We start from the raw sequence: 278,602 nt of genomic DNA, 5'->3' as shown, positions 1-278,602 counted from the left end.
ATATATATATATATTGTTTAAAATTGCTGATTGCTGTTTATATTTAATTTATAATTGTTTGACATTGTTGGCCTTATTCATATTTTGAATTTCATGCTAACTTGTTTTTTAATGTTTGTTTTTATGAGGTTTGTTTATTTATTTTTTAAAAAAATGATGACTATTTTAAGCAGTGTCCTTTGTGCGCTGCTTAGAGGTCTTCCGATGACTAAAGTAAACATATCAATTTTACTAGGTAAATAAATAAACAAATATCGTCCGCAAAGTGCTCATCCGCCAGCCCCTCCTCCCTCCCGGTAAGACCATTAGGTTCAAAGTCTAAAATGACCTAATCGCAACGTCGCCCATCTCTTCTGCAAAGTGCTCTCAGGAGTGCATGCTTGTGCAGAAGAAGGGAAGTGGTTACTTAATCCTATCCCTGTCATCTGCCTTTCCCCTCAAATTCTCCCACCATCAGTTTGGATCCCTGCTAGTCAGTGTTGGATCTGGGTGGAAGTAGCTTTGTGGGAGGGCCAGGGTGAAGGAACTTGGAACAAATCTCCCCCCCCTCCCAAGGGCACTTTGCAACTTGGCATAATGTGTGACTGTTGCACAACAGGTGGCTATAGTGCAACATGGGGTTTGCCCCTCACTTGCTTAGTATGGATAAATGGTCCATTGCGTACCCAGTGAATTGCCATGCTATGCAATATCCATGGACCTCTAACATAAAGTGTCTTAGCAGGAGCAAACACCCCCCCCATCTTTTCGGCTTCTGGATTTAGCTTTGCTCCATTTCCTAATCACTGCCTTTCAGGACACGGGGAATAGACTGCATTCGGCTTTGCATATATAATTGCATCTGTGACCCTTGACAGCTTTAATCAACATATGGAATTTAAATACGTGCCACTATTCCCCCCTGGCTTGGTTAGACGTTTAAATCTGCCTTGAAATCAATAGCCTGCATCAGTGACTAAATAAAATTAGCAATGGGCTGGAAGTGAAATGGAAGTTCACTGCTACTCCTGAAGAGTATTTGCAGAGAGTCTCCATCCCCCCCCCCAAGGAGGCTGGAGGCAACTGTGACCTTTCTAACTGCAATGCTAGAGATGGAGAGCCTTCAATAACTGTTATCGTCACCAGCAAGTGGGGCTGCATATGTGGGGAAGGCACAGGTATACCAGCTGGAGGGAAAGAAATTGGGATTTAGGTTGTTTGGTCAGGGGAAGAGGGAAGCGTGGCTGCAGAGCTGGCTCCCATCATCCCTTGCTACTGACCTTGGTTGCTGAGGCTGATGGGATTTGTAGTTTAGCGACAGAAAAGTTCTATCCTGGCTAACCAGTGGTGGCAAGATGGGTGGAGGGAGAAAAGAGCTGCTGTGGTCGGAAATGTTTAAGGACAACACCTTTGGATAGGTATTTGGCCTCTTGGCTGGCACCTGCCTCCCACAACCACCATGGATAATTAATGCACACACAGACACACATTTTGCACATGTAATTTCGACACACTTTTAGTTAGGTGGAGTTATTTGGTTGTGGTGGGTAATGTTGAATGAAAGTTTGTCAGGCATCATTAGCAAATGACCCAGAAAGCGATGGAAGATAATCTGATATAAGTGTCTCAGGTCCCCAATCTTAAATTCATATTCGTATCCATTTGCTTTTTTAAAAAGTAAATCTGTACAAATCAAATACACATGTGTATGTCTCTCAATACATCCTTTTTTTTGTACACATTTTTTTCGTCTTAATGCCTACATTTTTGCAAACTGTCCCCCCCCCCCCAATATGTATTTGTGCACATTACTTTTCCTAACGTACTCTATTTTGGACACTCTTTCCCCTAATATACTTGTTTTTGTATGCTTATAGTTGTTTTTTCAAACATTCAGAGAAGTGCACATTTGGAAAGGTTAGCTATGCTTTGGTTTGCGTATTTGGGTTTGGAAAGCGTGAATAAGCTGCATTGAAATGTGAAAGGAAACCAATTTTTTCCTTCATCCCTGGCTCAGAAAGACTTGCATTTAAGCTGATGTTAGCCTGGTAGCTCCTCGTTTACTTTGTTTCAATTGGCTGAATATGATTAACAAGAATAAAAAGTATGGCTTTTCCTTATTCCTCCACCAGCCCACAAAAAATGAGGTTTGGACTCCTCTAAAACAGACTTTCAAGCAGACTTTGAAAGTAAGAAAAAAAAGCACTTTTAAAATAGATTTTCTGTTATTGGCTTAAAAATGTAACGAAATGATTGTAAAGCCCCGCTGACCTGTTTGACGGTCCAAATGGAAGCAACTTGGCCAGTCTAGAAGGCAGGTAGCTGTTTTGCAGTATAAGGCAAAACCAGGTGTGTCCACTAGGTGTCTCTCTGTGCTGTGTGTACATACATAGGCCAATGGACTGCCTTCTGTTTTGCAAAAGTGTTGGGTAGCCAAACAGCGCTGCAGCTCCCTTACTATCAAAGAGATGTGAAGCCTTAGCCATTAATGATCTGCTAGCAAGGGCTGGCTGCCATAATGGACTGCCATGCTTGTGTCTAGGTGGCGATGTGGAGAGAATTCTGTCATTATTCTAGAGATGGACTAAATGAATTATAGTCCATCATTCCTCTTACCTCTGGAATTGCCATTCCGCTCCCCCATTTGTTTTAACAGAGAGTCCAGGCAACATCTTTGTCAAATCATTGTAATTCGTTGTTTTCTGCATTGATTTATGTCGGTTTTTTGGATTGAATAAGGGACGGTTGCAGCTTATCCAGTGTGGGCAGGTAAATGCTGCTATTGAGGCTTAATGACAGCTTCCCCCAAGCCTGGGTCTCCAGATGTTGCTGGACTACAATTCCCATAATCCCATTGGGCATCATGCGGGCTGGAGTTGATGGGCGTTACAGCATCTGGGGACTTGAGCAGGGTTGACACCTGTGCTGTATACTACAGGATTGTCCCGTATTTCAGTGTAAGATGTTACGTCCTGTATTGATACAGTTTTGTCCTGTATTTCAGGTCTTCTCTCTCTTTCTCTAACAACTTAGGAATCCTCTCCAAATGCATGTGTTGGAAAAGGTGCGTGAAAGGTCATATATTTAAGCTATGGGTAGCCAAGCACAGACAAATTGACAAAAATTTTTTTGTGTGTGTGTGTGTGTGTGTGTGAGAGAGAGAGAAATTCCAGAGGGACCAACCTGTTCGACTGCAATACATCGCAATGGATTCCTTTGAAGTCTGCACTAGATGAACAAAAAATTGTCTGCCAACCTCTCCACGCACCTTGTCCTGTACAGTGGTGCCTCGCTAGACGAATGCCCTGTAAGACGAATTTTTCGCTTAACGAAAAGATTTTTCGAGCGGAGGTTGCCTCGCTAGACGAATTTGTTTTACAAAAAATTCGTCTAGCGAATCGCGGTTTCCCATAGGAATGCATTGAAATTCAATTAATGTGTTCCTATGGGCAAAAAATAAAAAAATAAAAAAATATTCAATGCATTCCTATGGGATTCGCTAGACAAATTTTTCGTTATACAAATTGACCCATGGAACGAATTAAATTCGTCTAGCGTGGCAGCCCTAGACTTGAAACTGGGAAAGGCTGTCTTTAAAGGGGATACATTCCTAATGAAAAGCTTCCTTCTAATGAAGAGCTAAATGATGGAGACACCCAGGACAGACAGACAGAAAGTACTTCTTCACACAATGCATAATTAAAATATGGGATTCTCTTATAAGAGGCAATGCTGCTGCTAAGATTTGCAAAGATCCAGTTATAAAGGAAGATCCAGTTATAAAGATCCAACTGCGAAGATCCAGTTATAAAGGAATTGGCAGCTTATTCAGCTGCTGCATTTTCTTCAAAAGGGGCGGGAAAAGTTATAAATGAATTTATTTGGATATTACGCACAGTCTCATATTACTGAATATCAGGCCTGCCACTTGGGTAAGAAGATCGGCAGCAAAGTCCAATGCATATCTACTCACAAGCCCCGCTGAATTGAATGGGACATACTCCCATGTATATTTAGGATTGCAGACTTGGTTGCTTACTGCTTAAAGCACATGAAGGTAAAGGTAAAGGGACCCCTGACCATTAGGTCCAGTCGTGACCGACTCTGGGGTTGCGCACTCATCTCGCATTATTGGCCGAGGGAGCCGGCGTATAGCTTCCAGGTCATGTGGCCAGCATGACAAAGCCGCTTCTGGCAAACCAGAGCAGCACATGGAAACGCCGTTTACCTTCCCGCTGTAGCGGTTCCTATTTATCTACTTGCATTTTGACGTGCTTTCGAACTGCTAGGTTGGCAGGAGCTGGGACCAAGCAACGGGAGCTCACCCCGTCACAGGGATTCGAACCGCCGACCTTCTGATCAGCAAGCCCTAGGCTCAGTGGTTTAACCACAGCCTACTAAGTATAGTAGAGAGCAAACTCAGCAGCCTTCTCAATTGCAATGTTTACCAATGTTCAGTAGGGCTGCAATGCAGTTGATTAAGCAGTTAAATGAATCAGATAAAAACATTTTATTTGACTTGAAAGGTGTCCCATTCATCATGTAGCGGGTTTTGGTTTTGTTTATACAGTGGTACAGTACCTCGGTTTAAAAACACAATTGGTTCCGGAAGTCTGTACTTAACCATGAAGCGTACTTAACCTGAAGCGAACTTTCCCATTGAAAGTAATGGAAAGTGGATCAATCTGTTCTAGACAGGTCCGCGGAGTACTTAAACTGAAAATACTCAAACCGAGGCGTACTTAAACCAAGGTATGACTATACACACACACACACACACACACACACACACACACACACACACAATGTGTGTTATTAAAAATTGCATTCGACTTGATGTACTTGATGTAAACATCAGGTTGACGGCATGCTATAATCTCAGGGAAAATATTATGAAGATGATCTATAGATGGCACCTTACTCCAGCAAGATTGGCAAAAATGTAGAAAAATAGATCACCTATCTGCTGGAGATGTAAAAGAATTGCATATTATTATTTGCATATGTGGTGGAACTGCACAGTTATCCGAGACTTCTGGAACAATATTCATGATGCATTAATTACTAATTAATAAAACTTAAATAAACTTGATTTTTTAAAAAAGACCAGAAACCCTCCTTCTATGCATCTTGCCAACAGAAATAGGAAAAAATATAAAAACATTGTTCATGTATGCAAGAATAATAGTGGCAAGAAATTCGAAAAATGAAGAAATACCTACAATAGCTGAGTGGCAAGCCCTAATGATAGAATATCTACAGCTAGCAAAGATGACAGGGAGAGTAAGAGATCAATCAAAACAGAATGTATATAAAAAATGGAGAATATTTAAAGAATATCTAAAAAATATATTGTAAGCATAAGAATCTCCTGCCAGAACTAGAGTGATTCTCATAAATAAAAGGTGGAAATGATATTATGTTTGGACACACGAAAATAATTAAGTTAATTTAAGACTGTGCATTATAAAGGAAAGAACAGATATAGTAAATGAAAATATTTGGAAGCCTTTTTTAGCTAATCCACAGTAATGTTTTTGTTCTTTTTTGGGAGTTTGTAAATATGATACGGCATTTACATATATGAAATGTATAGCATTATGTGTGTGTTTTTGTTTTTTCCTTCCCTTTTTTCTCTTTTTATTTCCTTTTTATTTTCTCGCTTTGTGACTGTATTAAATGTCATTGCCTTTCAATTTTTAATTCAAATTAATAAAGATTTAATAATAATAATAAAACATGTGACAGGCGCATCTAGTAGGTTAGAAAGTGCTGTGGTGCCATGCATGTATTAATGCAGAAAGAAAAGGAGGTGTGCTCCCTTCTTTAATGCAAGTCTTTCATGTGCTTTTAAGGGACCCAGGTGGCGCTGTGGGTTAAACCACTGAGCTCCTGCCAGCCTAGGAACCAGCCTAGCTCCTGCCAGCCTAGGAACCGCTACAGCGGGAAGGTAATCGGCGTTTCCATGTGCTGCTCTGGTTTGCCAGAAGCGGCTTTGTCATGCTGGCCACATGACCTGGAAGCTATACGCCGGCTCCCTCGGCCAATAATGCGAGATGAGCGCGCAGCCCCAGAGTCGGTCACGACTCGACCTAATGGTCAGGGGTCCCTTTACCTTTATACTTAGTAGGGCTTTGGTTTTTCCCCAGCTCCAAAATCAGCCCATGTCATATTTCTCTCTCTCCTGATGAACCCCTTAAAAGAGAAAGAAAGAAATGGAGTCAAGAAGACTCTGCAAACTGTGAAATCCATCATGCCATCACCAAAGCACACCCTGCAAGTCAGAGCTTGGCTGATATTATTAATCTTACCTCTCCAAATCCCGTGGTGAACATTACAAGGTGCCGTTTTGGACCCAGCCAAGGGCCTCTCTTGTCCAGCATTTCATTTCCCACCATGGGCAGCTTCTGGGCACTCCCAAAAATGTCGTGGATCTGGTAGGTCTCCCCTTTTTCCTTTGCCCCATCAGGGCTGGCAATGTGGCAAGCAAGCAGGAAACGGGCAAGCATGATTTAACTCTTTGCACAAGAAGCAAGCAGCTCAGATTTTAGGAGGCAGCTGTGACTAAGCAACATTACAGGCCCTTTGTGTCCCATCGCACCTGCCATAGTTATATTGGTAGCTTCACTACTTCCCCTTGGTAATCTGTAGTGAAGCACTGCATAAGGCAGGTGCCCAGTCTCTGGCTGTTTAGTAGGATGGTGTGAAGATAGCTGTCCTATAAAAAGAGACCTCCTGGCTTCACAAATGGACAGGTGCAAGTCCCCCGCAAATCAAATGCTGACCGAGCTATCATTCGTGCTCCTCTCCGTATATTTCAGGTAGGCTATTGTCTACCTTTAAAAATAATAATTAAACCACTGTATATCATCTCTTGATACTTTTTTATAGTGCAAAAGTTGGGGAAGGTTTCTTGTTTATCAAAGTTTCTTCTTTCCATAGACATTTTCCACTTCAGCCTGGCTGGTGTGGAGCCCTTGAGATTTGTGTTCTGAAGTTGCACCATCAATTTATGAAGTTGCACTAAACAGGCTTTGTTGGGCCTCATTGCGACCTTGTGAGGCAAATCAGTTGGCTTCTGTGGCAGAGCACCCTGGAGAGGAAAGATGTGTTTGGATTCAGTGTGACTCCAAAGTGGCCCCACTATAAAAAAAAATCTTACACCTGTCTTCACTCTAAAACAGCTGGGTCCTGCTGCCAGTATCCTATATTCAAGATTTCTGGTGCTTCTCAACCCCCAAGGCAGTTCCCAATCCTTGGATTTTGGCATTCAGGGGTATACTGCCTCTGCAGCTGAAGGTTTTGTTTGGCTTTCATAAGAGCCATGGCTTCTACACTGTGTCACCTAGACTCGCTACTTTTCATATGCTTCTTATCCTATGTTCTGCTTGCTCACTTTTAGAGGTGGACAAATCCATTTCTTCTTCTTCTTCTTCTTCTTCTTCTTCTTCCTCTTCCTCTTCCTCTTCCTCTTCCTCTTCCTCTTCCTCTTCCTCTTCCTCTTCTCCTCCTCCTCCTCCTCCTCCTCCTCCTCCTCCTCCTCCTCCTCCTCCTCCTCCTCCTCCTCCTCCTCCTTTGTACCCTGCCCACCTGGCTGGGTTGCCCCAGCCACTCTGGGCACCTTCCAACACATATAAAACATAATAAAACATCAAACATTAGAAACTTCCTGATACAGGGCTGCCTTCAGATGTCTTCTAAAAGTTGTGTAGTTCTCCTTGACATCTGACGGGGGGGGGCGTTCCCCAGGGAGTGTGCCATTGCTGAGAAGGCCCTGTGCCTGGTTCCCTGTAACGTCTCACAGTGAGGGAACTGCCAGAAGGCCTTCGGAGCAGGACCTCAGTGTATTTTCACTCAAAACGCAACTTTTCAAATGTACTTTCGATAGGTTTGCTTGAGCTGAGAACTGTGCCAGAGCATTCAACAAGAGTAAAACCGAGTGAATAACTAGGTTCCGATCTCCACATTAGTTTTGGAGGTTGTTTGCATCGAAATTCACAAAGATCAAATGCTCAGCCTCCCCTGTTCACTATATACCAGGCTTCCTCAAACTCAGCCCTCCAGATGTTTTTGGCCTACAACTCCTCTGATCCCTAGCTAGCAGGACCAGTGGTCAGGGATGATGGGAATTGTAGTCTCAAAACATCTGGAGGGCCAAGTTTGAGGAAGCCTGCTATATACTGAGGGAAGAGCCCAACTACACATGTCACACGGATTACATGCCTCACAATTATGTCACATGTTTTAAACACCAGATTTGAGGCAATTCTTCCCATGATGGTTATAGAGGTTGCTGTACAATAAGCCTCCCCCCCCCCGTTTCAATTTCCATTAAAATCCACACACACCCACCCCTGGTGTGGCAGTTAGCACTGGGGGGGGGGGGAGAAATCCCCCAACAGAGCCATGTTGTCATTCTAGGTTACTGCAATACAATGCCAGGAACTTGGTCACGCTTCAAAACCAGTCGAGCTCATCTTCTGCAGGCGATAAAAGTATATTAGTTGCTCACACAGAGCAGTAGGGTGAGAGAGACTGTGAGTCTATCAAAAGCATCCACTTCCATAAGCACGCCCCCCCCCCCCCAGTGTAACTTCTCTGTGCGAGCCTTGAAAAGATTCCATCTAAAGCCCTTAATGACAGGCTATAAATTATATGAGTGCCAGAGCATGCGGTGCTCATCAGGGTTTTAAATGTGGAAATGTCACTAGAAGAAGCTTCTGTTTGAACGAGGCTGAGCAAGGGAAAGTTATAAATCCTGGTTGTGGTGTCAGGTGAGCATCCTACACATACAGGCTGCAAGGCTAGTAAAAAAATTACGGGCCGCATTTGTGAGCAGTAGATTTTGTGCATTATGACACCCTTTCCCCTGAGGGTTTCCTGCAGCGCTCTTTTATTTTGCTTTTTTCATCCGCTCGTGGCGTAGCAGACTCGCTGCTAAAACCACTGCTAAAGGTAAAGGGGCCCCTGACCATCAGGTCCAGTCGTGTCCGACTCAGGGGTTGCGGCGCTCATCTCGCTCTATAGGGAGCCAGCGTTTGTCCGCAGACAGCTTCCAGGTCATGTGGCCAGCATGACAAAGCTGCTTCTGGCGAACCAGAGCAGCGCACGGAAACGCTGTTTACCTTCCCGCCGGAGCGGTCCCTACCGTGTTTCCCCCTTTTTAAGACACCGTCTTATAACTTTTTTTCCTCAAAAAAAACCACGGTGTCTTATTTTCAGGGGATGTCTTAAGGCTTGGTGCTCTGTGCAATCACACATGACACTTTCTGGCACATGCAGATACAGATCAGCTGTAGCGCTGAAATCAGCTGTTCCTGGTTCAGGTGTAGCGCGCGCCCAGCGAAGTCAGCCCTGAGAAGGGAAAATGGCATTTAAAAATGCCATTTGAAGTGATTTTAGCCTGTCGCCCAGAACCGGCTGCTGCAGCGCGGAGCGCCCAGCAGCGCCCGGGGGGAGCGCCCAGCAACACGGACAGAGCGCTCAGCAGCACCAGGAGGAGCGTCCCACCGTGCCAGGCGGCGGGGTGGCAGGCCACCTTGGCATGGCGAGGAAGAGACGAGGCCGCTGGCTCGGGCGCTCCTGAGTCCTGACCCCAGCCGCTTCTACGCGGCAGCAGCAAAAGAGCCATGCGGCCACATGGAGAGGCTAGCGCCCGAGCGGGAGACGCGATCTCTGCAAAGCTCTGCACTCACTTCATCCGCCCGACGGGAAAGCGAAGTGGGGAAGAGAAAAAGAGAAAAAACCGAAGCGGCTCTTTTTCTCTTCCCCACTTCACTTTCCCGTCGGGCGGATGAAGTGAGTGCAGAGCTTTGCAGAGATCGCGTCTCCCGCTCGGCCACATGGAGAGGCGAGCGCCTGAGCGGGAGACGCGCTCTCTGCAAAGCTCTGCACTCACTTCATCCGCCCGACGGGAAAGCGAAGTGGGGAAGAGAAAAAGAGCCGCTTCGGTTTTTTCTCTTTTTCTCTTCCCCACTTCGCTTTCCCGTCGGGCGGATGAAGTGAGTGCAGAGCTTTGCAGAGAGCGCGTCTCCCGCTCGGGCGCTCGCCTCTCCATGTGGCCGCACGTCTCTTTTGCTGCTGCCGCGTAGAAGCGGCTGGGGTCAGGACTCAGGAGCGCCCGAGCCAGCGGCCTCGTCTCTTCCTCGCCATGCCAAGGAGGCCTGCCACCCCGCCGCCTGGCACGGTGGGACGCTCCTCCTGGTGCTGCTGAGCGCTCCGTCCGTGTTGCTGGGCGCTCCGCCCGGCGCTGCTGCGCGCTGCAGCAGCCGGTTCCAGGCGGCGGGGAGGCAAGCTGAAATCACTTCAAACGGCGTTTTTAAACGCCATTTTACCTCCTGGTTCCAGGCCCCCAGTTGGCAGGCATGGGGGTATGTCTTATTTTCAGGGTATGTCTTATATTTCTCAAATGCTTAAAATTGTTGCCCTGGCTTACTTTTTGACTACGTATTAAAAAAGGGGAAACACGGTATTTATCTACTTGCACTTTGATGTGCTTTTGAACTTGTAGGTGGGCAGGAGCTGGGACCGAGCAACGGGAGCTCACCCCGTTGCAGGGATTCGAACCGCCGACCTTCTGATCAGCAAGCCCTAGACTCTGTGGTTTAACCCACAGCGCCACCTGGGTCCCTTAAAACCACTGCTAAACATTAGTAAATACACCTTGCGTTTTGCAAACACATGTTCTGGACTTCCACCCCTCCCTTCTCTGATGATTGTCAAATCAAGTGAAGGAGGAGATTGTCATCTTCTCGCCTGCCCCCTGTTCTGTCATGTTCGTCCTATTTTCAGATTTATATTCTTGACTGTTGCTGCAAATCCTCCTCCCTTTAATCTGGCACCAGTATGGCTTCTCCTAGGTCACCCAGTAAGCTTCATGACTGAGTGGAAACTAGGACCCTGGTCTCCCAGATCTTAGTCCAACACTCTTAACCACTATACCACACTGTCTCCTATAGAAGTATAGCTGGATAGGGAGCAGTGTATGCTTGGGTGTCAGAGAGAAGGAGAGAATTTTATGGAATTATAAAATGTTTGTGTTCTTTTTTTTTTAAATACATTTTTATTCCATTTTCCAAATTCAAAAAATTAACAAAACCAATCTTTTATACAAAATCTTATATTCACATCTTTTACCTTGCTCCGCCGAGCTATGACTCCCCCCCCCTCCCTTCATACGGGTTTCTTATTAATTCCCTTTTTTGCAGTTCCTTTTTTTGACATATTGGTCAGTTCGTAAGGTTTATTTTAATCCTGCGAGAGTTTTTAACGATCTACAGTTTTTCTCCATATAGTCCACATATTTACTCCAGTCCTTTTGAAACCTTGTCTCCCCCTGGTCACGAATCTTGCATGTCAATCTAGCAAGTTCAGCATAGTCCATCATTTTTGTCTGCCACTCCACAATTGTAGGTAATTCCTGTAATTTCCATTTTTGGGCTAACAAAGTCCTAGCCGCGGTTGTTGCGTACATAAACAGTGTTTGATCTTCTTTTCTAATCTCTCCTCCCATAAAAAAATGTTTGTGTTCAGTGTGCAAGGGAGCTGTCCATATGTATGGATGGATGGATGTTTGAGGATCATAGCTTGCAGGCCTGGACAGATTGCAAATAGGTGATCAGCTCCCATAAATGAACGATGATGCGAGAGGAGCGTGGGGTAGATGAGATACAAAGCATCTGTGCTTCTAACCATATCATCCTACCGCTGTCGACAGAGCCATTTTTAACATTTCCTGCATGGATCAAAGTAAGCATTTTCCCTTCACTTGGTCATTGCTAAGGGAAGGTGGGAATTATTCAGCCTGTCATCTTTCATTGGCATTTTCCAGCCTGCCACCTCAGCTAGATGGGAAAACAACAGGCTGGCAAATGACAGGTTCTGGCTCCAGGATGCCCTAGACGCCACCTGCTTTTGCAAGTGACAGGTGACTCCCCTGCCAAAATGTATGCTACAGCTGCTAGAAGCAATGATCTTTGAATGGTACCCAGTCTCGCCATCAAACCATTGCAAGTTTCATCAAGGCCAGTGAAAGGAGGGTGCTTGTCAACTAATGCTGGAGGAAAAAAAACTTGCCTCCAGATTAATTATATGCGTTCCCAGACTCTTCCCCCCCCCCGCTGTTTTACAGACCGCCAAAATTCCATGAAAAATGAGTGTTTGGGTCAAATCAGGCCACAACTTTTATTGACTACAGATATGACAGGTTTAGCATAGGCATTGGATAGAACCAACCATTTCTGGCCTGCCTGCTGGAAGAACTTGAATTTTTGGGGTCAACCGGAAATGAGGGTGTTCCTGACCTACATCAAAGAGTAACACAACCCCCCCCCCCCAACTGAATTGCACCTGGGTAGTGTTGCGGCCTCCAGATTAATCATGTGCAGAGATTTCCCTTTTTAAATAACAAAGGAAGATTTCAGGAACAAATCTTCCACCCAGGAGTAGCCCTGGCTTCTTGTGATTCTGCAACCCTATCATTCTGGTACTCGGAGGTACAGTATATTGCATCTGTATGTGCAGGCTCCATGTAGCTACTATGGCTAATGGCCATTATTAGACCTGTACTCCATTAATTTTCCAGCTCTTAAAAAAGAAGAAGAGGCTAAGCTAATGGCCATCATCATAACTTTGGCCTTGGCCCAGTACAGTATACCTGAAGGAGCGTCTCCACCCCCATCGTTCATCCCGGACACTGAGGTCCAGCGCCGAGGGCCTTCTGGTGGTTCCTTCCCTGCGAGATGCAAAGCTACAGGGAACCAGGCAGAGGGCCTTCTTGGTAGTGGTGCCCGCCCTGTGGAATGCCCTCCCATCAGATGTCAAAGAAATAAACAAATACACAAGTTTTAGAAAGCAGCCCTGTTTTTAATTTTTTGTGTTCTAACATGTTTTTAATATTCTATTGGGAGCCACCCAGAGTGGCTGGGGAGTCCTGGCCAGATTGGGGTGTGTGTGTAAAAGTAATAAATTATTAATATATTATTATTATTATGAAGAATCATGGGACGAAAGAGAAGCATTTATCTCCATTCAGGAAGCAACGTCCCTTAATTCTCATAACTCAAACTGCTTAACTCTGAGGTGGGGTGGGGGCTCTTTCAAAATTAAGTGAAATAATAATAATAATAATAATAATAATAATAATAATAATAATAATAAATTTATTATTTATACCCCGCCCATCTGGCTGGGTTTCCCCAGCCACTCTGGGCGGCTTCCAACCGAATATTAAAAACAGTACAGCATCAAACATTAAAAACTTCCCTAAACAGGTCCACCTTCAGTTGTCTTCTAAAAGTAAAATAGTTACTTATTGCCTTGACATCTGCTGGGAGGGCGTTCCACAGGGCGGGTGCCACTACTGAGAAGGCCCTCTGTCTGGTTCCCTGCAACTTGGCTTCTCGCAACAAGGGAACCACCAGAAGGCCCTCGGCACTGGACCTCAGTGTATACAAATGGCATTGTATACGTTCATTATTCCTTAGCTGGTTCTCCTCCATCATACACACACCTTTATTGGCTAGAGCTGCTCTTTATGAAGAGTTGGGTTTTTGCCATTTGCTGCAGTACTAATGCAACATGTTCTTATTACAGCCTTATGTTAGAGTGGACTCTGAGTGCATGGGGGTACTGGGCCTAAAGCCTGCAGCATATATGAGGTCTTAGCAAAGATTAAAAATCCTGACAGCATGGATGAAACTGAACAAGATGATCTCATCCCAATCCCTGAGTGGATATTCATCCACCACGCAGAATGAACCATACCACTTGGCAGCGTTGCAAATTCCTCCTTGGGGAATGTCTAAGAATAGCAGGTGTGTGTGTGTGTTGTGGAGGGAGGGGGTGGGAAAGGAGCCTGCAGGTGTACTGGCAAAAGTACAGCTCCCTGTACTAAAGCCGATTCGATGAATAATCCCTTTACTTGTCATCGGATTAACCCCTCCAAATGGGGATTGTAGGTGTGTGGCGGGGAGGGGGAAGTTTAGAAAATGTACAAGCAACCTTCGAGAGACTCTTCGCTTTCCTAGCCGGTAGTCCCTTGAGAGCAGGATTTGAGCTAGAGCTTGCCAATAGATGAAACGGCTCGTTCCTGTTTCAGCACTGAAGTGTCACCCAGAAATGCAGTGTAGAATCCTAAAAGACGCAGATTTGAGGTTTTCCCGTCAGGCCCCTATCATGCCTTTTTGGCATGCAGAGCTGGCTGCTAAAAAGCACACTATTGATACTATTGTTGAGGTTCATTGGGTTGCCTTTATGTAGGTGGAGGAAGCTGCTTGCCCAACTCATCCTTGTGTTCTGCAGGTGAGCAGTGCCTCTGGATGTTGATTCATTGAAAGGTCCTTTCCACACAATATAGGAATCGGGCCTTTAGCGTTGTGGAAGTCCCTCCCCTTGAATAGTAGACAGTTGAATTATTGTCTTTTCAGTGTCTGCTGGAGAGTGTTATTGGTCTGCTTTGTTTTTATTCTTGTTTTTATTGTGTAATTTTTTTAATCTTGTATTTTTAATGCCGTGACGTCTTTGGAAGAAGGGTGGCATACAAATTTAATAAATGAAATGAAATACAGTCGTACCTTGGAAGTTGAACGGAATCCATTCTGGAAGTCCGTTCAACTTCCGAAACGTTCGGAAACCAAAGCACGGCTTCTGATTGGCTGCAGGAAGCTTCTGCCGCATAGCTGTCAAGTTCTCCCTTTTTTAAAGGGAAATTCCCTTATGCCGAATAGGATTCCTCGCGAGAAAAGGGAAAACTTGACAGCTATGTTCTGCAGTCAGTTGGAAGCCACAGAAGCCCGGTCGGACATTCGGCTTCCAAAAGTAGCTTGCAAACCGGAACGCTCACTTTCGGGTTTGCGACAAGCTGTTCGAATACCAAGGTACAGCTGTATAAATAAACAAAATAAAGTATTGAAGACCTTCCTCTTTCAACAAGCCTTCTAAGATGAGATTTATATATCAGATTTGCCTAATATAACCTTGAGTCTAATTAATGCACAAAGGGGTTAAAACCATAGAGTAAACTGTCCTGTTTTAGGAGGTGTCTTCATGTTGCTGTCACTTCTAGCACCAGGGTCTAGAAACACCCACAGTGAGCTTCATATCAGAACAGGGAACTGAGCCAAAGTTTCCCTACACACAACCTCAGCACACTTGCTTAAACTCATGTTGTTTGGATTTTTAAATAATCAGCACTGATTATTTAAGAATACGGTACAGCCCATGTGTACTGTATGTACCTGGCTGAAAGGAATGCTGCAGGACTACCTACAGCCTGTTCTTGTGCATGGAAGGAAGTCCCATAGAGCACAATGTACCTTATTCTTCTGCAACTGAGCATAGAATTCCAGCCTTCCTGAAGATCCCTAAGCAAGTTTACTCGGAAGTCGCATTCAGTTCAATAGGATTTGCTGCTAGCATGTTTAGGATTGCAGTCTGGATCAGTTATAAAACCATTACAGTATTTGCACGGCGCTTGCCTGGAGGTCCTAAACATTGTTTTTTACATCATTGACCTCAGACAAATTAGTGGATAATTTATATTTTTTCTCCCCTACATTGACGGTTTGTTATCAGAGGAAATGTCCTTGGAATCAGGGCTGGCTGTTGTTTGAGAGCTTTATCTGTGCGACAAATTCCATTCTGTAGGCTCTTATGCCAAAAATGGTTAGATGTGCATTCTTAGGGAATGACTGTTTGGGGCACTGAGTATGAACTCATTGGATAGTTTAAATAATAACAAAATTCTTTCAGATTGTCCAAAGTGTTCAGAGCACCCATACATGCTATCTTATTTCATGCTCACAACAACCAGCTGAGGTAGGTTAGGCTAAGACAGGGGTCAGCAAACTTTTTCAGCAGGGGATCAAGTCCACTGTCCCTCAGACCTTGTGGGGGGCCGGACTATATTTTGAAAAAAAAATATGAACGAATTCCTATGTCCCACAAATAACCCAGAGATGTATTTTAAATAAAAGGACACATTTTACTCATGTAAAAACACCAGGCAGGCCCCACAAATAACCCAGAGATGCATTTTAAATAAAAGGACACATTCTACTCATGTAAAAACATGCTGATTCCCGGACCGTCCGCGGGCCGGATTTAGAAGGCGATTGGGCCGCATCCGGCCCTTGGGCCTTAGTTTGGGGAAAGTTGCTAGCCGAAAGTCACGCAGACACAAACTCTTAGCAGATTGAGTGTTTAGACTTGGACTGGAAAGACCCAACTGAAACCCTCTTGCCTGCTGTACTGAATGTGGTTAAGATGTGTAGTCCACTTTTCAGGGATCAGCTCACTAAACAATTTGAGGCCAAGATATTTGAAGGGCTGGCTTCTTCTGCATGAACTGTCCTTTACAGTCACCTCCATGTCTAGTTGGTTGGGAAATGGGACATGGGACAGAGCCTTCTTAGTAGTGGCTCCAAGGTTGTAGAATGCCCTTCCATGGGAAGTTGGGGTTCCCATACAGTGGTACCTCTACTTATGAATGACTCAACTTACGAATGTTTCTACTTACGAATGGAGCTCCGTCCGCCATCTTGGATGCTGTTTAGATGGGATTTTTTCTACTTACGAATTTTTAGATAGGGTTGCTTCGACTTACGAATTTTTTTCTCCCAATTCATTCCTATGGGATTCGACTTGCAATTTTTTTCGACTTATGAATGTGTGTTCAGAACGCATTAAATTCATAAGTAGAGGTGCCACTGTATTTGGAAGCTGTGAGGCAGGCATGGGGAGGAGAGGGAGAGGAAGTTCTGTTGTGCAAGCGGAAGTCACATATTGTGAAGTGACTTAATTGGATACAATCCACTGTCACAGAATATGTCAGATTTGTCAAGTTGCTTTGTTGCTCAAATTTGGGTATTATGGATTAGATTCCACCTACTAATCCAGAATGCAGCAGCTAGACTGGTGACTGGGAGCGGCCGCCGAGACCACATAACACCAGTCTTGAAAGATCTACATTGGCTCCCAGTACGTTTCCGAGCGCAGTTCAAAGTGTTGGTGCTGACCTTTAAAGCCCTAAATGGCCTCGGTGCAGTATACCTGAAGGAGCGTCTCCACCTCCATCGTTCTGCCCGGACACTGAGGTCCAGTACCAAGGGCCTTCTGGTGGTTCCCTCGTTGCGAGAAGCCAAGTTGCAGGGAACCAGGCCGAGGGCCTTCTCGGTGGTGTCACCTGCCCTGTGGAACGCCCTCCCATCAGATGTCAAAGAGAAAAACAGCTACCAGATTTTTAGAAGACATCTGAAGGCAGCCCTGTTTAGGGAGGCTTTTAATGTTTAATAGATTATTTTATTTCATTTTTCTGTTGGAAGCCGCCCAGAGTGGCTGGGGAAACCCAGCCAGATGGGCGGGGTATAAATAAATTGTTGTTGTTGTTGTTGTTGTTGTTGTTGTTATTACTGTTTTACCCAACCAAGGTGTTTTTTCAGTGAAAGCTACCCATTACTGCCAGCATGTCTATAATTCTACTAAGGTCATAAGTCTATAAAAACAATTTAGTTTAGTTCCTCAATATGGTACCAACCACCCCATTTTAAATTGGAATTGTGCTGACGACAGATGAAAGTAGAATATTGTTTTCCGCTAGCAATGTTTTCTCAATAAAGAGATGTTTAATCGCTCGTAAGTGTTGGAAAGCAGGCTAAGTGAGGAACATTTTGCTGTATTAAATGCAGAAGACAGTTCAATTTTATCCATAAGTGAAATATAAAGAATAAGATTTTTCCATCACATTCTTTACAGCGTTTACACTTTTCATTCTGCATTCTTTTCAGTGAAGCTCCACAAAATTATTGCCCTCTGGGGCAAAAGGCATACAACACTTGAATACAGTGGTACCTCAGGTTAAGAACTTAATTCGTTCTGGAGGTCTGTTCTTAACCTGAAACTGTTCTTAACCTGAGGTACCACTTTAGCTAATGGGGCCTCCTGCCGCCACCACGCGATTTCTGTTCTCATCCTGAAGCAAAGTTCTTAACCCGAGGTACTATTTCTGGGTTAGCAGAGTCTGTAACCTGAAGCGTCTGTAACCCGAGGTACCACTGTATTAGATTTTTAAAAATTATCTATTATTGACTTTTTTTTTTAAAAAAAAAACACAATTAAGGCTGTGATCGTTTGGATGCTGACCTGGGAGTAATTTAACAGATTGAGAGCTACTTCTGAGTAGGTATGTATAGGATTACATTGTATTGTGGTGTCCCCCCCGGTGAAAGCTACTCATTTTCAACGGCCAACATGGCTCGTCATTTTATTAGACTCATAGACTGACAAAAAAGGGGCTACCTTATTTTTTTTCACTCCAGATAGTAACACTAAGGGATTCTGCACCATTAATGTCAGTAGATGGGCGAATCTGGGCAGGAGTAGTTTCTCAAATCCCTTCAGCCCTGTGGCGTGACAAACTCCACTTGCAGAAATCCCTCTCCTGCACGGCTACTAATGATACAACTGCTCTGCGCTCTCTCTCATGTTGTACCTCATGAAAATTGCATGGGGGAGAATATACTCCATTTAAATTGAAACAGCTTTGGATAAAAGAAGAGAATAGAACACTCAAATCATGTAGGAGTTTTTTTTTTTTTTTTAGGGTAGCGTAGGGTGATATTGTTTCCTTCTAATCCAAAGAAGAAGGGATCTTTCATCTGTTATTAAAGTTGACTTGCTAAACAGGCAAGAACATAAGAAAATAGAGTTGAAAGGGACCACGATGGTCATCTAGTCCAGGCATCACCAAACTGTGGCCCTCCAGGTGTTTTGGCCTACAACTCCCATGATCCCTAGCTAACAGGACCAGTGGTCAGGGATGATGGGAATTGTAGTCCAAAACATCTGGAGGGCTGAAGTTTGGGGATGCCTGATCTAGTCCATCTAGATCTTTGGCCCAATGTGGGGACCCTGAGATTAAGTGTATCATGCTCTACTAACTGAGCTATCTCTCTGCTGCTCTCAAATATCAGGCCAATGGCCCATCTTACTCCCACATCCTGTTCCCACAGTGGCCAACCAGGGATGCTATGGCTGCAGTCCTACACCCACTTACCTAGGGATTTACTTCTAAGGAGGCATGCATAGGATTGTGCTGTAAGCGGGCTTTGGGCTCTTGCAGCAGATATTAAAATGCCAGCCACGTGGAAAGGGGCAGTGATGTTTGCTTGCTTGCTTGCTTGCTTGTTCCATGTGGCTTTTAAAATGGCTTTTTTAATCTCTCCAGGCGGCTTCTCTGCTTCTTACACAATCCAATCAGCTGTGCTGCACTTTGAATATGGTCTGCCTGGGAACAGTTAGCTGCTGCTCAGAAAAAGCGAGTGTTTGCTGGCTGCTCTGTTTGATTGAATGAACACAACTGCTGTAGAACAGCCCAGCTCTGTTCCCAGCTATGTTTTGTTGTTTACGAACTTGGTTCATACTTTTGCCATTAGCTTTTTCATGGGTCATGCATGCAACCATTTCCACTCCATCATCAAACAAGCATTCTGGGCTACGAACCGACCTTCTTGGATCTAGCTGGGTGTTCAGCTGCCTTTGCTAATTGCTGGAGAGGTAAGGGAGGGAAAAGCTGTACAATTCTAAAGCAATGCGCAGAGAGTTGAGCTGTTCCAAATTCCCTCCCTCTTTCACACAAACAGAAACAAAGATGTTACATCAAGACAGAGAGATTTCCCACACATCCCAGAGGAAAGGATTCCTCTCTCTGTAATTACTGAGTAGCACCCTTGCCGACAAAGGTCCATATAGTTAAAGCTATGGTTTCCCCAGTAGTGATGTATGGAAGTGAGAGCTGGACCATAAAGAAGGCTGATCACCGAAGAATTGATGCTTGTGAATTATGGTGGTGGAGGAGACTCTTGAGAGTCCCATGGACTGCAAGAAGATCAAACCTATCCATTCTGAAGGAAATCAGCCCTGAGTGCTCACTGGAAGGACAGATCCTGAAGCTGAGGCTCCAATACTTTGGCCACCTCATGAGACGAGAAGACTCCCTGGAAAAGACCCTGATGCTGGGAAAGATTGAGGGCACAAGGAGAAGGGGACAACAGAGGATGAGATGGTTGGACAGTGTTCTTGAAGCTACGAACATGAGTTTGACCAAACTGCGGGAGGCAGTGGAAGACAGGAGTGCTTGGCGTGCTCTGGTCCATGGGGTCACGAAGAGTCGGGCACGACTAAACGACTAAACAACAACAACCCTGGATTTGTATGGGAACTTGTGCCGTTTCAGTAATTATTCGACTCCAGCTCCTATCATTCCCAGGCATCAAGGTCAGGGATGATGAAAGTTATCATAAAGCAACATCTATAAGACTGCAAGTTCCCCATCTTTGATGTAAACAAGATGCAATGGGGTTGTTTCTGCTTAGGCATGCATAGGATTTCACTGTAAATCCCACCGAGTCAAACTTTACCTATTTATTGCAAGTAAATGTGTATAAGACTTCGACACCAGCCCGCAATAAGGCTTGTCTAGTGGAAAGTCAGAAGCTGCAGAAGTGACTGTAGAATTTGTCTATTCATCAGACAACTCTGTGTCTTTACCTGGCTCCATGAACAAAAGAAGCAGAACTGGAAAAAAGAGTAAAATTAATAAGTAATAAAAATGTCTTTGTTTTGCATACTGGGTTCAGTTTGCAGCACTTTGCCTTTCTTGACTCAGAATATGTGAGCACACTAAGCTCTGCATATAAACTATCCATTATACAGAAGAACAGTGCAGAAGATGCTGGACTCAAATGTGAATCGCAGAGAAACTGCAGGAAGTGCTCTTACTTGGAACATAAAAGGCAGCTGTTCTAGCTATTTAATGGCCCTTTTGCTGTGTCACCAGAAGATGCTGCGCCACAGCTACAGATGGAACTAATTGACCTGAACGACTCACAGATGTTGACAAACAAAAGAGAAAATATCCAGCGTATTGCCATTGTCTGAGCCAACAAAGCCGGGGGAACTTAACGAAGCACTGATTAAGATTTCCCTCTATTTTAAAATAAAATCCCCCAATCTGATGTTCTCCATCTTCAGTGTAATCCTGAGAAACATATTCTTATTTTGAAATGGCATTAAAAAAAGCCCTAATCCCCACCTCCAGAAGAAGAGGAGGAGTATGGATTTGATATCCCACTTTATCACTACCCTAAGAAGTTTCAAAGCAGCTCACAATCTCCTTTCCCTTCCTCCCCCACAACAAACACTCTGTGAGGTGAGTGGGGCTGAGAGACTTCAGAGAAGTGTGACTAGCCCAAGGTCACCCAACAGCTGCATATGGAGGAGTGGGGAAGCGAACCCGGTTCACCAGGTTACGAGTCCACTGCTCTTAACCACTACACCACATTGCACAGCAGGGCCTTACAGTAAAAGTACTTCGTATCACAGGGACGCGGGTGGCGCTGTGGGTTAAACCACAGAGCCTAGGGCTTGCCGATCAGAAGGACGGTGGTTCGAATCCCCGCAACGGGGTGAGCTCCCGTTGCTCGGTCCCAGCTCCTGCCAACCTAGCAGTTCGAAAGCACGTCAAAGTGCAAGTAGATAAATAGGTACCGCTACAGCGGGAAGGTAAACGGTGTTTCCATGTGCTGCTCTGGTTCGCCAGAAGCGGCTTTGTCATGCTGGCCACAAGCTGTACGCTGGCTCCCTTGGCCAATAACGCGAGATGAGTGCCACAACCCCAGAGTAGGTCACGACTGGACCTAATGGTCAGGGGTCCCTTTACCTTTACTTCGTATCACATACCCTCCAACATTTCTCTGATGAAAATAGGGACGTCCTAAGGAAAAGCAGGACATTCCGGGATCAAAGCAGAAACTGGAATGGCGTCTGCAAATCTGGGACTGTTCTTGTACTGGAAAATAGGGGCATTTGGAAAGTCTGATTTCAATTAATCCTGACAACAACTCTACAATATCTTCATGGTGTAGTGTCGGGGGGAGTTTCATTGACAGCGTGGTGGCTTACCTAATACTACCCAGTGAGTTCATCTTGTGAGGAATTCCTAAGACCACAAGATGAGCTCTGCTCCGACAGTGGTCACCCAGATGCCTGCAGGAAAGCTTGAAGCAGGACATGCGTACCAGAGCTCTCTCCCCTCCTGTAGCTTCCAGCAACTGGTTTGCAGAAACTTGACTGCCTCCATAGCCACCGATTTCCCATCTCTTGAGCTGTAATCCTATGCAGTGGTACCTTCGTTCTCAAACTTAATCTGTTCTGGAAATCTGTTCCAAAACCAAAGTGTTCCAAAACCAAGGCACGCTTTCCCATAGAAAGTAATGCAAAATGGATTAATCCATTCCAGACTTTTAAAAACAACCCCTAAAACAGCAATTTAACATGAATTTTGCTATCTAACGAGGCCATTGATCCATAAAATGAAAGCAATAATCAATGTACTGCAGTCACACAATAAATCAATCTGTAGCTGAACTGGGTTCCACACAGTCACAAAAACAAAAAAGAGCTGCAAAAAAAAACCAACACAAAATACTGTAAATAGCAAAAACTGACAGACCTCTGTGTAACGCTCAAATTGGAAGTGTGGCACTCAAAATGGAAGCGTAACACTCAAACTGGAGCACGTTCGGTTTCCAAAAAAAGTTTGCAAGCCAGAACACTTACTTCCAGGTTTGCAGTGTGTGGGTTCCAAGTTGTTTGAGTACCAAGGCGTTTACGAAAGTAGAGCAGCAGAGCATACCATCTGGAGAACCTCAGCTTTTGCTGCTACTTTTTAAACTTGAAGTACAGTACGTTGCTATAGTGCCTGATGCAAACTCAAAAGCCAGAGGGGAGCCAGAGCAGGATTTTCATATTTAGGAATTAGAACTTCACTGTCCCTGGCTAACAAAACCATAAATGTTTTGCTGTGCAAAAGTTTCACTGCGGTGTGTAAACAAGTGTTGGGAACTTGGCTTTGTTAGTGCAGCAGCACTCACTTTTTTCTTTTCTTTTCTTGGCTAAATGTGAAAATAGTTTTTCCAGGCCCCTTCATGGCTTTGTCAGCATCTGCCCCATCCTTTATAGTTAGTATAAAGCTGAGAGAGCTTATCAGCACAGCTCTTGCGGGGGAGTTCGTATTTTTTAAAGCAATTTGTGTGAAGGATTTGTCGTTTCCCTGTTGCTGCGGGGAAACTGGAGCTTGCTATCATGAAATTAACCTCCCCGCCTTCTCTCTTGTTTTTCTGGCTGCAGCAGTTTTCCGAATCGGAAGGGGGCACATCCAGTGTTCCTTGTCAGTAGGCTTTCCCTTGGATGGAGTGGTACCCGCAGGCCACCATCCATTTCATGCTGCTTTGTCCTCCAATTGGACTCACACCGGGCTAATTTCTCAGTAAGTACGTTTCAAGCAGCCCTTCACAATCGCCTGAATTGGAAGAGTAAATACAGTTTGTTTTCCCCCCAACATCACTCCATTGCCTTATTGATTGAGAGAATTTAGAGAGATGCAGTTGAGGTTTCTCTCTCTCTCTTTTCTGTATAGTAATTGAAATTGTTATCCTTGTTAAATGGATTGAGTGGGGTTGGGGGGGGGGAGAGAATGACTGTGATTTTTCAGGCTTGGATCTGAAGTTGGAGTAGCAAATCTATAGTTAGAAGGGGAGAGAGATTGAAATTAAAGCATCCCCTCTCTTTTTTGGAGATACTTCTGAGCAAGGACATTTTAGACACAATGGCATAGGAATGTCACAGTCGCAAAAATTGGGAGCCACATTCTGGTAGAGGCGGGGAAGCTAATTCTTCCAACAGGAGCTTTCTGGCATGGCTTCTGTCGTGTGCATTTAACAAGGTCTCCGTAAGTGGAGCTTTCCCCTCCCTGCATCATCTGCCAAATGTCTGCTTGTCTAAAGCGGGCTTCCCTGATATTTCTGAGCCTGGGGAGTCATTTGGAAAGCTGCAAGTCTGCTGTGAGCAGCACAAAATATCCATTTCTGAGAAGGAAAACTGGTAATTCTGAGAAGCAATACCCCATGAAAAGCAATTTACCTACCTGCAACAAAAAACAAACAGAACACAGACTAAAACAAAAACAAAAATACCCACCCCCCAACCAGGCAGCCCTTCTTTACCAAACCATCAAAATAAAAAGCAAAATCCCCCGCCCCCCAAAAAAACCTTATTTTAAAGAAATTGTGAGGGGAGTGGGCCTTGGGGGCTGCTAAGGAGAGTGCTTGGGGGAATCAGGGCACACCACATTGGGCACCCTAAGGCTAAATAGCACAGGAGCTTTGCCCCCCCCCCCAAAAGCAAAAAGCTGGCAACTCTAACTATAGGCTGTGGCAGCCTGCTGATAGGTTGTGCCAGCAGTCTCCTCCTGCTAAACGCCCTATCAGAGTTCAGCTGGTTGTCCCTCAGCTCCCGCCCCCACCCTCAACATGTCCTTGAAATCTATCCACTAAGCTTTTGTAAAGGTCAGAAGACAAATGGGGCCCTTCAGCATTTTGCAATTAGCGTGCTCTCTATTTGCATATGCTAATCGGGCTCTGCATAAGCCCAATTGGCCGAACAGATTAACATTTTGTTTCCTATTAGATAAGAGGCACTTCTCTAATAAAGCAAGCTGCGAGGTCTGTAGTAGCTGACATTTATAGAACTGTTTGGGTCAGTGCCAACCAGTAACATGAAGATTAAATAGCAGAACAGAATCCCACTAACACTGTTAAAATGGAAAGGAATAGCAGCCTTATATAAAGGTAAAGGGACCCCTGACCATTAGGTCCAGTCGTGACCGACTCTGGGGTTGCGCACTCATCTCGCATTATTGGCCGAGGGAGCCGACGTACAGCTTCCAGGTCATGTGGCCAGCATGACAAAGCTGCTTCTGGCAATCCAGAGCAGCACATGGAAACGCCGTTTACCTTCCCGCTGTAGCGGTTCCTATTTATCTACTTGCATTTTGACGTGCTTTCGAACTGCTAGGTTGGCAGGAGCTGGGACCAAGCAACGGGAGCTCACCCCGTCACAGGGATTCAAACCGCCGACCTTCTGATCAGCAAGCCCTAGGCTCAGTGGTTTAACCCACAGCGCCACCTGGGTCCCCAGCAGCCTTATATAGTGCCACCCTAACCTCCTTGCTTCTCATGCTTCACATCTCAACCTGCATTTGCCTATATTATATCTCTAATCTGAAAAAGAGATGTCTTGCCTTATTTTTGCTATACAGGGCAGGCTGCAGTCTCATTTTCTAAGGCTGTAGGACCAAGCAGCTGTCTTGTAATATACGGGTCTGGGCTTCTCTTGAGTGCTGTGTAGGACAGGGCAGGAAGGTGATGAACAGCAAAACGCTCCCCCCTCCCTTTGTGCGCATGAACCCGAGAAGCACTTGCATCTTTATCACAGTAATTTCCATTCCAGAGGCAGTGTGAAGGATAAATGGCAAAGTGCCAGGGGCAAAAATGAGGCTATCAGCAATTCCGCTTAGCCTAACAGAGCTGCTCAGACTGTAAGTTCTCCTCTTGGGTCAGCCAAGAGCTGTCCATTCTGGGCATCTACATCCTTACTCTTCTGTTAAATCTGGGAGTTCCCAGCTGTAGCAAGGGGATCGAACAAGAGGCCTGGACACTTGTTCTTTGTATCTACAGGCAATGCGCATGAGCCTAGGGCAGGTGGAATTGTACCTGTATGCTCGGTTAGAAATGGGCACACCAGTCAATTTCAGTTTCTAGCCTTCCAGGCTTGTTTCCACCACATTTCCACATCAGTTTCCGTGGGTGTATTTTTCAAAGGCCGAACAAGCATTTGCCAACATTTTATTGTTCGTTACTCCCAACATACAATTTTGTATGCAAATTTGCCTACTGTGCCCAAGCATTTACAAGCGATTTCTCCTAGCAAAATGCATTTTTAATGCTATTTTTCACTCTGCATTTTAATACAAACTTTTCCCTAATATGTATTAGCAGGCGACAATGTTTATCTCCTTCTTGAGAAAAGCTATAGCTGTTGAATCCCCACCCCCAGGCCAAGCTGCCCCCCCCCCCCCGACCACTTAGCAGATCCTATTCAAGCATGTGAGCGGATCAATCTGATTTGCTAATTAAATCTTCTGCTTCTGTGCTCACTCCCATTGCTTCCCAGGCAAATGCAGTATTGGCTGATGTGCATAAACAATAGCTTTTAGTGTTCCTGAATCATACCACTTGTTGCAGGTGTGTACATGTGCTGGGGAAGAGACATGTTTGCCTGAATGTTTCTCCCCTGAAAGAAAATCCCCACACAAAGAAAATTAGCATGTCAGGGAGTTTAGGTGAGAACTCTTCTCCCTGACCATTGTTTTCAATCTACATATGGTTACAGGCTTACACTTGGTTACATGATTAAAGGTAAAGGGACCCCTGACCATTAGGTCCAGTTGTGACCGACTCTGGGGTTGCGCGCTCATCTCGCATTATTGGCCGAGGGAGCCGGCGTATAGCTTCCAGGTCATGTGGCCAGCATGACAAAGCCGCTTCTGGCAAACCAGAGCAGCACATGGAAACGCCGTTTACCTTCCCGCTGTAGCGGTTCCTATTTATCTACTTGCACTTTGATGTGCTTTCGAACTGGTAGGTTGGCAGGAGCTGGGACCAAGCAACGGGAGCTCACCCCGTCGCAGGGATTCGAACCACCGACCTACTGATCAGCAAGCCCTAGACTCAGTGGTTTAACCACAGCGCCACCTGGGTCCCGGTTACATGATTACAGGCACATTTTCTTGGATTCATGTGACTGTGCGTGAAGAGTGTGCAATCTCTGTGCATTGATGAGAAAATAAAAATAAAAAAATCCTTCCAGTAGCATCTTAGCGACCAACTAAGTTTGTCATTGGTATGAGTTTTTGTGTGCACGCACACTTCTTCAGATACACTGAAACAGAATTCACCAGATCCCCACATATAGTGAGAAGGTGGGGAGGGGCACCACTCAAAGGGTGGTGGGAAACCGGACTGTTTATGGCTGCATTTGGTCTTACAGGAAGAATTTCTGACTGTTTACTACTGCAATTGGTTCCACAGGAAAAGCAAGGGGTGAGATGGCTAAAGATAGCTTTATCATGTATAATGAGATAAGAATCCAATGTCTTTATTTAGATCAGGTTTCTGTGTGGTTGTAAGTTTGGTGATAAATTGCAGTTCAGCAACTTCTCTTTCCAGTCTATTTCTGAAATTCTTTTGTAATAAGACAGCTACTTTGAGATCTTGTATAGAATGCCCTGGGAGATTGAAGTGTTCTCCTACTGGTTTCTCTGTCTTGTGATTCCTGATGTCAGATTTATGTCCATTTGGCGCTGTGGTTAAACCACTGAGCCTAGGGCTTGCTGATCAGAAGGTCGGTGGTTCGAATCCCTTTGACGGGGTGAGCTCCTGTTGCTTGGTCCCAGCTCCTGCCAACCTAGCAGTTCAAAAGCACGTCAAAATGCAAGTAGATAAATAGGAACCGCTACAGCGGGAAGGTAAACGGCGTTTCCGTGTGCTGCTCTGGTTTGCCAGAAGCGGCTTTGTCATGCTGGCCACATGACCTGGAAGCTATACGCTGGCTCCCTCGGCCAATAATGCGAGATGAGCGCGCAACCCCAGAGTCGGTCACGACTGGACCTAATGGTCAGGGGTCCCTTTACCTTTACCTTTATCCTTTGGCGTAGGGTTTGGCTTTTTTGTCCTATATAGAGAGCTGAAGGGCACTGTTGGCATTTGATGGCATACACAATGTTAGAAGATGAGGAATTAAATAGTCCTGAGATGGTATGTGCCATGCACACAAAAGCTCATACCAATGACAAACTTAGTTGGTCTCTAAGGTGCTACTGGAAGGAATTTTTTTATTTTGTTTTGACTACACCAGACCAACACGGCTACCTACCTGTAACTATGGCTGTTTGTGTATATTTTACACATATCTGAGTGCAGATATGTGTTTGCGCATAGTGCATACTTATTGGGTTCAATGAGAAGAAGTTCATGAACATGGTTTGGGGCTTTTTAAGACAAAATGCCATTTACTGTTGTACAGCCAATCAGAAGTCGTGAAAGCCCCATCGGACGTTCGGGTTCCAAAGTACATTCATAAACTGGAACACACACTTCTGGGTTTGTGGCGTTCGAGAGCCAAGGCATTTGGGATCCAAGGTACAACTGTATTTAATGAATAGATCTTAAGCTTGAATAACGTACTGTCATGTCACCACATCTAAGAAGAAGAAGAGTTTGGATTTGATATCCCACTTTATCACTACCCGAAGGAGTCTCAAAGCGGCTAACAATCTCCTTTCCCTTCCTCCCCCACAACAAACACTCTGTGAGGTGAGTGGGGCTGAGAGACTTCAGAGAAGTGTGACTAGCCCAAGGTCACCCAGCAGCTGCATGTGGAGGAGCGGGGAAGCGAACCCGGTTCACCAGGTTACGAGTCCACTGCTCTTAACCACAATACCACACTGGCTCTCTAACTCTATTTAATCTGCTCTGGGGCCTGTTCTTTCCTGATTTCGTTTGCTCTCCATTGGAATCAGAATTGTAGAGTTGGAAGGGACCACAAGAGTCATCTAGTCCAACCTACTCTTTCATCCAATGTGAGTTTGAAGCCACAACCCTGAGATAAAGAGCCTCATACTCTACCGATCCCAGCCAATAATGCCATGTTCCCTATTTTTCAGCCAGGTGGGTTGAGCAAATGCCTTTGTCTCCTGTGTGTAATTGTGATGCCAATCTACCACAAGAGCATGTCATAAATATGCTGTTTCTATGGGATAGTTATGAATAACTGTGTCTCCCAAGAGGGCTTTTCCTTTAAATCACTGGGTTTTTGAAAAATGCACACTTTCCCTGACCAGCCCTGATGTGTGTGGATATTTGTGGAGAAAATATACCCTGGGTCGAATAATAGAATGATGATGGTCTGGATGGGCAGCATCTTGTCAGCCAATTATCTGAACCAGGGTAATGTGTAGCAATGAGTGGCTCACAAGCATTGTTAAGTAACCTACTGTATAGTGCATATGGACCCGGTGCTGGAATTAAGCTTCACAAAGGGATGCTGTTGTCATAGTGAGAATTGGTTCCGTTGCTTTTCAGGATATGAACCGGTTTGCAATTATGTGACAGTCTTCTTCACCCCTCTCCTTTCAAGGTGCACAGCTATTATTTTTGACAATGTAAAAGTGAATTATGTAGGTGTATACAAATGTGAGAAGCAGGTACAGTCATACCTCGGTTTAAGTACGCTTCGGTTTGAGTACTTCCAGTTTAAGTACTCCGCGGACCCGTCTGGAACGGATTAATCCACTTTCCATTACTTTCAATGGGAAAGTTCACTTCAAGTTAAGTACGCTTCAGGTTAAGTACAGATTTCCAGAACCAATTGTGTCCTTAAACTGAGGTACCACTGTATTTGAAAAGGAGCATGCACACAGGTGCACTTGTCAGGAAGATGGGATTGGCTGTAGCTTCTTGAAATGTGCCTTTGTTACCATGAAATGGTCGCACTTAGCCATGTAAACACAACACTGCAGTTTGTGGGTTCTTGTTCTCCCTTTCCACATTCCTACCACCGCCGCTATTATTTTTGCGCTCTTTCCGCTAGTGACATTAAGGGCATGTCAGACATGTCACTGAATTATTGTTAATTGTTTTATTGAACCCTGATTAATGCCAAACTGCTTAGCAGCAATCAGACATGTGATCTCTAAGAACACAGGCAACAAGTAACAGACTTGGATGGTCAACTCTACTCCAGAAATAAGGACAGAGGAAACTGGGAAGGGGAGGGGGAACTGATAACAAAGAATCAAACTTTTTTTTTTCTCAAACAGATGTCTGAACATAGATGACATTAGAACTCTGCCATTATATTTGGACACAAGTGCCAGGAACTAGAGAAGCAAGTGGTGTTGGGAGAACTCTCATGGACTGAAATGGTCTACAGAGCAACTGTGCCAATACTGCACAGTAGCAATTTATTCCAGCACCTCTTTACTGAAAATAAACAACAAAACGTTAAATAAATCAACAATTGCTTATTGCTTAATATTTGGGATTATAGATTCTTTAGTTTATCAGTACCTTTCGGCCTTCCACTGTGCATTCCTTGTACATTTTCCATTACAGATACATTCTCTCCAAACCAATAAATTATATATATACATATATGAAAATTATATATAATTTTCACATATATATGAAAATTAATGGATACATTATAGGGTTTTTTGGGGAGGGGGGGGGAGAAGGTATAACCAAACATTTTTTTGACATTTATCTTAAAATAAAAGACTTCCTCTTTTCTTTCTCTTAAATGCCTAAATATAAATAATAAAGAACATTGTTATTTACAGTGATATAACTGATTTATAACTCATAAAGACAACAAAGACAATAAATGATTGTGGGGGAACATCCACGTATGTACAAGATGTATTTACAGAAAAAAAAAAGAATATATACTTAAAATGGTATGTGGCCATTTCATTGTCTACATTTCTCTGCAGCATTTCGTATATATGTTTGATTTGTTGGATATTGCCACGGCTGGTAGGAATTCAGCCAGTGCTGGAAAAGGGTGAGAACAGCCTTTGCTATGTCTCCAAGTGAAAGATGTGCACTTTTAGCCAGGCATCAAGTTAAGCTTTCTAAATGCTTAAGGTGCCACTCTTTAGCTGGATTAAGATGCAGGAGCCGAGGGAAAATATGGACATGGCGGCGGCTTTGGGATCAAGAAATAAGAGGTAAAGGAAACACGTAAGAGTAGACCCACTGAAACAAATGAACTTAGGCCAATTGATTTCAATGGGTATACTCCAATGTTGGACATCACCTATATTGTTGGTTGTGCATTAATGGCGGGGGTGAGATGGGATACAAAACAAGGATGCAGACGAATTATCAGTTGGCAGATATTTACTTGTGCGGAGGACTCTGATGCCCCATAGCAGCTGCAGAGCTGTGTCTGCCATGCTCTTTCTTACGAGATAGGGTACTATTTGCCACAGGGGGGCATGAACTACATTCAGAATAGGAGTTCTTTTATTTTGACTGCTGTTTCGTTCAGGACAAGTTTTTAGCAAACATTAAGTGGGAGACAGGAGACTATACACTTAATCAACACAGGGAAATGTTGCAAAGGTTGAACGCATTAGAACAGAGTGCCCTGAGAATTGATGTTGCTAATAATAATAATAATAATAATAATAATAATAATAATAATAGCAGCTTTTTTCTAGAGCTTGCTTTGATGGGTCAGAAATTCTTGCTCATAACCACAGCGGTTGTCTAAGTGTTTGATTTATTTCCTCATGTTTCTCTGTCATGGGTGCAGCATTGCTGCAAATGTGCAAATGTGCCGTTGCCGATTAATAACCCAGATGGAATGTTCCTGTCATCCAAAATAAACTCTTTTAACATAATACATTTAACAAGTAACGAGAGACCAAACTATTAACAAGAGACCAAAGTTCATGTATATATGAACGAACGGGAAGCTTTATGCTGATCAGAATGTTTTGTTACCCTCTCTTTGTGCCCTCTGTTCTTACACACTTCCTCTAGCATCTGCATGACTGTCACTGGTCACTGGCCAGTGGTCAGCGATGATTAGATTAGAAGTTCCATGACTCCTGGATGGTTGCAAGATCCCCATTCCTGTCTTAAGCCAGTCTGTATACAGTGGGACCTCGGTTTTCAAACATAATCTGTTCCGGAAGACCGTTCGACTTCCGAAACGTTCGAAAACCGAAAACTCGATGCAGAAGCCTCAATACAATAGGGGAACTCAAAACGGAAACCGCCTTGGAATTTTGCCTTCCTAGGCTTCTACGGAAGCATTTACTTCTGGGTTTTTGGCGTTCAGGTTACGAAATGTTCGTCAACAGATACGTTTGAAACCCGAGGTTCTGCTGTATTGTCTCAGGGTTGTAATGCTGAGATTTTTTTTAAAAGTCTAAAAGGCCTTAAAACCAGTTTTTCATTGAACTTAAGCTACTTCAAAAAATTGTGCCTAAATTTTAAACCACTAGAATCAGCTTAGCACTGCAGGCTTTTCTCTTTTTTTAGATTTCAATGGCTGTGGGCCCCTTAGCAAACACAACCTGGGAAAAAGCTGTTTTAAAACAGATTCTTTTGTACTGTTCCCATTTTGGAAATTTATGTTCCCATTTTGGAAATTTATGACCTCATGTGCTTCAGAGAACAGAACAGAGAGAGGCTACTACATTTCAGAGGACTATTGTTAACGTACAGCACATTCCAGGTATTTTTTAAGCAAAGGTATGTGGTGATACATAGGTAACCCATTTTTACTTAGGTGCATGGAAGTATTACCAATCCCCTTGTCGTCTAACCACTTAAAATCAGATGTAGTACTTTGTACACAAGACTGTCTTCAGAAGAAAGACACCTAATTCTCTGCAGCCTTTCTGTGATTCGGTTATAAACATCCGCTTCACAAATATTTTACTCATCCATAGGTGTTTGCTCTCATTAACTAACTGATCGTTCCAAAATGCAAAATAATAGTAAATGAAAGGGCCACCTTAAAATGCATAGATACTTCCCCCCCCCCCATTTTACCTACTGACTTTCTCACCTCTTTAGTCCATTCTTTTCAGAATTTATCTAGTAACTTTTAATTAATTATATTATTGCACAGCAACTAATGACAGATGCTTGAGCATAGCTGAGGGTATATTGTCAATATAGAAACAATGATAAAACTGGCGCATAAAAATGAGTCCTACTTTCTATATTGTAGTTGCAGATAGAATGAACAACAAAATGCATTTGCTCTGACATTTCAAATTGATAATTCCTCTACCATGGCATTCAAATCCATGGTAGTGCATACAGACCTTGGAAATGCTGACCTCATCTGTAGCAAAGAACTTTTTGTTTTATTTTACATCAATAAAATGTCAGCATAAGTGATGCAATAACCGTTCTGAATGCTTGCTACTTTTGGTGGAACTCTTTAACTTTTATCACCTTGCCAGGGGAAAGTCACATTTAGCTTTTACTTTAAAATATCCTTTGGTAATATATCACCAAATATATTTTTTATATCGTATATACTCACGATTTACCCTCCAAGATATTATTACAATACTGTACTGGGATAATATTAAGCCCTTAAACTCTTTCCCCACTTTTATGATTTTAACAGGCAGTTTCTAGTGGCGACTTGTCAGCTGCAGCGGGGTGCTAAATGGAGAAAAGTGACAGCTCCTTGCCTAGATACGAGCTTAACAGAGCAGTTTGAGATCCTGCAGCCCTTACCAACAATGACACTAGCTAGCAGAAAGGGACAAAGGAAATAAAAGTATGTGCTTTTTCTTCTTCGGTTTTTGGATGGGCTGATGTACCACATTCAGTTTTCACCTTGCAGTAGTCTGCACAACATATTTCGAGAAATCGTGATGCTCAGCGTTAAAGGGGATGGGCAGGTACACAAAACATCATGTAACTGGTAATATTTTCTGGACTTGCAGGTGTGCACTGCAGCACAGAATAATGGTAAAATTCTGTACAATCATGCACTAAGAGTTTTTCTGATTGCCCTGCCCTTTTCCCTGGGAAAATTCACTATTTAGTGCTGAATTGTCAATCACCGGAAAACCTGATGAGGTTTACTCCATTTCAGAGGTAAAGATTGGGTGGGGGTGGGAAGTGGCAAGACAAGCAAAAGTCTGCCATGAGTCCTAGGTTAGGAAGGGTGAATTTAGTTAGCATCAGAACTGACATGGGTGAAGAGCGAGGTCCAGTGATTTCCCTTTCTGTCATGTGTCAAAATGGAGCAAAACAAACACAGCTGAAAGGAAGACATGTACAACGAAGAAATCTATTGGGAATATTAATGGAAAGTTTGCAGCTTCTATTGATGCCTTTTTAACTGCAAAGTATTGTACTCATTCCAAACATTGTGGTTTGACATCAGCTGCTCTGTAAAGTGGATTAAAGCTGATCCGTTTTCAGTTTAAACACTCTTCTCTCAGATCCACACAGTAGCAGGGCCTAACTCTCACTAGAGCTCAAAACTGAAGTAGTAGCTCACCTTGATACATGTGAAACCTTAGTAAGTGGAATAAAGATGAATGCGCAAGGTATGCATTTCCAAGGCCAGTGGCAGAGTTTAGGTTTAATGTTGGGGATTGGTAAAGAATCATCTTGCTTCTGCCTTCTTACTGTTACACTGCATTGGCCAAATTAGTCACAAAAGTATAACTTTTATAGCCATGTAATGTTTTGAGCTGGCTTAGGAGACTGTGTAGGTTTTCTGGGTAACAGAGCAATGCTTTCTCTTGCCTTGAGAAAACAAGATTTTCACCAGTAAAGGAAGACAATACTGCTGAATCCCAGGGTGCCAGGAAGCTAATGCTAGAAAACATTCCCTTGTTAGGTTCTGAACTGGCAGCCAATACTCAGCAAAGCACTTAAACATGCACTTGAAGTTGGAAACTTCAAGCTTGTGTTCATGTAAATTACATTGCAGGAAACTTGTTTCAATGTGTGCCCCCCCCCCCGGTAATATAACTTAATCAACAGTTACAACATGGTTCTAAATAGCTTTATGCAGAAGTAAATCCTACTGATTAAGTTTCTCCTGGTACATAGGATTAGGACTGCAGCTTTAAGACTATGGTGCACTCAAGTTGCATGGGAGTTGCAAACATCTCAGCCTCATACATCAGTGTTAACTGAACTCAAAGGACTAGTTATGAACTGTGAACAGATTTGTTTTTCCTAACCCTCTCATGAGAGTCAATGTCAGCACAACCAATCTTATTTTTTCATTCATAAAAATGAATGAAAATACCACCTTCGGTCACAAGCCTGTGCTGCATAAACTGAGATGTATAAAGGCCAGGACTCTCATTCTGGCCCAAACTCAGGTCCAACAGGGGGCTGTTGGCTTGTAAAGTGAGAAGTTGAAATAACTCTATTCCTGGTGCCTAAGGACCAAACTAGGTGGGGTAACTATTTGTTTAAACCAGAGACTGCCTCACTCACACATTAAAATCAGGCCCACACTTTAAGGATACAATGGAGGAGAGGGCTACCTCCAGCATATCTCCATACAGCCTCCCCTACCCCCAGCTCTTTGATCCTCAGTTGAGCTCTAAGGAATAAGTTTGGCTAGGTGAAAAGTGATGTGGGGAGACGATCCCCTTTTGCACTCTCCTTTTCTCTAAACATAGGGTCTCGTGTAGCTCACCTTCTAGGTGACTGGGGCAAAAAAGTCATTAGATTAGTGGCATTATCTATCTAACAAAATGCATGCTTGACAAATGTACCATTTTTTTGCCTTACAGATACTTAGAAGAAAACCAATATAGATCAACATTTTCTTTCTGTTTAACTAAATGTTTAGCCTTTCCCCACCAGACCTCTCATTCTAGCTCATTTGGGTTTCATCTTGTATGTAAGTTGTATTGGCAATGGCAGTTTTGGGCTCAATCCAAATCTAACCCAAATTAAGCATGTTTAAGTCCCAATGATTGCAAAGGAAGAGATATCCCGCCCCCCTCCGGTAGAATAGACATTTGTTTTCCAGTTTGAACGTAAAAAAAAGTTACCTGTTTGAAGTGCACCACATTTCACTCCATGGTAGGGGTACAAATACAGGTTCAAAATGAATGTGGTTTTATCATTGGCATTTTAATTCCCCGCACTATGAGTCCCCCTTTTTCTGTTTGGTTACAAAAGCTGCTCTAATATTTTACCCAGGAACTTCAAGCAACTTACCTTGGGCACAATGCAAACAGGGTGTTCTCCTGCATAAACCACACCGAAATAAATAGGAGTTGGTCAAAAGGGCTATGACATAGATCCCATTTATTTCAAAGTTGATTGCACAGGAGGACTTCCCTGCTCCCGGATTATGACGCATTTACTTTTTCTGATCAAGCAAGCCTAAACTTGTGTTTCAAAGAAACACGATTACAAAAAAATTTTTATAGAGGTTCAGGGAGATTCTTGGTTAATTATATTAAACTTAAAGCCCACAGTATTTCTGTCAAATATTCAATATAGCTTTACGTCTTTTGTTATCTTTTGGTATTGGCCTGTCGTAAACAATGGCATAACGGTTGGATCTACCATTTTCTTCAAGGCTCCCAAAGCAAACCGTGGTCCTGTGAGAGAGCAGACAAAACCCAGCTCATACAAGGTAAGGATATAACCACCTCTTATAAAAGAAAGGCATGTGCTCTGTTCTTTAGGTAGCTATGCCAGTACAGAACGTTTTTGATCAGGGGCTACAGCAAGCAAACACAGGGACTGTTGCAATTCTTGCAGGTTGTACAGCCAGTCGCCACTAATGCAATGCACGAAGGAGAAAAAAAGGGGCCGGGTTGTGGGCAGAGGTTGTGGGGGAAGATAATAACCCAGAATGTTAGAGACTTCTGCGAAATACTGTGGAACAGCAATCACTTGTAACTTTTACAAAACTTGCTCTCAACATAACATAACAAAAAAGGCACCATTGATATCGTTCTCATTTTTGAAATACTGTAAAAAAATTGCTACATATGGCACATAACACTTTTTGTATATACATTATATATTTAATTTATAAAAGTTTTTTTTCCTGTTTTGTCATTTTTAATCCTAATAGCGGAACTGCTAAAATAAAATAAATTGTTTTTAATTTAAAGGTGGAGTACTTCAATATATAAAATAAAGTTTTACATGTGAATCTATGTGGGTTTTTTTTTTTTAAAGTGTTTCTTTCTCTCTCTCTCTCTTATACAGCGATGGGATCTTGGTTAGCTATCACACTGGACAATCTTGCTTGCAATTCTTCCTGTGTTGAGAACCGACTGTTTTGGGTAGTCCTGCTGTCAGCCAGTCGATATGCAGTAGCTGATTCCAGGTTGACTGTTATGGGGTTTTGTATGCTCAGAAAAGGTGTATCCTCCCCTATCCTTTCATCTTCTGTTTCACTCTCTGAGCTACTGTTCTCACAGCTTGTGTCGGTGTTCATTTCCAACCTATTGGAGATATGGCCATTGGGCTTTGTTCTTTTTGCCCTCCGACTGTTGACTAGTTTTTTGGGGGGCTCTTGCGTCGGTTCATACTCTTGTGTGGTTTCGTATTCCTCGTCCTCCACTATCCTCAGCGGACTTGGTGGCAGGCTGCCGCTTTCATGCGCGGGGTTATGGTGGTAAGAGGAGTTGAACTGTTGTATGTGATGCTCATATTTTTCCCGTAACCGGGGTGGTGTCACCAGAAGGAGAGGCCTCTCCTCTTCTATAAACGGGCTGACTGCCACAGAAGGGACAGACATTGTTAAACTGGAGACCTGTGGAGACATTTCTGAGGCAGGCGACTTTGGAGAACTTGGAGTATGGAAATCTACAGGTGACATGCGAGCTGGTGTTGTCATTGCAGATACGTACCTAAAGAAGTACAGATAAAATTGAGCTGGAGAAGAATTAAGTGAAAGAACAAAAACGTGACAGCATTAAGAAAAATAAATTTCTTGGAGGTTCCCAAGCCATTTGGATTCTGACGCACAGCCTGCCAAATTGCCACTACAGTGGATGCTCGGGTTGCGAACACTGCGGGTTGCAAACGTGCCTCCCACACGCGTCTCTGCAGGTCGCGATTTGGTGCTTCTGCGCATGTGCAAAGCGCGATTTAGTGCTTCTGCGCATGTGCCGAAACCCGGAAGTAACCCGTTCCGGTACTTCCGGGTTCGGCGCGGAGCACAACCCGAAAAGACACAACCTGAAGCAGCTATAACCCAAGGTATGACTGTAATACTGAATTAAATTAGTGGGGCTGCAGTGATACAACTTCTTCATTTTCTAAAATAAAATACTTGCATTCCTAAACTCCAAATCTGTACAACCAAATTGGCTTGAGACAAAACCGATTAGCAAGTATAATTAAATTTTATATATTAATGTTCCTCAGTTTCACAAGTTTTCATGAAAATTAATAGCAACCCCTTGATGAAATATAGATAAGATCTCCAGCGATATTCATTTCCATCGGATTCAGAGAAGAGAAAATTTAATCTTTAGCGCCGAAAGATTTCAAGGCTGGGAAGTGCAAATTGGTTGTCTGGATGTCAAAGGAATGACAAGGTTTTACACCAAGGATCTTCATCATGGTTCTCATTTACATATGAATTCGGAAGGATTCAAGGCTAAGTTTAAGAATAGAAGCACAATGGGAGCACTCTTCCCAGTTAATTAATCTACTGTAAGGCCCCTCAGCATTTCAGAAATCTCTATATGACCACATGCAAATAATACTGCAAAGGTTATTCAGAGGTGCGTGTCTCACATTTATATGATTTAGTTAGGTATCTATCATTACTATTGATTTATTTCCTCCATGTGTGTCTTCCATTTGCTGTGCCATGCTGGGTATGAGTCATGGGAGCATATTCCAGATACAGTGGTACCTCGCGCAACGAAAAACTCGCTAGACGAAAGCGCCTAGCGATTCTTTGTTGCCTCGCAAGACGAAGCTTTTTATGGCCGCGTCTCGCAAGACGATTCCCCCCCGTTTTTCTTTTTTTGCTGTCTGCCGTTTGTTTCTGCAAGACAAAATTTTTCGTAAGATGCCACGACCCGCGGAACGAATTATTTTCGTCTTGCGAGGTACCACTGTATCTGCTTTCCAGAAAGGAAGTTAATAGAGACCTCCTGGAGAAGAACCAAGTGGGCCCTACTCTGATAATAAATAGTCACATAAACAATAATTCAGTGATGCTTATTCTATATTCCGGATTTCTCTTAATAGGAATTGATGCACATTAAATATATGGTTGAATTGCGGCAATTTTGACTACGACATCAATTAGTGGCATCTTAAAGTGAGTGGAGTTTTCTTCTCAACTGAGGGAAGGGATCTTTTGCTCTTTGAAAGAGGTTGAGAATAAATCAACCGAAATTTCTTATTAAAATAAGGAGAAGGCTGTGTATTTCTGTTACAGTTTAAGCACACCTCTCTCACACACATGGTGCATCAAGCTGGAGGTTGGAAAAAGCAGACCAGACTTTCATAATTCCTAGTAGGAACCTTTTCCTGGTTATTCTGATCACCTGCTTTATTCACAGTCTACTTAGGCTGCATTTGCACTGAAGCTGCACTTTCCTCCAAAAGACATTGTGCCATGGGAGGGATCAACATCTTTGGCTAATAATTCAGAAGATCATAAAATCCCCTTATAAAGAAGTCTGCTCTCAACTTAGAATTTCTCTCTCCCCCTCCCCAACTCCCATCTATGAATGAGTTTTGAATTTGAGGTGAATAAACAAACATACAATCAAAAAAACCTAAGGATTTCTTGAAAGACTGAAAAAGCAGTTTTAAAAATGAACTCATTTATGCCTGCTTGTATCCCAGATAGTCACACCTTTCGAATTATTGGCTGTAGGTACCTCTCACTGTGTGGTGAATCGCGGTAGGAGTCGGGTGTCTCTCGGGCGTGCCTGAGAAAACTATTACATTCCCGTGGCCCTCCAATGCCATTGAGACGCCCTCGGGGGCCTGACGGACTTGCATGCCGGCTGTTCTCAACTGAGGAGCTCACAAGCACAGAATGGCTTTCAGAGATTATGCTTTCGGTCCGACCGTTGCTCCAACTAATAAAAAGCCGTTGGGAAGAAGGGAAGAGAATATTTTAAAATTTAACACTGGAAAGAGAAAACTAAGCAATGCATGATCCAGGAATGTGCATAGAGGTAAAGTTCTAATGCTGCTGAACAAGAAGATAATTTTTTTAAATAAAAAAACCTACTTATGTACATAAAATGGGGGGGGGGAAGTACCCTGAAACTTTCAGCCTTCAACTGACATAGTCTTCAAGATTTTACTGTTATACAAAGGAACAAATGGTACTGCTCTGTGTCAAGGAAAGCCAAATTATATGAACAAATAAGAAATTATATGCTCTGAATAAATCATGATGTTCACTAAAAGCATATTTACTTGGAATTTATTCGGAATATCAGTACACGCATGACCCCCACCATATTTAGCTTTTCACCAACGGTCTTGCACATCCTCATTAAAACCTAATTGTTGGATAAACAGCCCACAGATAAGAGGGGAAAGGGTTGCTGTGGGAGAGAGGGGGGATACTGTAGCTTACCTCTTATCAAATAAAACCACTGGAGAGGAATACACACATTTAAAAAACAGTAAATTAAACAAAATAAGAGCAAATGGTTTTTAAAATAGGCTACGGAGCTGAATAGCCTGGCTAGCGTCCACCAGATTTTTAAAATTTCTTTAAAGGCAAGATGAAGACACTTGGACGTGAGTGTGATCATCTAGCCTTGAGTGGTAAACTGTGGTAACACCTTACAGTATCTATACAGGGTTACGCAGAAGTAAAGTGCACAGGGCTTATTCCCAGGTAAGTGGGCTTTGCCATCATGCAAAGGAATAAATGGCCAGATCTTCGCAACCAGTGACCCACCAAGCTGAACTGCCTGCCCCCACCCATGTATGGAAGTGTCCAAGGGGATTTGGGGGCCACTAATAGTTTTCTGTAAGAAAACTGGGTTGTCAAGCACATGGCAAGAAGCTAAATATGGTTGGTGGGAAATGTTCAGTTCTGCGGGTCACACATCGGGCAGGAATTACGCTGCTCTACATTGCTCTCATTGGAAGCATCACTGAGAAGGTGATATCTGCATATCCTAATTTCGCACAACAACTTAATAGCAATTAATCTATTATTCAAAAGAAGAATTGTAACATCCCAGGAACAAAAAATTGATTTATCTTGTTACTTTGATTACCTTGTTACTCATATGATGTATTAGTCATTAACAATAATAGTGTGATCAAGGTGTGAGATTACTGCAGCACAGAGCTTTCCGAACTTTTCACATTGGTGACACACTTTTTAGACATGCATCATTTTGAGATACAGTAATTCAGTTTTACTAGCAAACCAGAGGTTAAACTAACCCCTTTCCAGCCCTGGGACGAGCGTAGGGAGCGTTTGTGTGAAACACCTACGCACTCCGGCCGACACGTTAACCTGTAACGACACACAGTTTGGAAAGCTCTTCTGCAACAGACATGGACTCTAAAATCATGGAAGGTTGATGCTTGCTTTAGGCCTTCCCCATAGCCAACAAAAGCTGCTTTTTAATATGGTTTAGACTAAGGAATATGTGAACATTTCAGCAACCGGTAAAAGTCTCTGTGATAAAAGATTTGTTGCAATCACAGGAAAGATCCATCATGGTTATAAGTTTATCAAGATGCACCTTTTCTTTTTAAAAAAACAAAAACCCTTTTTTTGCTTTGATAGAACAGAGAGAATGTAGGTTTTATTTCAGCCTCCTACCTGTGACTAGGTGTCTGGGTGACCGTCGTGGAATGGTGAGTCGTTGAGGTATAATGGCTTGTAGAAAATGATGTCTCTGTTTCTCTCTCAACAGCATGCTCACTGGATATTACATTTTTTGATACATATTGCTAAATAAAAGGGAGACATAACTCATATTTGTAAGCACAACTCATACATCATGGATGGGATTCACCCAATGTGTCCTTTAAATGGAAGGGCTTCTACTTGTGTAACTGGCCTTTCTCCCCTCCCTCTTGGCCCCCCCCACCAGTGGCTGGTTTGCGTGTCAGGTGAACCCTATGTACAAGATGGGGGGATCATTTGGTCTGCCAAGTTAATGTGCTTGAATATTCCCACTGAGACCTCAGGAGGTCTTTAATAAAGAATGGGGAAAGTTTATGATTTATTAGAAAAGCTATTGTAAACCATTACACACATTGGTAAAGGTGAAGGGACCCCTGACTATTAGGTCCAGTCATGACTGACTCTGGGGTTGCGGCGCTCATCTTGCATTATTGGCCGAGGGAGCCGGCATACAGCTTCCAGGTCATGTGGCCAGCATGACGAAGCCACTTCTAGCGAACCAGAGCAGCACACAGAAATGCCGTTTACCTTCCCGCCAGAGCGGTACCTATTTATCTACTTGCAATTTGACGTGCTTTTGAAATGCTAGGTTGGCAGGAGCTGGGACCGAGCAATGGGAGCTCACCCCATCGCGGGTATTTGAACTGCTGGCCTTCTGATCGGCAAGCCCTAGGCGTTTAACCCACAGCGCCACCCGCATCCACACACATTAGTAGGATTGACAGAAAACTTCTAGTAAAATTTTGAACTATGACAAAGGATTTATAAAAATAAGAGTTATGAAAGAGATGCAGAGGGGAAAATCATTACATTAAGATCCAAAATTGGGTGTGTGTGTGTGTGTGTCAAAAAGGATTATATATTTATGTATTTAATTTGTTTATGTAGAATAGAAATGCAAAATTAAAATTTATGAATACGCCAACTGAAACTCCATCTTACAAACTAGTCAATAAGAGTTTTGCTGCCAATTCCAGTGGACAAAGGATTTCACCTGTTCTGTGTGTTTAAACAATGCAGATATTTATCATATTACATCATTCCCTGAGAGAGCCAATTTGTAGACAAACTATGCCTGTTACTTAGGCACCACACAGGCAAACTATTTCTTCTGCCAATTGCTTTTTTGAGCCATTAGGAAAGAATATTCCAGAATTCAGACTCTATTGTTCCTATATAAGTCCCCAAATGATGGCCAAACTAAATATTTTGTAAAAATACAAGAAATTTATGCTGCCCCTAACACACTTCACAAAGAACTTAAGAACAGATTGCCTCCTCACCACTAAAATTCAGGGGACCAGCTTTTTTTTTTTTAAAGTTATGGGTGTAGAGAGAAAGTATTTGAAAAGGGAAGTCAAAATATATCCATAGCCCCTACTCAGAAGTCTACCCTTGGTTGGCCAGAGCGTTAGGAGAAAGCCAGTCCATATTCTGGCCTGATGTGCTGTTATCGGAGAAGGATGCTTTAGAAAAAACGAGGAGAAATCACCTTTGGTGTTGTAATTATAGAAAGCTAAACCTTTCTCCCTGACAAAGAGCCTTAGGATTACCCCCAAGGTCCCCATAAAATATTTGAGGGGGCTGAGCCAAAAGTTAATGGGCATTGTTATTCAAATGGTGTGCATGTGCCACATCTTGTGATCGATTATACGGGGTGGGGCTTACCTAGCCTCCCCCCATATTTTACTCAGGTTGGCACACCAGTTACATTGGAAAACGTTCAACACTCTTACAATTGCTTTTTTAGGCAGTCGTGGTAGAGTAACAAGTTATTTGGGGGGAGAGGGAAGCATGCTTATCATTTCTATCTGATAACTGATTAAATGGCTGTCAAGTAAAAAGTGGTGATGAAGTGATGAGCGACACTTCGCGGTGCCACTTGTGTAAAACTTACATTCACCAGCTGGACGTTTTCTGGCGGCGGGTGAGGATGGTGAGGCCCATTTGCCATATTGACTCTATGGTTGCGCTCAGATCGAAGGCCTTGCCGGAGGCGGTCGTGCAACTTTTTCCGCTGTTTCCTGCGTTTCAAATAAAGAACAGCTTTAATAGTCTAACGGACGAAGCTGTTCTGCTGTGCAACCATATCTGACCAGCACAATCCCATACATGGATTATCTGAACGACAAGAAACTGCAAGAGCTATAGGACGTGAAGGGTTCAGGACTTCCAGAACTCTGTCATGCTTATGAGGAGACAAGATTTATCGGAAAACCTTCCAAAATGAATTGCCATTCTGAAACTTTCACAGTCTGTTGCTCTTTTGAGATCAAAGGGGGGGGCAGCTATGGATTTTAATTCAAAAGCAAGACCCTATGACATATACATTATCTATTCACATTCACCCTTGTTTCTTCGTCTCTATCCAAAATGTGCACTTCATATGTTTTGGAAGGTGCTTGGCATAATGCACAAGGACTTTCTATGGAGTATGATCATGTTTCTCCCCTTGTCAGTGTGCCTATGACTTTAATAGGTGGGCTCTAGGAAACTCAGGTGGCAGATTGGGTCAGTGCATCTGGTTGTTAACCCACCCAGGGATCGGCAGGATTCCTGCACTGCGGGGAGTTGGGCTAGATGCCCCTCTGGGTCCCTTACAATCCAGTGAAAACAATGCTCTTATCCAGGCATCTCCAAACTTCGGCCCTCCAGATGTTTTGGACTACAATTCCCATCTTCCCTGACCACTGGTCCTGGTAGCTAGGGATCATGGGAGTTGAAGGCCAAAACATCTGGAGGGCCGCAGTTTGGGGATGCCTGCTCTTATCACTTATCTTTACAGGACAGCACCATTTGCAGCAGCTAGTTTGTTGCACAGGCTTTATTCTGAATTATTGTGCATCTTATCATTTTTCTGAAATAACCTGGTTAAACTGATTCCAGCCTACAATGCAATGCAATGCAATGCAATGTACAGCTGTGGACTTGTACTCACTTTAGCTGTGCAAGGAAAAGAAAAGAAAGTCTTTTTGCACACCAGTCATATATTTTAAAAATTTAAGCTGTTTAGAAATGCTTTTAAAGTAAATATCAATAAAGTAAAATCAAAAGGTTGTAATTCTTATGGTTTTAAGGCATGAACTCCATTCAGAAAGATGCAACTGTTTTTTTACTGAGTTTTTCCCCAAGCTCTGCTGTCACAGAAAATGCTGAATCACTCGCTGGCCTGTGGGGAGGAGGATTCTGCATCAATTGCAAATTCACCTGAGTCAAGGGATACAGCTGCAGCGAAGAAATCTGCTTTATGTTAGCACCAGAACAAATAATATTATAGTGTATATTTATATTGGTTTGACTCTGTGCACGAAGGTTAACGCTGACATTCCCTTGATTAAGAATAGGTATTCTCATAGCAGGAAATGACTGAATGATCCCTTACTAAAACCTTTACTAGCTGCAAGATAAGTGTATGCGTTTTTCTTACTTAAATTTCATTAAATAGGAAAGCGGTGGTGGCATTTCCAGTGGCAATGTTAATAAAGCGATAAGGTGACATCCCAGAACCCCGACTCTTCCAAAATGTTCCATCTGTACAGCAGTTAATTCAATGACGAGGCACTGATGCAAGGAACAGAATGCGCATTTAGTTTTTGCAATACTTTTTTCTTTTCTGTTTCCCTTTAGTGATTTGCTTTTGTGTTTCTTTTTGTTAGTGAGTGCCCTTCATGTGCAGAAAAAAAAATGGCCCATTTCCAGTACAGAGATGAAACAGAATTACCTACCCTCAGCAAGTAAACACAAGGATGGGCTGCTCTAAGAATAAGCAATTCTTATTCCTATATGCTTTAAATTCCTATATTTTTCTAAGAACGAAGTGCACCTCCACTTTCAGTTTGCAAAGAAGTGCGGCTCTGTCATCAGATTAGGAAACACTGCAATTAGATTACGACCCATTCTGCATGTAAAATTTAGCCAGCCCATGGCTTAGCATGAGCAAATGTGCAGGTTCCCAGAATGACGTTCACACCCCAGTGCTCTTCCCCTAGTCCAGCTGCTGCCATGCAATTTAGGCTGAGGGTTATGTTCAGACTGGTTATATGTATTTCAGAATGTCAAGAGCAGGCATCCCCAGACTTCGGCCCTCCAGATGTTTTGGACTACAAATCCCATCTTCCCCGACCACTGATCCTGTTAGCTAGGGATCATGGGAGTTGTAGGCCAAAACATCTGGAGGGCCGCAGTTTTGGGGGGGATGCCTGGTCAAGAGGCACAAAAATAGATCAGAGTTTAACTATGGGTCAGGTGTACAACACAGCTTTGAAGCCATTTTTGTTTGAAGTAATCAATCTTAAGTAATAAGACTTTTGTGGTTCAACTGAATATTTAAGTCTGGCAGTTCATGGGGTGGCAGATCAATTACCTATTGACATGCATTTTGACATTCATTATTAACATACTGAGCTAGTATAGTTTGGATGAGATTTTTGAATTTAAACCTGGTTCGGGAGTCATCCTACAGTAGGATTAAGAACTTTCTAACTTAATGAATTTTAATTCTGAAGCCCTTCAGAACAAATGGGACAAATGGGAAATTAGGCAGTTATCTCAGTGGGTCATGAGTTAGATTAATCTAAGAAAAATCTAAGGGATCATCTCCTTATGGACAAACAATCCCAGTAAACTACCTGCCTTGTTGGTAGTAGCAACTGCCCTGTGGAATGCCCTCCCATCAGACGTCAAGGAAATAAGGAAATAAACAACTATCTGACTTTCAGAAGACATCTGAAGGCAGCATTCTGCCCAGAGTGGCTCATTCAGATGGGTGGCATAATAATAATAATAATAATAATAATAATAATAATAATAATAATAATAACAATAACAATAATAGCAACAACAGTCTTCTGAGGGGTCATCTCCATAGGAATTTGTTTATACAATATATACAATATAGCACACTCTAGCTTCACTATAAGGCTGCAAATAAATTCTTGAGTTTATTTAGCTGCTTAACTTGCATCAACAGTTGCAAGGACATTTCTTAGCCTTTTGTTTTGACAGGGGCCCGATCCCTCAGTGATAAACACAAATATAGAAAGGAAGAGGAAAGTTTACTTGGTTTTGCAGTAGGCCACAACACACATGATTCCAACTACTAGGAGAGCAATGCAGATGCCAGTTATTGTCAACACTCTTTTCTGGTAGAGTTCCTCAGCTTCTAGAAAGGGGCAAAAAGGAGGTGGTTACAAAATGTACACTAGATAATAAAAGACCGAGCAACCAATGCCACAAACCGTTATTTTACAATCTCACACAGTGAAATCAATCTCACAATCACCATACAAAATTTAAGTGTAGAAATTAAGATCTAAATGCAATACTAGGGAATGGAGGAATATGAAGTTTAAAATAAATATAATTCAAATTAATTTGTACTTGTAGTTCAAAAATTCTGCTTTTAAACATAATTTTAATTAAAATTTACAAAACTATGAAAAGTAAAATGCACTGATAGAGCAACAATGCATGTAGTGTAGAAACAGGTTTTTTCTCCTTGCAAAGACAGCTGGATGAAGATAGCTTTACAGCAATCTCTCCCCCGAACCCAGCAATTTTCTCCCCACTTTCTTATTTGGCATTTTAAAACACACTGCTGCTTTTCCAGTATTGACTTAGATCACAGCAATCTTTACATGAGAAAAGTTACCATTGTCCTTTTGAGTTTGGCTTGCAATTTTGCCACCGGTGAAAATTGCACCGCTTTTAGAGGATTGCTAATGCTGTTTATTTGCTAACCCCAATTCTTTCCACTGGCCTCAGAGTGGCTGCTGCAATAGGCAGCAATGCATTGTATCACATAGATATTGCTGTGCTTACTCAAATGTCATAACTGTAGCAAAAGGAACAGTTGCGTGAAGATCTGTTCCACTGCAATGATCTCACTCAAATGGTATTTTATCACTATTAAGTAATTTTTAGGGCAAACAAAATGTTTGGTTTGGGAAAAACCCACCACATTCCATTGTCTGTCACCCTCGGCAAAACATCATTTTGTATGTTGAACAAAGGAAACCTTACAATTAGAACATTGATACTAACTGTACACTGGCCTCATGTAGCTAGTATGGGCCCGAACGTTTTGTTTCCTTTACTGTACTCCTTTTGTGGTTTATATGTTCAGTACAAAATTGTGAAACTGTTACATCATCCTGATAGAACAAAATTAATGTAACCAAGGTGTGAGGATCTAACAAGGAGTTGCACCCAACTCCCACTAGGTTCAGCCAGTCAGGAATGCTGTAGTCCAACAACCTCTGGAAAATCACAGGTTCCCTATCCCTGAATGAATGGAGCACTGCTGATAAACATGAATGCTTAATTTTTTTTGGGGGGGGGGAAATAACTTCGTTTTCTTTGGGAAATGAGGTTACCATCAATGGGACAGAATCTGAAAGTCTGCAACTTTTATGCTTAAGAGTCTGTTAGTGTTTGGCAATTTCCTGGTCTGCTGATCTTTGTATGTTTGCAGATAAGACATCTGCTAGGACTTGCTTTGCCTTAGTCTGTTCTCTCCAACTGATTTCTGGCACTAGCCTGTTAGGTCCCAAATTCTTCACCTCTGCCGTCACTGTTGCTCCCAAGAGCATAAATATTTGCTTAGACATTGACCCAGCATATAGTTTGATTACATCATAGTGGGCACTGACCAATTGGCAGCATGCGCTGATATGCTGTGGAGTATCAGTTTGGGAGGAAGGAACTTCCATGAAGTGCTGACTGTGCCTGGAAGAAATTTTGCTTTCCTTTCATGGCATTTTGGGAAATGTAGAGTTTGGCTTCTACATGTGCACTGGTGTTTTTGCATAGATAGTTTTGTTTTTCATGGCACATCTTTCTAAGTGATTTTTTTTCTCTGCCCATTTCTTTCGAGACAAATAGATTAAATGAAGATTTTTTTTTCTTGCACTTATCTTTTATCCTCAGGCTTTGCCTGTGTGGACTTTTATTTGTATCATAGATTAAACAACAGTTACCAAAATGTTTAATGGATAATTGAGATTTCTAGGCTCTCTAGCAAGACTGCTTCATTTTTTATTAGATTTGGTATTGCCCCTTTTGCTGTGATCTCTTACGTTCCTTAAAATGAATTAAATTCAATGGGATTTAGTCATTGAGGACTGCACAGAGGATCACGGGCATACTCTCTCTCCCTTCCCACAACCATAACCCCTCTGAAAATAGTTTTTCTAATTAAAAAAAAAAGCCATGAGAGCCATTACACACACTTTGTGGATATCGTCTAGTTTGTTTCTGAGAGATACTTCGAAGAAATAGTGCAGCTTGAAATTCACTATGAACAAAGACTGGATTTTTTTTTTTTTAAAAAACCCCTTTCATCTCTATGATACAATGCATCCTATTGTCGGAGGAGTTATTTCCTACAAGCCAATCCCAATGTAAACATCAGTTAACAGGCTTCTGGACATATTCAGACAAAAATTAATAGCACTACTTATTAAAAGAGGGAAGGAAGGGTCAGTTTTGTGAGAAAAGGAAAACTAGAACATTGAACTGATTATACAAATAAAAATCCAAGGAAAGGAAGTTAAGGTAGGGAAGCAATCACAAATATATGGGAGAGATGAAAAAGAGAGGAAGTGAAGGGAAAGAGAAAGTTAAAAGTTTGAGAAGTCAACTACAAGCCTGGCACAGCATGCTTGATAACTGGAAAAAAGAGTGAAGGAAAATGCTTGAAAATAAGATTGAAGCAGAGTTTGAAGGGATTTCACATACAGCATAACTCCTAACCTATGCTCACCTGTAAGCACTGATTGAGCAGCCAAGCACCTGGAGTCTTATAATGTTACAATACAACAAGAGACAGAAAGGTCATGCTAAATGCAATCCGGTTAATTAGTGCAGTTCAGAAAGGGTTAACATAGAATTCTGTTTGTAGTTATCAGTTATTAACTTGTGAAAATAGTGTTTTCTCCTCCCTCCTGCCCACGACAGACCAGGGTTACGGTTACACCAACGCCAGGGATACCATCGCCAATGGCATCACCTATGGCAATCTCTCCCTGCAATAATGTGTTGCATGATGCAGAACTGCCATGTGGCAAGTACTCCTAGATATTACTGCATGCAGAGGCTGTTTCATGGGGATGCTGGCTTTGGTGGCAATCCCATGTCCAGCTTAAGATATAACATGGCTGTGACTATGGAAAAGACTGGAAAACATTTGTAAAAACTTAAACCGTTTTGCTACTGTTTCAAGTCAGCCTCTGTCTTATTAAGAAGAAGTCTCTCAGGCTGTGTGGCATTCTCAAGGCATACAACATGCTACGTGTGGTGAACTGTGTATCTTCTTGTGATATTTTCTGGAAAGCTTTTATTATTACTTAAAAGCCAGTAATCTGAACAAATGTGTTACAAACGTCCTTCCTGGTGGATCTGCGCTCCCCTTCCTTGTCCTTTCACTTCCTCTTGCAATGTCCTCGACAATTTACAAGTTTATAACCATGCAGCTCATTCTCACACCTGCCCACTCTCTCTTGGTGCCAAAATGGAGGAAATGTTTTGCAAACCCTCCTAGGGTTGCCAGGCTCAACAGAGGACAGGACTGGTGTGCCTTTAATTGCCCTGCTCTCTTTTGAGTCTGGAAACCTTAAAGAGAAACCAGCAGACCCGTTGCTTGGAAATTAAACAAAGGGTCTGCTGGTTTCTCTTTAAGGTTTCCAGACTCAAAAGAGAGCAGGGGCGATTAAAGGCACAGAAGTCCTGTCCTCTATTGAGTCTGGCAACCCTAAACCCTCCATAAAACCATTCCCCCACTTTTTGAACCCTTTTAGAAAGAGTCACAAAATCACCAATCAGCTTTGCAAGGAGTGGGTGCCATGAGGAAGAACGCTTACTTGCCCCCATTCCAGCTGTACGTGTTACAGGTTGATTGTAGTAGACTTTGGATGGGGATGTAAATCTGAATATACATCACCCAGCTGATAATGAGGAACAGATGGACCTCATCTACATTCTGCTGCATCTGATTAGCGCTGTGCTGAAAACTCCTCCTGCAGCATTACTACTACTACTACTACACTGGGGTGGCCAGTGTAAGGCTTTTATTGTCCTTATCCTACTTTCAAAATCATCAAGCAGGTGCGTCCTTTCATGCTACAAATAATCTCTCCTGCGGTTTGCACGCTCCAGTAGTCTGGAATTCTCTTTAAGCGTTGGTGCTTCCAATACTACATTATGGGCTGGTGCTCAGAAACACAAGCAGTGCAGCACACACAACATGTATATTCATTATCACAGAGAACATTATCTTGTTTTAATGACATCAGGATCTGAGCCCACAGAGGGCCCCGACGTGGAGCAAGAAGAATGTCAAGTAGGCTGTTTGTGCACAGTCACCAAGCTGTTGGAAAAAACAGGGGACCCAAGGATAGCATACGTATCCTGCAAAAAGCCTTTTGGCAAAGCAATAGGCCACAGCAAGTCACGTGAAAAGGCTTCAAATTGAGGTCTCTGGTCTGTACTAAAACTGCTGCAGATGTTCCTTGCTTTAGGCCTGCTCCACTTTCCCTGTGCTTTGCCTCACATTGCCTGTGTTTTACCTGGTTTTGCTTCACATGCTAGGCATTGCCCACGCCTGCCAAATACATGGAAGAAGTTAAGTCCACAAGTGCTTCAATCTGCAATCCTCAAATCCTCTAGTAAAGCGTTCACTTCAGCAGGATTTGTGGTGGTAGAATGGTGCAAGCTTCAAAGTTTTTCCTAACAAAACAGCTTTCCTATGCCCTAAATAGGGGCACAGTAATCCTGCCATTCTACAGAATGGCCATTCTTTCTCGTTTTCCGAAAGGTTTTCCATCAACCAATGTGACAGATGGAAATGGCACAGCAGCAATACTAGATTGTAGCAAAAGCAAGTTAGCCAAGCACTCGAACAGGAAAAGTAAATTTCCAGTCTTTTATGGCGACCTCAAGAACAACCCACAGTTTATACGTGTTTATGTTAAGTGCAGATAGGGAGCTGGCAAAAACTGTTATAGCTGTATGATCCCTTCTAAAGCATAAGGAAGTTGGTTAGGAATTGAAAGGGGGGGGGAAATAAAAAGGTTTTCAATCTCTCAGGGTCTAAAATCTGCAAGCTAAAAGGAATGATTGGTCCATACCCATAAATTCAATCCCAAGATGCTCTGCCAATGCAGAAAGTTGACATAAAAAGAAAGAAAAAGGAAAAGAGTTTCAGAAAAGAGCAATTCACTGTGCTGAAAAAAACAAGTTACACATGGATATTATATCTATTTGGTGTTTGCACACGGAGACAGGACAAATGGCATGAGGTTAGTGTGGCAAGGTTCATGTAAGCTTTGGCAGGCTCTTGTGTCCATTTGTGAAATGATTGTTTACAGCAAATACACACTGGCATCCGTATATAATCTGGAAGAACATTGGTGAATACACCAGTATATGTGAACCCTTAAATATATTTCTGATATATTATGGTGATGGACTATTTGAACTGTTTGTTGTAACGCCTGGCTATTGTACCATCTGCCCATCACGTGGATCTAAAAACCATACCTGCCAAGTTCCGGACGTAAAGATCCGGGATCGGCAGTGCGCGCAGAAAATGGCGGCGGCAGCACCGGAAGTCGCTTCCGCGCATGACCGGAAACACGTAAAAGCGACTTCCGGAGCCGCCGCCGCCATTTTCTGATGCCCATAGAAGGGCAAACCGCAACCGGAAGTCGCGTCACGCAACTTCCGGTCATGCGCGGAAGCGACTTCCGGCGCCGGCGCCGCCATTTTCTGGTGCCCATAGAAGGGCAAAGCGGCACCAGAAAAATGGCCGCCGGGCCGAAGCTGATTTAAGGGACAATACCGGGATTTTAACCTAAACGGGAGACCGCCGGGAAACGGTAAGAAAAAAGGGGTTTTCCCGGCGGATACGGGATACTTGGCAGCTATGAAAAACATCTACCGTATATGTGAAATCTGTTAGTCTGTATGCCTGTAACTCATAGTGGGCATTTAAAATAGTGACTCTAGCAGGGCAACATCTTCCTGCTTATATTTCTATATTTCCTTCTTACACTGGGCTGTATCAAATTGACTTTCAGTCTATTACACAGAGTGATAATTTGAACACGGGGAGTTTACTAGTTAAAATAGAACCAAGTTACATTTTCACAGTGGGTACGTCTGAAAGGAAAGTGCCATCTTCCTTGTCCATTGCCTTGTGGAGCTAATTGGTTTCACATGCTGGTCAACTAGGTAGATTTATATTTTAAAGGCACAAATGTGAAAAACACTACTTTATCTTATCGTCTGGGGTGGAAGCCTCAGAAGAGGAATAAGGAACAGAGGAAACTGCCTGAATAGGAATAGAGTTGCTAGGATCTCATTTTAAAAACAGCATTCCTCATTGCAAAACATTATGGCACCAGAACATTTCGACTGTGCTGAAAATTACTGGCGATACAACTCATTTTCCCGTGTTCTTTACATTTTATTATAAACTGGAAATGTAAAGAACACGGGAAAATGAGTTGTATCCCCAGTAATTTTCAGCACAGTCGAAATGTTCTGGTGTTTGTGACAAGATTAGGCAGAGCAAATTTTGGAGTGGGAGTGAATTAGACAGAGCAAATTTTGGAGTGCTTAGGTCTATCACACTGGTACTCTGGCTAATCAATGAAGCAACACCTAAATAATAGTACCCATGGTGTTAGTTTATATGGATCCTTTGAAATTGTCTTTGACCAGTGCTTTTTTTCTGGGGGTATGCAGGGGTACGCATACCCCTAAACATTTTGTGAATCTAAGTTTGACCACACTGAGGGGCAGTATTTCAATATGAGTAGGAAAAGGAAAGTACCCCTAAACATTTTTTAAAAGAAAAAAAGCACTTCGACAGGCTGATACAGTCTGGAAGGCTAACAATAGTTACATGTGTGTGTAGCGTGCACAAGAGCATATTTTAATAAAACATATGGTTGCCCACATTACATTTAATCCTTATTTCCTGCACCAAAATTTTACTACTCTGCTTACCTCTGGATCCCCACTATACATCTTTAAAAACAACCACCTATTCTGTCCCTCTGTGTTTAAATAAGACCAACATTTATTTACCCTGTTTTAGAAACCTACGGTAAAAAATTATACATGGTAAGGGAGTGGGGGGGGCAGAGATCATTTGCCCTCCCAGCAATCAGTAACATTTTAAGGGTTAAACGAATCTGAATTCATAGATTTCCCCCTACAGAGCCAGTATTACATGCCTACATGAACACTACTAACAATATATATTAGTTGCATAGAAAGCTTGGTTGAGTCTTCAATAGAATTAGTGACATGCTCATGCATATATATTACTGCATTTACACTAGTTTGTAGGCAAGGTGGGCAGGCTGAATGGAAATTAATTCCAGTGAAAGTAACTCATTTCAGACAGCTTCTATTTGAAATAATTCAATGGGAGATCGGTACTTAAAGAAAATATATTCTGGCAGGTAAACCATGGCCAAAAAGCATGCAAACAAAACATGCACCGCTCATTCTGACTCCAGAATAATATGTGTAGCATTCCAATTTATATTTTATATTCATGGTAACATTCCCCTGATTTTAGAAAAGGAACCCAGACAGCCATGCTTTGTTATATATGTATTCTAATTTACTCTGCTCCTGTTCTCTTATATTTCATCATTTGTGATACATTAGCAACAAAACATTACTTTAAATACAGTGAACAAAATCCATCACCACGAGGGGTACAGCACCCAATGCATGCAAGGGTTGAATGTAGATTCAACTGAGCACTTTTTGCACGTTTCTGGCAGCACACACACAACTATCAGTTTCTGAAGTCAGCTGTGCCCATGTGGTGATGGCTCATTGTCCAACAGCTTTCAATCATGTTGACTGTGATAATAAGGATAATTATAATAAATGATGATGATAATAATAAAAATCCAGCTATGATTAAAACTAGGAAATACTGGTATAATAATAATAATAATTTATACCCCACCCATCTGGCTGGGTTTCCCCAGCCACTCTGGGCGGCTTCCAACAGAAATATTAAAATACACTAATTTCTTAAAGATTAAAAGCTTCCCTAAACAGGGCTGCCTTCAGATGTCCTCTAAAAGTCTGGTAGTTATTTTTCTTTTTGACATCTGGTAGGAGGGCGTTCCACAGGGCGGGTGCCACTGCTGAGAAGGCCCTCTGCCTGGTTCCCTGTAACTTGGCTTCTTGCAGCGAGGGAACCACCAGAAGGCCCTCGGCCCTGGACCTCAGTGTCCGTGCAGAGCGATGGAGGTGGAGACGCTCCTTCAGGTATACTGGACCGAGGCCGTTTAGGGCTTTAAAGGTCAGCACCAACACTTTGAATTGTGCTCGGAAACGTACTGGGAGCCAATGCAGGTCTTTCAAGACCGGTGTTATGTGGTCTCGGCGGCTGCTCCCAATCACCAGTCTAGCTGCTGCATTCTGGATTATACCATCTATGTACGTTCATATTTAACATAATAAAGTCTTAACTTTGAATGTCAAATGCAATATTTAAGACATTTGCAACAAAGTGCTGCCTCTTTTTGAAACACCCTATTTCATATACCAAAATTATGTAAATTTAAACCAAATAATGATCAACATGTTCATAGTTTTGCTGGCTCTCTGGCCATGGGTTTAGGATTCATGGCTAGCTACCGTGTTTCTCATATTATAAGACACGTCTTATATTTATTTTTTCCTCAAAAAAACACACTATGGCTTATTTTCAAGGGATGTCTTATTTTTTTCCTCCTCCTCCTGCCGTGGCCGGCATTGCTGCTGCGCTTATCACTATGTCTTATTTTCGGGGTATGGCTTATATTCCTTGAATGCTTAAAAATCCTGCTATGGCTTATTTTATGGGTATGCCTTAAAATATGAGAAACAGGGTAACACTGATGATGGAATTCTCTATGCCAACAAAATAAAAATTGCTATTCATATATTTTCAACCCAGTTGAAGATAGAACATCTAGCACATGAATGGCATCCATCTCTATTTAATATCCATATTTGAACTACATTAGGTTGAATAAAAATATAGAGAATATGGATTGGCCACATCAGTTAATACTGTTTCTGGGCTCTGCCCTTTGCAGTTTATAGTAACATAGCGCACTTTTTAGTTCTTGTTGTAAATTTGTTTCTAAATTATGCTTTAGTTGAGATTTCTGCATTGCAGGGGGTTGGGGTCTCTTCCAGCTCTAATATTCTATGGTTCTCCGATTGTTCAAACTTCTCAGAATTTGAGGGAGCTAAGAAGTAGGAGTAGGTGTGGCTTTGAAAATATCTTAAGACATTTCATAGCAGAGCATCTTAGAAACAAAAACCCAAAACGTAGCACTGTATATCCGTCAAAATGGGTCAGTGTTGACCACCATGTGTTTTATAGTGGGAGGATTTCACTATGAGATTCACTGTAACATACAAAAAGGAAATGTATGTTTGTATTAAAAGGTAAAGGTAAAGGGACCCCTGACCATTAGGTCCAGTCGGGACGACTCTGGGGTTGCGGAACTCATCTCGCTTTACTGGCCGAGGGAGCCGGCGTACAGCTTCCGGGTCATGTGGCCAGCATGACTAAGCCACTTCTGGCGAACCAGAGCAGCGCACGGAAACGCCGTTTACCTTCCTGCTGGAGTGGTACCTATTTATCTACTTGCACTTTGAGGTGCTTTCGAACTGCTAGGTGGGCAGGAGCTGGGACCGAGCAATGGGAGCTCACCCCGTCACGGGGATTCGAACCGCCGACCTTCTGATCAGCAAGCCCTAGGCTCTGGGGTTTAACCCACAGCGCCACCCGCGTCCCATATGTTTGTATTACAAAGCATTATCAATAAAGTTGTGTGGTGCATGCATTCTATGTAAATATAAAGGGTGGAATCCTATGTAGCATGAGCAAGTGACCCCTTCATGCAACAGGGGTTCTCCTTCATCTCCTCCCCCAAAGAGGCTGACCTGGACCCTTCATTACATATCTTTAGGCACCAGGCAAAAACTTTTCTCTGTAACCAGGCCTTTGGCTGATTAACACAGTGTTTCTCAACCAGTGTGCCTCCAGATGTTTTGGGACTACAACTCCCATCATTCCTGACCACTGGTCTTGCTAGCCAGGGATGATGGGAGCTGTAGTCCCAAAACATCTGGAGGCACACTGGTTGAGAAACACTGGATTAACATTTGATAGCCTTTTAAAATGTGTTTGTGGAAGAGGGATTATTTGGTTTGTTTTTGTTTTATCATTATGTATTTTGTGTTCTCATTTTGTATTTTTATGTTTTGAATCGCCCCTGTGGTCTTCAGATGAATGGCAGGAAAGCAATTTAACAAATTGATAAATTGCTCTGGAGAAGATTTTGAGGGATATGCAGGTGACGGGAGTAGAGTAAAGAGAAGACAAATCAGGGGTTCTGTTGGGCAAGAGGATTTCTGTTGCGCAAGTGAGTGGACATTGTTCATTGTTGTCCACAGTAACTGTGATCTGGAATTCAAAAGAAGTAATGGTCTACGTAAGTAGAACTATTTAGGTCTATATTTTAGGAGAGCAACACTCAAGTCAAAATCAATTATTTTAATGGCTAACACATAAAATGCAGCAAATGAATAAAATATTCAATCTTTTAATCTAATTAGGCAAACAACTCTATTTTAATATTATGTCTTCATATACTCTTGACCATCAAAATACTTTTTTTAAAAAAAAGCAATAGAAAATAAATTAGAAAATAGTTTCATATTATTTGGGGAATACAATTGTCAAGAAAACTTTTAAAGCACTATGACATAGAGTCTATAGAAATGAGCTTTTTAGTACTTAAGATAAACATCTGGCCAATGTGGAATCTAACTACCTCCATTCCCAACAGAAAACTTGAAATACGTGAGAGGCAATACTTAGGAGGGTTACTGTAGATTATTCATATACATTTTTGTTCATAGATGAGGAAGTTGGAACTGTATGTCCACACTGTATTAGTGCACGCTGTACACTAATGGAAATTAAACTGAACTAGCATACAGTATATTAGTTGGTTCCATCTTTTCTAGTTAGTTTTAGGGGGGAAAACTGTACAACTTAGCACAAACATAGGACACTCACTCCATGAGTGGATCCAGTATTTTATAAGAACATATAAAATTATATTTCTATTGACATTCAAGGGGTTTTCTCAGTCTCAGCTTTATATGAGGGTGTTTTTTTTAATCCTTGTTAGGATAAAAAATTGTCTGGCATCTAAGGCGGTACTTTAAATGCTTAGTGAGATTTTGAGGGACACTGCAGAGCTCTTGATATTTTCATACCTTTTTTGATACATTATTTGAAGCTAAACACCCTTTGAGAAAAAAGACTAGTGTGATATAAAATATCTTTATGTATCTCAGCTTACATGCTTTTTCACATGGTCATGGCTGATAAAATCGGACCACCTAAATTCACCTTTCAAAACGTGCTTGCTACATGGTTATTTTTTTGGATAACTACTATGGTTGAAATCTAATTTGCTCAAGCTAACTGGTTTCAGTGGGCTTAAGTTTGCCTAGCTCTGTGTTGGATTTGGCATATGGGTGTGGCTCCATTAGCGCAGTGCTACATTTTATTTATTATTTAGGCTTATTTCATATTGCAGCAGCTGAGTTCAACTGTTGAGGTACCATTACAATTTGCCTAATCTTGCCAACTCAAATCTAGTTGAATTCTTGAAATTTCTTGTGCCGTCACTTTTCCATGCAAACAAGGCAGAGGCAAATCTACACCAGAGTTTGTGTAATCCATTTGGTTAACAGATTAAAAAAAAAAATCTGAGGAAAGATGAAGCGATAAGAAAAGCAGCACCGACTGAGCATGCTCCTATTCAAGCAGAGACAGAAAGGAAGTGGACGTACTGTAGAAGCTTGCCATTACGTAGTTTTGACAGCGATCACCAGTAAATTCATTTGGGCACCTGAGAGTAAAAACAAAAACAAAAAGGTAGAGAAAACAGAGAAAAAGAGAAGAGGTGAATACACGCTAAGAGAGAAGCTTCTTTAGTGTGCACGGCCTGGACTTGGTGTGTTCATCTCCAGCAACCGATTCTGTTTATCGCTGCCATCAAAGCTCAAAAGTGAAGTGAACTGAGGTGAACATTCCAAATGAAAACATCACTTTTGTTATACACTTACAGCAAAAATGAGATCAGTCCACACCAGCAAGCTTTCTTTTTATGTCAAAGTTTCAGAACACATATAGGATAGCTTGCAGTTTTAATAATGGGGAAAAATTGCATTGAAGAGGGGAAAAAATATTGCACTGATTTATAATGTACATATGACAATGTACAGCCCAAGGCAGAAGAAAAAGAACCCAGTTCAAACTGAAGGATGAAAACACCAAGTGACACTGATTTTGACTGCTGCAGTTGGAGGAGAAAGCAGATTCCATATTATTTTACAACATACGTTCTGGGTTCTGGCTTCTCATGGGCACAACGTCAGTACATCTTTTCCCAGTGTATCCATGTAGGCACCTAAAGGGCAAAAGCGGGGTCAGCAATCGAAAAACAGCAAAACCCAGAAAAAAACAGAGAGAATGCTGCTCTGTTTCCTATGGAACATAAAAACTCCTCGCAAAGACATCTGGGGGAGAAAAAAACAATAATGGAAAAAGACAAAATATCCAAGTCTGTTTTATAGACACTCTATATCAGGCATAGGAAACCTTGGCTCTCCAGATGTTTTGGAACTACAACTCCCATGATCCCTGACCACTGGCCCTGTTAGCTAGGGATCATGGGAGTTGTAGTTCCAAAACATCTGGAGAGCCAAGGTTGTCTATGCCTGCTCTATATTCAAGTAGGTAGCCATCTTGGTCTGACGCAGTCTAAATAAATGAATGAATGAATGAAATTGTCCAGTAGCACCTTATAGACCAACTAAGTTTGTTCTGGGTATAAGTTTTTGTGTGCATGCATGAAAGGAGAAGAAAAAGTCTGCATGCACACGAAAGCTTATACCCAGAACAAACTTAGTTGGTCTCTAAGGTGCCACTGGACAATTTATTTATTTATTTTTATTTATTATAGATACTCTGATTGCATAGATTTAATTTGCAATTTTATTACAAAAAATCTACATCATGAAAAAAAGCACCATATATTCAGAATGGACCATCTCATCACTTGCTGATTAGTTAATTTATTATTAGATCACATTTCCTCTTTGCATTAGTTTCCAACAACAAATTCATAATCTTGACATTGCAATGTAAATGATAAACAACGACAAAAAAATTCTGTCAATTCATTTGAGTTCATTTTTTTAAAAAGTAAAGTAAGTTGAGGTTTATTTAAATGCCACGTTAAACAGGGGACATACTTAGAAGCACCTCTGTCATGTTTGGATTAAATCTCAGTTTGTTAGCTCACATTTAGCCTATCACAGCCTCCAGACACTGGTTATGGGTTTTCACTGCCTCTTCAGAATCTTAATGGAAAAGGAAGGCAGTGTCATCTACATACTGATGGCACCATACCCCAAGACCTACAGATAACCTCTCCCAGTGGTTTCATGTAGAAACTCCCTCTGGAACCTTTAAGTAACCAGAATGGGCATGTGTTAAGCACAAAGTCACCCTTAAACTTCCAAATCAGATGCAATGGTGTTATTTTTTTTCTTTTCTTTTGCTATTACTGCCATGGGGTAGACGCAAAGATAAGCACTAGCCAGTGTTTGGTTGGATTTATCATTTACATTCAGTACTATGTTGAACCCAAGACAGAAATAATGTCTTGGAAGAAGTACAGAAAAAGTCAAATGGATGTCTTGATTCAAACTATGAAAGAACCCCCTTCTGGACAGCCTCAGTGGGCCATTGGCCTGATCCAGCAAGCTTTTCTTATGTGCTTATCCGGTGCTTTTTTACTGGGGGGTACGCATACCCCTAAACATTTTGTGAATCTAAGTTTGGTCTCATTGAGAGGCAGTATTTCAATATGAGTAGGAAAATGAGAGTACCCCTAAACATTTTTTTTAAAGAAAAAAAGCACTGCTCTTATCTATAGTCATGCTGATGCTAATTAAACTCTCCTATGAGATTGAAAGCTTCCCACACAATTACGGTAGTGAAAAACCACTAACTCCCAACATGTTTCCAACATGTAAATAAGGTACGTATTGTGACCTTTCCATTCAATTACATTGTATAAATAAATGATAAAAAGAAAAGCTATCTTAACCTGTTGCAGCAAACAGACAAAATTTCATGTGGTACCATCAGATTTGTAGGCTTCTTGTTTATACGGTAGAACACGTGTCATATTTTGCAAAGGGCACGAAGCAACTTGCAGCATGAAACGCATAAAGAATCCTGAGTGGTGCAACAAACACTAACATAGTTGTAGTGTTGCAGGCGTTCATTGGCTGGAATTCAGTTCATCAGATACATCGTAAAGGTGCATAACTGGACTCTTGGTTATTTTTGCTGCAACAGGCTAATTTTATAATATAATGTTTATTGTGACATGAATACTACTTTACCAGATGCAAAAAGTGGACAGAAATGGTTTTAGATATAAAATATACATCCATAGAAACTTTGGAGACAAGTTCAAGTTCAACAACAACACAGAGGTTTTTCCATGTGCCTCCATATTTTGTAATGCATACAGTTGTTCTTTTATTATTAGCACTATTGCCAATTTATTGACACAAGTATATATGTAGCAAACACAGAAGTAATACTTAAAGGAAGAAATAGCAAGCAATTAAAATCAAATGTCAGTTTGCCGTTCATTCCAAGGGGGTTGTGCAACATTTGGTTAACTTTTCCACCTCACATACTACTCAAAAAGACCCGGCTGCTTCCCATGGTACGCTATAGGTCTGTCTCTGCAGCAACCAAAATAATTTATCCGTATCTGTTTCACTCTGACCCAATAGAAATTGTGATATCACATAGGAAACCCAAACCGTATTGTGCTATTGATATAATTGCTTCCATTAAATAAAAGATGTGTATTTAATAATCCATCAATTAACACACTCATTGAAATTTTAAATAATTTGCTTATATCTGAAGGGTTGCTTCTCAGATTGAGTGAGTGGGGGCCAGGGGCAAAATTGGATGAAGCAATGGATGCAAATTGCAACTCTGAAGCATTCACACAACCTTGACTGTAATCCATCCATCCATGAAGCATTATCAGAGTGCTAGGGAAGAGTCTAGCTAGGCAAGAAAACTCAGGGCGTGAAAAGGGCCCAGTGAAGGGTGTGGCTGGAGATGGGTTCTAAAGACCTGATAGAGTACTCTAGAGACTAAGGTTCCCTACCTCTGCTCTAGAGGATTCCCTGCCCTGGTCATTGAAGGGTCTCACCTACTTACTCAAAAAACTCGTCTCTTTCCTAGTAATCAATGCATGTTTAGAGGAGATGCTCACAAACCAACTGCTTCTACAATTCTGCCTGATATTTGTGTCAGCTTGTTTGATCTGCCTTCCCCCGCTTTTTGAAGACAAGCAGAAGCTGACCCTGCCTTCAGTCTTCCAGCAGTTCACCCATTATCCTCAGTCATTACAGAAATAACACTTGCAAGTGTCTTCAGCACCCTGAGGCATAATCAGTGTCCCCCCCCCCTGGGGGTACGCATACCTCTAAACGTTTTGTGAATCTAACGGGAGAGGAAACTATTAATTTTTTTAAAAGTTTTTTTAGTTTCTTCTCTAGCTCGGTGAATCGTCAGTTCTGTTGCTACCCCCGATGGCGGCCTCATTTCCTGTCACACAGTGTTTCCTGAGTCTCAGATGGAAGTGAGCATTTAATGTGTGAAGGAGTGTGGAATGTGGATGTGTGGTGTTTTACTGATGAAAGTTTTGCCTTGTTGAGGGACAGTATTTCAATATGAGTAGGAAGATGTTAGTGCCCACAATCTCATGCAAATATGGAAGTTACTGTAACCTGTCAGCTGTGTAATATGAGGTAATGCATGTTCTTTGTACTTTTGTCCATTTTCTGTATTTATTTTCCCCGATTTGAACTATAAAATGGTTATTTTCCAGAGTCAAAACGAGAGTACCCCTAAACATTTTTTTTAAAAAAAAGCACTGGACATAATTCATCTTGTCCTGGAGACCTGAACTAATTCCCAGTGTCTAGCTGTTCTCTAACCATCTCCTTCGCGATTCTAGGCTGCAAGTTTCTCCTTTTATCATTTGTTCTACTTTTCCTAGGTAGAAGAATTCCCACTGCAGGAAATGACTGAGACAAAATAGACATTCAAGTAGTTTTGCCATCTTCCTCAAGTTGCAGTCCTTCCATGCTCCTTTTCTTGCTCCAAACATAAGCAAGTTGGTTGTTGTTGTTTTCCATCCCCTGTAAGCCTTAGCTAATTATTCCTGACACTGCATTTAGACGTTCAGCCTACTCCACTGAGCTCATATTTGGCGATCTGTTCCTCTTGCTATTCTTCCACACATGCCTCCTTTAAGTCTCTTGTTGGAGAGCTCCTTGTGAGGAATCACAAGCTTCTTTAACTGCCTTCCATTTTCCCTTCTCAATGGAACAGTTTGTGATAGTGCCGTCCACAACTTACTTTTCAGAATCTCTCATCCCCTTTGAACTATTTCCTCATTCAAGTATTTCTAGCCCAACTTTTCTCTGAGCCTTTTGAATATTGGCTTTCCCAAAGTCCACGGCAGATGTCCACTTATGCTCATTTTTCACCTCCCTTCCCCTTATGAATTCCAAGGTGACATGGTCACTTTCCCTCAGAGTTTCCTCTGCTCTCAATTCATCAACCAGTTCTCCCCTGTTCATCAGGATTAAATCCAGAATTGCAGACACCCTTGTTACTCTTTCCACTTTCTGAAATATGAAGTTGTCGTCAGCAAGGCATGGCAAGACTCTATTGGATAGTTCATTCTTAGCAGAACTAGGCTGATATCAGATGTCAGGATGGTTGAAATACCCCGGTATTACTATGACTCTTCTCTGTGAAAGTTTTGTAACCTGTTTTAGGAAAGCATCGTCCATGTCTTCTGGTTGGCTGGACATAATACACTGACATAGCAATATCAGTTTTGTTCCTCAGTCCTCATATCTTTAATCAGATGCATTTGGCAGGGTTTTCAATCTCAGATTCACAGCTATCTTTACATATAATGCTAATCCAAATCCTCCCCTTTCTGAAGAGAAATCTATAATTTGACTGGGAAACCTGCCAATATCACTGCAGCGTTGTGACCTGGCAACATTAAGGGGACGGTGTGGCCAAGAGGTAGGAAGGAACAGCGGATGTGAATTTCATCTATTGATTTCAGCTAATGAGATAATACTTTGCTTGCAGACTTCCATTTTCTAAAGGTCATCTTTTAAGGAACATGATTAGATACATTTTAATTTTCTTCTAGGTATTGTTTATGTTGGTTTTGGGATGAACTTTAATTGTGTTTATTACAGGGACAGGAATACTATGTCTGATAAGAATTCATTATCAGTTAAACTGTTTTCGGTCAGCTCTGTTATTAAATGCTAATATGGATAGCCATAAAACGAAAAAGAAGATGCATTTCTTAAAGACTGCAAGGTGTTCCTGCTGACAAGTTTACTGGATAGTTCAGTTTGAAATGGAAGCAAAACAGATCTTGTATTTTACACTTCCTGGTTTATTAAGCATCATTTCAGTAGCAATTGCATTCAAAACCTTTTATGTAAGTGTCACTCCTGATACATCATTCCCAATAATGCACATGATTGTTGCCAAACCAACCCTGGGTCTAACAATAGATCTAAGGTTAATATTAGTAAATTGTTGAGATGACTCTGGGAACCAGACCATAATATAATGTGTTTTGGAGGTTAAATAAATGCAGTGACTCTGCTGTTCATTTGCGAAGTAAATTATCCATGTTGAACAATTTACCAGGTAACACAGAAAAATGTTTGTCAATAGATGCTGCAACTCTACTAAAGAAAAGTTTTGGTTTTTTTACCTGCACAAATATCGTGGATTTGGGAGATCTGTGACCATGAAGCACTCGCCTCCATTTACACAGAAGTCTTTCTTATTCACACCACACTTTGTGAGATGACTTGTCCCAGTGGTAGATGTAGATGTGGCTGGAATAAACACAGGGGGGATGTTAATACTGTTGCACACTTTATAGAACAGCAGCTGTCTTATTACAAAAGAATTTCAGAAGCAGACTTGAAAGAGAAGTTGCTGAATTACAACTTATCACTAAACTGAAAACTATGGAGACACCTGGTCTTAATAGAGATATTGGATTCCTGTCTCATTACATATGCTAATCATCTGCATACTGTCCCTTGCTTTCTCCTGTAGGACTAATTGCAGTCGTTAACAGTCATCAACAGAATTCCTTCCATTAGCACCTTAGAGACCAACTAATTTTGTTATTGGTATGAGCTTTCATGTGCATGCACACGAAAGCTCATACCAATGACAAACTTAGTTGGTCTCTAAGGTGCTAATGGAAGGAATCTTTTTATTTCGTTTCGACTACAGCAGACCAACATGGCTACCTACCTGTAACTAGTCATCAACAGGTTTACCATATCCATTGAGTCAATCACCTATCTCCTACTACCTTCCTGAGAAAAACCCCACCCCACCCTCCCACTATAGGGTCTGGTGACTTCTGTTTCAGTATATCTGAAGAAGTGTGCATGCACACGAAAGCTTCTACCAAGAACAAACTTAGTTGGTCTCTAAGGTGCTACTGGACAATTTTTTAAAAAGTTTTTTTATAGAACAGCGTCAAACTAGAATGACAGCACTTGCATTTTAGTGTTTGAAATATTACTGCAATAAACATTCAGCTTCTTGATTACAAAGAAAAACAACTATGACCCTGTCCAGAATATTTTTGGATACTCCTATGATCTCTACATCCTCACTTACACCCGCTGTACACGTTGCAATCATGTCACCTAGCCTGGGTTTAAATATAGAACTGAACCAGTCACAAAGAAAGAGGAAGTGGTGTGATCAGATTTTTCTCCCAACTAAGTTCACCTCCATGAGTTCTGCAGAAGGCGAAAATGATCACCTGTGTGTTTAAATGAATCCCCACCTCACTCTCTTGAGGAGAGTGGGGCAGCTCAGGCACAAAAACACACCCAGTGGCACATTGCATTAGTTTTAAAAGCCCCAAAGGAAAGCACTCCAGCTGGGAATGTTTAAAGAAAAGACGAACTATATCGTACTATAGTTCAGCTATAATATATACACAGCAATAAAATGGATTGATTTATTTTAAAAAAAAACAAATAACAGTGAAATTAAAGCAATTGGTAAACTTATGCTTTGCATGTAACAAAGTCACTGTACAAATTTGCAAATGTATATACTGTACAATGTAAAGCCAAAAAACAGAGTTCTATTACACATGAGCTGGGTCTACAATGATCTGTAAAACATCATTAAAAACAATGTTATAAAACGCTCAATGCATTTTCACTGCTGAAGGCTCACTGCTCTACAGCGCCCTCTGGTGTCACATTTTAATAACACATTTTAAATAATATAAACGGGTGTGGATGAGCCCATGGTATCTTGCATGTCTCCTTTCTTTGCAAAACAACAACAACAACAAAACACCCAACTATCCTGATCCTGGATCTAGCAGTGACCAGGGCATTAAATTGGAGACTATGCACTGGCTAAGGAACCAGCCTGAGAACTTGCTGGTGATCCACTGAACTATAGACTGCCAAGTAGGAACCAACTGAATCTGATGTCACAACCCCCTGGCACACAGAACCAGAATGAGGAGGCTCACAGTCCTCTTCCCCTTGGTTCAAGTGCCTCACCACCTCACCAGTTCAGCCCTGCAGGCCAAAAGGCCCTGAATATAGGAGAATTGTCCATTTTCAGGCTGACAGGTTGGCCCTTCAAGATATCCTAGTTTTGAAACAGGCCTCAGTTCATGGGAGCAAAGTGTTCACTAGGAGCTCTCCTTGGTGCTGCCTTGCTCCATTGGTTCTCATGCATAAGCAGAACAAGATATTAATAGCCTGGCAACCTCTTGGCCTCACATACATTTCACCGGTTGTAAAGGAAAACAATCAAATACAGAATTATGTTGGTGATCCTGCAAATAGGCTCATTGCAATTATTTTGCTATTGTCAGACACTACAGTGTGAAAAATACATCGCCAACACTCCAATGAAGAATTTAGTTGAGTCTGCAATCCTATGCACACTGCCCTGGAAGTTTGCTCCACTGAACATGTGCACTTCTGAGTAAATAGGAATAGCTTTGCTGCCATTGTATGAGACAATTTTATAGAGGGGCAAAGCAGGCAGAGAAGGCTGGTGAAGGAAAAGGAAGGAACAGAAGTGAAGATGGTTGTATTATTTTGAAATGGCTGAATATTTTGCTTGAGGCCTCTAATAATTTTTTATTTATAATGCTGTAAGAGGATCACCTGGGAAGGAAGCTAATAATACCATACCACCAATGCTATAACCATTAATTTTATAACTGACCTTCAAAGTGCTCACACATGTATGATCTTAACACTGGTACTTGTTCAGTGTTCTCTTAGCTAGGTGGGAGCTGCTTCATAATGAGGAAATTCCATGTAGCTTGGAGAATGTAAGCTTACGTGCCAATCCCATACAAAAGACTTGGGTGACCTGACTCGTTCCATGCAGCTGGGACACTGAAATGTCTTCCCAGGAAAGCAGCAGGAATTGTTCATAGATAGGTGGCCCCCACATGGCTAGGATAATGTCTAGATGGCACCCACCACATGAGAAATAACAGGTAGTAGGAGAGCCATTATTCACCATCTCAGCTCTCTGTCTCTCTCTCATATGTGAACTGCTAGTTGCTCTACTCCCAATTCCAAGGCGTCTGCCAATTCTCCAGATCGCTGGACTACTGATTTCCAAGGTTTAGCAATCTGGGGGCTGGCATGGTTTCTGCGTAGTTCTGCAGAATCGCTCAGCAAGCATATGGTTAAGCCTTTAGGAGGGAGAGGCTCCAGGAGGTCTTCCCTGACTCAAAGTCCTCTAAGGAACTCCACATCTTATCTTCAATATGTGGAAGAGATGTTGTTAAGTAACTCCAGGTTGGAAAGCAATTTCTCCTAATATAATCTTCTTTCTCCTTTTACTTAGACATCGGTTTAATAATCCACAGGCTGTGTTAAGAAGTCTGAGCATGTCAAAATATTTATTGCATATGCCTACCTAGAATCACATGTGAATTCCATTTCCCACTCCTCCCACTTTAACCCTCTAAAATGTTTCCTCCCGAAAGCAGACTACAGGTATTACTCTGGAGACGCCCTGCAGTTCAGAAAGTGAATGCATTAATTTGAAAAAGAAAAGCAATATTGTCTGCTTGAGCTCCTGCAGACAAAGCTTATTACTGCCACAAAGGCTAATGGAATGCTTTAAATTGAATTACAAGGATGGTTGTAGAGGAGTCAAGCCTAAAGCTATCTATAATTGCTGCGGCCTTCTTGCTTTGCACTTTTTCTCCCAGCAGCTGTGAGATCAGAACTGATCACCCTGGGAGTTTCAGAGTAACAATTAGCTCTTAGCTGATACAAACTTGTGGACAAATCTAGGCTGCAGACGAAACTGGTTTAACAGCCATTTCCTCTCTTTAGGGAATCCTGGGAACTGTGGTGCAAGCCAAGGGCCTCCATCAGAGAATTTTCAGCATCCCCACCAAAGTACAATTCCCACGATATATGGGAGAAGCCATGTTTGTTAAAGTGGTACAAAATCTATGCAAGTTTATAGTGTAAACCTGTGCTAAGTGGTTGCCTTGTTGTCTTCAGACTTAAATCCTCCACAGACATACACCTAAATTAATCTGCACCAACTCTGATACATTACCAAGTTCAATACTTCCTAACATGGCTAATAAAGCAGAAATCCTTCTATGTAACATCAATGCATCACCTCTATGCAATTCTTTTTTATTTTATTTTTACTAATGCCCCCTTAATGCTGATTCTTTTAACCTCATTAGTCTGACTTCAACTGCTAACACCCCCAAAACAGTATCCATAAAACAATACTGAGTGATAAAAACACATCCTTCTAAATTAGAACGAATAATTTCATTCCAAACAGGAATTGAGTAAATAGCACTGATCTTGACTTCAGTTCGATAGTCTTGGCTATTATATTCCATGAATCTATGCAAAGCAGTCATATTCACTCCAAAAGAAGAAAACTTAAGTTCTAAATATTTAGAAATACAGAATTACTAACTAGTTGTCTTAAGTGTCACAGGATGAAATGTCACAAGCAACAATTTTACTTTTACTCAGTTCTTTCTCTGTCTCTTTAGATTTTCAAAGTATAATATTTTAAGGCAGCCAGAAAATCCCAGAAGGATTTGTACTTTACCAAAAGGAAATAAAAAGAGCTCTCATCTCTGAGAATATTCATCTATTCTTCTAAATATTTCTTTACCTCTGCGTTTAACAGAGCACCTAACAATTCTCCGAATAAAACCAATTTAATAATTCATCATAATACATTCTCTGCAAAAAAAGGTGAATTTTTGCTTACCTGAAGCATTGTCGACCTTTTTGTGCCTTAACTTAGGGAAATACATTCTATATTCAATTATTTCTCTTAAAAAAAAACAAAAAAAAAACCGCACTGCACCGCAAGTCCCTTTTGAGTATCTTTTATACTGCCTTAATCGTCTTTGAAAAGTCCCATGTTCCCTAGGCTACTTGTGTGAACTCAAGTACAAGATCTACTTGTACGTATTTTAGTAGGATTTCTGCCGATATCAGGTGTAATTTCAAGTGGATACACGATCAGACCCATAAGGTACGATGTCATTGCTCAGTGAAAAGAAAATGTGCAAGTCTCAGAACTTATGGGTCATGAACAAGACTCCTTTGCTGAATTGTAAGTAGACAAGGGTGTCTCCTTTGGCAAAAAAAGAGATGACTGAAAGAAGAAAGAGCTCACTCTATCACATGTTTCAGTGAATAAGTACTGCTGTCACTGCTGTCAGCAAACGCCTCGCTGTAACTCACTCCACTTCAAGAGGTGCAGGCAGAGATGCAAGGAAGCAGTAAGAGGAGGAGAATAACATAATGAGAAATCACGACACCTTATTTCCATATGCTTACTTTCTCCACAACATCTCCCATTTATCAGCTTCCTAAATCACAGAATAAACCATTGTGCGACAGAATCCATATATAAAAGCCCTTCCGGCATCACCGGAGAGGGAGGTTGCAGGCAGTCACGGCCCTTTCATGTGCCGGGGGGATGGCTGCCATCCCTCCGGCTATAGGGCGGGTCCCGGACGCGTCACCCCCGGCGCGTCCAATCCGGACGCTTCAGGGGCGTGGCTTGCGTCCTTAAATGCAAGCGCGCGGCCGGGGCCTGGTCTCTTTGGTTCCTGCCCCCAGCCGCTTCAGATCTTCTGTTTAGCAGCTGCCTCCTTCGCTCGCCTCCTTGCCTTCTGCTTGGAAGGTGAGGGCCAAAGGCACGCCCTCTACCGGTGACCCCAGGGTGAGTTCCTAGTGGATCCGCATTGCAGGTCTCACCCAACGGTGGTTAACCCTTCTCAGACTGCCAGCACAACGGGCTGGAGTCAGGTATAGTCAGTTAGATCCAATGCCTAATGCCAATACCTCTCTACAATCTGTAATCAATAAAGTTGTGGCCTTTTTATGCCCATTAACCTTATATCATTGTGTCCTGCGTTTTTATTCATTCGGGGAAGGTCGGGGTTTCGCCACACAATGGGCTTTCTGGAGAAACCAACATGCAATGGATTGGGCTTCACTACTTTGATTCTTTCAAGAAGCGGTATTTAGAACCTTGAGAACTGCCAATTTTCTAGAAAATGGAAAAAAACACCAAGAAACAACTTTGAATCAGGTAACAACTTAGATGGGTGGGAGTCCACCTGTTAATTCCTTAGCATGAAAACAATAACCCCACTGCAAAGGGTTCCTCATCCACCATAGATGTTTCCAGCACAGAGATAATGGCACATTATTCTAGCTTCGTTAAGGAGCTTTGCGTGGGTACGAAGTACAGCTTATGCCTGTTGGTTATCTAGGACAGGTGTGGAGAACCTCAGAGCCAATGGCCAACTGCAGCCCTCCACTTCCTTCTAACTGTACCTTGAGATTCTCCCTAGACCACACACCCCTACTTCATATCCTTCTTGAGTATTTTTGCAAGGGTGTAATGTGTGCTTTCTGTGATCATGCTGCTTGGATGCCTAGATGGGAGAGGTGTGAATGTAGAAACTGTGGTAGTCTACAAAAGTAAAATTCACACCTGCTGTTCTGCCATGTTTACCTCTGGAAAAAAGATCAACCCCTATTTCTTATTCCGAAAGAAACTGATTGTTGAACTGGGATAATACAGGTGGCACTGTGGGTTAAACCACAGAGCCTAGTGCTTGCTGATCGGGTGGTCAGCGGTTCGAATCCCTGCGATGGGATGAGCTCCCATTGCTCGGTCCCAGCTCCTGCCAACCTAGCAGTTCAAAAGCATGTCAAAGTGCAAGTAGATAAATAGGTACCGCTACGGCGATTCCGTGTGCTGCTCTGGTTCGCCAGAAGCGGCTTTGTCATGCTGGCCACATGACCTCGAAGCTGTACGCCGGCTCCCTTGGCCAATAGAGCAAGATGAGCGCCGCAACCCCAGAGTCGGTCACTACTAGACCTAATGGTCAGGGGCCCCTTTACCTTTCAATACAGGTTTACAATACAGTTTTAGCATATGAACATTAGACGTCTCTTTTTAAAGATTCCATTCAACTCCTAAGGAAAACAGGAAATCACTGGGGCTGGAAGATAGACACCTCAGGAAAAAGCAAGGGTATGTAAACTTGTTGAAACAACTTCATGTGTCTTATTGCAGAACATGACTCAAAGTCAGGACTGATTTCCTTTCAAAGTTCAATCTGGAAAAAGGAAAGGAAATACAAAAGACAAACACTTTGTTTTAGTGTGCCAGATTGCCTTCTCACTGATAGACTTGAGACTGACCCATTTGGCAGCAGTGCTGGCTCTGCAAAGCATCTAAACCTGCAGAAGAGGCCGGCTAGGTTAATTTATGGTGTAGGCAGCACGACCAGAAACATTTGGGTTGTGTTGGCTTTTGAGATGAGAGGGGGCAGATAATGGAGCAGAGGCTGTTTTGAAAGGAAGTTGAGCAATGTTTAAGGTTGAATCCTGACAAGACAGAAGTACTGTTTTTGGGAGACAGAGGGCGGGTGGGTGTGGGTGACTCCCTGGTCCGGAATGGGGCAACTGTGCCCCTGAAGTACCAGGTGCCCAGCCTGGGAGTCATTTTGGACTCACAGCTGCCCATGGAGGCGCAGGTTAATTCTGTGTCCAGGGCAGCTGTCTATCAGCTCCATCTGCTATGCAGGCTGAGTCCCTACCTGCCCGCGGACTGTCTCGCCAGAGTGGTGCATGCTCTAGTTATCTCTCGCTTGGACTACTGCAATGCACTCTACGTGGTGCTACCTTTGAAGGTGACCCGGAAACTACAACTAATCCAGAATGTGGCAGCTAGACTGGTGACTGGGAGCGGCCGCCAAGACCACATAACACCGGTCTTGAAAGATCTGCATTGGCTTCCAGTACGTTTCCAAGCACAATTCAAAGTGTTGGTGCTGACCTTTAAAGCCCTAAATGGCCTTGGTCCAGTATACCTGAAGGAGCATCTCCACCCCCATCATTCTGCCTGGACACTGAGGTCAAGCTCTGAAGGCCTACTGGTGGTTCCCTCAATGTGAGAAGTGAAGTTACAGGGAATCAGGCAGAGGGCCTTCTTGGTAGTGGCACCCACCCTGTGGAATGCCCTCCCATCAGATGTCAAAGAAATAAACAACAATCTGATGTTTAGAAGACATCTGAAGACAGCCCTGTTTAAGGGAGTTTTTAATGACTGGTGTTTTAATGTATTTTTAATCTTTTGTTGGAAGCCGCCCAGAGTGGCTGGGGAAACCCCGCCAGATGGCCAGGGTATAAATAAAATATTATTATTATTATTATTATTATTATTATTATTATTATTATTATTATTATTATGTACCAAAGACACAGTTTATTTGGGAATTCATTCACCTCCACCAAATGTGAACAGCAAGCAAAATGGAAAAAGTGGTGCTTCACTTTACTGGATAGCACCCACATCTGTATCACTATTATGCTACTACTATTCCTTCCAGCAAGCTTACAATCTGTTTGATATGGTATAAAAAGAAAAAGGGAAGAGGGAAGCAGATTCAGGCCTTCATTCTTAATGTTGCTCTGAAGTTAGTGTGGAAGAAGCAATTCTGAAATCTCAAATGTAATCTGAGGCATAGAACCATTCAAGAAATTTTAGTTATTTCTAGGCTTATATTTTAAACCTAGTTTGCCCCTGATCTTGATGCATGGTGACCTCTCACTGAACTCAGTGGGGCACTGGAGCCAAAGACTAAAATAATGCAATTTATTATTAATATTATTATTCTAAGAAATGTATGTCCTCATAACTTAAATACTCCTAAGGGCAGCTGAACACACGAAATAAATAAAACATACAATTTTATCAGTAAATATTTTACATATGAAAACAGAAATACCATCGTCATGATAAAAAAGGCAATCGTAAAGCTTTCCTCTAACACACTAATGTCTGGATTTTGTTTTTATGTTCGCTAAAATAAATGGCATTCACTAGCTTCAATAAGAGTATAATCAGGGTCTTTGGGGGGCAGCGAGCCCCACTGAACGCAATCCAACATGCTTGGTAGACTATTACAACTGCCACATCTATGTGGTTAAAACGTTTTAAGAGCCTATAAGCAGAAAGGTTTTTAATATATCCCAATATAAGGAAAACCAGACTACCCTTCTGCACAGCATAAATAAGTAAGCTCTGTGGAAAAAAAGGAATGCAAGATATGGTGGCAATTGCATATGCTAAGACAATAAAGATTTTTTAAAAAACCCTAAACAACAATGAAATTAATGCTTCTCACTCTCACTTACACTAACATCCTGATCTTTATAATTTTTGCCGGCTTATGTTCCTGTAATAGCATGGTTACGTCATTGTCATGCCAGTTTAAGGCCCTGATTTGTGATACTGCATTGCCGCTGAAATGCTGCTTCTGTTCCATTTTTAAGCATCCGTGAGCTGGCACCGCAAGGCAGTCTTATCTATCCTATGGATGTACATACCAAGCTTCAACCAGATGGTTCCCCAGTCAGTTTACAAGAAGACAGAATCAACAATAAAAAAATAAGTATAAAAACAGACCAAAACAAGACCAAGCAGGTCCCGAATCACTGAGAAAAGACCCACCTGACAATCTCCTGAAGGTGCCATGGCGAGGCCAAATATTGATTTTTCTGCCATCAGTGGCACAAAGTAGGTGTGATTGCAATTTGCTCTTACTTGTGTTTCTGCCAGCATGATATTTTCTGCCACTTGGATTCAAGCCATTTCCCTTATCTGCTTCAATGCCCCCAGCTCTCTAGCAAATTAGGAGCAAGACTCTGTGCACTGTGTGTGTGGGGGGGGCGGCACTTGCAAGTAATTGTGAAACAACTGGAATCATTTCTGTATTCTGCAGAGTAACTTGGGCTTTGAGAGAGTGACAGCCATGCTAGGTGGAAACAAGACCCCAAAGAATCTATCAGATTCCATCAACCTTCAGGGACAAAGCATTTTAACTACCCGGGAAGAGCGGAAGTAGCTGCAAGCCTAAGTCTCACCAGGAAATGGTCTGACCATGACAATGGGGTCTAGAAAGATTTTCATACTTCCATTTCAACAGAACTGCAATACTGAAAGAAGACTCTTAGTACTACAGTCGTACCTTGGGTTACGACCACCTCGGTTTGCGAGCAGTTCGGGTTACGAACTGCGCAAACCCGGAAGTGTTTTCGCCGCACGCGCGTGCGCAGAAGCGTCGCGCGCGCGATCGCGCGATCTGCGCATGCGCAAAGCGCGAAAATCACGCTTTGCGCATGTGCAAAATGGCGGCGCCCATTGCGTTCGGTTTACGAACTATTCGGGTTACGAACTGCGTTCCGGAACGGATCGCGTTCGTAACCCGAGGTATTACTGTACGGTACATACCATATTGGCCTGAATATAAGCCTCACTTCCCCCCAAATTCTGACTGTGAAAAGTTAAAGTGCAGCTTATATTCGCGACCTTTACAGGTTGCAGCCAGGAGCGTGGGTTAAACAGCACCAGGAGCATGGCAAAGTAGCGCCTGCCCCACGCATAGTCCACCGTCCTCTCCCCCAAGGCCAGAAAGGGAGAGAGCGAGGAATGGAGTGGCTTATATTTGAGAATTTTTCTCTTTCCCCCCCCCTCCAGGTTTAAAGGTGCAGCTTATATTTGAGTGTGGCTTATATTTGGGCCAATACAGTATAACAAATGAGAAGCAAGTGTACATTTATAAAATGATTGTTCAGAAAAGACCATGATCTTTTATTTATTTAAACCACACACACACACACACACACACACACACACACACACACACACACACTACTACTACTACTACATCATCATCATCATCATCAGACAAGACATCCTTTACTGATTCTGAACGGAATCAAATCTTATCTCTTGAGTCTTAAAAAGCCCCTAATTCTAACAAGGTCAAACACAGCAGAAAAGAGAAACATTTTTCTCTCCTAAAGCTGGACATGAATCATTTCACTTGGGTTAAAAAACAAAAACAATCATCTGCAGATTTTGTATCATGTTCTAAGAAATAAATATAGAAATCATTCTATTACTAAAATTATTTGATGGTCAGCTCTACCTAAAATAACAATTTACATCTTCAGAGAGAACAACAGTGTGATATAATAATTCTTTATATGCTGTATGTGATGGGTGGCAGCAACATAAGAGGGGAAAAGAAAATTGGAAGGATGATAAGCATACATTTATCTCTCCGTAAGAAGATAATATCTCTCCGTAAGAAGGAGCTTTTGCCCCTTCATGGATCAATGCCTTGTCGTGGCGAAGGGGCTTGAATAACTCAGAGAAGCTATGAGCTAGGCCATGCAGGGCCACCCAAGATGGACAGGTCATAGTGGAGAGTTTTGACTAAACGTGATCCACCTGGAGAAGGAACTGGCAAGCCACTCCAGTATCCCTGCCAAGAAAACTCCATGGACAAAGACAACAGGCATATAAAAGTTATGACGCTGGAAGATGAGCCCCTCAGGTCGGAAGGCGTCCAACATGCTACTGAGGAAGAGCGGAGGACAAGTACAAATAGATTCAGAGCTGATGAAGCGGCTGGGCCAAAGCCGAAAGGACGCTCAGTTGCGGATATGCCTGGAAGCGAAAGGAAAGTCCGATGCTGTAAAGAAAAATATTGCATAGGAACCTGGAATGTAAGAACCATGAATAGAGGTAAGCTGGATGTGGTCAAAAATGAGATGACAAGAATAAATATCGACATCCTGGGCATCAGTGAACTAAAATGGAAGGGAATGGGTGAATTCAGTTCGGGTGACTATCATATCTACTACTGTGGGCAAGAATCCTGTAGAAGAAATGGAGTGGCCCTCATAGTCAACAAAAGAGTGGCAAAAGCTGTAATAGGATGCAATCTCAAAAATGACAGAATGATCTCGATACGAATCCAAGGCAGACCTTTTAACATCACAGTAATCCAAGTTTATGCACCAACTACTGGTGCTGAAGAAAGTGAAATTGACCAATTCTATGAAGACCTACAACACCTTCTAGAAATGACACCAAAGAAGGATGTTCTTCTCATTACAGGGGATTGGAATGCTAAAGTAGGGAATCAAGAGATAAAAGGAACAACTGGCAAGTTTGGCCTTGGAGTTCAAAATGAAGCAGGGCAAAGGCTAATAGAGTTCTGTCAAGAGAACAAGCTGGTCATCACAAACACTCTCTTCCAACAACACAAGAGACGACTCTACACATGGATATCACCAAATGGGCAGCATCGAAATCAGATTGATTATATTCTCTGCAGCCAAAGATGGAGAAGCTCTATACAGTCAGCAAAAACAAGACCTGGAGCTGACTGTAACTCAGATCATCAGCTTCTTATAGCAAAATTCCAGCTTAAACTGAAGAAAGTAGGAAAAACCACTGGGCCAGTAAGATACAATCTGAATCAAATCCCTTATGAATACACAGTGGAAGTGAGGAACAGGTTTAAGGATTTAGATTTGGTGGACAGAGTGCCTGAAGAACTATGGATGGAGGCTCGTAACATTATACAGGAGGCAGCAACGAAAACCATCCCAAGGAAAAGGAAATGCAAGAAGGCAAAATGGCTGTCCAACGAGGCCTTACGAATAGCGGAGGAGAGGAGGCAAGCAAAATGCAAGGGAGATAGGGAAAGATACAGGAAACTGAATGCAGATTTCCAAAAAACAGCAAGGAGAGATAAGAGGGTCTTCTTAAATGAGCAATGCAAAGAAATAGAGGAAAACAATAGAATGGGGAAAACCAGAGATCTGTTCAAGAAAATTGGAGATATGAAAGGAACATTTCGTACAAAGATTACCATAATCAAGGACAAAAGTGGTAAGGACCTAACAGAAGCAGAAGACATCAAGAAGAGGTGGCAAGAATACACAGAGGAATTATACCAGAAAGATATGGAGATCTCGTACACCCCAGGTAGTGTGGTTGCTGACCTTGAGCCAGACATCTTGGAGAGTGAAGTCAAATGGGCCTTAGAAAGCACTGCTAATAACAAAGCCAGTGGAAGTGATGATATTCCAGCTGAACTATTTAAAATTTTAAAAGATGATGCTGTTAAGGTGCTACACCCAATATGCCAGCAAGTTTGGAAAACTCAGCAATGGCCAGAGGATTGGAGAAGATCAGTCTACATCCCAATTCCAAAGAAGGGCAGTGCCAAAGAATGCTCCAACTACCGCACAATTGCGCTCATTTCACACGCTAGCAAGGTTATGCTTAAAATTCTACAAGGCAGGCTTAGGCAGTATGTGGACCGAGAACTCCCAGAAGTGCAAGCTGGATTTCGAAAGGGCAGAGGAACCAGAGACCAAATAGCAAACATGCGCTGGATTATGGAGAAAGCTAGAGAGTTCCAGAAAAACGTCTACTTCTGCTTCATTGACTATGCAAAAGCCTTTGACTGTGTCGACCACAGCAAACTATGGCAAGTTCTTAAAGAAATGGGAGTGCCTGATCACCTCATCTGTCTCCTGAGAAATCTCTATGTGGAACAAGGAGCTACAGTTAGAACTGGATATGGAACAACTGATTGGTTCAAAATTGGGAAAGGAGTACGACAAGGTTGTATATTGTCTCCCTGCTTATTTAACTTATATGCAGAATTCATCATGCGAAAGGCTGGACTAGATGAATCCCAAGCAGGAATTAAGATTGCCGGAAGAAATATCAACAACCTCAGATATGCAGATGACACAACCTTGATGGCAGAAAGTGAGGAGGAATTAAAGAACCTTTTAATGAGGGTGAAAGAGGAGAGCGCAAAATATGGTCTGAAGCTCAACATCAAAAAAACCAAGATCATGGCCACTGGTCCCATCACCTCCTGGCAAATAGAAGGGGAAGAAATGGAGGCAGTGAGAGATTTTACTTTCTTGGGCTCCTTGATCACTGCAGATGGTGACAGCAGTCACGAAATTAAAAGACGCCTGCTTCTTGGGAGAAAAGCAATGACAAACCTAGACAGCATCTTAAAAAGCAGAGACATCACCTTGCCGACAAAGGTCCGTATAGTTAAAGCTATGGTTTTCCCAGTAGTGATGTATGGAAGTGAGAGCTGGACCATAAAGAAGGCTGATCGCCGAAGAATTGATGCTTTTGAATTATGGTGCTGGAGGAGACTCTTGAGAGTCCCATGGACTGCTAGAAGATCAAACCTATCAATTCTTAAGGAAATCAGCCCTGAGTGCTCCCTGGAAGGACAGATCGTGAAGCTGAGGCTCCAATACTTTGGCCACCTCATGAGAAGAGAAGAATCCTTGGAAAAGACCCTGATGTTGGGAAAGATTGAGGGCACTAGGAGAAGGGGACGACAGAGGACAAGATGGTTGGACAGTGTTCTCGAAGCTACGAACATGAGTTTGACCAAACTACGGGAGGCAGTGCAAGACAGGAGTGCCTGGCGTGCTATGGTCCATGGGGTCACGAAGAGTCGGACACGACTAAACGACTAAACAACAACAACAAAGAAGATAAATACAGTGGTACCTTGGTTTACGAACTTGAGAAGTCCCTTCTCAAACCAAAGCATTCTTAAACCAAGGCATGCTTTCCCATAGCAGCGGGGGGACTCAATTTACACTCCAGGAAGTGGAACATGTTCTGCTTCCAAGGCAAAGTTAATAAACCAAAACACCTACTTCCAGGTTTGCAGCGTTCTTAATCCAAGTTGTTCATAAACTAAGCTGTTCTTAAACCAAGGTACCACTGCACTCATATTTGGATAGATCATTCTGAGTGCTCTAACTCCAAAATGTTTTTTTTAACTGCCTAGAGCACACATATTTCTCAGCTTGCCATAAGACCCAAAACAGCATGAATTTAAGACAGTCAAAATTCATATTTGTTAGCAGAAGCCATAACTGAAGCAGAAATGCCCTGTCCAAAGGAATGGTTCCAGTGCTACTTACACTGGATATATAAAAATCTAAATGGGAAAACAGAAAAACAGATACCAAAGAGCTCTGGACACCAAACTTTGGGAAACTCAGCCTCAGAATATTGTACTAGAATACAGCCCCATTAATGCAAACAAAACCATTGCATATTCAGCGTCTTTTGTAATATCAATTAAAGGCCAAAATATGGTGCTGAATGCTTTTTTGCATTTAATATGCAGATTTAAAAAGTACAAATAGCACGGGGGGGGGGGCTCATATTCATAGGAACAGCAGCAGGTGTGGAGGAGGAATTTAACTCTTTACTCCCCTGCTCTGGTCCTGAGGAAGATAAGCTCTAGGAAGAAATTCCCCCCTTTGCTGCCTTGGTTTGGACCCCACTAGTTTGATTGGGTTTCTTCTTTTTCTTTATGGCATATATTTAGTAACACATTGCATTAAAACAGTAAGGCAAAAATGTCAGCAAGCTGTTCAACAGATAGGATAAGGAAAGAACACTTGGGAGAATCTGAGTTGTTGTACAAAAAACTGAAATGATAATTGTCAGGGGTTACACCAATAAATGCTGAATGAATGAATGAATGGACAGGGATAGATCCTGCTTTTTCTTAATATACTGTTGGCATCCATCTGTCAATGGAAGAGTGCGCCTTTGAGGGCCAGATCAAACCATTGGGAGAGTTACAGCGCCTGCTGTGGCTGTAGAAACCAATAGGCGAGAGACATGTTTTAATGCAGGGGGGACAGGTGAAGGTGTCTGGTTTTGGTGCTACAGGTGCTCCATGGCATTTCTTCTCTCTGCACTCCTCCCAGTGGGTTGTAATGACTATGTGTGTGTATAGTTCAATCTTAAAAGCAGTCACCTAAAAAGGAAATACAGATTCATCTAATTTCCTCATAGCATCTCTGCCCTATCACCCAAAGGGAAGAATTACTGGAGTCAGAAAGAGATTCCTCCTAGGAAAACTAAAAACTCTGACAATGCAGTTCCTAATCTGAGAATCACCCAGCAGTTCTCTGTGAGCTACTAATCATTTCAACAGTGAAATCAGATTTTCTGCATGGGCATGCTGCACATTGCAAACTCAAGAAGATGGACGGTCTCCCTCTTTTGAAAAAAAATGCACCCTTTTCATCTCAACCATCTTCCTCCAAATCTCATCACAGTTGCAGAATGGCATGATTGGGATTTTCCTTTCAGCCACATAAGGAACATTTACAATAAAATGTCACTGACACACTGAAGCTATTCATCAAATAGAATATTTTATATTTTAAAGCTACTTCTTTTCTCCTGCTTACTCTTACCCCCAAGCGTCTAACTGTAGGCAGAATTCTCTAGACTAGAGATCATGGAATAGTGAACATATATCGTTAACAGTCAGTGACACCACCTAGCTTTGTTGTTTAGTCGTGTCCGACTCTTCGTGACCCCATGGACCAGAGCATGCCAGGCACTCCTGTCTTCCACTGCCTCCCGCAGTATGGTCAGACTCATATTGGTCAGACCCTCAGCTAGCTATAGTATTAAGGAGGCTAGCAGTGGACAGTCTGGGGCAGGCTGACCTAATGGGGAAGCACTGCATTCTCCATAATGGATTAACCTCCCCTGTTGTGTGTGATGCTTTGAAATGTACAAAAAAAGAGAGAAAGAGATTCTTGTAACAGAAGAGTTACATTTAACAAACAGTGAATTCTTGGCTCTCTATTCTCTTTCTGTGGTTATCTTATTTCATCGACAGAAGTGATTCCATAGATATCTCTAGCAGAGACTAAATGATACTTTTCTGTTATTTAATATTTATAGAATGCATTTAGGTTGTCAAAAATAAGATTTATAATGAAATGCTAAAAAGTTCCCTCGCTGTAGTATTCCTAATGTAATGGTGCTGCAATAATAAATCTATATCCCTCCCTCCCTTACTTATTACTCACAGTAAACAAAATGAACAAGAATTCATTTAAATAATCTATTTAAATCTGTATTGGTCAATCATTGGCTACTCTGAGAATATTTATTTTACAAGGCAGATATAAAGCTTTGCCCTAAAGTATTAAAATCTAAGGCTGCTTACACATGACTGAAGTACAGTACTTGGTTTTTTCCCCTATGCAGTCCACACACTATCTAGATCAGGCACCCCCAAACTGCGGCCCTCCAGATGTTTTGGCCTACAACTCCCATGATCCCTAGCTAACAGGACAAGTAGTAAGGGATGATGGGAATTGTAGTCCAAAACATCTGGAGGGCCGAAGTTTGGGGGTGCCTGATCCAGATCTATTGCAGATTATTTGCTCCTGAAAGTACTTTTTGAGAAACTGGTTTCATTCCAAAAATAAAAGCTCATTGCAGATTGATTCCTTGCAGTGTGTCCATTTGAAAACAGATGTAGGCAGATCTGGCAATAGGGGAGAGTATATCCTCAACTGCCCAATAATGTTGCAGGTGAGTGTATACCAAGATGACAATCACTACTTCCTTCTTCATTCCCCTGGGGCATATTTAGGGAGTAGGAAGAAGTGTGGATAATCTAATCAAGGGGATGATTTTCAAGGATGGTAGGATCTAGAATTAATCTACAATGGTACCTCGACATCCGAACGATTCGACTTCCGAAGGTTTCGACTTCCGAAGTCGACAACCCCGGAAGTCTTTTTGCCATGTGCGTCCCGTGTGCACATTCTGCGCCTGCGCAAAGCGGCTCGCACAGTCGGCGCATGCGCAGAAGCGCAAAATCGCGCTTCGCGCATGCGCAGAAGCGGCACTTTGACAACCGAAGACTTCGACGAAGGCGGTTGCGGAACGGATTGTCTTCGTAAGTCGAGGTACCACTGTATATTGAAAGCATCTGAAGCAGAGCATGAATGATTTCAGTGTGAAAAAAACTACATTTTTGTGCTACAAACAGATTAGCATGTGCACAGCCTAAGTTATTTTGTGTGGGGTCTTTTTTGTCCTTTGGCTACGATAAAGATAGGAACAAGAGGAATGGAAATACTACAGCTAATAAAGGGAGTATGACTTCTCTGACCAGAGGGAGTCAACAGGATGACAAGAAAAAACAATATATACAAGTTCAAATGCATTGAAGGAACCTCATTAGCTGAGACTTAGCTCTACATATCTTCCCTTATTCAAATTTGGAGCAGCATTGCATTAAATTCCAGCTGAGGATAGGTTACCTAAGATATTTTGGTCTTAAGAACTTAAACTTTATTCTCCCGCATAGATTCCATGGGTAGTCAACTGATGGTGTTTTTTTTGGTAGAACATTTTTTTATAATGAAATTTTACGCTGCCAAAATAGAATTTGGGAATAAAATCCACAATACTTTTATTCAACAAGATCCATCACCCATGCCAATTTCTAAGATGGTTCCTTAGTATTCATTGATAAAAATTTTTATCATGGCTACGAATCCTCTTTATTGGGCCTTTGTAAATTTCCCCTGAGGAACGATTTCACTTTACTCAGCATTCAGTAAGTGCTATCTACAGCCAAGACAAGCATTTCCATATTATTCCATTTAACCTTCACCACTGAATCTTTGGAGCAGGTGAGGATGTCCCTCATGACATTTTTCATTGCTCTGTTTCCAAAGAGGTTCAGTTAAAGTTACTCAGCTACAGGTAAGATACACCCTTTGATAAAATAAAGACCAATTATAACACCTAATTGGAAACAGCAGTAAAAACATTGTATGGGTAGATGGTATTGTCTTACTGTGGTTATTATTATAGTTTGCTGTTGTTTGTATTAACCCCCTTTAAGGTAACAACTGCATTTTGTCATCTTAATAATATTTTATGGGGGAAATGAAAAATTTGTTGTACAAACCTCTCCTCATGAACTTCTCTAAGCAGCACTGCTTCTTCATTGTTTATCTTCACAAACTGGGAACTTCCTAGGCTGTCAGGGTTAACTTATTTTGACTGGGACACAATTGTGTGTCATAATGGACCAATCAAATGTATTTTGAAAAATTGTTTGTCAGAACATTTATACACAGTTTAATATATCCAACATGATGGTCATGGAGCATGGTTTAGTCTATTTTTGGATAACCTGGGTACCATTTTGAAACAAAAAACAACGTTTCAAAAATGCACATATTTGGAGAACTGTTAAGACATTGTAACCAAATTTGGCACAATAGCCACTGAAGTTGAGGAGCTGGTTTTGGTCTGCCAGACACTCCCTCCTAGTTAAAGTTAACACAATCTGTGACCCTCCAAATTTCACTGGATTCCAACTCTAAAAATTCCAGCTAGCATGGTCAATGGCCAGGGACATTAGGAACCAGTGTTTAATAACATCTGGAGTGCCACAAAAAGATGCCTACTCCTGGTATATACAGTCCTCTATAATGTTGGTGCTTTTTATTTAATACCCCAGGTTTAAAATGCCCAACCTTGACCGTCTGAAGTCAGAGTGCCCTTTTCTATAAGTATTGTAAGCTGCTGTATTATTGTAATAGAAAAGTGTAGTAAATTTTATCTAATCTAAAAAATAACCCCAATGAAGTTGTAACAGGATAAAGAGCTGCAACATAACTTTACAAACACGAGTAGTCTTGCATAGTCATGCTACAAAACAAATAACAATTCTTCTTTTTTCCCTGTTTTAACTACATAAAGTTTGAGGCAACTTCCTTGTCAACGCTTCTTTAGGAGGACCTGATAGCTGACTACATTGCAAAATTATATTTTTAGTCATGTAACATTATTTCCTGAGTTTCAGCTGCTAATTTAATAATGGACAAATGACACTCAAAGCCAGGATGAGAATCTTCTATTTTAACTCTGCTCAATTATAATTTTGGACTCGGACCAAATGCTGAAATTATCTCACATGCAATCATTATTAAGAGTGATTTGATTGTTTTTCATGTTGACTCTCATCCTATGAGGCAAGCCTGATTTCTAAAAGATCTAATGGGTAAGTTAAAGCTAGTGATATTATATCTGTAACAGGGAAGCAATAGATATTAGTCCATACGTGAAAACTAAAACATTTGTCAGGTTAGGGGGCTACTGGTCCATTTTGATATTTGATACAGAAAAAAAGGGAATATGATCTTTAAAAATGTATAGAAGTCTGCACAACATGATGTGCAGTGTCAGACACATTATGCTTCTGAATGCCAATTACATACAGCTGTTTATAAGCCTCCTATAGGTATCTGATTGGTCACTGTTCCTGGACTAGGTGTTTCCTTGGTCTGATCCAGCAGGGCTCTTAAGTCCTTAACAGAAACACAATGTGGATTTTGTTGATTGTGTAGGCCCAATTCCAGTTATGAGAAGATTGCTTTGTAGAACACCCATGCACATTCACGAGATTAATTGTGCCTCTCTGCTGCTCATTCTAGAAGCCAAACCCCCATCACCAGCCTCACTGAAATGAAGCTAACATACTATGTCCCCTCCCATCAGCTCACCTCTGAGCAGAGCTGTCCCAATACATTTTACTGAACATCTAGAGACCCTAAATGACTGAGACCTAGAACAATTTGTCATAAAGCTCACCAGAGGAGTGGTGACCCTGGAACTTGGGGTGGCACCTAAGAGCAGGAGCAAGATGTAAATGCTGTTGAATTGACTGTGAATAGTTATCAGAGTCAATATATATGTAAATGGACAGTTGCTAATAATATGAACACAAGTCACATTTCGATTCAAAAAGAAGAAACTTCTGGAGACTGGTAAATATGAAGTTGAAACACAAAGTCACACGGGTCAAATATCTCCAAAATGCTTGGAAATTCTTTAAAACCACAGTATTAGAAGCTCAGCTAGGATGTATACCACAGATCAAGAAAAGTATCATTGAGGAGAAGAGGATTCCTGTGTGGTTAATGAAGCAGAGTCAAAGAAGCTATTAGAGGCAAGAAGGCTTCCTTTAGAAAATGAAAGCCTTGTCAAAACAGGAGAGCAAAAAAGGAACTCAAACTTCGGCAAAAGAAATGCAAGCAGACAATTTGGGATGTTAAAAAAAAGAATCTGAGGTGCACATTACCAAAAACAGAGCAAGAGAGGAAAATGTTTTAAATACAGTACTAGAAGGAGATAGGCTAGTGAAGCCGTTGGACCATTGGGATCTACTTCAAAGCCAATATGTGCAATGTGTTAGGAGCATCCTACTCTCGTGTAGGATTCTGGCAGAGACACATGCCTGACTGGCATGTTCTCTCCCTCCTGGCCAAGTGTTCGGGAGCTTCAAAAGCTTTCTTCTGCCGAACATCACAGCGACTGATGCCAACAGACATCAGCACACTTAGGGATCCGCAGAGTGTTCGCAGTTCGCCTAACAGACCTCAGCAACTCAGCATTTGGCTAATCTACTTTATTTACATATAAGCACACACAGAGCACTGCAACATGGCTCCCTCTCTTTTTAGCATCAGACAGCAAAGAGAGAGAACAAAGGACAATAATCCCATTTCACAGAACACAGTAACACAAACATCCTGTCTCCGTCACTTCCCACTCTGTGGAATGAAAACATACACCGTTATGTGATAGACAACAATCCCATGACTCCAGACACGGGGAATGAATCTCCAACATGATACCAGATCAGTTCTTACACAGCATTCCAGCAGGACACCAGAGTGATGGCCAATGCTGGAGCTAGGATGGAGCTTTAAGCAGTGCTGATTCCATGCCATGCTTCTGTTCAAGGATATTCATACATTCATTACATCAATATCTCTGTTCAAGGATATTCATAAATTCATTACAGTTGTTGAAGTGGGAAGTGCAGTGAGAGCCCATAAAAATATTGTATGAATGAATCCATTACATAGGTGTGCTCCTGCCTTCATGGCACTCAATAAAAAGGTCATTGAGTTGAATTAAATCATATATGTTCAATTGATTAAATACGTGCTTGTGCTGATTTTCAGTATTTTTATCTGGACCTTACCACTCATGTTGATGCTTCTTACTACATAGGTTTGTTCAAGTGACTTAAGTGATTATATGCCATAAGAAATATAATATCATTGGCTGTTTTCACTCAGTGGGCCAAGCACGATTATATTTCTTCAGGAAAAAGTTTTGTCAAGGTCAGCTAAGATATAACCAAATTTGACTAGGTAAGGGCAAAATTGTAAGCAGAATCTTTCTCCGGGCTATTCCATTACAACTCAGCAGAGCTGACTTTAGGGCTTTCCTGGGAGCTATACATCTAGATCAATCATGTACATCTTAATCACAGCTGAGAAGGGTATGGCATCTCAGTGGTAAGGTCAACACAATTGCTGGCATTTCTCCGCAGGATTAGAGAAGAACTTTGTTGTTCCTTCCTGATACCAGAGCTATGCAATTTTAGACAAAACAAACTCCTCCAAAGAGTCAATCCATTATAGGAAATGCCTTGCTTGAAAAGTGATGGTGTGAATTAGTCAGTTGTGAAGATACTGCTGAAAGAATTATAAGAATGATCTGCCCACTTACATACACCATAACATCTTATCTCCGTAGCATGTAAAATGCTTACAGTGTGTGAAGGACACCAGGAGAGGATGCAAGCCACTTAATTCCTCTCACTGGCCCCCTGATCTTAATCATCTGTGCTGGCATATCTGCCTACTATACAAAAACTGTATGCTGCATTCTTGTGTCAGTGACTAAGTGCAACAATTCAGTCCAGTCTAAATTCTTATTTGTTGCTGCACCAAATCTTATGATTGCAGTGCAAGGTCATTTCTTCATGGTTGTTTCAAGCCTTAATTATTCAGATCACAAAAAAAGATATTATTCAGTGGATAGTAGCTGTGATTAAATGACTTCTCCCATAACCAAATTGGTGTAATAATAGACAATACAAAATGTACTTCCATTATATTCCACAATCTCCCAGATTCTTAATTCTCCTTCCTCTACTAAAAACCTTGTGCTAAGTCATTTGGAAATGCAAAACAAAAGAGGGTGTCTTTATTTATTTTGCTGATACCAAGTAAAAAGAAATTAGGATTTAAAATGGAACAGTACTACTAAATGAATCCATTTTCTGAAAGCAGTTAAGTTCACAAACGTGACTAAAATATTGGCAGAAAATTGTGTCTTTAAAAGCACAATTTACATCTTCTGTTTTTAAAGAAGGGTCCCACTAAGGCAGGCTTGAAATATCAAGAAATCAATGAAAAGTAATTAAGTTAAGTGCTCAATGACCTTGGAAAGACTGAAGGCAAACTAGGATGTGTAATAAATAAGGAAATATAAAGTAGCATAATATTACATTGTTTCAGCTTTCATGAAACATTTGGTATACTGGTATTTAACTTTAGTAAAACTAATTTTAAAGTCTTTTAAAAAATTTTTTAAGCAAAAATGATTTAGACACTGAAAAATACCTGTGGTCAACTTCAGCGAAGAATATTTGATAAATGTACCTTTTTATAACTATTAACATTTGTACTATCAATTCTTTGTTTTTTATTAGAACCTGTACAATAAATTATATTACAATAATTTATACTTAATGAATAAGAATCTAACAATCAAATCATCATTTAATATCATTCCTATGAGATGCTGAATTTTCTCAAGGGTCTTCAATACTTGCTCTTCATAGAAACTGCATATCCTGCTCTAATCTTCACTGCCTTTCTCCACTGTGGTCATGTCTTCTTGTCATCCTCCAGTCTTGATTGGCCACCTCCAGTGTTGGGCATGGCCAGGCATGCCAACTCTATGTGGCAGAAGTAACACCAGCTCCTTCAATAATCCTTAGGGCAGAGGAGGTCAAACAACTGAGCCGAGCGTGGCGTAACATCAAAGGCAGGCTCTTCCTAAGTGTGCGAGAGGAGGAACTGTGGCCACTGAAGCTGCGTGGCACTGGGCAAGGCCTCCCATCGACACACATGTGACATCACAGACATGTGCCACGTTTCTGGGCCCTACCAATCACTGGCCCAAGGCGGTGTCACTGGGCATGGCTAAAAGTAGCTCCCCTTCTCAGCAAGTCTGTGCAGACCAGGTGACGACAGGTGGTTATTGTAGATCAGGTGAGGACAAGCATTATTGTCTCCTCTCCTCTCATTAAATCATTGATTTGATGACTGGGGAGGGGGGTGATTTGCACCCCCCCATCATGGAGCTGGACTCTGCCTAACCCAGTGCTATGCCCACCTTAATTTTTGCTGCTGCTGTCAAAATTTGAGGTAGTATCTCATTTAGAATTGCCTTGTTGGGTTTGACCAAGAGCCATTTAGTTTAGTGTTCTGTTTCCTTCAGTGGCTAGTTAGATGCCCCTGGAAAGCTCACACATAGGGAAGCTGGAGAAGGCCTTCTTTTGTTGTTTGTCCCCAGGAAGTGAGATATTACTTTCTTTGTAAATGGTGGCAAGGGGTGGGGGTGGCGGCATTACTTGAGATGACAGTATAACCATGATCTCTCAGCCTATCCTAAGTCACAGGATGACTGTGAGCTTAAAATGAAAGAGGTAAAAGGTAAAGGTAAAGGGACCCCTGACCATTAGGTCCAGTCGTGACCGACTCTGGGGTTGCGGCGCTCATCTCGTGTTATTGGCCGAGGGAGCTGGCGTACAACTTCCAGGTCATGTGGCCAGCATGACAAAGCTGCTTCTGGCAAACCAGAGCAGCACATGGAAACGCCGTTTACCTTCCCGCTGTAGCGGTTCCTATTTATCTACTTGCACTTTGACGTGCTTTCGAACTGCTAGGTTGGCAGGAGCTGGGACCAAGCAACGGGAGCTCACCCCGTCACAGGGATTCGAACCGCCAACCTTCTGATCAGCAAGCCCTAGGCTCAGTGGTTTAACCACAGCGCCACCTGGGTCCCAGAATCACAAAGAACACGCTGAGTTCCTAGGGGGAAGGTGGGATACAAATTTAACAATCCATCAATGCATTCACTTAGTCAAAGTGGCTTAGAGGCAGGAGCTTATGAGAGTGGCAGATGAAGCATTCACACACACAGAGGAACCTACACACACAGATGACCTTGGGCCTATCTTGTGCCATTACATAGACTCCACCACTGTAGCAGACCAGCTCTGGTTAGGTAAAGTTAGGAACAGAGAAAGTGGAAAGCACCTCCTGGTTATTCAAATTATAGGCCTGAGCTGCAGAGTATGCACATAGTGTGTGTATACATATATACATATACATATACATATACGTGTGTGTGTGTGTGTGTGTGTGTGTGTGTGTGTTGCATGGTGGCAGAACCTTTTCTGACATTCTGAATATTCTACCAGTTGTTTCATGTAACACAATAGGGATCCCTCCCCCTCAAATTGACTGTCTCAGTGTGCTTCATAATTTTAACAGTCTCTGCCACCTCTTCCCCTTAGATTAAAGCAGCTAAATTTGCCCAAACCGCTGCTAAGTCTGCTCCAAAATATTGAGATTAATTTGAGAGCCATTCTACTGATTTTAGCAGAATTGTTATTGATTTATGCTCAGGTATATGAATTTTGCGCAAAGTCAATAGTTCACAAATTTCACCAAATGAGCCACAAAACAAATAACAAAAACTGTTCATTACCTTCCATCATCCACACATATTCTATGAATAGGTAAGTCACTGCCAAAACCGATAAAAAGATCATAAAATACAGTAGTAAGTAGCAAGGGAAAAGTTTCAATTGCAACTAATTACACTTAATAATTGAATCCCAAGTATGTACGGACCAAAAGTGTGGGAGTGGCTGGCCTGGCTTCCTCAGCCTCCATCCAAGAAATGCTTTAAGAATAAAACAACTGCAACTTGAAAAGAATATCCTTCCCAAGATCTAGCCTCCTTATGATCTTTGACAATATGCCTCTCTGGGAACTCACAGACTTTTGAGCAAGAGAGCAGGGAACAGGAGGCATATATACCACCTCTGTTCCCTTTGCTATCGGCCAAGGTCTATCAAAAGGCAAACACATGACCGCATCTGCTGAAGCCTCAAATAAACCCGCCAGCATTGCAAGGGCATCTCCTTCTAACATTTCAAAAGAGAAATGTTTAGAGCTCTTTTCAGAACTTGTTTCAACAACTGACAATCCCAGTTTAACATTCCTTTGTCAGTTCCAAGTCTTTCATCACAACTTCCTGCAGGACCAACACCCAATGACCTCTAATAGGTAGGGTGCATAGGAATTCGTTCATTTCCCCCCAAAAATGTATTCCAGTTCCCCACAAGGTCTGAGGGACCTTGCTGAAAAGGTTTGCTGACCCCTGATCTAAACTGTAGGGCTGCAACCAATGAGAACCTCGCCTTACCAAATAGTAAGAAACCACCTGAACAACTATACAATTATAAAATGTTAATGAATTTCATACAGTATATAAAGTATAGACAAAGTAACAAATAATGCTTGTAATGCTTGTCAAAACATAGATAATCACATATGAATTTACATCAGGTAGTCATACATTTCGATTCCGTATGTGACTGCTCTTTCAATATTGTACTCCAAAAATTAGAGGCATGACTAAATCAATGGCATTTATTCTGCATGTTAATTGTACCACTGGTCTGTTATTCCACAATCTAATATTGTGGATTTGGTTGCACTAATAAGTTTTTAAGGATCGATTTTTAAATGTTAAATCTATTATTATTATTATTATTATTATTATTATTATTATTATTATTATTAACATTTAAAAAAATCGATCCGTAAAAACGTCCCTAATCAGGGCTGCCCTGTTATGCTGAATGGTTATTTTGAATGTTTGTCCATGGCTTATAAAACTGTCCATGCTCATACAAACACATATTAAAGAAAAAACTTGTAGAAACTTGGTATGTCACACAAATCTGACACTCAATTGTTAATTAAAACCTGGAGCAGAAAACCCCATCAAAAATTTGTGAACGTGGGTCTTTTCCTCATTCCACATCCATTCCACAACTCCCTCTTTGATTTTTGTATGATGCATTATTCACCAAATTGTTAATATGCAGAAGCAAAAATCAGTCCTACTGTATTCCCTCTACTCTGAACAAATCCAGGCAGAGCTATCAGCCAAGAGACAGCAAAACTTAAATGACCTAGATTCAACCAAAGTTTAGAAAGGAAATTGTTTTTTTTTAATTCTTTTGATCCAAGTATTCAAGGAAAAAAAGATAGGAAGAAAAATGAAAAGATGAAAGTAAGCTAGTCATTGTCCTTGGAATTCATAACATGGTTGGCATATTATATTATCATTTTTAAGGGAATGTAGTGTGTGTGTGTGTAGTAGTAGTAGGAACAAGATGGAATTCTGTCTTGTTTCTCCATTACATTTTCTGTATGATAGATTCCCCAGTGGTATTGTATTACATTCTTTAGTTTAATAGCCAGGCTAAGATATAAAGAGCTGCATGTTTCTCGCATCTTTTTCTTATTGAAACACATTTGAAGGAAGGATGGCTACAAGAAAAGGAAATGGTGTACATGCTACACCAAATCTGTCATTAGCATGATAATTCTCTACCAATCAGTCTCATGTTGTGAATCATAAGGGAATAGGCTAAGTGAAAGAAGACCCTCCAATTTCCTTTTCCCATCATTGATTTTCTGATTTATCATATTCACCTTCCTGATATCCTCATTTTAGAAAGGAAAGGTTCCGGTATTGCTCTTATCGTCTCTACAGGTTTTATTTGCAGATGGCTACACTGTTCAGTATCAACTGCAGACAGCAAGGTTGGAAATGTGGGAACACCAGGGCCAGGAGATTAATTTTATGTATTTATTTATTTTTAAAACCCTTGGCAAGACAATCACAAAACATTTGAGATTTCTTGAAAATAGAATTGTGTATAGTCTCCCTCAATGGAGCTACAATAAATGACAGATACAACTGAGCTGGCCTAGGAAAACGTGACAGAGCTACCATTAAAAAAAATGACACATTTGTTCAGTATGTGTGTGGTTGTTGTTGTTTTTTGGTCTGATGTAGACAATGTTTAAAGTGTGCTTTAGGGTAGGGAAGATTTTGGAATGCATTATCTCCAGGCATTAATTAATTAATTACCTCCAGTACATTACCGGGACACGGGTGGCACTGTGGTCTAAACCACAGAGTCTAGGACAGGCATCCCCAAACTTTGGCCCTCTAGATGTTTTGGACTACAATTCCCATCTTCCCCGACCACTGGTTCTGTTAGCTAGGGATCATGGGAGTTGTAGGCCAAAACATCTAGAGGGCCGCAGTTTGGGGATGCCTGGTCTAGGACATGCCGATCAGAAGGTCGGTGGTTCAAATCCCCGCAATGGGGTGAGCTCCCGTTGCTCGGTCCCTGCTCCTGCCAACCTAGCAGTTCGAAAGCACGTCAAAGTGCAAGTAGATAAATAGGTGAAGGTAAACGGTGGGAAGGTAAACGGCGGGAAGGTAAACGGCGTTTCCGTGTGCTCTGGTTCGCCATGCTGGCCACATGACCACTGTCTGCGGACAAACGCCGGCTCCCTTGGCCTATAGAGCGAGATGAGCGCACAACCCCAGAGTCGTCTGCGACTGGACCTAACGGTCAGGGGTCCCTTTCCCTTTCCCTTCAGCCACGTTTCTACCCAGGATCTCAGAAACCCTATTTCACTTTGGCATTTAGTTGAGAAGCTGATCTCCCCTACTGTAATCTCAGTTGACACAGAAATGAGTCAAGGAACTAAGCTACCATTGGGCAGAAATCATAACTATTTTGGATTCTGAGTAAGAGACGAGATCAAATGATAGAAACAAACTCGAAATTAAATGTTTTTAATTAACGTCCATTTAGAATTCAAACAATGGGATCTTCTTTGGGTGTTGTACACTTTGCCCTGTTTGACCAATTATGAACATGAACATGCATAGGCAAGCTCTGGTCGAAAGGCAAGTGTCTACTGCTATAAGCTTGACTCTGCTCATTGGAAGAAGGTACCAAGTGCAACAAACAAACAAACAAACAAGAATTTGCAGCTTGGCTGGATGGCAACTCCAGTAGAGATCATCTAAGACTTCACCCCCTTATTTCAATTCCTGAAGTGATTGCTACAAATCATTCAGTGTTATGTGACAATAATGGACAACAACAACACAACGAAGGCTGTGTGTTCCCAAAATAAGATGCATTTTTATTGTTGTTGCAACATCTCCACATCTGTTTGTGCGCACACATTCTAATCACCATTCAGGCAACTCTCTCTTTTAAGGGGGGGGGATCAGATCTGATTCTTGCAATCCCATTAATCACTAAGCAAAGCAAGCTGTTTAACTAATCAGGATAGAGGTCTTTACAAGTCCTTTAATTTAATGATTCAATTTCTGCACCATCATGGGCATGCTGGGCCCTTCCATCATTGTCACTTTCTGAACAAGAGGAAGTGAAAAGTGTTTCATTTTTAATGACTACTTAATTAAAGGCAAGGGTATAACAGTTACAGCAGTTTCTGTCACACCAAGTCACAGTGCCAGTGGTACCCAGGTTTAAAATCAAAGGACAAACTTGCTGCAATAGAAGTAGAGCAACAGACACTCCCAACAGTTCAGGGCAATTGATAATTATTCCTACTGGGTCAGAAAATAAAGACAAATGCTTGGCTATCATCTAATCCAGGCATCCCCAAACTTCGGCCCGCCTGATGTTTTGGACTACAATTCCCATCATCCCTGACCACTGGTCCTGTTAGCTAGGGATCATGGGAGTTGTAGGCCAAAACATCTGGAGGGCTGCAGTTTGGGGATGCCTGATCTAATCTATGAAAAAATTACAGATACAGAACTTTAAATTAAATTAAGAGAAATACATACCCGAGAATACTTCAGAACAATCACTTCAAATACTTCAAAACAAATGGGGTAGTATGTTTTGCTGTATACTTACAAGCTTAACTATTAATGACAAATTTTAATTTTGTGTTATCTGTGTTATATGGAACGGGGGGGGGGGGGATGTCCAAGAACACCTTTTTCTCATCAACAGAAGCACAGGTCGTTGTTCACAGACAATCCTATACCTCTGCTCGCCCAATGACTCCACTGAACTATAACTCCATTTACATTCTATTTCTCATTAGTCTTAGGCTCATTTTAAGAGAAACATCCATTGTATACGGAGAAATGAAATGTACAGGATAGTCAGGTGATGAGTACTTTCAAAGACAGGCATGGAGATCTGACTGGCCTTTTTGCCACTATCTGCTCAAAAACCTATCTGTAACCACGAGCATTGTAAAAATGAAGGCTGCTATTTTCAGGATGCTAAACAAGAGCTCTTGCAGGTCTGGTTGTATGTACCGGTATGGTACACAGACTGTAAGACACTTTTAAGTGGACTTGATGAAGGGAAAAAAAGTGTGTGTGTGTGTGTGTGTGTGTGTGTGTGTGTGTGTGTGTGTTTTAAACAGAAGTATCTTTTAACTCTCAAATTTGATCTCAACAAGGATAGCACAATGTCTGTATGAGCAGTGTCAATTCCCCCTCCCCCCAAGCAAGGAGTTCCCTGGGAGTCTTCTTCATTGGAGGAGCAAGTATGTCAATTTTAAAACTGTATGTAAGAAGCTAAGGTAAAACATCAGACCTGACATTGTGCAGCTGATAAGATATCGAGCAAATTTACCTGATAAACACATTTCCCTGGTTTTACAGACGCCATACGTTTCACTCACTTGCTCTGATAAGAAAGATGAAATGCTAAAATTGAGAAAATTTCTCAATGGCAAAAGCTCATGACAGCATCAAAAGGTGCCGGAAGACTTTACACAAGACCTCTTTGTAGTTCTCACAGATGAGGAGTAATTTTTTTTAATAGAAAAAAAATGTCTACAAAAGGGGAAAGAAGAAGATAGTTTTTTAACAGACCTTTCGATCAGGCATAAAGATAACTAGGGAACTGTAGGCACCCTATTTTAAAATGCCTTTCGTGCTACTCATTTATTTCAAAGTGCTTGTGGAAATTCCAGAGGGAATTTCCTTTAATGGCGAACAAAACCAATCCCACGCCAATGCTATTCCACTTAACAACTCTGTGACTACCTTTACTTTGTGATGTATTTGAAGTTTATTATTTATGTCCTAGCTTCCCTTTGAAGGACTTTCATTTCCAGAGAACATCTCAATGCTGCAGTGAGCCTGCTTATCAAAGGAAGGCTAATCAAGGCAGCCCTGTTTAGGGAAGCTTTTAATTTTTGATGGATTTCTGTATTTTAGAATTTCTGTTTTTTTGGAAGCTGCCCAGAGTGGCTGGGGGAACCCGGCCAGATGGGCGGGGTATAAATAATAAATTATTATTAAATTATTATTATTATAATTTGGATTTCAAACTATCGTCCCAGCACTTATTATAACTTCTTCCACTTTTATCCTACCTTGGCCAACCTAGTTTTCAAACTGAACCAGAAATTGTATTTGTAAGCCCTGATCCATGAGAGTAAAAGTAATGTGGAGAGGGAGGATGAACTTATGACGGAATTTGCACCCTACCCCACCCCCACCCCCACCGATGGTTTACAGAGGAGCCCTGCTCTTCTATGTGGGCTAACCCATGACAAAGCTCCAAATTTCTTACTGGAAATGGAGAGTAAATCTGATTTAAATAAAGTAAATCAGACATACTTTCTTATAGAAGATATGGTGCTGTGAATGAGAGCTCAGAAAAGAGCAGAGTTTGGTGGTGCAGTGCAGCAGAATTCCACCACAGTGCTGAGCTGTAACCTCATTCTGATTTGCTTTGAGTACAGCTAACCAGAGTTTGGTGGATTTGGGGGGGGGGGAGAGAAGCAGCACTTTAGAAGGGGAAAAGAGGAGAGCTGAGGTCCCCACCCAGGTTTAAAAATTAACTTTATTTCTTATTAAAAGCAAGAAGAAGAAGAAGAAGAAGAAGAAGAAGAAGAAGAAGAAGAAGAAGAAGAAGAAGAAGAAGAAGAAGAAGAGTAGTTTGGATTTGATATCCCGCTTTATCACTACCCGAAGGAGTCTCAAAGCGGCTAACATTCTCCTTTCCCTTCCTCCCCCACAACAAACACTCTGTGAGGTGAGTGGGGCTGAGAGACTTCAAAGAAGTGTGACTAGCCCAAGGTCACCCAGCAGCTGCATGTGGAGGAGCGGAGACGTGAACCCGGTTCCCCAGATTACAAGTCTATCGCTCTTAACCACTACACCACACTGGCTCTCAACAAATCAACAAATCATAACCACCAGACAAACACAAACCAAAAGGTAATTATAACAAATCATATCAAATCATATTAAATAACATCATAAAAAATTTCCCCAGATCATAACAAACAAACACATACAAAAAGCAAAATTCTAACAAATCATATCAGATCCAATCATAAGGAGAGAAGAAAAGAAAAAAAAGTGAGAAAAAAAAGAAAAAGAAAAGGGACAGAAAAAGAAAAGGGACAGAAAAGAAGAGAAAGAGAAATTTGAAAAGAAAAAAAAGGAAAAAAATCAACTTGTTGTTGGCTCAAAATTGGAAGGGGGGTAAAATACCATCAATTCAGGAGTGGCATATTAAATTGGCAGAATTCATGAAGTTAGCAAGAATGACGGCAGTAATTAGGAGGGTCCCAAAACAAAAATTGAAAGAAGAATGGAGATATGTAGAGGGTTATTTTCACAAGGAGGGTATAAATTCGAAATGGGTGATTTGCTTAGACAGATCCGCAAGAAGACAAATACATAGACATATAATGTAAGAAAAATATGAAAAGTTTTTTTAATTACATGCAATAAGGAAGAGGCATGGTAAATGTTATATATTGAAAGGGAACCGATATTAAAATGCTTGGAAGTTGAGGAGAGCTGAGGTTATTGGTGTTCAGCTTGTAAGGGGTATAGCTCATAAGCCTAAAGTACTCTGGGTGGTTTTTAAAATTATCTCTTCTTTTGTAACGCTAAATCTGTAATGCATACATGACTTAACAGATTATACGAAGAAATACATCCTTTGAGTTAAAATTATTATTTCGGCAGTACAAAATGCTTAGCAGATTCAATCAGAGCTCACCATGCAGAGGGTGACACGATCCTACTGTAGGCCTACTCATCCTTTATTCTCTCCATAAAAAACATCATTAAGGCTGAATCAAAAGTCTTGTCAAAAGTGAAACATGTCTTTAATATTCCCTTAGACATTAATCTTATCCATAGCCAGTGGGAATTATTTCCCCTTTGAACTGTTCTTTGAGAGCAGAAGTACCAAAAGTGACTGCAATAACTAATTTTCCTACAAGGCACTCACTAAATTATCTGTTCTGTTTCTGTCAATCTCTCTTCTCTTCAGTTGTAGTACCTCCGCCCCTCCTCCTTACTCAATGTGTACTGGCCTCCAGACTTAGGACATTGAGAATACCAAGCAACCACTAGGAGTCCAGCATTGAAACAAATAGCACACTATTTCACTTTGCCAAATGTCAGAGTAAAAAAGACTCTGTTGTGATATATTAAAATCTAGAATGCAGGAATCTATCCAGATAAGAACACAAGAAAGAGGCCATCCCAGTAGTGGAAGGAGGGCTGGCATTGACCTGACCTCCCAGTAGCAGTGTCACCGCTGCTTCCTGGGAGGGAGATTGGGAGAGGTAAAGTGGTGGGGAGGTTTGCAAACACACCAGCGTAGCCAACAAAGCACACTTGTCAGGATTCATCAATTACAGAGCTTTAGCAGACAGAACCAGGGCCGTCCCTAGGCCTGGGCTGGGTGGCGCCAGGGCGCCTGCCCATCAGGGGTGCGGAAGGGGCGCCGAATGCTGGTGTCTGCCTCCGTGTGCCTCTGCTGTTGAGCGGCTTCAGGCAGCTCTCTGGAGGCGCACGGGGAGCGTGAGCCTGGGGCCTCCTCCTCCACGCCTCTCAGTTTTTGAGCGGCTTCAGGCCGCTTTCCGGAGGCGCGCAGGGAGCACGAGCCTGGGGCTGCCTCCTCCGCGCCTCTCAGCTCCCCGCGCGCCCCTCCTGCCTGCCTCACTCACGGGGGGCGCCGGAGGGATCTTGGCACCAGGGTGCCAGATATGGTTAAGACAGCCCTGGACAGAACCATATAATGTCAGGGCCGCAAACTAGCCCAGTGAGCTAATGTGGACTGTATGTGACTTGGGGTGCTGGAACCTCCAGGCACAGAAGAAACCAGAAGTGTACAGTGGAACCTCAGGTTACGTACCGTCCTCCTTACGAACGCTTTGGGTAATGAGCTCCGCTAACCCGGAAGTAGATGCCCCTAGTTGCGAACTTTGCCCCGAGATATGAGCAGAAGTGGCGTGGCAGACCACATTAGCGAAAGCGTGCCTCATGTTAAGAATAGTTTCGGCTTAAGAACGGACCTCCGGAACGAATTCAGTTCATAACCGGAGGTACCACTGTACAATACTGCCTCTGAATGGTAGGTGGGAAGGCAGCCTCTGCATTAACTAACCAGGTTAAGTAATCTTCTGCCTTTGCGCCGTCAGCTGAGCAGTATTTTCTGCATGCTGGATGTCAGGTGGTGGAGGAAGAAATATTTTCTTTTTTGTTGTATGAGGAAGAGCAGGAAAAGGGGCCCATCTGCTGGGGATAATGTCAGACTGCCTGCCCTGGGATTGTTGTTCAGTACTTTCACATATTCATTGCAGTTTTCAGGCTGATGCTAATTTAGATCACAGTGAGCTTATGCAGTCAACAGACAAATATATATGTACCTCCTTCAGTTATGAAAAGGCTTATCTGCTTGAGAAAAGGCTAATATCTGCTTGAGAAATAGACACAGTTTACAAAAATCTATGAAGTAAAAAATGTTATCATGAAGGGGGGGAACCACACAGAGAAGGATTTGGATTAAAAACAACACCCGTTTTACAATTTGTGTGTTCACATTTCCTCATGCAACTAGAAGACTGGCTGTGCAGATGTTTTCCGTAACATCAAGTCCCTGTGTGTATTCAAGATACCATCTTGCTTATTTTGGCTGCTGTATCCTTTTCTGGAAGACATCTGGGACGCAAGGCATATGTTGTATTTAAGAGTGGGGTGTCAGAACGCCAGGATGGTGGAGGCAGTATTGGACAATAAGCTGCAAAGCAGAGTGAATGACAGAGCGGCTTTCCATTAAGGTTAAAAGCCAGCAAGTTCATCTCTTCTGTGTCAAGCTGTGTAGAGACATGGGCATTTACAGGCACAAATCTGTCGCTGCTCTAGATGTATTTGAAACCAAATTAACAAATGTGTATAATCTCCTTTGTATATGGGCCACTTTTAGCCACCTCACAGCCAACTATTGGCATTATTTGCTGCCAGTCTTTTAACCTTGATGTAACGTGCATTGGCGGGTGGCGCTGTGGTCTAAACCACAGAGCCTAGGGCTTGCCGATCAGAAGGTCGGCGGTTCAAATCCCTGCGGCGGGGTGAGCTCCCGTTGTTCGGTCCCAGCTCCTGCCAACCTAGCAGTTCAAAAGCACGTCAAAGTGCAAGTAGATAAATAGGTACCACTCCAGCGGGAAGGTAAACGGCGGTTCCGTGGGCTGCCCTGGTTTGCCAGAAGCGGCTTACTCATGCTGGCCACATGACCCGGAAGCTGTACACCGGCTCCCTCGGCCAGTAAAGCGAGATGAGCGCCGTAACCCCAGAGTTGTTCGCGACTGGACTTAACTGTCAGGGGTCCTTTACCTTTACCTTTACCATGCACTGGAAGCAACACCAAGCTGAACAGCTTTTACTACAGCTGCACTTCACCAACGAAGCAGAAGTGCTGCAAACATGCCTCTTCCTTTCATAGAAGTCTGAAGAATTAGATGCCAGCTGTCTCAAGCTAACTTAATGAATGGTGCCGCAGTAGCTTTCAATTTCTATACCCTAAAATGCTTTCTTAAGCTTGCTGTGCTCCCTAGTCTTCATCTATTCTTCACATTTATGTCAGCCGTACTTTGTCTTTTGGGGTTTATAAGGCCCCTTTACCAAGAAGGTTATTTTCTTATCTTATTGTCTAACTAAACAGGCTTATCCTTACTCACATTTCCAGGGTGTTCCAAATGTCTGTAATTACTATTATACCAGCTTAATGTTCTCTTACCCTTTAAATTGGTCTTCAAAGACATTCTGGATCTATAATTTCGGCGACTGACCTTTTCAAAAATAGTTGTATGTGTATATGTCTGCAGCTGCAAGGAGATTGAGAACATTTGCTTTCAGCTAACTACAGTACGTTTTTATGACTGAAACAGGAAACAAGTTAGTTGTAACAATTGTTTATTCAAACAAGCCAGGATCACAAACCATAGGGTGAAGTTGGCTTGTTCACACAAACCATTGCAAATACTAACTATAGTCCTTGTTTAAACGTAATGTTTGCCAGCATCCCAGATCATCAGCAATCTCTTCCAACAGCATATAGCACAATCTGGCGAGTATAGCTTTCTCCAGCCTTTTATACAAACTACACCTCTTGTGATACAAAAGAAAGCAAATGAACTTAACCTTTTTTTTTAACCTGTTCTAGAGAACTAGTGGAATACTTATTACTGTTATCAACGTAGCTGCCAAGTCTCGGTTATGTTTATGGTTAAGACTGTAACTTTGTTGCAATTTTATTATTTATTATCAGAAGTGTAGCTTTGGATCTTGGTTTTATTTTCATTTTCTGTGTCTGTTGAAAAGCTGTTGAATATCACCCAGGCTTAGAATTCTTACTGTAACCAAACCAGCATCATTGTGAGAGCGGTACTGAACATTTTGTCTACAATTTCAAAAATTCAATAAAATTATAATTAAAAAAGCACACTTAATGACAAACCAGAGAGGGCTAAAAACAGAAGCAAAGCACCTGATCTCTCCACAGGTAAATGCAGTCATTGTTTGTTACCTGTCAACCCTCTCTTTCCACCCAAACTTTCCTTACATTAAGTCGTGTTCCCTCCGTAAATCTAAATGACCAAGGCTGAAACCTGTACAACTATTCCTGGGGAGTAAATCTCATTGAATACCGTGGAACTGCTAGGTTGGCAGGAGCAGGGACCGAACAACGGGAGCTCATTCCATTGCCGGGATTCGAACCGCCGACCTTCTGATCGGCAAGCCCTAGGCTCAGTGGTTTAACCCACAGCGCCACCTGCATCCCTACTTTTACTATTACTGCAAAGTAATAGGCTGCAAATGGTTCCTCCTGCAGTTAAGCTGCCACTGCCAACAGTTAACTAATTTGAGAAACACAGTTGCTGCAGTTATATTAAAGGGTTGTCAAGTTTTTCTTCAACCCTATATATCTTCTGAGTCCCTGAGTTGTTTAGCACTCTTTGGGGATCCACTTTGACTTTCAGAGTCTCGAGCATGAACAGCCATACATGTTCTTTTGCCATTGAACTGGACATTGCTTTGTGGTAGGTATATTTAATATACCATGCTGCATGAATTCTGCTCTAGTATCTTTGTTCTATTGTTGCAACTCCCCCCCCCCCCAAATCTAATATGGACTTCAGTTTTTCTGATCCTGCCAGCTGGTCAAATCACTCTTTCTGAAATGATTTTCAGCATTTACCAAATGTCTCTATTGTACTTATATATTTCTAAAATTTGGTATCATTTCATCCAATGGTCAGAGATTTTGTTTATATATTTACAATGTGGGGGTGAATACTTCAATGGCCACTAATGATTTCTAATTTTGAAAACTTGGTGGCATTAACATAGGCAGTACCAGTCTATTTAACTTCACAATGCAGTTTTCCCTCAAGCTTTTCTCCTACGCTTCCGGAATATACAGCCTCTACATTTTGCTGTGAGATTGCAGTGCATATATATGGGGGCTGAATGTAGTTAATATTTAATTACTCTTTGTCTGCATAATGCTACAGCTAAGTAACTCAAGTAATTCTTCCATTTTACTCCTCACAACACAACTCACCCAGAAATATCCTCCCCCAAATTGGCACTCATCCCCTTGAAACCTATGAAAACTGTGCCAGCTTTTTAGTATATTTTTGCTTTCTTGGGTTTTGAATACAACCACTGCTTGTAACTGAAAATCAGTTCTATTCTTCACTGACTCCAATATCAACAGAACATATAATTGTTACAAGGTGGCAGTACACCTCGTAGCAATTATATTTTCTGTTTCTTTTTCGTGATAAGTTCCATATTCACTTACAATCTACAGCAAAGCCTATTTATAACATGTAGAAGGTAAACTATGCCTAATTTAGATTTGCTAAACAAAACAATCCCCCCCAAACAACACCACCCACAGTTGTCTGCTTTCAGCAATTGGGATTCAGAGAGATGTTTTCTCTAACACTGGAGGCATAGCATACTCATAATGGCTAGTAGGTAATGACAGCCTTATCCTCTATGACAGACAAAAGGAAAGACTTATTCCTTGGCACAAAGTTAAAACATGGAATTCACTATGAGATGTGGTGGTGGCCACCAAACTGGACAGCTTTAAAAGGAGTTTGGACAAATTCATGGAGAGGACAATGGCTTCTAGTCATCATGCCTCTACGCAACTTCCACTCACTAACGGAAAAGCAGCATGCTTCTGCATACCAGCCGTTGTGGGCACATCTGTGGAAGAGGGATGTTGTTTTCATGTCCCGCTTCTGCGTTTCCCATATGCCACCACAGTGAGAACGGGCGCTGGACTAGATGGGACTTTTGGTCTGATCTAGCGGGCCTCTACTTTGCAAATTTAGTGCAAAGTTCTGCATAACTTCCCTAAAACATTTCCAGCTCACAATCATCTTCATCGTCTTTTTTCCCCTTCCGTTTTATCTTATACTTTAGTAGCTGTATCTGATAGCTGAAGCTCTTCGTGGCAAAAGAGAGGAAGGAGATGGCTACTTTGCTGTTTAATGTTCTTGTTTCATAGCAAACCTTGAGACTCCATGAAGTCTCTACATTTCTCTGTATTGGAGAAACTGTAAGCTTTAATGCACCCGTTTGGTGTCGATAGGTTCTGAGCGTTCTCTCACACAGTGTTCTGCTAAGAATAAAAATGACAACTACTACAGAACAGGACTACACTGAAAAGTGCTAGACAGACAATAAAATGTGCCATTCCTTTCAGACATGGAAGTGCTTCCGTGGGTCATGCCATGTCTTAAAATCATAAGGGGGGGGGGCCTTTCCTAAGACATGCAATAATGAGGAAGGCCCACAAAGCAGCATTTGAAATTATGACAGCTATAAGCACATGAAAAAAAGAGGTGGATGATTACACTACAAAGAAAGGCTTGCCTTTTGTTAAGAAGAATCTCTTCCTTTGGAGAGAGGAGTGGGACACCTTCTGTCAAATGCTTTAAAAGAAGAAATGCTGGTAATCAAAACCAAAGCATGATATCCCCAAGACATTTTATTCAGAGAAGTGCAAGGCAGCCAGACCCCATCTTTCATTCTCATTCCCATCCTGCTCTTACTTTCATTGCAGAATTTATTGGATGAAGTAGATGGGATGTCACTACAGCTTCCTATCACAGATTTCCCCCCCCCCTTTTTTTCCTGCTGCTGTGGCTGCCAGCAGTGAGTCAGCAGCAGAGACTAAGGGCCAGATCCTGTGCCATTCGGCTAACTGCCGATGAAGCTGCTTTGATTTACACAGCCAGGCATCTATTGTTTATGAAATGTCATGTTCCTGACCTGCATTCACAGTGGCATCTCAGAAAAAGTATGCATGTTTTAAGTTAGTCTGATATTCATGGATGCAAAATCTCTATTACCATTGCCAGACAGGTGTGTGTGTGTGTGTGTGTGTGTGTGTGTAGAACCTACATATAAAATCCCAAGGATAATAATAATAATATCCTGCCATTTATAGTTATGCAGACATGTTAAAAATCAGAGGTGGTGGAGGGAAGAGAAACAGAGAAGGAAACCAAAAGGGCAATTCAAATACCTACATCTTACTGTTATAGGCATTCAAGCCATTCTTTTTCTTTTGCTGGTTTTTTGTAAAATCCACACAGAACCTCATTTCAAGTCAGCCTGAATATCTACTTCACACACACCTATTTTTGGCCCCAGTGATAGGCGCTACACCATATCTGTCACTCTGCAGTGTCAAAACATTTCTTTCTCTCCTCCTACGTATATGCCCTCATTATTTCTCTCTTACACATGTTCCTCAGCTCCCTTCTAGTTGAAGAAGACCCCCTTAAAAATACAGTTAAATTTTGCAATGACGTTCTACCCTTAATACTGTGGCAATGAATCACCCAGATAAAGGCTTCCTTGCTTTTACATTTTCACAACACTGAATTTCATTGGCAGTGCCCATGTTAAAATAGTTAAGCCTTGTGTCATAACTACAAGGCGTTGTTCAAACATTACATCAAATTTTTGTTGAAATGAGGAAATCAGCTCTTTTAAATTGCTTCTCCCTTATATACTGCTCCTAGTATCCCATTTTACATTTACCAACTGATGCTCAACACCTGCAAGTGTGAAACTAAGTATTTGACTATTGATATTTGGCTCCACGATTAGGACATATGCATATTCCATATTTTCTCAGGAATGGCATTTTAGTATCTATAATTCAGGTGGGGGGAAACAGGTATGGCTTGGGGGAATGGAATGGCACTGATCAGGATCCTAAAAGGCCCATGAGTTTTCCTGAGTGCCAACATTTATATGTACAGTTATGTACAACAAATATGCACAACAATTTTTTAAAAAACCCCTCTGAAAAATGAATTATTTCATGATCTTCCTAAGACTGCCAATCATATGCAGTAGCTAAGTAGTTAAGTGTGTAAACTACTCTGAATTAAATGTTGCACTTTCCAAGACCAGCAGTGGCATTTGTGGCTCCAACATGTTTTATTAGTACCCTCCATCCAGTTTTGTGGTAATGTTATAGAGATGTGAAAGAGGGTCAAAGAGTTTCGTGAAGTTAAGATACTCAGCATTCCATATGAATTATGCAATTCCACACCAATAACACAAAATGAGAAGGTCACAACACAAATTTTTACAGGTTTCTGCCCACTGCAATTCCTGTTGCAGACACAGAATGTTAGTTTTACAGAGTCTGACAAGTGCCATTGTTCAGAAAGGTTTTGTAGAGATTTGCCAAAGAAAGATATAGCAATTTCCTTCCTTTCCTTATCACTACACAACATTGCAAACCACTTCATTGCATTGTTCAGTGTCTCCCGATTCAAGGTTGTTTTTTTTAAAAAAAACTAAAATAAGAAGATTGACTCATGATATGCAGAAAGAAGGGGAAGATTTTCTAAGGTGGTAGCGTAAGGGAAGCTAGTTTGGGCAACTGAGAGGCAAATTATTATTTAATAAATAAATAAATAAATAAATAAATAAGATAAATGGCCACATTTTTGCTGAGTCAATTTTAGTCTTATATTTCATTGCTCTTGTAATTTATGTAAGTAAGAATTATTCTAACAATGCAATCTTAAAAACAATACAAGAAATTAACTGATGTTGAGGTACTCACACACATTTAAATCTGCCATTACGTACTAGTAAAGTAGTGTGATAACTTTTAGTAGATCTCCAAGCTGCATATGTATCTCTCTAAAGAATACTGATCTACTGTATTTTTCGCTCCATGAGATGCACTTTTTTCCTCCTAAAAAGTAAGAGGAAATGTCTGTGCATCTTATGGAGCGAATACATGGTCCCTGGAGCCGAATTGCTCAGGGGTGAAAAGCAGATCGTGTGTTTCTTTTTCTTTTAGAAAGAGCAAAAGGCTAACAAGAGAGAAAGAGAACCCGCTCAGCAGCTGATTGCAAGAGATCAGGAGGGAGATAAGAGAAGCTAGCTCCCTTCCCGGCCCCACCCCCTTGCCTAGGCCTCCATTGTTGTGTTTCCCCAGCGACATGTGACTGGCTGATTAGATTATCTGTTTGGAAACTGTAGAAATGGCTCCCCTCCCTTTCCTTTCCTAAAGAAGCTGCAGAACTGTGAGTTGAACTCCATAAAAACAGGTTTTTTTCCCTTTTGCAAGGTAAGCTGCACAACTGTGAGCTGATCCCCAAAAATGGAGCTTCCCTCCTTTGCAAAAAACAAAAACAAAAAACTGCACAACTGTGAGCGGATCCCCCAAAAATGGGGCTTTTACCATTTGCAAAAGAAGCTGCACAACTGTGAGCTGATCCCCCCCCCCAAAAAACAGGGCTTCCCCCCTTTCCTCCTCTAAAAATTAGGTGCGTTTTTTGGTCAAGTGCGTCTTATGGAGCAAAAAATACATAGTAAAAGGATACTATGTTTTCTGTAATGTCTTAGTTGAAATGCACCAACTACCTACAAAGGGTAGCAGTTTAAAAGTGCAGCCCTAAAGATGCCTACGCAAAAGTTCAATTGAATTCAATGGGGCTTTTTCCCAGATAAGTGGAGTTAGGATGACCACCAGTTCCAACCGAAATCAAGGGATATCCATTCAACTAATCACTCCAATGTTTTCAGAAAGTAGGTGTCACTTTCTAAACTGTTTTACATTTTCTGCTTTGAAGTTATTTGCTCCTGCTCTATTATTGCTTATAAGTAGGGATGAAAATATTTGTTAATGTTGGTTCTTTCCATTTCTCATTTTTTCCAATCTTAATTTGTTCAGTTTTCTACAGCAATTTGCAATTTTTATTTAAAAATTCTGTTAAAATTCCTCAGCATTTTAGTGTGAAATTTTCCTAATAAACACATTTCCATGTGCAGTTTTGACTAACATGTGCAGTTTTTGCCACAGAAGCTACAACATGATTTTGTAGGAAATAGCTCTTCAGGCTCAGGTTTAAAACTAACCTGGTCTTGTGATCTTTGTCTCCAGGCGCTTAGTGTTAATGGACTAAACACTAAAACTCCAGCTAGTGATAGGCTGTAAAATATTCTTAAAGACCATTTCTTAGAAGGGATTTTATTACAAAACAGATATTTCCCAAGGAGAGCAATCTTAATTATCATATGAGAGCACAGTTGGTCAATATTCATTAGTTTAGTATGTTGTGAAAAGAGATGAATAAATCAAGGGACACATTTATATATAGAGAGAGACAGTTTTGATGACACTATTGAGAACTGTAGGCACTTTGATCCATCACGGCTGAAGTTGAATGTAGGGAGCGGGGAGGAATTTGTTTAGTAGACTTTTGCAGTGGACCAACCTGATCTGATAGATGTTTCCTCTCAAACATGCAATTGAATTGGAACAAAATTCCCTATTGGATTATGAGAGAGAGAGAGAGAGAGAGAAGGCATTGAATGCCCTCACACCCAAAAAGTCATTTGAGTAGAGCAAAGCCTCAAACCAAATAAATATGCACATGCCTGTTTAGATGCATGCATAAGGATGATGGAGAGATGCCAAATAACAGCAATGGGGATAGGTGGAAATTAGAATTTTGGAAGTATTTTATGGTGAGCATATTTGGCCATTCTGGAAATATTTCTGCAGAGAAGTTATTTGCATTTCTTCAAATTGCATAAACATTACCATTTATTGACTTTATGGTTTAACTGGCAAAGAAAGTGGAATAATGAGATGATTTTAAAGGGTTGATTCTAAATTTATACTTAGTAAGTCTCACTGGGTAGGACCGATAAATATGCTTCAGACTGCATTAATGCTCCCAATGATACGCTTTTCCTTCTGTTTGCTCCCAGTTGATATGAGGCAGTAACCAACAGCATTCTATTTTATAGCAGTATGCCATTTTGGCCCTGTAAAAGCTCAGAAAACAAATCCACAATTGAAAGATGTTTTTTATTCATGTCCAGTGGCAATTGATAAAGATTCTCTACTACAAAGTGATTTTGTGCTAATATCAGATAACTTTAAGCATGATACAAGGCATACAGAATATCGCACAATAACCTTCTAATGTGCAAGTTACCACATGCCTCTTAGAAGTCTCATAAATCATACACAAATTATAGAACAGATGAAAGCAAGAAAAAGCTTTCATTTACCCCTGATATTTCAGGCTGCGATTGCAAAGCTGCTAGCTTTACAATGTTTATATGGTTGTCCCTGCCATTTAAACAATTTCTTTTAAGATCTACTTGTGATCGTCCAAAATCAGTTGGTAGGCAATATTCCTAACCAAATGTAGTTTTCAACTGTTTGGATTTAATGTACCCAGCAATCTTGTGCTAATTCTGGGGAACATATGAACACTGAAAATAGTAGGAGGTACTTGGAAGTTCCAAAAGGCTTGTTAATGGCTTTTCATCCTGATGTACAAACAATGGCTACATTAGATGGGCATTAACTTGTGAATACACACTGCTAGTAATAACCCCCAAGAGAGTACATATCATTATATTTTTAAAGCTATTTGATGATGTATTCCTTCCTCTGTGGTTCCATTTCACCCCAGTACCCCATTAATACATTCAGAATGTTAAATGTGGGTGGGGGGTTGCAGCAAAGTTGAAAACAACAGACATACTCCAGCTAAAGTGTTTTCCCCCCTTAAGCTTTCTGATTTCATTCAAGCATGTGCCTAACTCCCCCACTGAAATCAGTGAAATTAAAAGTGCTTAATTTTGATTGGATTGTATCCTACCTTTGCAACACCAAGTAAGAATAAGGGAGAGCAGATTGGCTGTGATGTGCTACTGGAAACATACTACAGTGGGACCTCGACTTACAAATTTAATCCGTTCCGAATGCACACTCGTAGGTCGAAAACTTCGTAAGTCGAGTTTCCCATAGGAAACGCTGTTTCCCATAGGAATGCATTGGAAACGGAAAAATTCGTAAGTCGAGGAAACCACATCTAAAAACTCGTAAGTCGAGGAAACCGCATCTAGCCACGAATGGGTTTTCCGTTCGGATGTCGAAAAAACTGTAAGCGCGCGGCCACTTTTCCCACTCGTAACTCGAAAACGTCGGATGTCGAATACCTCGTAAGTTGAGGTCCCACTGTATACAGTACTATTCTACACTGAATAGTGCATTGAAACACACCTTGATTACGGAAATTATATACAGGGTATGTTTGCAGAATGAGACAAGAGTTATTGTCAGAGCAACTGCAAAAAGAAAATGACCAGGAAGGGATCAAAACATTTTGCTAACAAGGGCTAACAGGTACATTATCATAGTACCTGAGGACACAGAATCGGCCAGTCATGTACCAATGTAAGTTTCTAGCTCCAATATTTAGATGTGAAAACAATACACAGACATGGGTGGCTACATATATATTATGACAAGCTTGACTTGTCTATCTCCTGATATCATTGCTTGGGTAAAAAGGACCCTCCTTATGCCTGTGACTAAGTTGTTTTAAACTGTTTTTTAATATTGTGCTTTAATTGTTGCAACTGGGACCGTAGAGTGGAGAGGTGGGCAAATAATAATAATAAGTAATAACAACAATAACATTTTGTTGGCACAACAGTTTATATACCCCACCCTAAACATTTATTTTTCAGATCAGCAATCTTTGTTATGCTTAAAAGGAGATAAAACCTTGCTCAGCTGAAGCAGTACAGTGCAGGAGGCCTGAAAATAAACACCAACTGGAGAGACAGTAGAAAATACATCAGCTGCATATAATTGGATTGTATATGTATGATGGTAATTCCTTTCCGTTTACTCCAAGGTCATCCAAAGGTTGAACAACTGAATGACTTATTATACTCAATATGTTTCTTATTGGTTAACATTTCCAAAACTCAAGAGACAGCAAATTAAGGATAGGTAGGATGCAACTGCTGAGATCTACCACAATCCAGAGACCAACCCTACTATTCTTGGTTCTGAAGGTGCAGGTAGGCCAAATGAACCAACACAATCTGTTTTTCATTTACAGTTTATGTTATCTATCTATATAAAAATGTAAAAGGGACATGTGGGTGTGTTTCCACTTTTCACCAAAACCGCTTGACCGATTGAGGTGAAATTTTGACACAACATCACATGCGAATGTCCGAAGGCTACAGGACAGTTTGCTAAGATGGATGGCACACCTGGGCTACGTAAAAAAAAACCAAACCCCATGTTTCAGGACACACAGATCAGATAAAAGTGCATGCTGAGAAATAGAATGGAGAATCTGTGTCTCCATTGGCTGCAGACCATTGGTGACATCACAAAATTCCACAGCAACCAACTGAAAACAAGGCCCAGCATTCCGCAGCCGACTGACTAGGCCGCAGCATAGCCTAGCCAGGATAGCTGACTACACCACAGGCAAGAATCAACTGAATACAGTGGAACCTCGGTTTACGAACACCTTGGTTTACGAATTTTCAGTTTACAAATGCTGCGGACTCATCTGGAACGGATTAATTCACTTTCCATTACTTTCAATGGGAAAGTTCACTTCAGTTTATGAACAGCCTTCCGGAACCAATTACACCCATGCTTCGGGTTAAGTACGCTTCAGGTTGAGTACTCCGCGGACCCATCTGGAACGGATTAATCCACTTTCCATTACTTTCAATGGGAAAGTTCGCTTCAGTTTATGAACGCTTCAGTTTATGAATGCTTCAGTTTATGAACAGACTTCTGGAACCAATTGTGTTCATAAACCGAGGTACCACTGTATGGGCCTTTTACAGGGCCGTGCCTTTGGGTAGGATAAATGTGTCTGGGCAGGGCGGGATGATTTCACAGAACACGCATGGGTAGGGGAGTCAGGGTTGGGACAGGGCAAAATTTAACAGAACACGCGTATTGGGAGGAATGATTGTGTGCAAAATGAAGGGGGACACTGAAGGTGATGGGACTCTGAAGGGAGACTCTGAAGGTCTACTTAACAGAAAAAGGTCCATTTAACACAAAAAGCCACTGCAACACATGGCATGGACAGCTAGTCATTAATATATCTCTTTGAATGTGTGACATCTTCAATAAGATATTTTGCTATGTCACAAAGTCGACGTCGACACACTGGAGGCAGATGAGGCCTTTAGAAATATGAGTCAGTGGGAACCCACGGATCCCAAAGCTGGCCCTCGTTTTACTCCAAGGAAGCTTGCTCTGTGCCCCCCAAAACAGAGGATTCACATTCTTCAGTTAGGTAACCAGAATTCACACCTCCATTATTTCTCTACCCTCATAATTGCATTCATTCGCAGTTGCTCTCAAGGAGTAGGTGAATAGGCAGGCACTGAATAGTCAGGCTATGCTATTTAGGTGCTCAAACCTATTCAATTAACAGCCTTCTTCTTTGTGAGATTGTACCAATAGTTCTCCCAGATCAGGGGTCCCCAAACTTACCCGGCTTCGGGCCAGATGCCCGCCGCGCCGAATTTGTGGTGGGCTGGAGCGTGGGGGAGCGGGGTGTGAGCGGATGTGTGCGCCCATGTGCATGCACAAACACTATTTCTGGCACACTCCCGACCTGGAAAGCGTCGGAAATAGCTTGTGCGCATGTGCAGAAGCCTCCTCTGACCCCGAAGTACACCGGAAATGATGCTTGCGCGTGCTTTTCCGGGTTGGAAGTCGGCAGCCATGCCGTCGGTAAGAGCGGGTGGCGGGGGTCCCCAGGGGCAACATAAAAGAGCCTCGGGGCTGTATGTGGCCCCCGGGCTGTAGTCTGGGGACCCCTGTCCCAGATGCTGTACAGTCTGACCTTGCCCTAGCCACCTGAAACTGCTGTACATTATTCACTGTAGGCTTCTAATCCCTGTTCAATCTTCTCCAAGCTCTGTGTAGACTCATACTCTGGCTTCAACAAGGGAAAGTGGCTATTTCTGCCAATAATTTTATAATCATGGAGACCAATGAATCATCCAGCTGTTGCCATCCCTATCTCTGCAATAGATGAATAGATGCTGACTACAGTGGATGGGAACTGGAGTCAAGCAACATGTAGAGGACACAGATTCGCCATCCTTGATCAATTGCCCCCTGTGCAAGCCTTCTATTTAGCATGAGAGATATACAGAAAACAACGATTTCTCTTGATTAGAAATACAATTCACAATCCATCCATATCTTTGAGCATGTCTGACACTTCTTACGGGGGTTGACAGACAGGGACTGAAAAAATACAGGACTAATTCAGAATTTTTTAAAAAAATCCCATTGAAAAGCAGCAACAATGGAAAATTATTGACCTTTCTTGATTAGTTAACTCTTATGTTGGAGCAGAGGGCTAAATGTGCAGGAAAAGCATACAGGGTGCATATAACATTTATAACTAGTCATACAGCACTTTCTCAACATGGCTGGAAGACTTAAGATTCCCTAGCTCGAATATACTATGATGTATTATTTCTGCGTTCCTGCAGCTGTCTTGGTAAATTGGAGCCCACAGTCCAGTGAGGAGTCTGGGCTAGAATGAGATTAATGGAATGCAGGATTCAGTGAAGATTAGAATTCCTGAAAGCAAGGGAGGTTGGTGATAGAATTTTCAGGACCCCGGACAGAGCTCAGCTTCAGGGCTCAACACTTTCGTTCTGGAGTGATCCATTTTATGTTCCCAGAGACTGACTACACACCTTTCATGTTCTACTTCCCTGCTGAGGTCGGAGCCTTCCTAACCTAGAGCCTAGCATTATGTCAACTTTCCACAAGCAGCAGCATTGCCTACATTGTCACACTAGCACTGCAGAGTGCAAAAGGTCCTTGGCAGGGAGTATTCTGGCTCTTTGATGGTAATGGGCTCAAGGACTGCAGTTTCTGCGGGCCTAGGGATGGAGGTCTTAGCAATGTCTAGTTCTTAAAACCTATGTCTCCTTGGGATCATGACAGAAGCCTAGAGGCAGCTTTTACAGCTTCTCTTCCTGACATCATATGGAATCCACACAGGGAAAGTCATGGTAATTTTATTGTCCCAAACCTTGTTGCAGCCTAGCGAAAGTGTGTTTCGATAGAGTACAAGCTTAATCAAATAAATCCTGAATTTCTAGCTGAGGCAAGTGTTTCGTGACTGTTTTTGCTCATGGCAGCCGAAACAATTAAATGGGATGCAATGGCATCTATGATTATTAAGAGGCAAACTGGCACAGGAAGAAAGGCTTATTTCTAGCTTCCTCTCCTCAATTTCTGCTTTAAAGGTAACATACTTGCAGTGCACCAGAGTTATTAAATGGACCAAAGCAATGACAACATCAGCCAAGGACAAAGCTAAGAGAGAGTGTTCTCGGTGTCTTCATGCCATGGAAACAGCCACCTTTTTCCACATTCCTAACTAATAGCTTCTCTGTCAAGCCAATATTGATGAAAAGGGAATATTTTTCTATGTTTTACACAGACTGATATTAGTCTCTCACTAAGATTGTTCGGATTAGGGATGGAGTAGAACTGCATTCGGTCTGATTTGAAGCATTCCTTCTATTCCCAGTGGTGCTGCTTCCCAGTATTTGGAAATTTGTTAAGTCTTTTCTGACCTGTACCAATCTGTGCAAACTAATAATGACAATAAAATGATGTCCAGAACATAAGATTATTTTCTTTGCATATGAAGGCAAAAACCTGCTGCTTCTAAAGCAAGGATAAACAAAAGCTCCTCAGCCGTTATACCATTTGGTGGTATACAGCTCACAAATATCTCAGGGAGAAGGAGAGACCAATCTCTCCAAGATCTCAGTCCCATTTAGCATGCAGCTCAAAGGGCTAACTCTGCAGTGACATTTCAATCACCAACACTATTTTTTCTCTGAGACTGAAGCCCATTAGTGTTCTAAACTGGACTACTTCCCAATGCTCGGTTGAAGCAACCACTTTGCTGACAGTTAGGGGCATAATAAATCTTACCACAAAACTCAGGCTGATATTCTTTTAGATGATTAAATAGTTAGGCCCAGGGAAAAAAATGACACAATTCAAGGGTTGCTTTTAACCCAGCTAACACATAAAAAATGAAAAGTGGCAGTATATCTCATACCTCCCCCTTCTTTCCACCATCACCCCCCAACAAGAATATGAAGTGCTGCCCCCATATTATAGCCTAATGCATAATTCAAAAAGCCAACTGTATTTAGGAGCAGACAGGCAGCCTCGCCTACCTTCAGAATGTCAAACAGCATATGTCTGATCTGAAGGCTTTTGAGTCACGTTTGTCTAGCACTGTTTGAAAAAAAAAATTAAATAAAGCACAAATCCTGCAATACAGATTTATTCATTTTTATATCCCATCCTTCTTCCCAAACAGGATCACATAATGGCTAACATAAAACACTACACTAGTCTTGAAAAATAAAAATAAAACATCCTAAAAAACAACAGGAAAAAAAAAACCCCATAGCACCAATCTCTCCTCAAAGGACTGGGCAAATGGGTGAGTTTTCACATTGCACCTGAACATAGCTGGAGTGGGGGACCACCTGATTTTACCTGGGAGGGAGTTCCACAGGCAGCATCTCTCCCAATGATTTCAAAGTCTGGGTCAGAAGGTACTGGAGAAGTGCTGCTTCACGTAATTCATTCTATGTAACAAAACTGCGGTGACAGTTTACATTCCAAAACCATTTTAGCTTCCAGCTACTCCTAGTTGCATTACAGCATTGTTTTCATTGACTGTTACTCTTAATTGACACCTTTCCCATGAAAGTTCATCTGAAAAGATTTTTCCAGAACCCTTCAGTATTTCATTCATCTTCCTTGAATGCCTTTCTTAATCATAGTGCCACTAATTGTGCTTTAAAATTAACCAAGTCAAGTGAGACACTAGGAGGCTTGGGGAGAGAAGAACAATTGTGAGAACAATTACCCTTGTAGGCTGTGTATTAAAATTAAGCAGGATAAAACCATTTGAGCTCATTTTGCAGCTGGATTGCATGTTTCTCTCTCTCTAATAGTAAACTGGTAACAAATGAAGTGAAGGGGTGTTTATGCTGCTCTTCATGAATAGTGAATGTTTGTGATGGCGCTACTGTCAGTCACAGTACTGTCTCACTATTTAAGAAGGAAGTTGCATACTGTATTACAGTATTGACATGATGGCTAATACAAAACATTATGTTTTAGGACTCACATTTAATTGGACAATTGAGGACTAATGCAGAAAAAGCTGTTAATGCCTAAGGTGGAATCACTCATTCCAAAGTTCCCCATGGGGGGGGGGGTCCCCTCATATTTTAAGGAGACTTTTTCGCTCCATAGGATGCACCTAGTTTTTAGAGTAGGGAAACAAGAATTTTTTTTTTGCTTTCTTCAATTGTCCTAGGCATGGCAGCCAACTCCTAGAGGCTTAGGTGCCTTTGCCCCCCCCCATTAAATATTTGAGGAAGCTTCTTTTGCAAAGTGGGAAAGCTCCATTTTTTGAGGATCAGTTCAAAGTTGTGCAGCTTTTTTTGCAAATGGGAAAAGCCTTGTTTTTTTGGGGGGGGGTTCAGCAGTTGTGCATCTTTTTTTGCAAAGGGGGAAAGCTCCATTTTTGAGGATCAGCTCAAAGTTGTTGAGCTTACCTTGCAAAGGGAAAAAAATCCTGTTTTATGGGGTTCAACTCACAGTTCTGCAGCTTCTCTAGGAAAGGAAAGGGACCCATTTCTACAGTTTCCAGACAGATAATCTAATCAGCCAGTCACATGTCACTGGGGAAACAAGCAACCTCTCTCTGCAGACAACATTTGAGGCCTGGGCAAGGGGCCTGGGCAGGCGGGAAGGGAGCTAGCTCCCTTATCTCCCTCCCCGATCTCTTGCTATCAGCTGCTGAGCAGATCCTTTCAACACTCTCTTTCCCTCTTGTTAGCCTTTAGCTCTTTCTAAAAAAACACACACACAAAAACACGATCTGCCTTTCGCCTCTGGGCAATTCAGCTCCAGGGACCACACATTCGCGCCATAAGACGCACATACACTTCCTCTTACTTTTTAGGAGGAAAAAAAATGTGTCTTATGGAGCGAAAAATATGGTACACTGAGCTTTTTTAAAAAAATTAAAAAGTAGTAAGGGGGAACAGTCAAACTTGTAATTGCCCAGCCTCTAGTTCTCAAGCAGTGAAGTCCAAAATATATTGTTTGTGCAAAATAGCCCCGGGGTAGCTTAAATCGAGACGTGTACAATGTAAGGTTTGTGGGCAAACCTCTGGGATAATTCCAAGCGGAGAAATGGGGGTATAGGAAAAGTGTGATGTGAGCAAAGAGAAAACAGATTAGGTTAACAGATGGGAATGCGTAGGGACTGAGCACATTGGCTATATAGCATAGTGAAAAATGCTATGATCACAGAGAACCTAACCAAAAGAACCTGTGGTGGCACATGGACAGAAGGGAGGGGTAACAGAGCCTGAGCTAGAACCCAGACCAGTACTATTCTCTAAATGCCAAGCTCCAGCAGCATTCATCTAGTTTATAAAATGCAAGCCAACCCCCAGCCCAAATCAATAATCTCTGTATTTGAATGAAACATGGGAACATATAAAGCTGCTTTACAATGAGCGAGATCAATGGACCATCTAACACTATGCGGTTGACACTGAAGGGCGATTTTTTAAGCAGGACTCTCTTTCTAGAGATGCTGGGACTGCGTGAAAGGATGTGCTGTGCCACCGAGCTATGGGCCTCCCCTGAAATGTTTTCAAATTGTAGTCCTACTGATTGACACATAGGCTCTAAAATAGTGCAGATTATATATTTTATCCCTTCTTCCTTCCTTCAAACAGGAAATAACTTGGTGCAACCAAAATGATTCCTATCCTACCGTTATCAATACAGCTAAGAAATCCAATGAAAGTTATTTTTCAAATCTATTTTTGATTCAAAGAATTCTCTGATATCCAGCGTATCGTGCTACTTATCCCCCAATTAATAGTGGTAGTAATATATAGCTGCAGATGCAGAGAAACTGTCAGGAATCTTAACCATGGTTATTTAAGCAACTACATTACCTCCTGCCCTCTTTTTTTAGCATTGATGATCTATCTTTCCTTCTCATGAGAAAATGGCACAATGCATCATAATGTTAATGAAGTTCATAAGCTTAACTCTCCACTACGCAAATGCTGCTATATGTTCTGTTTTACGCCCCAGCATGCTCTCAACTGGGCACTTGATGCAGGAGGTGGTGTGGTGTGGGAAAAGCTTGATCAGATTGAAACCATCAAATTCCATGCCCTACTCTTGAAAATGGTTCCTGTTTTATCACTTTGGGCTTCAGCTACTGCAGTGTGAGGTGCTGAGATATATCATGTAACCTACTTAGTTAACTATGTCAATATTCAGCTCTGACTTTTGTTTGTTTGTTTGAACTGCATCCAACAAATCAATTTCTAAAACAGAGTCACAATAAAAATAAAAATTCTGAGAGTCAAATACCCTGGGGGAAATCGCAGATGACATCTAAAAGTAAAGGTGAGTCTTCTAGGTAGCAAGAAAACTTACTTTTCCACAAAGGTACAAAATGTTACTAGCCCACATCTGCCCCCCCGCACATCTGCCATCTTGCCTGTGTTGAGTATTTGTGGCTTAAACTAAAGTAAAACAACATGATAATCAATGATTAGGAAAAAGGTCATTTAAAAGCATGAATGGAGGTTTCAAACATGTTTGCTTCATGACGTTAATCTCTCTCTCTCTCTCTCTCTCTCTCTCTCTCTCTCTCTCTCTCTCTCTCTCTCTCTCTCTCTCACACACACACACACACACACACGTTATAATGTAAAACAAGTTTTACCTCAATACATGTTAATTATATTCCATACCCCGATGACAGCAAAGAATTTCCAGATGCTTTTCTTTCTATCACATGGGTTATATTTTAAGCTGAAATAATATACAGCTGAAAAGGGCTATTGAATACACACACACACACACACACACACACACACACACAGAGAGAGAGAGAGAGAGAGAGAGAGAGAGAGAGAGAGAGAGAGAGAGAGAGAGAGAGAGACTGTGGCCTTTTAATGATGAAAATTACTAGCAATACTTTCGTGTTATTGTTCCCATTTTTATTAACACAAAGAGGGATCTATACATAAATTTTCAGTTAACTAGCATTGAAAAATACTCTTTGTGCTAACATATTGATTGCTTCTTTGATCCTGAAATACTGCTTCTCTTTAAACATAATGGAATATACCTATAGCCATAGATCACTAAAATTACACGGATGAAGTATCTACAAATTGGGAATATTGTTATTGATATCTTGCGAAATTCTATTAACAATGAAACAAAGTTGATTCCCTGCAAGATACTAAAGCAATGTCAGGGCTTGGAATGTTCTGACAGAGGAGATATGAAGGAAATATAATGACATAATGACAGAGGGGGATGGTCAGGGCCGGCTCTAAGGCAAGGCTGCGTGGCGCAAGGCGCCAGGCTGCCAGGGGGGCGCCGTGCTGGGAAACCGGGGGGGGGGGGGGCGCCGGACGGATCTTCGCACCATGGTGCCAGGGCGCCAGATTTGCTTAACACGGCCCTGGGGATTGTATAGTAATGGAGGGTGAATTCCTTTTTCTGGTGCTCAATAAATCATGTGTTATAGCTGGAACTTCATTAGTGATGGTGTGTGAGAAAAGAAAGTAAAGTTTATTTGGTAGTACAAAATGATTCTCTGTGCACCTTGCTGAATCTAGGCTAGAACAAAGAGACAGTGTTAGGTGATGCCTAATGGATGAGAGTTTTATCTTTCCCTCCACACAGCCAAAAAAAAAATGCATGGGAAACATAATATTATCACACACTATGCTGAGGATAAATTGTTTTGTTATTAAAATGCAGGCTTTAATATTCAATAAATAAAATAAATAAACATTGAATAGCTTGCCCTAATGTTATACAAAATTATATACATTCTCAAATAAATGTACATATACATAAGCTGCATATAATAGGCAGTAGCCCAAATGTGATGTGCATATATTAGCTTGGCTTCTGCTGCTGGGAATCTGCCCAATATCATCATATTTGAACATGTGTGACAGTCCACATGTTGGATTACCAAATGGTACCTAGAATGATTTGCTAAACGAACAGAATGTTTTAATTCATTCTGAATCTCTGATGCATTCACCAAATATGCCTTCTCTTTTCTAATGCTCTTTTAACTAAGTAATCAAACTAAATGTACATCATTCACAATTTATTCCTCCCCTGGAAGTCAGGCCTCTATAAAAAGCATCTCTTTGCACATCTGGTAAAGTCACCAGGACCTTATACTGTCTAATTGTGGTTAAAGGATATACAACAAGTTTGTGAAGCTAATAACACTAGTTTTGCATGAATGACAGTTAATTGAGAAAGGGTGGGGTGGGAAAGATTGATAGAAGTCTTACAAAGAAAAGTGAGGAATATCATTTCTTGGATGTTTAGCACAGAATAGAAATCACATTTCAAAAAGAAGTCGATTAACTCATGAGTTTTAAGGTCATAAATTATCTCTCTTTTATTGGCTTCTGCCTGAAGAGTCTGAGAGATGTAGCCAGGCTCAGGGAGTGCCGGGAGCCCTCCTTGGAACACCAAGTGTGTTGCCTGGGCTCTGTCCGTGGTCCTGAAAGTCCTACCCCCAACCTCCCTCACTTTCAGGATTTGGAATCTTGACTAAATTCTGCCTGTCTTCTCATTTTGGTCCAGATTTCCAAACTTCCGACCTGCCTATGAACTCCTGATTATCATTATGATTATCACCATCAGATTTCTTACCTACAATAAAGGTAAAGGACCCCTGACAGTTAAGTCCAGTCCCGAATGACTCTGGGGTTGTGGTGCTCATCTCGCTTTATAGGCCGAGGGAGCCGGTGTTTGTCCGCAGACAGTTTTCCCAGGTCATGTGGCCAGCATGACTAAGCCACTTCTTGTGAAACCAGAACAGCGCACGGAAACGCTGTTTACCTTCCCACCGGAGCGGGACCTATTTATCTACTTGCACTTTGACGTGCTTTCGAACTGCTAGGTTGGCAGGAGCTGGGACTGAGCAACAGGAGCTCACCCTGCCACGGGGATTCGAACTGCCAACCTTCCGGTCCAAGCCCTAGGCTCAGTGGTTTAGACCACAGCGCCACCTGCATCCCTCGCCCTTCACTATAAGGTGACAATAATGTAAAAAATTCAATACTAAAATTAATCAAAACAAATTATAGTCAAACTAATGGGGTGGGCTGTAAAATACAGCAATCCCTCATCTTATGCACATTTGACTTGCATCATTTCCACCACACATGTCTGAAGGCGGGCTGGTTGAAATTGTACAAGTCCCCAGCAAGGTGGAGAGCTTAAAAGCTCTTATCATGCCGGGTTTACCCAGCAAGGTGGAGAGCTTTTAAGCCCTCTACCTTGCTTGCTGGGCAAGGCCCACTCAGTGCACTGGATCTGTGAGTGCTGGGAATGCTCCCCCTCTTCCCTTCACCTGTTTGTCATGGGGAAGCTATAAGGGTTTGGGTATACACACTTTTCATGTAATACATGGAACCGAAACCCTGTGTAAGCTGTATATACATCTCAGAAGTTAAATGTGGCAAGTCTTCTGCATACGACAAAAACAGCATAAAGAGGATGCCAGTTGCACCTCTGTACAGAGGAATTCCACAGGTTAGGGACTGCCATTTTTTTTTTATGGGGAAAAAATCCCTCACTTTCAAAATACCATATTTGTCAGCAGTCTAACCTAGCTGTTGTGAAAAACTGTAAACATCACAGCAGAGACCTAGTTCTCGTACCTTCATGGAGGTTTCAGCTAACATCTTAGAAAAATCAAGCCATTTTAAGACTCTGGGTTTGTGTGGTTGAGAAACATTTGCATATACCTGGTGCCTTCTCTTCCCCTTTGATGTGTCTCATCGTCAGATTTAATTGACTGGTGAAAGAGTAACAGCAAAGACTCTAATCAGAGCTGGGATTTGTTTTGCATGTTGCCTGCCACAGCTTACTACATGAATGAGCCATTGCTGGTTTCTCTTTATCTCAAAAATGATCTGCTACCAAATTATTGAAAACCATATACCACGAAGCACCAATGTACAAATTGTTGAGGAAAAAGTCATATGCAGTTAGAAGAAGAGGGGAAAATATTATAAAGTATGAAAAATCATTAATGTAGTCCCAGTAAAACTGAAGATTAATGTCTGTCTATGCCTATTTCATGGGGCCTACATCACAAGGGGACATCAATTTCTTAGATGCTGTTTATCTAATGATGTCAATATGCCTTACTGGGCATTAATAACTTTGTCAACAAGTGTGCTAAGTTAAAATACTGTGAATTGTCAATGGTGAAATTTCCAGGATGAGATATGAGCCAATGTAAGGGACCCAGGTGGCACTGTGGTTAAACCACTGAGCCTAGGGCTTGCTGATCAGAAGGTCGGCGGTTCGAATCCCTGTGACGGGGTGAGCTCCCGTTGCTTGGTCCCAGCTCCTGCCAACCTAGCAGTTCGAAAGCACGTCAAAAATGCAAGTAGATAAATAGGAACTGCTACAGCGGGAAGGTAAACAGCGTTTCCATGTGCTGCTCTGGTTTGCCAGAAGCGGCTTTGAAATGCTGGCCACATGACCTGGAAGCTATACGCCGGCTCCCTCGGCCAATAATGCGAGATGAGCGCGCAACCCCAGAGTCGGTCATGACTGGACCTAATGGTCAGGGGTCCCTTTACCTTTACCATTATCAGTAACTAGCAAAATCTGCAGTCCTATCAAGGCCTATATTGTGTAACAATATTTTCCCCTCTCTCCCCATGCACACCGCTCACCCCCCCCCCCCATTATCTGCTCAAAAGTGTTGGGGAACCCAGATTTAAGGGGTGCATGGAGGGAGGGAGGGGGAGAACATTCTGTTGCACAAGCAGAACTCCATGTATTGATGAAATGTTGCCTTATTGCCACATTGGATTCCTCCCCTTGATAATGTGGTTGTCAGTGACATATCTGCACTCTATTTTGGCCTGTACTAGTGGATTATTTTTTTAGTAACTTATCATACAAGTGGGTTAGACACCCATCAAGAGTCTGCATCAGGGTTTTCCATACTTGGGGGGCATATTTGCCAACCAGATACTGTCCTGGGCATAACACCAACACCACAACCTATTCTACTGGCTTCCAAAGAAAGCTTCTTTCAAATAAAATTTCATGAACCCATGTACACCTGTGGGTATCACACTGGCGACCTACTTTTTGTGGAAAACAACAAGTCTTGGTCCCATTACTATGTATAAGAATTCATATGTAGGCTGGATGTGTCTGCATTGCTCTGCAAGTCAAGTGGCCGACTATTATGCATTACACACAAACTTTACACACAAGCCCATTCAAGATAATCCATCAGATAGCCTTTAGGAGTTTAGCAGCAGTCAAGAGCTAACTGGAGCATCAGTCAATATGCAATTAGCTTGTGAGAGCATAGGGAGTAAAACCAAAACCCCAAAACCAGGCTACTGCAGCACTGAGGATGATCATGGGATGGTGACAAAACTTGTGTGGGGACCCAGGTGGCGCTGTGGGTTAAACCACAGAGTCTAGGGCTTGCTGATCAGAAGGTCGGCGGTTCGAATCCCTGCATCGGGGTGAGCTCCCATTGTTCGGTCCCAGCTCCTGCCCACCTATCAGTTCGAAAGCACATCAAAGTGCAAGTAGATAAATAGGGACCGCTCCGGCGGGAAGGTAAACAGCATTTCCGTGTGCTCCTCTAGTTCGCCAGAAGCAGCTTTGTCATGCTGGCCACATGACCCGGAAGCTGTCTGCGGACAAACGCTGGCTCCCTCAGCCTATAGAGCGAGATGAGCACCGCAACCCCAGAGTTGGACATGACTGGACCTGATGGTCAGGGGCCCCTTTACCTATATATTTTATACAATTACATACATACATGGTTTGTGAACAAATATTTAACTTTTGCTGACCTCTGATATTCATTATTCATTATGCTGTGCTGGTGCTAGATATAGTATAGGAATAGTTGCAGGAAGGATAGAACATGGCAAGCACAATTACCAAAGCATTATCCAGCTGTATCCAGAAACTACATTGCTCCTAACGTCACATGCACTAACCCTCAGTGATTTATGGAATAGTGAAGTTATTTCCCCCTCAATTCCCACTCCTCCATTTCATCCATCAATGAGGCCATATGAAGGAATGGGTGGGGCCAAACCTGCTTCCCAAGCTTGGTTGAGCCTTGTTATCCCAAATTAATACGGACTCCATGAGCCTGTATAGCTGGGTTCTATCTCTTTCTATAGATACATGCTCCACTGCTGAACCAGCTGGTTCACTGCATCAGTATTGATTCCGAGTTAGGTTTCTGCAGCAAAATCTATTGCATTTCCATTAGCAAATGTTCAAAGCATAAAAGCTTCCATTTATATCTTTCTAGCTGCATACTGCAGAATAAATGCACAACTACACATCAACTTGAAACATTGCCCTATTGGAAACACCATTTTGTCTTGCTGTCAGCTGTTGGGAAAGACTCTTTTTTCCCTGTTCCAAAATAAAAATCTCTGTATTGCAAACTGAAAGGAAATTCATTCGTACATATCTGCAATGCACAAAAGCAAATAAAGCACCACCAAAACAGTGAAAAAGGATAATTGATGGCAGCTATTTCTAGTAAATTTCTAAATGGGAGTGGGGTACAATGACACTTTATGACACTTGCGTCTACAATATCGCCTAGTTATTCAAAATGGCATAGCACAATTTTATGCCACCAGCTGGTTAACTGCAGTATTATTAATTTACTCTGCTGCTACTAATTCAAGAAATTTAAGATACTTATTGTTCTGATATGTGACAGCTTCCTCCCAAATACTTGGCTATTTCACTCAAGGTCACACTCACATATATGATCTAGAAAGAGAGGATTCCAGTTTTCAAATGTGATTTAGATATGTTGAAGCCTTTCCATTTATAGAAAGGCTCACACAGAGGCTGTGTAGTTAGGCATTTGCTTACTTGACTTTTGCAGATTCAACTCTAATTTTGACTATATGCCTAAATTTGAAGTTTGTGTCTGCATCATAGTCTCTGCCTTTCCCGAATCTTGTGTGGAGGGTTAAGGAAGAGACAGTCAATGCACAACTTCCGAAACAGTATGGAAGGGAGATTCCTTTTTCTTCCTTCCTGACTTAAGGCTGTTCTCGGGGGACTTAGTGCAAGATGGAGAACAGCTGCCATTTGTTCTGTACAATGAAAAGGCAGAGAAATGATAATGACAGCTGCCCATTCTAATTCCCTCCTCGTCTTTTGGGAGTTGGGTGATGGGAACAGGGGTGTAGTTGGAGAGGCAAAAGGGGACTGTGCGTGATGGAGGATAAGCCCAGGGGAAATGGATGAAAGGACAACCATACCCTCCATTCATATTTACCAGGCTGCTTTTATTTCCACTTTTATGTTTTCATTTTTCACTCCCAGGAGATCAACTAGGCCCACATGCCACACCCCGCCTTTTTAAACAAATAAGCAATAGTAGAATTAAAATATATACATATATAAGATCACATACAGATGGTTGCAATGAAAATATCACAGCACCAGCCCTTGCCTTACCAATTCACTTGCATTTGACTTTTACTGCAGCAAAGATACTTGTGAAAGGATGGCAAGCAATGTAGGATGGCACACAGACACTGAACTATCAAGTGTTATTTCCCCACCTTTTAACAAAGTTTAAACTTTAAAGCAACTAACAACATTATTATACAACAGAACGGAACACACTGCATTATGCTAACCTGGACCTTGCTAGGTTGGCAGAACCATTAACTGCAGCAAACATCAAGCACAAAGTAGAGAAATATTTAAGGACCAAAGTGGATGAAAAGTTTCTGTGATACTATGTGTAGGTTTGCTGGAAGTTTGTGCTAGATGTCATTGACCACCATGTGAGACCTTGGCATCTTGGATGAGGATAAGACTAAAGATAACATAAAGATATGAGAAGAATGGAACAAGAGTGCCACAATGGACATGGAATTATAAACATTGTTGAAATGCTTCAAATGAATGTGATGGAAAAAACAGGGGTCCCAGTTATAATCTCTCCCCCCCCCCAACGGATTACAGCAATCCATAGCCAACAATTTCTGTAGGTTCACCTACGTAAGTAACAAAATCAATGGAAATGATGGAAAATTCCATCCTCCTTGTGCAGTTTCTTATTGATATATAATGTTGAGTAAATACCACAGTCTCTCCACTTGCTCTCTACCCAACTTGCTTTACTTGCTTTCACCCAGCGGAAAGCCAAAGGATCTTGACCCACAGCCCTAGATGGGCAACTATTAACTTGATTCCAGAATACTAGTATACTAGGAAACTTACAAATTCTGTTTTACAACTAGATAGAGGGGCTGGAGGAAGTTAGAATGCGATGTTAATTGCTCTAATTGATTGCTTTGTCAATGCAATTAGTACGGTACTAATGCAATTAGTACCTGTAGGCTTCTGAGCCCAATCCAAAGTGCTGGTTTTGACTTTTAAAGCTCTTCATGCCTCAGGACTCCAATATTTTTGAGCCATAGATCAACTTCTGAGACCCTTATCCAGGTCCCTACTCTGAGGGAGGCTTGAATGGTGATGTTAAAGGAGAGGGCTTTTCAGCTGTGGCTCTTCTTCTGTGGAATGTTCTCTCAATTGTGATCCACCTGGCACCTTCATGAACATCATTTCGGCAACAGGTAAAGGTTTACTTTCCCCCCCTGGTAATAGGGTTGCCAGACTCAATAGAGGACAGGACTTCTGTGCCTTTAATTGCCCTGCTCTCTTTTGAGTCTGGAAACCTTAAAGAGAAACCAGCAGACCCTTTGCTTGGAAATTAAAAATGTTTTTAAATGTAAGATGCTTAGAGGCCTTTCAGGTAACAAACAACTAATGCATTTACAGGTGAAACTCGGAAAATTAGAATATCGCCGAAAAGTGCATTCATTTCAGTAATGCAACTTATTATTTTTTTATTTTTATTTTAATTTTTACAAATGCTTTCTTTTGGAAATTGCACAGTAATAAAACAAATAGTTACAACAATGCAAAAATAAACAAAAATAAGCATCACTATTACATTTCATTAATTACATTCCATTTATAATTGACCCACCTAATGACAACTAATTACAATTACAACAAATAAAGGCTTGACATATCTTGCTTTGCATGTCATGCATCTATCTCATATATTGGTTTCACCTATTAAGTTGGTTTCACCTATTAAGTTGCATTACTGAAACAAATGCACTCTAATTTTCCAAGTTTCACCTGTAAGTAATACACTTAAACTTATGCCACTTTTAAACTCTACTATCTTCCGTAGGTACTTTAAATGCTTTACTTTATTTTTGTTTCTTAAAAAATCCTAATAAAATTATATTCTGTTTGAAGGGAACAATGCATCTTAAATGAAGCACTGAACTCCAATAAAGAATTTATTTGTTTCCTAGTACAATATTGAGTTTGCACTTTTTAATCACTGGTTATCACCTGTTTCACTGGGTTGCCAATGAATGAATACGAACACTCATTGGAGGACCCAGTGGACGCTGCCATGGATAAGCACTGACACTGATTGGTTTAGTAATAGGTGACATCCACTACTCTCAGACAGACTGGGTACATGTGAGTTCTAGGCAAGACAAAGAAAGAAAATTTCTAGATACTCTAAATCAGGCATCCCCAAACTGCGGCCCTCCAGATGTTTTGGCCTACAACTCCCATGATTACTAGCTAACAGGACCAGTGGTCAGGGATGATGGGAATTGTAGTCCAAAACATCAGGAGGGCCTAAGTTTGGGGATGCCTGCTCTAAATGATTGTGCCCTAGAACATTGGTCATGGAGCCAACCAGAGGGGTGGCGACCCTGAACTTAATCTTGAGTGGCACCCAGGACCAGGTGTGAGATGTAAGTGTTGCTGAACCACTTGGTAATAGTGACCATAGTGCTATCAAAAACTGATATTCAGTTAGAATGTATACTGCAGATCAAGAAATGTGGTGGTACCTAGCTGGTTAGTGAACAGAGTCACGTAAGCTGTTGGAGGCAAGATGGCTTCCTTTAGAAAATGTAAGTCTTATGCAAAGGAGAACAAAAAGGAACACAAACTTTGGCAAAAGAAATGCTAGTGGACAACAACAAGGGATGCTAAAAGAGCTTAAGGAGCATATTGCTAAAAGCACAAATACCCCAACCACTATAATTATTTAAATGCATTAGCCAGCAGGAGACTGCCTAGGGAGATGGTCCTTTGGATAATAATGGAGACAAAAAGAGATTGAATGCCACACAGAGGAAGATGCAAATTGAGGTCCCTTTTCCCGAACTAACTAACGTTCACAGGAAGGGAGTCTGAGGAACTGATGCAGATAGTGGTGATGAGAGACCAAGTTCTAGGCCTGATAGACAAAATTAAAAGCTGACGAATTGCTGGGTCTGGAAGGCATTCCCACATGAGTTCTTAAAGAACTCGAATGTGATATTGCTGATCTACTAATAAAAATGCATAGCTTATCTCTAAATTCAGCCCCTGCATTTATGCTAGAGGATAAAGCTATCAAGCTATCAATGGCTACTAGCCATAATGGGTAGGATCTGCCTTCACTGCCACAGGCAGTATATGCCTCTAAATATCAGTTGCTGGTATTGGCAGGTTGGTAGAGGGCAGTTGTGCTCTGGGTCCTGCTTTTGAGCTTCCCATAGGGTTGCTGCTGTGGGAATACTAGACCAGTGTTTCTAAACCTTTTTTGGGCCAAGGCACACTTGTTCCATGAAAAAAATCACGAGGCACACCACCATTAAAAAAGTTAAAAAATTTAACTCTGTGCCGCCCTATATTGACTATATAATTATGACTGTAAGAAACACTTGCCAATTGCTGTATTCACAAGCCGCTGATTTCTCTGCCAGCACAATCCTTTGCTCAGCAAGTTTCAGGTTGACCTCATCCAGCCAGCTTCTTTAAGTTTGTCTAAAACCACCCTCCCGTGGTGGTGGCTGTTGAGAGCTGCGCTCGCCCCGCGTCGTGACCCGGCCGGCTTCCTTTCCGGCGGGTTAGTGCTGTATATTGGCGGCCGCCAGGCACGTGACAATGCAAATAGCCCTTCTCGTCGCCGCACGTCGCGGCACACCAGCCAGCGTCTCGCGGCACACTAGTGTGCCGCGGAACAGCGGATGAAACATTGTACTAGACTATTGGCCTGACCCAACAAGTTCCTCTTATGGACATTTCAAAAAAGGGAAAGGGAAAAGGAAGTGCTTATTCTTCTTTTACTGGGGAGGATGAGTTTACGGTTGAAGACTCCACTTGCATCTACAAGGTGAAGTTGGTGTGCTGTTCAAAACAGCTCTATTAGTAGAAAAAGTTAAAATGAATTCTGAAGCAAAGTATTATCAGATGAAAAGCATTCCATCCCCAGAATTGAACACAACAAATTGCGGAAACAATATCTAAGTTGTGTTGTAGTATAATTAGGATGTAGCAGCAGGTACCCTAGTATGAAGCTTTATCATATATACTAATGCAGTTTTTGTCAAAGACCATCTCAGGGTGTGAGGAAGCAGATAGCAAAGTTGTGAAAACAGCAGTGGGCATTAGCTAAAATGAACCAAAGGATGCCAAGGTGCAGGGTATAACACACTTTATGGAGGTTGAGCCATTATTAAATTAAAGAGATTAATCTCACCCACTTTTGTCTATCTCGTATACCGAGACACAATGATTAAATTAATAAAGCTTGTAGTAGAGTTCTGTTCACAAATGAAAAGTTAATATGGCTACATTTCACACCTCCTTGGCTGGCTGTCTATTCTTAAGTTATCTGGGAGTAAGACTCACCGAAAATAAGTCACACTTGCTGCACAATGATTACCTTTAGTGTTGAGTGAGTTTTACTGCTCTCAAACTTTGTACGTTTGAGAAAAGTCATCCTTAGCATTGCAGTTTTGCCTGTGAATAAAATAGCTCTGTTCAAGATCCTAATTCAACTTTGGTTTCATCTTTACAATAAATAATCTATTTGCTTTAGATTTATTAAGTCTATTTCCCACCTACTCAAGAAGGTTCTAGATTTGCCTAGAGCCTAGATTGGAGCACAGCCATTGCTTCTTAAAACCATGTAAGGTTCTAGATTTGCCTAGAGCCTAGATTGGAGCACAGCCATTGCTTCTTAAAACCTTGCAAGCTTAGATTTAGTTAGGCCTTCCTCAATAGTAACTTAAATAGGACTGAAGGTACCACTTTAAAAAGCACTGCTTTGTCCTTCTGCTGATCACGTATCAAAGGGACTCTTTAAGTAGGGCCGTTCCTGCTGGCCAACAGGGACACGAAGTCTTCTGATAGAAATTATTGAGCTTTTTTATTTTATTTACTGTGCCTTTCTGTTATTCATTATGCACATGCAAAGAAACAAAGAGTCAGAATCTGGCAGGTAAAACCAGACAGGTAAAAAGTCACTATCAAATATTTGGGCTGTTTGAAGCTAGTGATCAAATGTTGCACAGGAACTCCTTACAGTTCATTCAAATAGAAAATGAAAAAAGCTCAAACCTCTAATAAGCTCTAATAACAGGGGGGAAATGTTGACGATATTAATACAATACAGCTAATACCACAAAAATGATTGCAGCGTCCTGAACATAACCATGATAGTAACGAAGGTGTTTTTGTGGGTTCTGTATAAAGCACTATTTCATCTGAGCATGATTAGTAATCATGAAACCGACACATCTTCACAGATAGATTGCAGGTTATGGCAAGAATATAATGTAAACCATAGATACATCATTCAGATGTATATATGAATATGCCCTATAGTTGATTGCATAAAACACTAGGTTTTATTTCCTATTTCAACAGAACCAGGGTGACATTTAATTTAGAATGAGAATGCATAGGGAAGAAAAGGGATTATTTCTATATTGAAAAAATACAAAGTGTATGGTACTAAAAGGTATGAGAGTTCTCGAGACAGCGGAGACAATTACTAGGATTGCTTCTCCCCCAGACTCCAGTACAGAGAAGAATCAATTAGCCGTTGTCAGACTACGACCTTGAAAGATAGAGCCCCAAACAGAATATGCTGAGTTGGATGAAAAGGAGAGGAGAAAATGGGATTCTGTAACCACAAAAAGTCTGGTTCAAAAATGACATGTCAGTCTCAAACTATGAACGATGACAGCACATATTTAGCCCTGAAGGAGTGCTGGTATGAAGCCTCACAATCTTACTAGGAATAAATATCTACTTGCTTAAGTGTCCACCCGGCTCTTACAACCCACCTAGAGGATTAAATAAATAAAATCTTCCCTTACCCAAATGACTTGCACTGCATGAAATAGGTAATGCACATGGTAAGTTCAGAGCCATGGCTAGTATCTTGCAGAATTGCTTCCCCCATACGAATTCTAGAGGGATCTTCATAGTTCTAAAGCTTTTACTGGCTTATTCTTCTAGGTAAATATTCTTACTCAACGCAAACTGAAGACAAATCAGTTACAAGTTCCTTACTCCTTCTGTAAATATCTATATGGAATTTTAAGACTTAAAGAACAAAACACTTGCTGCAATCCTCCAAAATTTCCTCCACTGCCTCCCTTCTGCAAATGTGAGCTGAGAGGAATGCAGACAATGATTTGCTGTTAGGCCACCTCCCCCCCCCCACTCCTCTTAAGAAACCCACTAGATGGGTGGGCTATGAGCAAATTCTGTCTCAATTTCAAATTATTAAATTCATAAACTCTTCTCTGTTGTACAGAATTTTGCCGGCTGTGTATACATTTGGTTTTGCTTCATTACAGGTCTCTCCTACGGGAAGCCGCTTTTTGTAAATGATGTTCAGTTTGCCAACTGCAGAGAGATGGCAACATTCAAAGGAGACATCTCCCCCCCCCAAAAAAAAGGCGAGAAAGAAGCTTGCTCTCCCCATGCCCCCCATCTACCTAAAATTGGTTAAGCTCAGTAAGTCAACATGGCAATTACATGACCAATCTTTGTTATACTAATCAACTTTACTTGCTCAGCAATCTGACAGACTATCAACTCAGGCAAGTTATGCTTCAGCCAGTATTTCTGTAATAGATTCTCATGCAAAGGATCTCTGAAGGAGCTGTAATGTTGTGCCTTTTGAACCCTGTCTCAGCAGAACTCACATATGGACTATTATAATAACTGGTCAAGATCCACAGCTCCTGCAGATGGGTGTAGCTGCACTGCTAGCAATGGAGATTTCTCATGATACCGTTCAAATCATCTGGTGCATGAAGACTCAATCCTGAACATACTTACTAGACAGAAAAGTCCAAATGAGCAAACATGCATAGGATCAGTCTGTAAATCAGTGGTATAACTGCTAATCTTTTTCCATTTGACATACACCTCCCAGATATGACCATGTGGTTGATTTAAGATGCTCTTGAAATAACATCTCAAAAGTATATTAGCCAAAAAGAGGGTGAAGAGATAGGGAATGAAGCTTATAATGTTTCAAGAACAAACAAATCAAAGGAAACAAATCAGTTTTCACCATTCACATCTCTGTTAAATATCATCACCCTCTCAAAACACACCCCCTTTGCATGTTTAATAGACGTTCACTATTTATGTGTCATTTCAGCGATTTGCATTTCAAAAAAATCTTGGCAATTTTATTTTCCAACATAGCATTTTATTCTCTTAAATATGTTAATAGCAAGAAATTCAAGTGAAAGCTAAAAACTTGTTCCTGCCCAGTCTCCTACATAGAGGAATAAAAGAAAAGGAAACTTTAGAGTTTAGATGTTCCAGTTTAAGCTATTTTGCGGAGCTTAGATGCAAGTCAGTAAAGGGTGGGGTGAATTTCAATAAATTTGTTGATGTATTATCTCGAACCTTTCAGAATGGGCAAGCTTATACATCTAAACAAATTGATAGATTTTTTTTTACTCCAATGCTCCCAGGGATTTTCTAAAAAACCGTAAGTTCTCAGGCTAAAAGCAACATCCTCCAAGCAGAAAATGGTTTGTCCTGATCCCAGATATTGGAACATGGCTGAAATTACTCAGTGGCAAAGGAAATGCACTCCACACATGCTTAGAGGCTATTTCATCTTTATCATTACACCACACTCTCCAAGACAGAGCTCCCAATATGAAGAGATTCCCAATATGAAGAGATTCTATGGCAAGCTATTGCTCAAATTTAGCCATGAATGGAGGGGTTATACACAATGGCAAGAGATACTGGGCCACAGAGACGCTGGTGATAGTAGCTCATATCTGTACAGGTTAGTACCAGGCTCTAACTGGAAATATAAATGATCAGAATTACTGACAAATTTCCAGAGGGATAGTCATGCTTGGCACCTCTGCTGTAACAGACTAAGAGTCTTGTGGTACCTTGAAGACCTAACTGATTTTATGGGCATAAGCTTTTATGGACTGGAGCCCAGTTCATCATATGCTAGGAGTGCAGGCTCACGTTCCATGCATCTGATGAAGCAGACTGTGGCCATGAAAGCTCATGCCATAATAAAATTGGTTAGACTTTAAAGTGCCACAGGACTTCATTGCTTTTGCCAAATTAACAGTGATTCCCCCCCCTCTTTGCACTAACCAGCTAACTTAAGGGGAGGGAGTATGAACAAGTGTTGAAGGGCATGATCTGTCAGGGTCACAAAAGAATCAAGATCAAAAGGGAGTGATGCTAGCAGTCATATACAATTCGTTACTTAAATGGACCAGCTGAATTGCTCGTAAAGTACCATCAGTTGAACAAAGTTATTGTCAGTACTACATGACTAGCACCCCCGCTTCCTCAAGCATCTCTTTTTGCAACTTTAACAAAGGGACAGGCTAAAGCTAATAACGCCTGAGCTAACACGCTCCTCTTTAATTATTAGCAAATCTGTTAGTCTCAATCATATCATCACAATATGAATACTCTTTAATATAGATTGCACCTGTATTGTATGCTTACGAATGACAATTCTGCACAGGGAATAGGACTGAATGCTTACCTAGTTTTGGTGGAGCTGTTTGGATATTAGTTTCGAATTCTTGTGGCAGAGATGTTGTCGTGGACCCTTTCACTTCAGGTTCTATACTAGGTGGGGGTAACGAGGGCACCGGAGAGAGTAAAAACTGATCCTCTAACTGATCACCCCTAGATGGAGACGGCTTAGAAGCAACCTCAGAGGGAACGGGTGAACCAGCAGGCTGCCCTGTTACTTCAAAGTTAGCTACATTGGTGGGCACTGGAAAGTAAGAAGTATGCACTACAGACGGCACCCAAGCAGAGAGTGCGGTAGGATCCACGGCAGTCACTGGATCTTGCCCAATCCTGTCTGGGTCAAGATGTGTTGGAGAATCATATTCAAAAATCTTGTCCACAAACACCCACTTGAGGCCAGCAATGCAGAGGCAGAGGCTGATCAGGCAAGCCAAGATTGGGACAATGCAGATCTTTTCAGAGTTGAGGCAGCCTGTCAGCCGCTCTGCCTCCAGACACACACAGCAAGTAGCAGCAAGGCCTGCTATTCCCTGCACCATTGTGTCTGCTGCTTGATTCTCTGGTATGTCCTCTTCAGCAGGAAGCCCCTCAAGTGATGGAGTGGGACTCAGCTGGTTCGAGGGGTTGGGGAAACTCTCCAGAGTAGCTTCAGACATATTTAAGCATGTATTTCTTCAGTTGAGCTCTCTTCTAGAAGGCCTCAAAAAATCTTCCCATTATCACTAACAAGCAAGCCAAAAGATTGGGAAAAAAAGATCCAGAGAAATCTTACCGGATCACAGCACAGGTATCAAGAGTTCAAGTGTCAGAACACGATCCCAATAAACAGAATGCAAAGGGGGGAAATCCTTCCAAATATTCAGAAAGGAGAAAAGCCTCTCATAATGATTCAGCTCCTCCTCCTCCTTGCTCACTTTCAAAAAATTTGTTTATAATTCCTCTCAAGCCATCTCAGTTCTCCACGGAGCCAAAAAATAAGAAGATTAAGGGAAAAGAAGAAGGATCTGAAATCCTGAGCAAAATTGTTTAAGTGAACGAACAGCCCAGAGCAAGAGGCTGGCTTCTCACCTTGAGCATCTGAGGCGGGTGGCTGCTTAGATGGAGGAAAACACAGCCGTCATGCAGCAGAAGCAAAAGGGAAATCAGTAAGAACGGCAGTAGCAGCGGCGGCGGCAGCAGCAGCAGTAGCAGCAATGACAGTAGCAACAGCATCCTGTTGTGTGAAAGAGCCGGCAGAAAGAGGCTGAATCATTACAGAGCAGCAGGTGCCTGCTCCCTGGGCATCACCGCAACCAATATCATTACAGAGAGATTGGAAAAGGAGATAATGGCAACTCTGTGCTCAGTCCTTACCACCTCCTCTTCTTTTGTCCCTCCCCAGTATTCCTTCCCTTTAGTTCTTCCCTTTCTTCTTCCCTTCACTCTGTTCTTCTGACATACAGATTCCCTTTCTCTCTCCCCACCCCCACCCCTCTCTGCAGGGCTGGTCCGAGTTAAATCAGCACACCCAGCAACGCAGGACTGCTAGTGACTTCCTATTTCATCCAATTAGATGGAGGAGAGGCCATAAAATCTCAGGGAGGAATGGAGGAGCCAGTTAGGCTCTCTCTCTTTCTCCCACTGTGTGGCCACGAAAGGATGACAATCGATTAGAGCAATCTAACAAAGCTGCATTGAGGATGAGGGTGGGGAAGGTTGTAGGTGGCAGCCTTATGGGCTGGACTTAATGCTAAGACTGTCGGATATCCAATCCCTCCCAAGGGACATAGGCCTTTCAGCTGCAGTTTCTTTCTGCCTGCTACCTAGAGATAAAGTTTGCCTTCTCATCAGTCTAGTAAGTAGAATTCATCACAGGCAACACAATTATGATTTAAAGGACAGGGTTTGTTTGCTTTTGTTTATTTAAATAGAACCTTTTCAAGCATACGGCCCACGTGTTTGATTTCGGAATAAATATTTTAAACGCAATTCTATATTGGTATTGCATTAGCTTTGTGTATGTGCGTGCACACGCAAAAAAAAAAATTGCTTTAAAAATACTATGTTTTGTCTTCCAAAATTAAAGAGGACCAAAGCTAAAGTTTATTCAGTTTTGACATCTTCCACTATTTCTTAGTATTTACAAACCATTTACTAATTATATTGAGTAAAATGTCATCAGCTCCAAAGTATACACTTTCAAGGACTATAAATTTGAGTAGAAACCAAACACAATTAACTGGCAAATAAAATCCATATTTGGTTTCCCAATTGAAAATGGTCAAAGGTTTTCTATCAGTGAGGATTGCAACAGACCGAGTAATTCCTATAGATGGTTCATGACTTTCATGACAAAGACATGCCAAATAGAACTATTAATATATATTTGTAAGAAAATGAATTTTGGGATACAGACCTCACTGCCCATTGCTTTCTGTGCAGTTGTTTACACCAATAATTTACTTTTTTTTTTAAATGGCCAGGGACACCATTTTTGGAAGGTAGCCCCACACCATATCCTTATTATTATTCGTTACCATAACAATGATTTTAAAATGTACATCTCTTTTAGAATTTCCTATTGAATATATCAAAGGGCATGCATTTGTCCCGTGCTGGGAATCTTGTCCTCCCACTTTCAGATCTCTGCTGGATCCATACTACTGAAATATATGCAAAAGTTGTTCTCCTGATTTTAATAATAATAATAATAATAATAATAATAATAATAATAATAATAATTTTTTATACCCCGCCCTTCCCAGTCAAGACCGGGCTCAGGGCGGCTAACAACAAGAATATCAAAGCAAGCATAAAATTCAATTAAAATGCAGATTAAATATAATGTTAAAATTCAATTTTAAAATTAGGAATCTACAAGTGCAACCTCATTTAAATATCTGTAGGATAAAGCCTTAGGGGAGGGGAACACCGGGGTCAGACTGAGTCAGTCCAAAGGCCAAGCGGAACAGCTCTGTCTTGCAGGCCCTACGAAAAGATGACAACTCCCGCTGGGCCCTAGTCTCCTGAGAGAGAGCGTTCCACCAGGTTGGGGCTAGTACTGAGAAGGCCCTGGTCCTGGTCGAGTGACTGTCATTTTACGTAAGATGAGAAGCAATGAAGTTATCAGGACACCGAACTCATCCACCCTAATCTTAGTATTCGATGCTATTTCAGCAAAATATTAAAATGCAGCTCTCCCTCTTTATTGCTTCATATTGGATCCTTATTGCGCAAAAGAATAGCCTAAGTACGGCCATGGAAATGTAAGTAACATTTGCATAAAGCAGATTTATTGGCACTGTAGGAGCTTCTTTGGAGATTTTGCAACTCAATGTGTCAATATATAGTGATGGAACGTGCTAGGAACCCTTAATCAGCAGCTGCTTGAGACTGAACACTGCATCAGCTTTCCTGGCACCGCTGAGCCTACTGCGTCTCTAGGAGCTTTAATCAAAAGACACCAGGGAGGAATTTTGGTTAATACTGATAATTCATCCACTCCAATGTAAGCCTGTAGAAAACGACATACCTTCCGTTCAATGCAGGCAAGCTTAACCACTAAAGGAGGGGGTGGGTGGCCACCAAATTTGTGGATGTTGAACATTCTTTGCAGTAAGTGAATAAAACAATCAGAATTCTTCCATGCGAAGTAGCTTCACTTGGTTTCAAGGCTTTGGGGTCAGGGCGGTCAGCTTTTACTTCCAGTGCTTTAAATTTCCAGTTTTCATAGGAAACACTGGTACTCTTGTGGAATAATAATAAGGATATGGTGTGGGGCTACCTTCCAAAAATGGTGTCCCTGGCCATTTCCATTTCCAGTTCCAGTAGATGAAAAGGCCACCGTAGAGCCTTACGGAGTCGGCTCACCCACCAGGTGGAGGAAGTGCAAGACACGGTGCTGACAAAGGTGCCCCCCCCCAATCGCTTCTGCCACTGGTGGACAAGCAACCCAGGTAAGGAAAGCTTCAGCAGCAGCAGAGCAGCACAGCCTTGCTTGCTGGTCTGCCCCACCTTAAGGAGTGGAGAGAGACCAGCAACAAAGCCTTGTAGAATGTCCCCATCTCGCTGAGGGAGGGAGGCATTCTGGTGCACAGCATTGCACACGAGGCTATGCAAGTGTTTTTCCTTAAGGAGAAGCCCTTAAGGAACCTGGGAACCTGGTGCCTACAGAAGTGTTAGGTGATTTGTTGGGCTTTTGTCATCATTCTTTGCAAAAAGCTATGAAATGAAATTTTCCACAAGGATCTGTGCCTTGGATAGGTTTTCTGGTGATGTTGGCATGAACCAGCTCTGTGATTCTTCTGTACAGTATACTCATGTAAGCTTTAATTTGACTGTGGTTTAATAGGACCGTGATTCCACATGTTCTCCTGGTAAAAAAAATTAGGCAGTGAGCAGGATAAATAATAGCTGAAGTTTCATGTTTTTCCTGAACCTTAGAAATCAAAACCCTGTTCTCGAATAATGTAAGCAAATGATAAAATCTGCCCAAGATTTAGGTTCCCCCACTCCTGATAATTCAGTAATTGAAGGCACACATTAGGGCAGCAGTAGTAAAGAAGAAAAATGAAGATTGATACAAGTGATAGTTAGATGACGTTCAAGGCAAGGTGGACAAGAGTTTTATGAGAGGAATACAAAGCTATGCAAATCACTGACACCCTGTATCCTTGATAACTCGAAGTTCTGGTCAATGTTTGGATGGGAGAGCACCTGGGATTAAAGCAATTAAATGAAGAAGTCAGCTGATATTAAGCAGAGGTGTACCTAGGGGTTGTTAAAACCACCCCCCACCAGCGATGCAGGCTCGGGGGGGGGCACCATGCAAAAATCACTTATCAGGCTATGGAGTGTATGACATATGTGTGGCAATAAGCTTCCCATCCTCGCACTGTGGCACAAGACATGCACTTTTTTGCCCTTCCTCTTTGCTTCACCTGCACTCTAGATGCTTTGAGTACCTGGATAAAATACAGTAATTTCTAATGTAGCTATTGTAGTAAAGTGATTTTTTTCCAGGGGGTGGGAAGGCGCAGATACAGCTCCTTGGTGAGGGTGCAAGAGACCCTAGGTATGACTCTGCCGTTTACTGAGATTTAGCATGGTAGGGCTGGACTCGGCTAGACTCCTCCTCCTCTCTCAAGTGATTGAAATGCAGAAGGGAACATGATAGTCTTAGTCATTGCTTCACAACCTTGCTTACATAAGTGGCAACATACAGTCATACCTCGATTTAAGTACGCCTCGGTTTGAGTATTTTCAGTTTAAGTACTCTTCGGACCTGTCTGGAACGGATTAATCCACTTTCCTTTACTTTCAATGGGAAAGTTCGCTTCAGGTTAAGCACGCTTCAGGTTGAGTACAGACTTCTGGAACCAATTGTGTTTGTAAACCGAGGTACCACTGTACAGAGAACTCTCACCGCACTAAAAACTCTTTGTATTCTATGGTTTGTGGACTGCAGCCACTGAATCAAGCATTTTCAATCTGTTAATAAACTTTCAGATTAAAACCTGCTTTTATAGAAGGGCATATGGCTTGTGGTGAAGATTCCCAGGAAATACTGTAGTGTGACTGTCTAGTAGTTGATGATAAGCTATACTGAAGAAAGCTCATGGGTAACAGAGAAGCTTTGTTAATCTCTAACGTGCTGCAGTGGTTTTTTTGTTTTTTGTTTGCTTTTCTTTGCTGTAAACCAAATTTCCCCCCTCAAATTATGTGATTTTTTTATTTAAAAAATACATAAAAATATGTTCTATTTCTGGCCCACTTTATAGTGACTGTTCTCAGTGGAACAAATTAGTCTTGCAAATCCACAATTTTACTAGCACATCTGCCTCCCCCCTGTCTGTCTGTCTGTCTGTCTGTGAGAGAGAGAGAGAGAGAGAGAGAGAGAGAGAGAGAGAGAGAGAGAGAGAGAGAAGGTACTGTATCTGTATCATATAAACCACTGGAGAGAGATAGAGAGAAATTAGAATTAAGCCATCTTTCATTTACAAAAGCTTCCTTGCATGATTGCTCAGACATGATTCTCTTCCCCTAGGTTATCAGGCCTCTGCTACCCCATCTCCTCTGCACAGCACCCTTTTGAGCAAACTGCACATACTTCACTCTTTCAATCTTTTCTCCTGTCAGCCCATGCAGCCTATGCATCATTTCAGTCAGTTTGTTCTGAATCAGTTCTGCTTTACTAACATCAATCTGGAACTGAACAGAACTGAACAAAGCATGCCAAGGGACCTCTCACTAGACATAATGTAGAAACAACTTCCAGAGACCATGACTGAACGCAACCTCAGAACCACATGCTCACTTTAAAACAAAACTCAATCCTTGAGTTGCATGCTGTACAATTGCCACCAGTTGTTAACACTGGCATTTGGCGGCATAGACAGAAACTATTATCAAATGGGTTAAGATCTATGAGATTTAATAAAGTAAACCATGTTAGGTGAGGGGGCTATAATTTTACTTTAGGACTGCAAAGTCAGTCTTAGAAAGAAATCCTTTTGTGAAATCATAGAATGGGGAAGAAAGGATATAAAGTGAAAAGGGTATAACAGAAAATGCAGAAGGAAAAGCTATTTAATGACCTGCATTCAGTGACATTAAGAGAAAACCACTGCACACTGAAATATTGCATAAAGTGTAAGATTTTGCAGTAAACTTGCTGCTGGTAACAATGCTTTATTATTGGCTTAAGAACTATTCCCAAGTTCTTGACCTTTTACAACACAGTCCTTTGTTCAAATTCTTTTTGATGATTCCCAAGGCTTTGCAACAGCTACATCAATAAGAAAAACGAAATACATTATCCATACCTTAACCCTGCTAAGCTATGATGCAAGTAACTACAGGCAAAAGAGAAAGAAGGAAAGTAGTTTTTCACCGAAATTCTATTTAAAGTAGTGGAGTAAGTTAAATTCACATGAAAGAACAAACATGGCTGCCAGACTATCATGGAATTCCACTTTTGCAGACCTGCTTTGCACACTTAAACGCTCTTCTCAATTTCATCTCAATGGACCTTTTTATATTATTATATTCTTTCCTTACAGTCACACTGTAACAAACAAAAAAACCCTCCTTCTGCTTTCCTTGTTGTGAGGTAGGACACTTGAGATATGTCCTTGCATAATTTATTACTATTTATTATTTCTAATGTATAACCTGCCCTTTCTCCCCAAGGGGAGCCCAGGGCAGATCATAATAATAAAATTCAGAAGTTAATAATATAGACAGGAACTAAAATTTCATTAAAATATTGGCCAAAAGCCTGGATAAATGAAAATGTTTTTACCTATTTCCTTAATGCAGATAAAAAGGGGGACTGGCAGATCTTCCTTGTGAGGGAGTTACATATCTGAGATGTTGTCACTGAGAATGACCTATCCCGTGTCCTCATTCTTCACACTGGTGAGACCACAAGTAAGGCCTCTCTCCCAGACAGCAGTTTTTGGGTCAGGAGGTATTGGAGAAAATGTTCTTTCAAGCGCTTGGGACCCAAGCCATTTAGTGATGAATTAGCAAGGGTTCTGAGCAGTGCTATTTTTCTAGAAGAAGTGGTGCCAGATCACTTCTCTCATTCTCTTAGAATGGCAAGTGGTGCTTGTTTGAGAGGTGCCGGAACTGAGTTCTTGCCTTTGAAAAAAATCCCTGGTTCCCGAGTGTATCAGGTAGAACATGCATGAAGCATGACAAGCCTTAGTCCAGGAAAGCAATTTTTGACATATAAACATGAGATCTTTTGCCTTCCTGCCAGACAGTATATGAAGAGGGATGCGTTTGAATATAACTTGCTCTGCTTTCTATAATGGACTAGATAAGTGTCATGGCTGAGAACAACTTAAAGGGAAAAAGGGACTTACTCAACCGAAGACCCAGGCAGGCAAGTAGTGCTATTCTATAAGATTGTACCGGAAATTATGTATGATTCCACATACAATTTGTGACTGCTGTAAAAGAGAGAATGTAATGACAACTGTGCATACTGTTAGTGACCTACAACACCCCCACCCCCACACAAAAGGGCTGGATAATTTTCAGATTTACTTTATTTTGTGGCCAAATTGTGAACACTAATCAAGATCTGTCCCAGTTTAAATTTATATTATTGCCAAGAGTTAAGCAGGGAAACAATCTGTTAGCATCAAGGATTCTGTTGGAAGGAAGATAGAGAAAGTAGCTTTCCAACATTCCAGTACAGGGGACTATTTTTACAAGAAAACTATTCTAGAAGAAAAATACTGTTTTAAAAGGAGAAATTGCTCAAAGAACCCTTCCACTGCCCATGAGAATGCAACAAATGTTTACTACCATTAATCTCGGTTGGCCACCCAGACCTAAATCTGTTTACTTTTCAGAATTAGCACAATTAGTCTTATTCTTGCCACTAAAAGCTGTCAGATTTTAAATATCCAGCAGCTGCTCCTTAAATTAGATTCAATGCACTCCCTAAATTGATTCCTCAATAGCCCAGTATATCCTTGAATGCAACAACCTCCAAAAGATGAAGCATTTGTCCAAAGACAATTCTACATTATGCACCTACCAGATGAAATAAACAATTGAAGCAAAGCAAGGAGTCTACAGGACGTGGGTGATGCTATGGGTTAAACCACAGAGCCTAGGGCTTGCCGATCAGAAGGTCGGCGGTTCGAATCCCCGCGACGGGGTGAGCTCCCGTTGCTCGGGCCCAGCTCCTGTCCACCTAGCAGTTCGAAAGCACGTCAAAGTACAAGTAGATAAATAGGTACCGCTCTGGCAGGAAAGTTAACGGCAGTTCCGTGCGCTACTCTGGTTCACCAGAAGCGGCTTAGTCATGCTGGCCACATGACCTGGAAGCTTAACGCCGGCTCCCTCGGCCAATAACATGAGATGAGCGCCGCAACCCCAGAGTCGGTCACGACTGGACCTAATGGTCAGGGGTCCCTTTACCTTTACTCAGTCTTCAGGAATGTGCACCAGTACCTTGTTCATTCACATAAAACTACAGGTAAACATCTACTGTATTGCCTCAAATATTAGCTGCACCCGCAAATAAGCCGCACCTTTAAAATTCAAGGCGAAAATAGAAGAAAAGACAAAACAGTGGCACCTCGCAAGACGAATGCTTCGCGCAACGAAAAACTCGCAAGACGAAAGTGTTTTGCGATGTTTTTGGTGTCTTGCAAGACAAAGTTTTCCAATGCACAAATGCAATGCATTATTCAGAGGTGGAGCTAGCTGCTCTGGCACCCAGAGCGGCACACATGCTGTGCACCTGGGGGCGGGGCTAGCAGCCCATGACGAGCGTCCCAGGGGGGTGCCGCCCACGGCGAGCATCCCAGGGGGGCAGTGCGGCGATGTCACCCCCCTCAGGGATGACACCTGGGACAGGGTGCACCCACCGCACCCCCTTCCTCTGCCTGTGGCACTCTTACTTCCAAATCAACAGTAGGAGTTTTAAAAGCTACACTTCTGCCATACAACTCTAAACTTTGTTACCCCTTTTGCAATTTTGGTATGTACACATCTCCTGGCAATAAAAATTGAAACCACAGACCCCTCCACCTGACAGGTGGCTGTGACATTCCAAGTTGGCTCTTTGTGGATGTAAGGCAGCCTAATTGATCTTCAATGATCAAGCCATATCAAATCCAAGGAAGCTTGCATAATCAGGTAAGTCATTAAGAAGTTGCTGATTCTACTAAGAAAGAGGTATGGTAGGAAGAAGAAGGAAAGAGAGGTCAAATTCAATGTCTTCACAGCTATGATGGGTAAAAGACAATTCCAAGCATGTTCTAACTGTGTTTTAAATGTTACATTCCGTACGTACAACCCTTCGCAGAATTCTAACCTTGCTTTGACCGAGCGCCAGTAAGGTGAGCTGAAAGGAAAGCTGAACCTCCCCTGCCCTGTATCAGTACAACAAGCTTCTGAACTGCTGCAAAGAACACAGTGCAATGCATCAACAAAAACAAAAATAGAATCACCAACCAGGTTATTTTAGTCCATCAAGCGGATGGACAATAGTCACTTCCAGAACTGCTGCAGCAAGAAAAACGAAAGTGTTATAAAGATCCAGTGTAAAACGGGGAGGGGCAGAATTAATCATTTAAGCTCTTGCCATTTTTAAAAAAGCACCAAATATATTTCAATAATTTTTTCAGTAGTAGATGTTGATGAGATGAAAGAAAAACATTTGCCTAGGGGGTAATAATTGTGTGCAGCCAGTTCTACTACAGCTGATTGCCCACCCACTCCTTCCCCCACCCTCCATGCACCAACCAGCATCCATCAGTACAGGAAGCCTAATACATTATTTATGTGGATGCAGCAACTAGAAAGTCTACGTATGCCGTTTACTTTTGAAATAGTAAGTTATAGTTATTGGCAGAGGGAAGCATGAGGCTGTACATTAAGGTGATGAGATAGACCTAGAGTCTTGCCAAATAGAATAGCTAAGTAATAACAAATGATATTTAGGAAGGGGAAAAAACCAACCCCACCCATGTTTGATTTTGTGGGGATAGCAGAGCTCTGCAGAGCCCCGGCAGACAACCTCAAATTATTCTATAGCAATTAACTGATTGTAATAGGCTTGCACATTTCCTTTGATCTATTAATGTGATTAAGTGCAAGTGTATTTACTCAGCAATTTCCAGAAGGCACGTGGTGTGAGCAGTGACCAAATTTAGTGTCTGTATGAAAACTGAATGAGTAAAAGCAAGAAGTAAAAAACAAACAAACCCCCAAACCCTATCTTTTAAGATTTCAAGAAAGGTGAAACCGACATACATAGGACAGTGATGCTCGTTTCCAAGCACATCTAGGAGCATCATGTGTAGCCGTTATATTTCATACTTTTTATTCTAGTAAAGTAACTCCAGCCCTGGGAGGAAATTCACAAGACCAGGGATCGGCAAACTTTTTCAGCAGGGGGCGGGTCCACTGTCCCTCAGACCGGGCCGGACTATATTTTTTTTGGGGGGGGGAGGGGGCGGACTATATTTTGAAGGGGGGGAATGAACGAATTCCTATGCCCCACAAATAACCCAGAGATGCATTTTAAATAAAAGCACACATTCTACTCGTGTAAAAACAGGCTGATTCCCAGACCATCTGCGGGCCAAATTTAGAAGGCGATTGGGCCAGATCCGCCCCCAGGTCTTAAGTTTGCCTACCCATGCACAAGACGCTTAATATGGCTTCTGATATCTAAGTATTAATTTTAAACCAACAGTATTCAACACTTTAAACCAGGAGTGAGGTGAGCTTCTGTCGTAGCAGCATAGTAAACCGCTTGGAAGCCCATTTTGGCATTAAGCAGTATGTAAATGAAATAGCAGCAGCAGTAGCATCATCATCAGCAACAACAACAACAACAACAACAACAACAACAACAGGGTAGCTACGTTTGTCTGCCGTAGAAGAAGCTGAGTAGAATTCTACTAGAAGCAATTTCATCTTCCAAAAAATGTTGCTTAAAAAGTGCGGAAGCCAACAAATTTCAGTGCTCAGGTTTTTCTCCTTTATCTTATGCACTTTCACCTTTTATCCAAGTTCTTATTAGTGGTGTACCATTAATAGCTGGTGGCACTTAACAAGTCATTATTTTTCCTTCTTGTCCATGTGAATCTGAGAACCATGGCAGGAAAAGCTGCAGTCTTCCATTTGAATGATGGCTCTGTCTCTCCCATGTGGCCATTGATTACCAGCAACCTCTTTAGCTAGGCTCCTACAGCTGACATATACTTTCCATACAAATGCCCTTCAGTGTCTGTGGCGTATGGAACAAAAGTGCTGGATGATAAGGAGATCCTTTATAATTCTTCGCACTAATCCTATTAGGGAAAAGGGCTGCTGACTAATGAAGCTAATATATTTTATGCAACTAGAAAAATAATAATGATAATCCACTATTTGCTTTATTACACATGTGAATCCCACCCACCCTCCACCTTACAAGGTGGCTGATGAATTCCAGAAAGGTAAGTCATGTTCGCCTGATGTGGAAAGAACAGAAAGGGATCTTGTGCCACCCCCCATCCCCCGCTTTATCAGACCCCTTGAAGTGTTTCATTTTGTTGGCAGATATATTTATACACACACAAGTACAGGGGATGCGGGTGGCGCTGTGGGTTAAACCACAGAGCCTAGGGCTTGCCGATCAGAAGGTCAGCGGTTTGATGGGGTGAGCTCCCGTTACTCGGTCCCAGCTCCTGCCAACCTAGCAGTTCGAAAGCACATCAAAGTGCAAGTAGGTAAATAGGTACCGCTACAGCGGAAAGGTAAATGGTGTTTCCATGTGCTGCTCTGGTTCGCCAGAGGTGGCTTCGTCATGCTTGCCACATGACCTGGAAGCTGGACGCTGGCTCCCTTGGCCAATAACGCGAGATAAGCGCTGCAACCCCAGAGTCGGTCACGACTGGACCTAGTGGTCAGGGGAAATATATCTAAAACAGCCTTAAAAGGCAGTAAGAAGTCTGCAATCCCAAACAGATACAATCAGTATTGATGGATATGATTAAACTAAAATAAGGTCAACTTGTATTTGTTCTACTGCTTTAAATCAACAATCCTTCTAACTCTTCTCATTATTGTATTACAGGAGAACAAAGCAATAAAGGGACTCCTGTAGTACTTAAAGATTAGAATTTATTGTTGCTTTTGCTGCAGTAGTCTAACACAGCTACCTCTCTGGAATATAAAGATATGAACCTACCCAGACTCTGAGATCATTTTCTGAGGCCCTTCTTCCTGTGCCTCCTCCTTGAGAGTTCTGGAGGGTGGCAACATGAGAATGGGCCTTCTCCCCATATGTAGAATGTTCTCCCCAGGGAAGTTCACCTGGCACCTTTGTTATATACCTTTAGGTGCCAGGCAAAAACATTCCTTTTAAACAAGGCCTTTGGTTGATTTGATTGACAACCTATGCCCTTTTAAAATGTGAGGGTTTTGGGGGGGAGTTGAGTTGCTTTTATTTTGATTATGTATTTTGTGGTTTTATATTTTGATTGTATTCTGTGAATTGCCCTGAGACCTCCAGGTATAGGGCAGTATATAAATTCAATGAATGAATGAATGAATGAATGAATGAATGAAGATGATGATGATGATTAATTTATACCCCACCCATCTGGCTGGGTTTCCCCAGCCACTCTGGCTGGCTTCCAACAAAAGATTAAAAATACATTAAAACACCAGTCATTAAAAACTTCCCTAAACAGGGCTGCCTTCAGATGTTTTCTAAACGTCAGATACAGTGAAACCTCGGTTTATGAACACCTCGGTTTACGAATTTTACCCATCTGGAACAGATTAATTCACTTTCCATTACTTTCAATGGAAAAGTTTGCTTCAGTTTATGAACAGACTTCCGGAACCAATTGTGTTCATAAACTGAGGTACCACTTGTAGTTGTTTATTTCTTTGACATCTGATGGGAGGCAATTCTACAGGGTGGGCACCACTACCGAGAAGGCCCTCTGGCTGGTTCCCTGTAGCTTCGCTTCTCACAGTGAGGGAACCGCCAAAAGGCCCTCAGAGCTGGACCTCAGTGTCCGGGTTGCACGATGGGGGTGGAGACGCTCCTTCAGGTATACTGGAGTGAGTGAGTGAATGAGTGAATGAATGAGTGTGTAAGCATCGTGGGTTTATAAGACAAGCATGTTAAATGGAAGCAAGGGAGAAGCCCTGCATGAGTTGGCTATTGCAAATGAACGTGTATATGTTGACAGACTATCTAATTCATTTTCTTCTATGGCCAGGCAAATGAATGATAAAACAGTGTGATAGTTTCGTAACAAACCAATGTCTATTTTGATCATTCAGCAATTATTTACAGCTGAAAGATGAATTTGAACTCAAATAAACTCAAATAATAAAAACACTCCTGGCGCACTGTTATTTTGCCAATACTGTAGCTTCATAAGTTCATAAGGCAAATCCTAGCTTTTATAGGCATTTTCTCTTAATATTCCCCCCTCCCTCATAGCCAGAGATTACCCTCATTTCTGAATTAGCACTGTGGTCAGGAGGATTCTATTGCTATGCTTCCAGAATTAGGAAGGTTCGCTGTGGTAAACTCTGAGCCAAAAATTAATATTCACAACGAACAACCACAGTGGTACCTCTGGTTACGTACTTAATTCGTTCCGGAGGTCCATTCTTAACCTGAAACCGTACTTAACCTGAGGTACCACTTTAGCTAATGGGGCCTCCCGCTGCCACTGCACGATTTCTGTTCTCATCCTGAGGTAAAGTTCTTAACCCAAGGTACTACTTCCGGGTTAGTGGAGCCTGTAACCCAAGGTGTTTGCAACCCGAGGTACCACTGTACTACTAAGATGCAGGCAGACAGCATAAAAAGGGCAATTGGAAGAAGAAACATCCATGTGTTTAGATATGTATGTACTCAATGAAGAAACACTGACATCACCCAAGTATTCATAAATCACGATGACTCAAAGGCCACAACTTCCTTTCTGACAATCTAAACGAGCTTCTTGTGCCCACTCACCATGCATTTTTAACAGACTGAAGATGCGAAACAATTATGAACTAGCAAGCTATGCTTAAGGATGAAATACAGCAGGGAAAGTATTATAAAAGTGAGGGAAATCAGACATTGCTGCCATTAAAAAAACAGAATAATTTTCCCTGCCTTGCATAAATCACAACCTTGCAAGCACCAGCTCTATAAATTACGTTTAAAAACAACAACAAAGCAACCTGTCACCTGTTACACAATTTTCAACTGCAAAGCACAGGCGGTAAATAATCTGCATCTAGTTTGGAAGCCAACTCAAACTAGTCACTTGAATCAGAGCACATTAAGTACAAAGTGATATACTGAGACCCAAAAGCTGGAAGAGAAATCAGCAGCAGCCTGTACGAGGAAGCCCCATACCGTGAGGGCTAAACATTCTTACGTATTGTCCATTTTCTGTTTTTCAAATATACTATAAAGATTAGAACTTTAGTTTGTAGATGCGGTACCAATGGAAACACACTTTGCTAGTAACACTTTCTGTATAGGAACTAGAATTCTATGACCATGCATGCCTCAGTTAAAGAAATCAGAAGAACTACTCTGAAGTCTACTCCTATGAGTGGACATTTTCACAGCAATGTAAGAGATTCAAAATATTGTAGTAACAATCCTTCTCAAATCCCTGCACTGGTTTTCCATCATGTTACCATGCATTCAACTCAAGCTGCTTATTATCTTTAAATGTCTCCACTTATTTCCAACTACGGTACATCCCTCCAGTGAATCCAATGTATAAATAAGTAAGTAAGTAAATAAATAAAGTATATAACACCGTATAAATAAACATCTATAATGTGTACAAGTTGTTTTTTATATTTTAAAAAAAATCTAGGATCACAATCTCATACTGTCATGGGACTGCCAAGGAATGCCCTTGGGTCGGGGGGGAGGAGAAGAGTCGGAATGGGAACAGTTAGAAAGTGACGGGCAGGCCCCAAGTAAAGAATTTCTGGGAAATTATTTACAGTATAATGAAATGAAAAAAAGTGTTGAAAAACACATTTATTAAGAAACCAGCTTTTTTACTTGGGATAGTTAGAGAGGAATTACCAAGATATCACGTTTTTTCTGTATGCCACAACAGCAGCAAGGATTCTTTTAGCTAAGAATTGGAAGACTGAAGATATACCTACAGTGGACGGATAGCAGTTGAATATGATTGAATTTATGGAACTGGCTGAGCTGACCGGGAGAATTCGGGAACAGAGGGAAGAGTCAGTGGAAGAAGATTGGAATAAATTTAAAATTTATTTAAGAAATAATTGTAATATAAGAAATGTTTAAGACAAGATTCGGAAGTATAGGGAGGCTGTAGAGGTGGATTTGTAGAGGTAGAGTAGAATATTAAGATTTAGATAATTAAGTTATAATAAGAATTGTTTTTAAAGAATTAATATGAAAAAATAGTATGATTGAAGTATAATATAGAAAGTGTTACTAGTTAAGGTAATAATAAGATAATTGAAGCATGATATAGAAATTACTAAGGATGATATATAATGAAAAGCAGAAAGGAGGGACTTGAGGAAGTCAACAACATTAAGACATATGAGTGATTTAAAATGGTTTCTTCTTCTTTTTGTAATGTGTATTTGTATTTTTATGTTTTGTGATTCATGTGATTTTTTATTGTATTTGTGTATTTTTGTGTTTTTTATGTTTGCTTTGTTCTTGTTTTTATAAAATTAATAAATATATTGGGGGGGGGGAAGAAGGTGACAAGCAGGAAATGACGGAGGAGGGAGAGGGGGAGGGGAATAGAGCAGGAGAAAGCCAGGAGGAGTTAGGGCTCTCTGATGCTGCAGCAGATGGACAACACTGCACCAGGAGCTCAGGGACAGACGGAGAGCCTATGCCGGTGCCTTCAGCCCAGAGAACGGAGAGGGTTAAAAAGGAGGGCTCAGAGGTGTCCCATGAGGCTTCCTCAGCTCTTATGTTGGGGGAGAAGCTGGAGGAAGCCACTCCCTGAATCTGGCTTGGAGGATTCAGACACATGATTGTAACTGCGCTGCTTGTATGTAAAATAAAGAACTGTAAATATCTCTCAGTGATTCCTATTGCCAATCTGCAGTCTCAGCTGCCAACCCCAGATATCTATTTTTTTACACACAGAAAAAAAGCAGATAGTGATCATTCCTTAATACCTTTCCAATTCTACCAAGTATATTTAATCATTATATATCCTTTCACTTAGACCTCTGTGACTACAGCATCAGGTTTCCCCCCCCCCCTGCAATATTGTTCACACTTAATCATTGCCTCTTTATCACTTGGGTCTCCACTGGAGAGGCCATACCACTAGCTGTGTTTTAATTGTTTTATCTCAAAAGGACAGTGCATATAAGACTATCCAATGAAACTGAATAACCTGGACCACAGCTATTATGTTAGCATGAAGTCCTTTATCTATTCTATGGAATTAAAAAATGAAAGCTCCGAGGTGACGGCATGTACGTTCTGCTCCCTATTAACAGGTTTTTCTACCCAAAGCCTTTTTTCCTTAGCTGCTCTGTTCTTCCCACACAGACATTTCAGTAGGTGTTACTAAATAGAGCAATGGCATGTTGTTAAGTGCATCTTCTATACTTGAAAACAAAAGCCACATATTTTCACAGAACCCAAACAGTGCCAAAGGATCCCTATGAACAAAGTTGCCTGAGAAGAGTTGTAAGGCCTATTGACTTTAGCAATCTAGTTTATATCAGCAAAGCATAGGGAAATTTTGAACTATGTCACATTTTTATGGTATTTGTGGAGGGGAAGGTGGTTTTCTTTTTTCAACATCTATTGCCCATCCCGAACATTCAGGATGAACAAGATATCCTTCTAAATAGTTAAATAAAAGATCAAGCTGAGTTAAAGCTGCTTCACACATTATCTTTTTAAGGTATAAATGCAATATGCTTTGTGTGCATACTTAAAGCTGCAAAGTGTGAATGTGCCAAACTGATTTATAACCACAGATGTCACAGAAATAAATTTGTCAAGAATCAAGTATTAGTTGCAGCTCCCTCCTGAGCACATATTTGCTATCACATTATGTGTGATAAAGTTCTCAGTGATAGGAGACATATTGATTTTAAGGTACAAGTGGCCCAAGGCCAGCTCTGTTGACATACTAGGCCAGTCAAATTGGATGGGAAAGCACAAAAAGGGAATTTCTCAAACTCAAAAAGCATGCAGTGTAGCAAACAAAGAGTTGCAAGTTAGGAAGTCCTGGTTCAAATCTCATCTCAGTCACAAACTTACTGTGGCCTTGGGCAAGACTTGGCTACCCTGCAATAAAGGAATAATAATGCCCTATCTTTCATGTCTAGAACTACTGAGATAACGCATGTGAAGAACTCTGATTTATTGAAAAGTGGTAAAAATGTTAAGTATTTCATATTCAGAAAATACCTGCCTTGGGATTACTGGGGTGTTTAAGACTTTTTTAAGGATATGACCGTGTGGAGCGCAGTCTGCCTTTGTGTGATTTCTGCATAAAATATATTCCCCAGAGAGATCTGCATCAGGGACAAGAGCGCAGGGTTTTGCCATCACTGCAATATGACTCTCAAGTGCAGTGTTTCACATTCCACTAGCTTTGCAAGAATGAATGTCAGTCATTGTAAGGTGCCAGAGAATTTGGACCAGGAACACAGGCAGGAAGGCACCTCACATGTTTCAATTGCATCATGCCAGTGCTGTAGCAGCTTAGTCCATAAAGTGCTGGTTTTGCCTATTGATAAGCTTGGGACCATGTCAGCTTGGGGCCACCAAATGAAACAAGGCCAAGGAGAGAGGACCTTCTCACTGGTGGCCGTAATTGAAATACCCTCCTCCAGAAAGGTTCGCAAGTTTACAGAAACATGGCACAGAGAGACTCGGGCTCAGACACTCCTCCCCCCCACCACCAGTGCAAGGGGATGAATGTAAAGTGTTTGATCGTGGTTGCAACAAGCCTGAGATTTGCATTTCATTCAAATATGGTGCAAAACAACAGCTGGCTAATATAGAAACTTTTGCAAAATAGTAAAAGTTACACATTAAGCAATTCATTGTGTTTCCATTGCAGACTTGTTGGATCCCAGAACTAGGAAGACGCCACAGGCATTAGGATCTGCACAGGAATTCCATATGGGTGATATTCAGTGCCCTTCAACTACTGCAGCTCTGCAATGTGTTCAGTTCTCTATGAATATTTATCATGCTAATAACTAAACAGCCTGTACATTTACTTTCCATACCTGCTGCCTGAGAAAAGTAATTGTGTGGCAGGGAAAACCCTGTGCTCCTGGCTATGATGTTGTTGTTACCTGTTGTGCCTCTGTGTCTGGTATGGGTGGAGATGCTTCCAGGGGAGAGTGACTCTTTGTCCCACTGCCAAGGCAGTCAGAACTACCTCTGACATTGGTAAGGAAGGGGGAGGGAAGGAATCCAGGTGCTAATTACATCACCATAGGCTTCGTCCTCTTTAAGAGATGTTGAGTAGGCTTTTAACTGCAGGCTTTGAATCAGCTTGTGGCCCCTTCAGCTTTTGAGCAAATTTCTCTTCTCCCTCCATGTTTCTTCTCTCTCTTTAATATAATAGTAAATATTTCAAGAGAAGAGAAGACTCCCTGGAAAAGTCCCTGATGCTGGGAAAGATGGAGGGCACAAGGAGAAGGGGACGACAGAGGACGAGATGGTTGGACAGTGTTCTCGAAGCTACCAACGTGAGTCTGACCAAACTGCGGGAGGTAGTGGAAGACAGGAGTGCCTGGCGTGCTAAGGTCCATTGGGGTCACGAAGAATTGGACACGACTAAACAACAACAAATATTTCAAACAGAATCTCTGAAAAGTACAAAGCAATGAATTTTCCTTAATGGCTAATTTCAGCCTCAAATGGTCTATATGTTTTGAGATGCAGATAAACCAGATAAATATCAATGAGTCTTAACCAAACAATATGCACTTGATTGATTCTTTACCGAAAGCTCAGTGGCTATAAACACAGACAATAAAGTATATTCTTACAGAAATATAAAGAGTTGGATAAGAGCAGCATTTCTGAACCCCAAAATAAACTATTATTTGAACTTAAATTTATGAAGGACTTATTCCTGACTCTGTGTCTACAAGTTATCTATACTGATATTTGGTATGTATATTTTTGTCCTTCCGCACACTATCCAATTACGTATGTACAAGTTAGGTGAATATTTGTTTAGGTTTTGAACCAATATTTTTTATGTCAAAGAAGGAACAAAGTGTTGACAGAGGTAGTAATGGAAAAACCCATACTATCTATTTTTTGTACCAAAATGGGTTTGGGCTGAAAGCAAATAGTCCAACCCGTTTCAGTACACTGCTGTTCCACAGAAGGCCACATGTAACATGCACCAGCTTCAATATATACAGATCTGATAAACATTTTTTTGTATTTTGAAAATTAGAAGGCTATTTGTTTTAGTTCTTTTCCAGAGATTCAGGAATGGTGCCCCTAGAACAGGCACGTCCAACAGGTAGATCGTGATCTACCGGTAGATCACTGGACGCCTTTGGTAGATTACTGGTAGATCACTGGCTCCCCCCCAAAGAAGCTCAACAGCTTTGGCTCCCCTAAAAAAAAGCTAAATATTTTTGCCCTGCACCCCCCCAAAAAGGGGGCTTTCCTCCTCCCTAAGAAAAACTCAACAACTTTAACCTGAACCCCCCAAAAGAGGTTAGATCACTGCCAGTTTTTAAACTCTGCGAGTAGATCGCAGTCTCTTGGGAGTTGGCCACCCCTGCCCTAGAAAAATAAACTCACTACTCAATGATTCCTACAACACTTTCTGAGTACAAAGTTACCTATACTGAATGTTTAATCTTCAAAATTCTGTGATATAGCACATTGGTCTGCTAGATATAGTGTCTTGCTCAAGACAAGCTATGTTATACTTCTACTACTGGGGATAGTGTGCCTCTGAATATCAATGGCTGGGAATTGCAAGTGGGCAGGATGCTTTTGCAGGACTTCTGTCCTGCTTGTAGGCTCTCCATAGGCAGTTGGTTAGTGATGCATCAACACTTGCTTGAACAGAAGGCGGGGCACTCTCATTGTTCATATCCCAATGCTGAGAGCTACTTAAGTGTGTCCAATAAAACTTGAAAACTCTAAAGAGGATTCTGCATATTAGAGACACCAACTTCCAAAGTTTGCTATGGCTTGTGTAGGGCTGCTGCCCAAGTTAAAAGCATTCACCTTCCATTGGGAGTACAGTTGTACCTTGGTTGTGAAACTTAATAAACCGGAACACTCATTTCCGGGTTTGTGGTGTTCAGGAACCAATTTGTTCAGGAACCAAGCTGATTGACAACCAAGGTACCACTGTATAGCCAATCACACATGGCTGCCTTGATGATGGCCTTGGATTCAATTCCACCATTGCACTAAAAAGTTTAAACTTTTAGTACATGCTTTGATTTTAAAACAACTTGTGTTTAGAAAGCACAGCTTATAGTTATTTTCTTGGGATGTTGAAGCAGTGTGTTTCTATGAGCTCCTCCTTTAACATCACAAAATGACATCATTTCCCTTTTAGGTGTAAAAGCAGCCAGCTAACTTTAAAATTCATGAAATCAAGCCACCAAGGCCCTAGGGTGTAGGATTTCAGAACTACTACTCCCTTACCAGCAAAATGCAAAAGAACTGGAGATTGCAAGATATTTGTTCCAGGTCACTGCAACCCTGAACACACAAGACAAATTGCACCTACTGCTTAACTAATTCAAAGACTTTAAGGAAGAACTTGGAAGTTATGTTTAATGAAAAACGAAGCAAGTTTTAAATCTCGGCTATTTGTTCACTTGCAGGGAAAGTTCTATCCTGCAACAAGCAAGGAGGAAAAAGGCCCTATATTACTCAGTTTTCCGCAATATACGCTGTACTAAGTGGATTCTTTTCTCAAAGGGATAGCCATGTTGGTTTGCTGCAGCAAAAAAACAGAACCTGTGGCACCATAATGGGTACTGTCACTTTTCTTCACTCCAAACAAATTGCAATATTGAAAAACAATAAAGTAGTTTGTAGTTATTGTGGGATTAATTAAAACCATACATGAATATTTTCACATTGTCTTGTACTCCCTAACAATTCAAAAGTAGTCAGTTATCATCCTAATCAATCTGTTGACCAGGGATGGTTATAGCGAGCATATGACTTCCTGGTTACTGGTCTGTTTCCAGGCACAATTCAAAGTGCTGGTTATGACCTACAAAGACCTCCACGGCCTAGGTCCAAGCAGTCGGAAAGACTGTATTCCCTGCCTGGGTTTTGAGATCTTCAGGGGAGGCTCTTTTCTCAGTCCTGCCACCTTCACAGGCATGCTTGGTAGGGATGTGGGAGACGGCATTATCAATGGCTGCTGCTCCCAGACTTTGGAACTCCCTTCCTAAAGGAGCCAGACTGGCTCCCTATTCTCTTTCCACCGGCAGGTGAAGACTCTTTTGTTCCAACAGGCTTTTTGGGAAACTGGCTGCTTTTAATGAAAGGGCTTTGTAATGGTGTTGTTGCAGCTACTCTCGAGTAAAGACACCCAAGTCCGTGCTGGTCTTTAACGGTTTTATTATGCATATTTACAGTGGAGAGCAGCAGATAACATTACCTCCTAGTCACTCGCAGAATCCGGGAGTGGACGTTTCCTGTTGCATGACCAGCATAAGAGCTTGGGCATCCTGAAACGCCTCCTCCCGACCTTACGTTTAGTGGCACACCTTAATTCGGGCCCCCAAAGGGGCTGCCTGTTCCCCTCCACCTCTTGGTCAAGGTTGCGCAAGGGCTCTCCCACATCACTGAGCTTTGCCTCCTCCATCCCGCTAACTTCCTCATTCCTCCCACCTGACCCATTGCTGCTGCTCTCACTGGGCGAAGTGCTGGTCAGCAGGATGGGGGGAGGTTCCCTGTAGGAAGGTCCCCTGACAGGCTGGGACTGTGCTGTTTTTTATTGCAATTATTCAGGCATCCCCAAACTTCGGCCCTCCAGATGTTTTGGAATACAATTCCCATCTTCCCTGACCACGGGTCCTGTTAGCTAGGGATCATGGGAGTTGTAGGCAAAAACATCTGGAGGGCCGCAGTTTGGGGATGCCTGCAATTATTGGTATAGTTTTAATATATTTTATATATGTATATAGTTTTAATTCTCTCCATGTATAATTGTTTTTAAGGATTACTTTTTCTATGTTTTTGTTTTTACAGTATTTGTAAACTGCCTTGAGTCCCATAAAAGGGGGGGGGGGAGAGGGCAGGGTATAAATAAATATATAATAATAAAATAAAAGTACTTCAATTAAAGCACTGGAGTGATACTGCATCAAACACCTTTCTGTAAAATTAGATAATTATGGGTTTTAAATGTTTTCCAAAGCCCAAAGCAATTCCATAAAAACATTAAACAAAAGAACTCTGGAAAATTAGCTACTTAAACATGTTTTGCAAGAAGACTTAGATAGCCATGGGTTTTGTTTTTTTTAAGTTTCTTTAAAAGTGTCATCTAGAAGCTTTCCCCTTATTTTTTTTCTAATGGTCTTAAGGCAATTTTCTAACATTTGGTGCAAAGGTGTTATTAATATGTAATTTTCTAAAATAAGCTCCCATATTGTCATAGAAGGGAAAGAAAGTTACTTTGTTCTCATGGTGGCTGTTACAAGTTGTACGTAACTGTGAAATACCAATCAGCATGCAATGTTCTTGTGAAACTTTAAGAATAGTCATTCTGCTCTCAGCCATGCTTACTTTGGTGCAAGGGGGGGGGGGAGAGACAAGCTGAAATCCATTAGGCATTTTCAGATAGTTGTGTTTAGAATGAGAAAATCAGTTTCTTAAGAGGCCAATTCCATTTCCCCCTGTCTTTCGGTCATTTTTTAAAAATAACATCTTTGCAGTATGACACACAACTGCAAATGTTGAGCTCATCAGTTTTATAACGTGGACCCCCAACGTATTTCTATCTTACATTAGACTAGAAGGATGAAATTTAGCTTGAACCTCAAAACTGTGTTGGATACCTTTGAAAATGCTAACTTTCTTATTGTTGTTGGTAGAGACTTATTTATGGTACTATATGCACCTGAAAACAAATATTGTGTGACCCACAATAATATATATATTGTGTGACCCACAATAAATGAAATTTAGCTTGAACCTCAAAATGCTGTTGGATACCTTTGAAAATGCTAACTTTCTTATTGTTGTTGGTAGAGACTTATTTACTATATGCACCTGAAAATAAATATTGTGTGACCCAGTTAAAATCAGGAAACAATCCAATAGCTAGTATAATATGCAAGCAGAATCTTAATACTAATTTTAAGACATATTTCCCTCAATTCTCCTCATAGCAAGGTCAAGATGTTTTGGAAAAAATTAGATATTTCACTTCTGCTGTAGTTACCAGTGTGAATTAAGGTCAGTTATATATAGATCATCTGCAGTTTAGCACAGTAGGTTTTACAGAACACGGGAGCTGTCATAATGTATCAGTCAAATGGTCTATCTAATATAGAGCACTAGGTCTGGGCTATCGTTAAAAGAGGAATAATTAATTAATTAGTGCTGGGAAGCAGAGATGAACTCCAGGCTCCCAAGATCACACTCAATCAGTAAAGTGCTGTTTAAAGTTGTCATGCCGATGGGCTACTAGAGTAGCTTCAATGGGCAAAGAGAGCCCTCTGAAGCGTTGCTTGCAGACAACTACCATCCATGCCAGCAGGTGGAATATATGACACATTTCTGACATTTCAATCCCACTCTTGTTCCAAGGAGCCATGGATGGTCTCCCCACCATTTTATCTTCGCACCCTCCATGTGAGTTAAGCATACCAAAATGACACCCCCAAGCACAACAGAACACCCTCATCCCATGATGGAAAGCCCGCAATGCAATGCAATGCAATGCAATGCAATGCAATGCAATGCAATGCAATGCAATGCAATGCAATGCAATGCAATGCAATACACCACCTGCCCCTATAAGGCAGGACTACCAGAATCTGAGATAAGGAGCAAATGTGGTTGAGGGGGAGTATACACTTATATTCTTACTTCTGCTACAATGAAACGTGCTGCATCACAACCTTTCCTCCAATATGAGATGTCGCATCCTTGCACACTAACTTGACTGACCAAACCCCAAGAGTGCTCATTAATGGTTCCTCATCATCCTGGGAAAAAGTTCTGCCCAGGACCTGTTGTTGCTCATCGTCTTTAAAAATGACTTGGATGAAGGAATTGAGAGGATGCTTATCAATTTTGCAGATGACATCATACCAGGAGGTGTAGCTAATGCCGCAGAATACAGAATCAGAATTCAAGGTAACATTAACAGACTGGAGAACTGGGCCCAAACTAACAAAATGAATTTCAGTAGGAACAAATGTCAGGTTCTACACATAGGCAGGAAGCACCAGCTGTAACAAATACAGCTGGATTGCCAGTAGTACATGTGAAAAGGACCTAGGGGGGTCTTGGTAGACCACAAGCTTAACCTGAGTCAACAGCAGCAAATAAAGCTAGCGCTGCATCAACAGACAGTAGTGTCCTAATCAAGGGAAGAGTACCACTCTATTCTGCCTTGGTCAGACCACACCTGGAGTACTGTGTCCAATTCTGGGTACCACAATTGAAAAAGGATACTGACAAGCTGGAACGTGTGCTGAGTGTGACCAAGATGATAAAAGAGTCTGGAGGAGTTGCTTAGCCTGACTAAGAGGGGTATGTTTAGCCCGACTGAGTCAGAGAGGACTGACAGGTGATATGATAACCATCTTCAAATATCTAAAGGGCTGTCACACGGAATTCAAGTTATGAGAAAGGATATTCCAACTAATCATCATGAAGAATTCTATGATGGTAAGACTGGTTCGACAGTGGAATGGACTCCCTCAGAAGGGAAGGACTGTCTTTCATTGGGAGTTTTCAAGCAGAGGTTGGATGGCATCTGTCATGGATGCTGTAGTTAAGATTCCGGTATTGTGGGGGGTTGTACTATCTAATCCATGGGGTCCCTTACAACTCTATGATTCCGTGTCAGAAAAACACCGCTCCACATTGTATGCAACATTTTCAGAGATGTTATGTCGCTTTGTGTACAACTTTTGCCTGCAATCATCACATCCGCCATTCTAACTTCCACAATCCATTTTGTAGCCTTAGCAGAATTATATTATTCACTTCTGCCAAATCTTTGTAGAATGGAAGTCTGCCCATCCCTTCTGTAAGCAGGGGAAAAGACTAAAACATGCCGGGGGGAGGGGGAAGACCCCTCCTCTCAACGGCACACTTAGGTCTCCATTACTCTCTCCCTCTGAAACCTGGAGCCAAACTCATGTCTAGAAAATCTCATTGTTGCTTATGTTTTGGAAAGCTTTTGCAGCCCTGAATATTTATTTTGTACTAACCAAACCAGAAAGAAAGCATTGTATGAACTCAGTAAGATTGCTATTAGTGTGTACTTACAAGAAGATGTATTTGTTCCTTCCGTCGATGCTGGAATCTTGTCTATAAGTTCTGCAATACACAGAAGGCAATATGATAGATAATAGAGATGCTCTGCCTTCCTATTGGAGCCCACAGTGGATTCCCAGAAAAATCAAATACTTCTCTCCTTAAAAAGAAGGAAAAGCAGCTCTGGAAAGCAAGAATCTTGAAAAGCTGGTTGATATTCCATATCTTCAAAAATGTGTTTGTGCGTGTGGGGGGGGGGGAGTTGTTATCACTTTGTCTTGTATTTAGCATGTTTTTTGTGTTTTTATTTTGTATTTTTATGCTGTGAAGCTCCCTGAGATCCAAGGATGAAAGGTGGTATATAAATTCAATATATAAATAATAGAGAAAGCAATTTGATGATGTCTTAGGCACACTATGAATAACCCATTAAATAAATAAACAAATAAGCAAGCTCCATCGGCACAAAACAGGTAGAGCTTTGGAAATGTTTTCAGCTGTTTGTAACAGGCCACCCAGAAATTCAAGGGCTGAAAAGAATCACTTTGTTTTATTACATAAATTGGCAGAAAGTGCAAGAAATATAACACTTCCTGGCTCATGACAATTGGACTTTCGGTTTCACAAGAAAAAATGCTATGTTTAGATGGTTCGACAAACAAAGAACTTGTAACATGTAGCTCTTTTGAAAATATCCATGCTAGGACGGGAAGGCCAAACCAAGAGGCAGGTTTAAAGAAGCTTCAGATTAGCCAGTGTAACATGCGGAAGATTTAGATTGAATAGAAACTCAACTTGAATTAGTTTAAAATGTAAATCGTAAGAACTGAAACAGACCAGCTGACAAAAAAAAAAGACTCTGAAGACTAGCTGAAATAAAGAGAACTAGGAAAGGAATCAGGATTGTTTAGGCTTCTGAAACTGTGTGGAAAATGGGCACAGGACCGATTAAAAACGAGCCAAGAATAGGCTGAAGACAATTTCAAAATAGAATAGAATAGAATAATTTATTGGCCAAGTATCAACCATACTTGGAATTTTGCTTCGACTACATTGCAATGTAAAGAAAATAAAAATTGTTAATGTTGCGAAGGAATCCTTTTGCTCTAGTTCAGAATGTCATTCTATAGCCAGGCTCTGTTAAACAGAGGCATCTCAGAAAACTGGAAGTCCTACGAAGTTGACAAATTAGCAGAACAAGCAGCTGCATGCACTTCGCACAGGGAGTGGGGAACTCAATCTTGTGATATCATAAAGAAAAGTTCATAGAAAACCTGAATGTGGTCCCCATTATAAATACCCTGAGAACCATCCCAAGGAAGGCAACATAAGGACAGATCTAAAATGCTTCCACTAATATAATATTTTATAAAGCATGCATGTTCCTAGAAGGGAAGCATATGCGATATTAACTATAGAAGCAAAAGACCTATTCTGAGATTGCCTTTTCATAACTTCCAAAAACACTAAAATTCAGCACTGCCATGCTACAAGAAGGCACATGCGACAGCAGAAGAAATTAGATGCATTTACATACTGGGACATTATTAAGGAAGAAGAAAGGATGAACACCTAGCAGGTTCCAAGTTATAAACAGTGATCTCTAGAGCCCTACTGTAAATGACTGGCTGTTGCAATGGGCAACCTAGGACCACATTTAAAGATGGAGGCATTAAACTCCAGCTGAGGTCTCAATACTGCATTAAACAAAGTCCAGGAAATCAGATTGATTTCTTTTTTCTCCCACATGCCGAAGATCCAGTAAGGTAAAACTGTAAAGATGTAGAGAAAGACTGAGCCTGCAGAATTTGCTTCAAGGAGGCAAACATTTCAACTTGACTTACGTGAGGATGTGTTTGATGCTTTTGTCAAAACTGGTATCATGTTGGTGGGTTCTGCAAAACAAAACAAAGATGAGAAGCAGTTACACATGCCAGGGCATTGCCATGTGTAAAAGGTTGTGTCCTGATGAAACTTGCAGGGTTTCTTGCAACTCTTCATTTGCCTTAAGAAAATTACATCTTATAAGTGGATGGATCAGAAAAAGTATCATATCAATTAAGTATCATAAATGGCAAAACTGAAAGGGGTTGACATAAGTTAAGGCTGTGTGGAGTTTGGCAAGCCATGTCTTGGTGAATTAATTACTCGATTGCTATTTTGCCTTTGTCTGTTCCACATGGGGAATTATACTAGAACTTGGAAAATGATAGATATGTTCTCGAACTGGAACACAGAGTTGAATCACATAAGATAGAATTCAACAGAAATAGATGTGTGCAAATGTCCTGTACAAAAAAGGGAGGGGGGGGACAAGGCACACGTATAAGATATGGGAGACCTGGTTTCACAGAAGTGTTTATTGTCGGCATCCATTGATCCTGAGAGACAATGGAAAAGTGTACCATCCAAGTCAAACCAGTATGGGAAAGACATGTTTTATTGCCACCAGGGCAGATGAAGGTGTCTGGTTTCACTGGTGCAGATGCACCACAGCGTTTCTTCTCTCTGCGCTCTTCCCAGTCATTTCTCCTCTGGTCATGCAGAACGCATCTAGGTATCTTAGATGATCACAAGCTGAAGCTGAGCCAACACTGCAATATGACTACTAAAAAAACCTAATGCAGTTTTAAGTTGTGTAAATAGAACTGTACAAAGTAGCAAGAGTTTCACCCTATTCTGCGTAGGTCAAGCCACATCTGGAGTACTGTGTTGAGGTTTGGGCACCAAATTTTAAAGAGGGCACTGATAAGTTGGAGCACACCTAGAGGAGGGGGACAAGGATGCCAATGACCTGAAACCTATGAGGAGCAGTTGAAAGAGTTGGGTATGCATAGCCTGGAGAGAAAAGGCATTCGAGGGGAAAACATGGTAACAGCTTTCAAATATCTGAAGGCCTGTCACATAGAAGATGCAACAGACTTGTTCTTTGTTGCTCCAGAAGACAAGACTAGGAGCAGGACTAGACCTTCTAGGTAGAAATTGCAGGAAAGCTGATATTTGGATACATTTTCTGTTTGACAGTGTAATCATGAAGAGAATGTAGACTCCTTAATAACTGAAGCTATTTAAGTACATGGTGGATAGCCATCCAGAAGTAGCCATCTGTTAGGGATGCTGTCATTGCATCTGCATTGATCAAGAGGTTGGGCTAGATGACACCCCCCCCCCACCCAAGACCTAGAATTCTATTCATACAGAAGTGGCACCAAAGAAAAAGTTTTTTTTTCAGGATTGGTTTTTTTTAAAGCTAATGTGGTATCTCAATGAGCACACACACACACACACAAACACTTCAGTTAATTCTGGACACATAACTCTTGTGCAACACATGAACCCTTTGACAAGGCAACTATATATAACTAATAGTCACCTTCCAAGATGATTGCTAGGGTTGTTCTTAGTGATACCTGAATAGAGAGTCTTTCAATTAAACTGTAAACTTCCAACTTGTAGTATGAAAAGCCACAATGCATGTGTATCCCACCTCTCTATATGAGCTATATGGTGTCTATAGTGCAACATGAAATATAAGAAAAGACACAGGTAATCTTATTTCAAGATGCATCAGGATTTTCTGGCTTAGAATGGTAAGAGCAGGCCGAAGAAATTTCAGACATTTGAAGGAATGAATATGCCAGATGGAATATGATACATGTAGTTATGGTAATCCAATTCTTCAGATCTGCCAGACTCTTAGAAATACTGAATGCTATGCAAAATACAAGGAAGTACCTCTATTAATTGTACCCATTCCCAGTCATACAAAGCCACTAGGTGTCCACACATAATACTTTTACTACTTCTATCCAATGTACAGTTTAAGGCTTCCAAGACATACAGCCTCTCTTCCATCCTTGGGGATGCTGTTGAGGGCTCCAGATTACCTGTTTATTGAAAATTCATCCTGATTTAATTGCACAATGCTTATGCAGAGCTTAGAATGTGTCCGGTCTTTATTGAACATCTGTTCTTATTTGTTTTCAGGAAAGTTATGCAACAATGAGCATTCTTCGTGATTTGCTTGTGCAGTGTCTTCGAATTAATCATTTGTTCATCCCACATTTTTCAGTGCATTTCCCCATCACTTTCCTAACAAAAAGTCCAGGTTTTTTTTTTAGGAAGCACATTTCTTACAGGAAACAAATGTACCATTCAGCCAAATAAAGGCCAAGCTTATAGAACCAACTTAAATATTAGTGAGCTAATAATATACATCAAGTATTTAATTTGATAGTCACATGAAGTTGAGTCACATAGACCCTGAGACAGTAACTACTAAACTCTATCATTACCACATTTATGTTACAGCTGGTGTAAAATCACTGTTTTAGGAAAAGCTAGTTCTTGGCTCCATTAGAAGAAAACCGGAATGGGATAAACAGAAAACAGGAAGAAGTTACTTGAAGGAGTGCAATACTTGCTCCAGTGCTTGCCAAAGGCAGATGGCAACAAAATTTCTGGAAGAGCTACAATTGCCTTCTAAATATTTGCCAGCCTTCAAGAAATACACAGAACCATTGTCTTCCTTCATCTATGTTCACAACAGCAAAGCATTTCTTCTAAGGGAGCCAATTCCTAATTCAATCTTTGATTGAAGCACCACAAAATTCCCTGGAAATGTTCACCCATGCTTCTTCCCCTTCTACAGGTGAGCAGAAGGAATAAGCATATATTTAGAAGAAAACGAGAAAACAGATTAAAGATGGTATTTGTAGCCTAAGAAATCCTCAGAAAAGTTCAGCCACCCTAGATACAATCGATTGTTCTAGCACATAGATTTGGCTAGCTGATGGAGATGAGTTCCTTACTCCCACAGGAAACTCAGCAGGCATGACTCCTGGAATCCGAACAAGTCCTCTGCTCAAGTCCTCAAATAATCTGTTTTTTTGTTTTCTTAAAACCCTAATCCATAGAGGAGGAAGAATGATCTTTGGTCAGCTCCCTGTTAACAGCTGGTTAATAATTTAAACTTATTTACAAGCCACATTTCATACTTTTCTGAGGGGCAAGGATCGGTTCATTTTATAGGCAGGCATGGCATACTAGAACTATCAATATTATTCTAGCTTTAAGCTCTCGAAGCTGTCAATACAGTAGGTAACCAACCCAGTAATTATCTTATTCAAGACAAGATATAAAGCTGTAGCTCAATGGTAGAGCACTCTGTTTTGCATGCAAAAGGTAAAGGGCCCCTAGATAGTTAAGTCCAGTCAAATTTGATTATGGGGTGCAGCACACCATCTCCGCTTTCAGGCCAAGGGAGCCAGAGTTTCTCCGCAGACAGTTTTTCCGGGTCATGTGGCCAAAATGACTAAACTGCTTCTGGCGCACAGAACACAGTGTCCTTTACCTCCCAGGTCGTTCTTCTTCTTTGGCGATCACTCGTAGCCGAGTAAGATTGTCTTCCATAAACACGATTTTAACCATGGGTCCATAAGTGACTGTGGAGGCCAATTCTGGATCCACATGTCCTTCCACAGTTGGGACATTGGTTTCCAGGCGGGAGTTGATCATGGTGTGGATTTGACAAGCGTGCCTTCCTCTTAGCACGGCAAAGAGATAGAAACTGTGCCACTAAGAAAAAAACCTGTGCCAACGCTAAGGCTGAGGTTGAAAGAAGAACCAGAGAAATAAAAAACACCTGGTGGATAAAAAAAAGCTCAAGAGATCCAGCACTTAGCCGACCCTCATGATGCACAGAGTTTCTTTAAAGCCACAAAGACCATCTTCCAGGTTCAACACCACCCATGCTAAATACTACTACAGTGGTACCTCACAAGATGAATGCCCTGCAAGACGAATTTTTCGCAAGACGAATGCGTCTTGCGATCTGATGGTGACTCGCAAGACGAATTCGTTTTGCGAACAATTCATCTTGCAAATCATGGTTTCCCATAGGAATGCATTGAAATTTAATTAATGCGTTCCTATGGGCAAAAAAAAAGGAATTTCAATGCATTCCTATGGGAAACCGTGATTCGCAAGACGAATTTTTTGCAAAATGAATTGACTCACGGAACGAATTAAATTCATCTTGCGAGGCACCACTGTATGTATTTTGTTGCTCAGCATGCATTTGGACACTTTGCATCATGGTCCTTAGGGCAAGGAGGCCCTTGCCTATGTTAGGAAACAAGTGGATGACAATTTTGATCAAAATGGAGGACTGAACCTTATAAAACAGCACTGATTTTAACTACTCATTGATTTGCTGGTTTCTTGGAATTCTCAAGCAATGCTGGGTATGAGGCTGCTAGCCCTTTCCATACAAGTCTAAATATAGATTAAAATTTATTACCGGTATGTTTGGCACACATACTTGAAAACGTTGTCCTTAATTTATAAGAGATGTTATCAGTGCCCTTCATTAGAGTTTCATAAGATACTTACAGTGTGACAAAGCCCACACAATAAAGGTGTAGCAAGACTCTTTGTAGAGAGAAAAAGTGACAAATTAGTTGGCGAAAAGCAATTATCATAAATGTACCCAAGCCTCAGTGTCTGCTATTTATATCACCCTCTTGTAGAACTTCACACATCTTTCCCGACCTCAATTACTCTCTCCTAAGGAGGGCTGCATTTTGAAACATGGCAAAATAACACTCTTTACTATAGTTTTTAAGAACAGAGGACCTATTAGCATTAAAAAGCTAAATATGTATGTGACCTTTAGTCCCCCCCCCGATTCTATTAATTGGTTTCAAAATATTATTTATTTGAAGGTGACCTAGGTGAGATATCCAAATACTTGCTAGTAAGGCAACCTTATCAGAAATACCTGGCTAAATGGAAATAATATTCCTGGGAGGACAATAAGCTGAAGGGTAGACCAGACTGCCAACATCACAATAGCTAGCAGAAAAAGGAGAAATAACCTGTGATAAAAACAGAATGAACAGCAGCCTTATTAAGGAAAAATCTTTCAAATATAGATGGAAAAGGCAGCCTCTAGAACATTCACATGCCCGTGTTGGGAAGGAAACCCCAAACAGAGCTTGCCTTCATGCGGATCCTCAACCCTTAAAACCTAAAGAACAAGATGGTGGTGAAAGAAAAAATAAAGAAGAAGAAGAAGAGTTTGGATTTGATATCCCGCTTTATCACTACCGGAAGGAGACTCAAAGCGGCTAACAATCTCCTTTCCTTTCCTCCCCCACAACAGACACCCTGTGAGGTGAGTAGGGCCGAGAGACTTCAAAGAAGTGTGACTAGCCCAAGGTCAACCAGCAGCTGCATATGGAGGAGCGGAGACGCGAACCCGGTTCCCCAGATTACGAGTCTACTGCTCTTAACCACTACGCCACACTGCCAGGCATCATCTGCTCCACATGCAATAACATGTGTCTTTTCCTATACTGGGGCAGTATAGCCACAGCAGGAGCAGTAACTTACCAACAGTTTGACTTCACCCCCAATGGCACACCTGCCCTGGCTCGTCCCGCCTTGTGGGCGGCTGGCCCCGCCCCTGGGTGCAGGGCACCCGTACCGCCCTTGGTGCCCAATCATCTTGCTCCACCATTGACCTTACTCGATGGTTTTAGCTCACCCAGCCTTAGGACAAACCTTTCTTACAGCTTGTTTAGGTAATTACAACACAAGCCTGAGATTGCTTGGCATGCTATGCCAAAGAGTGGCTTAGCTCAGTGTGGCACAGCAGCAGAACTATTGGGCTACGAGTGAAATGACCACAACTACCCAACCCCGGCAGGACCCTTCATGCAAAGCTGTGGATTGGAGCAAGTGTGCTGTGCAAACCAGATTGCAGTGGTACCTCAGTTTAAGTACACAATTGGTTCCGGAAGTCTGTACTTAACCTGAAGCGAACTTAACCTGAAGCGAACTTTCCCATTGAAAGTAATGGAAAGTGGATTAATCCTTTCCAGATGTTCCGCAGAGTACTTAAGCTGAAGCAAACTTCCCATTGAAAGTAATGGAAAGTGGATTAATCTGTTCCAGACGGGTCCGTGGAGTACTTAAACTGAAAGTACTCAAACCGAAGCGTACTTAAACTGAGGTATGACTGTAATGGACAGCAACATCACTTTAATGTACATCACTTTCTTTGAGATTAATGGAGATGAGTACCACTTTCTTGAGATGAGATAGCCACCTTCAGAAAAACAATACAAGGCATTCGCAATGATAACCGGGAGTGTTAACTTTTGACAAGCAAAATCACAGAGCAATACAGAGCTATCTTGAAACAACTCTCTTTTCTGTTCAAGAGAGAGTGGAATGTTCCACAGTTATTCAGAGATTTTTCAGAGTGAACAGGGCTGAGCAACAAGGGGTCTGTAATTGTCAAAAATCAACTGACAACTACAGCATTACTATGTTACTATTCTCTCTATGTGCACACCAACCTTCCAATTGTTGTGAACACAGTTATCCCTCTGATCTTTTACTTCATCATCATCATCACTTTTAATTTGTATACCGCCTTTCTATCATACAATACTCAAGGCGGTTTACACTTGCTCAGCCCCTGACCAATTGTCTTGAAACAGCCCTCTCAAACTGTGTACAATTTCACCAGTTCTCCAATTAGATGTTGAGAGAAAATAATAGCATATACTGTTACAAAAAAAAGGGTAAAGGTGAAGGACCCCTGGACAGTTAATTCCAGCCAAAGGTGACTATGGGGTTGCAGTGCTCATCTCGTTTCAAGGTTAAGGGAGCTGGCATTTATCCACAGACAGCTTTCTGGGTCATGTGGCCAGCCTGACTAAACTGCTTCTGGTGCAACGGGACACCGTGACGGAAACCAGAGCGCACGGAAACGCCGTTTACCTTCCCGCCACAGCAGTGCCTAATTATCTACTTGCTTTCTAACCGCTAGGTTGGCAGGAGCTGGGACAGAGCAATGGGAGCTCACTCTGTCACAGGGATTCAAACCGCTGACCTTTAGACCACAGCGCCACCCGTGTCCCTAGCATATCCTGAACAGAGTCTGCAAAAGTAATGTCAGAATGCAGGGCAGTATGATAAGTTCCACAATTGCAAGAGACCAGTGGGCATGTCTCTAGATAGCCTAGCCCTACCCAATGCAAGGGTTCCTTTTAACCTACTCTTTATTATTGTCATAATATAAATCCAATCATAACCACTACAAGTAATTATTTTACCATCATACTCTGGGTGTCCACTGATAAATCTGGCTCAGTTTTAATCTTACCATATCCAAGTCTTTCTCTCATACACAAAAACAAATTTTAGCCTGCTTCCTCAAAAGAGTCTGAAACAGCAAGTGCCAAGTATTATTGTTATTAACGTGAAAGCTGGTTGCTATGGTTGTACCAGCAAGCAGTTATGGAAAATCAGAACCTTTTAACTGGAAAAATGTATTGTACAAAGTATTTTCTTTACTACTGGGAAAACTATAGCTTTAACTATACGGACCTTTGTAGGCAAGGTGATGTCTCTGCTTTTTAAGATGCTGTCTAGGTTTGTCATTGCTTTTCTCCCAAGAAGCAGGCATCTTTTAATTTCGTGACTGCTGTCACCATCTGCAGTGATCAAGGAGCCCAAGAAAGTAAAATCTCTCACTGCCTCCATTTGCCTACAAAGGTCCGTATAGTTAAAGCTATGGTTTTCCCAGTAGTGATGTATGGAAGTGAGAGCTGGACCATAAAGAAGGCTGATCGCCGAAGAATTGCTGCTTTTGAATTATGGTGCTGGAGGAGACTCTTCAGAGTCCCATGGACTGCAAGAAGATCAAATCTATCCATTCTTAAGGAAATCAGCCCTGAGTGCTCACTGGAAGGACAGATCGTGAAGCTGAGGCTCCAATACTTTGGCCACCTCATGAGAAGAGAAGAATCCTTGGAAAAGACCCTGATGTTGGGAAAGATTGAGGGTACTAGGAGAAGGGGACGACAGAGGACGAGATGGTTGGACAGTGTTCTCGAAGCTACGAACATGAGTTTGACCAAACTGTGGGAGGCAGTGCAAGTCAGGAGTGCCTGGCGTGCTCTGCTCCATGGGGTCACGAAGAGTTGGACATGACTAAACGACTAAACAACAACAACAACAACATTTTCTTTACACAATCAAAAACTTGTCATCTTGGTTAGTTAGTTTGCATTTCTTAGTAATTATGCCAATTTTATTTAGCTATAGTATCTTCAAGGCCCTCACTGTTCCAAAAATGCAACTGTAACAAATGATGTATGTATTCTGATTGAATTTTTTGATGTACATTTTAGGTTTCTGAATGAGATCCCCCACATATTCTATGATTCTTTCCCCATATCTTTGGCTGGAACACAGTATGGGAATAATCTTATGCTCAGACATGTGTCCATTTATCTGAGTCACTACTTGAGCCTAGCATGTCTGGCTTAGTCCTGACTCTCTGGGATATTGCTTGGAACTGGTAAATCTATTCCAAGTGTGAAACTGTGCAGATTTATGAGCAAACAACTCCTTTATGCATGGGAACTATGTACGTTTACAAAGAAAAAGAAAAATCTGCTCAACCCATCATTCCATTATTTGTACAACAGTAACCCAGCACAATAATTAATGTAGTAGCAGTCTAAAGTACCATGAATATTGTTACATTATTTTTAGGTATCTTTTTATAGTTCATCTGGATTACATGTTTACAGATCAACACTTTAATAGCTTGCAGCCATTAATGGTCTGCATGGAATCTACCTTATTAATATTTGAGACATGAAAGCAACAGTGAACAAGTTGAACAAGAACTTCAGGAGAAACTCCTCAATACCTTCATCCTTGAAAATACTGTAATTTGTTTTTTTTTTTTGTTTTACAATATATCTTTATTGATTTTTTTCCATAACAAGAAAAGAAAAAGAAAAGAAAAAAGACAACAACCAAGACACTGCAAACACCTACCAAACACCTACAAGACCTAAACAAAACAAGAGGGAAAACACACACCAAACCAAACATAAATATGAACATGCAAGAGCCATATTTCTAAAATATTGTAATTTGAATAAGAAAAAAATGAAGAATCAATTAATATGCTACCAAACTGATGCCCGGTGGGACGTGGGTGGCACTGTGGGTTAAATCACAGAGCCTAGGGCTTGCCGATCAGAAGGTCGGCGGTTCAAATCCCCACGACGGGGTGAGCTCCCATTGATCGGTCCCAGCTCTTCCCAACCTAGCAGTTCGAAAGCACGTCAAAGTGCAAGTAGATAAATAGGTATACCGCTACAGCGAGAAGGTAAACGGTATTTCCATGCGCTGCTCTGGTTCGCCAGAAGCGGCTTAGTCATGCTGGCCACATGACCTGGAAGCTGTATGCCGGCTCCCTCGGCCAGTAACGCGAGATGAGCGCTGCAACCCCAGAGTCAGTCACGGCTCCCTTTACCATTACCTTACACCAGGCATGTCAAACCTGCGGCCCTCCAGATGTTTTGGACTACAATTCCCATCTTCCCCAACCACTGGTCCTGCTAGCTAGGGATCATGGGAGTTGTAGGCCAAAACATCTGGAGGGCCGCAGGTTTGACATGCCTGCCTTACACTGATGCCCAAGCCACCTGCATACCTGATTGCTTAGCACCTTTGACAATATTCAATAATATTTACAAGGTAATGATGACAGACTTCATTCTTCCTTATGGCAATGTATGGATTGGTTTAAAGATTTGAAGGAGGTTGGGGAAGGGTTGCTGCTAATAATCAAATGTGTATACAGGTAGATCACATCTTATGTCAATTTCACTTATGCCATTTGCAACCTTATGTGGATCGCCAAAAATTAATTAAATTAAAAGGGGGGTGGGGAGTGGAAAACTCACCTGGAAAGGCCACCTGATATCGCACAAGACCTTGCCAGAGCCCAGTAAGCAATGGGGTTACAAAAGCTATTCAGGTTTCTCTTAATTGGTTCTCTGGGAAACAATCAGACTCTTGCTTCTCAAACTAATAACTCTGGGAGTCAATTAAGACTGGGCAGAAAGCCAAGTTCTGCCAGAGACATAGCAACTACTCTCTCATTGGTTGAAGGTCAGCACTGAACTCTGTTATTAAGGAATGCTAGCACATTTGTTCTGTGTGGTGGTGTAGGTGAGAGTTAGGAGACATGCTGCATCAGATGGTTGTGTGTGTGAGAGAGAGTAAGGATTTATTTTGCTTTGCTTTGTATATAGAAACTCTGTTTTTTCTTTTATTTAATAAATCCTATATATAGTTATTCTGCGTCCAGACGTTGAAACCTCTGGAAGTTTCCGTGTTGTGCAGCGATACTCTGCTACGTTTGGGCTAAAGCCGCTAGAGCTACGCCTGACACTTTATCAAAATTCTAAGAAAAGCTGCCTGCTTTGCAAGGGAGGGAGAAAAGCCTGCTCAGTGCCGGGTTCAAACAGGTTGGAATGGTAGCAGAGGGCTCTTTCCTAGGGCAGTCTGGCTTTTTCCCTTGTACATACAATGGGCAGCAACATAATCCTGCATAATATGTAATCTACCTGCATGTGGTCCAGTATTTCAGTGATGGGAGAACAACGTAAACAAATTCTGGGAAAGGTAATACAGTGGTATCTCGGTTCTCAAACGAAATCCGTTCCAGAAGCCCGTTCGGCTTCCAAAATGTTCAAAAACAGAGGTGTGGTTTCCCATTGGTTGCAAGAGCTTCTTGCACTCAGCGGAAGCCACGTCGCACATTCGGGTTCCAAAAAACGTTCGAAAACGGAAGCATTTACTTCTGGGTTTTTGGTCTTCAGGAACCGAAATGTACGGCAATGGAGGTGTTCGGGAACCGAGGTCCCACTGTAGTAATGAAATAAAAGTATTAAAATTTCAGATGTTTAGTTCAGAGCTTTAGTTTATGAAAATTATAGAACACATTAGCACCACTTCCTATTAAATTTCAGCTACTTAAATGGAGCTGCGACCATAACTGTAAACTTTGTATCAAGCATGTACTCATAAGCTATACACTAAAAAAATTGTAGAATTACAGTAATGACCAAAGAGTCTAGTATGTGGCTTTCCCTTCTAAACTATGTTTTAGAAAGGAGCATTTCATAAGAGTTAAATTCTTTCAGGTTTTACGAAGCTTAATGAGCCCAAGGTTCCATTGTGTTCTGGTGTGTTTAAATACAGACATATTGCTGCTGTCAGTATGTCTGAGTTAGCCTACTTAAAGAAACAACATGGCAACTTGTATATTCCAGGAGGCTCGTAACCAGAAGTACTGGTATAAAGATTATGCATATTGATGGAGTAAACAGAACCTTTAGTATCTGCTGAGATAAGTAAAGCAGAACAAAGGTTTAAACATACATGCTTCTTATTTCAGAAAGACCTATTTTCGGCCTATTTTCTGCTCTTCACAATCACAAATCTAAATTACATTCCTCAAGAAAAGGCAATGCATTTAACAATTCCCTTTATCCCTCATATAACTTGTACTGCAATAATTCACCTAATGAGGACAGTAAACCGACCAAGCGCCCACATGCTTAGAGATAAATTTGTCAATTTTGTTACCTGCCCAGAAACCAGAGACACACCGAGAAAAGGGGGTATGCCTTTTAGCAGCTAGGTTGAAGACAAGTACAGCATGAGAAGATGGCCTAGATTCTAAATGCCTACCCTGACAGACTGATTCCACACTTAAGAAACATGCACACACTTAACTGCAGAATATAACAGATATGGTCAAATACCCAGTTCTAAAAAGTGTATTTTTCATGAGTGCTAAATATATATTTAAGTTAGGTTTTCAGAGTTCCAAGTAGCTTCAAGTTATTAATAAATAAACTAATGCAGACAGCACTCAATTACATTACTCATATTTTGAATAATAGCATGCCATTTGGAATTTATTTGTACCTACATTAGGTGCTTTTTACTACATTCAGTAAACAAGTATTTTTCATTTCAGCGTTTTTTTCCCCTCAATTAGGATTCTCCCATGTGATCTTCCTCCCATGTTTTGCAAGAAAGCCTACTTCTGAAAGCACTTCCAGATAAAAACAAACAAAAAAACACTGGTGTCTTACCATTGGTGTCTGTGATTGTTACCCGAGCTCTCGTGCTGTCATTCCCAAGCTTGTTGCTTGCTTTGCATGTATATTCCCCAGCATCAGCCAGTGAAGCCCTAGAAATGCGAAGTTCTGAGATTGTCCTAAGGGAAAAGAGGAACAATAAGGATTACACCACTTATACATTACAACAGCCTCCTCCAACTACAGATGTTTTGGATGACAAGTAAAATTGTGCCTGACCATGGGCCATGGTGGCTAGGTCTGATGGGAATTGTAGTCTAAAACATCTGGAGGGAACTAGGCTGTGGAAGTTTGCACTATAACACAAGCAGTTTCTTTGCAGTGTTAATTAATTTCCATTGGAGTTGGGAGAAAAAAAAGAGAAAAGCTGGTATTTTACCCATCTAATCAAAACCAAGCATTTAGGAAGGTTAGCACATTTAACTCTCTCACTGAAATACAGTGGTACCGCTTACTAATTTAATGCGTTCTGAACGCACATTTGTAAGTCGAAAAAATGTGTAAGTAGAAAAAATCCTATCTAAACCGCATCCAAGATGGCGGACGGAGCTCCGTTCGTAAGTAGAAATATTCGTAAGTAGAGTTATTCGTAAGTAGATGTACCACTGTAAATGGGATTGCTGGAGAGTTTTACAACATTAGTTTCAGGCTTCCAGTTTTGGAAACTTTAAAAAAATGAAAGCTGATTCTTAGGATTGTCTTCTGCACTGGACAGCATGGTTATCCACCATGATTTATACATCTTCATAAAACTATTCCTCAAAATTATTCAATGCTTCATTTCCAGCTTCTCCTAGTGACCTACTAAGCCCTCCAAATCCATATTGGAAACCACTTAACAGTTGTTGTTATGTTGTTCAGATAATTTGGGTTGCATGCTTGATAAATGTACAAAAACAGCACTGACAGTCAGTGCCATCTAATATATTCTATTTCGATGCAGCAGTCTGAAAAACCTGTTTGTAGTATATGCTAAGGCACAGAAACAAAAAAAGGGAAACACTTGCTTACAATATCCCCCAAACCCACCACAACCTTACCTCTCTCCTCTCATTTTCTTTGCAAGCTTCCCATCTTAAAGACTTATACTGACTTCTTTATATATATATATATATATAAAGACAAACCTCTATGAAGTAAGAACTCAGAGAGGCACCCCAATAGTTTGGCCATTACAGATATTACAAGTGAAGAATAATCCACAGGTACATACAGTGGTACCTATACTTACAAATTTAATGCGTTCCGAACGCACATTCGTAAGTAAAAAAAAATTGTCAAATCCCATAGGAATGCATTGGGAGAAAAAATCCGTAAGTCGAAGCAACCCTATCTAAAAATTCGTAAGTAGAAAAAATCCTATCTAAACCGCATCCAAGATGGCGGACGGAGCTCCGTTCGTAAGTAGAAACATTCGTAAGTAGAGTTATTTGTAAGTAGAGGTACCACTGTAAATGGGGTTGCTGGAGAGTGTTACAACATTAGTTTCAGGCTTTCAGTTTTGTAAACTTTAAAAAAATGAAAGCTGATTCTTAGGATTGTCTTCTGCACTGGACAGCATGGTTATCCACCATGATTCCATTCGTAAGTAGAAACATTCGTAAGTAGAGTTATTTGTAAGTAGAGGTACCACTGTATTCTTACATTTGGCAGGAATCTATCGACAAAAGCTTCAAAGGAAGTACAGTACGTCCTTGAAAAAGCAACTCCAGCTGATTGGCAAGTATGCATTGCACCAAGAACCAGGCATATACCGTACCTGGGCTGCTTTCCTAATGGCTTGCCAACTTTAAAGATGTTTGCAGTCAGTAAACCAACAAGAAAGCATCCCATCCTTCAAGGAATAGCCAACATGCTATTGTGCATACATCTGTCAAGTGAATAGTGACAAGCTACAGCCTAGTGAGGCCTTGTTTTCCACAAACCGCAGCTGTGTCACTTTGGTTGAAAACACCTCCGCAAACACTAACAGTACAATCCTATGCATGTCCACTCAGACATGTAGTTAATTGAAGCTTACAGGTAGGTGTGCATAACAGGATCTCAAACTTAGATGTACTGGTATCTATTCACTGCAGAGCAGGCAATGTTCAAAGAAGAAAAGGCAGCTAAAAGATTGTATATGTGAGTAGCCACAGTCACTTTCCCGTCACCCTTGAACTCTGGGGGCCTGTCAACTGGAATAAGTGTCTCTGAGGAAGAATTAAAAGGAAACTACTTTGACTGTGCAACGTTTTGGGATTCTCGCGTGCCATCCTTCCTCAGTGGTTTCATTTCTAATTTTCACCAGCCAGGTGAAGCAGTACTAACAAGTAAAGGCTTCTGGGAATTCTGCTCGGAAATGGGGGCAGGGGAAGAAATCACCACTTTTGGCTTATTTTTGCTTTTGAAAAGATAACACATAATTGTACTAAAAGTTCAGTACAGTTATTTTACACGTCATCCTCTGCTGGTTTCCAAGTAACAGTGTGTCATTCGTTTTGCATTTTAAGGGTTCAACAAACCAATAGCCTTTTGCGGGGATATATTTTGCTCGCCCTTAAAAAATAATAATAATGAAAACAAATGGTCGCTTCAATGCTGCAGATAATTCAAATAGAGATGCTAAAAAGTAGGTGTGCTCCATCCATGCAGGGCAACACCACTACTAACATGCCACAAAACCATCTACTGGTCTCATTTGCAAAAAAACAAAAACAAAAACCCCCAAAAAATAAATAAATTCCAAATATGTCATCTTATTTGAACTGGGCCCATGATATATGGATTTTTGTTAGAATTTTTCAATACAGAAAAAGAGAAAATAAATGACAACAGGGACAACTCCATGTTTTCATGGTGGCCATGACATCCCAAAGCAACCCTCCTAAGGTGATCTCAGGATGCAGGTTGTTGTTGTTTAGTCGTTTAGTCGTGTCCGACTCTTCGTGACCCCATGGACCATAGCACGCCAGGCACTCCTGTCTTCCACTGCCTCCCGTAGTTTGGTCAAACTCATGTTCGTAGCTTCGAGAACACTGTCCAACCATCTTGTCCTCTGTCGTCCCCTTCTCCTAGTGCCCTCAATCTTTCCCAACATCAGGGTCTTTTCCAAGGATTCTTCTCTTCTCATGAGGTGGCCAAAGTATTGGAGCCTCAGCTTCACGATCTGTCCTTCCAGGGAGCACTCAGGGCTGATTTCCTTCAGAATGGATAGGTTTGATCTTCTAGCAGTCCATGGGACTCTCAAGAGTCTCCTCCAGCACCATAACTCAAAAGCATCAATTCTTCGGCGATCAGCCTTCTTTATGGTCCAGCTCTCACTTCCATACATTACTACTGGGAAAACCATAGCTTTAACTATACGGACCTTTGTCGGCAAGGTGATGTCTCTGCTTTTTAAGATGCTGTCTAGGTTTGTCATTGCTTTTCTCCCAAGAAGCAGGCGTCTTTTAATTTCGTGACTGCTGTCACCATCTGCAGTGATCAAGGAGCCCAAGAAAGTAAAATCTCTCACTGCCTCCATTTCTTCCCCTTCTATTTGCCAGGAGGTGATGGGACCAGTGGCCATGATCTTGGTTTTTTTGATGTTGAGCTTCAGACCATATTTTGCGCTCTCCTCTTTCACCCTCATTAAAAGGTTCTTTAATTCCTCCTCACTTTCTGCCATCAAGGTTGTGTCATCTGCATATCTGAGGTTGTTGATATTTCTTCCGGCGATGCAGGTTGTAATCCCCTGGAATTAAACTCTGCCCCCCCCCCAAACCTTCCTCCCAGAACCAAGTTACCCTTGCCAGCTCAGAGAGGGAGAATGTTGGCCACTTGTGGTTGGTGGTACATCCCTGCTCTGTCTTTCTCTGGCTCAATACGAGGTACAAATTATTGCACCTGACTCCTAGGGAGACTAGTTCACTAGTGGGAGATTGCATCCCTATGAACAATGGCAATGCCCTTCCTGGCCCTCCCATCTACATTGGTAGTGCATGAAGTATCCAGGAGGAGGCACGGTTGAGAAACTACAGGTGTGGTGTCTCCTCCACCCACCCTCCCTGCATAGGCATGGAGCAAAGTTCTCAAAAATACTTTTGCCGCAATCAATCAGACTCAGTTTGTGGTTGCAGACTCTTACCAAACCATTTGTCACTACCTTTGACACAATGACAGATGAGGATAACAGAGCAGCTATCTGGTTTTAATTGTAGGAAGCAAAAAAGTTTTGTGTACCACAAAAAAGGTTAAGTAAGTGCTTTCTTTGATTCTGGCTGCTGTGTGGGATTGAGTACTGCAGCCATGAAAATAAGCACGGTAATCTTTCCATATGTTAGTTCTTCGAAATGAAGCTACGAAAGCTCTGTTCTTTCTCCCTCTAGCAAATGACATATGCCAAGATTAGCAGCATGGAGGACATATGTGCCTTGATACTTGATCCAATAGCATTTGAACAGGCAGAATTCACTAAAAACACCAATCTTTCATGAATATGCTTTCATGAATCTGGGAATCCAATGACATGAAACTAAAGTATAAGCCATCTCCTGCCCCTCCCCTGAACATGCTGACTAGGGTGGGTCATAAAAAACTTTTTTTGGAAAATGTTTCCTCCCTTGATCTTATATCAGGCATATGGTATAAACATAGTCAAATTTCAAATTTGGGACAAATCGGTTAATATTTAGACCCTGCTCCTACAGATTGAAATTTTGCCTCACTACGAGTGATGAAAATATAGGGATTTGACTCATTTATTCTCAGTATGTTAAATTGTGATCTAATAAACATAAATTTTAGGTTTTATGTAGAGCAATAATAGTTGCATACTATTATTTTCTGCAATATTTATTTATTTAAGATAAAACATGTTGATAATTTACATGAAAAACCAATGGTTTTGAACAAATTATATGGAACAATTAAGCAAACGGTGTACTAAACAAGTAAACATAAACAATAAACAATAAAACACCACTCATATTATGTGTTGCGTCAAAATATCACATTATACTTAATTACTTAGGTATAAATTGTACTAAATGCTTACATTTTGTGTAATTAATAAAATTTAACAGAGGAGCATATTTCAATTGTTTCATTGCCTGATGGAAATTACACTGGTGGTCATGTTACACCGGTTGATAGCAAGGTGAAAGACCTAGAGTGAGTCAACTTGCAGCAGTTGCTTGTGATGGGAAAAACACAAACATAGGTGCCCCGGGAGGAATTAACCATCTTTTTGAAATTGACATTGGCCGGCCATTGCAATACAATATTTGCCTCCTTCCTGCTAATGAACTGCCTCTACAACATCTCATCATTGAACTAGATGGACCCACATCTGGGGCTAACACCTTTTCATGGCATATTGGGAAATTACTGCCCAGTGTCACCGATTTGCCAGTTGTTGAATATAAATGCTTTGCACAATCAGATTCAATCCCAGAAATGCCATAAGTAGTTTGGAAAAATCTATCTACTGACAAAAAGTATTTGTGGCAAGTTACATCTGCACTCATCTCTGGAGAATTAAGCAGTGACTTACAGCTGCTCAGAATTGGCCCATGCAGCCATAGCAGGTGGCTCACTAGTGCCTGTCGTATCTGCCGGCTGTATGGAACAAATGATAAAATGGTCGGATACTGACACGTATGAGCCACCAATAATCAGGAACATGACAAACAATGAACTGTTAAATATTGTGACCACTCCATTAACAATTCCAAAATTCAAGTGCCATTCACAAATGGTTGAACATGCAGTGAAGGAGGTTACTAGAGCATCTGGGATAGTTATTGGAGAGAAAAGACGTGATGCTACCATCAAAACAACAATGAAAAATCGCTCTAAATTCCCAAAACAAGAGACAAATAAGGACTTTGCACCAAAATAGACGTTTAGTGTAAGGCATAAAAGCATATTTTTAGCATGATATAATATGGTGTACATGTACAATGTATAATATTGCATAAGGCATAATTTTATTAATTACACAAAATCAAAATGTAAGCATTTAGTACAAGTTATACCTAAGTAATTAAGTATAATGTGATGTTTTGATGCAACACATAAAATGAGTGGTGTTTTATTGTTTATGTTTACTTGTTTAGTACACCGTTTGCTTAATTGTTCCATATAATTTGTTCAAAACCATTGGTTTTTCATGTAAATTATCAACATGTTTTATCTTAAATAAATAAATATTGCAGAAAATAATAGTATGCAACTATCATTGCTCTACATAAAACCTAAAAATTATGTTTATTAGATCACAATTTAACATACTGAGAATAAATGAGTCAAATTCCTATGTTTTCATCACTTGTAGTGAGGCAAAATTTCAATCTGTAGGAGCAGGGTCTAAATATTAACCGATTTGTCCCAAATTTGAAATTTGACTATGTTTATACCATACGCCTGATATAAGATCAAGGGAGGAAACATTTTCCAAAAAAGTTTTTTTATGACCCACCCTAATGCTGACAGTACTTTGGGAAAGGCAATCTTCAATAGCTTTGCTTCTCATCATCTGTGAGAGCCAGTCTCTAGAAGAGGAATAGCTTCTGCCAAGTTAGGAGGAGGTTAATTAGAAAAATCACCATCTTTCTGGTCCACTGTTCAGGTGAGGCATATGACTGGGTTTAAGTTATAAAATGTAACTGCTGTAAAGGAAGAACCTGACAGATGGATATCCGTTAGTGTTGGATCCCGTGGCGGAGGCGGGGTTTGTGTGTGTGGCGTAGACTCCATGGGGAGGGAGGGGGTGTAGGAGGAGGAGCTGAGGAAATAACGCCACTTGAGGGCGCTGTTTTACTTTGTGGAAAAGCAGGTGTTTCTACATGCCCAGGTGTGAAATTTGAGGGATTTTCTTTTCCAACAACGCTCGGGGAGCGGCATGGATCGTTGCGTCAAAATTTCAGGACAATTGAGCAAGCGGTTACGGAGAAAAGTGGAACACACACTTTCACGATTTTTACATACAGTGGTACCTCGGTTTATGAACACAATTGGTTCCGGAAGTCTGTTCATAAACTGAAGCGTTCATAAACTGAAGCGAACTTTCCCATTGAAAGTAATGGAAAGTGGATTAATCCGTTCCAGATGGTCCGCGGAGTAACCGTTCATAAACTGAAGCGAACTTTTCCATTGAAAGTAATGGAAAGTGGATTAATCTGTTCCAGACGGGTCCGCAAAGTACTTAAACTGAAGCGTTCATAAACTGAAACATGGGTGTAATTGGTTCCGGAAGTCTGTTCATAAACTGAAGCATTCATAAACTGAAGCGAACTTTCCCATTAAAAGTAATGGAAAGTGAATTAATCCGTTCCAGATAGGTCCGCGGCGTTCATAAACCGAAAATTCATAAACCGAGGTGTTCATAAACCGAGGTTCCACTGTATAGATGTATGCTCCTTGGAACAAATATAAGGATTATATAAGAGCTACAATGTTATTATTATGAAGCAAGATATAACAGCAGCACCATCTTAAAACCATTCAGTGAAACTGAAGTGATAACCTATTTCCATTAATTTGCACACATCACAATACACTGTTGGGCTCTGTGGTGAATAATTCAATTTTCCTCCTACAACTCAGCTTCTTAGATACATCACTGTATACTTACTTTTGTTTTTTGGGGCTCTTGATTTTGATGTTCTCCGGTCTATCTTTTTTTGTTATTTCCTTTTCATTTTTTAACCATTTGAATTTGAGAGAAGTGTGCTCAGAAATGGCTTCACATCTGAGAATTAATGTTTGACCCACAACTGATTCCTGGCTTTTCATCTCCTTCAATTTAGGAGGCACAGCTAAAAAGAAAGAAAGAAAAAAGAATGTTTAAGTGACTAGTTAGCTCTTGTTTCTCCCCTTTCAAAGACAAAAGGTGACTCATCTGAACAATTCAGGGTGTTCTAAGATTCATAAAGATCATTTGACATATATTTTTTTAACAAGAATAATGAGGAGAGGGGTGGAGGAGTCAAGCATCAAGAGCCAGGGAACAAATGAGAACCACTAATTCATGGTAGCCATGTGGATATACCAAGAGTATTATCACATACAAAGAAGAAATTGTAGTTTAACAAAAAGGAAAAGGAAAGTTTATGCAGATGTTCAGTTTAACGAAAGCTGCATAGGTTCAAAAATAATGTTCTTTTTAGCATGTCTTTAAAACATCTAATTTCTACTTGGGGAGGTGAAATATTTTGTAGGGAGACTAACTTCATTGGATTATAAAGCCACATATTTATACAAGCATATACTGCAAAGTAGCAATGAATAGATGGGAGATACAGATATATTCTCACTACTTCATCCTAAGGTGATATCGGTTAGTAGTATACCCATGAACATATGGGCAAAAGTAAGGGTACAGCTAGTGAATTAGGTTTTACACTAACCTTTTAAACAACACATATAAAGCATGATTGCCCCCTCTAATCTGATGAACGCATCATAAACACTCCGCTAAAGAAACCTAGGTGAATTGGGATGTGCTTCATTTCTAGTTGGTGGCTTTGGCTTCAGAACCCCACAAACCCAAAGCACTTGAAAACTTTTTTTAAAAAACCCCTCTGTAAACTTTTAAGAATACAAACCATGCAGATGGATCTTAAACATTTTGTGTTGATGTTGACCAGTGTTTCCCAAACTTGGGTCTCCAGCTGTTTTTTGTGGACTATACAACTCCCATCATCCCTAGCTAGCAGGACCAGTGGTCAGGGATGATTGGAAATGTATTCCAAAAACAGCTGGAGACCCACGTTTGGGAAACACTGATGTAGGCAATCAGCCTGTAGCACCATAGCTGCCAAGTCTCCCGTATTCCCCGGGAAACCCCCGTTTTTCCAGCCGTTTCCCCCCCCTCAGTTTACTTACTGGCCAGGGGAGGCTCCTTCTGCGCATGTCTGGAGTCTCGGGACATGCGCAGAAGTGATTTCTGGCATGGTGGGCATTTTGGAACTGGACGGAGCATGCTCAGAAGCGACTTCCGATGCTGCTCTGCCCAGTTCCAAAATGGCGGCAGCGCTACTTCCGGTCTGCTGATCCCTTATTTTTCCGGCAAAACTTGGCAGGTATGCTGTAGCACATGGGCATACAAAACCAACAGCTAATGGTGCATTCAAACTGGAAAGAAGTATGTCAGTTGATTGTAGTGTATACAAAGGGAAGGTCAGGCCTATCCTTGTGGAAGAGAAAAAAATGAGGGGGCTCTGGATCTAATTGATCCCTGGCAACCCCAAACTTCTCTTGAACACCTCTGTTTACCCCTTCCTGCTGCTTGGGGAATAAAGGCAGCTTTTTCAGGGTTCAGGAATATTCAGTAGTGTATGCAGCATTTTCTCTGCAGACCTCCACCAGAACTTAAACCACTTCTCAATGCCCTCAACTAGCCCTTAATGGTAAGATTGCAGCCTTAATCCGTTATTCAGCATTGAAACAAACGAAAGAAAATGTTTCTAGGTTCAATATATCCTATTAATAATAAATTAGGTGAGAATGGTTTACATTTTTGATATAATAAATTTGTTGTTTAGGCTGTCACTCAATTCACATAGCAAATGCAATATTCTGAACAGAAATCTATTTGGGTTAAGTCTTGATGGTTCATATTCGTTTGTTACAGAAAACTCTCTACAGTACTTTAAGCTCTTCACTTTTGCAGTAATATTATCAGGCTTCAAATGTTTTGCAACCACTTTAATCAATTCCCACTACTATAATGTTGACATTTACCAGCATTTGTTAAAAAGAGCACATGCCAAAATGATCTGATTTTTTTAAAATTACTATTATGCACCAATTAATAAGCAAAATCATTTATAGTTTTCACCAACTAAAATAACAATTAGTGAACACCAGGAACGACATCATAAGAGTAAAGCTTTTCAGCTTCTAGAAAAATAGCTCCCTTTAAAGCAAATGTTGCTGGCAATCAACTTGCTTATAATGTAAATACACCATTTATGGAGTTCTGATCCTTTGCAGAGCAAAAAAGACATTGGACAGAGTTGTTTGAAAATATGTTTTGTAACTTTACATGATATGCCGTCAGACAGTCAAAAACAAACTCATAGAGAAAGAAGAAAGAAAGAAAAGCCTTTACGAATGCCCAAGGGACTATCCTCAAAGCAGCAGTGTTCATATTAAGGTAAAGTGAGCTATGCTTCATACACATTCCATGTCTGAAAATTCACTGAAATACTGCACAGTCTCATGTGTAAGGGGGGAGTAGACAGACAGACATCCAAATCTACCTTAGAGATTTCTTACTTCCCCCTCAATATGTCCCTCCTTTAACATGATTAATTTCCAAAGAAACAAGCAGCCTGGGTTACCCAGGAAGAAATGAGAGAAATGATCTTGCAGAAATCAGCCCCGAACTTGGCAGACCACCGTTCTATTCTTTGCTCCACCGTGAGTCATTGACTGACCTTGTACTAGTCACTTAGCTGCTGTGGTTTTACAATACTGCAAGGCCAGATCAGTTAAACTTCAAAGGAAGGTGCATGGGAAGAAAGTGTGCTGCAAATTACAAAGGCAGCTTGGCTGCCTTTGCAGACCTAAGTTGAGAGGAAGTCCTTCTGAACTCAGTGAAGCCAACTTCTGAATACAAGTAAGATTGTGCAGCTCAAACAGTCAGCCACCATATCATGAACTTCTCTGGTTGTAAACCCCCTGCAGCCATTGTTTCATAGACAAATGGTCTTTTCTAAGGCACCACATTTCATCGTGCTCATTTAACATGACAAACCTTGACTGCAGCTTGTGGTTAGTAAAGATACTTTAACCACAAATCTGGGTTTGGACAAGTTGTGGAACTCCCTCCCTACAGAGGTGTGTGTCTTTCAGAGAAAGCTGAAGATGTACTTCTTTACCCTGACCTTTGACACCTGGTGAAAAATTTGTTTCCACTATGCAAATAGCAAATCCCCTAATTTTTTAAGATAAAATAATGGAGGATCCAGCTTGATACTTAACATGAACTGGGATTAAGTCTCATAATTTATTTCACTGAACACACTGTCAGTCACTAGCACTCAAATCATTTTTATGATATACTGTCCTTAGCCTAAAAATCTGCAAGGCTGTATACAATAAAAATAAAATAATTCATAATGCAATATTTAAAACCAATTCTCATAAAACACCATATTTATTTGCTATATAAGTTGACTAATCATAATACTGTAGCTGAGATTGTATACACAGAAAAAACATTTGCTATATAGAGAAGAGATGTTTTGCATGTGCCTCCGTATTAAAGTTACTTAAGCCAAATCTTCATACAGTCATACCTCGGTTTAAGTACGCTTTGGTTTGAGTACTTTCAGTTTAAGTACTCCGCGGACCTGTCTGGAACGGATTAATCCACTTCCCATTACTTTCAACGGGAAAGTGCGCTTCAGGTTAAGTACGCTTCAGGTTAAGTACTCTGCGGACCGTCTAGAATAGATTAATCCACTTTCCATTACTTTCAATGGGAAATTTCGCTTCAGGTTATGTACGCTTCAGGTTAAGTACAGACTTCCAGAACCAATTGTGTACTTAAACCGAGGTACCACTGTATCAGGGATAGATAACAGAACTTTCAGAGCTGAAGGTGGTTTCCACTGAGACTTAACCCTAGGCGCATCCCCCTCTCCCAATTACGCATTACTGCCCAGTACATTTATGTGCCTCAACTCTCTGCTTTAGCTGCCAAACTCTCTGGTTTCTCCAATGAACCTCTGAAACATTCACAGTAGGTAAAGTGATTCCTTTTATTGGACTATACAGAATATTGCTATATGCAGTAAAACATAAATCTCTCCAGATGAAAATGGAAAATTCACAGAGAGCTTCAGATATAAATTATGTGACTTAGGCCATATTTAACCTTCAAAACAAACAAAGCAAGCAATAAAGTCAATAAAGAACTCTTTAAGTCCCAGATGCTGGGCACCCAAACCACATGAGGAGCTCCTAAATCCATATTTAAGACTTAGCAACTTACCATATATTAAGGAATGCAAAGCAAGCACATAATCTATTTCCTCTTTTGAGAGCTACAAACACTCTGAAGTATCTGAAGAAGTGTGCATGTACACGAAAGCTCATACCAATGACAAACATAGTTGGTCTCTAAGGTGCTACTGGAAGGATTTTTTTTATTTTGACTCAAAAACAAAGAAGGGGGGGTCTGCATTTCTCATAAGAGGTGTGCTTGCTTTGCATTCCTTAACGTTTGGTAAATTGTTATGTTTTACACAGTTCATAGGCGAATAGGTTGCTATAGGATTAATACATTGCCTCTTTTCAAATCAAGACATGATCCAGAAGCCATTTATCTGTGCAGAATGTTAAAAGGAGTTGTGCCTAAGTACCACGTGGCCAGACTGCCAATCTTCATGACTGCTTAAAAAACCAACCCCTCTTAATTTTGTTCAGTTATTTTGATGGGAGAAAAATAACAGGCCTTATAATCATTCCAAAAACTTACGTAATAAGCCCCTGTATGATAAAGGTAGAGGGACCCCTGACCATTAGGTCCAGTCGTGGATGACTCTGGGGTTGCGGCGCTCATCTCGCTTTATTGGCTGAGGAAGCCGGCGTACAGCTTCCGGGTCATGTGGCCAGCATGACTAAGCTGCTTCTGGTGAACCAGAGCAGCGCACGGAAACACCGTTTACCTTCCCGCTGGAGCGGTACCTATTTATCTACTTGCACTTTGATGTGCTTTCGAACTGCTAGGTTGGCATGAGCCCTGTATGATAGTGAGGGGTAAAACTCAACTTTTTACCAAATTTGCAAACTGTTTAGGTAACGATCTCAAGACTTAGTAAGAACCAAGATAAGAACCAAGACTTCCGAGGAGAAAATGCTTCCAAGGTCTAGAGATGCTTTGGTTATGTACAGGAGACTAATAATCTAAATGGTTGGCTACTTTTGCTTTGTAGAGGGAAATAACCATTCAGCTTCTTCCTATTAAACCCTCTCAATGCATTTTTAAAAGTTACTCATATAGTCTCAGAGTCAGTTCTACATTTTTCTATCCATTCCTGAGCAAGAGACTTGTATTGGGTCTTTCCTGGAACAGGAGACCTATGCCTCTTGTCTCCAGAGTCCTTAATGTCCTTCACACTTGTCTTTGAAACACAGAGAGAAGCTGGATGGACCAATTAAAGAACAAGTCTCATGTTTGGGGTAGTGACCCCTAAGTTCAATGTGTGCCTCACATAGCTGTCTAACCTTGCTGAGTGTTGGTATGGGCAGCATTCATTAAAATTGTTAACCTACATCCATGTCTCTACATGGCAAAAGTACCGGTATATATTTAGAATCCAAAACAAGCTCGAGGGAATGAGTTCTTTTAAACCATTCTGGTATGGAAATAAAGCAACATTAATTTCAGACCTGCTTAAATCCATGTGGTGTTTGCATTTCAAAATATCAAGCCTGAGACTTTAAATACACTCATAATTAAATTCATGAGTGTGTAAATGAGCACCTGATTCAGAGACAAGTTTACCCTTGCTAGGTGAATTACTACCTGCGATAAAGCCACAAAAAATCCATAGTACAGGATCAATATACTCTTAACAGATTTCTTAGAAGAGGTTCAGGCAGACACCAGGAAACGACTATAGAGAAAGTTTCCAACATAACATTATGAGGGGGGGGGGGAATGTATCCTCTTTTAAAGTCATCCAAGTTGGTGGCCATCACTGCCTCTTGGGGAAGTGAGTTCTATAGTTTAACTATGTGCTGCATGAATTAGTACAGTGGTACCTTGGTTGTCGAACTGCTTGGCTCCTGAACAAATCAGCTCCCGGACGCCACAAACCTGGAAGTGAGTGTTCCGGTTTGCAAACGTTTTTTGGAAGCCGAATGTCCGACACAGCTTCCGATTGAGTGCAGGAAGCTCCTGCAGCCAATCAGAAGCTGTGTCTTGGTTTTCGAACGGTTCCGGAACTCCTGGAACAGATTAAGTTGGACAACCAAGGTACCACTGTACTTTATTTTATCCACCCTGACACTTCCAACACTCAGCATCATTGGATGTCCAACAGTTCTAGTGTTGTGAGAGAGGGAAAGAAAACATTTATGTATCAACTTTCTCTGTGTGATGCAGTGGCGGAGCTTCATGCTCCGGCACGGGGGGCGGGGCTGGCGCCCGTTCCGGGGCCGTGGCGCACCTACTGGAGGGGCATGGCGCGCATTCTGGGGGCGGGGTGCGCGTTTTGGGGGCGGGCTCCAAGGGGTGCCCCTTGGAGCCCGCCCCTTCCTTCCTTCCTTCCTTCCTTCCTTCCTTCCTTCCTTCCTTCCTTCCTTCCTTCCTTCCTGGTGTGATGTATTATTTTATGAACTTCTGTCCCCTCTTACACACCTTTTCTCTAAACTAAAAAGTCCCAAATGTTGCAACCTTACTTAAGGGAGTCGCTCCATCCCCTTTATCATTTTGGTAGCACTTTTTCTGAACCTTTCTCAACACTACAATATCCTTTTTGAGGTGAGGTGACCAGAACTGTAAACAGTATTCCAAATGTGGTCGCACCATAGATTTGTATAATGGCATAATTATACTGACAGTCTTATTTTCAATTCATTTTATAATGATCCCTAGCATGGGTCAGTCGTTATCATGCCACAAAAAAGTATTAAGAACTGGCCAACAGCTGCTGAATGTCTACATGTAATCATTTAAGGAGACACATAACTGCATAGAGAAAGCTACTGTGAATCAGCCTGTACAGTATTTTACAATTAAAGCGACAGCATTATTGCAAAAAAGGGTAGCTATGATAGAAATGTTTGTAAACTTACTGTATCTGTAGCCCATTTTGTACATTGAGGTACCTCTATGCAGTTGTGTCTGTGTACCTGATCACAATGAGAAACTCAGCAGTGTGAATCAGCTACAGTTTACCTCCCAAGTTAAACAATATTGTTCACACAATTTTAACTTAATTTATTTACTGGCGCCTTGAATATAAACATACATTAAGCCACATTTACTTGCAATGCCAGCACAACACCCCTGCAACGCTGGTGTAATGTAATTGTTGGCATAGTATTGCTGATGTTGTAGTAAGTATTTTCTCTCTAAATGCTCCAATTCAGCAAAAGCCATGCATTTAGAAAACTGTTTTTACTTTGGGGCAATTAGGATGTTATGGGTTGGGAGGGAAGAGAAATGGTAACAAATATCTGCTCCACTGCTTCCCAACATAGTATTTTAAATACGCATACAGTACATGATTCAAGGGGCTTTTTCTACGAGAATGTATCCTGCTCTAATTCCCTTAATGGTTTATGAAGCTGCCTTAACTTATATCTTTGGGGGTTCATGGTTGTAAAGATGCTTCTGAAAAGGACACTGAAGGGGATTACTAGGAATGCTATGCATTTATCTGCAGCAAAAAACAGTTTATTAGGAAATCAATATGAGCACCACTGCTAACTTGGCTGGTGGCTCAGTTACTAGAGCAGTTTATAATCTTATTGAGCCTGTATATTTAAAGCTTAAATATAGGCAACGTAAGCAACATGAAGATATGGACGATTCTAGTTTTACTGGAATATACATTGCAACCTTATTTTATCGAAGATAGCTTAGTTTTTAATCAACATTACTTTCTTCCCTATATATAGTTAACAAGGTAGGACGCAGATTACTTACACCGAGTTCTCAATGAGTGTGTGTGCCTTTTCCATAGCTCAGTGTGGAGCCCCAGTTAGATAAAGCAAGGAAAAGCCTGGGACAGCTCAGCTGCACGAGACTCTTAATCACAGGGTCATGGGTTCAAGCCCCACGTTGGGCGAAAGATTCCTGCATTGAAGGGGGTTGGACTAGATGCCCCTCGTGTTCCCTTCCAATTCTACAAATTATGTGAGTCTATGATCCAACAGTCATTAATTCTCCAGCATTTTGTTTCAGTAAACCTGATCAATAAACCGATATTGATCGCACAAAAGTGAAATGGGAAGATGCTTGGAAGTGATTAGAAGGAGAAATGTGAGGGCAAGGGATAGAAATGTTTTTGGGTGGTTGGTGTTTTTTTCTAAAAGGAAAAGCAGCTCTGCTAATTTCACACATCCTTAGCCCCCTGCTGGTAGAATTATGAATCCACACACAGAGAGAAGCAGAGGGGGACAAACACTGCTCAGGTCAACTATTTATTGCAGTAAAATAAAAAAATTCCTTCAGTAGCACCTTAAAGACCAACTAAGTTTATATTTTGGTATGAGCTTTCGTGTGCATGCACACTTCTTCAGATACACAAGCCCCACGTTGTGTATCTGAAGAAGTGTGCATGCACACGAAAGCTCATACCAAAATATAAACTTAGTTGGTCTTAAAGGTGCTACTGAAGGAATTTTTTTATTTTGTTTCGACTCAGACCAACACGGCTACCTACCTGTAACTATTTATTGCAGTGTAGATCAAGCCATTATCTAGGCTGTGGTTCTGTCTGGAATTTGTAGATGATATAATGAAGCAGCATAGCACTATTTTTTAAAATCTTGACAGGATTAAACCAAATTTAATGCTTTAGAAGAAATTCAAAAGCACTTTTCGAGAGTTATTCTGTTATTTTATTCTTATTAGTTGTTTTTCTGGGTTACCCAGGGGGCCTGTGCTGTATAAGAGCAATAAAGATTTTTTTTTAAAAAAAAACTAGTATGAAAGTAGGTTTGTAAAGCCTCAAAAGGAAATGCAAATTCCTGCAATTCATGCAATTCATCACAGGAAAGAAAGAAGTTTATAAGATTACAAAAACTTGCACTGAGATAGAGGCTGCTAAATATAGTTACTGTCAGAGATGCTTTCTGTCAATAAGACAGCAATATATCATTAGGGGCAAGGTCTGCACTTCTGCATTAGAAACTCAAATTTTTCAACTATATAAATCCATCTCATGCAAACCAGAGTTAGTTAAAAAAAAAGCCTAGCCAGTTTTCTCCAATTTGATGTTTAAAATGTAGACAATACGCAAGAGGAAGTGAAAAAGGGGGGAGATAATGAGATGAAGATGGGCAAGGGTACAATTCCTATCAAGATTTAGAACTATGAAAGCTAACATAGTTAGTGGTTTAAACTAGAGATTCTCTCGGTTTTATATACGCCACCCAGTTTTATGCTAGATTCTTTGTAGTGTAATATAGAAGATTTAGCATATCAAGCTGTCTATATATCAGTGTGACACAGAAATGGAAACCTGCTTTTTGGTGGTTTTTGTATTAGCTATGGCTAAATAAAGGTAAAGGTAAAGGGACCCCTGACCATTAGGTCCAGTCGTGACCGACTCTGGGGTTGCGCGCTCATCTCGCATTATTGGCCGAGGGAGCCGGCGTATAGCTTCCAGGTCATGTGGCCAGCATGACAAAGCCACTTCTGGCAAACCAGAGCAGCACATGGAAACGCCGTTTACCTTCCCGCTGTAGCGGTTCCTATTTATCTACTTGCATTTTGAGGTGCTTTCGAACTGCTAGGTTGGCAGGAGCTGGGACCAAGCAACGGGAGCTCACCCCGTCACAGGGATTCGAACCGCTGACCTTCTGATCAGCAAGCCCTAGGCTCAGTGGTTTAACCACAGCGCCACCTGTGTCCCAATTACAAATCCTGAACTGTAAAATCTAAAGTTTCTAGAGTGTTATGCATGTGTTCACATGAAATGAAAATTGAATGGCTTATTCTGGGGACATGCCACAAGTACGGAATATACTGAAAGGGTTCTATTTCAAGCAGGCAGCCATCAGTGCTAAGAAGGGATATATACAGTACAGAAAAGGCAGTTCTTAAGGAATAAACAGCTATTCTCACTCACCCTGGTAAAATGCTCGTTTTTAGGCTTATGCAGAACATATACACTGAAAGTAGAGGAAACATCTGGGGGTTATTATAACACCACTTTGCTAGCCCACAGCATTGTACAAATCCCCGCAGGCAAGGAATCACCCTTGACCTGCCAAACACGATTACTGCAGTCAAGCAACTTCCTTCTGCCGCACAGCTGCTCTCCCCACAGTCAGGCGGACTTGCCATGCTCACACTGGCTTCAGGAGGAAACAAGCAAAGAGTCCTTGTTGCCATAGTGAGCACACATAAAGACTTCTTGGCTAGGTAAAGTAAATTAAGGATGAGGTCTAGCAGAATAATTTTGGCTTCAGTACAGTAGGGGGGAGCACAACAAGGCCCCCTGAAATGATTTCAGCCCCATCCTCCCCTTACAGAGCCCCCAACTCTCATAAGCAATGCATACCTCCCACAATTGCTGCTGCATTTCCAGTTTCTACTCCCTTGCATTCGCTTATCCTCGCTACAGATCTTTCCTCACTCACACATCCCTTTCTTTTTCCCTCATGCTCCCAAGGAGCTCCCTCTTCCTGCTTCAACCTCCTCCAAGTTGTTCATACATAGTCTTCTTAGTTTCCTTCCCCTTCGCTACATGTCTAATTTCATTACAACTTGTGTCACTGCTGCCCCCAAGAACTATGTACGGATGTATCTCCTTCACATTTCCTCCTTGGGTCACTATGCGAGTCCTAAAAGACCCTACCTAAACCACTCAGTCAGAGTCCATAAATTTACTTCGCCCTGAACTAGTTTTGAATACTGGTCTCTCAAGTTTAGTATTATGTTCTTTTAAATTTAAGGGGGGGGGGAGAGAAATGTGGCTTGTAGAGTTCTCTGTCATGTGTAGATAAAGGTAAATGTCTCTTCCCATAGACCCAGAATCTAAATAATAAGAAAGGGGGGGAAAGGATAGAGGCAAACACTGAGCTTGCTGTATGGGATATGATAATTCCCTCCCCATCATAATCAAGCATACATTACCTGATGTGGTACAGTCTTCTCAAAATACATCTAAAGCTACACATGACTTGCTTCTTTGAAAGCACTTCTACGGTATGTGAAAAATCTCTACCCCTAACAAAACTTCAAGAGTATGGATCCTATTATAGTATGCTTTCAAATAAGCATGTCCCACATGAAGAGATAGGACTGTGCAGTTGCTGATCAACTTAATGAGTCCACAGAGAGGCTAGAAGGAGGATATACAGTGAGGGAAAACCAAGAAGATACAAAGCAATATAAGGAAATAAAAGAGTAAAACTTTCAAGCTCCCCAGTTGCAAGAGCAAACAAGCTTCTGAGCATACTGTATAGGATAATTGCTTTCTCCAATGGAAGGTTCTTCTCTAGCACAGAAGACATGTAGCTAGTCCATCTAGAATCTGGTGTATAGTTCCCATATGCTCTTGATTCATGAATTAAATGCTCTCATCAGGTTGAGAATTTGGTTTCTGTGCCAGACTCAAACTTATGGCCCTGATTAGGCTTTGAGTTCATCTACAGTTTTGGGGAGTGGGTTGTGAAGAATGGTGGGAATTACTATGAAGTTGCTTGCTAATTTTCCACAGCCTTTTCTGTAGAATATGCTATTCCAATGTAGCTTTCATGTGGTTGTTCATTGCTTTGATTACTCAGAGGTAAGAGTATGGTTGTTGTTTTCCATTGAGAATCTTTACTTCCATATTTATTTGAAGTGATAATGAAAATTCTGTGGTGTTTGATCTATAATGGCTGTTTCATTATTGCATCACAGTCAACAAATGTTGAACATGCATGCTCACCAATCTATGCAATGTCTTTTAAATAGCAGATCTACCTAGATGTTTATGTGAACTGAACTAAGGAGAAAAGGTCAAGGTTGTCTTTTAAACATACTGTATGAAGTCACTTATTTTTGGGAAGGTAACAATTTCCCTGTAATCAACCCTTGATTTTCAATATTTCTCAAATTAAGAATACAAATGTCTTGATGCAGCACTGTATCAATTTTCAGAAGACTATTCTGCAGAGTTTACTTATTAAGAGGCAATGAATTAACTATCCTCATCTTAGTGGTAGATTGATGGAATGTACTTGCTGACTATGATGCTCTTAAGTCTTTCATGCAGTCTAAAATCGAGAGAAATGCATTTCTGAAAGTAACTGAAAGGACTTGTAGTGCTTTTTAAAGCTTTCACTACTGAATAGCTTGGTTTAAGACCTCTATTATATTTGTAGCAATACACAGCTTTCAGTGTGTGTGTGTGTGTGTGTGTGTGTGTGTGTGTGTGTGTGTTAAATTGAATTCACCAATCAATTAAAACAGCTTTTTGGAATTATGCCATAGTACAATAAAAGTATACTCAAGAAAAATATGAATTGATTCTCCAATGGAACAATATTAAATAAGTTTCTATTTGATATACTTAAATGGAATGCCAGCCCTTCTTTTACAAAGAGTTTGCCATAAAATGTCCTTTTCACAGTCCTCCTTCAAACATTTGCAGCATTGTGCTTTCAACTGAAGGGCCAAACTAAGACCCGGGGGCCGGATGCAGCCCAATTGCCTTCTAAATCCAACCCGCGGATGGCCCAGGAATCAGCATGCTTTTACATGAGTAGAATGTGTCCTTTTATTTAAAATGCATCTCTGGGTTATTTGTGGGGCATAAAAATTTGTTCATTTCGTTCAAAATATAGTCCGGCCCCCCACAAGGCCTGAGGGACAGTAGACCGGCCCTCTGCTGAAAAAGTTTGCTGACCCCTGGGTTAATGTTTTAAAAAGGTACAGCAGTGGGCAAACCTATTGTTCTCGAACAAAATTTTGAGCCAGTCAGTACTGTAGTTTAAAAGATACTCTCTGCCTATACAAAACTAAACTTGCTACTGAAAATTAAAAGTTTCACGAAAGTTGCAACAATATCTAAGCACTGCTGACAAGGCTGAGAATGACAAGCAGTGTCATAAATTAGCCAGGTGCCAGGTGCGTTTTTGCAACTGGCATGGCTCCAACTGCGACTTCATGGAGATTTCCGGGCACCAGGTTGGCGACCACAGTTAAAAAACCACTGCCTTAGTCCATAGTTAATACCATTTCCATTTCCACTGTGTGTGTTTCTCCTTCTTGCATACTGGGACAAGTAAACTGTTTTAAGAGCAGGCTACAGTCAAGCAATGTAGCTGAGATCGTAGAATTGTAGAATGTTGGAAGAAACCCAATGGGCATCTAGACCAACCCCCTTGGCAAATAGATAGTCTGTTGTGGCGACCATAACCTAGGTTTAAGGTGCCATTTGGAACCTAGTTTATATATCTGAGTTTCTAACGCTGACAAGGCTGGGTAATTATGAAAGTCGTTATTATGGAAGACCACATAACACCAGTCCTGAAAGACCTACATTGGCTCCCAGTACGTTTCCGAGCACAATTCAAAGTGTTGGCGCTGACCTTTAAAGCCCTAAACGGCCTCGGCCCAGTATATCTGAAGGAGCGTCTCCACCCCCATCATTCTGCCCGGACACCGAGGTCCAGCTCCAAGAGCCTTCTGGCGGTTCCCTTGCTGTGAGAAGTGAGGTTACAGAGAACCAGCAAGAGGGCCTTCTCGGTAGTGGCGCCCGCCCTGTGGAAACGCCCTCCCATCAGAAGTCAAAGAAACAAACAACTACCAGACTTTTAGAAGACATTTGAAGGCAGCCCTGTTTAGGGAAGTTTTTAATGTTTGATGTTTTATTGTATTTTAAATATTTTGTTGGGAGCCACCCAGAGTGGCCGGGGAAACCCAGCCAGATGGGTATGTATGTATAAATAAATAAATATCAGTAATTCTTCAACAGTGTGCTCTGTTAACTCCACACAAATAAGGTTCACGTGAGACCAAAGTAATGAGCAACAGAGGACATGACCACTGCACCTCTGCATGATTTCTTAGCAGGCTGTCCTAGGGGCAGGTATTTATTGTGGCTTTCTGTACTGGATGGGATTGAATCATTCATTCACTCCCAATGCAGACACACTTAGAATTATCTGTCCTCAGAGGAGGCTAACCGCTGTATCTCTGCATGAGCTCTGGGCTAGTAATAATAATAATAATAATAATAATAATAATAATAACAACAATAATTTATATCCCACCTTTTTCCATGACAAGAAGCTATGACCAAAGCAGCTGGTTTTTCTGCTCCAAACAGCCAGCTTCTCCGAAGCAAGGTGATTCTTATTCCAGGCATCCCCAAACTGCGGCCCTCCAGATGTTTTGGCCTACAACTCCCATGATCCCTAGCTAACAGGACCAGTGGTCAGGGATGACGGGAATTGTAGTCCAAAACATCTGGAGGGCCGAAGTTTGGGGATGCCTGTCTTATTCTGATACACACAAAAAGCTAACATTTAGGTATAAAATGTGAAGAGCCGGCTCAATTTTAATTCAGAAAAGTAAACTTTATAAAACACAGCCCCAAGTCATTTCAAATGCCACCAAGAGTGAAAGAAGAAAAACAGGAAGAAAATTAGAGGTGATTCCCCCCCCCCCCGATTCTGGCAGAAGTCCATACAGCTTTCACAAATGGGTTATGTTTCCTCCAGGAGGTAGCAGTTGCCACCTTTTTATGATACATGTATTCGGAAATGAACGTGGATACCAGTTCCTAATAGGTGCAGAAGGTGTGAAAACAAACAAATGCATGTCATGAATCTGAGGCCTGAGACAGTTTCCCAATCCAGGTTCAAGTCCCATCACAAAAAAAGGCAAAAACAACCCTGCTATACTTGGGGCGAGGGGAGAGAAGGCAAAATTAATATTGATGTTAACAATGACAGATGATTTTCCTATTTATCAATGAGAAAATAACTCCACTAGGCTACCTAAAGGTAAAGGGTAAAGGGACCCCTGACCATTAGGTCCAGTCGTGACTGACTCTGGGGTTGCGCGCTCATCTCGCATTATTGGCTGAGGGAGCCGGCGTATAGCTTCCAGGTCATGTGGCCAGCATGACAAAGCCGCTTCTGGCAAACCAGAGCAGCACATGGAAACGGCGTTTACCTTCCCGCTATAGCGGTTCCTATTTATCTACTTGCATTTTGATGTGCTTTCGAACTGCTAGGTTGGCAGGAGCTGGGACCAAGCAACGGGAGCTCACCCCGTCACAGGGATTCGAACCGCTGACCTTCTGATCAGCAAGCCCTAGGCTCAGTGGTTTAACCACAGCGCCACCTGGGTCCCCAGGCTACCTATATTACTTAAAATATTATTGCCTATACAGTACTACTGTTGACAGTTTTTGCAGGACAAGATTTTTTGAATTTAAGTGGCCTCAGACCTTTCTCTCAGTACCTCAAGCTTTTTCTCTGGGGCAAGCTGGGGGTGGGGTAGGGAGAACATGTTCAAAGCATTTCACTAAGTAATTTTGTTTATTCTCTTTCTGTTCTGGACTGTGTTTTTTTTCCATGAAAACTGATAGTCACTGCTCAGAATGGGAGTCATTAGTCACAAATTCACCATGAAACTAGCCAGTCCTAATGATGCCTGACATCTAATTTGTCAAGGGAAATCTGAATCAATTTCAGTTCAAAGGAAGGGGGTATTTTCAGAAATAGAAATTTTTGCTTTTGAGCAGGATTGGATGACTTTCCACATCACCCTAGGAAAAAAGAGAGGTTATTATTCCAGAATTAATGCAGAAATAGAGTAAAACATGAAACTGTTTCAGTAGTCCTTATTTTTCTTCATTAAGAAGGGTAACATTTTCCAAATCTGTGCGATTCAGCTGTTGACAAATTTCACAGAACCATTCCCAGAGGGAGCCTGGCTCACTAAAGTGCCAAAGGTTTAATGAAATAGTAAATTTAACAGAGTTTTAAAACACAGGCTTTTCTTCCACCACCACCCCCAACCTAGGTGGTGACAGAGTCTATGATGTAATTAAATTACCTTCTACATAGTCCTGAAAATAGTTTCAGAATTAGCTCCTCTTCCTTCTGCAGATAGTGTGAGGAAAACAATATGTGCACACAATGTGGAAATATTAAGCAACATTGGCAAATAAAATGTGAACAAGATGGGGTTCATGAGGGTAGCCCTTGGGTCTCAAACCCTTGGTGAGTTAGGGTAGGGGTTGGCCGGTTCATGGTCCCGCAGACGCCATGGTGGGCTGGAGTGTGTGTGTGTGCGCGCACACGCATGCACAAATGCTATTTCCGGCGTTCTTTCTGGCGTGGAGGTGTGTGCAGGTTCCCATTGGCTGCAGGAGCTTCCTGCAGGAGCTTCCTGCAGCCAATGGGAAGCCGACCAGTGTCGCAGAAGGTGGTCCCCACTCTGCTCCATGCCGGTTTAGCACGGTGCACGGGAGCTGACCGAGCGGGCGGTGGGGGTCCATGGGGTGGTTAAACGACCCCCATGGGCCGCTTGTGGCTTATAGGCCTTAGGTTGCTAACGTGAGTTAGGGACTTCCCCTGCATGCAAAGACAGACTCCGGCGGATTGAGCGAACAAGTGCAATAGTGGGTCCAAACAGTCAAGAAGACCATCACTGCACAAGCTTTAGAGGAAAATGTGGGGAAGGTAGCTCATCTAGGAGAGAGAAAACTCTGGTCCTAACCCCCCCCCCCTGCCTTGCGGCTATACTCATTTGTGAGAAAGGCTTTGGGAGTAAACTCTCGAGGCAAAATCTGCACTCACTGCCTTGTGGGACATTTTCAGAAGAAGGTGAGGCGAAGGAGTAAACCCTACACAAATCTGGAATGGAGTCCCTAAGATGGTTGGGTGGCACCTTGCATGCTTCCTTCTGGCAACTCCTGAAGCCAAGCTGGTGCTAAATGTATTGCTCTGCATTCCTTTGGACCACATCAGTGAGGCTGAGAAGAAGGTCTTGCCATCTGGGCAGCCCAGGCTTGCACCCTGACAAGGTCACTTCAGTACTGCAAACGTAGCAAAAAAACATGAGTGGCAAGTTACTGGTCTCTGCAGCCACAGAAAGCACTGTGATTCTCCAGCGTTTGCCTTCACACTCGAAACAGACAAATGCCAACAAATTTACCCAAATGCAATAGACTAGGGATGGTTTTCTTGGGTCACTAAGCTCCAAAAACTTGACTGGAGTCTGAAAGTGTCTGACCAATTTCATGGATGGCATCAGCTACTGTGTTTCTCCTAAAATAAGACACGTCTTATATTTATTTTTCCTCCCAAAAAACACACCACGGCTTATTTTCAGGGGATGTCTTATTTTGCCGGCTCCTGCTCAGTCGGGGTTCGGCGGGGTGCGCTGTTGCCGGCTCTCACCGGGTCCCGCTGGGTTGGGCTCGGGGAGGCGCGCTGTTGCAGGCTCCCACTGGGTCGGAGCTCGGGGAGGCGAACGCTGCGCCTCTTGCCGGCTCCCGCTCAGTCGGGGCTTGGTGCGGCGCGCGCTACGCCTCTCACCGGGTCCCGCTGGGTCGGGGCTCGGGGAGGCACGCTGTTGCAGTCTCCCGCTGGGTTGGAGCTCGGCGAGCGCTGCGCCGACAGGCATCTTCCTTTTCCTCCTCCTTGGCGCCATCCAGACCTGCTCCCCCCACGGCTTATTTTCGGGGTATGTCTTATATTTATTCATCTCATGAAAAGCCTGCCATGGCTTATTTTTTAGGCCCGTCTTATTTTGTGAGAAACACGGGTAGTAGTAAGGGATTCACAGATACAGATGGCACAGTGTCGCTGATTTGATGGTAGGGCAGCTGAGGAATTAAATGTCCTACCTAGAATCATAGAATCATAGAGTTGGAAGAGACCACAAGGGCCATCCAGTCCAACCCCCTGCCAAGCAGGAAACACCATCAAAGCATTCCTGACAGATGGCTGTCAAGCCTCTGCTTAAAGACCTCCAAAGAAGGAGACTCCACCACACTCCTTGGCAGCAAATTCCACTGCCGAACAGCTCTTACTGTCAGGAAGTTCTTCCTAATGTTTAGGTGGAATTTTCTTTCTTGTAGTTTGAATCCGTTGCTCCGTGTCCGCTTCTCTGGAGCAGCAGAAAATAACCTTTCTCCCAACTCTATATGACATCCTTTTATATATTTGAACATGGTTATCATATCACCCCTTAACCTTCTCTTCTCCAGGCTAAACATACCCAGCTCCCTAAGCCGTTCCTCATAAGGCATCGTTTCCAGGCCTTTGACCATTTTGGTTGCCCTCTTCTGGACACGTTCCAGCTTATCAGTATCCTTCTTGAACTGTGGTGCCCAGAACTGGACACAGTACTCCAGGTGAGGTCTGACCAGAGCAGAATACAGTGGTACTATTACTTCCCTTGATCTAGATGCTATACTCCTATTGATGCAGCCCAGAATTGCATTGGCTTTTTTAGCTGCTGCATCACACTGCTGACTCATGTCAAGTTTGTGGTCTACCAAGACTCCTAGATCCTTTTCACATGTACTGCTCTCAAGCCAGGTGTCTCCCATCCTGTATTTGTGCCTTTCATTTTTTTTTGCCCAAGTGTAGTACTTTACATTTCTCCTTGTTAAAATTCATCTTGTTTGCTTTGGCCCAGTTGTCTAATCTGTTAAGGTCATTCTGAAGTGTGATCCTGTCCTCTGGGGTGTTAGCCACCCCTCCCAATTTGGTGTCATCTGCAAACTTGCTCAGGATGCCCTCAAGCCCATCATCCAAGTCATTGATAAAGATGTTGAACAAGACTGGGCCCAAGACAGAACCCTGTGGCACCCCACTAGTCACTACTCTCCAGGATGAGGAGGAGCCATTGATGAGCACCCTTTGGGTTCGGTCAGTAAGCCAGTTACAAATCCACTGAATGGTAGCATTGTCTAGCCCACATTTTACCAGCTTCTTTACAAGAATATACCTGAAAGATTTGAGGCAGATTGGCAATTAAAGGTGTCACATCAAGGTACCACATATACAGCAAAATGTATATGAAAAACACCAAAAAATGAAACATATCCTTATCTGGGGCTAGTTAACAGTGTCACCAGGCAACTGAGCGGAAAATATTTTTGACCTCAATTCCTTCATTCCAAAAATGAATTGGAAGAAGGGTTGGGGCAGGCAAGCCTTTTGTGCACCAATACAATGAGAAACCTCCCCCCTCCCCTTATTGAACCACACTTGGATACAAATTTGGCACAGGGAGCCATTAAAATTCCTTTGAAGACAAGATATAGCTCAAGGGGCCTCAAAGCAGCCACACCTAAACTAACGTATTAGCTACATTGGGTTGTACATTGCTGTTATACTTAAGTACGTTTTAATAAACAAACTATGCATATATCCCACTAATTAATCTCAGTTAACTTGTTACAACAAAGCAAAATATTGGTAAGAGTTTGCCAAAAAGATGAAATTAGCCAGGAGAAAAAGAAATGTTTAATTATTCTACGGCTCTCCTGCCAAATGCTCTGCGGAAGAGACACATCTTTGCAACATGGTGAAAGGCCAACAGCAACAGTGCCAAATTGGCTTTTCTTAAAAGGTGCTCTGCAACTACACCTGAAAAGGCCCTGTCCCCTTATATCTCATATTGGAAGGAGGAAGCGCATAGAAGGGCCAATTACGCTGCTCTAAGCAGCTAGGCAGAAGCAACGTACAAATAAAATGAACAAAATTTAAAAACATGCACACATATTTACATGTTTTAGACAGGCTTGCTGAAACCAAGGTTTTTTAGCAAGCATCTAAAACAGCACAACAGAAGCATCTGGTGTCAGACAGAACATAAAGTGCCCTGCTACAATGACTTGCAGATGTGAAGTGGACAAGCGCAAGGCTGCAAAGTTCTGCTGATCAAAGCTATTAAACAGGGGGGCAATGTCACTCCTTATGTAAACTGGCCCCAGGCTGTTAAGAGCTTTATATGCTAGTATGATATTGACCTTGGCCTGCCAGCAAATTGCCAGCCAATGCAGATCTTTGGGCAGAGGTGTAATATGCCGACAAGATCTTGCTCCTGTCAGTAATCACACTCCAGAGTGGAATCTACACACATATAAAAACTGTTCTGATTTTAAAATGTATTTTAAAAAATACATTGAGTTTTCCATAAGGCTCACCATCGCCATCTAGTGCCATGTTATATATTGTACTTAAAACACACTTAAAAGGTTTTATTTGTAGCTGTATAACTGAGACTCAGGATTTCTCATTAACTGCTGCTTCCATACCAACCACATAGAGTGCATTTGCATGTGGTGCTATGGTCTAAACCACTGAGCCTCTTGGGCTTGCCAATCAGAAGGTTGGCGGTTCGAATCCCCGTGACGGGGTGAGCTCCCTTTGTTCGGTCCCAGCTCCTGCCAACCTAGCAGTTCGAAAGCACGCCAAAACTGCAAGTAGATAAGTAGGTACCACTCGGGCGGAAAGGTAAAAGGCATTTCTGTGGTGTGGCTGCTCTGGTTTCGCCAGAAGCAGCTCAGTCATGCTGGCCCCATGACCTGGAAAAACTGTCTGCGGACGAACGCCAGCTCCCTCAGCCTGTAAAGCAAGATGAGCATCACAACCCCAGAGTCATCTGCGACTGGACTTAACTGTCAGGGGTCCTTTACCTTTACCTTTTTAAAATAATATTAAGGAAAATACGTAATAGCAGATTGCAGCTACCTATGATAGGTTACCAAAGCAATGGAAACCTCACTTTCAAAATACAACCATTTTGGTATTAAAACCAGGAGGCAACTCTGAAGTTCCCCGTGTCAAATTTCACGTCAGGCCAACAACTGTATTGCTGAGGAATTACTCTCCTTATTAGCTGAAGCTCTGGCTAGTATTGCTGATCTAAGCACATAATGCCTAAACTTGGTCTGGGAAAAGCAGCTTGTACATAATAACTTCAGAATCACACCCTCAAGTGGCTAAGGTAGAGATCAATACCTATACACTTTGATCAGCCAAAGTTAAGACTATTAAAAAACACACAGATGAAGTGGCTGGAATAAAGTTGTTAGAGATATGAAATTTACAGGAAATTTAAGTCATGGGGTGGTTTTATACATTGGCACTGTAAAAAAATGTAACTATATAAAATCGCTATTACTTTATTAAGCCTCAGCTTACTTTAGTGTTTTAAAGAACGTGAAATATATTATGCGTACCATAACAAGGACATAAATTTGCACTGTGAAAGATGGCTCCTGGCAAAAGTGTCAGCAGATTTAAGACAGAATTATGAAGAACATGAGACATATCTATCTACGACTGCTCCTTTCAAGAGGTTTCCTAGCTCACTGCAATAATCTCTGCTACCGTAAAAGGTTGAAGATTGCCAGTGTAACATATTTTAAAGTTCTAATTATCCTGTTATTTCGTATCTCATTGTCATTCAATTCTGACCATACCATTTTCGCCTTTATATACCTGCTAATTAAGATTTCATTTTATGTATCGATTTCATTTTATGTTGGGCTTAAGTCTGGAAACTTGTTTTTAAGGTGTCACAGGACTCCTGATAAGATTTTCCTGGAAGGGATTAACATGGCTACCCCACTGGAATATGTGTGTGTGTGTGTGTGTGCGCGCGCGCATACCGGTATATAGATTGTCTTGTGTCTGTACAGATAAAGGCAAAGAAGAAAGGAAACTGGCCACACACTCAGCAATCCCTGATGGGTTTTCTTTCCCCTTAGCAGACATATAAAGTAAACATAAATACCAGAGCGGAGCTGGAAAAAAATGAATCTGAAATGAAAAAGGACAGCATGTTCATGAACATCCCTTTGACCTCACATTGAACCTATTCTATAATCATATTGCATGAGATCGGATCAGAATGCATGCCAAGACCTGTGTTTCTATCCAGTCCACCTGTGCGTGCATGTGTATGTGAAAGCACATGTATGCACATGCGCACCAGCATAGATCTGTTGAGCTTTTTAACTTTTTTTAAAATGGCAACTTTAAAAAAAACAGTCTTTTAATAAACTTTCCTGATGCACATAAAACAAATGCAAAAACCCCATGGAACTATATGGTTCCAGAAAAATACGCAAGGCTAACTCTACAGCAGAACAGCTGTCTAGTGAAAACAGCTGCCTCCTTGCTGTCACAGTGATCTGAAAGGCCTGGCATGTCCTGGCAATGTGACCAAAATCCTGCAGTTGTATACACTAATGATTTAAAATGTTTGCTTAGGCACTTCCTCATGCAATGAGCAAATGTTCACAATGGGTTTTAAAAAGCGTATGTGGAAACTAGCAAGGACTCTTCCACTACCCCTACATTACAGAATACCAACTGTTGCAAGAACCTACAGTTACACTCTTACTTTATCATATTAAGAGTTCCCCATCTGCTTGGTTACTGGTTTAAACACATTTCTTTCTTTGTTTTAAGTATTTAAGCTAGCTATAAACTTCATGTGCTCCACAATTTTAACCAGGGGAGGCAGGAAAACTTTAAAAAACATTGTTTCAACTGAAAACAACACACTAAGCCTTATTGCCTGCCAGATAACAATTGCAGTAAGGAAACAAATTGTGTTTCCCTCTCAATATTAAGAACAATACACAAGGATTTCCTAACCCCTTCGAACTAAAGTAAAGGCAGTAGACTATCGTATAAAAAGGCAAGACTTAAAGGAAAAAGTAGTCCAAGATCTCTATGTGGATAAATATTACAGTTAGTGACTGGGAATGGATTAAAAATCTTCCAACAATCTTAAGACACAAGGTGTGGAACATGCAAGGCCTGGCCTTTGAATTCTTATTTCACATGAGTACAGTATAGGAAAAGCAAGCGCATAAAAGGTTGCATTTGGTATGTGCTGCTCCTGGAGCACCCTCTGGTGGCCAGAAAAATGTGCCAGGGGAGTAGCTACATTAAAAGATTATGTGATAGCCAGACTGCAATAAGAGAAATGCCATTCTAGTTTCCTAGACATCTTACTTAAAACAACAACAACCCCATTTTTATGCTATGTGAATTGTTTCCACCAGGAGATTTCACCAGGAAAAGGCAAATTGATCCAGATGATACACATTTGCACTACCCTATATGCCTGAAAATGTTTGTCCTGAATGTTTTGTGACACTGCAGCAGTGGGACAGATCTTAGGAAGCTATAAGAGAGGGATGCAGGTGGCGATGTGGTCTAAACCACTGAGCCTCTTGGGCTTGCCGATCAGAAGGTTGGCGGTTTGAATCCCCGCGACAAGGTGAACTCCTGTTGCTCTGTCCCTTAACCTAGCAGTTCGAAAGCACTCCAGTACAAGTATACGGTATAAATGGGTACCGCTGTAGTCAGAAGTGGTTTAGTCATGCTGGCCACATGACCTAGAAAGCTGTCTGTGGACAAACACCGGCTCCCTTGGCCTGAAAGCGAGATGAGTGCCACAACCCCATAGTCGCCTTTGACTGGACCTAACTATCCCGGGGTCCTTTACCTTTTTAGCTTTACCAAACATATTCCTTTCTTGACAGAAAAATCCGTGACACATCATTTGGAGACAGGCACTCTCTTTCCAGTTTGGCACCAGGCCAACCGTGATGTACAACTTCGCAAGGAAACCCACAAGTGTTACTAGCCCACCTGCTCAAAGAACACGTTCTTAATGAAGTAAAATAAAAAAAAACATTTTAAAATCTTTCCTACATGGTTACCTGGAGCAAATTCTCTGTTAGCCACAGGCAGCAGCAGATGTAGGTATTTATAATCCCTAATTTTCATATAACTTACATATGAAGTTATGGTATAATAGAAAAAGATTATATTATCTATAATTAGTACTAAGACCAATGTCCAATACAGCAAGTTGTACGTTGCCTAACACAGCAAGTGGCACTCCCTTTCAGGTCCCATACGTAGAAGACTACTTTAAGGTTTCTTACAACTTACAAACACAACGTTCTCATAAGGATACAAGGCATGCACAGTCCAAGTTAAATATGAGGAGCATCTCTACTTTTCAAACAATCTCAAAGACACCAACCTCCCCTCTACACAAAGCCTGCATGCATCACTAAAAGGGAAGATAAAAATAAAGTAAGGCGTTCCGATGCAATGCTGAGAAGATGAATTGAAAGCAAAAACAACTCCAGCAGGCAAGACATTCAAGCAGAATGTGCCTCCAGCTTTCATATTAACTATAAAAGAAAGGACAAATTCATCCCAGCATTGTGACATTGCAACAATACTTAACGCAGAAACAAACCAAATCCACAACAGTGCAGCATGCAGAGGAAAGAAACTCAGGGTTAAATGAAAGCAGATAATTGACATCCATGTAGGGGTTTTTTTTTGTGTGTGCTGCCTGAATGACTCACATAAACTATTGACACTTGGTTTGCTTTCTTGTATCAAAACGGAACATGATAAACTATCAGTACTGTTAAAGTTGCATTCAGTCTTGTTACTTTTGGAATGTTAACAGCACACTGATTTGCTAAGAATTCATAGCATTTCCAGAACACTCAGCACTCTGCTGAAAGTATTGTTCCTCACTGTCTACTGTTAAGCACCTGCCACAGACACACTATTACACAATTATTTTTTTTAAAGAGGCTCACTGGGTGCCACATTTTCCCTGAACCTTAAAAAATACAAGTAACAGGGATTTATTTTGTCCACCCCCACCCCAAAAAATCTGGCTTTATTTGGAAATTATTGAGTTAGAGGTTTTTGTAAAATAAAATTAGATGCTTCTAATTTTGGGGGGTGGGAGTGGGGTAAGAATTTCATTTTCCCAGAAGAAGAAAAAAAGCTTGTAGTGTCAACTTTTTATCTCTTTTTTTTTAAAAAAAAAAACCTTACATAAGCTAACAAACCTCAACTTTTTACACCAGACACAAAATATGCTCTGCCTTTCTCTCCTATCAATATTTGCACAATGTCCAGAATAGTTTCTGGGCCTATTGCACAGGGACTGTCTTTCTGTACACAAATATTATTGACTGTAGAGCTGGGCTGCAACAGTACTGGTATGTCCTTACCACTTTATTTGCATTCCATTGGCTGTAGCCAAGAGTAGCTCTTGTCATTTCCAGGCAAAATAAGATTGAGCGGTAAAGTCAGTTCTCAAACGATGCCTGTATTCAAACGCTTCAGGGAAGACTAATTATCAAATTGTTTTTTACCCTTTTCATGACATATTTGAAGTCGTTCATGTGTTACATCCAGGTTAAAGGCTTTTATTTTCCCTCCTCAAACAAAACAGGGCAGGCATGCCAAGAGCATATAAATATTTTTACTAGGGGAAAAAAAACCTCCGAGATTAATTTGTCACTCATTTCAAAAGATTATTTCTCCTCAACAATTAGCCATATCTTATTTGAGAGTACGGTTGCTCTTCCTCTACACTAGACCAATGGTATCATGACTTGTTTGTTTTTAATTCCAAATGCCCACTACTGAGTCACAGAAAAGTGTGCGTGTGGGGGGGGGGACCTTTGGGAGAGAGAAAACAAGGTTCTAAATCTTGTACCTGCAACCTACTCACTCTTTATCCTGGTTTACACAAGAATGAGATGGCCCTTGCGGTCCCTTCCAACACTGTGATTCTATGATTTGAAGTATTATCCTGCTCAAGGTTGCAGCCAAGGATAAAGTCAATAGGACAAACCACCGTTCTCTGCTTCTTTGTGGAAACAATACTTGAAAGGCCTAACATTCTCAGAGAGGTAACTATCTCGCCCGTTAGGATAATGTTCCTATTATTGTCTTAAATTGTGAATATAAAGCAGTCAGAATATGGCCACACAGAATGAGGCACACACCTGACAAAGCTCTCCCGATTTTTCTAGAGTTCTGCACCTTTGACATATTTTTATATTCCAGATGGCATATTAGAAGCCAACTGTAGCCCACCTTCTAACATTAATTTAACAGCACAAGGAAGGAAAAGTATCATGGAAAGGCTAGAGAGATTGGCAACTGCTTAGCAAGTGCAAATATGTTCTTTTCATTCAGATCACAGACTGAACAACGCCTTATTGTCCATTGAACCCTTGGTGGAAGATAGTTGGCTGGCCATTCTATAGGCATTATTGCTTTGCTGCACTACATGTGTAAATTATAGGGGTTTTTTTTAGGTTTTAGTACATCTAGTACACCTTTTTTAGCAAGCATTTTAAGTAAATGTTTTAACTGATTTTATTTTATCGCTTGTAATCTTACTGTACACTGCTTAGATACCAAGCTGTTAAGCTGTACATAAACTGATGAAATGAATAAAGATACGTAAGATGGTAAAACCAACTGTAAAAAAAATCACCTCCTCCTCCCTGGTTATCTATTTCATATTTTTAAGTAGTAGAAGAACTTTTTATTATGACCTTAGGTAAAAAACATAACATTAAAACATTAAGACTATATTTAATAGTCTATGTAAATGGTCAGCCTTCACCTGTTTGCATCTACAGTGGGTCCTGGAGAGTCATCTAATCTTGGCACCCCAGAAGTCACTAGAAGAGCCAAATAAGGGCCTAATTTTCGCACATTTATGACTGGGGCTAAACCAACAATAAATGAGGCCAACAGAGCAGCAGCAATTCCATTGCTATGGGCTGAAAAAGTCTCACACAAGTGGATTGAGTCATCATTTTGTCAGTTCCCAATCTCTGCTCACCAACCGGTAACTCTCCAAGAGAGGTCAGCACTCATTCACTCTTAAAGGATATTGGCTAGGTTTACATAAGTACGTTAATTAGAGAAGCCTTGGATCAGACCACACCACTTGTAATTAACTGAACAAGTAGATTTACTGGCCTAACACAAACTGCAGTCAGTTAAATAAACTTAGAAAATAATCATTTCTAAACTAGCTGGCATAATAAGAAAGCACAACCATATCTTACATGCTGAAGAAAATCCTAAAATAAAAGGCAATTGCTGAGTCAGCAAATCAACACGCTCTACCTTCCAGCCAAAAGCAGCTAGCTGTGCTCTCTCAAGTCCACACTGCTAACTCCCAACTGAAGGCACATAGCTCTACAATTTATAAGTTTTTTCCTGTGGAACGCACATAGAGGCCTGATCAGAATATTATACCGAACTGGGGTGAAACAGAAGGCAAGCCTGGTTGTGACATGCACCCAGAAAGAAAGACAGTAATAAAGTCTGGGGTCTGGATGTAACAGATTTAAAGACCCTCGACTTTCTACAGTTATTTTATATTATTAATTTGATTTATTTGTTGCATTAGTCAACTAATAAATAAAAAAGGCTAAATGACCCAGAAACAATAAAAACAGTGTTAAAACACATGGCAACCAATACACTAAGAAAACAACAACCTCAAGGACCATGCAACCACCAACAGATTAAAAATATCAACAGTAGGGTAACTTGTCACAATCCACCAAATGCCTGGAAAGAGTGTATTAACGTGGAACTGGAAATATATTAAAGTCAGTGCCAGGTGGCTTACTAGGAAGAGCATTCCGTAGCTGGAGGGGGGGGGGCAATTGAAAAAGCGCTCTCCCATGTTACCACCATTTAGATGTCTCAAAAAAGGAGCACGTGGAGAAGGGCCTCAGGTGATGAACATAGAGTTTGGATAGGTTCATGTTGGGAGAGGTGTTCTGTGCAGTATTTGGGCCCTGAGGCATACAAGGTCCTGTACATTAAAACCAGAATTTTGAATTTGGCTTAGAAATATATACATAGCTGCCAAGTTCTCCCTTTTTTTAAGGGAAATTCCCTTATGCTGAATAGGCTTCCTCGCGAGAAAAGGGAAAGCTTGGCAGCTATGAATATATAGGCAGCTATAGCAGCACTGCCAGAACTGATGCTTCATTCTGGCTGGTAATTTGGCCAGAATGCAACCACCTGCATTCCAGGACTCCATGACAGTGCCATTATAGCAACTATTTCCATAATAAATAAGAATGGCTTTGGGTACCTTGCTTCATATACGATTGGAGAAAAAAGCAGTTCCACTATCTATTGCAGGCATCCCCAAACTGTGGCCCTCCAGATGTTTTGGCCTACAACTCCCATGTTCCCTAGCTGACAGGACCAATGGTCAGGGAAGATGGGAATTGTAGTCCTAAACATCTGGAGGGCCGAAGTTTGGGGATGACTGATCTATTGGTTTATAACAGGCTTCCTCAGCCTCAGCCCTCCAGATATTTTTGGCCTACAACTCCCATGATCCCAGTGGTCAGGGATGATGGGAATTGTAGTCTCAAAACATCTGGAGGTCCAAGGTTGAGGAAGCCTGGTTTATAATACAGGAGTGTGCATTACTTTTCCATCCCAGGAATGCCCTCGGCTCAAGTAAAATGAACCCCCCACAACTCAGATGTAAAGAGATTTAAAACTGAGTTTTAAAGTTTGATGTAATATATTAACAGAAATATCAAAAAGAGGTTATCATTAGACATATCTTTACCAGATCGTGTAAGTTGGCCTCTTCAGCAATTATCTCACATGAGACATCTTTCTTCTAACATTTAAAGAAGATCCAACGGTTGCTTATCATTAGTTTACTGATTTAGTTACAGGAAACTGCCTGAGCGGGTTTGAGTACATAAGCCAGTGACGATTCAGTTAGATTTCCCAATGTCCTGTGTCTAATGCATCTCTTAAGGAGTCAGCAAACAGTTTTTGTTGATGATGACGGTGGTGGTGTTCGCAATTAAATCTTTCACCCACTTAGCTTCTATCAATTATCTATAGGACCATCCTCCATGACCACACACAGTATATCTTTTCACTTTCCATATGTCCATTTTTGGTAACCATTCATTTTTTAGTCCACCCCACCCCCTCCAGCCATCTTCAGACTTCAGACCTCATATTTGAAGATTCAGGAGGCACAGTGGCTAATTGTAAGTTCATCATATAAATAATACAATTATACGGAGAACCTGGATCATTCAGACTACAGTGGTACCCTCAGGTTACAGACAGTTCAGGTTACAGACGCTTCAGGTTACAGACTCCGCTAACCCAGAAATAGTACCTCGGGTTAAGAACTTTGCTTCAGGATGAGAACAGAAATCGTGCAGTGTCAGCGTGACAGCAGAAGGAGGCCCCATTAGCTAAAGTGGTACCTCAGGTTAAGAACAGTTTCAGGTTAAGAACGGACCTCCGGAATGAATTAAGTTCGTAACCCGAGGTACCACTGTATAGTGAAGTAAACTTTACTGTGATCCCACAAGTGGGCAGATATTCAATGTAGGGATTTGACAAAGCGCACTTGACTGCATAGTCATACCCTGGAGAGGAATTGTTCATAATGCACTTATGTTCTGTCTTATGCTGATAGACACGAGGATGCTTTGCTACTTGGTGATTAGTTGCTGGCATTCCTACAACCTCAACTTATGATTCCAGATATGCCCTTGTCCTTTTACAATCCTTTCCTCTTTTTTTCTAAACCCTCTCACTTCATATTCCCCCCCCCCTGAACTGTATTTATAATGGAAATATTATAACACACTTGGTGGTCAAGGAGTATTCACTGGTTTCAAGGAAATGCAAACCACATGCATATGATGAATCACTGGAGTTACCTTGGACTTATACCAGACAGAAGGAAAAACTGTGTTATGTACAGTCCAAGTCTGATAAGCACTTGGGTCCCTACTATGAACAAATCTACTTGTAATTTCCATTAAGCTTAAATACTTCTACATGAATAAAAGTGATAAATATTAATGGAACAGGGGCTTCTAAGACCGCCGTACACCTGTGATTTGCACTCTATGGGTTGCTGTACAAGCCTGGTATCAGCATGGAGCGTGAATAGCATGGAGACAAATTTGTCCAACACAGAGACTGAATGCAAAGTAGAAATCAGTACACATGGAGCTGATTTGGTTGCAAGCGTTTCCCATAAAGTCTATATAAAGTATTGCCTACCTCACGGGATTCTACTCTCTCCTCACAACCTGTATATTTAGATCAGATTTACTACTATCTGGAGTAAATTACATCAACTTTTGCGTATTATAAGAACCTCTTTACTAAGTTTTATTTGTGGTTCAAGTAGAAAACACTGAACTATGTTTATAGGTTTAAGTGTATTTGTCATTTCAATAGGCTGCTTTTTCTTAGCAAATGATTTGGTATACCCTCTCCTTGAGCCTAAAAATTTGAAAGAGTTACAGTGTAACCCTATACATATCTGCTCAGAATTCAAAGGGTCTTGTTGTGAGATATACACGTACAGAACTGCAGCATATATGAAATTCTGCACCTACATAAATCTAGCATACACAGTTATAGAACCAGTCATTGTGATGAATCTCAACTGTCTATACTGGGTGCTCTACTGAAGTTCAAAGATACCCAGCAAAACTGTTGAGCTTATTTACAAACTTGGTTAGAATAACAGTTTGATGATATCATTTGGAGAGAAGGAGTCAAATGATTTGCAGTTCCAAGCCTCTCAGTTTTTCCGCCACCTGTACTTACAAGTGCTAATATGTCCCACTGAATGGACACACAATTTTTTCCAGATTTAAGAACAAGCCAAGCTAAATCCATTTGTTCAAGAACATTTGAGGGCAAGAGAAGTATTAGCAACAAATAAAACACAGCAACAAACCCTGCTTCCACATTTCCTCACATTAAAGTCTGACATTTATTTCAATGTACTACTGCCAATTCAGAAAAGTGCTTACAAGTTGGTTTTTCTCCCCCTCTGGACTACTGTGGACCATGCATGCATATTCTCTGTAAGAAAGGAGCTGTTGCCTCACAAAGTCAGAGCTGTATCTTAGGGATCACACCTAGTGTAACAATGTTTTGTAAAGGTAAAGGTATCCCTGACCGTTAGGTCCAGTCGCGGACAACTCTGGGACTGTGGCGCTCACCTTGCTTTACTGGCCATGTAGCCAGCATGACTAAGCCGCTTCTGGCAAACCAGAGCAGTGCACGGAAACACCGTTTACCTTCCCACTGTAGTGGTACCTATTTATCTACTTGCACTTTGACGTGCTTTCAAACTGCTAGGTGGACAGGAGCTGGGACCGAGCAACGAGAGCTCACCCCGTCACAGGGATTCAAACCACTGACCGTCCTGAGAACCTGAACATTCACTTCGATATAGAAAGACTCACAGAAAATATGTGGGTCTCTAGTAATAGTGGACAAAATTGATATCCAACTTGATTAGAGCATAAGGTCTTATCTTGAACCTCTTTGAGGGGATGGGTAGGTTTGAAACTTTTTCAAGTAAGTAGCTAGGTGGGTCATCCATTGTCTGGAAGAAGTCAACAAAAAAGAAAGGGGGAAACTAACACAATATGTGTTAAGGCCCACAAAAGACTTCTAGGGAATGAGAAAGTTAATGGGGTGCCTTCATGGTTTTACATTCTTCCTAAATTGTTAGTACTATGACAGAAATGGGAAGAGGTACACAGATTATCCACTCTTTGCACTGTGTTGAATGAACAGGTGGAGCAATGGAGAACGTCCCTTCCATACGGTATCGAGCTACATAAAGGAACTGCTGTAACACAGAATCACTTCCAACGTGCCACCGCTCCCTAACTGAGTAGCTTAGCAGGGGAAGAAAGAAGAAAACTTCAGTCTGGAAGTGGTGGCTGCTGACATCCACACTAAATATCTCTGCCTTTGCAAATGGCCCTAGAAATATTACATCGAATATTTGAAATGTGCCCTATACTATCATATAATCTCATATATGAAGGAAAAGTTAAGCGCAAACTTACTCAAACAGTGACATATGTACAGCATTATGCCATGTCTCACTGATTTCAATGAAACTCAGGCTCCACTGAACCTGAGATAGTGCCCCTTACCTAGTACCTGTTACGTAAAATGACCAAACAATTCCAAGGACTACAAAAATGGTTTTTATTAACCACCAACTTTGATTCATAAGTTAATTTTTTATAGACGTTTTATGGATGGATTCACATGACTAGTCTCTCCGCTCGGTCAGCTGTAGAGAGAGCTGTGTGGAACTCAAGTCTTCTTCAACACACATTTTACTCCTTGGGAGTGTCTGCATGATAGCTTGGAAGCCACCGATAAATAATTGAATGCCTTTATTAATCCATATTCCAAAAGGATCTCACCACGGAACAGAGTAAGAAAATCTATGTATAATCTGCAATTTTTAAAGTGGCTTTCCCCCCCTAATTGTCTAAATAAAGCTTTATTTTTAAGAAATGAGTTTAAATAACTTAGGTGGACAAGTAGAGCATGCATGTATGGAACAAGGTCCTCTTTTGCAATGAAACTTTCCTCCTTCTCCACTCCACACATGCTCCCTAAACCTGTTCCCCAAACCACAAAATAAAGGGGTCCCAGGGGTTTGAAAGCGTGAGTGAGAGGGGCAGTCCCACTGAATTAATGGACCTTGTTCCACTCATGCAACAACTCAGTTGAATCCCACCCCTTATATCTGTGTCACTGAAATAACTTGGAATACAGCAGATAATGGCAGAAACAGTAGGGCTGCCATATTTCAAAAGTGAAAACCCAGACACAAAAGTTGTTGAGCTTTTTACGAGGGCCGAATACTGGCTGTGTCCAGAATATTCCGGACATATGACAACCCTACAAATAGAAACACACAATGCTAAAGGTATGCTGGCTCCACCCTTGTCCCAGTGGAAGCAAGATGCCTCCTGTATTTGTGGCAGCTCCCCACATGGTGCAGAACATCACATGGGGAGCCCTACACAAACAGAAGTGGGCTTCCCATTTCATACGGTCATCTTCCAACTCATAGAGAGGGTTAGAGATAGGAGATAGCATTGCACCTAGCACACACATCCTTCTCACATGATATACAGTCATACCTCGGGTTGCATCCGCTGCGGGTTGCGTTCTTTCAGGATACAAACGTGGCGGACCTGGAAGTGTTTGCTTCTGGGTTCCGCCACGCGCGCATGCGCTGAAGCGCTCTATCACACTTTCACGCATGCGCTCTATCACCGCTCGGGTTGCAGACTTTTCAGGGTGCGAACGGCACCCTGGAACGGATTGGATCCGCAACCCGAGGTACCACTGTATTTCCAGAATGCCTGAAGAGGTTTAATAATTTGAGATGGCAAATGAAATCTCTGTTTACCTGAATATCCTGGGATATATGTGTTTTCAGTAATTCCTATAACTCTTGGCAGAATCAAAAGTGTGTCACCTCCACACAACTATTACATTTCATCTTGGGTAGAGAGCCAGGAATCATAAGGAAACAACAGGCAAGAGGAATACAGAAGCTGATGGCTACAATTTTAAGGAAATCCTCTAAGCACAGAAGAACAGGACAAGCTAAAGGAAAAGAGGACTTGCATGCTAACTAGGAATGGCTGTGGCCCAAGAAAGGCCATGTGTGGAGCAAGTTCCCTTTTTCCTGATAGAACATATTCCCTCCAATTTAGTAGCACTGTGAAGTCCTTGCAACATTTACATGAGTGGGAGGTGGGGGTCTTGGGTCAAACAAGGAAGAAAAATATTCTTATGCATGTGCGGAGTGTTTTGTGCATGCATAAATGGATTGTCGGGATTACAGCATCTATCAGACACATTATATGCCCAGATGGATACAGCAGGTATCCAACTTCAAATGCAATGTTTTCAAAGTATTCTTTCATACTAGGCCCCTGCAACATAGTCTGCTCTTTCACCTGCTATGTCAGATTCCCCCTCTTCGGTTTTATTGGAATATCAGGCAGTGCAGTTGGAGTGTCATATTTAATGATACTTAATCTTTCCCTCTCCCTCAAAAGGAAAGAAATATGATTATAGTTAAAACAGGCATAGGCTTTTGGTGTTTGTTTTTTTAATACTAAGTTTAGCGTTTGAGTACACTTGACCATGCTAGTACATAAAACTGAGCAAATGTTGCAACTTGGCACAAGTCATTGGCTTTCAGTTGCTTAGAAAAAGTATTTAATTCTTTTGTATTTTGAATGGGTGTGATCCTGTGAACTACTCTGTATGTACATATGAGATGCCCTACTTAGTTCTGGAAGACAGCAAAAGCACAACTGTATTCAGGGATAACTAGATGAGTTTGTTAGTCTCTTTTGCTTATATGAACTTTTAATGCTCCCTTATTTATATAAATGAAAATGTGTACATTGTTTAGAAATACTGTAGCTGTAGATCAATTAAAATTACATGTAGAAAGAGGGACAAGTCTCCTTCCTACTTGAATATATTACATTATATGACAATGTTCTAGGTATACTTTATGGCGAAGCTTGCATGCACCCAACCATCTGAGCATGCCATGTCATGTCCAAAGATGAATAACCACAAGCTAAAACCCACCTCCCTTCAGAACTATCAATTCAAAATAGATCATCTTCTTGGGTAACATTAGCATTCAGATAAATTTGGAGTGATGTTCCAATACAAAATATCCTATCCTCAAACTATTGCACTGCCTTGTAGTCTCAAGGTATCTAAGCTGAACTGTTTATCTGTGACTAACAAAGATTTTATAAGCATTGTCAAGAATTTACAGCTTGTTTGTTGTTCTTTTGCTGTAACAGCAAGGGTTTAGAACTGCCTCATTAGTTTCTTGCACGCTATTGACCTCAAACCAACACTAAAATCAGGACTTACTTCCAAATGATGGAGGCTTAAACCTGAATTACTTTTTTAGTTATTTTAGTTGGAGTTATTTCTTTAGATTGATAAAATGCTACATTGCTGAATTTTTCTACTGTCTGATTGTTTAATCTCAATTGTGTATCTTTTTTTAGTTTTAAAGGTTTTTACACTGTGGTTTTCAACCTATTGAAGATAAGTATGATGGTCCCATCCTTGTATGATGGTCCCTCCTTCCATACATACAATACTGTATCCTTTTTAATAACCCACTCTATTTTCTTAATGGTTAATTCTCCATTGCCTTGCACTTCTTAAAAACACAGAGTATATATAAACTGCTGTTCTAAATAAGCTTGCTCACTTCAGAACTTTATTTCCATAGATTTCATTACTTAGCAGCAGTATACGTTGCCGTCACCTGAAAATGATATCATGAAACGTAAGAATAATAATAAAAAATACTATCTGAAATTATTTTCAGCTTACAACTTAAAAGCTGCTAAAGGCAAAAGAGTGACATCTCTCCCGCCTCTGTTTAATATAAATAAGTATTTAGTAATATACTGTTTCATCAAAACAAACAATATTATATGTGTATACTAGGTTCAGGATCAAATCTACTTGTCCCCATGGATTTGCTTACTGTCTAGTACAATGGCATATTGGCTTCTGAAATGTTGGCATTGTTATATTAACACAGTTTGAGAAAACAACAGGGGAGGGCAGTATTTTACAACTTTATCTTGCAAAGCTGTTCCTACACAGAAAACACCATTAAAAATTAAATAAAAAAATTCCTTCAGTAGCACCTTAAAGACCAACTAAGTTTTTATTTTGGTATGAGCTTTCGTGTGCATGCACACTTCTTCAGATACTTCGATCCAGACCAACACGGCTACCTACCTGTAACCATTAAAAATTGTTCCTTATCTAGAAGTGTTCCCCAAGGTCCTCTATAGTGACCATCTATTGGCATAATATTTACATATTCTTACTGGCATTAATATAAACAGCTTGGTCCTACTGGCAGTCTGTCTTGAAACACCTCAAAATGCACTGAAGTCCACCAATTTAGGATTTACATTAAACAGAGCACAACGAAAGCCATCTATATATCTATATCTATATCTATATCTATATCTATATCTATATCCATATCTAATCTATCTCCTTCATTATTTGACAAGAAACTGCCAGTTCAAAGTTTTTCAGTTATGAGTGTTGGAGACATGAACCTACTTGGCCATGCTACTAAAGGTTAACACCAATACACAAGCAAGAAGTAGGGCTGTACTGCTTAGACCAGAGTGGTCCAAGTTTTCATATCAAGTGGACTGCAAGAGTACTTGGACACAGAACCCACCAGCTGCACACTGCTTTGTAATGCTGGAGGGGGGGGATTAGGCCAAAATTGGACACACAACCCAGCCCTTGCACCTCCTTCCCAAAGCTAGGCGCAAGGCTTGGGGAAGGAGGTGCAAGGCTCCTCGCAGGGGCCTAGAGTGCCTCCGCTTCCTTCCCAAAGCTAGGAAAATGCTAACTAGGCTTTAGGAAGTCCACATGCCTCTTTCCCCAAGACTAGTGCCTTGCTCACCCGGCTTTGGGAAGGCAGCACAAGGGCTGGGAGGGGGTTGTCAAATGTTGCCAAGGGCTGCCAAAAAAAGGCCACATGTTGGACCACCCTGCCTTAGACCTTCCTCTGGGTGTTTCTGTGTCCAAGTGACTGAAGTGAGTAGTAGCTTTCTCCTAAACAAGCTTCTATACAATCTGGAACCTAAGCAGTTGGGATTCCAGATCACATGGCAGTTTGTAGACACCAAAGTATCTCACTCCAGATGTTTAGCCTATTACACATACACCAGTGGAAGGGGCTACTCAGTACAACCCGACTCTCTGTTTATGCGTTGGTGTTAACCATAAGATGAACGCCTAAAAAGGGGCTTGGATTTATGAGCAAATCTATGATTTTCTAAATTAAAAGGCAGCTCCTTGTGTAGCTTTACTTTCTATCATTAAGTTTCCCCAGCCTTGTAAGTTTTAAAGCTTTGGACCACAACAATTAAACAGTTTTTCATATTGATACGGTTCCTATCAAACTTCCAGTACGTTGGAGATTGACATTGTGTGACTTTTAAACTCCATTGTCTGCTGACAGAAACACTGCTTACCTACACTGAGCAGAGTTTGCCTTATTTTTGAGTAAATGTTCACAGGACTGGGCTGTCACACAATAAGATTTTAAGTCACACTGTGGCAAAACTCCTAAGAAGCTCATGGATGGAAAGTTCCCATCTCTTCCTGCCACCCAGCAGCCTCCTCTTCCTGCATTGCTCTGGAAGCCCCCCCCCCAAAAGAGACTTTTTAGGGGACTGGAGGGTGAAGGAGGGGTCAGATGAACTTCCTTAAGTTAACATATTTTGGAATCCACATCTGTGAGCCTGAAAAAATTAAGAATAAACCAAGTGAAAGGGCAACTGCTGTTTTTGGTCTTGGGAAATACAATACCCAAAATATAAAAAATAGTATTTAGCATTTAGTTGCCACATTTCAAACGTTCAAAGTGCTTAACTTAAATCATTTCAGTCCTGCATGATAGGTCCGTATTATCTCCATACTGTACTGTAATTGCAGTGCTGAGGCTGAGAGAATATTGCTTCCCCAAGGCTACCAGGAGTTTGAGGTGAGATTTCAAACAAGGACTTCCCTGCTCACATGCTTAACTACGCCACCAGCTCTCTCTATCAGACTAATGCTACAATCCTGGGAGGAGCCTCGCTGAACTCAAGGGACCGTGCTGCAAAATTATGTTGGAGTTATGACTTTTCAAGGTTTAAAGTCACACAGAAGTAAAATCAATTGAGGATCACTTTACTGATTTTGCATCTCGGTGGAAATGATGAAATATACTTTGGCTGCAACCCCAAACACACTTGCTTGAAGTAAAACCATTGGAATTAATGGGACGAACTTTCAAGTAAATGTTTCAGCTGGTGTGTCGTCGTCCCCCCCCCCCCCGGCGTGTTATTGTCTACTATGGTGTCTGTTGACTTGGGAGATACTGTATTCTCACAAAACCATGTATTTTCTTGAATAGAAGACTGCTGACTCTTACCAGTGTTTTCAGTAGCACAGTACAGGTGTTGTGCAGCTAGAACTATTTCTGGAAGAGTCCCAGCAGTGTAGCATTTGCTCTAGCCCAGTTTTTAATGTAAAATTTATATGCCACTAGCAAAGTATTTATAGATATAATGGGCATAAGAGAGGCAGTGCTGGTGGTTGTTAATTCATCAGTTCTTAAGAATGTGGACCTCTTGTTCCACATCCATCCAGTTATTAGAGTCCAAACTTCAACAAAAAGCTTGCATTGATATGGCAATATCCACTTTGTGCCCACAGCAACTGGCGTAACACCACATGCACACAATCCACACCTTTCCGTAACTCTGTGCTAATTAAATTGGAGCTGCTACCTGTGGTTCTGCATGCGTAATCACAGACTCTTCCTACTTCATCCAGAGAAATATATAAAAACTGGAGAAAAGTCAAGAGTGGCAGAGTAAAAGCTGTTGAATATGGAAGGCCCGAGTCAAAATCCTTAAAGATGGGATCACACTAGGTCATACTCAGAGCAGACCTGCTGAAATCAATGGACCTAAAAGAGTCACAACCTAATCAAATGAAGTAACTGGACTTGTTAGTCCATTAATTTCAAAGGATCTCCTTCGAATAGGATTTAGGCAGATCCCACATTGAGTTATGCCGCACAGGTAAGCCTGGCCATGTCACCATCTACCTCATGGGGCTAAGAGAACAAAGTGAGATCATCTCAAATAGGCTGCCCTGAGCTCCTAAGGGGAAAGGGCAGGTAACAAATGCGATCCATTAATACTTTTTATCACTTTGTGAATACAGAATGGAGGCTAGAGAACATTGTGGGATTGTGGCAATGCATCCAAGTCAGGTAACCACACTAGGTGTTACACACCAGATACTTGAAAGATGCTGAAGGGGAAGAATACGTTCCCTGGCTGCGCTGCGCAATCCTTAGGATGCATGATAAAAAGTTCTGCTGGGTGCAACGTGGCTTGCTCCCTAGCAAGTTACTTTAGGGCTGGTGGCTTAAAAGGTACGCAGGAAGGCTAGGCTGTGGGGGTGGGGAGATGAGAACCAGACTTGTTCAGACATGATCCCTCAATCCAAGAGGAAAAAGAGTATTAGTATCAAAGGGTAAATACACATCACCCCTTATCACAGCCGACTCCTTCCTAAGGGATCCGTGCAGCAGCTCCCTAAAGCTACTCGCCTGCATTTATCCTGCCAAGTGGCGAGGATAATAACCTCGCGCCGCCTGGTTTATTTTGCCACCTGGACGAGCACCTGGCTTAGGGGCTCCATAGGCGCGCCGCTGCAGGCGGGCTATGACTGGAGGAACCGATATCTCCACAGACCCAGCAACGTTGGTAGAAAGGAAGAGGCCGAAGGAGAGTGTGGGGACGCTCACGGGGGGGGGGAGAGCACCGGCTTCCCCAAAAAGTTGTGAACAGAAGCTCTCTCGCCTTCTTCCCCCCAGAGGGGCTTGTGGAGTAGGAAGGAAAAAAGTTTTTTGGGGGGGGGGGAGATAGAAAGTTAACGTGCGGCTCAGCCCTCAGAGCCCCCCCCCCCCCGCGACGGAGCAGCTACCCCTCGCCGCCGCCGCCGCCGCCGCCGCCACCTGTGTGCTCAAACCCAGCCCAGCCAGGCACCTTCACCTCTCCTTCTATCTCTCGCCTCCATGAAAGACGTACCTGGCCCGCTTTCCTCGCGAGCAGCGCCTCTCCGGCCGGCGCCCCCTTTGCCCTTGCCTCTCCGCTTCTTCGCGGGACCCTCGAGCGGAGGCGAGGCGGTGGCGGCCCCGCGCTCCTTCCCCGCTGCCCGGCGGCGCGACTCGCTCATATCCAGCGCTGCTGCTGCTGCTGCGCCTCGCAACCTTCGCTCCTCTGTGGCAACGGCGCGCGGACGGAGCGAGCGATCCTCCAGTCGAGAGCGGCGGGGCAAAGCGAGAAGAAGTTTCCTCTCTCTCTCTCTCTCTCTCTCTCGGCTATTCTCCGCTTTCGCTTCGGGGGTGGTTGAGCCCCCCGCGCTTTCCTCCGCTCCTCTTTGCGCGCACACACGCAGCTGCCTCGGCGGCTCTCACTCTGCTGCTGCCCTGGCTTCCATCCCTCTGACTGCAGCCTGTGAGAGAGGAAACTCGGGGCAAGGAGTTCTTGCTTGGTTTCAAACTCCCCCCCCCCTCCGCGTTTTGGGTTTTTCTTTTTTTTTGGAGGGGGAGCGAGTGAGTGCAAAGGAGGAAGGAAAAGTTGCGTGGGGGGGATTCCTTTCTGCCCGCCCCAGGCACCCACACGCACGCAAGCAAGCACCGCTTGCCGGGGACAGGAGGAGCCTCGTCCAGCCCCTGGGGGCAAGGAGGGTGTGGGAATGTGGGCGGGCGGGGAGGAGCGGCGGCGGCGGCGGGCGGCTCTTCCCGAGGCAGGCAGAGCCCGGCAGAGGTCGCCTCAGCTGCGCCTGGAAAGCGACGCCGGGCAGGGCTTGACATTAAACGCGGTCCAGCTGGTGCCGAGGGAAACACCTTGTGGTTTCAGTTGCAGCTGGATAAGGCAGTTCTTAAACCAGTGATGGGGGGGGGGGGTTCTACTTTTCAGCCAGGGTCTCTTCTTCTCTTTCTACCCCCCTCCCCCCAAAAAAACCCCACTCTGGAGTAAGCAAACAAAAAACTAGTACAACCTAACAGGACAGGGGCCAAGTTCTCTCTCTCTCTCCCAGCCCACCCCATACTAGACCCGTGTCTCGGCTGCATCACGTCGGAATGCAGGGGAACGCTTCTCCATTCGAAATAAAATATTACCCTTGGGCATTGCTAGAGAGAAGAGTGTGAGGATGGCCACTGTCACCTAGCTTTCTGTGCCCTTCGTCCCCTCCTAATAAAATATTTGAGGGGGCTGTCCCTGCCCCCAAGTTGATAGGAATTGCCATTCAAATGTTGTGCGCACACCACATCGTGTGATTGATTATGTGGGGTGGGACTTGACTGCCCTCCCCCCAATAGTTTATTTAAGTTGGCACCCCTGTCCTGCCCCAGGGATAAGTGGAAAAGTGTTGGTATAATAGCGGAGCTGGAAAGGGTTTGAACACCCTCTAATTGCACAGTAGGGCTGTCCAGTTCTCTTCTCTGCCCTTGATCAAAATTTAAAGACACAGAAGGGTTGCTTCATCTAGCCTGGTCTTTTACGGGAAATCTTAGAGGCCTAACTGGATAAGGCCAGAAGACCTGCACCTACTATTGCCTTTTGGCTAAGGCAGCAAATCACATGATTTTATTTAGAACAAGCCTCAATCAGCAAACAGAATTAGAGTAAGTAACAATATTACACTTCCCAGTGTAAACTGGAGATTTTTGTGAGCTGTGAATCAGATAATGCTTTTGTTTCAAAAGTTCACCTTCTTAACCACAAACTACCCTTGGTGGACTACTATATCGTGCGAGGTTCTCTATGTGAGTGCGGATTGCCATGTGAGGATAGCAATATTGAGCAACAGGGTTGTTGTAGGGCACATAAATCACTTTTAGTACTTAGAAAAACTTGTATTGCTCTAAACACAGCATCATCTTCGCCCATCCTTTATCTCTCTCCCCAGCATGGAAATTTCCATGCATTTAGTAGAATTTCCTTTCCCCACCCTCTCTTGCATAAAATTGTGCCAATTTCGTGGGTGTTACAAGGGAGCTTTGGAACCTGTGGATTAGCAGTCATGCTTAAAAAACTCTCCAGAATGCACCATTTTGTGACATCATGGTTTCTTTGGGCATACTGGGGGGGGCAGAAAAGTGTTGTCCCCCCCCCCCCCCGGTGGATTTCATCCTGAACCAAAATGGGGATACTTATGGTACTTCCTATCTCTAGAATTTCAGTTTTAAAGTGCAATCCTAGTAATGATGCATGCGGGTGTACACCTTTATTGATGACAGAATTGCTCCAGCAAGTATAACTGTTTCATAAGTTTTGATGTTCTCACAGTAACCTACCTACGCAACACTGCAAGGCGTTTAATATGTCCTTTCCACTGCTCTTGTTCCATTTTGAATTCCTAAGCACTGAAAGCTAGCTTTACTCTATATTTCCCCACCCCCACCCCACTTCAACACATCAATTTCAGCACACATTACTGAGGATTGAGGAGGAGGGAACTGCAGCAAGGTTATCTCTGTCCTTTTCTACTGTATTAGGATGGTATACCACTTGCTGTGTCTAACACAGGCTTCCTCAACCTTGGCCCTCCAGATGTTTTGAGGCTACAATTCCCATCATCCCTGACCACTGGTCCTGCTAGCTAGAGATCATGGGAGTTGTAGGCCAAAAACATCTGGAGGGCTGAGTGTGAGGAAGCCTGGTCTAACATGAATAAAGCACAGGAGAAAAAAAGGCCTTCTTTTGGGGAAAATACCATACTCTGAAAAGATCCTGAGCCTCATTCATAGAACCATTCTATTGATTAAAATTATTTATAAAACAGTCCTATACAGAGCTGTTTCGTGGATCAATCTATCCCGGTAATTTAATTTAATGTATTTATTTATGAAATTTGCATAGCTGCCCATTGTTACACTTCTCTAGCTGGCTTTAAAAAGCTCACAACCATACTATTTACAACTACAAAATAAAATACTTAAAAACAACTACAACCAATACAAAATATGAACACCAGACTTAGGTGAGATAGAATAATAGTAGTACCTGAACTAGGAGTGTTGCATGCTTTAACATGGAACTTCATTTGCATTTACAGTGAAGTGTTGTCGTTTTTAATCAAGATGTGTAAGAAGTTAGAGTGACTTTATCTTTTAGTACTTGGACTCATGTTTCTCATACTTTTCACACATAGGGCACAGTGTGTGTGTGTGTGTGTGTGTGTGTGTGTGTGTGTGTGTTAAGATTAATAGATGAACTGTTTCTAGTTCATGGAAGTTCATGCCATACAAAATTTGTTGATTTTTAAGGTGACACAGGACTCAGTTGTTTTTGTTGTAGCAGACTAATCCAGTTACCTGTCTAGAAAGAAATATACCATATTTTCCATGTATAAGATGCCCCCCATGTATAAGACGACCCCCCCTTTTAAAGCCAAAATTAAGAAATTAAGTTGTTTAGCTTTTGTGTGTGTGTGTGTGTGTGTGTGTGTGTGTGTGTGTGTGTGGAGGAGGTCACTTCCGCCAATCGTTCACCTGCCTGCCCGCCACTGCCGATCGCTTGCCACTGAAGATCGCACACCTTGCTGCAATCGCCAATTGTCTGCCCACTCGCTGCCACCGACAGCCTACCCGCCTACTTCCCGCAGCCGCCAATCGTCTGCCTGCCTTGTCACATCCGCCAATTGCCTGCCCAACTGCCATAGCCACAGCCAATCACCAGCAGCCTTGCCGCAGCCACCAATCACTCACCCCCTAATCGCCGCTGCCAATCTCCTGCTTGCTGCTGCCATTAATCACACGTCCCCCCCTCTGCATTCACTATGCATGTATAAGACAACACCCAATTTTTGCCTATTTTTAAAATAGCAAAAAGCATAGTCTTATACACAGAAAAATAGGGTATATGTATACTCTTTTGACTAGCCCACAAAGCAATAGTCAGACATCCGCTTTGCCAGATACATAGATTAGTAATGCATCACTGTATCCTGCCCGCTCTTCTACCCAGTTATTTAGAATTCAAAGATAAGACTGCTTTCTGCATAATGATGGCTGGGATTTCCGTGTGCCTGTCAGTCGTTGTATCAGGGTATCCTTGTTCATCCTTACTGTCTCACGCAGGATGATGTCAGATCCCTATTTTGGCAGAGAGAAGGGAGTGTCAATGCTCATTTAATCTGTTCTCCACATTCAGAGTGTACCAAATGGTGTATGCACCCAACATAGTTTATTTTTTCAAGGCATGCCTTTTTCATAGTCGTAGGACATCAGAGTGTCCCAACTCACAGTCTGATAATCACTCATTTCGGCAATGTGACCTATAACCTTTGGGTAATGTAAACAAGTTATGCAAACTTGCTATTAGCAGAAGAGCGGTCTAAAATAAGTTAGCAGAGCAGCTTTTGTTTTGAACCTATAATAATGGTATTCCATTTCTGATCCTACATATAATACAGGATTTCTTAAATATAATAATGTTCCTACTCCTGAACATTTTTGAAGATAATGTGCATTATATGCTAAGAGGGAACATGATATAGGTAAAAGACCCCTGGATGGTTAAGTCCAGTCAAAGGAGACTATGGGGTTGCGGCGCTCATCTCACTTTCAGGCCGAGGGAGCTGGCGTTTGTCCACAGACAGCTTTCCGGGTCATGTGGCCAGCATGACTAAACCACTACTGGCGCAGTGGAACACCGTCATGGAAACCAGAATGCATGGAAATGCAGTTTACCTTCCTGCCACAGCTGTACCTATTTATCTACAGTACTTGCACTGGAGTGCTTTTGAACTCCTAGGTTGGCAGGAGCTGAGACAGAGCAACGGGAGCTCACCCTGTCGCATGGATTTGAGCTGCCGACCTTCCAGTCAGCAAGCCCAAGAGGCTCAGTGGTTTCAACATTTGAGAGAATTCTGAGCTACCTTCAGGATAAGATCCTGGTTTGTAGTGCAACAGAAGTTTCTTGATTTTGACGTAACAGAAAAGTGGTGCTGTAGACCGAATTGGGGCAGAAAAGGTGGACATTTTTCTACAATCTGGCAAATGTGGGCTACCATTTGTTTTTAAAAGACAAATAAAATATACAACCCAGTTGCAAGTTTGATAAGGTGGTCTCATGGAGAGAGAGAAAAGAATAACCAGAGTTACATTAGATGCCATTGCATTTTTCAAGTAAAGAAGGTTAAAACCCTCAAATTAGCTGAGCTGACATTTTACCTTTATATTAATCAACAGATGTTGAACACCAAAGAAACTTTACTACCTTTAACTACCAATACTGTATCTCACTATGGTAACCAATATCGGAATTATTATTTACAGTATGATGAGAAAAAAGAAAGCAGTCACAAAAATTGAATCCATCTAATTGGAAGCTTTACTGTGAATTCAATTCATATGTTAGTATCTCATGCAACAAGGAACAGGGGATATGACTGCAGAATGCTTTAAAAGAGAAATTATGACATAAGGCTCAGTTCTGCAATCTTCAATGCTTTCAAGTTGTGTTTGAATTCCCGGTGCATAATACTGTGAAATCATTTCCTGAGCTATCAAAATGCAGAATCATCCAAAGAACAGAAAACAAATTGGAGCTTAAGTAATATTTGCAGAGTGGGGGCACTGGGAAAGGGGATTTCTATTATGAGATGTAATATCTCTCTATTTCCTTAAGAGGTCAGTGCTCAGTAAGCAGCAAATAGTTTGGCTGAATGTGTGTGTCTTTATAAATATAATTCTAAAACAGATGTGAGGATTTTCATAGTTAAATTTTTCCACAAGTTTTATTTTTTCCCCTACACAGCAGGGTTAAAAGAGATCGTTTCTTTTTGAAACAATCAGAAATGCTTGGGTTCACTGCTTTTTAAAATGATGAAAATGCCCATCATTAGCAAGGCACAGAAGTGTATGTTTCAAGGATCATTTGAGTGTTAAGATTTCCTTTGTGACAAAGACACATTGCATTGCTCAAAATGATTGTCATCACAGAGCCAACCAACAATTGAAGGGCTGTTTTTGTCCTCTACTTTCTCCCCTACATGTGAATGGGAATCATTCATTCATATGGGATAAGGTAAAGGGACCCCTGACCATTAGGTCCAGTCGTGACCGACTCTGGGGTTGCACGCTCATCTCACATTATTGGCCGAGGGAGCCGGCATACAGCTTCCAGGTCATGTGGCCAGCATGACAAATCCGCTTCTGGCAAACCAGAGCAGCACATAGAAACGCTGTTTACCTTCCCGCTGTAGCGGTTCCTATTTATCTACTTGCACTTTGACGTGCTTTCGAACTGCTAGGTTGGCAGGAGCTGGGACCAAGCAACGGGAGCTCACTCCGTCACAGGGATTCGAACTGCTGACCTTCTGATCAGCAAGCCCTAGGCTCAGTGGTATAACCCACAGCACCACCTGGGTCCCAGTAAAAGTGTGCAGTTGAGTTGGCAATACCATTGGGGCAAAGGCTGAACCTGTTCACTGCCTCTGCTGTCTCCAGCTACTCAGACACATTCTGCATTCTGTTTGCTGGTAATGCTAGAATGCAGTGGAATGTTAGGTACTGACTTTTATACATATGTAGATAATAATTTATGAATTAAATCACATCACTGGCCAGTTCAAATAAAGGGAAATATATCTTTGGTCATTCAAAAAACGTGCTTGGTTATGGAAAGGGGTGATTGCGTTTATCAAATACATTTATAACTGGTTGTTGTATTATTAAGCTAAGGCACATGCAATTGTGTGGTCCAATGATACTTCTGTCTCTTTAAAACTGCAAAGCCCCATTGAATTCAATGGGTTATACTTCCAACTGAAAATACACAGATCTGAGCCTCTCCAGAACTTTGATGGAAGACTTCTTCAGTTAATGGCGTGGTATCTACGGTAATGTCCCAAGACTTGCAATAGCAGAATGGAACTGTTCCCTCCTTTCCCCAGCAGCCCCCTGGGCACCCTTGAGAGGGTTGGGGGGGGGGGTCATCCCGAGAAGATGGGGGAATGGAAACGTTATTGCATCAGTGGAACTTCACTGACACTGCTTTAAATATTGCCAATATTTTTAGCACTGGACAAATAGCAATTTGTAAATTCTGAAACATTGTGGTGAGGATTCTCAGCCTGGCACCCCTTGAGAGTCTGGCGCCTGGGTGCCCTGCACCCCTAGCACCTATGGGTAAGACGGTCCTGTATGTAACTACCTCCACAAGCAAGAGGGAGCATGTAGTTAGGACAATGTTGATTATTTTTCATCATTCATTGTTGCTGGTCAGTTCTTCTGAGTTCATATTCCAATTCAGTATTTTTTTCCCATGTACTGATTTTGTTAATCCTTATATCATATTGATCATATTGCACTCTCTCTGTGTGCATAACTGGTATGCATATACATATGTTTTATTCTGGTTGGGTTTCTCATCCCAAACTGTATGACTTGCTCTTTATAGATGAAAATAAATTATTGCCATGTTTGCCTCTCATTTTTTGGCATCTAGATTGAAGTCCAGGGTGATTTTCTTCTACCTTTCCATCAGGTTATCATGTGTCTCTCTATATTGGGATTCTAAGCCAACAGGGACTTAGCTGATATGAAAAGAATCAAATTTACCAAATTTATTTTGCTTTACAATCCCAACCTAGTACAAAAAGGATGGTGGTGTGGGGAACAGTCATGTTTATATCCACATGATGTGGTGTATCTGTCTAGGATTGATTGATGAGAAGTTGAGGGTCTGGCCAGAAGAAAACAGTATTTCTGTGTTTTGCCGGAAATTAAACATTTCCAAGCTTAATAAAAATCTTTTGCACCTACTCAGCTGAATCAGTCTAAAAGTGGCTTTTATTCTATTGACATTTATAAAGTTCCAGATTATATAAAATATCTAAACACTGGTGTAAGGGAACATTGGGAGGGGGGTCATGGAGGGAATCAGGCTTTTAAACTAGTGACTCGGCAGCAGTAATACTTGTGGAAGCGGCTGACGTTTCGTTAGCGTATTTTCTGCGGTGGTGGCAGACTTTTGAGCTGTTTGTATATCTGCTTTTGTATACACAAAGCTATGTGAAAGATCTAACATCATCTGATTTATCACCAATTTTATGGACCTGATCTGCCAAAGTTCAGGAAAATGTCATCATGTGGGCAGAAAAGTTTTAATATTTATTATTTCTGAGCTCTCGAGGTCTTAAAACCAGTAACCTCTAGTTATGTTAACAAGCAGGAAATGGCTACATCCCAGCAAGACACTTCATAAGAATTTCTGATCATGGAAGGGATTTATGGGGAACAATTTCTGTGTTTTAAAGAGAGCGCTTGCCCCACCATGTTATAGTTAAACAAACCTATCCAAAACAGTTGGATAAGCAATTATCTGGACCCATGAGAGTGCTACCTTACACATCGTATTGTGACATGGACCTATCGGGGATAATACAGTGCAGGACGTAAGTTTTCGGGGGTTGGTGTTATTGGACACACCTGCAAGGCCCATGGGGGGTTACTACCAATACTTGGGAACCTAATGCTCCTTGCTATTGAAACCTTCTCCTTTGCATTGCCCAAGTGAGCAAACAGTGGGAGGTGCTTGCATCTGAGAGGTGCTGCAAGGCAGACCCAGAGGAAGATGCAAGAGAAAGAGCAACGGCTGGAGTGGTAGAGAGAAGAAAATAGGTGCTCTCAGGGATGAGGGACACTGAAATAACCTTTCCCGTGGGCCCCTCAAAACCTGTAACTCTCAGAAGTGTTCTACCCCAAAGAAACTCCATGTGTCGGAGGGATATCTAACAGAATCATAGAATTGCAGAGTTGAGAGGGACCCAAGGAGTCAATCTAGTCCGGCCCCCTGCGATGCAAGAATCCTGCCCACAGCCGTAGCGCCCTCACCAAACTACAGTTCTCAAGATACTTTGGGGAAAGCCATGGCCATTAAATAGGTATAAAGGTAGACATGACCTTTCAGTCAGGTTGAAAGAGTTTAAGGCCATATTCCCAAGGGTTTAAACATTTTTAACTCTTTCTTGCCACAGCTAATAATAATAATAATAATAATAATAATAATAATAATATTTTTATACCCCGCCCTCCCCAGTCAAAACCAATAACAACTCCATGAGATGGAACATCCGTTGTGCTGTGAGTTGGTTCACTTTAACCACCCCGCTGATGTGAGATAAGGACGAGATGACACATGGTGCAATGACCCCACATCGTATGTTGATTGCATTCAATGTGGTAAGAGAGACAAGAGATAATAGCAGCTGCATTTCTCTTTAAACATCTAATTTGGCCTGAAAAAAACCCCTGTTATTTGAATCTTACTCAGTGCATGCTAACCTGCCCTGTGAGTTAAATGTGGAACACGCTGGATATGTTGACATTCTGTCTTTTTTTTTTAAAAAAAAGGACACAAGCCTCACAAGTGCAAATTTCCCACACGCTTCCTGAAAGAAGCAGCAGCAGCAATGTTTAAAAATGTATTTCAACAGGTTTACTTCTTCTTCCTCTTTTGCAGTGTAACTGAGTTGCCACAGAAGTCTCATACAGTAACTGAGGTATGCAAGCGTATGAGAATTGCCTGAGCTTCCCTCCGAATGGGAAATACGCTGTGTGGGGATATCATATTATTTCATGCTGTGAAATGGGGATTAAAGTGAAAGTTTACCCAGGAAACGACTCATGTGTTAAATTAAAGCCATAAAAGCTTGGTCATGACAACCCCCAAATAACCATTCTACAGAATTGCTTTATATGTATATTAATACGTGAACATTCTCTCTCACACATTTTTTTTCACAATTCAGCATGTACTATGTATATTTGTGTAGCTTCTGCTTAAGCTTAGCCAGTAAGGCTATCTTTAAAATCCTGAAAATGAGAAAAGAAAAAGGATTCAAGGGCTCATCTGAAATCACCCAGTTCATATATCACTGATTAACAATTGTTTGTAAGCAGGAGGGTGGGGGATAACATTGTATTTTTAATTGACCCAAGGGTGGATGGGGTCAGTGGCATTTGCTGTGCTAACTGCCTCACAGGGAAAGGGGGTATGAAGCATAGCTGCCAAGTTCTCCCTTTTTTTAAGGGATTTTCCCTTATGCTGAATAGGCTTCCTCGCGAGAAAAGGGAAAACTTGGCAGCTATGGTATGAAGTGTTTGCCTGTTTCTTGGGGTGAGAGACTGAGGTACATAGTGAGAGGAAGGTTCTGCTCCTGCCCAAGCTCCTGTTACAATTCACAGTGGGGGCAGTTGGGGGGGGGGAGAGTTCAAGAGCCAATTGCTTGTGCCTTTATTGAGTCATGCCCAAGGTGCATGGAGCAGATTGCTGCAATGCCAGATTTACGTACTGCATAAGCTAAACAAGCTATAGCTTAGGGCCCCACTCTCTTGGGGCCCCCCAAAAAATGTAAAGGAAAAAACCAACTGGATGTACATTTCCAAAATATAGGAGATAAAAAACAAATAAAATAAAACCTACATACAGCAACAGTGTTTTGTGTTGTGTAGTCTCCTATGATGTAAGCAATGGGCCCCACCTGCCAGCCTGCTCCCTAAAATATCACTGGTTTGCTCATTTCTATATACAGTGGTACCTCGACTTACGAACAACTCGACAACCGAATTTTTCGACTTACGAATGGGGCAAATGGTCAAACGCTTACGAATTTCTCGACATCTGAACGGGTTTTCTCGACTTACAAATTTTTAGATGGGGTTGCTTCGACTTACGAGTTTTTCTGTTTCCAATGCATTCCTATGGGAAATCGCGTTTCCAATGGTGCTTTTCGACTTACGAATTTTTCGACCTACGAAGGTGCCTTCGGAATGGATTAAATTCATAAGTCGAGGCACCACTGTATAGGGTGCCTACATTCTGCATGTGCAAATGGCTTTAGATGTCTATTAGGTGCATAAATTACCATATAGCATATATTCAAAAAACAAAAACAAAAAAAACCAGCGACAATTGTTGTTGACAAAGGACAGCTGGACATATAAAGGGTCCCATTACCTTCAGTAGCTTAGGGCCTCATCAAACCTCAATCCGACCCTATTGGGTCAGTTTGGACTTGGAGGGTATGTTGAGGACCTGATGGGAAGCTCCCAGGGCCTAAATTAATGCCTCATACTGCCAGTTGCCCGGTTACAGATGGTGTAACGTAGTGACTACATGGCCGAGCTACACACAAAGTCTGGATGTCTCCAGTCTGAATCTTTCTCCTACTATTAACTCAGTAGGTGGTCATAGAAAAGTCTCTCTGTCAGCCTTGGTTTCCCAGTGTGCAATGTGGGGGATAATATAATACTGACTTATTTGATAGGGTTGTTATAAGCATCACAACTAGATAATGTATGCAAGGGGATTTGAGCACTTGCAAAGTGCTATGCAAAATGCTACTACATTGCCTTTGTTAATATTGTTGTTGTTGTTGTTTAGTCGTTCAGTCGTGTTCGACTCTTCGTGACCCCGTGGACCAGACCACGCCAGGCACTCCTGTCTTCCACTGCCTCCCGCAGTTTGGTCAAACTCATGTTCGTAGCTTCGAGAACACTGTCCAACCATCTCGTCTTCTGTCGTCCCCTTCTCCTAATGCCCTCCATCTTTCCCAACATCAAGGTCTTTTCCAAGGATTCTTCTCTTCTCATGAGGTGGCCAAAGTATTGGAGCCTCAGCTTCACGATCTGTCCTTCCAGTGAGCACTCAGGGCTGATTTCCTTCAGAATGGATAGGTTTGATTGTTTTAATATTGCCTTTGATTTACTAGTCTGTGAGTCAATACAGACAGTTAACTTAGAAACAGAGTAATGTGACCTCAGCATCAGCATCTTGGTGCCAACAGGTGGTCCCAGTTGGGGTCACTTCATGTATGATGGGAAGCAAACATATCTTTGAAGAAATCAAGACAGGCAGGGAACCCCAAATACCGTAGTTGTATTTCTAGCACATCTACAATCTTATGTCAATGAACACCCTTTTCAAAATGTGTTTTAGCATATGTACTATGGTATAAGTTGGTGACGTCTTACGTGGTAGAGCATCATCTGCGGCCAGCTGCAGTGGAAGATGCCTTAAGATGTGCTGGGATACAAAGTCCCCTTTAAATGAATTAATAAAATTGGGTTATACCATAAAGTGTTTTTGTTGTTTAGTCATTTAGTCGTGTCCGACTCTTCGTGACCCCATGGACCAGAGCACGCCAGGCACTCCTGTCTTCCACTGCCTCCCACAGTTTGTTCAGACTCATGTTCGTAGCTTCGAGAACACTGTCCAACCATCTCGTCCTCTGTCGTCCCCTTCTCCTAGTGCCCTCAATCTTTCCCAACATCAGTGTCTTTTCCAGGGAGTCTTCTCTTCTCATGAGGTGCCCAAAGTATTGGAGCCTCAGCTTCAGGACCTGTCCTTCCAGTGAGCACTCAGGGCTGACTTCCTTCAGAGTGGATAGGTTTGATCTTCTTGCAGTCCATGGGACTCTCAAGAGTCTCCTCCAGCACCAAAATTCAAAAGCATCCATTCTTCGGCGATCAGCCTTCTTTATGGTCCATAAAAGTGTACATTAATCTTATTCCTAGGAAAACAATTTTAACTAGGCTGCTGGAGCCCCAAGATGTGTGGTGCCTATATTTCTAATCTTTATGAAGTGGTTAAACTTGGATTGAGCTAAGTATTCGATTCTCTTGGAATCTGAACAAAACCTTAGTTAACTGGAAACCACTGGCCTATCTCATTGGCTTAAAAGAGGGAATAACTTTACTTGATTGGTCACAGGAGCTTTTGATTTTGTTTTGTAGCTTGTGTTTTGTAATGAATTCTTTAGATTATTATTTTTTAATAATTTGGTTGTTGTGAGCGTATCCAGCAGCGTCACCCTTGAGATTAACATTTGTCCCAAACTCAAGAAATTGACAGATGCCTCTGAACTGAGAGGTTATTGCAGAGAGTTTGGTGATGAAACAAAGGCCTCCTACTATAGGTGATTGCTCATGTCCTGAAGGGAGGGGAACCTGGCATGCAAACTTGCATGCTGCAGTGAGAGCCCTTTCCTGCCTTTGAGGTCTCTGTGATGCTTGAAGAATTCAGAAAAGGGGAGGGAAGTCTCTCGACTTGTGCTGGGCAATCAGGGTCAGGTGGTCACCAGAAAAAAAGATTTATGGTGGCCACTTGCCACCTGGCAACTGCATTTCTGGACTTATATTCTCTCTCAAGATATACTTAGTCATAGATCTCCAAACACACTGGAAATAAAGGATACTGCCTTTCCTTACACAGCTGTTTATTGTCCTCCCCTGTGATTGTAGCCTCCTTTGAACTCTTGTGAACATATTTTAATGTATTCTGTTATTAATTACTGTACAGCCTATGTCTGGCTACTGTTAGCACATTTTTAAAAGACTGATGTATGTGCACCAGCAGAGCTATTTTTTTTAAGAACCCAAAGACAGTTGTTTCCATTGTCGTATTCCTTAAGAATACTGCTCAACAACCTCTGAGACTATAAAAGGAAAAGACTTAGTTAAAGTCAGTGAGATAACATGACAAAAAGGAAATGTATCCTGTCTGAGTAGGCAAAGAGAAGTGTATAGAAGGCATGCCTCGACCAAGCTAAGCTGCACCCTTGTGTAACTGTGATGGAAATATTTTTACTCATATTCCTCTAGTAGTAAGCATTACAATTCTCTGTTGCTAGTCTTCTGCGGAGCACACAACATTGTTAATGGTGATAAAGTCATTTTGCTAGGAGTTCTAATATTTCCCCCCTGACATGGTACATATGTATTTTCCAAATATAAATCTGTGAACACGACCCAAATGGAATTAAGAACAAACTCTTATCTTGTTCTTCCCCCACATGTTAGTGATTAATATTCTCGGACAATAAGACTGTGCACACAGCCCCTCATGCAATTCAGGACCGGATTCAAAAATTCACATTGGCCTCAATTTGATCCGGAACAATCTGGACACAGCCTGACCTGACATCCATATCCAATAAAAAAAAAATCTTCAGAAATCCCGTTGACTCGTATTGAAAAACTACCCTGGTCCTAACTTCCTTGGGTTTTTTCCAGGTAAGTGCATGTAATGTAAAGACATGATATACCCTCAAGAGGGGGTTAACCCTACCAATTTCAGACAGGTAACTCCTGGGGGTTTCATGCTAGCCACCTTTAGAGTTTGCTTTTTCAAAGAATAAAATGTGTTTTTTGTTTAAATGAGCTACACTGCAGTCTGTGATATTGCACTGTTTGTGTGCCACTTGTGCACTGACTCTGTACCACGTGAAGTACCATTCTATGTACATATTGTACAGTACAGGAAAAGCTGTTATCATGTGATTCTTCTGAATGTATAGATCAGCCCAAAGCATAGCTGCCAAGTTATCCCTTTTTTAAAGGGATATTCCATTATGCTGAATAGGCTTCCTCGCGAGAAAAGGGAAAACTTGGCAGCTATGGCCCAAAGATGCAGCAGTGGTTTACTAGACCTGTGAACATGTTACAGCTGTCAAATGGAAGATGCTTTCAATTACTTATAATTAAACCTCATGTTTCTAATGTTGTTCTTTGTTTGGCAGCAGCTACACATCTCTGGGAACATCCAGAACTCCCATAAAGGACCTTATCAGATGGTCTCCTTAGGCAGCAAACATGATGGATCTGCTATAAATTATTCAGGAATTTACAGGCAGGCTTATTCATGTATATCCTGCCATTCTGCCTTCAAAAAGGACGCATAGTACCCAATAATACAAACAGACAATAACAAATATTAAAAGCAGAATTCTAATAGTCAAGTTCATGGTTCTGAAACTTTAAAAATTACAAACTTTAAAAATTGCTTATCAGACAGCTTCGTGATTTTTTTCTGCCGTTTGTAGCAATTGTAACGCACTGTGCTAGGTGTTGTATGGTTTTAAATTGTATAAAAATTGTTCCTTTTATTTCTCATATACAGTATTGTATTGCAATTTGAATACAACATGAGAAATAAAAGAAGCAATAAAAATGCAATTAAAAATCAAGGTGGGTATTTATTGCAATGGATGTGCCATCTCCTATCTTCAACCCCAAGACCACAGCACAGCGTGGTCCACCTGAATGAAACTCGTGGATCACTGGTGGTCAATGATCCACAGTTTGGGAACAACTGGTCTACTTAACATCATAACACGATAATCAAAATCCATTATCAAGGCCTTAAGTCACATCTATTAGAACTATACAAAAAGTCTGTTACCTCCAGAAAAGCTTGTATAAACAATGTTTCATATTAACATTTTCTTTTAACATTTTATGTTTGCAATTCCACAGGTAGGAACTTAAATAGTCAGTTGCCCCAATGGAATTCTGTGAAAACTGTTAAATGCTTACACCTTTAGTTGAACTCAGAGTGGTGAAATGTCTGAGATACGTGTGTCCCAGGATATTTAGCAAATAAAGACTAATGCCGAAACTTTTCAAACAGGGAAGTACTAGTTACAGGTAGGTAGCCGTGTTGGTCTGGATCGAAGTAAAATAAAAAAATTCCTTCAGTAGCACCTTAAAGACCAACTAAGTTTTTATTTTGGTATGAGCTTTTGGTATCTGAAGAAGTGTGCATGCACACGAAAGCTCATACCAAAATAAAAACTTAGTTGGTCTTTAAGGGAAGTACTACATACTGCTAAAATTGCATGTAATGTTCACATTAGGTTGGCAAAAGTGGAGATGAGACTTGTAAACTGCAAAATCTATAATTTCAGCTTTGTTGCAACTTCAGTGGTTATAAATAGGCAGACTAATAATGACTGTGCCAAATTCTGAACATTTATTCCATTTTTAAAATTTAGTTTTAAATATGGCTAATAAATGATTTTATACTTTCTAGTCTGTTAATCTGCTGGTTTATGAGCAACTAATTCATAAAATTTAAATAAATGGAATATTAGAGATAACAAAGGTTAGCGTATAATAATTGAAAGTCTAATAAAGAAGAATAATCACTCATTGCTAAAAGGAAAGAAAATTTAAGACATTTCCCCTTCTCTTCCCTGTGACAGCAACATGCCAGAACCAAAATAGCCTCAAAAACTGTATTAGGTGTGCCATTAGTTTGAAATTCCATTCTAGTTAACTAAACCTTTAGTTAATTAATCTGCCAATTAAATGATTAAAGCTTGCCTCTCTAGCCCTAAAATAACAGGATCAGTTCCGATTTTGAACAATTTCTTTAATAAAAAAATGTATAAATATTTTAGTGTCACAGTGTATTTGAAGATATCTGATTGTAGTTTCAAAAATCTAGCTACGGTGTTAAAATTTTGATGCAATGTTCAGATTGGGAGTGGGTTGAAATTAAAATTACGTTGTTTTATTGTCTTTTAAGGATAAATCTGGATTGAAAATAGACTGGATGGATAGAAAAATAATAATGTTTAAATATGTTAATTTTTTTATGGAACGAACTGATTTGAAGGGGGAATGCTAGAAAATCGGAATAAGTAAATTTCAGTTTTAAAATATGGAAATATTGGAATGATGGATATCAGTGGAGGTGGATATAGGCTGTAGGGTTAAAGATGATATTTTAGAATAAAAAAGACAATTGTTAATGTTATGATGTGATGAATTTATAGTAAAGGACAGAATTTTAAGAATATTTTAAGCCATGATTTATGAAAACTGCTAAAGATGATTTAAAATGAAGTTCAGAAGGAGAGGGGTGGGGACCGAGGCATAGCTGCCAAGTTCTCCCTTTTTTTTAAGGGAAATTCCATTATGCTGAATAGGCTTCCTCATGAGAAAAGGGAAAACTTGGCAGCTATGGACCGAGGAAGTCCACATAGCAATGTTTAGGAAAATATGATTCATTGGTTTCAGATGTTTTTTTGTAATTTTGTTTGTTTGTTGTTTTTCTTTGTTGGTAGTTGTATTGTGTCTAGTGTGTTGTTTTATTATGTGTTATATTATAAAACGAATAAAAACTTTTGAAAAAAAGAGGAAATTTTGATGCAATGTAATTTGGGACTTTAAAGCGCCACAGATTTTTAAATGTCTTATCTAAAAGTATATATATATATATATATATATATATATATATATATATATATATATTGCAATTAAGGCAATCCAGGCTGCTACCCCACCAACAACAGTTCTGACAAGAGAGTTAACGGACCCATTCCTAATGAGAAACCATAAACAGCTGAAACAGAGAAGCTTGTGGTGATTTAACGAGCCCCACTTTACTGATCTAGACACTCCTTTGGCAGCAGCAGCTTGTCAACTATGCATGGTCTCAGGATCAAGCATGCATTTGCTTCAGAAAGGTGGAAGATTTATAACTACAGCTGTTTAGCAACAGATCACCTTATGGGTGCATGCTAAAGGATGGATATTTGCAGAGCTAATTTGCTGGTGCTTGACACCATATGATTCTAGTAGGGCTGTTTCCCATACTATTTGGTACCATTGGTCCATGCTTACTCCTGACAGGTCTCTCCAGTGTCTGGTTATGGTGCTTCTGGTTGCTGAGAGCAGGGCTGGCCCTACGACCAGACTGGGTGGTGCAGGGCACCACGGCGCCGGCCCGCCAGGAGGGCGCCACGAGCTGTGCCTGCCCGCTGGCCGGATGACCGGCCGCGCAGCTGTGCCCACGGCAACCACACTGCGCCCACCCACCGCGCTGGGAAACGGGGCGGGGGGGGGGCGCCGGAGGGATCTGTCGCTCCATGGCGCCAGGGGTGCTTAAGACGGCCCTGGCTGAGAGTAAGTGGGTTATGAGTTCTTTGTGATGCAGGTGGGCATTATTGTACTGGAAGATGTTTAGCAAGGCCCTACCCCACTCACAAACAAAACAAAGACCACCACAGCTAACCACAAAGGAACAACCATATCCTAGGCCAACCCCAACATCTCTCACCATCAAAGGAAAACAAGCGAACAACAGAGAACATACACATACAAACTATGGAGTGTAACCTGGAAATTTACAGCATCAGAGGCAATCAGAGAAAATTCAATCAAAATGTTCTATAGGTGGTATTTGACACCAGTCAAAATTAGTAAAATGTATAAAAATAAAAATAATCAGTGCTGGAGATGCCAGAAAGAAGTAGGCTCATTCACACATATATGGTGGCACTGTGCTAAGATTAAGCCTTTTTGGAGTGGGATATTAGAAGAGCTTAAGAAAATATTTAAATACAATATCAAGAAAACTCCTGAGTCTTTCCTACTACGAATGGTTGATAAAGAAGTGGATAAAAAGGATGAAAAGATATTTCTATATTCAATAGCGGCAGCAAGAATTTTAATTGCTAAACTATGGAGAAGCAAGGAAGTCCCAACTATAAGAGAGTGGCAGGAGAAAGTAATCAGCTACATAGATTTGGCCAAATTGACAAACTTGATAAGGGGTGGTTCGAACAAAAAATTTAAGGAAAATTGGGAAAAATTTGGAACATATATAAAGGAACTTGGGTTTAAGACAAATATCTTGTAAAGTCTCCAAGAGGAAGATAAGTAGAAGCAGCAAAAACGATTATAAATTTGAAGTCAGGAAGGAAGAGAAGGGGAAGTCGAAGTATATAAGAAGATAAGATTATAGGTGATTATGAAAAGGTATAAGTTAAGAATATTGTAGAAGATAGATTAAACCATATTATATGATGGATTATTTGTGTAATTACTTTGTTTTATCTTAGTTGGATGTATTGTTTTATTTTATAATATATTTCTTTTAATCAATAAAGTTTAATTAAAATTTATAAAAAAGAGAACATACACATTGTCACCCCACCCCACCCTCCCCTCCCCCCATCTACTTTCCTTCCCCTCTCCTCACCAATGTCTCAACAAATGAAACTGATTTGTAAAAATGCTAAAAGAGACATTGCACTTATCTTTGTAAACCAAGAAAACCACACACACACACACACACACACACACACACACACACACATATATATATAATTATCATGCTTTTCTGCAACAGCATTTAAAAGCCTAAAAAGTGATGTATGGTAAGCCGCTGTGAGGTCAGTTATCCAAAGAAAACCAAGCCAAAAAGAAAGAAAGACAAAAGGAACTAAAGGCTGGAGGGTCTAGTATCCTAAAGAGCCCAGGTAGTGTTGCCAGTAAGACTGGGATGACTAATTAATCTGCATTGTGGCAGAAACCAGTATGAAAATCTGAACGAACACTATACTTTAGAGCTAATCTGACATCTGGATGTGGTAATCGCCACAGAAATATACAGAAGGCAAACCAAAGGGCAGACATATGGCAGGTTTCTTACTAAATGGTTTTCAACTTTCCCAGCACATTTTGAACGAAAAATATGCCAACCAAATGGAGAAGACAACATCTCTATGCTAAATGGGAGCTACTCATGTATTGAGTCAGCACTAAGCAGCACTAAGCAATAATAGCCTGGAATACTGCATGAGATTTAGAAAGCTGTTGTTTGAGCGAATCCAATTTATACATGGAACCATTTCCCCCTCTATAGCATTTGTGTTTGAGCTGGGAAATATGGAAACTCATTTCAACCATTGCTTCTGCCTTTTCTTAATTCTGTTGCTGTTGTTTTTGCACTGCAGTATCAGAACATTTTCTGGGTGCCCTGGCTTACCCTTGGGCCTGCAGATCAACCTTAATTCAGTTCCAGCCCACCAGGTTCCCTCCTAGCTCTGCCCCTAACTAGGTAGATTCCACTAAGTTCAGCCCCTTAAGATGCCAGGTAAGTACAGTGGCTCTTGCCTTAGGCTGGAAACCCAGTGAGTCATCTTAGGCACCTGGGAGCAGCAGTGCAGGTACCGGTATAATAAAAGTTTCTACAGGAGAGATCACCTCTGTGCTTTGTAGTAGAATGATTTGGGGCCTCTTAAGTTACAGGGCTGACATAATGTCATTACCTCAAAGAAAATAACACTCTTTTTTATTGCAACATTTCATTCTCTAGTTTGGACAAAGCCCTTGGTTAAAAAAAGAAACATGAATGAAAACAAATGTGAACTTACCTTCTGTGAAGTGTGAAATTAAATTCAGTGTTCTGTATTACAGTATCAGGTTGTTCAGTGAGTACATCTAGGTATAACTTATCTTTGGCTGATGTGTGACCATAAGCCAGGAAAAAGACGACTTCTAAACATTTTAGGTACCAATAATACACTTTTAGAAGTCATCTTCTAAGGATGTTTTCTTCGGCCGACTGCGGTCCTACGTTCAGCCACAGCCGGCTTTTATTGGCTAGGAGAGGACTAGAGCGAAGCCTGCTTCACTCCTGTTCGCCCCCAACCACCTGGCTTGGCCCAAAATTCAATCAATCAATCAATCAATTAATTGAAATGGAGGCAGTGAGAGATTTTACTTTCTTGGGTTCCATGATCACTGCAGATGGTGACAGCAGTCATGAAATTAAAAGACGCTTACTTCTTGGGAGAAAAGCAATGACAAACTTAGACAGCATCTGAAAAAGCAGAGACATCACCTTGCCGACAAAGGTCCGTATAGTTAAAGCTATGGTTTTCCCAGTAGTGATGTATGGAAGTGAGAGCTGGACCATGAAGAAGGCTGATTGCCGAAGAATTGATGCTTTTGAAATATGGTGTTGGAGGAGACTCTTGAGAGTCCCATGGACTGCAAGAAGATCAAACCTATCCATTCTGAAGGAAATCAGCCCTGAGTGCTCACTGGAAGGACAGATCCTGAAGCTGAGACTCCAATACTTTGGCCACCTCATGAGAAGAGAAGACTCCCTGGAAAAGACCCTGATGTTGGGAAAGATGGAGGGCACAAGGAGAAGGGGACGACAGAGGACGAGATGGTTGGACAATGTTCTCGAAGCTACCAACATGAGTCTGACCAAACTGCGGGAGGCAGTGGAAGACAGGAGTGCCTGGCGTGCTCTGATCCATGGGGTCACAAAGAGTCGGACACGATTGAACGACTAAACAACAACAATGGCTATTAGTTCCCTGGTTGCTACAAATATTTGGAGTTGGACAGGCCTTGTCCAACTATTGCTAACATCCATTCACCCTTCTGCCAGAAGGAAATCAATACTGTTGAATTAGGCACTGTACACACTTTACGTTTAGAGCACATTCAAGGCAGTCTTTCCCCCACTGAAGTTTAAGAGTTGCTGGGAATTAACACCCAGAATTCTTTGAGAAAGAGTGTGCTTCAAATGTGCTTTAAAGGCATCAGGTGTATACAGCATTACCCTTTTCTCTTTGACTTGGCTTTTGCTTCCCCCCCCCAGTGAGGTATGAGCCTGACCACAGACCATGTGAACAGTACTATACAACATGCAGTACCTTGGATAGGGAGAGTTGGGAATGGCTCAGTTGGAAGCAAGCTTTCTTGGTGCCCCGCAACACTTTTACTTAAAGCAAACTTCTGAAGCAGATTTAGGGAGCCCTTTCACCAAACAAAATATTTGAAATATTAAGAACCAGCAAAACTCCTCATCGGGGTCCTCATTTTTGCATTTTCTGTATTTGCAAATCAATTTTATAAAGCTACACGGACTGGAACGGACATTTAATTTTAATATGAATCATCTGTTTTCTTTACTCTTAACAGCAGTCATGTGATATATACCAGACTGACCACCATTCCTGGTGTCACTTGTAAAAATGCTTCAAGTTAAGGCGGGGAGTGAGGTGGTGTAGCTAAAATGGCAAGAATTTCTGTTACTCTGGCCTGTACTACTTGCGATCCAGGAGCTTAACACAGCCTACTAAGTCATATTTGGCAGCCTATTGGTTGCATCTCTAGTTTTTTTCTGTCTGCTTGAGACTGCTAAAACAAGACAGATTTCAAGCAGCTGGCCTGCTGCTACAACATGGTAGGTACTCCACAGGTAATAAGTTGTCCAGGCTGGATATGGCCAAATATAACGGCACAAAGTGAGAAGATGTTAGTTCCAGACAGTGCTGGAAGCAGCCTCAATAGAACGCGAGAACCCTGCTGAATAACAACAAATGCCCTTCCAGTTCAACATTCTGTTCTCACAGTAGTTAACTACGAACACATATATCCCCCCCCTCATTGATAGTACCATACCTTTAAAGAGGACCCCTGACCATTAGGTCCAGTCGCGGACGACTCTGGGGTTGCGGCACTCATCTTGCGTTATTGGCCAAGGGAGCCAGCGTACAGCTTCCAGATCATGTGGCCAGCATGACAAAGCCGCTTCTGGCAGACCAGAGCAGCACACGGAAATGCCATTTACCTTCCCGCTGTAGCGGTACCTATTTATCTACTTGCACTTTGATGTGCTTTCGAACTGCTTGGTTGGCAGGAGCTAGGACCGAGCAACGGGAGCTCAGCCCATCGCAGGGATTCGAACCACCAACCTTCTGATCGGCAAGCCCTAGGCTCTGTGGTTTAACCCACAGCGCCACCCACGTCCCTACCATACCTTTAGAAGTGACCAATAAATAAATAAAATATCTGTGCCATTTTACCATGGAAACCAATGGAACTCTTTCAGTTGCCTTTAATTCTGGATTTAGAGTGAGTGACTCTCGTAAGATGTAGAATAATTCATATTTTTAATCAACAAATATTCCTTAAAAGAGGATTCCTATTCAAGCCTGTCCACATTGAAAGTGGGTTCGTTTTATATTCATGCCATGCAGTTCTGGTGTTCAGAGATGATTAGTGCTCAGATTTCTTGCACTAACTCAAAGCAATGTCACAAGTTGAGACAGCTGCGCCGTCTGTACCACTCGGTCTTCAATTATAGCTGCTAAAGAGTGTCACACACTCATTCTTGAGCTGTAGCTCCAGCCTGTGGATGTTAGATGTATACGGAGGATGACTGAATTCCACTTTGTTATCTTTATAATCTGACTTTGCAAACAGTTTGGATAATACGTTGACCAAAACGAGGGCCCAGCTGCTCCCGTGTTTCGCTTACTGATATTCCCACCTACTCCTTCCTCTTTCTTTTCCTTTCAAGAGCAGATTGCTAAACTTCCTTGCTGTTTGGCATCTTATTATTGCATCAGTGCTTTTTTTCTGGAGGAGTGACAATAAATTTGCAGCTGCTCTCAAGGGTGACTGATGGGTGACTGCCTCTCTGGGGTGACTTGAAGGTGAGACGGGAAAACGCTAGGAGAACACCTAGGCCTCAGTGTCTCAAAATATGAATTAGGCATCCCTAAGGTGCAATGGGTCATTGGTAAGGGAAGCACAGTTTGGCAGGAATTTTAGCTGGGTGGGGTGGGGCTTGTCTTTCCTGGAGCAGGACGTTTACTGGCATATGCCTCCCAGTTTGTGTACATGGTGAATACTTGGGTGTCTCACACCTTGGTCATTTTCTGAATATGTTCCTGCTTATTGCTTCTAGCCTGCTAAATTCCATTGCAAACTATATCATTTTTGCGGCTGCCTTCACATTGGTACAATCTTGTCTGTACAGAACATTGTGGCTTACAAACAACCTCAGTTTATATATTGTGGTTTCCCATTTTATAGGAAAATTGTGTGTGAGTCATTATTGCAGGGTTTGTGCTTCCAGGGTAATACTGCAAAGTGGGAAAATTACATGTCCCTATTTTTTTAGGGAGGTAAGTGAACTAAATAGGCACTCCCCCCTGCCCCCGGGAAGATATTCAAGCTCCAGTCATTGCTATAGCTCACACACTTTCTCCTAGGAAATTTGTGTGGCTTTCCCCATATGAGTTACCCCTGAATTTCAAAAATTGCAGATGTGAGGGTCTCTTTAGACACATCTTTAATATTCCATTATCTGAACACTTTAAGGCATTCTTTCTGGGTAGAATGAGCACCCTGGCATCACATATTTTACTGCACTTTCTGTGCATAGCTTTCCACAACCTGCATGTCATTGTTCTGAAGCAATGAATCCCATGTTAGACCTTTAATGAAAGTGATCCTAGAAAAAATTATCTCATGAATTGTCTATTCATTGGCCCTTGGAGAGTGGAACTATCTGGTTCCTGGTTTGCCACATACAAAGGTTCTTGCACACTTTCAATAATATAGGGCCTGTCTGACTCAGCACCTGCCAAGTAATTGACCGCAAGGACCAAAGAGAGAAGGCATACAAGGCTGGGTTGGGCCTGGCAAGACAAAGTCAGAGAAGACACAGCAAGATTGGAGCAGGGAGCAGCAGCAAACTACTCTGACCAAATCCTAGACCAGCTTCCACTGGAGTCACAAGCTTTGGCATACAGCCTACTTTGACCTATTGATATCCAAGAGGCGCTGGCAAAGAAAGCTTGTGGTTTCTTACCCTGGCCAGATACATGCTTCACAGTCCTCATTCTAGAGTTGGAAGAGACCACAAGGGCCATCCAGCCAAGCAGGAAACACCATCAAAGCATTCTTGACATATGGCTGTCAAGCCTCTGCTTAAAGACCTCCAAAGAAGGAGACTCCACCACACTCCTTGGTAGCAAATTCCACTGCCAAACAGCTCTTACTGTCAGGAAGTTCTTCCTAATGTTTAGGTGGAATCTTCTTTCTTGTAGCTTGAATCCATTGCTCCGTGTCCGCTTCTCTGGAGCAGCAGAAAACAATCTTTCAGCATGTCCCTCAGCACTCGCTCTTGGGACATGCTCAGGGTGGTTAAAAAAATGAAAACGGGCTGAAGGGGATACTAAGATATATATGCAGCCCCTTCTTCCTCTTTTAACCTATTACCTCCCCCACTGTGTAAAACAGCTTTTCAGAGTAGGTCACATGTAGTTTTTGTGGGGAGGAGGCAGCCAAAAGTGTTGAGGTGTTTTTTTGTTTTAGGAAATCAAAGTTGTTGTAAATAGTACATTGCGGGGGGCAGGCTTCTGCTGGGGTGGGGTGGGGCAGAACCTCAGATAACTGAGTACTTTCAATACTTTTCAATAATATTTGTGGATTGACCATGGTTGGTCATTGTCACTTTTCTTAAGTCACTGAAAGAAACATTGGGATGGGAGACGGAGGTGTCATTGACACCTTTTGAGCATTAGTGGGGGTAAAAAAAAAAGCAGTCGAAGCAATTATAGGTATCTTGTACCATGTGGTGGACATAGAAAGCTGTCTTATACCAAGTCAGGTCTTTGGTCCAGCTAGTTCACTCTTGAGAGTCCCATGGACTGCAATAAGATCAAACCTCTCCATTCTGAAGGAAATCAGCCCTGAGTGCTCACTGGAAGGACAGATCGTGAAGTTGAGGCTCCAATACTTTGGCCACCTCATGAGAAGAGAAGACTCCCTGGAAAAGACCCTGATGTTGGGAAAGATGGAGGGCACAAGGAGAAGGGGACGACAGAGGATGAGATGGTTGCGCAGTGGTCTCGAAGCTACGAACATGAGTTTGACCAAACTGCGGGAGGCAGTGGAAGACAGGAGTGCCTTGCGTGCTCTGGCCCATGGGGTCATGAAGAGTCGGACACGACTAAATGACTAAACAACAACAGTTCACTATTGCCTGCACTGACTTGCACCAGATCTCCTGAGGTCTTTCTAAGCCCTACCGGGAGATGACAGAGAATGAACCTAGAACCTTTTGCTGAGCGGTGGCCCCTTCCAAAGCTTGGAGAAGTGCTGACGGGAAACAGCTGTATCATTCGAATGTATCTAAATATTATGATTCCCACAACCCTTAAAAAACCTCGTTGCATCTGCCACTCTTCACAGCTTCCAGAGAGAAGTACTGGACAGGAAATGTGGGGAACGAAGTTTATAAATGCATTTTTGTTACCTTTCAGTAGATTTTGTTTGTGTTACCACATGAAGGATATTAAGTGTTGCCTGTGTTGTCAGAGTCTGCTACTGGTGATCAACTCCCTCCACCCCCCACAAATTTAATTGTTAAGATGGTTTAGCAACTCACAGAATTTTAGAGCTGGAATTGCTCTTAAGGCCAATTAGTTTCATTTTTATACAATGGGGCTGCTTCTTGTCACAGCTGGATTTGTTATGTATAAGAAAAATAATAATTCCACACAATTACAGAATGGGCATTCAGTTTGGTTCCGCTCCTTTCAGTTTAGCTCTTGGTACTTTTGTCTTCCTAAATTTTTTATTTTCTAAATTTAAGCTGTCACCTGGAACACAGGATACTTGGAAGGGGACAGAGGTTTCACAATTTTGGCTGGCCAACTAAAGAACAATATTTGCCAACCCTGACCTTGTACTATGTCTCTGAAACACAACATGAAGTCAGGAGAAAACCGCCTACTCCTCATTCCCGCTTCAATCTTGGAGCTAACCAGGAGAGTTCTGGAGACTGCAAGAAGCCATAAATAGGAGGTCAAACAGGAGAATATTATCTGCACTGCGGTTGGATGTTTGCTGGTGTGTTAATTTATACTGGGATGCTAGCTATAGTCACATGAAATAATCAGTGACTTATATCTCATATATTATTTGAGACTGGTTAAGACAAAATGCTTTGATAGCCCTTATCTGGCTGCTTTAAGAGCTTTTCTAAGTAAAGCAGGGCAGATCTCTAATTACTGAATGATTTGGTAGTATATTGTGAGCATGTTTTAAGTTATATATCTTTAGTAGAAAGGGCTTGAGGTTTTTCCTTTTCAAAATGGAAGCTGAAATTTAGGGAGGGCCTTGTAGAGTCCCCCATGAATTTGGCTCAAGCCAGAAAGTAACTGTAGAACAAGGAATAAAATCCCACCCTGTGGAATGCCCTCCCATCAGATGTGAAGGAGACATCTGAAGGCAGCCCTGAATAGGGAAGCTTTTTAAGGTTTTATGTTCTACTATGTTTTTATATATGCTAAAAGCAGCCCAGGGTGGCTGGGGCAACCCAATCAGATGGGCTGGGTACAAATAATAAATTACTACTGTACTACTACTGCTGCTGCTGCTATTACTAATTCACGAATATTTTTAAAATATGAATTGACAGCAAATCTACTGTTCATTTCATTAGGTTTACAGAAATTGAGCAGCATGTGTTTGCATGTGAATCCCATAATACTGTTCTCCTCCACCTCTCTGTCAGACATTGCTGGGCGAATATTAACCTAATTGGTTTTCTGATCCCATGGCCATCAATCCTTTGCTGTGCTCACTTTCACGTTTTATGAACTCCTCGTTTCTCCTTTGCTTTGATGTACATCTATTGTATCCTAGAGGTGCTACCCTCAACAGGTTATCTTACAGAGTCCTCCTCAATAAAGTGTTACAGAAGAACTCTGTATTTCCAAAATAACAAAAGATAGGCTTGCATGCTTCAGTTCCCCAGGAGAGAAGGAAAGGACCATCAATCTAGCTGGCTGCTACAGAGGTCAACAGACTGCTTAGTCAGCTGTCCAATCCATTATCTCCTTCAAATAGTCACAGATTTTTAGAAAAGGAGACTGTATACTCTCCTGCTGGACAGCAAAACTGCAGATACTTAAAACCAATTTAAAGAATTTGGGGGCAACCCAGATTCAGTTAAGTGTGTAACTTGAAAACCAAAGACTCTTTTCTTTCCCATTGACCAAATGGCAGTTTTCTTTCCCAACATGTCAAGTTTTGGTACAATGACACCGACATAGAAGAAATGATGATGATGATGATGATGATACAGCCCCTGAGTCATTTCGCAAAATGTTTACCAAATGGTTTAGCAGTCCTAAAAATCCTTTATTAATCGCCATTAGTGTTACCAATGTTGCAAAAAGTGCTTATACTGCGCTGAGTTCACTGGAAGCACTGAACTAATAACTCAATAACTGTGTGCCCCCTGTCGATGTCAGTACTGCCAGGTGATTAGATTGGTAGAATTTTTTGCAAATTTAACCACTTCCTTGTGGTAGGTTCTGTGGGGCAACTTCCTTGAGGGAAGTTTTCAGCCTGTTACTCCATGAAACATTTCCAGGAATCAGTGGCTGAACCTATTGTATTGGGGCTAAGTTCACATACAACAATTCCTGCGAATGTGAATGCATAAGAACAGGCATAGGCAAAGTCGGCCCTCCAGCTGTTTTGGGGCTACAACTCCCACCATCCCTAGCTAACGGGACCAGTGGTCAGGGATGATGGGAGTTGTAGTCCCAAAAACACCTGGAGGGCTGAGTTTGCCTATGCCTGCATAAGAATCATAGTTAGTGTGCATAACAAGAGAGCTGGTCTTTTCCATACATCCATTACACAACTCCATAATTTCACATGATTCTTTATAACAAGGATACCTAGACAGCACAAAGCCTATCCAAGCTCAATTAATAGATTTCCTCAGAAAATGAATCCATTGCCAGAATAAAAAATTCCATAGTCCCATGTGCTGCCACTATCCATAGCTATCTCAACTGATTTAATAAAACCTGTAATCTTATACACGCTTACCTGGGAGTAAGTCCCATTGCACTAAATCCAGCTTATTCCTAGGTAGACACATAGGGAATTGCACTGTAAAGATTTGCCATTCTCAGCAAAGCTCAGTTCATGATGGTAACAGGAGTGTCAAGGCAATAATTTTGCAGGGCTGTATGATTTTGAGCTAAGAGTTGTTAGAAGACCCTTTAACAAACCACAGTTCCTAGAAGCATTAAGTGGTGTAAGAGTGCTTAGATGACCACTATCTTGTTACCCTGAAGCCATTTTTGAAGCACTTTTGTAGATTTCAGAGTAAACATTTGAATATGGCACTCTTCTGGATTCTGTTCTGGGAAAGGGCTTTTGATGAGCTATACAATTCCATAGCTGCCAAGTTTTCCCTTTTCTCGCGAGGAAGCCTATTCAGCATAAGGGAAAATCCCTTAAAAAAAGGGATAACTTGGCAGCTATGCAATTCTAAGGAGACTAAAGCACAGGAGTTGCAGGTGATTTAGAGGTTGGGAGAGAAGTTCTGTGAGGAGATGTGAAAAGAGTGAATGGTCTTTTGCCCCCATCCAACTGGCAACATGCCACAGCTGTCCAACTATCTAGACCAGGCACCCCGAAACTTGGCCCTCCAGATGTTTTGGGACTACAACTCCCATCATCCCTAGCTAACAGGATCAGTGGTCAGGGATGATGGGAATTGTAGTCCCAAAACATCTGGAGGGCCGAGTTTGGGGGTGCCTGATCTACATAGCTGCCAAGTTTTCCCTTTTCTCGCGAGGAAGCCTATTCAGCATAAGGGAAAATCCCTTTAAAAAAGGGATAACTTGGCAGCTATGCTGATCTAGCCAACCAGCAACAGACAGACAGATTGAAGAAATCTGAGGTTCTAATTGAAAAAGGGTATGTATTTAATATTCTATTTATTGTAAACCACTTGAAATCATTGAAGAAACACTGGTATAAACATTTTCTAAACTAAACTAAATAATTGGTTCTTGACTGGCGGTTTGAGGGGAAAGACTCTGGGTATTAAAATGCTGTTATTGTTCTAATAATAATAATAATAATAATAATAATAATAATAATAATTTATTATTTATACCCCGCCCATCTGGCCGGGTTCCCCCAGCCACTCTGGGTGGCTTCCAACAAAACACCAAAATACAGAAATCCATCAAACATTAAAAGCTTCCCTAAACAGGGCTGCCTTAAGATGCCTTCTAAAGGTCTGGTAATTGTTGTTCTCTTTGACCTCTGGTGGGAGGGCATATTTGATAATGTGTGCATATATCAGTTTAAATTTTCTCCACCCCCACTATTTTTGTTGAATACATTTTATCCTTACAACCGGTATGTGAAGAAGGTTGGCCTGAATTATCTGCATATATGTTATTTTGCTTATTGCTAATTCCATTCCACTAGTGGTTGGAAACAGTGGAATTTAGTGGTCCATTAGCTCTTCCAAGTAATTTAAGGGCCCTGGTGTTATCTCTTTCACTCACCTCACCTCATTAATGGACCCAGGCTTCATGGCTTCCTTCATAACGGGGCGGGGTTTGAGGTTACAGCATAATCAGACCAGGATTCTAATTTAACTGATTTGCATATTTCAACTTTTACAGTGGTACGTACCACATGACTTCACAGTATTCCATAAAACGAAATGCCTTCTAATTCCAAATATTTTTTAAAATTGCAGTTTGATAGACTACTTAGAGCATAGCTGCCAAGTTATCCCTTTTTTAAAGGGATTTTCCCTTATGCTGAATAGGCTTCCTCGCGAGAAAAGGGAAAACTTGGCAGCTATGACTTAGAGAAACCTAAGGCTCTAAAATGCTAATTTCCCTCCACTTTGATCTTCCAACTTCTCTTTTAACCTCCAGCAGCAGAACCAATTTCTTAGCTTCCAGTGGATGTTGCTTGCTCAACAGCTGCCAAAATAGAGCCGTTTAATACTGTTCCTGTCAATCAGAATTGTGTTCTGTGTTCAACACTGATGCCGAAACACAGCCTCAGATTAATAAACATCCTGAAATGAATCATGAAAAAGCTTGACAAATGTGTTGAGATTAGCATTTGAAAAGATGGAAGGTATTGTATTGTTTGTTCAATGCTATATAGTATTTTATATGTAGTTATGTTACTTTCGACAAAACTATCACTTTGAAATTTACAACAGTCACAACAATTAATGCAGTTATGTGAGAGGTCTCTAAAAACTCTTCTAAGAAAAATTAAGAATATCATCCCTCTTTTAAATGAAAACACAAGAAAAGAACTAAATAATTCATGTAAAACTGGGAGTCTGGAGGATTTAGAGGTGGAACATGTGTGGGATATAAAACTAGGTGCAGTCAAGTCACAACAGTTCCTAGAGTGACCACATGGAGGAACACCTGACCAGGTCAGTTTCCTGTTATTGATCTGGGATGGACTTCCTCTACATGCAAATGAGATGGGTAAGCTGCCAGGTAAATTTACTGGCCAGCGGCCATTTCGCCCTTTTTGGATTTTGACTTCAGAGAAGCAACATCTCTAGTGAGGAATGTTCCCTCAAGGCTTCCAGCCTAGAGAGAACAAAAGGGATCCATGGCCCATAAGGCATGGACTCTACCTCTAAATACATTTATCTAAGCTAGCCTGCCTTTCTGAGATTGTGCTGTTAACTCAGGATGTCTCGTGAGTAAACTCTTTTTACTTTTAAAGAGCATTGTGTCATGTATTTTCTTTTAAGAGGGATAAAGGGGGAATACCAGGAAATATATATATTATTCTAGAGGCTTCAGCATGCCTGAGCAACCGTTTCTGCTGTGCATTAAAGGGGAATGTAACTCTGCTAAGTTTGGAGCTTGTTAACACAAGCTAGGATAGGACATATTAAACAATATCTCCTCATCCACATTCCTGAACATTCCCACAACATGGCGGGTCTGCCATGGCAGGAAACTGCTAAGAAGTTCCTGAGCTCCATGTTCTTGGGGAACATTTCATATGAAGCCACGAAGGAGCAGTTAAAGGACATGTTGTGATAGGTTGAGGCTGTTGCTGGTTAGATTATGACCCAGGCCCGGCTCGCCCATTGACTCTAGTGGTGCGTTGCGCCAGGGTGCCTGCGTGATCAGGGAGAGCTGAGGGGTGCCCCAACAAGTGGGGGAGCTGCACGGCAGCCTCTCTTTTCCCTCCACCAGCCGCGCCGGGAGAGCAGGGAGGTAAGCGAGCGGAACAGGGGCACTAGGAACCTGTTCCGCACTGCAGCGCCAGGGTCATCCCTCACCCCGGCACTCCGTTTCATTGGTAGAGGCAACACCACATGGCAGCAGCTCTACCAATGAAACGCAGCGCCCTGTTGGCGGGAAGGAAATGGCCGTGGACCCAGCAAGTGCCGGAGACGGCCGGGAGAAGGGAGGAAGGCCGCACGGAGCAGTGGCGCCCCCTCCCCCACTCAATCCCCCCCGTCCCCGCTGCTCGGCACGCCAGGTAAGAGCTTTCCTTTTTTTTAAAGAGTGGGGGGGGGGGCGCCCGAGGGATCCCTGCACCAGGGCGCCTGATGACCTTAAGACGGCCCTGTTAGGACCAAAATGAAAGGTTTTGGGATTCTGTGAGATTTTCAACCAGCAAACGGCACTCAGTAAACCAGTTCAGTGGGAGATTGCTGCATGTGTACAATGCAGTCAGAAAGAACAAAAGAAAGAAAGAACAAAAAAGGAGTGCAAAACCTGGGCACTGGTGCCCCCCCCCCCAATTTTCCCAAGGAGACGCTGCAAACCTGAAAAGGATTACCTGTGGAGAATTGTGATGTTGTGAAAATGAGTCTCTTTTTCCTACAATGTTAAACTTAAGTATACCAAATAAAAAGTTCCTGCACCTTAGAGACCAACTAAGTTTGTCATTGGTATGAGCTTTCGTATGCATGCACACTTCTTCAGATACACTGAACAGTTGTGCTTATAATTATATCTAGGTTATTTTTTGTGGGTATATATGTATGCATATATCTCTGAACCATACCCATTTTATTTATAACCCTGTAAAAAGGAAATACACTGTTTTTGGCAAGAAAAAAAGGGAAAGCTCTATAACCTGCCCCCTCCATTGAAAAAAAGTTAGGTATTTTTAAAAGCAGGAGTCCAAGTTCAATATTGTTATGTTCTGCATAGTAACATGCTCATCAATTGAATATACTTTCTTATTCCTCCCTGGACTGGATAAAACCCATCAATTATGTTGCTTAAATGTGATTGACACCAACGAGAAATGCGCAATCAGCATCTCTGAAGTGACAAGTCATTTATTTCAGCTGTTGGTTCAGCAAGATAGGCACATTTTGAGCTTAGGGACATAAGTGTAGTGTTAAGAATTTGCAGGAGGAGGGGGTGAGTAGGCTGTATGTGAGATCCTCCTAACTCTTGCATCCAGCAAGTGTTGAAATATAAGCCAGACCAGCTTCCTGTGTTGAGGTGATCGCCTGGGCGATGTGCCATTAATAGAGTAAAGGAAAGGGGGCTCTGTGAGAGATGGCAATTGAGTGAGGACCCTCCCTCAACTCATAGATAGAAGAAGGACAAAGCCTGAGTTTAGAGATTGCAGTGATGTGACCTAGAAGTAAAGCAGCAAGCTAAAGAGAGAGAGAGAGAGAGCGCAACATTTGAGAGCAACGTTTGATTTCTGTTTGAATCCAAGGCTGCGACTGTGGGAGAAACAAGACCCATTTGGGGTGCTGATACTGTGAACCCCTCCATCGTAGGCTCATGTGTAAATGAACCATATACTGTATCATAAAGACAAAACGGCATCTGTTGTGTCTCATTTCCAAAAAGAAACACGAACCCAGGGTCAGAGCCTGCAAACTCTGGAATCTCATGCTGCTTGGAGATTGGGGTGGCATGCAGCAGTATGTTTTAAAAGTTCAGCATAGATATTAACTTGCTTTATCAGGATAATAAATACATATTTGGGGACTAATAAATACATGTTTGGGCACTAACAGCTTGTGTTTTAATTTTCCGGGGTATATTATTATTATTATTATTATTAAATTTGTTCCACCAGTACATAAGCACTTGGAGAGCATAGGGTGTAAATGAGCTCTATGATATGACAAATGCCATGCGAGACAAGAGTTGAGATATTATATAAGAACAAAAAGGATATTAGTAGCAAATTAATACACAGAATGTCTATTAAAGAATAAGAAAATCAGAGCATAAGTTGACCTCATTTCCTATTTCTGTCCTTGTCTGCTCCCAACCATGTATGAGAGTCCTCTGTACTTTGCATGGCTAAGATCTTTAGCTCAAGCTGTCCATATCATGCCTCTCAAGAGTCTCTACCAGGGGTAGGAAAACTAAGGCCCGGGGGCCAGATGCAGCCCAATCGCCTTCTCAATCTGGCCCGCGGACGGTCCAGAAATCAGTGTGTTTTTATATGAGTAGAATGTGTGCTTTTATTTAAAATGCACCTCTGGGTTATTTGCGGGGCATAGGAATGCGTTCATTTCCCCCCCCCCCAAAAAAAATATAGTCCGACCCACAACATGGTCTGAGGGATGGTGGATCGGCCCATGGCTGAAAAAGGTTGCTGACCCCTGGGGCTCTCCACCTTTTTATCCCATGCTGTCACTTATGCCTGGATTTCCCTCCTATTTGCTGTATGCTATTGCTTCCCTTTCTTGTTTAAAATTCCACCTCAAATCTCAACTCTTCCTGGAGGTCTATTGCCAAATTGCTTAGTTTTTCTCACTCACTACTGAAGCATCCAAGTTATCACATACAGTGGTACCTCGGTTTATGAACACAATTGGTTCCGGAAGTCTGCTCATAAACTGAAGCGTTCATAAACTGAAGCGAACTTTCCCATTGAAAGTAATGGAAAGTGGATTAATCCGTTCCAGACGGTCCGCGGAGTAACCGTTCATAAACTGAAGCGAACTTTTCCATTGAAAGTAATGGAAAGTGGATTAATCCGTTCCAGACGGGTCCACGAAGTACTTAAACTGAAGCGTTCATAAACTGAAACATGGGTGTAATTGGTTCCGGAAGTCTGTTCATAAACTGAAGCATTCATAAACTGAAGCGAACTTTCCCATTAAAAGTAACGGAAAGTGAATTAATCCGTTCCAGATGGGTCTGCGGTGTTCATAAACCGAAAATTCATAAACCGAGGTGTTCATAAACCGAGGTTCCACTGTACTCTTCTTGCAACAGCACAGTAAAGTAGATTAAAGTAGATTTCTCTTAGCCTAAAGAGAAATGATTGCCTCAAGGTAACCTAGCAAGCCTAGCTATTGCATTTGTGCATATTCACCCTGTTGCCCTCTGCTGACCTGCTTCTTCTCTTATGTCTCTTCCCTCCTTCCCCTGTCTGTTCCCTCACACTATGGAAATGTGCATAGCAGCCCTATGTACATTTTCTTGGAAGCAAGCCCCACTTTGCTCAATGGAACTTTCTCTTTGTAAAATGGAGCCCTGGCTAGTTTGGTCTCAGAAGATCTTATTAAAATAGGGCTTTGGTCCATAAACAGACATGTAAATATTCTGTGCAGCAGCAAAACTGGAAGCCTTCATTTGCCCCAGCTGGCTTCCACTCCATTATCTCCCAAGACAGACAGATGCCAACCCAGTGTGGTTTTTAGTGGTTGCTTTTACCTAAGTTTACTTAATTTTTTAAAATTGTATTTATTTTATTTTATTGCATTACTGCTGTTAGCTACCTTGAGCATCATTTGATGGGAAGGCAGGATATAAAGTTAACAAAGAAATAGTGAATTGTGTTTTAAGACTGCAGCCTTAGATTGTAATCTCATTTTTCGCTTGTTAGGTGCCATGAAGTGATAAGTAAGATGGATAGCAGATATCAGTCACATAAGTACTTTGGTCATCTGCCTTTGGTCATCTGCCTTTGGTCATCTGCCTTTTCTATATCTGAACAAAGTAGTTGCGTGTCGAGGTACCAAGACTTCCCACCAAATAACTCACACTTCACACAGAATTTAAGTTTAAGGTTTTTGGCATTAATTTTGGCCACAACTTTATTTAAATACAACTAATGTGAGTGGTTGCTTAGGCGTTGGTTCCCATGCCATCTGTCCCCCGCCTGGGACAGATCTGACTCCCCTAGCATACTGGGGAAGCCAGGATAGGTAAACACCCTCTGAGAGAGGCCGGGGCCACCAAGCCCTTGACCTCTCCCCCAGATGCTCCCCGAGGCTCATGCACGGTCCTAGCCCCTACTGGGGGTATGGACAAACATGTGGAGCCCCAGGATTCCTTTAACGGAATACCCCTAAAGGCAGCAGCAATTTTGAGGGGCAGGCCCAGCCAAATCTGTACCCCTCCACCATCCAATTTGAACCAATGCCTAACCACAACCTTACAAGTTGTGACATTTTGCTATGTAGTAGGCAAAAACCACAAGGCACCAGCCAATCAGCCAAGTGGCAAAATTCCTACTAGCCCCCCGCATCAATACGGATGACCCCATGACAGGCACAGCAATGTCATGCACAAACAAACCCCCCTAAATATAGGGCGGGCGGGCGGGAGATCCGTTGCAAGCACCAAAAGTGAAACCACAAGCTGCTTGCCCAGCATATATAGGCTGTGGCTGTCAGTCAAATAATTGCAACTGACCCACCCCAACAAACCAGGGAACGTCTTGTTAACCCTTCCGCAACCCATGCTCTCCTTAAGGGGAGAACCTGCCAACTCTTTGGCCAACAAATGCAGTGATAATGACAATGGAAAAGTGCAGGTTCTTTCAGTATTTGACAGTGGGTTGTCATTTCCCCTAATTACCAACCTAGCAATTTTAAAAGCCTAAAATTGCAAAAAAATGATCACATATCTATGAATATTTTAGTTAAGAACAACAGCATGATTTTTGGAGCTGGCAGAAAAGCACAAATACATCACATGTTTTTTTCCTGATCAAGAGATAACTAGTTGTGCCAGTTGACAATAATGGGATTTAAAATAGAGCTATTTCTTGCATGAATGTCTTGGTGTAACAGATGTTTCTATTGCATGCTGCAATGGTAACATCTGCTAACAGGATACCACATCGTTGAAGCATCTGACATGATAATTTCCCACACTGGTGTTGCTCTCTCCATGTCGTATCCTGTCTGCAGATGTTGCTGTTTCATCATTCAATGGGCTCATGTGGAAGTGATTACTTGTGCCCATTAACATTTGAAGCTGTCATGCTAAGTGGCTCTAGCATCAGTCCAACCGCATCTTTCCAAGCTATTTCCCAACGCTATTGCTTGAGTTCCTCTTAAATGTGAGTTGTCATGGATTCACACAATGCTGAGTGTTTCTATGGCTAAGGAGCTATAGGGTCATGCGTATGCTCCTACTGACTAACAAGTTTACTTGCCACCCACTGATCATGACATTCTTTACTAACAGTACCCCTCTCCCGTCAATTATGTGCCAGTCAATATGTGGCTGTAGCAGGAACACTGAGGTAAAATCTGGTTCATACTCCTTTCCACACACAACACCCACACACCATTATAGGAAGATTCCATAGCACCTCTCAGAATTGACCTACGCAACCAAGTGGTCATAAGGACAATCACTTATACTTACAGTCCTAAAATGCAGGGCTTCTTTCTAATAGGGTTTGATTTCCTGGCAGCTCAAATATAGCCTACAAACAATCCTTTCAGCAAGATGCAGAAAAAAATGTTCGGCAGGGAAGGAGAGGGTGTCATAATACCGGTAGCCTAGAGGTGACAAACCCCCCTCCCCCCAAGAAAATGCTTTTAATTCTACGGTGGTGTTTAAAATTTTGCAGATAGCACATTTGCTTTGCTATCTTAGTGAGGGGGGAAATATTTCTGCAAGGGAAGCAGCAGTGTAGCAACACCTGCATAGCTGCCAAGTCTCCCATATTCCCCGGGAAACCCCCGTTTTTCCAGCTGTCCCCAGCCGAAAAAACTGATTTTTTTGTTTTCCCCCGGTTTATTCTGGCACGGCGGCCATTTTGGAACAGTGCAGAGCAGCATCAAAAGTAGCTTCTGAGCATGCTCCGCCCAGTTCCAAAATGGCTGCAGCGTGACTTCTGGTGCGGCGGCCATTTTGGAACAGGGCAGAGCAGCAGCAAAAGTAGCTTCTGAGCATGCTCCGCCCAGTCCCAAAATGGCGGCAGCGCTACTTCCGGTCTGCTACTTCCGGTCCAGTCCCTTACTTCTCAGGCCGGAACTTGGCAGCTATGCACCTGCCATCGCCAGGGGTTAGTCAAATTTGTTGACCTTTTTAAGGGAAATCCAAGTTACTGAGGTTTTTGTAGGGGAACCGCCTAAATTCCATAGCTGCCAATTTTGGGGGATGGGATCTTGCAGTAGCAACCTAAGCCCCCACCCACCTGGTACAGCATGCCCACCCCCCACCTAGCTACACTACTGAAGGGAGGGTGGATAAAGTAGCTAAGCACTAGAATAGCAATGTCAGGAGCAGGAACTGTAATCTGCATGTAGTTCAGTGAAAATAAATAAATAACAGGATGCAGGTTCAAGTCCCGCTACTGTGGATATAAATGTGGCTAAAACCACCAGCAGTGAGGCCAACCTTTTGGGTATCCTTCTGGCAACAATGATTTGGGATGGAACAGAAAATGTAGCAGAAGGACTAAAGTTAATTCTTTTATTCACTGAAGAGCGCTGCTACTGTTCATACAGTCAATGAGGCATTCAGAAAAAACAACCACATCTCCTACTTTATGGGGAAACGTTAGATGAAATGGTACAGTCAGCACAAATAAAGTGGGCTCAGGATTTAGGTCATAATATACAATTTGAAGATTGGGAAAAGATGTGGAAGGTGAATCTAAAATTTACAGATTGTATCTTACTAAAAGAGAATAAAATGAAAATGATGTATAGATGGTATATAACACCAGAGAAAGTGGTCAAAATGTATTAAAAGGGTTCAAAAACTTGTTAGAAATGTAAAGAAAAAGATGGCACATTCTATCATATGTGATGGGAATGCAAAAAGATTAGAAATTATTGGGAAATGATATATAATGAATTGAAAAAGAAGTTTAAAAAGACTTTTGTTAAGAAACCAAAAGCATTCCTCCTAGGAATTTTAGACCGAGATGTAATTGGAAATTATTTATGTATGCAACAACAGCGGAAAGAATTATATTAGCACAAACTTGGAAGACAGAAGAAATACCAACAAAAGAACAATGTTATAGAATATGCAGAACTGGCAAAACTAACAGAAAAATTACATGAAAAGGACAACAAAGGCTTCAAAAGAGAATGAGAACCATTTACAACATATGTGAAGGGGCAACATAAAGAAATGGACTCATTGGCAGGGTTTGAGTAAACAATCACAACTGTCTACAACAAAAAATAAGACTATGTATTGGGAAAATTTTGGGGAAACAATACGCAGGGTGAACAATATGGAAATAAAACAAAATGGGAGTATGAGGGAAGTCTAGGGGAGGAGGGTGGAAATAGGAAAAATTGTTAAAGATATATTGTTAGAAGTATACATGGAAAAATCAATAAAAATATTTAAAAAAAGAAAAACAACCACAAATCACATTTGGGACATTTGTAGTCTCTAAGGTGAGATAGGATTGCTCTGTTAATTTTGGAAACTCTTGGGGGCACCCAAGGCATGTTCACTGATCTTTTTATAAGCAAATGCCTTGAAGTTTTAAAATTAGGAGAGAGAGAGTATATGAGGATGTTCAAAGGTCATTAATCTGAAGTAGGTAGTCCATCTACCATTGATAATTACTTTGGCCTTTGTTCTAGCTAAAGAGGCAAAATCTAATTTCACTGATTGAGTTTGTCAATTGATGATTAATTGCCTCTCACTTACAAATGAATTGCAAAGCAACTCAAGCATAGTTTTTGTTATTATTTGAATGGCAAAAGCAATCTCCATTCTGGTAGTAGCATAATTGCCCTATGTTGTTCACATATTTTAAGACATTTCTCTGAACAGCTTTGTTAAGGGCACCAAATTCTAGGAATATAATATCTGTTTAGGAGTCCTTAATGTTTTTACAAAATTCTTATGATAATTTTAATGCATTAATCTTGAGTCCATATTGCTTGAATCTTGATTGTGACACTCATACATATTGCTGTAGAATATAACCGTGTGTGTGTATATGTGTGTCTGTGTTTTAAAAATTAATTTATTAATTTATTGATTTATTAAACGTGTATATCATCATCTCATAAGAGGTGCCTGCAATTCTGTGTATGCATTTTGTAATGTGGGAAATTGCACTCTATGTCTTACAGTCATGAGAAAAGTAAGCAAAAAATAAGCAGTTTTCTTCTAGTTAACAGTGTAATCTTAGACATGTCTGCTCTGAAACAAGTCCCAGTAAGTTCAGTCTGTGTAAGCTATGTATAAAACTACACTTTTAAAATGCATCCTTTGCTCCTTTTGCTTATCATTCCTGACTTTTTCCCTTTTCCCCTTATGCCACATTATTTGCTGGAGGCACAGATTGAAGGAATGGGGTAAAAAAACCACAAAAAAACTGAGGAGCCTGCAAAGTTAGGATGCCTATTTCTAAATTTGCATCTATACATAAAAATTATGCAAATGTTATGCAAGCCTGTGTTCTCTCATTTGACAATTCTCTACTTTCTGTTCCTTGATCCACAATGGGTTGGATCCAGACTGAATTACAGTAATTGAACTCATGTCGTAACTAACGCTCCCACTGATATCAATGGGAACTAAGGTAAACTAATTTAGCCTGGATGCAGCCCAATGTAAGCAGCTATGGCCAATAGCCTTCAAAGCACTACTCCATCCTAAGACATACTGTTCCAGGAATTTGCAAAAGGTGGTAGACTACCGGGGGGGGGGCACCTTTGCAATGAATTCTAGCCAAGCAGAGTATATTCATATATGTGGAGAGCACCACACCCTGAAATGCTCACTGTTTCTATGCGGATGAAATGGCAGAAAGTTATGTCAGAAGGCTGGCCCTTATCCATGGTTATATAGGGAATCTGGGCTATGAGGGAACTGATGGAGGGTCTCCAGAGAACCAACTGACCTCTTATTCCCTTCCCACATCTGTTTTATTTAATCCATTCATATTTTGAGGAGTTTTGAAATGTTTAGCTATGCATTATTCCTTTTCTTTCTTACTACTGCTCTGCCAAATGCAGTCTTCTTGTGTTTAAAATAGATTCCAAACAGTCGATTTGATGCTCTTTTGAACTGCTGTGAGACCTAAATTATACCCCTAAAGCTGAATGGACAAATGTGATAGGAACAAACACTGGGAAAAACAGGATCTATTGATGCAAGATTCTTATTTTACAATAAGAACTAATCTGTGACCAGTGAAGGACACACCGTAGTTAGCATATAACCATACAAATGCAATGCAGCTGGGTGCGCTGACTGTGAGAGATTGTAACATCTTCATTGGCACTGGGTTTTGTTTTGTTTGAAAATACATTTGCTGTACATCTTGTTCTGAAACAAAACAAGTATGAACTTAAAAGAAGAAAACTAAGAGAGAGGAAAAAATTCTGGTGGTTCCCTTACTTCGAGAAGCGAAGTTACAGGGAACCAGACAGAGGGCCTTCTTGGCAGTGGCATCCTCCCTGTGGAACGCCGTCTCACCATATGTCAAGGAGATAAAGAACTACGCAACCTTTAGAAGACATCTGAAGGCAGCCCAGTATTGGGTAGGTTTTAATGTTTGACTATTATGTTTCTGTATGTACCTCTACTTACGGACATGATCTGTTCCGGGGTGCCATTCACACCCCGAAAAGTCTGTAAGTAGAGTGCCGCTTCTGCGCGTGCCACGATAGAGTGCTCTTGCGCATGTGTGAAGTGTGCAGATCACTCCTGCGGATGCGTGAAGTGTGCAAATTGCTCCTGCGCATGCACAAAGCGGCGAACCCAGAAGCAAACACCTCCGGGTTTGCTGCGTTCGTAACCAGAAAAAATGCAATGTGAAGCAAACACAACTTGAGGTATGGCTGTACTGGAAGCCGCCTAGAGTGGGTGGGGTATAAGTAATAAAACCATCATCATCATCGAAAAGTGATGATCCATCTGGAAACCTATGTCCCTACTGTGGAAGGATGTGTGGATCCAGAATTGGCCTCCACAGTCACTTACAGACTCACTGCTAAGACCGTGTTCATGGAAGACAATCTTACTTGGCTACGAGTGATCGCCAAAGAAGAAGAATTGCTGTTGTTTTTACTGAAGACAATAGTAAACTGTTTGTGGGCAGAAAAGTGAGATAAAAAGCAACTGTTGTCATCAGTAAAACAACAGCAATATAGTACATTCTCATCAGTGAGTATAAACATGTTAAGAAGCTCAACAGATGAAACAGAAATTAGAAACAATATCCATGTGAATGTTTCAGTGTTTTGCACAAGCAAGTATGAGAAAGTCCACTTTATCTTGGCCATTTTTTCTTTTCCCCAGGTGAAAAGTTGTGCAGACATTATCCTTATAAACAACAACAAAACCCCAACCTTTAGAGATAAATTATGATGAAGATCTCTACAGCTGAGTTCATAATTTTTTTACTGGGGCCTTTGTCTTATAGGACCATAGCTACAGGTAGGTAGCTGTGTTGGTCTGAGTCGAAACAAAATAAAAAAATTCCTTCAGTAGCACCTTAAAGACCAACTAAGTTTTTATTTTGGTATGAGCTTTCGTGTGCATGCACAGGTATCTGATGAAGTGTGCATGCACACGAAAGCTCATACCAAAATAAAAACTTAGTTGGTCTTTAAGGTGCTACTGAAGGAATTTTTTTATTTTGTTTCGACAGACCATCACGGCTACCTACCTGTAACTAGAACTATGGAAGGCACCACATTGAGCCGCATGAAATGGAAGTCCATCAACCTCACCGGTATCTGATGAAGTGTGCATGCACACGAAAGCTCATACCAAAATAAAAACTTAGTTGGTCTTTAAGGTGCTACTGAAGGACCATAGCTGTTAAGTTCTCCATTTTTAAAAGGAAATTACCTTATGCTGAATAGGCTTCCTCACGAGAAAAGGGAAAACTTGACAGCTATGTATAGGACACATGTGCCCATGAAGTGGGGTGGTGCATTCCATCTCAACCATTAAGCCTCCCTTTGCAAACTGCTGGGGAGCTGAATGCTTGGGATCTCTGATAATGTTATGTGGGCAGAGAAAGCATTATCCACACACCTTCTCAGGGCAAACTAGTGATTCAAAAGGGCATGTGAGGTACTCAAACAGTCACAAGCATGTAACAAATGCAAGTTAAGCTTTGGACCTGTCTAATAGCTTTTAAATCCTCATATTGCTAGAATAATTAGAAACATTGCAAGTTATCATAACAGTTAAATGTTAGCCACAACATGGATGCAAAAAATAATGACCACGTGTCCCTCTGAACTAGGTTTCATTTTTTTAAAACAACAACAACAAGCCAAAACCACCCCATATGGCTTTGCCCACTCCCTTGAAGGACGTCCAAAGTGCTCCCCTTCCTATAAACAGTTTAAAGTCATAATGATAAACAGGCCTAAACTTGCATTTGTTACACTCTTGTTGATGTTTACCGATTCCAGCCAAGTGAGTTTACATAAGAAACCCCCCACACACGTACCTCATGTGCCCTGATGAATGGCCAGTTTACTTTGGAAATGAACATGGATAATGCTTTTTTAAAAGCAAAAAAACAAAAACCGAAACAAAACCCACACGACATTGTGAGAACTCCCGTGTGTGAAGCTTTAGCAGTTTGAAAGAGGAAACACAATGCTTGAGTTCAAACCACCACCCTGGATGCTCATTCATCGTAGCACTTTAATAGGAGGCCCCCAGAGCAGGGCTTCTCCTTGTAGACCTGAGGTTGAGGGGGAATAAGCGCTACCTTGGATACATGAGCCTCGGCTGTTTGAGCTTTGAGGGTATAAACCAGGAGCAACTGGGATGCAAACATGCTCCTTCAGGAAGTATGTGACCTCATCTGGGATAGATGATCCCATCCCCCCAGAGTTCAAGAAGCTACAAACAGAAGTATATGTTGGAACAACAGCAGCAGCAGCAGCAACAACAACAACAACAACAACAACAACAACTGATTGGAGAATGGTTGAGTAAAATCTAGTAGTGCCATAATTAAGTCTCAGATGATATACAGCTACCGTGTTCCCCTGAAAATAAGATACTGTCTTATATTTATTTTTCCTCAAGAAGACACACTATGGCTTATTTTCAGGGGATGTCTTATTTTTATTACACGTCCAGCCTCTCCTGTTCCTTGGCGCCCTCCAGAGCTGCACCTATCACAAATGCTTAGAAATCCTGCTACGGTTTATTTTATGGGTATGTCTTATTTTCGGGGAAACAGGGCATATATTATTTTCTAGAAGACTGGGGAAATGCATAAATTCCTGGATTACCATTTCCAGAGCTATGTTGATCTGTTGCAGCAAAACCCATGAAAATCTTACAGCACCTTAAAAACCAGCACAATTCTTATGGTGGGAGCTTTCATTGACTAGAGTTCATTTAATCCAATGGACAAAATGTTATCCTTAGTAGACTTGTACATGTGTATGTGGCTGTAGATTATTTTTTTATGTAAACAACAGGGTCAAAGGGCAATAACATGAGTAACTAAAAGCTATTGGGAAATGATTTATAATGAACTGAAAAAAATGCTTAAGATAACCTTTGTTAGAAGACCAGAAGCATTTTTGCTAGGCATTATAGAAATAGAAATATTTTATTGTCACTGTACCACTTGTTTACAGTGAGATTAAATTAGCCCCCATCCCCCAATCTCTCAGTCCTTGTTACACTCTGTGTGCTGTCGTACGACCACCAACCCCGAACGTTGGCTGCAATGTTGCTGTCTTCCATTCAGCAGCCTCACGGCCCATGGGTAGAAACGGTTCTTTAACCTGTTGGTGCGGCTTATCATGCTTCTATATCTCCTGCCCAAGGGCAGGAGATTTAAAAAGGTGCTGGCCAGGGTGTGAGTCATCCCTGAGAATGTTCCTCGCTCTTCTGAGGCAACGGCGATAACATCTAGCGGACTCAGGGGACAGCCCACAATATCGTGTGCTGTCTTCACCACCCTCCATAGGGACTCTCTGTCCATGGCTGTCAAACCAGCATACCACACCGTAATGCAGTAGGAGAGAACACTTTCTATCGTGGACTTGCCAAAAGAATGGAAGAAACCATTTATGTACACTACAACAGCTGCTAGGATATTACTAGCCCCAAAATGGAAAGATGACAAGATACCAACGAAAGAAGAATGGCGAGAAAAAATGATGGAACACGCTGAAATGGTGAAACTCACTGGAAAACTTAAGAGACAAGCACAATAGAGACTTTAAAAAGGACTGGGAACCATTTATGGTGTATTTACAGAAACGTTGTAAAGAAGTGGACTCACTAGCAGGGTTTGAGTAAACACTTACAATTAAGAAAATAAGCATAAAAGTTAAGAGGTAATAATTGGGTAAATAACAAAATGTAAGATGTGATTTAGGAAATATGGTATAAAAATGATAAGAATATAACAATATTTAATTAAAAGATTACAAAATTAAGGTATAATAAATTAGGCAGGAAAACCAAATATTTAAAGAACCAGAAGGGGGAGTTGAGGGAAGTCATGGGGGTGGCGGTGGGGAGGAGATTGGTCCACCAGAGGTTGTATTTTCTGCGTCAACTAAGGAAATTTAAATTGCCCCAGGAAGTGTTGATCCAGTTTTACAGAAGCATCATTGAAACTGTTCTCTGTAATTCTATTACTGCTTGGTATGGTACAGCCTCCAAGACAGACAAGAAAAGGCTCCAATGAGCTGTAAGAATTGCAGAAAGGGTAACTGGTGCTAGATTGCCTACAATAGAGTCAATCGATACTACCAGAGTTAAGAAGAGAGCAGAGAGAATTGCAGCAGATCCTTTACATCCCTATCATCATCTGTTAGATTTACTCCCATCTGGATGTCACTACAGGTCTTCATGTACAAAATTGGCCAGGCACAGGAACAGTTTTTTCCCCTTGTGCCATTAAATTGTTAAATCTGTAGACGTGTAGCTGACGGGGAGGTCAATTATGGGTGGGTTTCTTTGCTTATTTGTATTGTGAGTGGAACAGTGTGTGTGTATGTTTACATTGCAATCTAGCCGAAACAAATTCCAATTATGTTGGAAAATGTACTTGGCCAATAAATAATAATAATAATAATAATAATAATAATAATAATAATAATAATAATAATAATAATTTACAGTATTTTGTATGTGATAATGATGATTGTGTTGAATATAAAATAGTAAAACTTAATAAAAGTTATTATTAAGCATTAACATGAAGAAGAAGAAAACAGTCTGAGACAAGTGCAATGGCCACAAAGTCACAATAAAAATTCACGGACTCAGTTGTTAATATTAATATTTTTACAGATATAAATATCATCCTAGGAATGCTAGGGTAGCTAACACCTTTAGTGGGACAGGAAAACCATGGTCTGCATTCCTGCCCAAACTGACCAAAGTTCTTGGTGAGATTTAATTCCAGGGTTCCATGCTGGAATCACTCTTTAAAATATATTTCCTGAAGAATGGCAGTTTGGATGGCATAGGTGGAATGGCAACAATGGAATAGTACAAAACCAAATAAAAAACGTGTGCTCACGATTGCTAGTAAAGTTTAGCAAGATACAGCTTGCAACCTATCCTAACTATCTAGAGTTTGCTGTGGAAGGTTTCTGAATGAAAGAATAATGAATGAGAGACTGTCTTCCCATTTCATCTGCAACGCCCCCCCCCCCCCGCAAAAAATAATAATAATCTGGATAATGAAACATTTTGCTTATTTGGATGTTTTTATGTGGAATGTAAAATCTCCCTGGTGGCTATTTGCACTTAAGGGACACGGGTGGTGCTGTGGGTTTAACCACAGAGCCTAGGGCTTGCTGATCAGAAGGTCGGTGGTTCGAATCCCCGCGACAGGGTGAGCTCCCATTGCTCGGTCCCAGCTCCTGCCAACCTAGTAGTTCGAAAGCATGTCAAAGTGAAAGTAGATAAATAGGTACTGCTTCGGCGGGAAGCTAAACAGCATTTCCGTGCACTGCTGTTTCGCCAGAAGTGGCTTTGTCATGCTGGCCACATGACCTGGAAGCTGTACGCCGGCTCCCTCGGCCAGTAAAGCGAGATGAGAGCCACAACCCCAGAGTCGTCCGTGACTGGACCTAATGGTCAGGGGCCCCTTTACCTTTACCTTTACCATCCTGGTAGCAATGAGACTTGAGTCGGCCAAACTCAGCACTGCTTGTAATATATTGATTGAAACAGAACCATGTTCCAATGCCTAAAAATGTGTTTGCTACCAGATAGAGTGAATATATCCTATGATTCCTGCAACGTGATTTACAGACTGTGGATGCAAAGGGCAACTGAAACACAGGGACATGGAACAAGTGTCACTTGTCCTTTAGTCTCTGCAAAAGACTAGATTAGCGAAGTGCAAGCCTAAGGAAAGGAAGTGACTTTCCATTTCCTCTCTCCTACTAAAGCCACAATAATGATTGTGGCTGCTGCTGCTCCTAGTATTTTCCATGCCCTCTTGTTTTTGAAAGTGTCTCCTTTTCCTGGTCCACCAAAACACAAATAGAGCCTGTGCTGCCACAGTATCTTTACTGCCCTTTAGAGTGATTATCACCTCTTCCCAAAATGCCTATATGGGAGGGCACTCCCATGGATCACATATTTTCCTCTTGCGTCACCCAGCTATTCCTGACATTTGAAAAAAATATGTATTTTGCAGGTTCAAAAATTACAACATTGGAAGGTAACAGGGTGTTCCTGCTTTCTACTAATTTTGGAATGATTTCTGAGTAAATTGATGGATATGGTTTACAATCAGTTATTTTAAAAAGCAAATGAATCTGTGTTGGTCTGTAAAAACAGAATTGTGAGCAAATTTTTGATTTTCCTAAAACTAAAAATGGAGTTTAGAAAGAGATAAATCATGTACTTGCATTGGGTTCTACTATATCAGGCATCTCCAAACTTCGGCCCTCCAGATGTTTTGGACTACAATTCCCATATTCCCCGACCACTGGTCCTGTTAGCTAGGGATCATGGGATTTGTAGGCCAAAACATCTGGAGGGCCGCAGTTTGGGGATGCCTGTACTAGATGCTATACAAGTTCCAGATTGCACCTTGGATTTCTGGTACATAGAAACACACAATGACTGACCCCCTATTTTTTAGAATATAAATTCCAGGAGGCAGAATAAGCAGTATTAAAACAGATTGGTTTTTCTTAATGAGGGGAATAAAATGAAAGCAAAGAAACATGACAGATCCTAACAAATACCTCATGTAAAAGTTAGTATAAAATCTTAAACTGAATCTGTGTACGATGGGTAACCAATGGAGATAATCTAAAAATGCAATTTAAGAAGGATATTGATCAGCTGGAATATGTGCAGAGGGTGACCAAGATGACAAAGGTCCGGAAACCAAGTCTTATGAGGAACGGTTGAGGAAGTTGGGTCTGTTTAGCCTAGATAACAGGAGACTGGCAGGAGATATAATAGCTATCTTCATATATCTAAAGGGCTGCCACATTGGAAGGTGGAGCAAGCTTGCTTTCTCCTGCTCCAGAGGGTAGGACCCGAACCAATGGCTTCAAGTTACAAGAAAGGAGATTCCGACTAAACATTAGGAAGAACTTTCTGGTGCTAAGAGCTGTTCAATTCCCTCAGTAGGTGGTGAACTCTAATTCCTTGGACCTTTTTAAGCAGAGGTTGGATGCTCACCTGTCATGGGTGCTTTTGTTGAGATTCTTGCATTGCAGGGGGTCAGACTAGATGACCCTCAGGGTTCCCTCCCAACTCTACAATTCTATGATATGATCACACTCACAACCAAAGCAGAAAAACTGAGCAGAATGCATAATTGAAATAGGAGGTAGAACATGAGATAGGTAAATCAATGAATTAAGAAAATAGTCCTATGAGACAGGTCAATCAATGAGTAAGAACTAGGATAGAAGAGGTCTACACAAATTAAACAATTGTTAGTGACAGCCAATTACCTCCCCCACCCTGTCCCTGATATTCAATTTTTCTTTCCCAGAAGTCACTCCACATCAAAATGGCCCTCTGCGGGTCATTTTAACAGGTAACACGACATCATATGTGTTCAAGCTGGCAGGGGGGGGGGGAGAGGCAAGCAGAGGCTTATCTCTAATGTTAGCACTGTGGGGGCAGTATTTGCCTACAACTCAAGAGTCAGCTTTACTTCTATGTTTAACTTTTCAGAGTCAGAGGCCTCTGCATTGAAAGCCTTACCCATTTATACTTGAGAAGAAGTAACATATTTTTGAATCAGGTTAGCCAGTTTGATTCGTATGCTGTCAGGGGGATTCTTGTTGTTGCCTTGTTGGGCTGTGTATGTGATAAAGGGGAACCAAACCGGGGTGAAGGTGTCTTCTTCTATTTGTCCCCGTGTCAGTTTCAGTTCATTGGTTAGTTTTTCTAATAAGAAACCATTGATACCATTGGTCCATGCTAAGCCACACCTAACCTCTCTCACCACCAAGGAAATACAACAAGTAAACAGTAAGAGAACCCATACAAGTAACACTGGCACGACCCCTCACACACTAAGTAGAAATATATTTTAAAAAATAAAAAAAGGTTGTGGTTTATACCAAGAGCAAACTTAGTTGGTCTCTAACTGCGTCAGACCAACATGGCTACCTACCTGAATCTAGAACACACTAAGTAGAATAATAGAATCATAACCACTCCCTTCCCCCTCTTTCCTCCTCCTCCTCCTCCTCCTCCTCCTCCTCCTCCTCCTCCTCTTCCTCCTCTTCTTCTTCTTCCTCTTCCTCTTCCTAATGGTTGAAACCAATTCATAAACCAAGAACTCACACATTGACCACTAATAATGAAACGTAAGTTGTAGATATTTTCCCACATTTATTGAGCTATCTATGTGATATACGGTACATATGACATGAGGAAACTTTGTATACTTATTTGTATAACGTTACTCTTGTTTATAAAACCCAATTTTTTAAAAAGTAACATATTTTGCACTAATATACAGGTCACACCCCATTGTCCTAGTTTCCAGACCAAAAAATATATCAGCAAAAGTATAAGGAACCCAGTGCATTCCCAATTTTTCCTACCGTCCATTTGCTCTTTGAGCAACAGTGGAATAAACCAGGACCTCATAGGAGAACTGAAGTCAAGTAATATAAGGCACTATGAACGGAATTATATTACCAATTCTGCTGCTGACTGAGAAGCAGAGTATAGTATCACATACTATTTAACATACTGTGCAAGCAAGCTGTATCGTCTGCTTATAGATGGTAGAAGAGGTAGCAGGTCCTGCAGTTGACCCAACTGTCTTCAGACCATGTCCTAAACACCCTCATTGATTTGCAGATGCATATTGGTTCCTGAGAAGCAAAGCCATATTGTGAATTTTACTGCGTGCAACTTACGTAAATTGGTCTGCTGACATTTGTTATTCAGGCACTAATTTGCGTAAGCTGTCCTTGTTGTCTGCAATTATCTAAATAGTGGCTGTAGTGAGGTAAACCATGAATTTTCAGCTTGGAGAGAGAAAGCTTTTAACATGTGAAATAAGGCTCTTTTGCCCCAAATATTGAGTGTGGGTTTTTCTCAGAGTAGACCCACTGAAACTAATGGACTTAACTTAGGCCTGCTTTGAGTAAAACATGCTTGAATACCAGCCTGAACACTAAAAACATCAGGACAGCTCATACATACACACAGGGAGGAGTGCACTGCTTCAGACTGGGGTCTTCCGATGTAATGCCAGTGATTTCACATCTACTGCCTCTGACCACTCCACTTCCTTCACAGTAGTATTATATATAAAGTAATGTTTCTCTTGAAACTCAAGAAGAGAACTATCAGAAAGTTGGATTCCTATGTGTTTTGGCAAGTTCTTGTGTGCCTATGAAATCAGCATAAGAATATATGCAGCAAATACTTGCTCATACATTGCATTCATTTTTAGTATGGTGATACTAATGTATGGTATTGAAACCAGCATTGAGACTCTAAATTCTTCTTCTTCTTCTTCTTCTTCTTCTTCTTCTTCTTCTTCTTCTTCTTCTTCTTCTTCTTCTTCTTCTTCTTCTTCTTCTTCTTCTTCTCCTCCTCCTCCTCCTCCTCCTCCTCCTCCTCCTCCTCCTCCTCCTCCTCCTCCTCCTCCTCCTCCTTCTTCTTCTTCTTCTTCTTCTTCTTCTTCTTCATAACTTTATTCACACACACACACACACACACACACACACACCAAAGGGAGCCTGGTTAGTATTTTCAATGTATGCAGGATGATGCCATTGGGAAAGAGGCTTCTGCACTCTGATCCCATGCAGATGTGTGTTTCGATCTAGAACTGAATGACAGCTCACCCGAGCCACAATAAACTGGCTGCATAACTATAAATAGGAATATAGAACCCTGTTAAGCAGACATATACTGACTGGAACTTAATTAATTCACTGCAGCATTCAATAGCTTGATGTCTTCTAGATGTTTTGGACCACAATCCTTATCAGCAGCAGCAAACATGGCTATCTTGGTTGGGGCTGATGGGAGTTGTAGTCCAAACAGCTAGAGGGCACCAGGGTAGTGAATGCTAATGTACTTTCTGCATGTGTGCCTTTATCTTTTAAATCCACAATTCCCTCCGCAGTGCACAAAAACTTGATGGGTAATAGGTGTGTGTGAGAGAGGTTAGCACATGGATCACAAATTGGGGACAGGGGCCTGCAGAGGGAAGGATGAGGTACGGAAGTCGCATCCTGTGGATGCGACCTCTGTTCTGTTCCTGGAAGGGAAAGGGCTACTACTTAATGTATCCAATGGAGAAGACAATGCAGTCTGCAAAAGATCATGCCTCAAGAAACACATTTAAGGTGCCCACAACTCTGTCCCCAGAGAACATACTGTATAATCATAAATCACTTAATAAAAGTAGTTTGGACAAAATTGATGGAGGAGAGGTCTACTGGTGGCCATGGCAACTATAGAGAACCTCCATGTTCTGAGATAATCTACCTCTAATGAAGAGATGCAAAGGACAAGTAGGGGAGGAATTATCTCCCTTGTGCTCTGTTGGTAACTGGTCACAGTTGAATACAGAATGTTGGACTAGCTGGAACCATGGTCTGATCCAGAAAGGACTTAGAATTTTCTTAAAGATTTCATTGAGATGTTATTCTCAAGATGCCCAAGTCTACTTTGGCTTTCTGCCATAAATGAATAAGCCTTCTATAAGATGGTGGTTCCACTTGAAAATTGCTGAGAGCTTTAGGGGCCCACTTGATGATTTTTCTGCCTGTTGTAGCAATTGTCCTACATGTTTTATGGGTTTTTAAAAATTGTATTTTTATTTGCTTCTTTTATTTCTTATAAATTGTATTTCATACAACACAACATAAGAAACAAAAGAAGCAATAAAATACAATTTAAAAACTCGATATGAGTATTTACTGTGATGGATGTTTCAACTTCCGTCTTCAAACACAAATACACAGGCATGCTGCAGATCACCTGAATGAGGCTTGCAGGTCACTTGAGGTCCATGGACATCAGTTTGGGAAGCCCTGTTCAAACAACTTAATACCTATTTCTTTCTTGTTTGTTTGTTTGTGGTGAGATTTAGAAGATAGCCACAAAGTACTAGTTTGCTCTCTTGCCACTAAAGAACACATACAATTAGCATCTAACAGAACACTAACGAGCAACTGGTAATATTCATATGTTTGCTGCTACAATACCCATCTCCAAAAATGTATTACGCCAAGGAGCGACTAGAGTTGCTGGTTTCCTGGGCAGCTCCTAAAGTGACTCAAAGATGCTAGCAATGGCGTAAGGCAGCGAGAGGAGAAGAGGTGAGAGGGAACAAAACTGGTAAACACACTGCAGTAATTTCCTTGCAATAATTAATGACTGCAAGGAGGGAGCATTTGTGGTTCCAGATGTGAAAGAGCAACAGATGGGCAGTTCTCTATTGTACTGATAATAAAAAGTGAGCTAACACTCTATTTAGGGAAGTAGAGCTCCTACTCATCGGCTGTTTACAGACTTGGAAATATCACGATAAGCAAACTCATCCAGCTCAAAGCAAAGCAAAGAAAAAAGAAAGAAAAGAAGGATAAGTAGATAAATAATGACCCAACTTTGTTACAAAACATGGTGCAACCCAGTATTTTTTAATATAAACACAGATGACCTTTAAGTTTGTTCAACTTTTCGTCCCCAGTACAGGAAGCCACAGATGATCTTTATCAGGAGCTGAGTCTGTTTCTTCTATAGAACTAAGGGATTGATTTTATGCCACATTTAGGAGCCTGACAGAGCCACTGCAATCTCTTCAGAGCACATGCTGTAAACATGACACATGACTAACATAAAATTGAGAACTGGTGTAGCAAAATTGTGAGGGAGGTGCACCATGAGGATACCCCGAGGCAAGCCATTACAGTGGAACCTCGACTTAAATACAGCTCTACTTACATACCATTCCAGTTACGACCTTCAGTAGGTGCTTCAACTTATGAACTTTCCTCAGCCTGGAGCTCGCCCGGCCAGCTGCGGGGCAGCGCTGGAGCCTCCGCCACTGGGGAGAGGGCTCCGGTTCGCCGGAGCTCACCCCGCCGGCTGTGGAGCTGCGTTGAGGGCTCTGCTGCCAGAGAGAGGGCCCCCATCCTACCCCCGAAGCTGTAGAAGAGGTGCCACCTGCAAGAGGCACTGCAGGGCGCACTGCAGCCCCAAACCCCGCCGAGGAACTAACCTGAGGAAGTCCAGAGAAGAACCTGGCCTGGCAAGAAAAAAAAGTGACCCTGGCTGAAGTGAATCAGCTCTTTACTGACCCTTGCCCCACCCCCAGTTTGTAGCCAGGTAAGCCCACTCACCCTCACTGCACATAAGAAAAAAAATGTTAATTTTTTTCATCTACAATACTGTCTTGTTTATTTTATAGTACAGTACATTGATTATTGCCTTCATTTTATGGATCTATGGTCTTGTTAGACAGTAAAATCTGTGTTAAATTGCTGTTTTAGGGGGTGTTTTTCATCGTCTAGAATGGATCAAGCCACTTTTCCATTACTTTTTATGGAAAAGTGCACCTCTACTTATGTACATTTCTAGTTATGACTGGACCTCCAGAAAGGATTACGGTTGTAAGTAGAGGCTCCACTGTACTGCCACCCTTTCCCCAACTTTTGTAACATGGATATAATAATTCTGTTCCACTCCACAGGGGTGTTATAAAGGCCATTAAGATAGAATTGTAGGGTTCGAAGAGGCAATGAGGGTCACCTAGTCCAACCCACTCCAATGCTGGAATATTTTGCCCATTGTGGGGGCTCAAACCCACAACCCTGTACTCTGTCTTCTTCCCCATGTGTAACCCTGCACTCCCCACAGATCTGCTCTGGACTTAGAGGGCACAAGGGGGAGGTGTCCCATTCCACAAGCATAAATCCTTGCACTGATGTAACAGTTGCCTGGTGCTAAATTAGATACAAGCCAATGGTGCAAATGCAGGTGAATTATGGTCAGAAACCAAAGCACTCAGGGTGTGTGTGTTTGCCACAGGGCGTGGCCGCAGATGGTCCAGGGAAGCCATCAGCATCCTGCGCAACCAGGGAGGGGATGGCAACCCAGTGCAAATCACCTTGGCCGCGCAGCACCTTCCAGGTGGGTTGGCCTTGCACTCTAGGCCAATTGGAGCATGGCCATGGGGGCCATGCCCTACTCACCCCTGGCACATACCTGCCAAGTCTCCCGCTGAAAAATGTGGGATCAGCAGTGGCGTGGCACCGGAAGTTGCTTCTATGCAACTTCTGGACATGCGTAGAAGCGACTTCCGGTACCACTCCGCCCATGCCTGGGCACCGAAAATCAGGAAGAGCGGCACCGGAAGTCACTTCTACGCATGTCCGGAAGTTGCATAGAAGCAACTTCCGGTGCCGCTCTACCCGATTTTCGGTAGTTGCGTAGAAGCAACCTCCGGTGCCACTCTACCCGATTTTCGGTGCCCAGGCATGGGCGGAGCGGCACCGGAAAGCGGGTGGCGCCAGCACCCAAAATGGAGCCTCCCTGGCAGGTAGGAAATCCAGGGGATTTCCGGGATTTTTTTCAATTCAGGAGACCAGCGGGAAATGGATTAAAATCTGGGGGTTTCCCGTGAAAAACGGGAGACTTGGCAGCTATGCCCTGGCATATTTAAGATGAAATTATGGTCATAAACCAAAGGCCATTAACTGCCCTTAATGTGGGTAACCGTCAACAATCACTTTTCTTTTCTTTCTTTTTTACATTTACACTTACACATTCATAGTTCTCCTGTTGGGACTTATGCCTAAGAGTTATGCTTAAGTGTCCACATGCACAGCAGCATATGACTAGATGTGAGTTGAAATAAGTTTCTTTAAGAACCTAAGAGCCCTGCAGGATCAGGCCAAGTGTCTGTCTAGTCCAAATAAAGTGCCTACTCTAAATGGAGCATTAAATACATGCACATCCGTTGCGGGAGGCGAAGAACTAATTTGGTGTATTCCATGCCCATGTTTATCTAAAAGCAACTCCTCAAGCACATTGCTTATTCTTTTAGGTCTGTTTTTCCTCCCCCATCATGTAACAAACAAACAACAACAACCTAAAACAAAACAAAATGCAAATGAAACACACCTGGCTGTTAGTTTAATGAAAATCTTTCAGAATTGCATTTACAGAATTAACATGATACAGTTTGCTCACATAAAGCATTTTCTCCATAGTAATTACTGCTGCTTAGGTTTTTCAAGTCAGAAGAAATCAAATTACAAACATTTTGGGTTGTATCCAGTGCTGCTGTTCCCCCAGCACAACAGATGTCTGTTTGCACAACAGAACTTTCACCTCCTTTCCCCTGCAGCCCCTCCCCCCCCCGTGCACTCTCAAAATCTGCTCCAGGAGGTTGGTTGGTGTACCCTCTGGAGCAGATTTTGAGGCTGGGCAGTAGAAGGAGAAGAAAGGAATTGGAAGTTGTAGTGTGTGCAAGCAGAATTCAACACACACACAGCATTGGATGCTATTCAAGGTTGTAGTCCATTCAATGGTGCCAGTTCACGAGCCTTTAGCTGTCAGTCTGGAGCAACTCTATTACAGCCCAGATTGGGTGGGATGCTTCAGGCACCAATGCGCGCGCACACACACACACACAGCTGTTCTTGGACTCTCCATAGCATCAGGGCTATAGGCTCTTCCTGGAAGCATGACTGTTTGGACTGTGAAGATGGCAGGTGTAGGACCTTGCAAAGTATTCCCTGGGATTCCCTGGGATAGAGCACAATACTCCTAATCTCGGTCAATAATTCCCAAGTTATTTCTAAAACATCTCCAAGCTAAAAAAGCCTTGTCTGTTGAACGTCTGCCTGCTATCCAGATGTTTAATGCACAGACTTTCTGTCCAGGAGAAAAAGGTGACAAAGCTTTATTGCAAAGTTCTAGCATTAAATAACCATACTTATTCCAGCCATCACCATAATGAGCTGCATTTATCTTTCAAATGGCGGTGGTTTAATTTCCTTTTAGGAGCGTTAGGAATAACCAATTTTGTTTCTCATGGCAATTCAATTAAAAGAAAGAGAATTGTTCTGCTTTTTCACTGTTTCTCTTAGTTAAACATCTTCTTGAGCATAATTCCGATTATAGCGACAATTACATACTTGGAATTAGGAACTTTGTCCTTCCCTCAAATGGCCTCAAATATTATAGAAAAGAAGGCACACATTTATAAAGGAAGTACAACAGTCCCACAGTGCTTGGTGACTAACATTCTCTAAATTATCCAGTCAATCTCTTCTCCATTGTCTGTATCTCATGCCTTTAGATTTCAGTGTTTATTTAGAGACTGGCCTTATGCAAGCTGCACATTTGATGCCTATCCAAAGGTCAAAGGAGAAAAGTAGGGAGATACAAAAGTGAAGATCAAGCAATGAAGCAGCAGTCATCCCAACACCAGCCCCATGCATAACTTATCGAGTCTTGATAGTTTATCATTAAAAGCTTTGCCACGTGAAAATGATGTAATCAGCCACATGCCACTATCCTCAGATGAGTTAATTATAAAAGAGTACACATCTGACGCCCGTTTTCTTATTTTGGTTATGCTTTAACATCAAGGGCCATTTATTACAGCAAATTCCAGCAGCCTGGGAAGTAATGCAAGCACTGGGCACACCCCCAAGGCTGGCTTGAAGTTTTCTTCAGCCACCTCCAGGGAAAACAATGATTCTGCAGTAGTCTCTCAGTTCATGAAGGGACATTAACAGCTGCCTAGTACAGTATGTCTGCGTGGCACAATCCATTAGACAGTTTTCCTGTGCTATCCTTCTCTGTTTAAATAGCTCTTTTAAACTGTTAGTTTAGCAATTAAGAGTGAAAGTATATCCCTGAAGGGTAAAGTATATATTTAATATTAAAAAAACTGCATTAAAATGAAAGCAGCAAAATGTTTTGTGGCACCTTCAAGACTACGAACACGCAAACATGGCTACACATTGAAATGAATGAGAGATGCAAAGAGCAAGCTTTCATTCTAGCACAGATCCCATTCATTTCAATGGGGCTTACACTCTGCCCAGTGGGTTGCGGTCACTGTCTTGGGCTTCTTTTTGACTCCTGGGTGAGTTCTCAGCTGTTCTCATATTAGCAGAACAAGTGTCAAAGTGCATATTTTGGGGGCTCTAAATCAACAGCTGCTCCATTCCAGAGGGGACACAAAGGTCAAACTTTCACAACCATCCCAAAACAGCATTTGAGTAAGAAAAATGCTTTTGACACAGTCGGTCCTTTACTGTGAACATACTTAATGCCACTTTGCTGTTCAGGCTAACTGAGGAATGAAAAGGGAATGGGCCTGAGATGACCACACTTTTCAAACATACAGCTGAGAAACGCATTAGAATGTCACTTTCTAACGTTTAAAAAGAGTCAGTAGGCAAACCAATTTCATTTTAGAGCTGAATATTGTATTTAGCTTTCTTAGAAAAACAAAAGAATTTGCTATGGGAATTCATTTCTGACTCCCCCACCAGCATCCAGACTCCTCTTCTTTTGCGGGATTGAATCTGTTTGAGAATTCTTTTGGGAGAAAATTTTGTACCATATCAGGGGCAGCTCCCATGAATTTTCAAATTGCTTGTCTAAAAGCCAGGAACAAATGGAAATGGTGTCTGGTTTGTGCTTTCTCCTTTTGCTTGGTTCCACACTTCGTGCTGTTCCACAGTGTATAGGTAAAGGGACCCCTGACCATTAGGTCCAGTCATGACCGACTCTGGGGTTGCGGCACTCATCTCGCGTTATTGGCCGAGGGAGCCGGCGTACAGCTTCCAGGTCATGTGGCCAGCGTGACTAAGCCGCTTCTGGCGAACCAGAGCAGCACACGGAAACACTGTTTACCTTCCCGCTGGAGCGGTACCTATTTATCTACTTGCACTTTGACGTGCTTTCGAACTGCTAGGTTGGCAGGAGCTGGGACCAAACAACGGGAGCTCACCCCGTCACGGGGATTCAAAACGCTGACCTTCTGATCGGCAAGCCCTAGGCTCTGTGGTTTAACCCACACCGCCACCCGCGTCCCTTAAGTGCAAATAGCCAGTGTATAGGTACATAAATTAAATAATCCCTGACTACTTTTCCTCTTTGTGAAGTGGGATATTGTCACAAATTTGCAATGGTGGCTGACAACAAACAGTCTGACAACAAAAAATCTGATGCAACATTTTTAAACAGTTACTTATAGAAAATTCTGGACATAGTAAATTGCACTGTTTGGCAGCAGGAGAATTAGGCTGAAATCCCGAGCTTGCTAACTGGAAACAACAGCCTTTGAAATCAATGGAAAATACTACAGGGTAAATGTGACAAGTTCTGACATGTCAAAACAATTTTATCTCCTCCTCCTCCTCCTTCCTCCACCTCTTAGAAACTTCATAACAAGCCTACATGCATTTTCAGAGTGCCACCCTCTTGACACTTTAATGTGCATTATATTTCTAGGAATAAAACATGCTTCTAATGCGAAGATAAAACATGAACCCTTATCTGTCTCTAGCAGCAAAGTGAGTGCAAATCATGTGTAAACCAATCTACATCTTATTTATTTAACCAAGAAAATAACTCATGCCAGACAAGTCAAACTGAACAGAATAGTCAAGAAATTACAGCCTTAAGTGGCTGTTTCCTGATTTCTCATCGACAAACTGCCCACTAGAGTTATTGTTTCAGTGGAAAGGAAATCATTTACAATTCCACTTGTAAAGATTTTTGTCAAAAGCCTGCTTCACTACACAGAAACTATTTGAAGGGATGTGATTATTTGGATTGCGAAGCAGGCAGAAGTTTGCGTGACTCAATAACTGTAGCTTGCTATGACGGCATGGATTGTGCCATCCTTGAGAGGGGAATGTGCTCATAGCAACTTTGCTCCTCTGCTGTTTATTGCTGTGTCAGGGGGACTCCATACAGGGACCCTCCCCCAGTCATCCTGACCAGCACTTCGCCCATACCTGCCAAGTTCCTGCCTGAAAAATAAGGGATTGGACCGGAAGTAGCAGACCAGAAGTCGCGCTGCAGCCATTTTGGAACTGGGCAGAGCAGCATCAAAAGTTGCTTCTGAGCATGCTCCGCCCAGTTCCAAAATGGCCGCCATGCCAGACTAAACCGGG

The 278,602-nt window shown here is 41.6% G+C and overlaps 1 protein-coding gene across 7 annotated transcripts; it reads right to left on the bottom strand.

Moving 5' to 3' along the window:
* Positions 1-35,878: 35,878 nt before the first annotated feature.
* NRG1 (neuregulin 1) lies at positions 35,879-220,268 on the bottom strand. 7 transcript variants are annotated; one of them, XM_035140857.2, is made up of 13 exons: positions 219,623-220,268; positions 180,187-180,370; positions 172,584-172,708; positions 160,440-160,490; positions 158,608-158,658; positions 64,314-64,440; positions 58,237-58,295; positions 51,462-51,485; positions 46,396-46,498; positions 43,235-43,361; positions 41,251-41,381; positions 39,326-39,529; positions 35,879-37,327 (listed from the first exon to the last, which is right to left on the bottom strand). In XM_035140857.2, the coding sequence occupies exons 1-13, from the start codon at positions 219,768-219,770 to the stop codon at positions 36,673-36,675; spliced, it is 1,989 nt and encodes a 662-aa protein (XP_034996748.2). In that variant the 5' UTR covers positions 219,771-220,268; the 3' UTR covers positions 35,879-36,672. The 7 variants fall into 7 exon arrangements, with proteins under 7 accessions (XP_034996748.2, XP_034996749.2, XP_034996750.2 ...); XM_035140858.2 differs by lacking the exons at positions 51,462-51,485; positions 58,237-58,295 and adding an exon at positions 58,789-58,856; XM_035140859.2 differs by lacking the exon at positions 51,462-51,485.
* Between the last annotated feature and the right edge of the window lie 58,334 nt (positions 220,269-278,602).

The sequence above is a fragment of the Zootoca vivipara genome, chromosome 16, assembly GCF_963506605.1.
Source record: "Zootoca vivipara chromosome 16, rZooViv1.1, whole genome shotgun sequence".
NCBI classification, from domain to species: Eukaryota; Metazoa; Chordata; class Lepidosauria; order Squamata; family Lacertidae; genus Zootoca; species Zootoca vivipara.
Note: the sequence above shows the minus strand (reverse complement) of the source record. Positions and strands in the feature narration are given on the sequence as shown.

What these genes read in the sequence shown, in the direction of transcription:
- NRG1 (XM_035140857.2), bottom strand. Translation starts at nt 219,770, where the DNA reads ATGAGCGAGTCGCGCCGCCGGGCAGCGGGGAAGGAGCGCGGGGCCGCC. An exon ending in ACCCAGACACCTAGTCACAG is followed by an intron (nt 39,530 to 41,250) that starts GTAGGAGGCTGA and finishes GCTTTTTATTAG; the next exon opens with TTGGAGCAACGGTCGGACCG. An exon ending in GATTCACCACACAGTGAGAG is followed by an intron (nt 37,328 to 39,325) that starts GTACCTACAGCC and finishes GTACTTCTTTAG; the next exon opens with GTACGTATCTGCAATGACAA.